Source organism: Stegodyphus dumicola, chromosome 3 (assembly GCF_044657685.1).
Source record: "Stegodyphus dumicola isolate Sdum_Otavi_A_Nest chromosome 3, ASM4465768v1".
NCBI lineage: Eukaryota > Metazoa > Arthropoda > Arachnida > Araneae > Eresidae > Stegodyphus > Stegodyphus dumicola.
The window spans coordinates 12,383,569-12,652,253 of NC_140770.1; the positions used below are offsets into that span (position 1 = coordinate 12,383,569).

General features: G+C 35.1%; 1 protein-coding gene and 1 long non-coding RNA gene across 2 annotated transcripts; both read right to left on the reverse strand.

Moving 5' to 3' along the window:
• Positions 1 to 14,210: 14,210 nt before the first annotated feature.
• Positions 14,211 to 228,165, reverse strand: LOC118201809 (receptor-type tyrosine-protein phosphatase mu-like). The gene is made up of 46 exons (XM_085812574.1): positions 228,024 to 228,165; positions 214,296 to 214,429; positions 211,473 to 211,650; positions 207,908 to 208,159; positions 195,783 to 195,914; positions 190,212 to 190,373; positions 179,858 to 179,998; positions 176,073 to 176,246; positions 171,885 to 172,019; positions 171,207 to 171,347; positions 168,240 to 168,368; positions 166,449 to 166,560; positions 163,847 to 164,007; positions 160,722 to 160,849; positions 155,451 to 155,637; positions 149,286 to 149,362; positions 148,954 to 149,182; positions 143,838 to 144,043; positions 141,302 to 141,413; positions 138,843 to 139,055; positions 135,341 to 135,463; positions 133,548 to 133,789; positions 128,270 to 128,339; positions 123,248 to 123,354; positions 121,851 to 122,055; positions 120,114 to 120,210; positions 115,441 to 115,702; positions 108,014 to 108,056; positions 105,103 to 105,247; positions 102,357 to 102,511; positions 92,423 to 92,541; positions 89,666 to 89,753; positions 88,102 to 88,178; positions 86,035 to 86,071; positions 85,082 to 85,179; positions 77,432 to 77,554; positions 65,560 to 65,708; positions 63,494 to 63,629; positions 40,738 to 40,887; positions 37,411 to 37,510; positions 36,147 to 36,226; positions 33,458 to 33,595; positions 27,974 to 28,099; positions 25,927 to 26,072; positions 21,785 to 21,920; positions 14,211 to 18,979 (listed from the first exon to the last, which is right to left on the reverse strand). Exons 1-46 carry the CDS (start codon positions 228,097 to 228,099, stop codon positions 18,872 to 18,874), a joined length of 6,339 nt encoding a protein of 2,112 aa, XP_085668700.1. The 5' UTR covers positions 228,100 to 228,165; the 3' UTR covers positions 14,211 to 18,871.
• Positions 46,373 to 56,831, reverse strand: LOC118204733 (uncharacterized). The gene is made up of 2 exons (XR_004760861.2): positions 51,837 to 56,831; positions 46,373 to 46,583 (listed from the first exon to the last, which is right to left on the reverse strand). It is a non-coding gene; the product is annotated as an uncharacterized LOC118204733 (long non-coding RNA).
• Positions 228,166 to 268,685: the final 40,520 nt, after the last annotated feature.

Consider the following 268,685-nt stretch of genomic DNA (forward strand, 5'->3'; position numbering starts at 1 on the left):
TGGTGTGAAAGGGCTCCTTAGATGTACCTACAAACTCTTCAAATTTGGTGGTCCTAGCTTCCATAGCTTTTTTATGGCGAATTTTTGAATGTTTAAAAAATAGCCCAAAAATCGAACGGAAATTCCCTACAGAAACTCCATTCGCGAATTTTAAAAATCCGAGATAGCCAAAATGTTGCTCTCAGTACATCAATTTAAAAAAAAAGTTTCTCTCTAGGCCCAATAGGACCCGACTTTCATAGGGTCAAAGTTCACGAATTTGACACATTTCGGCCGCGACAATTCCCTATAACCGTTGCACCGAATTTCAAACCGCTCACACATTACTTCCCATTGAGACACATGAACAATCCCCCGCAAGCGTTTTCTCGTAGCTCAATTTTTGACCCCGGCGCAAACGACCGAAATTTCGATGGGGGACGTCCCAATGGTCACGGAAATGGGCCAAATTGTGACCCCCCATATCTCGGGCCCTAATTGTCCGATCGACTTGAAATTTGAAACGTGGCCTAACAGGGTTTGGCCTTCCTCCCCATGCTCGCCAATCGCGGCTCACCATGGGGGGTCCGGGCCTTTTCGCCGTAATTTTAAAACAAAAACTCGCGAATATCTCCGAAACGGTTCGATAGAATGTCGCAAATTTTGGTGTGAAAGGGCTCCTTAGATTTACCTACAAACTCTCCAAATTTGGTGGTCCTAGCTTCCATACCTTTTTTATGGCGAATTTTTGAAGGTTTAAAAAATAGCCCAAAAATCGAACGGAAATTCCCTACAGAAACTCCATTCGCGAATTTTAAAAATCCGAGATAGCCAAAATGTTGCTCTCAGTACATCAATTTAAAAAAAAAGTTTCTCTCTAGGCCCAATAGGACCCGAATTTCATAGGGTCAAAGTTCACGAATTTGACACATTTCGGTCGCGACAATTCCCTATAACCTTTGCACCGAATTTCAAACCGCTCACGCAGTACTTCCCATTGAGACACATGAGCAATCCCCCGCAAGCGTTTTGTCGTAGCTCAATTTTTGACCCCGGCGCATGCGACCGAAATTTCGATGGCGGACGTCCCAATGGTCACGGAAATGGGCCAAACTTTGACCCCCATATCTCGGGCCCTAATTGTCCGATCGACTTGAAATTTGAAACATGGTCTAACAGGGTTTCGGCCTTCCTCCCCATGCTCGCCAAACGCGGCTCACCATGGGGGGTCCGGGCCTTTTCGCCGTAATGTTAAAACAAAAACTCGCGAATATCTCATAAACGGTTCGATAGAATGTCGCAAATTTTGGTGTGAAAGGGCTCCCTACATTTACCTACAAACCCTCCAAATTTGGTGGTCCTAGCTTCCATAGTTTTTTTATGGCGAATTTATGAATGTTTAAAAAATAGCCCAAAAATCGAACGGAAATTCCCTACAGAAACTCCATTCGCGAATTTTAAAAATCCGAGATAGCCAAAATGTTGCTCTCGAAGAGTACATCAATTTAAAAAAAAAGTTTCTCTCTAGGCCCAATAGGACCCGACTTTCATAGGGTCAAAGTTCACGAATTTGACACATTTCGGCCGCGACAATTCCCTATAACCGTTGCACCGAATTTCAAACCGCTCACACAATACTTCCCATTGAAACACATGAACAATTCCCCGCAAGCGTTTTCTCGTAGCTCAATTTTTGACCCCGGCGCAAGCGACCGAAATTTCGATGGGGGTCGTCCCAATGGTCACGGAAATGGGCCAAATTTTGACCCCCCATATCTCGGGCCCTAATTGTCCGATCGACTTGAAATTCGAAACATGGCCTAACAGGGTTTCGGCCTTCCTCCCCATGCTCGCCAATCGCGGCTCACCATGGGGGGTCCGGACCTTTTCGCCGTAATGTTAAAACAAAAACTCGCGAATATCTCAGAAACGGTTCGATAGAATATCGCAAATTTTGGTGTGAAAGGGCTCCTTAGATGTACCTACAAACTCTACAAATTTGGTGGTCCTAGCTTCAATAGCTTTTTTATGGCGAATTTTTGAATGTTTAAAAAATAGCCCAAAAATCGAACGGAAATTCCCTACAGAAACTCCATTCGCGAATTTTAAAAATCCGAGATAGCCAAAATGTTGCTCTCAGTACATCAATTTAAAAAAAAAGTTTCTCTCTAGGCCCAATAGGACCCGACTTTCATAGGGTCAAAGTTCACGAATTTGACACATTTCGGCCGCGACAATTCCCTATAACCGTTGCACCGAATTTCAAACCGCTCACACAGTACTTCCCATTGAGACACATGAACAATCCCCCGCAAGCGTTTTCTCGTAGCTCAATTTTTGACCCCGGCGCAAGCGACCGAAATTTCGATGGGGGACGTCCCAATGGTCACGGAAATGGGCCAAACTTTGACCCCCCATATCTCGGGCCCTAATTGTCCGATCGACTTGAAATTTGAAACATGGCCTAAAAGGGTTTCGGCCTTCCTCCCCATGCTCGCCAATCGCGGCTCACCATGGGGGGTCCGGGCCTTTTCGCCGTAACGTTAAACAAAAACTCGCGAATATCTCCGAAACGGTTCGATAGAATGTCGCAAATTTTCGTGTGAAAGGGCTCCTTAGATTTACCTACAAACTCTCCAAATTTGGTGGTCCTAGCTTCCATAGTTTTTTTATGGCGAATTTTTGAAGGTTTAAAAAATAGCCCAAAAATCGAACGGAAATTCCCTACAGAAACTCCATTCGCGAATTTTAAAAATCCGAGATAGCCAAAATGTTGCTCTCAGTACATCAATTTAAAAAAAAAGTTTCTCTCTAGGCGCAATAGGACCCGAATTTCATAGGGTCAAAGTTCACGAATTTGACACATTTCGGTCGCGACAATTCCCTATAACCTTTGCACCGAATTTCAAACCGCTCACGGAGTACTCCCCATTGAGACACATGAGCAATCCCCCGCAAGCGTTTTGTCGTAGCTCAATTTTTGACCCCGGGGCATGCGACCGAAATTTCGATGGCGGACGTCCCAATGGTCACGGAAATGGGCCAAACTTTGACCCCCATATCTCGGGCCCTAATTGTCCGATCGACTTGAAATTTGAAACATGGTCTAACAGGGTTCCGGCCTTCCTCCCCATGCTCGCCAAACGCGGCTCACCATGGGAGGTCCGGGCCTTTTCGCCGTAATGTTAAAACAAAAACTCGCGAATATCTCATAAACGGTTCGATAGAATGTCGCAAATTTTGGTGTGAAAGGGCTCCCTACATTTACCTACAAACCCTCCAAATTTGGTGGTCCTAGCTTCCATAGTTTTTTTATGGCGAATTTATGAATGTTTAAAAAATAGCCCAAAAATCGAACGGAAATTCCCTACAGAAACTCCATTCGCGAATTTTAAAAATCCGAGATAGCCAAAATGTTGCTCTCGAAGAGTACATCAATTTAAACAAAAAGTTTCTCTCTAGGCCCAGTAGGACCCGACTTTCATAGGGTCAAATTTCACGAATTTGACACATTTCGGCCGCGACAATTCCCTATAACCGTTGCACCGAATTTCAAACCGCTCACACAGTACTTCCCATTGAGACACATGAACAATCCCCCGCAAGCGTTTTCTCGTAGCTCAATTTTTGACCACGGCGCAAGCGACCGAAATTTCGATGGGGGTTCTCCCAATGGTCACGGAAATGGGCCAAATTTTGACCCCCCATATCTCGTGCCCTAATTGTCCGATCGACTTGAAATTCGAAACATGGCCTAACAGGGTTTCGGCTTTCCTCCCCATGCTCGCCGATCGCGGCTCACCATGGGGGGTCCGGGCCTTTTCGCCGTAATGTTAAAACAAAAACTCGCGAATATCTCAGAAACGGTTCGATAGAATGTCGCAAATTTTGGTGTGAAAGGGCTCCCTACATTTACCTACAAACCCTCCAAATTTGGTGGTCCTAGCTTCCATAGTTTTTTTATGGCGAATTTTTGAAGGTTTAAAAAATAGCCCAAAAATCGAACGGAAATTCCCTACAGAAACTCCATTCGCGAATTTTCAAAATCCGAGATAGCCAATATGTTGCTCTCGAAGAGTACATCAATTTAAAAAAAATGTTTCTCTCTAGGATCAATAGGACCCGACTTTCATAGGGTCAAAGTTCACGAATTTGACACATTTCGGCCGCGACAATTCCCTTTAACCGTTGCACCGAATTTCAAACCGCTCACACAGTACTTCCCATTGAGACACATGAACAATCCCCCGCAAGCGTTTCCTCGTAGCTCAATTTTTGACCCCGGCGCAAGCGACCGAAATTTCGATGGGGGCCGTCCCAATGGTCACGGAAATGGGCCAAACTTTGACCCCCCATATCTCGGGCCCTAATTGTCAGATCGACTTGAAATTCGAAACATGGCCTAACAGGGTTTCGGCCTTCCTCCCCATGCTCGCCAATCGCGGCTCACCATGGGGGGTCCGGGCCTTTTCGCCGTAACGCTAAAACAAAAACTCGCGAATATCTCAGAAACGGTTCGATAGAATGTCGCAAATTTTGGTGTGAAAGGGCTCCCTACATCTACCTACAAACCCTCCAAATTTGGTGGTCTTAGCTTCCATAGTTTTTTTATGGCGAATTTTTGAATGTTTAAAAAATAGCCCAAAAATCGAACGGAAATTCCCTACAGAAACTCCATTCGCGAATTTTAAAAATCCGAGATAGCCAAAATGTTGCTCTCATTACATCAATTTAAAAAAAAGTTTCTCTCTAGGTCCAATAGGACCCGACTTTCGTAGGGTCAAAGTTCACGAATTTGACACATTTCGGCCGCGACAATTCACTATAACCGTTGCACCGAATTTCAAACCGCTCACACAGTACTTCCCATTGAGACACATGAACAATCCCCCGCAAGCGTTTTCTCGTAGCTCAATTTTTGACCTCAGCGCAAGCGACCGAAATTTCGATGGGGGCCGTCCCAATGGTCACGAAAATGGGCCAAACTTTGACCCCCATATCTCGGGCCCTAATTATCCGATCGACTTGAAATTTGAAACGTGGCCTAACAGGGTTTCGGCCTTCCTCCCCATGCTCGCCAATCGCGGCTCACCATGTGGTGTCCGGGCCTTTTCGCCGTAATTTTAAAATAAAACTCGCGAATATCTCAGAAACGGTTAGATAGAATGTCGCAAATTTTGGTGTGAAAGGGCTCCCTAGATTTACCTACAAACCCTCCAAATTTGGTGGTCCTAGCTTCCATACCTTTTTTATGGCGAATTTTTGAAGGTTTAAAAATAGCCCAAAAATCGAACGGAAATTCCCTACAGAAACTCCATTCGCGAATTTTAAAAATCCGAGATAGCCAAAATGTTGCTCTCAGTACATCAATTTAAAAAAAAAGTTTCTCTCTAGGCCCAATAGGACCCGAATTTCATAGGGTCAAAGTTCACGAATTTGACACATTTCGGTCGCGACAATTCCCTATAACCTTTGCACCGAATTTCAAACCGCTCACGCAGTACTTCCCATTGAGACACATGAGCAATCCCCCGCAAGCGTTTTGTCGTAGCTCAATTTTTGACCCCGGCGCATGCGACCGAAATTTCGATGGCGGACGTCCCAATGGTCACGGAAATGGGCCAAACTTTGACCCCCATATCTCGGGCCCTAATTGTCCGATCGACTTGAAATTCGAAACATGGCCTAACAGGGTTTCGGCCTTCCTCCCCATGCTCGCCAATCGCGGCTCACCATGGGGGGTCCGGACCTTTTCGCCGTAATGTTAAAACAAAAACTCGCGAATATCTCAGAAACGGTTCGATAGAATGTCGCAAATTTTGGTGTGAAAGGGCTCCTTAGATGTACCTACAAACTCTTCAAATTTGGTGGTCCTAGCTTCCATAGCTTTTTTATGGCGAATTTTTGAATGTTTAAAAAATAGCCCAAAAATCGAACGGAAATTCCCTACAGAAACTCCATTCGCGAATTTTAAAAATCCGAGATAGCCAAAATGTTGCTCTCAGTACATCAATTTTAAAAAAAAGTTTCTCTCTAGGCCCAATAGGACCCGACTTTCATAGGGTCAAAGTTCACGAATTTGACACATTTCGGCCGCGACAATTCCCTATAACCGTTGCACCGAATTTCAAACCGCTCACACAGTACTTCCCATTGAGACACATGAACAATCCCCCGCAAGCGTTTTCTCGTAGCTCAATTATTGACCCCGGCGCAAGCGACCGAAATTTCGATGGGGGACGTCCCAATGGTCACGGAAATGGGCCAAACTTTGACCCCCCATATCTCGGGCCCTAATTGTCCGATCGACTTGAAATTTGAAACATGGCCTAACAGGGTTTCGGCCTTCCTCCCCATGCTCGCCAATCGCGGCTCACCATGGGGGGTCCGGGCCTTTTCGCCGTAATGTTAAAACAAAAACTCGCGAATATCTCCGAAACGGTTCGATAGAATGTCGCAAATTTTCGTGTGAAAGGGCTCCTTAGATTTACCTACAAACTCTCCAAATTTGGTGGTCCTAGCTTCCATAGTTTTTTTATGGCGAATTTTTGAAGGTTTAAAAAATAGCCCAAAAATCGAACGGAAATTCCCTACAGAAACTCCATTCGCGAATTTTAAAAATCCGAGATAGCCAAAATGTTGCTCTCAGTACATCAATTTAAAAAAAAAGTTTCTCTCTAGGCCCAGTAGGACCCGACTTTCATAGGGTCAAATTTCACGAATTTGACACATTTCGGCCGCGACAATTCCCTATAACCGTTGCACCGAATTTCAAACCGCTCACACAATACTTCCCATTGAAACACATGAACAATTCCCCGCAAGCGTTTTCTCGTAGCTCAATTTTTGACCCCGGCGCAAGCGACCGAAATTTCGATGGGGGCCGTCCCAATGGTCACGGAAATGGGCCAAACTTTGACCCCCATATCTCGGGCCCTAATTATCCGATCGACTTGAAATTTGAAACGTGGCCTAACAGGGTTTCGGCCTTCCTCCCCATGCTCGCCAATCGCGGCTCACCATGTGGTGTCCGGGCCTTTTCGCCGTAATTTTAAAACAAAACTCGCGAATATCTCAGAAACGGTTCGATAGAATGTCGCAAATTTTGGTGTGAAAGGGCTCCCTAGATTTACCTACAAACCCTCCAAATTTGGTGGTCCTAGCTTCCATAGTTTCTTTATGGCGAATTTTTGAATGTTTAAAAAATAGCTCAAAAATCGAACAGAAATTTCCTACAGAAACTCCATTCGCGAATTTTAAAAATCCGAGTAGCCAAAATGTTGCTCTCGAAGAGTACATCAATTTGAAAAAAAAAATTCTCTCTAGGCCCAATAGGACCCGACTTTCATAGGGTCAAATTTCACGAATTTGACACATTTCGGCGGCGACAATTCCCTATAACCGTTGCACCGAATTTCAAACCGCTCACACAGTACTTCCCATTGAGACATATGAACAATGCCCCGCAAGCGTTTTTTCGTGGTTCGAGTCTTGGCGATAGCACTGCTCATTTTTCACTTCTCCTGCTTTCAAACAATTCCTAATGTCTTCTCTACAAAATATTATACTTTATTTAGATTGTCTTTCTCAGGAAGCAAGACTGCAAATTACGTAAAATAAGAATATATTCGACATTAATTTCAATTTGTTTTTTTTTTTATCGATGACACATAGAGATATTATTTATTTTGAAGCAACAGGACATGGAAAATGAGCAATGGTCTCGCCGGGACACGAACCTGGACCTCTCGAATACGCGCCCAGTGTGCTAAAGTGTACTACAATTGTGCGTAAGCAAACAGTCTTAAAACTGAACTCTTTCACAATACAGTTTGGTTAACCTTTTTTAAAATGTAATTTTGCGCATTAAAATTAGGAGTTTGAAAACGAAAATTTCGTTTTAATGATAGACACATGTAAGATTCATTAATGGAATACTTTAAAAACTGCTGTGATAAATACTGATAATATTTACACCGATTTTTAAATCTTTCATAGCTCATTCGTCAGAAAATAATGCGAAAATGCAAAAATTTATAAAACGTGTGAATTTTTTTTTTTTATTTGAACTTCCCCTTGATTAAGGAGTTCACACCATTAATTGTCAATCATCTCTTTTTATAACCTAAATGTTAGTAGTAAAATATTCAGCAAGAATTAGACTATCGGTTGTAAAACAGGTTCTTGACCTTAATTTCTCACTATCTAAAATCCAGTCGAATTACTTCGAAATACACTTAATGAATGAGAATGTTTGGATAAGTAATTTCATAATAATCATAGCTTTAAATAGCAAATAGTATCATAAAAAACGCCACTGGGCTGAAGTCACCCAGTACTGTCGCCCTGTGTTATACTTAAAACAATTAAATAATGAAGAATCTGCATGTTTTTGTAAAAACACAAAGGTACTTAGAGCCATCCAATTCTGAGTAATGTAAACCTCCATCCGAACATGGACACCTGAAAGCCCAAACTTTGAATGTCCAATTTGTTTTTTTATCTATTTCATAATATGTAAAACTTTAAAATTGAATTTTTCATTAACAAACTCAACGATTTCAAAGAGAGCTGTGGCAACACTATACGGAATAAAACATTTTTATCTGCAACTGACTAGTCTGTCTATCGAAAATCCTAAAGATGTGCTGTTTTTAAATAGTTTGTGCTTTTAGTGTTGAATGGAATTTTACGCGGCGTGACCGCTAGGAGCGTGATATTTAATAAATAAAATGAATACACAGAACGTTAATAATTAAAAGACAAAAAAGAGTTTCGTGAAGCCGAATTCAAATGATTAACTGAAAAAAGACTGAAGAGAAAAAAGTATGCCAATATTTACGCCTCGTCGAGAATTCAAAGATGTACAGCTGTCGTGCTTTTGAAATTTTTGTAATTTTTATGACAGTCCTTTTAAGAGCATTCTGGCTAACGACGTTTGTGCTACAATATTAAAAAACAGCATATTTTTGGAATGACCGATCGACTACCCTAAAGAGGTGGAGATTAAAATACTTTATTCGGTACACTGTTGTCTCTACTAGCTTCGAAATCGTTGAGTATTTTAATCAAAAATTCCTTAGAGTTTTAGAAAATATGAAGCAGATAATAAAACAAACTGTAAATTCAGCATTCCTACTTGCAGGTGGAGCACAACGCTAATCGAAATTGGCTGGCTCTAGATACTGTTGTTTATTCTCAGTGCGAGAAATATACATACATTCAATGCAGATTCTTCATTATTTAATTTCTTTAAATTCAAGACAGGGCGATCATATTGGGTGGCAACAATTTCAAAAGTGATTGAACGCTTTTGTGATTCAAAGCAAAATATTGTTTGGAGACTTCCTGTGCTAACACCACACTGCGTTACGTCCGTATTACTTTTCGGACTGTTGCCACCTAATACTATCGCCCTGTGTAATACTTAAAGCAATTAAATTATGAAGAATCGGCATGAATGTATGTTTCTCGCATTGTGTTAAAACAACTCTACCTAGAGCCATCAAATTTTGAATATGTGGAATTATATGGAAGCCCAAACGTGCCCAATCGTTCGACCTACACTGCTGCACCCTTAGGCACTGCACTCACTTATTTAGGGTAGGGATGCTCCGAGGAGGTCTTTATAATCAGCCTAACAAAATCCAATCCATTACTGAGAAGCAAACACGAACTGTCATTCTAAGTAAAATTTCCCCAAGTGAGCTGCACATTAACCTTTTGTAACGACTTATGATTGATTTCAGGCCTAAGGAGTAGCAGATACAACAATAAAACAGTCAAGATTCATTTACAGGGAAGTAGAAATGAAGACATAAAAAAGATATTACGCTTTCCGTTAATCTGTTTCTGTTGTACTTGGAAATATCTCAGTTTTACGTTCCGTAGAAAATTAGGCATTTTCACAAACTGCACGATAAATGCGGTGGTAGCACAACGTAGCGGGAACTTACGTGACACGGAAAATGTTCAAGTTAGGTAATTTAATTAGGTTAGGTTATTTGGTGAAGCAAATAATACTATCCGCGGAAGAGGAGGGATGCCTCCGTGAAGAATTTTCTAAGGAAAAGTGGCTCTTATTCACGTTGCCTATACTGAGACCCATGAATGCGAGCAAAGCAACTAGCACATTTGCCTGCAATAGAATCCAGTCTAGATCGAACTACGAGTACTCAGCCGTCTTAAAAACTCAGAGATTATAATTGTGTTTCAGAAAACTGCAAACAAATCTGCAAAGGCAGATATAGTACTTCGCTTACACTGTTGTACAAAAATTTATTTGTATTTATAAATTTATAGCACCTCATAGCAGCGCAGAAAACTTCAGAACAAAATAACACAAAAACTCAAGTAATTTACAAAAACAAACTTACAATATTCACATTTATTTATAATTTATCAAACTATATAAAAAAATTATATTTCATTCATACGTTTTATGTGTAATTTCCAGGTGCTTCTGCACCTGGAAATTAAGGACCATTAACGAAAAAAAATTAAGGACCTGTCTGCAAAAGGGAACTGAATAAGTTCAATTAAAGATATTATCTATGGCTAAACTTAATTTTCTAACACCATCCTAAGAATAAACTAGATCCCTAAGCAGGATGCATTATTATTTTTCCGTCGGGGTATTTAAATTTATTTTGTTGTTCTAAAAAAAAAAAAAAATGGCTTTCGCTAAAGTACATGATAGAGATCTCGGGAAAAAAGCTGAAAAGTTATAGTTAGATACAAATGATCTTACGATCATTTTTTTAAACTTAAATTGAATATTTTTGAGTTTATGTCGATTAGTCGATTAATCATCTCCAAATGCTGATTGAAAAGGTAATTAAAAATATCTCATGTGTACACCATATGACTTCCTTGTACGGAATATTAAATTATACGAAATTTTCCTGCATTTCATTTAAACATGTGAATTTAACAGATAACGAATTTTGAATTAAATCTACTTCGTGGATAGTGCATAGACCACAATAGAATAAATGCACTCTTTGGAGTTCACTATATTTATTTACCATAGGGTATTATATTTATTTATATAATTACCATAGTGTATTATACCATATTATACCATAGGGTTTTATATTACCATAGGTTATTATATTATTATAGGCACTATATTTATTTACCACACTTCGGCACTAGATTCGCTTAACAACTTTACATCTCATTCATTTTATTTAGCGTTACAGCTGAAGCAATAAAGACTGGGACAATAAAGCCTGAATTATATTAGTTATTTATGTCTTTTTCTTGCACATGCTTAAGGCTTATCAGATAAAAAAATACTTATGTCAATTCAGATAAATAAATTCCCACATATACTTATTGAGCCTTATTGAGGGCCGGCGCTTACCGCCTGATGCAGTTTCTGTAGGTCCTAAATTCTGGGACTCGGCGCGGTCATACGAACCCTGGTTATTATCAGTTATTCTTAATTCAAATAGCCCTAAATGTAATCTTTGGGCCTATGAGTATCATCAACAAAATCTATTTTCAGCATATGAAAAGAAAGTTTGAGTTAATGTTTCCTCGTCAACATTTTTTAGCGCATTTAACTTAAATCGTCGCCAAGCGTAAAAGGTTAAATTATTATTCAATTGCTAACATAAAAAAATTGTTTACACATCGCTACATAAGTCATTACTTGAGTTGTCATGTTTTGATAAACATTCCGTGATGAAAGAAAAGTATCATAAATAACAATTCGCCAGGTTGGCGTCAGATGAACGATGTATCTATGTTAAGGTGACCACATTTCGAAATTCGGGATTCCTTTGAAATAAGTAGGATATTAAGGGGGGAACACTTCCTGTTGCGTGTTCAAGTACTTCAGATTATTTAACGACTTTTTGGAATCCATTAATTAATTCATTTTAGATGACAGGAAGTTTGAGAGGAAACCTTCAAGAATATAATATGTCATTTTTTCATCATAATACGTCATTATAATATAGCCCCACAGAGCCTCTCATTACTTCGTTTTAGCCTGAAAGGAAAATTTCAGTTATAAACAAATAGATCATTTACGCGATTTTGCTATGAACGGTTAAAAGAATCAAGACGTTAAGCCATTAATTCATTTCAGATCATAGGAAGTTTCAAAAGAAACTTTCAAGAATCAACCAGCAAAATGACATATTTCTCTGTAATTATAGTCTTGAATTATTGACTTTTCTCTAACGGATTTTCTATTTTGTTTATTTACTGCTGAATATGATAAAATTTATGAGTAGTTAATATAGAAGAAAAACTCAACTAAATGTTAACTTAGGCATAAAAAAAGCTTGTTCATGGATGGATTACAAAAAGAGCTTTATTCTAGTTCAGCCAGAGCCGCCGCGTTAGGGGGTGGCAAAATTGTTCACCGCACAAAAGCGCCTGGGCCGGGGCGGGAGCCAAAATTGACAGTACTTATAGTTTTTTAATTTAATGTTACTAAATAAAAGTTGTTAATTATACGATTGCAATTTTGCATGTTTTATATTTTCTAAGCAATAAAATGAGATTTTATTTTATTTTAATTTTAATTTTACTTTACTTTTGTTTTCGTTTCTGCGGGTTGTTTTCGTTCGTGACAAACAAAATAAAATATGAACAATAAAAACACGTCCTGTGTGGAGTGTGTTAAAAATCTAAGAATTTGTAACATGTAACAACAGGAATTGAAAATGATTTGTATCAGCATCTATTTATTATTTATGAGAAGCTGTTGCGGCTTAACGTCGTTGTTTAGTTTGCTTTTTTTTTTTTTTTTTTTTTTTTGCAGTGATAATATACATACATTTTTTAATGTGGCAACCAAACGTCGCTATTGAAAATTATCATTGTATTCTCAACTTAAATATATTTTCATCACTTTAAGGGCACCAAAAGAAAAAAAAAGTCTGTAGCACAAAATAGAAAAATAAAATTGCAACGAGAGGAAGCTAATCAGAAACTGGCGGTATCTCTAAATGAATATCTCAGAAACACAATATTAATTTAATAATTTATTAGACTTTTCTTTATCTCTTTACATTTTTTCACAATGTAAATTTATTATTTAGATACTTATTTATTGATTTAATTAATTATTTATTTTATTAAATTAAATTAATTTATTATTTCAGTGATTTAATAAATTTAAATTAATCTTAATTAAAATTTATTATTTAATTATTTTAATTTTTAGTTATTTTATTCATTTACTTTTTTTCTTTCCTTCCTCACAGTTTTCCATAAGGCTGGGCACTTCTAATTTTAAATATTGAGCCCTGAACGAAGTACAACATTTTTATCTGTAGTGATGCTAAGGTTTTCCAGAACCCGAATTTGTTGTTCCAGATTATCATACTACGCACATAAGTTATTAGAAGAATTACTAGAATTTTCATTTCTGAAGAAATACTTTAACAATAATCCTCTCTCATAAACTCGCACATGACAATCCTCTTTCAAAACATTCTTTAATTTCCCCATGAAATTTTCGTAATTCAAGCTTTGGAAATTTAAATGTATATTTGCATGCATTCTCATTAACAGAATCATTCAAAATCAAACCTCGAACACTTACGTTTTGTAGATTCTGAAAAATTCCTTGTCTCGAATTCGGTAGCATCAAATTCTGCTTCAATTTAATTTTCGATCAGTGTGCTGAGAAAACGTATGCGCATACCTTCCACATATTCAGCTTTTGAAACGAAAGCTTTAAGCTCTGATTGTAATTCAGAAAAACTATCTCACTTTCCTTTAAAATTTCATCTAAAATGGAGAATCAGTGAATCTCTTTTACAAGTTTAAAACCTTCTTCCCCTTTCATTTTAATACTTGCATTCCAAATAAATGCATGCTGTGTAGCACCGAGTGTACCAGAAAAGTATTCTTGTTGAAAATAAGTTTGTATCTTAAATCAATACAACACTCATATGAGTGATATTATGTAATTTTGTATTTATGCTGTGCCATTTTTTCATACACAAATTTCGTACTGTATCTGCCTGCACATGTTTATATCTTTTAATTATGGTACCTAATTTATACTAAGGATTTCTTAGATAATCTCTTAAGATCTTAATAATCTTAATAATAAGATTAAGATCTTAATAATAAGATAATAATAATCTCTTAAGATTATACACGAAACTAATACACAGCTATTTTAATTTCCGAGCATGTAAAGGTACAAGGAATAAGGTAAGTTTTTAAAACATACACCATATAAGGAAAAAAATGAGGCATGCGTTTCATAAAGCTTTATTTGAAAAGTAATTGATAAGGTTACAAACAAAATAATATTCAATAAATAATCAAATGATTCTCACAAATCAACATCTCTCTTTGAAAGTGAGTAAAAGATATTAAAAAAAACAACTGGAAAAAAACTGTGCACTGATATTTAAGTAAATTTATAACGTAGAAGAAATGGTCAGGCTTAGAAAAGTTGTAACTGCGCATTTTGTGTTTATGAAAGGTATCTTTTTCAGAAGGCGTTTACACCTTGGTAGGTGTACTTAGTAGATTATCTTTTTCATAGGTGTCTTTTTTTCAGTATGTTGAGGAAATGTTAAAACCATGATTGAAAAAAATATAGAGAGAGTGCATTATGAACAAGTATAGCAGTGTTTCCGATCCCCTAAGGCCTCTACTACAGGAAAATAATGTCTTAATTAAAAGCTATAAAATGTGCCATCATATTTCAAATTTATTCATCATATTTCATATTCCGACAGGTAAATCTCGCTAAGGGGTTAAACCAGATATGGGTAAATACTTTAAACCGCTAGCCAAAAAAATCTTTTTTTTAGTGCTTTCGTTTAGGTGATTACAGCAAAACCTCGAGGGCTATTTATCTAAGAGGAGGGGTGCCTTCGTTGAGGACTTTTGAAAGGAAACTGACTCGTATACACGCTACACATGGGCAAAACCACGAAAACGCCCGTGCAGCAGCCCGTTCGCGAGATTCGAACCTCGGAGCGAACTACCAGTGTCCGGCGACTTCACCACTCAATTGTTGGTGGAAGCTCTTTTTTTAGTGCATCAAACGAAAAAAGCCGTGACAGCCATGCGCAGTGCCCTTCTTGTTTGCAAGGGAAGACAGGGAAAGGCAAAACGTCCTACCCTGTAGAGATTGGGAAAAAAAATACAGTTACAGTTTAAAAAATCTCACCACTGGGTTGCACGGATGCTGAAATTTTATACGCAGTGACCTGAAGCTCTCAAACGATGATATAATTAACATACTATTTTTTTTGCTGTCTTTTTCACAATACAGTCTCTTACAAGAGTACGTTCATATACAAATAGGAATTTCAGTTGAACTAAATGCTATGAAGCAATATATGTAGTGTTTTTCTATTTAATGACCATCCACTGCAACACACTTATTCGAAAGTTTTGTAAATTCCAGAAGAATAGAAGTCCTTTCAAACTGCATGCTGACCCACTCGGAGGCAGCGTTAATGACCTGCACATGTTAGATATCAGTTTCACCACTTCATGCTTATTCGTGTTGGTTTTGGAGTAAAAACGTCTATTCGCATTTCATCATAGGTTACCTAATGGCTCTAAAATCTTGTCCGCATGCTTTCAATAAAGTTGCGGATTTTGTGGTACTGTAACTAATCTTCTCTCTTCGTGCCCAAGCATCAGAGAACGAAGGACCCACATTTGTTTCACCTTGATGAAAATTATAAGACGATCTTTAACTAATGTTTGCACACTACCAATAATAGTTAAAATTTCTTGGCGATTTCTCTGACGTCATTCTCCATCGACCCGAACGAGTGCTCCAATGGCAAGTCTTCTTCGGCTTAGGACGCTGGTCGACGAATCTCTCTTTTTTTTTTCCTCCTCCCAAATGGCCGGCACTTACCTATACTGGCATCGGCCACTCCTAAGGCCGAATGTGGTGGTCTTTTTAAATTATGGAGGTACTTAACAGGTGTGCCACCCTTGCCTCCTATAAAGGGACAAACAATTTTTACATCCATGCCTTCTCTGAGATTCGAACCCAGGCCCTTCGGTATCGCAGTCAGACTCTCCTAACTACTGTACCGTCTGGGCGGCGGTCAGCGAATATCTTTCATTATAGCTCACCTTCTTTAAAGGGATGTCCGCGGGAACATCGCAAGAGAACACTTCTCGGATCAAACAAAGCAAAGGAAAATATCAGCGAACAGCACATTGCAGAAAAACAGAAAGTAAGGAGAAATCATCGTCGCAGAAAACAAAATGGATGGAAAATTTCGCAGTAACGTGGTCAGTAACGTTCGCAGTTTCAAACGTGGTGGTAGAAAATATCGTAATAAAAAATAAAGCAACTGCAGATCCCCTAGAAACCTAGAGGAATTCGTTGGAACGTATGTCTCGGCTAGCTACGTGGAACAATTTTATATCTTAGATGAAAATATTGCACTTGATGCTGTGGTCCTCGTAGGTTTCTTTCAAGCAACCGGTCAACCAGTCAGACATCGCGAAAGCGAAACTCCCCAGAAATGTTTTATTCGAGATTCTATTGAGAATAGGTTGTAGATATGATATCATTCAAATCTTCTAGCATGCTTGTTGTATTCCTGGTTTTGAAAGGGTTGGCTTATTAAGTTATGCAAAGTCTCCAGGGCTATATGCCTAAAGGGGGAGGGATTTCGTAAGACTTGCTAAGGGAAACTGGCTCGTATACATGTTACACATTGGGAAAACCACGGAAACGCCCATGCTGCCAGCCCGTTCGCGGGCTTCGAACCTCGGACCGAACTACCAGTGTTCAGCGACTTTACCGCTCGGCAATTGGTGACCTCCCTGTCTTTGCAAGGGAAAACTATATTGTGCAACCTTACTTCAACTTATAAAGACTGGGTTTTATTTTATCTTTCAATATTATAAAGTTAAAACTTTTTTCACGTGGGAGAATTAATAACTATTTCTTCGTTTTCTCTCATTTTCTCTTTCTCTCATTTTCTCACTTTGTTTTCTCTCATTCCTACGAAAGGCTTCATAGAAATGATCTGATTTTTTAAAATGGGAGGATGGGGCCGTTTAAAAAAAGAGTCACCAAAAATAAAAATGCAATTTTTAATCTGTAGGATCATTAGGATTTTTGAAGCAAGAAACGTGAAAAATGAGCAATGCCTCGCCGGGACTCGAACCTGCACCTCTCGAATACGCGCCGAGTGTGCTCACCGTTACACCACGAAGGCATGCAGAAAGGAGGGAGAAAACATAAATCATTGAAATAAAAACATTTTGTTGTGTTAAGGTAAAACTTAACTATGCATCTACTAACATACAAAATAGTTGATTTTTAAAACTGAACTTTTTATAAACCGTTTCACTTGTTCACTCAAATAATTATTTACATGAAAGTGTTCTAAATATCATAAGTACTGTTCCCATCCCTCTACCATAAAAAAGATAAAACTATCTACTGCTTATGTTGTTAATTAAAGGATTACTTAAACATTTTTAAGACATTTAATTTTTACAAAATCGTGATTTTTTAGTTTGGATTATTTGTATTAATTATTTTCATTGCAAAGACAAGTAATATTTATGAAAATTTTGCTGGAGTTTGGAAATTATTTTAAAATTTGAAGTAGAATTTCGTATTAAACATTTTATGTTAAAATTTTACGAAGTATTGATCAATAACCCATATTAATTAATTTCACGATATATGTTAGAAAAAAATGTAAATACCACTATAATCAAATCTGATATCCTAAATTTTGAAAGTGATCATATAGATAGTAGAAATTTTCTTTTTTTTCAGAGCAATTTCAATAAAGCATATTTTATCATTTGCTTCAAATAATTCTTGGAATTTTTTCTTCTAATAAAAATATCTTCCTTTAAAAGAATTATAAAATCAACCAAAAATAAATAAATAAATAAATAAATGGTTAATCTTTGGATTATGGTAACTTGGCGATTTTTTGGCGAAAATTTGGCGACAAAGCCTACTACAGCAAACTGCTAGTTTTTGTTTGGACGTCATTTTGTTTTCACGAAAAACTCAACATTTTTTTCCAACAATTTCCTAGCCGAATTACGCTTATGCTAGAACTTTTATGGAACAAATGTGCTTAATCATGACGAAGATTAGGCGCGAAATTCGGAGAAAGTGCAGAATCGCCCACTGCTTGCCGCATTTTTAAGAATTGCACATACACGTTATCGTCCATGTACACGTCGACCTATTTTGACTTAAAAAAACATCCCAGAATTGCACAAAAATGGCATTGCGCACACTCTTCACTTTATCCATGTACACTGCTAAAGTCCTAGCTAGTAACCTTTATCGCCTTACCAAAATGTCGCCAAACTACCTGTTACCATATTCCAAAGATTAGCCTAATAAATTTTTGTAAGTCATAAATAGATTACAATCTACCGTCAGGAGAAAAGAGAAGTAAAACAAATAAATCTATTTTTCTGAAAACTGATTATAAATTGTGGTTCGTCAAATAAGTATTTAACGTTTCGTTTTATCATCCTAGACTAAATGCACTTTCACCTAAATTTATCATTACAAACTAAAATTTTCTTTAGTCAAAGAATATGCCTGTACAGATTCTAAAAACAGGAAATTGTGACTTGCAATTTCAGAGCAAGAAAGTATGCGCTTGTGCATTTTCTAAAGACTGTGACATAGGAGTTCAAAGATAAATAGTTTAGTTAAATATTTAGTGCACCTTCATTTATTTTAATAATTATCAGAATTTGCAGACGTAGAAAATATGCATAGGTATACAAAGAAAAACATTGTCAAAATATATTCCCAGTTACTTAGAAAATCATTTTTACAATACACCTGCGTTTTTGCAGAAATCAATAGTAGCATCACTTTGCCCACCGGTAGTAAAATACTAAATAACATAAGCGTTCACTATACACTACGAGTTCAGATCTTGAAAGAGAGTTTCTTTGACGGTTGATTCAGCTCCTCGTACCGATGAATGACCGGATCTGCTAACTCTTGTGCAACTTCGAACAAAAATCGATACTGATCCTGCGGAAAATAAAGAAATTAAGTAGGAATTTTGCTCATAAAAATACTGACATAGGAAAAATAAATATGAAGAAAAAAAAAAAAGTGTCTGAAAGCTATCAGATTTTATATAACGCCCAAAAGGGATTTTTCAACGTTTTGTGTGTTTTCTTTATTTATTAAATATCTTGTTCTTCGCATTTAAACCATAAAATTCAATTCAACAGCAATAGTACAAAATATTTAAAAGCAGCATATCTTTGGAATTTCTGATACACAGTCTCGCGCGCTGGAGATAAAAATGTTTTTCTTTTCGTACAGTGTTGCCATTGCTGGCTTTGAAATCGTCGAGTTTGTTAATCAAAAATTCCTTTAATGTTTGACAAAATATGAAATAGCTAATATAACAAATTCTGAATTTCGAATTTGGGCTTCCAGATGCCCATCTACGTTATTCAAACTTGGATGCTTTTGGATTAGATGCAAAATTGGATGCTCAAAATTGCCTTTTATATTAATTTTTCTATACTTACGTAGTCACACAACCATTTTAGTAGAAGTTACCAAAATTTCAAAAATGTGCCAAACTCTGGCAACCATGCTCATAACAATCCTTTAGTTAAGCAACGCCGCCATTTTCGTATGCGTTCTCTTTTGTTCTATTCCAAGTTCCAGCAGTGTTTTTAAACAAACTGTGACATATTTTTGCCTTAGCTTTAAAATACGAATTTAAGGAATTTTCCAACAATGGAAGAAACAGCAGTGAACTTTCTGCAGGAATACAGAATTTCGATGAAACTTTTCTAAAGGGAACAAAGAGGAAATCAGTTTTCCAGACAGCCGCTGTTGTCGCGTTTTGCATAAAGCCGAGTCTTCGGAATTCCCTGCTGTGGGTTTAAGCAAGTTTAAGCAAAAAATGATCGCTGTGTACCTCGGGGAAAAAACAGCGCACAAAAATTACAGAAAGATTTCAATAAGACTGTGTATTCTTTTTAATACAACATATTCAAGAGTAAAATTTTGCATTTTAAATTGCTAAAATATGTTTTCTTTATATGTGTTGATAATTTTGACCAACTATAAATATCGATAGTAAAAACAAGAGAATACGCAAAAGCCACCAATAAGTAGCTTATACTTCTTAACTGGTAAAAAATTGTCAGATTGCGCCAAGGTTGTTGCATTAATACGTAAGTAATAATTTTTTCACCGTTCTGCAATAAACAAGCTTAATTGTTTTAGATAGAGACCCGTTAATCCTAACTTAACCGATCCTTCGGGAGAATCTCCATCAGAACCGGAATTTAACCGCACAAAATTACATAGTTATCTATATCGTGCCGAATAAATGTGGGCGAAACCGCTCTTTTATGGAATTAGATCCGAAACTTTGGCTTACCGAAATGAGTCGGTTGTTTATGACTCACGTCTCATTAATAATAACCGTGATGAATAAAGCTCGGCAATGGGGAATGAATCAGGATCAGAGTATGAGAATTCGACGAAGAGCAGAGAGAACCAAACGAGTAGTGAATTGGAAGAACTCATTTAATCGAATTGCTGATTCCGAGTACTGTTTTTTTTTAACTGTATTTTGACATTCTCTAAATTTTAATTTCTGTATTTCTAACAACAAAATTCTAGAACAAAAGAATATTCTAAAAGTTAGGAAATGATAAAAAATTAAACTCATTTTCAACATGTGAGAATAAACATTCTCTCCTGAAACGACAATCGAGCTTTCTTGGCACGCTTCAAACAAGAGCTTCCGATATATGAGCTCTAAATGAGCTACCGCTGTTTTTTTGATAAATCAGCATGCGCTCATTCGGAATAGTGAATCGAGTCTTTGAATAAGTTCAAGAACGAATGTGTGTGTGTGTGTGTGTGTGTGATTATGGCAAAGCCTCGAGGGCTATCTGCCCAAGAGGAGGGATGCCTTCGTGGAGGACTTTCTAAGAAAACTGGCTCATATACACATTAAAAATGGAGAAAACCACGAAAACGCCCATGCAGCCAGCCCGTTCGCGGGATTCGAACATCAAACCGAACTACCAGTGTTCAGCGACTTTACCGCTCGGCCGCTGGTGGGCCTAGTTCAAGAACGAAAAACACATTTCTGGTGCCTATGGGTCAAGCCAACAAAAGATGCAATCCTGCGGCTCTCACCGCGATAAAATTCGTGCATTTTGTTCAGATGTTATTGTTAGATATATATGAGTTAAGTCAAAATACAATTTTATGGTACTTACGTATTAACGAAGTCATCTTGGCGCAATTTTGCGATTTTTTTGAGAAAGTTACTATCAAGGGTGCAAGTTCGTAGTTTTCGCGACATTTTTTTTAAAAAAAGATTTCCAAATTATCGATATTTATTGCAAGCTGGCAAACATTATTAACATCTGAAAAGGAAATATACTTTAGTAATTTAAAACACGAATTTTAATTATTAAATAAGGATTATGTGCTACATGAAAAGATAAAACACTTACTTTCTTATTCCAGTCTTTCTGTAATGTTTTTCCACTAGTTTCCTCCCGAAGTACACAGCTATCTGTTTTCGCTCAAAAAAGCGTTAGAGAAGTGCAACGATATGGCAACCGGCAAACTTCGATAACATCATATGGTTTATGCGCTATCGACGAAGTAGATTTAATACAATCCAATAAGTTTAAATGAAAGGCAAGAAAAAATGCGTATAATTTAATATTCCGTACAAGGAAGTCATGTGGTGTACACATCGGATTTTTTAAACTTCTATAGGGACAAAGATGTCTTGTTAGTAGTCAAAGGGTTAAAAAAGAAAAGAAATTAAATAGCACTTACTGAGTTTGGAATAAATTCCGGTCTGTTCAAGCGAATGCTTTTGACGACTTGAAAAGTATCCAAAACTTCCTCTGAATTAATTTGGTCTCTGATGAAACAGGCCGCTATGAACAACCCACTCCTGGTCGCTCCATCCCTGAAAAATAAAATCGTTCTTTGTCAGAAATGGAGAGCATACCGTTTGGGAGTATTTTGATTTGATAACATTTGATAAGTTAATTTGTATGGTATAAAAGAGCGAAAATTAAATATTTCCAATAAGCTATTTTTTTAAACTTTAATTTCAAATCCTTGTGTTTCACAAAATAACCCACGAGGCTAACAGAAGTAAGTTATAACATTTGCGATACTATTACAAAATAAAATTTTGTAATAGTATCGCAAATGAGGAAACAATTATCAATAAATAATAAGTAAATTTTTTAAATATCTGAGAGCTTTCCGATTCTTTTCCCAAACGGCCTTTTTTTTTAATTTTGTGGGTTACCTTTATTTATTAAATATCATTTTCTTGACACTTAAACCATAAAATTCAATTCAATAACAATATCGCAAAATAATTTTCAAGTAAGCATACATTTAGAAGTTCCGATACACAGTCTCGCGGGCTGGAAATAAAAATGTTTTCTCTCCCCCCCCCGTAGAGTGTTGCCGTTGCTCGCTTTGAAATCGTTGAGTGTGGTAATCAAAAATTCGTTAAAGTTCTACAAAATATGAAACAGATAATAAAACAAATTCTAAATTCGGCTTCAAGATGCCCATATTTCGGTAGAAGCGTCCGTTATTCAAAATTGGATAGCTCTAGGTACCGTTGTTTTATCACAACGCGAGAAACATACATACATTTATGCAGATTCTTCATTATTTAATTTCTTTAAATATAATACAGGCATACAATACTTGGTGGCAACAGTTTGGAAAGTGAACTTATAAAGTTTTCAACGCAAAATGTCAAAATAACATTAATAACCCTTCTGGCCTAACACCTTTTGGGGTAAAAATCTGAAAGTTTTTAGATTTTTATATTATACCCAAGGGAGCTTTTTTTTCTTTAATTTTCACATACATGCACGTTTCGAGAGAATTGGGGCTAGCAATATTTAAAAACAGCATATCTTTAGCATATCAGCATATTCCCGATAGACAGTCTCGCGCGCTGCAGACAAAAATATGTTATTCCGCACAATGTATTGACGCTGCTCGCTTTGAAACCGTTGAGTTTCTTAATCAAAATTTCGTTAAAGATTTAAAAAATAGGAAATAGATAATAAAATAAATTCCAAATTCAAGTTTCGGGCTTCGAGGTTTCCCATATTCGGATGGAGGACTATGGTATTCAAAATTGGATGGCTCCAGGTATCTTCGTTTCTTCACAATGCGAGAAACATTCGGACATTGATACAGATCCTTCATTATTTAATTCCTTTAAATATATTAGAGGGCGAGAGTATTTGGTGACAACAATTTGAAAAGTGATACAGTCGGTTATAGTGAATCAACGCAAAAAGCCGTTTCAAGACTCATTTGGTCTAACGCTCTTTTGGGCTAACAATAAATAAATAAAAGAAAAGGAAAATAAAATAAATGGCATAAGAAATTTGATTTGAGCAGACCTAGATTTGACTAAGTTTCTTGCTGCATCATAGTACAATCAAGTATCTCGTAATCGACAATATCAAAATAACGGCACTTTCAAAATTTGAAATTTAGGCTTGTTAGTTAAAAAAATATTGTTACGAATTTTGTACTTAGATAGGTAATTTTAGTAGAATTATAAGTAAAATTGTTGTATTTCTTTCTTGAAAAACTTTTTTTTTTCCTTTGTTGTTTGCTTAATTCCTTTTTTACGAGCCCCGAACGTTTGGGGCAGCAGTCAACGACGCTAACTACTATGCCGGTTGCATATAAGCATTCTGTACCGCGCCACGCACGTAGGAAAAAATCTTGCATATGGCTTATGATGACACAAATTCCTCAACGCTTGAAAACGTCTTGACTTTGCTTGGGCTCGAGGGTACACGTCCGTACCGTTTCTTCACATTTTGACAGCAGTACCGAAAATATGATTACGTGCGTTGTATTTTTGTTGCTATGAGACTGCACTTACACAACATTACAGCACAGTATTGTGGTGAGTTTAATATAAATATATGTTCATTTTGTTTCCTAGAGAGAATATGTATTATGCCTTCTGGTGCTAACTCCGTTAATCTGTATTAATATCAAGTGCAGCAATTTTAATAAATTTATTCGTAATTTAAAACCCTTCACATTAAAGTTGTTGTGATTATTAATTCATTATATATCCATTCTCTGCTGATGCAATCTGCGAGCGAAAGCATAAGACAAGTCAATTTTCGGAAACATCAACAACGACTCGAGGAGCTAACATTGCACACAATAACTTCACAAAACTTATAATCAGTCTTAAAAAGTAAAATGCATTTTTGAAGTTAGACTAATACAGATTTGGAACAGAGAAGTAAAGATACGTATTTTAAATTGAATTGAAAAATATTACTTTATGAATATTTCCCTTTTTTAAATATATAACATCTTTTGCGCCTTTGCAAAAAATAGTGTTTGTCAGAGAAGGAAGTGTCTTTTCGTATGCACGCGTATTAAATTCAGCGACAGTACTGAACGCAATGAGAAAGCAACAGATTGCAACAAACAATAATAATAATATTCTACTAGCCACACAATGACTTTACAGTTGGATCGGGAGCGTCGAGTTTCGGTATTTGCACTTAATTCATGGACTCATCTATTTACATAATCTAAGCCCGTGGTGCCCAACCTTTGGCCTATCGTGAGCACATTTTTGCCTATCGCGAGTACATACATTTCGAAAACATCAACATTTTCGTTTATATATTTACAACCTCCCATTCATCGGGTATTTCCAATCTTATGTGATACATCTGAAAAATTAATTTCGGCGAATGGGTATGAGATGAATAATAATAATGGTTAAACTTTATGGAAATCAGAGAAGCGGAGTTCAAAATTATTTTTCCGTGCATTTTTAGATTTTGCGAGTATTTCAATTGCCTTGTGGTTATTAATATGGCTTGATATATTCTGAAAGTGGGTGAAATTTTTTTCTTTCATCTGATTTGTCCACAAATTTAAATTTATCTGAAAAGCAGTTACAGTCCCAGTCAACTTAAAAAAGGTTTTTTTCTTTCTTTTCCCTGGAGATCTTCGTTCAGTTTGTTCAAGTTTAGCTGTTATATCCGTGAGAAAATACAGATCGGATAACCAATTATTATCGTCCAATTCTTTATAACTTTCGTTTCCGGATTCCAAAAACTGCTTTACTGGCGAAAGACGTTCTACGAAACATTGAAGTTCTTTTCTCCTGCTGAGCCATCTAACATCGGAATGAAGCAATAAGATTCCATTCTCGCTATCAAGTTATCAATCAGCAATCAATTATTTTATATCGTCTTGCAAGATATCTCTTATGACTATAAATGATTACGACATTTTAGCAATTAAGAAATATAAATGAATGGTTATTTTTAAAATATTTTTTGTCCATAGTACCTTATCTGGCTGGCGAGCACATACAAAACGATCGGCGAGCACAAGGTTGGGCACCGCTGATCTAAGCGCTTAAGATTGCTTCTGATATTAACAGCATCTGACATTAAAAGAAAGATTTTACAATTTAACTTTTCTATGAAACAGGAAATGTTTCGTTTGAAAGAAAAATAAGTTTAATCATAAGTACGGATTTTTCCCTTATGCGCATGGCGAGGTAGAAAATGCTTATATGCATACCGGTTGGGCGCTCAAAATTCTATTTTAAATCAATTAATTTATTAGAATCGATTAATTGCCTGTTAACATCTACGTCTCTTCAATACACGGAGCAATATTTATTTTAATACACTACCCGTTTCACACAAAGCACAGCGTACCAAGATAATCCGGCTTCGGATTTGCAATTTCACCTCCCATCTATCGGGAAGCCCATAGTCAAACAAGAATCAAGTAATGAACGATTCGTATGTATTCCTGTGAAGAGTTTTAAATGCTTCAAAACTGACAATTCTGAAAAACCATTTGATAATCCTGGTTATAGTTAGGTGAATTAGAGAAAGTTGGAAATTACGCATGATAAGAGTACTTACATGCAATGAACAGTAATCGGTCCGCCGGCGGATTTATGATACCACAAATCGGTGTTGCGAAGGAGTTTAAGCATAGAGGCCGGTTTCATTTCGGAAGACCAAGCTTTGTATTGAAACTGGATAACCTCATGTGGCTCCTCATTCATCTGGAAAGAAAACAAATGCCTTTTAATATTATTGTATAATAATTCTTACATATTTAATCACTAACACCAGAAGTTTGAAGTCATGAGAAGGTAGAAACTTTAGGAATTATATTATAAAACGTTTGATGTAGTTAGCTGCAATATGCATGTACAAACGAAGAACAGGAAAGAGATGAGTCATAGTCATTAAACTGATTAACTGTTTGAATTTTGAACTGCTGCAACATTACATGTATACACTATTGTGCAAAACGTAAGCAAGAAATTCATTCTTAACCAGTTAACTGTGATTGACGGATATACTCGTCATGGAGAAGCGGCACGATTTTGTGTATCGACGAGTATACTCGTCATGCGTATAATGAAATGGAAAGAAGAGGCGAGGCTTATTTCGTAAGTACTTTACAAAATGACAGCATAATAGAAACAGAGAAAAGAAAAATAATAAAAAAGAAACCGGAGCTAGTGACTGATTATAATAAAAAAAATGGGTGGAGTGGATAGGACGGATGGAATTATCATAGCATATTCCACAGCAAGAAAACGACTCAAAAATTACTACAAAAAGATATTTCTCCATTTCTTAGACTGAAATGTGTCTGAATACATTCATATTTTATAAAAAAAAAGTAATAGAACATTATCGCGTATCAATCTTTTGCTCAAATTTTTTTGCGACATATCCAATCAAAAGAAATCAATCGACACAAACTCGGCCATTTAGACCTAACACAAGCCAATTAGGCGGGAATCATGTTCCGGATTATTTACCCGGAACATCGGGAAAAAAAACCCTATGCGAAGGTGTTCGCTTTGCTACAAACTTAAGATCAGGAAGGAATCGCGTTAGTGGTGTTCGATTTGCAAAGTCCCATTGTGTATAGTACCCTGTTTCGCTGAATATCACTCCACAACCCATCTTTTTCATCCAATATCTTACCAGCGCAACTTACTCTGTGATTGACGAATATACTCGTCATGGCTCCATTCTGGCGAACCAAACTGTGTGCACTCTTAAACGAGAGCGCCACAGTCAACTGGTTAAACATAAAACCTGAAATTTAAATTTTTTTTCCCCCGATCAGTTCAATGTAATGCCAGATCAGAAGAAAAATGATTCATATGCAAATATCAGCACCAGCCATCACTGGGTACCACAGAGCCCGCAAAACGCCAGGAGTCAGCGTGCGCCGTGCGAGGCAACTTAAAAAGAAAGAACGAAATGCGCACGTTCAGGCATTCTTTTGCCTGCACTTGAAGTGGTAGAGTCATTAGATTATTTTAAGCAGGGGATGTGAACAATGAGCAGCGCCTTCGCCTCGACTGGAAGTCAAAAAATAGGGAGCGAGGGGCAACTGCACCTTCACGCACCAAGTCTGAACCTCGAATAATGATCGATGATTTTCTTTGTCAGCAATACAGTTGACCAGTTTTAGGTGGTAAAGAATTTTTCGTCCATCACAATTTCCTTCCCCCCTTTTTTTCTTCAATCGCCACTGTAGAGATAGTTATGTTTTTTTAGATGCCAATAAACCCAAGAAATCACTTATGCCCCCCAATATAATTCGAACCGATTCTTTCTGGACATTTTTACATCAACTTTTTATAGCAACCATTTTTACATCCTGAAAACACACATGGGAGAATATGATATTTCTATGTAAAGGGAAATTTGTTTTATGGTTTAATAGTTTGTTGAGAAAAAAGTTAAATCTTTAAGTATTTGGCTTTATTAAAGAGTTGTTCATGTATAAAAAATATTTAAAAAAAAACTGTTTATATATAGAAAAATATATCAGTCTCTATTACTACTGTGCACTTGATAAGAATTTAATCAGTGTAGTACTGAAAGTATTACATTAAACAGAAATTCATTAAAAGGTTTTATAGTATAAAGATACCTGTAAAGAATTCGTGAGTCTCATGATGCGTATAATAAAATCTTCGTGCTCTTCGTATGTGATTACGTCAACTTCAAATTCTCCATAACTGCATCCCCCAAGTTCTGGCCAATATATTCCTACATTCTGGGGAAAAAAAAAAAAGAGATTAGCATAAATTTTTAGTTATTTGCGAATATTTTCATATTTATTAAATTCATAAAAATGTACAAAATTTTAAGCATTAAGATTTGCAGTTAGTTACTATAAGTGTAAGATTAAACCTGAATAGTTATTTAACTATCATTTGTTTTATCTTTCTTGATTTCTCAACTTCGTACTTAACTGGTATTCTAAAACTTCGAAAATTTATTCAAAGAATTATTAAAAGTTACATCAGTATAGCTAAAATTCCGTAAAAAGTAGCCATCGCTATTTGCAGGATCACAGAAATTTTATTATTGAATCAAATATCATGGGCGGTAACGAATGTAATTTCTCCCTAGGGTTTAGACTGTATAGAGGTGGACATCAACAGGTATAAGCAGCTTTCTGGCAGATTGCTTCAGTTCTTTTTCTAAATTCTCTCGTACTTAAATAACCCAATTTCCATTCTGGTGATAGCTTCATCCACATTCACATTCGCACAAGTATTGCCGGAATATCGCGCAAAGCGCAACGTTTCCGGTTCGATGATATAAACACGGCCAAAAAGGCACATGACGTTAGAAAATGCCGGACAGTAGTTCCAGAGGAAAGAATCATGAGTTGCAGAAGAGTACCCAGACATCACACGCACGAGAAGAATGCCATCATGACAGCTGAAGTCCATGCGAAAACCACGAGACAAGTCCGTGTGCTGGCGCCAATAGTGCCCACTAGAACTAAAAGGAGAAAATTAGTCATCATGCAATAAGCGAACTAAATTATAAGTCCGCTTTGAACACCTCTTCAACAATCCCCAGAGCAAGCAAAACTTTTGAGGTGACTGCAGCTTTTGACACTTTTCAGCAAACTCCATATGTTTTCAGATCAGTTTCTTGAGGTTTCCGTCCAACTCGAAATCCTTTGAGCCTTGCAAAACAGCATCGGAGTAGGATTTCTCACTTGGAGGTTTTCTTCTAGGTTCTCGCTTCTCATTCGACGAGGGCTTGCTTGAAACAGCATCAAGGACTCGCTGATGGGTCGATTGAGATCGCTTCTTTGGAGGTTCAAGTTTTCGATTTTTTTGCTCGAAATTCACAAATTTTTGCCGACGCTACATGTTCCAGTTTACAGTTGACACCTGTAGGTTTGTTTTGCTTCTTTCTGCAGTTTACACGTGTAGGTCAGATGACTTTCACCGCATTTCAGACATCTAGGGAGATTGTTGCAGAACAATTGCCCGTGACCATATCTTTGACACCGACAACACATCATAGTGTTCCTGTTACTTTTCAATGGTGATAGTTAACAGAAGGAAAGGAAGTCATAGGAAAGATTTAATGTAAGAATAGTGTGATATTTAAAATTTTGTTGCTTTAAATGGCTGACTACTTGCATTCAGCTGGAACGGCCGAAGTCTTTCGGTTCTCCAACGACGTTGTCCAACGTACACCACAAATGACGATTGAAAAATTGTCGCGATGATGAAAACGCTTCGTCCGAATTTTGACAGAGAATATCCCGGGGAACAGATTCGATAATCTCAGACCCCTCTTCTTCCACCACCAAACATCTCAAGAAGCTTTTCGGTTTTAATTTTAAGTTTCTCCGAACCATATAGACACTATATATTTCCAAACACCCATGCCTTTTCTGGGATTCGAATGCTGCCGACATTCTTACCACCAAGTCAACAGGGAAGTTAGAAGCTAACTTTGCATAGTCCAAGGGGGCTTTGTCCCTGAGGGACTATTGTTTTCGTTTTGAGATTTTGCATCGAATCACTCTGAATGTCCGTTTCACTTTTCAAACTGTTGCCACCAAATATGATCGCCCTGTATTATATTTGAAGAAATTAAATAATGAAAAATCTGCATAAATATATGCATATTTCTTGCATTCTGATAAAACAACGGTACATAGAGCCATCCAATTTTGAATGAGGTAATCCTACCAAAGACATGGACCTTATAAGAGATAGACTAACCCAATGGGCGGGGCGCGCGTCACCGACATGTCCGCAAGAAAGAGTAGGGACGATCTGGTTTACTTTAACATTGAAACCTATGGCGTTTGTATCACATAAATGTTTTTAATTATTAAATGCGATACGTTGTATAATGATGAAATTATGAAAGTCACAGTTTTTTTCATATAGGAATTAATATATCTCATTAAAGCACTTTTTACTGCATTTCGCGCATTTTTTTCACGCGTAATTCTTGTACAAACACCTTTACTTTGGTAAAAGGGTAAAAACTCTAAGCATAAAATTTATGAACTTCATTTTGCGTAAAAATAAAGTAAAATTAAAAATAAGATTGATAGAACGTGATGCTTTGAAATTACTAAGGTAAAATTAAACAAAATTTGATATTTTTTAACAAATTTAATGAATATTTTCAAAACTATAATAACATTACAAAACGATCATTTATTTGATTATATCATCATTAACTTATTAACATTAAATTGGATTATTCATTTTAATTATTCATTTATCATTAATTTATAAGATTCGGAGCATAAAATTCAGATTTTATATTACGCATTCAGATTTTATATTACGCATTCAGATTTTATATTACGCCCAAAAGGAACTTTTTTTAACGTCTTGTGAGTTACCTATATTTATTGAATATCATGTTCTTCGCCCGTAAACCACATACATTTGAAAACGGCATATCTTTAGAATTTCTGCACTGGAGATAAAAATGTTATTTTCAGTACAGTGTTACCATTGCTCGCTTTGAACTCGTTGAGTTTGTTAAAGAAAAATTCGTTAAAGTTTTACAAACTATGAAATAGATTAAAAAAAATTTGAAATTCGTCCGTCCAGATGCTCATGTTCGTGTGGAGGATTACATTATTCAAAATTTGATGGCTTAGATACCGTCGTTTTTATCACAGTGCGAGAAACATACATGTATTCATGTAGATTCTTCATTATTTAATTTCTTTAAATATAATACAGGGCGATAATATTTGGTAACAACAATTTGCAAGGAGACACGGACATTTATAGTGAAATAGCGCAAAATTCCGTTTTGAGCTAATAAATTAAATTAACAGTACATAAAAAAATCTTATGCAGAACTAAAAATAAATTTAAAAAATAATCACTGTAAAATACAAGCAAAATTAATTATTACGGTTAAATATAATTTTAATATTAGAATTAAATGTATAAAAATTAAGGGGTCAAAAGTGTTTATCACTATGATGTATTATGAAATATAATTGAAATAAAATTCCTTTATAGAAATTGTGCTATAATACTCATCTACAATTTTAAAAAATTAGCACAATTTAGAATGTTTTACATAAAACTTTCGAAAATTCGTTTTTAAATATTTTAGTATCTTTTACTTATTCACACCAATAAAAAGCATACAAATTGCAAGAGAAAATTGCTTGTTTGAAATTTTCTATTAGTTCAGATTAAAAATATTATTTTCTAAAAGAAGTAGTTACAAATTTCCTTACAGCATAGGAAAAGCTAAAAAAATATCCAGCCCTGAAAGCATGCAATAGCTTTATAATTATTTGGAACGTTAATTATGCTTGATAAATATGCTAAATAAAAAAAATCAATCTCAGTTTCAAAAATAAAAAATATGGAGAAATTCTAATTTGTGAAATGAGGCGCTACAACCAGCTTTTTCTTGACAGACACGCTGCAATAGGCAACCACCGTTAAATCTCTGCAAGTCGTCCCTACTCCTCCGGATGTGGTCAAGGTGACAGCCGGCAACGCCTCAGACGAGGGAGAAAACCCATTTCAGTTGGTCTATTTCTTTTCAGGTCCATGACCAAAGAACGTCTATGTAAAGAAGGAAAGGCTCCAGAGACGTAATGTAAACCAGTTTGTCTTTGAAACCATCCATGTCCATGATAAACCATTTTGTTTCATCTCTCTGGCTTCCAAAATATTCTAATGTCTCTACAACGGAAGTGAGGTATCTATGGCAAAACTTTGTTATTTTTAAACTAGCACCGACTAAGATGCTCTTTAAAATAAGTAGGGACTTTTCAGACACCCTGTAGTAAAATAAGAGACCTAAGAAGATGAAATTTTCAAGAATATGTGTGCCACAGTGTGGGACAATGTAGGTGAATGCAAACGTATTATTACTTTTTGACGCCGCTAGAAAGAAGAGGGAAAAATCGCCAAGAGATTTGGCGACAGAACATGTTGGCGAGAATTTTCCCCTGATTGAAAGAAGCCCTTCAAAATTCATCTGTCAGACATCCAAAGAAACTGGGTTAACAGACATACCATCCGCTCTGTCTCAAAGAGGATTTGAAATTCTATCTTCAAAAGCCCCATTACGTTCCCCGACTCTTCCCTGAGGACTGTGACCGCCATATGGAATTCGTAGAAATCATGTTAGAATGCAGTGAAGATAACCCTGATTTGTTTGAAAACATTTTACGGAGTGATGAAGCAATTTTCGACGTTGGTGGTTCTGTTAATAGCCATAACTGCCACTATTGGAGTCATGCGGATCCAGGTGCTACTGTCGAAAAAAATACAGTCCTATTCTAAAGTAGCAGAGTTGTTTGGAATGACATCGCCCAAGTGGTGAGTTTTTATTCGTGAACGGACAGAGCAGTGAATGGTACTTGAATATGGTTAGGAACTTTGCGTTGTCGATCAGTAGTCAATGGGATAACAGCGTGCAGCAGACATTTACGCAAAAAAAGGTACATTTCCACCCACTTTTTCTTGTTGCTTGGAAATGCCTGAGCAAAAGTTTCCCAGGAAGACAAATCAGTGGTTGGGGATCAACGAAAATAAAAGCCCTGATTTCACCCCTTGGGACTTTTCCTGTAGGCTAGCACAAAGAACAGGGCAAGACTCGTCTCAAGAGATCTAGATGAACCTGAGAAAATAATTCGTGTTGTTATGAACTGAGTACGTCTTGATTTCTTAAGAAGAACCGTGAATTAGGTTTCCACGTGTCTACAGAAGTGTATTGAGTGTGTTGGTAGTTATACTAAATTGTAAGAGTATTTCTTGGAATGGTAGTAATGGTATAAGGTACTTCTCCCACTTTCCTAGTGTCCTTCGTGATGTAGTGGTTCTGCACGCTGAGCCGGTATTCCAGAGGTCCGTAGTTCGATTCCCGGTGAAGGCGGTTGCTAATTTTTCATCTCTCTGGCTTCCAAAAAAGTCTATGGCGAAACTTTGTTATTTTTAAACTAGAGCATAGACTAAGATGCTCTTCAAAATAAGTAGTGACTTTTCAGACACCCTGTAGTAAAATAAGAGACCTAAGAAGATGAAATTTTTAAGAATATGTGGGCTATAGTGTGGGACAATGTAGGTGAATGCAAACGTGTTGTTACTTTTCTCACCAGATCGTCTGTTTCATCGGAGCCGTTCAACATAACAATGAACGAAGATCTGTATTGGTAAATCATCCTCCAGAAATCTTCTGTCGTATGAGTCATAGGCATCTGCGTGACTATGTAAGCTCCCTTTTTTCTGTATCCCTGAAAATGAGATAAGAGTATTAAATATTACGCTGTGAATTCTATTATTCCTGGAATTGGTTGACTTATTTAATTAAAATAAATCTAAAAAAAATTACAAAATTCTCAGTAAAATTTTGAAAAAATCTATTCTCAAATAGTAAACATTAGCTGAACAATTTTTAAAAATTATTAAAAAAATAACCAAACAAAATAATGTATCATTTATATATATATATATATATATTAAGCATTTTATTACAAATATTTTTTCTAGTCAAAATGGTTTAAATCTTACGTTACATATATATTTCATTTTAATATGATGTTTTATTTAAATTATGTAATACGGTAAAATTATTTTATGAGATAATAAATTATAAACAGTTTCCAAATTAATAAAAAATATATGGGCCGAAAATGCATTCATGTCCATAAATTAAGGATAATTCGGAGTCACGCGGAAATCGAACTCTAAAATAAATATATCACCTGTAAAATCACTACACACATCTTCAAGAATCATATGCAAATTTCAGGAAGTAACCAGATGACACCGATGGAACGTCACAATGACAAGAGTGTAAGAGAGTGATATATAAGGAATACAGGCAAAGAAGTACAATTGTTCGCAGGCGCTTTATAAGCATATCAGTGCAATATCCGAATAACTATTCGGATATTGCACTGAAATGCTTCGGATATGACACAAAGGACGCATTTGTATGATTTTTTACGTGGTAGAATTATCGGCCGTCTGGAATGTGGGCGTACCCAATTGGAAGTATCAGACGAACTTGGAACTGCCCAGAGTGTCATCTCCAGGCTTTGGCAACGATTCCAAGATGATGGTAATGTGAGTAGACTTTACAGCATAGGTCGCCGCAGAGGTACAACGCCGAATGAGGACCGGTATTTGGCAGTTACTGCCAAAAGAAACAGGCGGAGCACAGCCTCAGACCGGTCTCGTCAGCTCTCTTCAGCCACTGGTACGACAATTTCAAGGCAGACCGTGTACAGATGCTTAGGGCAGATTGGTCTATATGCTCGTAGACCTGTCAGATGCGTTCCACTTACTGCAACTCACTGTCGCCTGCGGTTAGCCTGGAGTAGAGAGCATGCATTGTGGACACCGCAACAGTGGGCTTGTGTGATGTTTTCCAACGAGTCCAGGTTTAGCTTGCAGTCTGATTCTCGCCGGACTTTCATATGGAGAGTTCCAGGTACCCGTTACAACCAAGAAAACATCATTGAACGACACCGTTACGGTGGTGCAGGAGTGCTCGTTTGGGGTGGAATTATTCTGGGTTCCAGAACTGACCTGCATGTTCAAATTGGAACCATGACAAGCCAAATCTATCGGGACGTTATTCTGGAACAACATGTACGTTTGTTTCGGAGCGCCATGGGCGCACAATTTGTGTTTATGGATGACAACGTCCGTCCTCAGGTGCAAACAGCGAATGCCTTCAATCGAAGGATATCACCCATATGGACTGGCCAGCATTCTCAACAGACTTGAATCCAGTAGAGCACGCGTGGGATATTCTTCGCCAACGATTTGCAGCACGTCAACCTCCTCCTACATGTCTATCGGAACTTCGGAGAGCATTGCTTTTTGAGTGGTGTAGCATCACCCAAGATCAGATCAATAAATTTCATACTCAGCATGCCTAGGCGTTGTACGGACTGTATTGAATCGTCTGGGAGACATACAATGTATTAACAATCATACCAACCATGTAATATTGGTTTTTTGTAAATAGGTTTTTTTGTAATTTATTCCAGGGAGAAAAAATCGCTAATTTTTTTAATAATATCAAACATATAGCATCTTTTTTTGCTCTTTACCTTTTGTTTAATAAATAAGCTTTACAAATAAGTCAAATTTGTTTTGCTTCTAACTCTTCATTTGCCTGATTTTGCATTATCCTTAATTTATGGACATGAGTGTAAATGCTTTAAAAACTCTGACTTAGGATGCTAATAAGTATATTAATCATCTAATGCAGGGTTTCTTAAACTGGGAGTCGCCAAACATTTTAGTAGTTTTCATTTCTTTAACTTATAATAATTTTACAACTACCAAATACTATTTTTACACAATGTATCTGAAAGCAGATAAAGATAAGACAATACAGACAAAGAAAGAAAACGAAAATGTTTCGACGCATTCATTCATAATATACACGTTCATTTGACTTGCTTTTCACGTGACGCTGCCATCTCGTCTGTTACTTATTTAAAATTTTCACATTGTTCTATGTCTTAAATTATTAAAATTAATGACCTAAAACTGCAATAGTATATTACAGTACAAGTGAAAAAATTGACAGTTCATTCACGCGTGTGTCGGATTTGCGCAGTACTTACGGAGTCCCATAAAATTTTTGTAAATATTATGGGGTCCTGGGTGTCGCGACTGAAAAAAGTTAAAGAAACCTTGACCTAATGTATGTACTCGTACGTTAAAAACAACATTTAAGAAATTATGCATCTACTAATTTTAAATAACAGCAAATGCCGTTAGTTAAATACACATGATGATGATATGCTGATTATAAGCACTTACGTCAACAAACACTGCATTTATATAGCCGATGTGATCTTCATTTCTGTCATCCACGTAAACTTTCACACATGCTGCATCCTCTATAATTAAAATGAAAGCCATCTGTTAATCCAGTTATCCAATACGAAGAGATTACCGTATACTACAGCGTAAACGTGCACTTCTAATACAAAAAAAGTAAGATCGAAATTTATGGGTGCGTCTTACACACCGGATATGAAAATGGTACTTTTAAAAACTTGGAAAAGAAGAGCATACAGAAATCAGATTTATACTAATACCTAAATGCTTTTTATTTAAAAGAAATGACTTATCTTATGATCTTAAAAAATTTCATCAACAGATAAATTTCTTTAAATACAGCATATTCATTATTGCGCTTTCATTCATTCGGGAAAAAATATCAGACATTTCGCGAATTCATTCTCGTCGGAAGTGCATTCTTACCGCAAGTTATGTCCCTCTTTTCTCGGAACCCTAGAATAATAGTCTTGTGCACACCTACACCGAATACAACTCACCCTCTTTGCAAAATTATTTACTCCCTCAAGCATTTCCTCCACGCACGTATTTTTCCCTTTATCACTTGTCAATCCAGTATACCATTTTTCGAAATTCTGCGAAAAATCGTCAAATGAATGACGTCAAAAGATGACAGCATCGCACAGGTACCTGTCAGGTTTCTTCTTAAATATACCTAAAAATTAAAATATGCAATTTGATATCATAGGTGGCGTTATACGCCGGATTATATCGATATACGTTTTTACATCTGTCTTATAACTATTAAATGCTTAAAAATACTACTGGCATATATAATACGATAAAAATTGCTAGGTTTATTTATCAAACAGATTAATATATAATAAATTACCGTCAATGCAAGTACTAATTATCAGCGGATGATGATTGGTTTGGTTTATTTAGAATACGGCAAAGCACACTAGGGCTATCTGCCTAAGGAGAGGGATGCCTTCGTGGAGGACTTTCTAAGGGAAACTGGCTCGTATACACGTTATATATGGGGGAAAACCACAAAAATACCCATGCAGCCAGCCCATTCGCGGGATTCGAACCTCGGACCGAACTACCAGTGTTCAGCGATTTTACCCCTCGACCGCTGGTGGGGTCAGCGGATGATGAATCAGGTTTTTACAATCATTTTGTAGCTACTAAATGAAAGAAAACGTTTGATTAGGCAACAAAATTATTGCTTTTGCTTTACCCGTGCATGTTAAATAATAATAATAAATTAATGCCTTACCAGGTACGGTTAGAGGATCTCTGTTCTTGAAAATGTTGACTTCCGAGAGAGCAACCGAACATCTATTTGCATCCACTTTCTTTTGTCCTCTATTTAGTTTCTGTTTAAAAAATTATGTTTAGTTTGTTTGCAGGTAATAAAGAGACAACTGAGCAGAGAAATCATTAGAAATTTTGAATAGTTAATATAAACAGAAATCGGTAACGATGTGATATGCAATCTACTGCTTTTATTTATTTATTTATTTATTTTTTAGGTGGCTTCACTAAAAGGCTATTTTTAAATAAAAAAACCCAAATAATTAAGAATTCATAGATAAAATCATTCCAATAATTAATTAGATAATGCATTAAATTTTTAATTCAAATTTAAATGTCTTCCAATTTTACAAAACAGAAGCAAAACTGGTCCTTAGAACCGCTGTTTTTACGAGTTCTTCAGCCACGCTACGAATATGGCTCGACATGGCCGCCAAATAATTATTTTTACTGACGGATTACCATGCGCTTAGGAAAAAATGCGGAAATATTTGCGAGGAGATACACAGATTCTTTCGATATTTCATCAGCACGAATCAGTTACATTACTTCCGTCTGTAGGATTGACCAAGCTCCTTTGGTGTTTTACAATTCAGTTATCGTATCCTAATTGCTTCTTATAAGAAGTAGTGCTTAAATCATAATGACTTTAAATTCCCAAAGTTTATTACGTCAATCATAATAGCTTTACAAAATTAAAAATCTGATGTGTACAGCACATGACTTCCTTGCACGGAATATTAAATTATACGGATTTTTTCTTGCATTTCATTTAAACTTATTGGATTGAATTAAATATACCTCGTCGATAGCACATGAACCACAATAGAATAAATGCACTCTTTAAAATTCACTCTATTTGTTTACCATAGCGACACTCTGGCTTCACTTAAAAGCGTTACATTTCGTCCATAGTATAACTCAGAATGCATATAAATTTATATCATTTGAAGTATTGTCTAATTGTTGCCACATGTTCTATCCGAATACTACAATAAATCTAAAACGATGTATAAAAGAAATGAAGCAAGCAAAACAAAAAATAAACAGTTTTTCACAGACAATTCAGTATTTCTCATTCGATTAATTCAGTTCTCACTTCCCGACAAGGCAAAAATACATAAAAACTCAAAATACCTCTATTAAAAATTACGAAGTATATCTGAAACACTTATTTCATCGAATAAATTCCAGAATGCAATAAGCATGATTTAATTCGCAATAATAAAAGAAGGCATCATGTTTGTTGTTGCGAAACTTAGTTTCTCTAGATTGACAACAAACCCGCTATTTTGCCAAGTTTGAAATGCAAACAAACATGTCCGCCATCGCAAAATTCATTAGGCTTAGCTGCACTTGAACAAATTTTAAATTGTTGATAACTCCACAAATATTGCATGCAGATTTACTAAACGCATAGAAACCTTAACCGGAAGATAAGAACAACATAATTTCAGTCATTTTTAAAGCAGAAAATGCACAACTTACAAACATATAAAAATAAAAGAACTGAGCTCAGTGAGCCGAGTAACAAAGTGGATATATATATACATATATTTATATTTAAACAAATTTAAATTCTAAACAAATACGTATAAAAGTAAAAAAGTAGAAAAGCAAATTTAAATTCTAAAAAAAGGAAAAAAGCCAAAATAATTTAAAATAATTTAAAAATATGCAAACATGTAAAAGATTTAATTCTAGAACTAATCTACAATATCATTTAAATTCAGAAGCATAAGCAAATCAAGTGTAAAATCTATCCATGAAAATAAATCTACTAATTTAATAAATTAAAATTAAATTAAACAATTTTTTTTAAAAAAATGCATATGTGAATGATCGTAGAGTAGGCAGGAGACAGACTTATCAAGGGGAAGTTGCCTCCAAACCTAACTCTCCAATCATTCAATTCGTGTTTCGTCATTCATGCAGGCAAGGGTAAAAGTCAAAACCAAAAGTAATTCCAATAAAGTGGTACCCTTAGAAATTAACATTTAAATTAATTAAACTCAATTTATTCTTTTGAAACAATACATATATTTATACATGTTTGTTAAAATTTAACATATATTTATATATGTATATATATATATATATATGCATTTTGCAACCAAAATACGAAGTACATATCTACATTTTATAGCAGTGTTACATACAAAATTTGAAAACTCTGAGGCTACTCGTTTTTGAGTTATGCGAGATACGCACGTAGGTATATACGTACGCTCAGACGCCACGAAAAATTCTCTTCAGAATTCATTTTAAATCAATCTTATGATTTTTTGAGGGGGAAAGGAGTCCTTTATTCTGTCCTTACTTGCGGATGTCACGCAAAAACATCATTAAATTGCATTGGATAGCGGTCAGAATCGATGTTTTCATTGAAATATGATACCCTAAATTTTTCGCGATAACAATACTTCCTTTTTACTTCGTACAAGAAAGTAAAGATTCAATTAGTTTTCAGATTCGAACGTGAAATAAAATGGCAGGAAAGGAAATGGAACAGTTTAAATCTTTCTAATCCAATGGCTGGCATTTGCATTTTCAGCATTGGCTACTTCTAAGGCCAGAAGTGGTGGCTATTTTACTGTGGCGGCGCCTAATAGGCGACTACCGTTGCCTCCTATGAAGGGACGGACAGTTACAAACCTTCCTTCTCCGGGATACGAACCCGGTGACTTTGGTACCGCTGTAGGCTTCTCTAAGCACTAAACCGCCTGGAAGGCGAAAAATAATAACAACAGTTTAAAAAATAAATAACTATCTAAAGGCGGTAGATCACATGACACATCATTATTGAGAAGTCTGGTTATAGTAGTTAAACAAATGTAATAATTGCTTTCATGTAAGTACGCTAAAGTTAGTGTGGTGTAAAGGAAATAGATACATTAAATAAATTGTCTATATTCTTGTCTGCAGGTTGGCAGTATTTGATTTTGTAATACTTTAGTCCATATCCAATACTTATGGCTTAAAATTTTTGTCATTGGTTTTTATATCTACTGCTTCAAATTAGATTGGTCAAAACAATTATCGAAGATTATAAGAGAAGAGATATTTAGTGGATGAAAATAAAACTAGTTATTAAATTAGAGATAAAAATAAGCCTCCTATGAAAGATTGCTAGCAAAATGCTTCATTTTTGCAAAACGGGATAAATTTCAGAAATTTTTGCAAGAAGAAACTCTACTTAAATTCTTACTGAAATTAATGTTTCATTTTTACATAAATGATAAATTTTTAAAAAAACTCTACTTAAACTCATACCGAAACTAGTACTCACATTGTATTGCTTCAGAATCAATGCTCTTTGATCTAACGTACTCATATGGTTCAGTTCTTTCAGGTACATTCCAATCTTTTCCAGAGGTACGGAGGTGTCTTCGTACTGTATGGCTTCTACTAAAGCCTCGTATATGAATGTATACTGCTCCTGCGATGAAAAAGAACAGCAGTTTCATTTACTGTAATAACATGTTAGACATCAAAATATGGTAAAATATAATAATGATATATAATTGGCCATTAAAGGTGGTGTAGAGTCATTAGGTTTCTTGATGCTGAAGACGTGAAAGATGTGCAGTATCCTCGCGGGATTCAACTTCGGACTCCTGAATACGCGTCGGGTGTGCTTCTAGTTATATCACGAAGGTATACGGAAAGGAGAGAGAAAATATAAACTCCCCTTTTTAAAACGCGACTGGGAATTAAGTGATGGTATCGTCAAATCCTGGTGATTACAAATCATCCACCAACTTTTAGGTTGGTGGATGATGGTTTTTTTTTAGTCCAAAGGGGCTTTTTGTCCCTGAACAACTATTGTTTCCGTTTTGCGATTCTGCGTTGAATCGCTATAAATGTCCGTTTTACTTTTCAAACTGTTGCCACCGAATGTTAGAGTCCTGCATTATTTTCGAAGAAATTAAATAATGAAAAATATGCATAAATGTATTTATATTTCTCGCATTGTGATAAAACAACGGTACGCAGAGCTATCGAATTTTGAATGACGTCATCCTCCTACGAATATGGCCATGTGGAAGACCGAATTTGAAATTTGGAATTGGTTTTATGATAGATTTCATATTTTCTAAAATTTTAGCGAATTTTGAGTAACAAACTCAATGATTTGAAAGCGAGCAGTGGCAACACTCTACGGGGGAAAAAAGACCTTTTTATCTCCAGCGCGCTGAGCTGTGTATCGGCGATTCTAAAGATAAGCTCATTTTAAAATTATTTTGTGACATTGCTACTGAACTGAATTTTATGGTTTAAGTGCAAAGAACATGATATTTAATAAATAAAGGTAACACACAAAACGTTAAAAAACGCCCCTTTGAAAGTAATTTAAAATCTGAAACAAACCTTTCTTTCTTTCTTTTTTTTTTTTTTTTTTTTTTTTTTTTTTTATGAGCAGGAAAGGTGAAAAATGTGCAATGCCCTCATCGTTATTCGAACCCTGGATCTCTCGACTACTCATCGAAAAGTCCTTCCAGTTACACTACGAAGTCATGCGAAAAGGAGAGAGAAAATACAGTGGAACTTGGAAATACGAGCACCTCTATATACGAGAAATTCGAGGTACGAGAAAAGTACGACCGAAACATTTGTCTCCAAGTACGAGCATTGACTCGAGTAACGAGCCAGGCTGTTGGTATGCGTGGCACCATTTCCTGATCCGATTCGACCCGGGAAATCCCTTCGTCAGATCACTCGGTATTATTTGATTTAGGTGTTTGTGCGCTTGTAAATCAATTGTTTATTACAGTTAACGCGAAAATAATTATTTCACGATGCCTCACAAGAAGATTGTTGTCTCAGATAGAGCTGCAAAGAAAAAGAAGGAAGCCATGGCCGTTGAAATTAAGAAAGAAATCATAGATAAACATAAGCGTGTTGCAAGAGTGAAGGAATTGGCAAAGATTTACGGCCGTTCCGACATCGACGATCTGCACTATTCTGAAAAAACAGGAAGAAATTAAGAAACTTGATGTAACCAAAGGATTGGATTGGATTATTGTAATTTGGCACAAAACCTGTCAAGGTTATTTGCGCCAGACAAACGGTAACAATGCAATTAGTCATTTGTAAAAACTTCTAGCTTAGGTAAAAAGAGACAGATTACAGTCTATGATAAAAGCTGATATCTTTTAAAAAACAGGTTAAAGTCTATTATAAAAGCCAATATCTTTTAAAAATAGAAACAAATTACGATCATGTGTTTTTCCAATTAAATTTCCTAAGTCCAATTCTGAACAATTAAAATGTTTTGGGCGAAAATAATTAAAACTCTGGCATTCCACCAAGATGTGATGGACTGTCAGATCTGCATTGCAGTTTGGGCAGCTGGGATTCTCTTCTCCCTTCAGAAGATAGTCATGGGTCAGGCGACAATGGCCTATTCTCAGTCGAGTCAAGAGGACATCCTCCCTTCTATTAGCCATATATGGCCAGTATCCAATGGCTGTAGCCAAAGGAGTTACCGTTACTTCCATGCAACGTCCCTACAACTCCTACAAGATGTCGAGAAGCTATTCCTGGTGTACATTAACGGGAAATGGTTGAAAGGTCGGTGTTTGAAGCTATCATAAAGGTAAACTACGGTTATATTACTTACCAGTGTTATTTATTAGAAAAATTAATTTTTGATATTTTTTTGGGGGGGGGGGGGGTCGGAAGGGATTAACTGGATTTCCATTATTTTCAACGAGGAAGTTTGTTTCTAGATAAGAGAAATTCGCTATGCGAGCTCAATGCTGGAACGAATTAAACTCGTATCACGTGGTTCCACTCTACCTTATATACATCCTCTTCTTTTAAAGGGTGGCTGGAGATAAGGGGACCCAATCGCCAAATCCTGGTGGCGACGAATTATTGCCCACGACATTTTAGTTCTGGCGCCACTTAGACATGATAAATGTGCAGTGCCTTCGTCGGGACTCGAACCCTGAACCCTTCGAATACGCGTCGAGTATGCTTCTTATTACACCACGAAGACATGCAGAAAGGAGGGAGAAAATGCCTTATAACATATCTTCTAATATGTTAAAGAGTTTTGTTTCAAACATTTTCTTTCTGGAGCAATCTATTCTTTCATCAGTATTTTCATTAAATTATCACTTTCTTATGCATTAAAAGTATGAAAATATTTCAAAAGCTTTTGAAAGTTTTTACCTTCCCGATATCGTTCTGTGTTGCTTAAATTTAGTTAACTTTTAAGAAAAATTGGTACTTTTCCGTTTCGCCGGCGCAAATCTCGCCAAGCAGACTTTATTGGCGACAACATACAGTATACACATAAAAAACGCTAACAAATGTTAGTTCTAAGAATTTTGTATTTTGAAGGCATAAACATTTCAATATCGTTTAAAATTTTGTTAAAAGCCAATAAGTAAAGACAATAAATTTGTAAAAAGACATTAATTTAAGAATTTACTATGCTTTCACGGTTCAAATCCTGATTCGAGGGTTCATATCACGTGATTCCAAGTGATTTCACATCTCACGTAAACTACGCTACGAAATCTAATTTTCTCAGCAATTATCTACATTCCCAACTAGCACAAGAACGTTCAGAGAACGTTCAGATCAAGTGCTTCACCAACGTGTCGGGAACGTTCAAGCAGAACGTCCAAAATGCCGTCTACATGTTACAGTTCTAAGACGGGCAATAACACGTCAAATACTTGTGTTTGTAACACTTTCATGCAACGTGTCATTAACGTTCTAGTACAACGTTTTTGGCACGTTTTACCTGAACGTTCTGAACCACGTCTATGTATTGCAGTTCAATAACGGACAGTAGTACGTCAAAAGTGGTACTACTATCACTTTTTTATAACGTTCTATGAATGTTCTTCTAACGTTAAAACAGAACGTTCCTTTAACGTTCAGGCAGAACGTGGTGAATCACGTCAGTATGTTACAGTTCAATAACGGGTAGTAGAACGTCAAAAAATGGTGTTACTAACAATTTTATAAAACGTCCCTTGAACGTTATATGGAAGCTCCGTTACCTTCTAACAGAACGTTCCTTCAACGTTCTAGAAGAACGTTTCTTTAACGTTCTAGCAGAACGTTTCTTTAACGTTCAGGCAAAACGTTCTGAATTACGTCTGTAAGATGTAGTTCATTAATGGACAATAGAACGTCAAAATGTGGTACTAGTAATAATTTTATATAACGTTCCTAGAACGTTCTTTGAAAGTTTCTATAACGTGCTAGCAGAACGTTCTCTTAACGTTTGGGCAGACGTTCTGAATGTCGTCTATAGATTAAAGGTTTATGACGAGCAATACCACGTCAAATACTTGTACTGTTAACACTTCTGTATAACATGCAAAGAACGTTCCGAATCACGTTTAACTAGAACGTTTTGAGTTACGTCTAACTAGAACGTTTTGAGTTACGTCTAACTAGAACGTTCTGAATCCGGTCTATATGTACAGTCTCTGAAGGACAACAGTACATGAAATATTTGTGTTTGTAATACTTGCGTCTAATGCGAAACTTAGTTTCCAAATAGTGAATTCATATAATAATTTACATTTCTTTAACGGAAGAGAACACTGCAATTTTCTGGAAAAGACATCATCTGTTTGAAGAGTTGAGCCTGAAATGTTACATTTACAAATATATGTGATGCTTTACATGTGCATCAAAATTCAAATTCTATTTTTTTTTTCTATTCTCTTAGTTCATTACATACATGCCATTTATTAATTAAACTTTACACTTTTTCTCTACATTTACATGCAATTCCTCCAATGCAATATTATCTAGACCTTATATTCCCATAGAAGTTTTACACACCATTCTTATTAACTACATATAAAAACAAGATTTGTTACAGTTCTAATGATAGAAATGTATTTTAAGTTTAATAAATTAACCAAGAAATTAAGTTATTGTTCTCACTGGAAGGAAAAGGAATCAGACTGCAAATCACGATTTTTAATATATGGCCAGAATCATTGCAATTTTCAAAATTCTGAAACCTTGTTGATGTGATCATATACACCAAACTATTTTAATGGGAGACTGTATTATATTCTGGACGAAATAATTATTTCTTATTAAATATAATCCTCGGTACTTTTTTGCAGTAAATTAAAAACAAATTGTTTTCTTTCAACACTAATAAGCTCTGATATGCCAGTTTAATAACTGTACTTAAACTTTATATGAGACTACTGCTGTCTAGAGTTTTTGTCATTGCAGTAGACTAAAAGCATCAGGATGATGGGAATTTAAAGTGAATGCTTGGATATTTCTTGTCATTAAAATAAATTTAAAAGTTTGCATTTAAAGGTATGCAAATTTTAAAAATAATAAATATTTTTTCTTGTGTTCTGTTTACAAGCAATTTAACTGTACTAAACAGTTCTCTGTTAAAATTACTTCTGTCCATGTAATTTTTTTATAAAGTTAGAAGGCGTATTTTGAAAGTTAATAAACAAATAAAATGACATATATCTTTCACAAATTCATTATTTTGCCATAAATTTGATTTATAAAATTAGTTCAGTGGATGGTCCAGTCAATGGATAAGGTTCTTAACAAGCAATTTTCAGTTAAAATATAATTATTGTCATAATTTAAAATTTGAAGCATTTATTGCAAAAGGTTTTAATTTAATTCAGCTACTAGGAATGCATTAAATTCCCAGAATCTATAAACTGATAGTTTTATATTATTTCATAAAATTTTAAAGCAAAATTAAAAGTGTTAAAGGAAATGTAATGAAATTAATTTCCATATTGCATATTCATGTAATAAATTTCTCTTCTAGAATCAAACATTCAAATTCAATGAACTAATTATTTTCATATTCAGTAATACAATGTATAAGATACAATATTTGCTTAAGCTAAGTATCCTCTACCAATCCAAGTCTTCATGAAAGTTAGGAAACAAACTGAACAATTAATAACTTTAATTACAGTATTTTCGTACAAGCTAATACACAAATTTTTTATTCCATTGTTTACAAACTTCCTTCTGTTGTACATTTTCCTTTTTGTTTATGATACTTTTCTCTAAATGAAACACTTTTCAACCAGTCTTTTATAATATTTTCAATAATATTGCAAGGTACCTCTCTGGTGGCCCGATTTTCTTTGAAAGCACCTAAAAGAATAAAAAAAAAATATATTTTTAAAACTAAATAATCAAGAAATAATAAATTTTCTCAAACTTTAATAAAAGCAATGCTGTTTCATCCTATGTGGTCGGTTTAATGTAAAATTATGTTATCTTGAAATAGTACTATTGAATAATGCTTCAATTTGAGATTTCGCCGTTAGAGTTGATTTTAAAAAAAATCAAAATTTTAGATAAATTTCAATTTTTCAAAAATTAGATAATTGCAAATTGAACTGTTATTTAGAAAACGAGAACTAAAAATGTAATGGAATTAAGAAAAAGGATTTTTTAACAGATATATTTTGTTAAAGATTTTGAGGTTTGCAATACAAATACCTCATTTTTTGGCATTCTCAGATAGCATTATAAACAATAAAAAAATGAAATTTGTTTCCTTGCCAGAAAAGAAACGAAAATGATTATTTAAATCATGAAATGCTGGTCTAGTTAAAATATTTGAAAAGAATGAAATGGTCATAAAATTATGAAATATTACAAACAAAAAATGTCGAATTGTGTTTCTTTCAAGTAGCTATTTCCCCATTTAGTTTCTCTAGTGAACAAGGGTAACATGTGCTGCAAATGATTTTCGATTCTGGAGATTCGTTTTTCCTATTTTCCTTTTATTTCGGCACCGCACTTAAAGGTTCATATGAGTTACAGTCATGGAGTAGAAAAAATTATTTCATTGAAGGGATGGCAACATATACGAACATAACGAAAATAAGGAGCATGGAAACTGTCACCTTGAAATGCTTATATTAATATAACAGAATACAGTGCAACTATGATAAAAAATTTAACTACATGTGCATATGCATGTAAAGATAAATGTTTTACATATATATATATATATACTCTTTTAAAATAATTCTACTTTAATTAAACTTAGGAGATAATATAATCAATTAAACAATATTGTTTAGGAAATAAATTGTTATATATATATATATATATATATGTGTGTGTGTGCGTATGTATGTATGTACACACTATATATGTATTTTAATACGAATGTTAAGGAAATTAAATAGAACTTTGAATCACAAGCAAAAATATCTTAATATGACTCCCTAAATATTTTTAAATTTATTATACATATAATAAGTATAAATATAAAATTGAGAAATTTGATTTGAAATGTTATTTGCTATTTACATTTTGCATATATGAATACATTTCAGTAATCAGAATAATTTTTATCCTAGTGTTTCATTCAAATTCAAATTTAATTTAATATGAGAGATTTACAATTAATTTAAAATCAAATTACAATGTAAATTCAATTTAATATTAGAGATTAGTGCATTGATTAGTTAGAATTGTGTCATTATATGTTGTTAAATGTGCTTTATTTGTATTAAATTTGCGCAGGTATCTAATTAAACGTGAAATAATCTTAACAAAAAGTGAAGTAGTATTTAGTCATGAAAATTTGTCAACGTAAATGGAGAAATGTGTAAGTGAGAAAAACGTTTAATATGCAATTCTATTCATTCCTACAAATATGTATTTAGGAATTTTGGCACCCTTGTTTTAAATTGAATAAAGCATTTTACTATAGACTTTTCTTTTTTTAGAGCAATAGACTTCAGGAAAGCCGAGTAGCCAAATTTTGGGGCAACAATTACATCTATTAATATAAAAGTTGTGCTAAAGCTTTTTCATGATTCATTAAATGAGTGCTTATGATTTTAAACCTGTGATGGAGAACAACTACAAGAAGCGCAACATAATACTTACTCATTAGATTCTACTAAAACAGATCTGATAAATTTTAACCACAAAAAACTTTTAATAAGCAATGCCATATATATTAATATATATATATATATATATATTGAAATAGAAATTGAAAAGCTAACAAGTAATTTGACGTAAGACCTATTTGGTCTTAAAAATTTTTTTTGGGCAAAATGCTGCAAAAATATGAAATAATAGGAAGAAATATTCTAGTGAGCTTGCTAAAAAGTTACCAGGAGCTGTGGCTCCATAAAATAGTTCAACGCAGTATTTTTTAAAATATTAACATGGAAGTAATTTTTAAAAATATATTAACATGGAAAGGTAAAAAAACAGCCTACACGCGAAATAAAACTGTTAGAATCAATGTTGGAAAACATGTGAATGAACTAAAAACTAATCTTATCGATGTGATATGTGAAAAGTTAACACATATAAAAAAACAGATCGACGGATATATATAAATCTATACATATGTATATAATTAATAAATATAAAGTAAAAAATCAATATGGGATATCCTAGAAATGACTGACGGTTTTTCAAAGTTTAAAAGTGAAATAGCAAACAAATTATAACACTTACTAAAATTAATTTTGTAGAAGATTATTGGTCAAGAATAGTTTTTGCACCAAACGTCGCCAACAAATTGCGCTTCAATTTCATATATCGTCAGTTATGTCAAAATGCTCTCGAAATGGTCGCCGTTTAAAGCAATCATTTTCGAGATTGAAATACAAAATTAACACGCTCTGTAATGTCACTATTTGAATTTAGTTAAATTCACTTGAAGAAAAATATACAATCCTTGAAAAAAATCATTGAAATTTTTTTGAATATGATTAGAATATGGTTAGAATATGATTTTTATGTATTTTGAAATCGCCATTTAGCCTCAAAGATCATGTTAAGTGAAATATTGGAAGTGAGGGTATTTTTGATTTTAAAATTTTAATTTCCAAATGTACTTTTAAGCAATCGCTTTTGAACTTTCCTCTTCCTTGCATATATATATACATACAGAGAGACATGTGAATTGAAACAAATGGAGTTAATATAAACCTAAAATGATGAACTCTGTAACAATAAGTCACAAATCAAAAGAATGAATCAAAAACATGGAAAACAAAATTGGAGCAAAATTAAATCAATACATAAATAAAACAAAGTTCGCATGAAATTTAAAGAATTAAAAAATATCTTTGGTCTTTGTCAAAGAGCAGCCGAAAGAATATAGAATTATAAACAGAGAAATCAAATTATATCTGGATGAATTGTACAAGTAATCAAAGAGTCCTTTGAATTAAAAGACCAAAACCTTAATTCAAAATTAAAATTTTTCAAAAAATTTAAAACTGTTTAAAAATTATTTAATGATTATTTAAGGATACTCGAATATAACGAAGTGTACAAGTGATATCTGCCTAAGGGAGGGAATGAATTCGTGGAGGAATTTCTAAGGAAAACTGGCTCATATTCATGCTACTCATGGGAAAACCACGAAAACCAACTACGCAACAAAACCGTTCGTCTGGAATAGAAGCCAAGACGAACTCCCAGTCTTCGCTAGTGTTACACATTTAGCAACCGATGAGGCAAATTAAAATAATGATAAAAATTGCAAGTATCTGAAATCAGTATTTATCACGATATCACTTGCTCCGACGTGACTCAAAATCGAATACATAAATGACAAAATAGACCAGACTCGCCTTTTGAAGTATTTTTTAACGCGCCTTCTTTAGAAGATTTTGAAGAATAAGTGAAAACATATTTATTAATTTTAAATTAAAAAGTTTTTAAAAATTAATAACTTGGAAAATAGGAATGACATATGACATAATGTACATGAAAAAAAAAAAAAAAAAGACACATGCGGAATTCAAAACCACAGAGAAGGCAAAGCTGGCCAAATTTTGAAAATACGGACTTAGTAAACTTATGAAATTCAAAAAAAGATTCATTAATTTAGATCGTGAAAAAATAGCTAATAAGCAAAGTTAATGCTGAGGAATTAAGCACAGCGCTAAGTTTCTCTGAAATGAACATTCTTGAAAAATAAAAGTAAATGACTAAATACCTAGTTAATTTTTGACGTGATTCAAAATTAGTTACCCAATATATAAAAATATGAAAAAGTAAACACTTTTTTGAAAAGAGAAAATTTTGTTAATTTTAAAGTTAGAAACTTTTTATATAAAATGTACTATAAAAGTACTACTAAAGTACAAACTTTTTGTAAAAAGAACTTGAAAAAGTACAGTGACATAAAGCACAAGCCACCAAGAAAAAGAAAAATGTAGAATTCAAAAATCTTATAATAGACAAACGTTCATAATGTGAAATTGTTAAAATCCAAAATTTCAAAATAAAATTTAACTTTGATAAAGGAAAAAATAATCAGCAAGCAAAATTATTATAATGGAATTAAACATATAATTTCGATTTAATTATAAAAAAATAAAAACTGAAATAAATAATTAAAAACATCTTCTACTACTGTAATTAATATAACTAAGTAAAGAAGCTTAAAAAAGTGTAGTAAAATTTAATTTACTACCGCATGAAGAAAAATTAAAAGGGATTTCTTTTTATTTAGCTATAATTTAATTTAGTAGGAGGTAATTCTGTTTTGTTTCTTTTTGTATTTAATTTATCATCCGAAGAATTAACATTCTAATACATGTATATTAATATATACATGTATCAGAATGTTAATGGCCTCTTTCACTTCTGTTTTGGTGTTTCAAAGTCTGAACCTGAATCTAAAATTCAATGTCTTTAAAGCCGTTTTTGGACTTAAATTCAACTGTAGCATAATTAGCTACAAAAATGCATACATTTTTCATTAGATACAGTCTCATCTTTCAACTCAACAGCATATTTATTGTTTAGAATCGTTAATCACTTTAACATTTCTTATTGAAAACTCAAATCTTATTATTGAAAATTATATTTTTATTCAGATTTGTAAATAAAATATATAGATAGGCGATTTTAAATTAAATTTAAACACAGTGTTAACATTCTGGAGCCTGATTCATGACTTCACTAAATGGAATTGAATTTGACATTTATATGGATCCGCAGGCTAAAATCTCTCGTTCAGTCTTCCTTTGAGCATCCATTATTTTATATATGGGTAAGTTTTTAAAGAGGTTGTATTAAAATTCACAAACTAGCAAAGTATATTGAATATTAGAGTCTTACTATGAACCATAATTAAAAATGTAGATATGATTTATTTCGGAGCGAAACTATTAAAACATAAGCTGATATAATATGAGCACAATTAATTAGAGAGAATAAGGACAAATAATATTTGTTTAGAAAAATTAAAGTATGCTTAATACATTTTCCTACGCATCAAAACATTTTTTTAAAATTTCAATGTTTCAATTCAGAAAACATTATTTCAATTTTATGCTCTCGAAAAACTTCCTACCAATTAAATTAATATGGGAAAACAGACGTAAAAATTTGTAGAATACTTACAATATTCTCTCAGGATAACAATATAAAAATTCTCTCAGGATGTATCTGGTTCTCTGTGTTCCAGAATTGCTCTTTTCATGTGACTTCTTTCTTTATACGAAGGCCAGTTACATGTCCCTTTTTATCATCTGACACTCATTTGCTTGGATGACAGCCACTTCATCGGTCATTAGCAAATGTACAACGCTAAATGCCATTTTCTGTGAATGTAAAGAAATAAATCCGTAAATGTTCTGAGACTGAATTGAAGCAATCTTACTTTATATGTAGTTAATTATCAACATTAAAAAGCTTGTCTTATACGAACTCAACCTTCCTGACATTCTGGGAAAATTCCTCCCTGACTTTCTGAATATATTTTGTATTTTCCATGGCAGTCTAAAATTTTCTAGGTGAGGGAAACTCTGTTAGTACACCTGATTAAAAACATAATGGATAACAAACATAATAATCCCTATATGCCACTAGCATATATATACAGTTAACAGATTCCACTGATGTAGATTCTAAATTTATTGATAGTTCTGAAATTATACTGACACCTAAATTTAAAGAACTGAAAGGATGACTAAAATTCTTTTTGTTTATTAAATCTGTAAAAAAACAATTTCTTTTTCCGATGAATTTTCTAACAGATATTTGATTATTAGAACTGATTTGTCTATAAATAAACAACAATTATCACCAGTGTCAGCAGATATCTTAAATTCTGAGAGTTGAAACGATATATTTTGCTAATTTCACTTATTGATTCCTTTTCTTCGTCAAAACGTGTTTGTTAAGCATATCTGCGTGCGCCTGCTGCAAAGGTTCTGAAAGAGCACAAAGCATATTTTTCAGTTCCCCCAAAAAGTTCAAATGTTTTCAACAAAAAGTGTCAAGAGGCCCAAATATTTGAACATCATTTATTAAATGAATCAAAGATAGAACATTATACATTATTAAATAAATTATTAAATAAATATTTTTCCATGTAATCGAATACTGTGTTTAACAAAAGCTCTTAAATCATTTTCTGCAAATGCATCATTAGAGAAAGCAATATCTGAAGGCTTTATTAAAATTAAAAATTTCCACATGTAGTAAAAGAAAGTTGTTGTACATAGCAGATGGTAAAATTGAACTCATAACAACAGGCCTAATGTATAAAAGAAATAAATGAAACTTTGTTGCCTTCCAACTCTGTATTTCTTAAAGCATTCTAGGTTTACGACTAAATTCGCTTGGTACGTAATGTCTTAGACCAATGTGAGATGAAGATATTTCATTTACATCGCTCCAGTGCAGTTCCAGTGATTTATTGAAAGTTCAAATTTTTACTTATTTATTTGTTTATTTATTTATTGCCACTTTAGCTGGAGAACTTAAACTGCTCTAAAATAGTTATCAAAAAGTTAAAAAAACTAGCCAAAATTTCAGTTTTTAACTCTAAATAATAAAAAATGTCTATTTCATTGCTTGTGTAAATATAAGATATCTAATTATCTTAGTGTTTTAATTTTTCTTTACAATTTAATGAAAACAGTATGTGCATAAAATACCAGTACTACATTTCAATAGTATAAAAATTGTATTTCTAAAGCCATAAACACAATCGTATATGCATGCAGATCATAGTTTCCAGCCTTGGAAAATCTTAAAAGACGGGAGATTTTCTTTAAAGACGGGTTTGCTCTAGAAAAATGAAAGGTTTTTCACTCTGCGAGGTTATACCATTTCAAAGAAATTCCAAACTCGCTTTGATTCAGTTTATGATGCATGATGGTTCAGGTTACTATAGTACTTGTAATTCAATTTTGATGTAAGATGCATTAGCATTTTATTAGATAGTCTAAAATTTATGCTCTTTACTAATTTCATTTTTTTTTATTTCCTCGCTTTTTTATGCTGAGGAAATCTTCAGTAGTGAAGCAAAGCTTTTATTTATCAAAGTATTTTTAAATATACGATGCATGTGAAATTAATAATTAACATACATAATAACACTAGATAAAATTAGTAATATGCCAGGTACTAAAGTAAACAAAATTATACACGAAAATTAACTAATTAAACATTGCCTAAATATTCACATAAAAATCTACTGATGTCTACAGCAGATTAAAACAACTCAGATTAAACGAAATCCGATAAGAAAAATTTATTAAGGTCAATAAAATTAATAAAAAATACAGTTTTGTGGAATAAAGTTTAACAAGAAAAATTATTATGAAAATCATTACAGGTGGACGAATACAATTCGCCTAATTAAAAATTTCATTATTTTGATAAATTTCTTTTTTTTTTTATGGGAAAAATTTCTTTAGTAAAGATTTAAATTTCGAGACTTTAAAATCTCGAGATTTGGTAATTTACTTGGAGATGTGATGAAAAACTGGGACTGAGTTGAAAACTTGAGTTGGCAGTTATAAGTTTGAGATCAACATGATTATAGCATTTGGAAGATTTTAGACATATACAAAACAATTTTATCAAACTTTCATTATTAAAAATACGATTAAAAATGTGAAAATATGCATACTTACACTTTTAGTAGAGCGGATAAAACAAAGACATCAATACTTCCCTTCGATCTGGAATAATTTTAGCGGTGTTCTTGATGATCTCAAATCCCGGTCTTTCGAATCGTTCTTCTTTAAGAATGACTGAGGTCAGAGTCAGCCGGACGTCAGTAATTTCAGGATTTGATTGGTTACATACGTTTTTTGGACCGCAGGGCATACTTTGAGGGGAAAAGAGTGATTTCGTCCTTGAAAGAAATAGCGCTGTGGGGCAACATATGGAGAAGCGGAAAGAGCTCCAGCCTAAAGTCTACTGTGTGCAGATCCATAAGTCAAGTGAGATGATAAAAAAGTAAACATACAAAAAACATTTTGTTTTGATTAATCCATCGACCAAAAATTAAAAATGTTTTACTAGGCACTTTACAATTTACAACACATTCACTGCAGAGACTTTTTGGCTTTTATAGTGTTTTTATACGGTAATAGTTTAATAGTTAATCAAAAACGGAGGTGTTAATTTTAAAATTTTTCATTAAGTCTAGAATTTAACTAGCAGCTTTCCTTGCAAGTGATGTAAGTTCCACACATTGCAAAAGTTACTTTAATTTCAAAATTTATTCAGATAATTATGGCAGAAAACCAACATATTTTCGTATTCTCGTCGACATCAACAAATGTTTTTATAATTTTAGAAAAATTATCATAGAAAAATCAACGTACCATAGCACGACTATGATGAAATATTTTATATCTGATAGTAAACAAAAGTTGGTTGAAATTTAAATCCATTAACACAGAAATATTAGAGTGTCCTTTTCCTAGTTTAATTTAATTTATTTATTTATTGGGCATGTTCGTGCGTGTTTTTGAATTCTGCATCTGAATGCTTCACGAGAAAGCATCCTTTTTCTTAGCTTTCTTTTTAAATGCATTGTGAAATATTAAAAAGCATACATCTTTATTTATTACATCATATTGATATTTAAAGTAACATTAGTATTTCAAAGAATCCATAAATGCACATACGTATTTGATTTATATATATTAAACTATTCTTAAGAGACATTTATGAATATCATACTTAAACATATAAAAAAAGATACCCTTCATGAACATACACTGTCCATGTGACACGTTTTAATGTGCTCTACTACGTAAACTTTTATACTTTGTTGTTGTTGTCGTGTCCATATTACATGGAACAATGGTTGCCAGAGCTTATTCCGAAGAGAGGTTGGACTTCTATTTTCCACCCCAAATTTTGAGAGAGAACATCCCGGGGATATCCCACTCCTCTCCCCTTCCACCAATCCCCAGAAATGACTTTCGGGTCGCCGCATATTTAGAGTGCCGCCATGCCGCACCGACACTATACATTTACAAACGTTCATGTCTTCTCCGAGATTCGAACCCGGGACCTTCGGTATCGTAGTAGGCTTCTCTAACCACTATACCGTCTATGAGACACTTTTATACTGTCTTTACATGTAATGGAAACTGTTAATACCGGCAATTGACGTGCGATTATACGGATAAAAGGTGTAACAGATAGGCATAATTCAGAGCGTTCTTGTAAAACGTTACTGACACCACCGTGAATAACGCCTGCTTTACATTTTCGGAACATGATCCTGTTATTTGTGTCATTGGTTACTATTTTTGAGTCGATTATATAAGTAACAGAATAGCAGGATCAGTTACGGTATCGTAGTATCATTAGGTTAAATCGATCCAGGAAACATGAAACACGTGAGGAAAAGAAGTCTTATATACTTTCTGTTTTAAGGGTGACTAGGTATGAGGTGGCTCAGTCGAAAAATCCTGGTAGTGACGAATTGTTGTCTACCATCTTTTATTTCGGGCGCCCCTTGTAAAGCTTTTTAGAACTCACGAAACAAGAAATCCGCGGTACTCTCACCAGGATTCGAATTCCGAATCCTCCGAATACGTATTAGCGTGCTTGCAGTTACACTACGATGGTATGCGGAAAGAAGGGCGAAAAAATCTTATAATGTAAACAGAATAGCAGGAAAAACTGTTCTCCACAATTAGGTAAAACATATCGCATCGTTAGGGTCGGTTTAAGTAATTTTGGTAGTCCTCGCAAGCTGGATCATAGGGCCCCTTAACGGGGTTTCTCTTTTAAATTGCAATTTCTATACTATGTTTAGATTATCACCTAATTTATTACCCTTCACCCTATTATTCTGAAATTAAAAATTGAAGTTACTTATGAAATATATTTTGTGCATCAACAATTTTCAAAATTACGTTGTTTTCTATAGCCCAATAGAATAGAAGCATAGTAAAAGAACTCTTCAAATGCGGCACTTTCTTCCTGTAAATTCCGATTTCTAATTGCAAACCTTTCTGCTGAATTATTTTATTAACTTTATTGCAATGAAAATAAGTATTAGACCAGATCGTAAGAGATAAATAAAATCTAAACACTGCAATTTATTTAACTAGATGTCTCACAGAAACGTATGGAATTTCTTTTAAATTTTTCTTTAAAATATTTTAAAATATATATTATATTTTTAAGTTCTTACTTACCAGTTCTAAAGAATCATTTATAAGACTGACGAGTCGGAAGTCTTTTCGAGTGTTTTGCTGGCTAGGAAAGAGAGGTGAGAGTCCCTCGGAGTGTTCTCCATCAAAATTGCGACGAAACTTTTCCCTTTCTCACGGCAGAAGATCGGTCGCACTCATAGCAAAGTTCTCGGTGATGGAGTGGCTAAATAACTGATGAAGACTGTCCATTCCTAAGAATGTATTAAGTTACGAATGCTCGGAATTTGAGACTACAGCTTTCAGTTCTCATTTCTCAACTAGTTTCGCAGATTGTTTTCAGCGTGAATTGTACATGACTATCAGAATTTTTCGCGGTACATAGATGCAGAAAATAAAATTAAAAATCCCTGCCTTTTACGAATAAATAAATAGTGCAATTCATGCCTGCTATGAGCATAACAAGATATAACGAGTTTCTGTGTTTTCCTGAAAAATTCATGCATGTGTTCGACTATGTTTTACCTTCCATGTTTTCCATCATCATATATGACTCTACACGGCAATCTGCAAGGTATCCAAAGACCAGGTAATAAATAAAATTGTAATTCAGCGAACATTTTTCCATGATACGTTACAGTTTCAAAATATCGAAATAATGCTAACTAAAGTAGAACGCACATCATCACTCTTAAAATCACATTCAACTTTTTTTGACGTTAATTACGTCTAGCGTGCAATATAGAACAAACGAATAATATTTTTTAAACATTATTTCCATAACATTGTGCAATTTTTATTTTGAATTTTATTTTCAATTGAATTATTTGGTTTACATTTCATATACCGTTGATACTCAAATACATTTTCTAAAAATGCGAAATGACGTTATAATGATCATTAGCTTCATATAAATATGAAATAATAAATTTCCCTGTTAATAAAAAGTTTTTATGCTTATACACATCATTTAAATGCACCGTATGTCATTTAAGTTAAAATTTTTATGGCCATGTTTAATTTAAATGGTACAGAATGCCTTCAGTTTAAACTCATATTAGCTATTAAGTTGGATATTGCAGGATCAGATTGCAATTTTTATGAAAATCCCATAATTTTTTATTACAAAAGAAGATATACAAATGTTTAACAGGTTTCGAATGCTGTTATATGTATGCAGACGTATTGTATGCAACAATTTAAAATACTGTAGTCGCAAAAGGATTTTTTGAGTGTATTTGAAATTTTATATGTGCACGTTTATTAAAAATATAAAGTCTTTATAGATTTTATTACACTGAACCATTTAAGTTAAGTTTTCCTTCTCTTTTCTTTCTTTCTTTTTTTTTTTGGGGGGGCGCGATAATTTTATGTGGATATTTTAACAATAAATATTCTTAAAATATTTTATGGTAAATTTTAATTAATTCTATGTGAACATTTATATAATAGTAATCAAATATTTGAACATATAGGTTTGGTTTCTAAACAATAATCAGCGTTATTTTAGCCAGTTTATTAGAGAAAAATCTTCTTTTTAACCACCATGTTGCTAGAAAGCTATTTTTCTTTTGTTGAAGAAACACATAACTCGCTTTGTGTTGCTTCATTTGAAACTCGCTTCATTTGAAATTTTCATCGCTAAGTATAGCAGTATGCACATATTTAAAATAAAATTATTCTTGAATAAGAGCATATTCTGTTTCATAATTAACGTTTGGATTAGCGGATGTAGAAAATATTTATTTACTTTGTTGAACTAATTACGGATACGAAACAAGTATTTTATAACTCCAAATATTCAGAGTTCTAAAGTACTTGGTACTAGATATTAAATTCTGAATTGAAAAATCTGGGTAGTTCTTTAAATCTTTTATTTGTAGGCTAAATGTGATTATTGCTCTACAAGTGAATAAATTTTGTATATACCAAGTTTTGTTTCATCAGAGATAACAGAGCTAAGTGAAAAGTAAAACATTTTCTGTTCCTTATAAACAGTATACAAAAAACGGTTCTTTGATGATGATAATAATAATAAGAGTAAGTCCTGAAAGGATATAGTTATAAAGGGAAATAAAATGCACTTTTAGATTTAATTGAAAAGTTGTAGAAATCTGGAATTGATGAACTTCACAGTGTTATAACGAAAACCTAAAGTTCTTAATCATCGAATATCTTGAAACGATCCAATTGTTGTTTTATATTGGCATTTTGGGAATGGACGTAAACATCATTGTATCTCGGGAAAAGGAAATAAAGCGGTCGGTAACCAGAAAGATCAGTTTTATTGTTAACAGACGTGGCCACAAGCGATGCACTTGGTGCCCCATGATGTCTTGAAAGCTAGTTTGAGAATGGTCAAAAGCAGCGGGAACCTGAGGCCTTTCATCCAAGTTCGGTGTAAAACTTTGAATCCTTGAGAATGAGTCATAGTCACAGGGTAAAAATTTTAAGGAAATCAAAAACATTTGCTCATAGACTTCTGCGAAAAAACTTTTGGAAGTAAAGTAAAATATTATTTTCCATGTTTACCGAATGTGCATAAGCTTTGCACGCACGATTGTTCAAGAAGTTAAGCGTTTTCAAGAATACTTTGTTTACATGTTATTGTCAATAGATGAGCAATGCAAATAAAATTTGCTTTTCATTAAAACAACGAATATTTTGCTAAATATCAGAAATAATATGTAAATAGCTTCTAGTTAATTGGACGACATGATTTTCATACATGAAATCAAATTCTGAGTTAAAAGTTGATATGAATAAAGGACAAATTTATATAAAAGGAACTATATAAATTCATTTGAAAATCTACAGCTTAATAATATTCGTAACAGTTTCGATGCAGATATACACAAATTTCTAGCATGTGATTAAAAATCATTGATAAATTTCAGCTTCATATATGTGATCTTCCGAATAATGATTAAATTATTTAAATTTGCGAAAAATAACAGGATTAAATTTTCCCAATTCGCAGAGTTTTCAAACAGGGAAAAAATTAAAGCAACAAATATATAGAGTATGAAATTAAAATGCTGTTGAAAAAACTATTTTTTTCATGTCTACGAAAATGGATAATAAGTGTAAAATATCAAGATATTTTGAATTCATAAATTTCTTATGCTGCCTAATTTTCAATTTTTAATTTTTCTGTAAAAACGTAATAGTGGACAACTGAATCATTTAGTGATCACTCAGAAGGGATTCCATTTGTGGCGTATTTAGGTATCCGAATCTTGCAATAATCCCAAGGCCTTTTCATTTCTTCGAAAGAAAAGCAATTAAGCATTAACGTATACTAGATAAGATTATTGGCATTTACTAATGCTTGTTATCTAGTGGTCTTCTACTGATGTCATGCACTTTTCAATTCTCACTATAACTGATATTCGGTAACCCGCATATCAATTACTTAGGGTCCTCAAGGCCCCTTAAGTAATTAATTAAAGAGTTCGGGTCCATGTGTTGTTAATTATTTTACATGCGCTCGAAAATAAGTTTGATTTTCCATTGACTCATTTTTATCCTAAATTTTCTATAGTATCACTCTGCTCTTTTGTAAATCTTGTACAATATCATAGATTGTTGCAATATGTGAAGGTGGGGGTTCGCGAGAGATTTTGGTCTGTGTGCCTGACAAATATCCTCTTTATGACGCCTGTTTTAGGCGGTGGGAAACATGGAAAATATTCAAGCAAAAAAGCGGATTATGTCGCCCCAAATTTGTATCCTTTATTATTATTATTATTATTATTGTATCCGTGTTTACATGTTTGTAAAATTAATAAAATTTATTAAACAATTTTCTTAAATAAAAATCATTAAGTGACTTTTCTCTTCTTTCACTTGAAAGAAACAGTTCATCACCAACGACATTTAACACCTGCAATACGAATAATTCGTGCATTTTAGGGGAAAAAATTAGCACGCTCGCAAACGTGTCCTAACATCATCATAATTCTGTTGCTATTCTAAATATGTACAATCGCATTTGTAACGCAAATAACATGTAGTTTTTTTACCCCATGTCCAAATGTTATGGAAGATACCAATATTGCACATAGAAAGCTACATACTATTCACATGGTTGTTCTAGTAGAAAGTTCATGACACGTTTCATGAATGTACTGCAAACATAAATGATTAATGCAAAATGAAAAAAAAAAAAAAAAAAAAAAAAATCGACATAATTTCATTTGAAAAAATATGCAGGAACTTTTAAATATTTTTTTGAAATTCTAAATAACTTACATTTAATAAGCAGAATACAGTTTTTAAGTAACATTATTTTATCTATTTTTGAAATACAAGCCTTACGAACTGTCTTTACAGTACATATTTAATGAAAATGTTTTCTATAACTAATACTGCGGCAAAATAAAAGATATTGAAGTATTTACGGAAAATGAATAATTTGACGGTTGCCTGAAACCTAGGTAATTAGTATAATTGTAATGTGAGTAGCATGTACTTTATAGCACACGCTCCAAATGTTTTAACGAAGAACATGGTACAACACGGCAGTTTTATATATTAAAATGTACAGAAAAATACAGGTGTAACAAGCACGTCATGTAGAATGCGCTTGATAGCATGCAGTGAGCCATCCGAAAATTACCAATGGATGCTCTGAAAAGAACTTCTTAAGAAACACGGTGTAATTAGCTTTAGCGTGTCATGTATAAAGTAATTTATACCACATTTTTTTTTTTTTATTAACGTGCTTCGGTCTTAGGCACTACACGGAAGGGAGATGCCTTCCTGGAGGGCTTCTTAAGGAAAATTGGCTTGTATACACGTTACACATGGGAAAAACCACGAAAGCGCCCATGCAGCCAGCCCTTTCGCGGGAATCGAACCTCGGACCGAACTACCAGTATCAAGCGAGTTTACCGCTCGGCCGCTGGGGGCCTATAGCACATGCTGAGAACGTTTTGAAAAATACCAGTATTGTATTTCTAAATGTACGTTATAAGAATATAGTTGTAACACACACTTCTTCAGCACATCACGCAGAACGTACTTTATAGTATGTCTCGGAACGTTTCGAAAAAACCAGTGCTGTACTTTAAAATGAATGCATGTCCGAAGAACACGGTTATAATACGCACAGCTTTACCATGTCCTGTAGAACGTACTTTAGCACATGATCAGAACGTTCCAAAAAGTATAAGTGTTGTACGCTGAAATATGTGTTCTGAGAACACTGTTATAATACGCACCTCTTTAGCACATCGTTTAGAACGTTTTTCATAGCACATGTTGAGAACGTTTCGAAAAGTACCAGAATGTACGTTGAAATATACGTCCTAAAAACACGGTTATAATACGCACTGTTTTAGCACGTAATTTAGAACGTTTTTCCCAGTCCATATTGAGAACGTTTCGAAATGCACCAGGATTGTACGTTGAAATGTGCATTTTAAGAACACAGTTATAATACGCACCTCTTTAGCACATCGTTTAGAACATATTTTCTAGCACATGTTGAGAACGTTTCGAAAAGTACCAGTGTTGTACGTTGAAATATACGTCCTAAGAACACGGTTATAATACGCACCACTTTAGCACGTCGTTTAGAACGTATTTTCTAGCACATGTTGAGAACGTTTCGAAAAGTACCAGTGTTGTACGTTGAAATATACGTCCTAAGAACACGGTTATAATACGCACCGCTTTAGCACGTCGTTTAGAACGTATTTTCTAGTACATGTTGAGAACGTTTTGGAAAGTACCAGTATTTTACGTTGAAATGTACGTCCTAAGAACACGGTTCTAACATAAACAACTTTAGCATGTTATGTCGAACGTATTTTATAACTCAATCTGGGAACGTTTCAAAAAACACGATTGTTGTACGTCGAAATGTACGTATTAAATACACGGTTGTTACACGCACCACTTTAGCACGTTATGTAGAACGTTCTAAATACGCCTAACACCGTTATAGAACGGTATGACACGGACTCTGAACGTTTTCGGAACGTTCCGGTGCTGCTTGGGTTAATTTCAAGTTAAATCTAAATTTGGAATGCAAGTTTAAATGCAAGTATTATTTTGTACGTACGAATTCTTATTCGTACGAATAGCTTACTCAAAAATTATGTAAAACTGCAGTGCTTTACTTCCCTAGTGCATTCTCATTAGAACAGATGACGCTTGACTTTGCCTTTTCTATATTTCTGCCTTCGGGTGAGCGGTGTGATTGCATCCTAATTGACTTAATTACCGCGAATGGCCATAGGGCATAAAATTGAACTATCTGGTAAAAATTCTATGCCAGTATTAAAAGAAACAATCAATCTGTTAAGAAATGGCTGCGACTTGTTTTGAAAACGAGGCGTAAAAGGTTACCAGCGAGGATATTTCGTTTGGCATCAGTTCTACCATTATTGGCGACTTTATCGCCAGCGCTGGCCAAACGGAAAAGTACCGAAAAATCTCTGCAGACCTAATGTCGGAGTTTTTCGATTGTAATTGCTTATTTATAGTATCAATGGTATTTAATGTATCGGACTCGGTTTAGGTTTGAGAACGTATATTTCTTTATAATTCCCAGCAATTTTAAGCCGCGAACAATATGCAGATTCAAACTTATAATTTAAAGAGACAAACGTCAAATATTTAAAGGAAACAAACCAATGTCTGCACAAAATGGATTCGTTGATGTCTGGCATTATTGACGAACCGAAATACATCCACTCGCTTGTCTTCCGCAGCTTGCTGACAAAGAGCATCGATTGCGATGTAGGTGCCTGACCTACCAGCACCAGCACTGAAATCATGAAAAAGAAACAATTACATTAACCAACCTATTGTACAGTCAGAAAATTATCAGAGTTCAAACAGACAGGAAAAAATACTCCTCGTAATCTGCATATTTCTTTTCGCTTAATGACACTTTAATAAATTGATTGACAGCAGCATAAAAAAATCTGATGTGTACATCACATGACTTCCTTGCACGGAATATTAAATTATACTCATTTTCTTCCGTATTTCATTTAAACGCATTTCCTGGAATTTCATTTAGAGATATATTACTCGTTCAATTAATACAGTTCTCACTTGGAGATAAAGCAAAAATACATAAAAACTCAAAACATCTTCATTAAAAATTGAAAAATGTAGAAAAACCTAAAACACCATATACAGTTAAAACAAATATAAAAAAACTTTTTATCAATTAAAAGTACAGTTTCTATGCAAAAACAAGCCATTCGGCCAGTGGGCAAAAAAACTGAAAGTTTACTTTTAGTCCCACTCGGCAAAATGTCACTGAAGGTGCAGAAACTGACTTAATTCACTATTCTGCTAAGTTTCAAACGTAAATAAATATGGCTGCTAAGTTCTTCTGGTGCGGCCGATTTGAACCAAAACGGGAGGTGTACAACTACATGTTATAGCAGTCTTATGTACGAAATTCCAAAGTTCTGAGGATATTCATTTTTGAGTTATGCGAGATGAATACACACATACGTACAGACGTCACAAAAAAAAATCTCTTTTGAATCCATTTTAAATCTAATTTGCAAACCGTTTTGGAAAAACAGAGGCATTCTGTCCAAACATACTGATGTCACGCAAAAACATTGTTCAGATATCCACCTGAATGATGTTTTCGCGTCTGAACAATCCATCTGAACGATGTCGAGAGCGGTCAAAATGGATACTTTCGTTAAAGTATGATATCCGAAATTTTTCGTCGTTATGATACTTCCTTTATAAAGTATTTCTCCCACTTTCCTAGCCTGCCTTCGTGGTGTAGTGGTTCTGTATACTGGGCCGTTATTCGACAGGTCCGTGGTTCGATTCCCGGCGAAGGCGGTTGCTAATTTTTCCTCTCTCCAAACAAATCCTAATGTCTCTACATTGGCGCCCGAACTAAAAGGATATTGGATGAGGATTCTCCATACCCAGGATTTGGCGATTGGGTCCTATAAAAACCACAGTCGCCCTTTAAAAAGGGGAGTATATAATGCATTTCTCCCTGCTTCCTAGCGTGCCTTCGTGGTGTAGTGGTTCTTGCGCAATGGGCCGGTATTCCAGAGGTCCGTGGTTCGATTCCCGGCGAAGGCCCTGCAAAAAAATCGTAATGTCTCTACACTTTCACTTCGTAAAAAGAACTAAAAACCATATTCTGTATCTACTCTTTACCGAGGCACACCAGCGGCCGAGCTGTAAAGACGCTGAACACTGGTAGTTCGGTCCGAGGTTCGAATCCCCCGAACGGGCTGGTTGCATGGGCGTCTTCGTGGTTTTCCCCCTGTGTAACGTGTATACTAGCCAGTTTCCCCTAGAAAGTACTCCACGAAGGCATCCCTATATTTAGGCAGATAGCCCTCGTGTGCTTTGCCATAACTGAATTATCCATAATCCATGTACTCTTTACTGTATTATTAATTTCGCATAATAAAACGCTTTACACTGCTTTCTGTCTTATGTTCTTGCTGTGTTGTCTTTGTTTCCGTATTGTCTCGCGAAAGGTGTAACGGGTCATAGTTAGCTATGTTACTATGGTTCCCTTTCACCCGTCAGAGCCCGTATGTAGAATGTTGAGACATCTCTATAATTATTCCCAAAGTAATACTGTTACTTTTTTCGCTTTATTACATACAGATGCAGAGTAAGTTATTCGAGAAATAAATCTAAGAACTCATTTTAAAATTTTATAAAAAAATCAAATACACTTGAAACTTCAGTACCTGCACATGACGACCATAGGTCCTCCCATAACCGGATGATCATCTCTTACTTTCTTCAAGAATTTGATGAAGTAGTTGGTGTTTGTAGGTACAGAACGGTCGGGCCAGCCCGTAAATTGATATTGCATTACGCGATGAGTTCTTATCTCCTAGAATAAAATTTTATTCATTAATTAAGTACAGATAAAAAACTCCAAAATCGAATTATTTACTGAATAAATAAAATATTGAATTGCGTAAACGAAAGAGAACTTTAACATCGGCAGTATGTGCTACAGCAATGCATGACCTGATATCTGTACGTAAACTTGAATTTCGAAAATTTTAAAGAGACGTTAACACTGAAAAAGTGCTGAATGTCGAGTACAGCGCTTTTCATTACTGTTGTGTCAGTTGGTGCTTACATACATTTAGATAACAGCACAGCGTTGCAGCATGCTCTATTACTTCTACAACTGTTGTATTACTTGCGCTGCATGCTGTATCACAAATACCGCGTTTCTCCGGAAATAAGATCTTTCTTTTAGCCATCGACTGAACAGCTGGTCCAATGGGTTAGGTGCTTTTCAGCCTGTTGAATTCCGTCGATGGAATTAACCCTTTGCACTCGAGCGGTGCCTCTCAGGCACCACTGCATGTGATGCGATAACTCGAGCGGTGCCTGAGAGGCACCATTCGAATCGATGTGTTTATTTGTGTTTAACCTAAGGAATATCGCTTGAGAGATCTACTTGGCCTTTTGTAGATCACATTACGAAGTTTCTGAGTAGCTATAAGGATGTCTTATCTCAAATAAAGGTCGTCTTTGCAATGCTTATGCGATTAAATGTCTTATCTCAAAAATACGTGCGACCGCGGGTAGGACTCTGTCTTCGACATCAGTTCGAACTCAACCTTCTTGCCGATCGCAGTATTTCTTTCAAAGTTACTGAGCCCAATAAGTATGGAACACGACGAAGAAGTTACTTCTAGCGAAGATGAGTTTAAATTTTCGGCAATAACGAACGAAATTACATCACTACATAGAGAGCTTGCCCATGAGAACGAAGACGAAAGTGATAAAGATAGTGACGACGTTAGAGGAGCAAGAAGACGAAAAATCCGAATAATCGATAGTGAATCTGGAATCCAAATTAATTGTACAGAAGAGACTGAACCTTCAGAATGGACAGTGTGCACAGAAAAGCGCCTCGAGCACAAAGGGTTAAAAATAAATAGATAAATAAATATAAATAAAAAGCTTAGTACTGTGTCCTCCGGGAATTGATTTCATTTGTGCTGTGTCCTCCAGGAACTGGCCACGCTAAACGAGGAACATTAAAAGAAGGACGAGAACATGGAAAGAAGGTGCATGGTGGGGACTGTTAAGACCAAAGGGAACACTTTTCACTATTATGGTACATATTAGGCGTACGAATATATTAAGGATATGGTTTAGACTCAGGTACAGATGTTAAGATGAAATCTCAACAAATACATTACAAATTATGAAATAAATTAAATGAGTTCTTAGAGGGAAATAAGATCTAATAAAAAAAATAAGCTTTAGTGTGGTTTTTCAGGGTAATGTAAGCCTTACCTCTCAATAAGCCCTAGTTAAGATCATCAACCAGACTGGCGCCTTATTGGCGAATGACCAAGTGTGGACTCAATATTCATACACACTAGAAACAAACGGACGTGGTTGCGACAAATACGTATCTTCTGTATTCAGTACTTTGCATTAGCAACGGACATTTAACATCTGATTTAAGAACTTTAAAGGATAATAAATTTTGATGCTGAATTAAAATGAGTGCAAAACGAAAGAGCTATTTCGCTGAGTACAAGAAAGGAATTGTGAAAGATTCCGCTTAACGCTCTCTGCAATGAAAAGAATGCTCCGAAAGAAAGCAATGGTGAGAATGGTCCGAAATTGAAAAACAGATTACAATAACCTCAGTAAGGAAGTCGATGGGAGAAATCCCAAGAAGCGTAAGTGTGGATCAAGTAGGCAACCATTATTTCCTGAATTCAAACACATCATCTGTGAATGCATTGCAGACAAAAGACAGCAGTCGTTGATTATTCGCGGAACTGATATATTCAAGCAGTTGCCTTGCAATGGTACCACAGCTAGACAAGCAATGGTGAGAATGGTCCGAAATTGACGAACAGATTACAATAACCTCAGTAAAGAAGTCGACGGGGGGAAATCCCAAGAAGTGTAAGTGTGGATCAGGTCGTCGGCAACCATTATTTCCTGAATTCGAACACATCATCTGTGAATGGATTGCAGACAGAAGAGAGAAATCGATGATTGTTCGCGGGACTGATACATTCAAGCAGTTGCCTTGCAATGGTACCACAGCTAGACAAACAATGGTGAGAATGGTCCAAAATGGACGAATAGATTACAATAACCTCAGTAAAGAAGTCGACGGGGAGAAATCCCAAGAAGTGTAAGTGTGGATCAGGTCGGCCACCATTATTTCCTGAATTCGAACACATCATCTGTGAATGGATTGCAGACAGAAGACAGTAGTCGTTGATTGTTCGCGAGACTGACATATTCAAGCATTTGCCTTGTAATGGTACCACAGCTAGACATATTCGCCATATGAATTCAAGGTATCACAACACTGGGTGGATGGCTTCCTTCAGGGATATGAACTGTCTCTAGATACTCAAGAGATCAAACGTGCACTTGTATTCAAGTGTTTCTTTGATGGCATTGAAGCACCAACTCTCGAACATTTGCCATTGTATAGAATGCCTTGGTATTATGTATAATGCCTAAGGATGTTATATATAATGCCTAAGGATGTTATATATAATGTCTAAGGTATTAAATATAATATCTTAGATATTATATAAACAGGATTTGCCAGTTTATGCTTTGCGGTAACGGGCGGGACTTCGAGAAATCGAAAACTGTATTCGAATCGCTATCACATTACATGGCATCTAGTGTTTAAAGAAGTAACTAAATGCTTTGTTATCCAAACTTTTGTGAGTCCATACCCTTGGTAAAAAATATTTGGCACAAGGCCAGATGAAACAGTTTCTAGGAAAAAATAAACTCAGAAATAAACAAACTCCATCCTTCAAGACAAACAGCAACAGGAAAAGTACTGATAACAAGAAAAATGACGTTGATTACCGGAACAGTGACGATTCATTTATAGAAAAGTAACAGCGACTACGCTTGAGTGAAGGTTACTGTAACAGCGAGCAATAACGTTTCAAGAAATGACAATGATCAGGTCAAACTCTCTTTCGAAACTAATTATACGATTTTCTGAGATAAGGAAATAGAACTCATGATTAAAATGAAATAAAAAAAAAGGGCACTGAAATTTAACACAACACGTCTTCTTCGGTTTTATTTAGGAAACATATTGTTGCGTGCGTACGGGTTCGTTATGAAATGAATGCACAAGTCCGATGAAAAATGAACAAAAATTTATTATTATCACAACAAAAATGCTTAAATTTTCTCAAATTATCATGCAGTATTACAATATCTCACAGTAGTTTTCTTTTAACTACTCAAATGTCAATAGAACGTAATTCAAAACAGCTAAAGAACGCTAATCCGCGAATTCGCTACAATCAACAACAGTAGTTTTCTAAACAACAACAAACTAAGCAACTACTACAAACTGAGATGTTTTCCTCCTTTTATAAGATTTTAAAATCACGCGCTAGAATTTTCCAGTACTTTCTCGAAATCAAAAAGAGATATTTATTTATTTAATGCACGCGCTCTTGTATGTTCAATTTTCCGGCTTAGCTTTCTTTTAATATTCGTCACGCGCTGCACTGCTCGAGAAATAAAACCATTGAATTTATAATTGAACTAACATTAGCTTTTTAAATACCAAATTCGTAACAATATTTATTATGCAACATATCAGAAACACATTTATTTACAAAATTTCTTAGATTTTCAAAATCATATGAATATTATAAATCCGGTTTTCCGGGTCATCATATTAATTCTGATATGTATATAAAGATTTCTTCGAGTTTGCTTTATTCCTCTTTGGAATTTTATATTCGAAGAATAAGCATTGCAGAGGAGTAATTATATTCCACGACAGAATTTTAGTATTAGTCAGAAGGATGTGCATTACACTGTAAGGATCTTAAGTTTTACTAACGTTTATTTTATTTTAAATCTTTACTATCACTTCTTATTTTCTACTTCCGGCCAGAATTATAAGCGTGAAGGAGTTTATGCAAAGTTGTCTGGCGAACGTCAAGTATTTAAGTGTGGCCTTTTTGCCAAGCAGAAGAAAGGAAGCCGTGAGTTCGAAGCAGGCCGCTTACCTTAGAAGTTACGCAGTTGCTACTTTGCCTTCCAGGCCAGAGGTTTTAATCCTCTTGATAAATTAAACGTATTGTAGTGTTCACAGTCTCTGTGCTACATACGCTTCCTGTTATTATAAGGCCAATCTTATTCTAAAGTTAAATTAGAGTTTAGTTTTATTTTGATATCTTTTAAGTTAGACCCCGAGTGGAGGGTCATTGTATTCCGAAGTACGGAAGTCATTGTACATAAAGAAAAAATAAAGGGTTTTGTATACCCTTCGTCTGTATCCTGTCTACTTACTACAATTAGTGAACATAGCTTTAGTAAGCTCTCTGTTCTAGTCAGGTCATTGTATGTTTCCGAAGAAGGTTAGAAGAAACACTGAACCTGATAACACACGCCTAACCAAAGTCCTCGATGGAATTTGTATGAACTGCGGAATTTTATATTCGAAGAATACGCATTGCAGTCAAGTAATTATGCATATTCCGAGACAGAATTTTACTTTTATTTACTTATATTTTACTTTTATTTAAAATTTTGTAAAAAAGCCGATAAATTTGTAAAAAGACATTAATTTAAGAATTTATTATGCTTTCATGGTTCAACAAACTGATTCGCCGGTTCATATCCCGTGACCCCAAATGATTTCACCTCGCGTAAACTACGCTACAAAAATCTAATTCTCTCAGTAATTATCTATATTAATTTCAAGTTAAATCTTAATTTGGAATACAAGTTTAAATGCAAGAATTATTTCAATTCGTACGAATAGCTTACTCAGAAATTATGTAAAACCGCAGTGCTTTACTTCGCTAGTGTATTCTCATTAAAATTGATGAATTTAACCCTTGACTTTGGCTTTTCTACATTTTCGCCTTCGGGTGAAAGGTGTGACTGCATTCTAATTTATTTAATTACCGCTAATGGCCTTCGGGCATAAAATTGTACTATCTGGTAAAAGTTCTATATAATTGTATGCCAGTATTGAAAGAACCAACCAATGTGATAAGAAATGGCCTCGTCTTGTTTTGAAAACGAGGCGTAAAAGGTTACCAGCGAGGATATTCCTTTTGGCATCAGTTGTACCATTACTGGCGTCTTTTATCGTCTGTGTCAGCAAAGCGGAAAAGTGCCCGTTTGTGTTTTACGTACGCCGCACAAGATCAATATCGTAGTATTTTCATGTTCTTTGAAGGTATCTGGCTTTGGGGATCAGAAAAATATGCAAAAATTTAACTCACTTCAAGAGATTTATTATAATTTATATAAGTAATTATAAAGTAAACAACATAGAAACTGTAAAAATAATCAAGCAGTTAATAACAATCTTTGTTATTATTATTGTTGTAAAACTAATCAATCTTCGTTATAAGCAAACGCCAACTACGAGTTTATGCATAGTTGGCGCTATCATAAAACACTTTATCGCAAAACTAGACTTCGATACAACTCGTATAATTAATAAAACAATAAAAAATTACCTAAATTCAATATCTTTCCCATAAATACGTGATTTTTAATTTGCAATTAATTAAAATTTGTGGGCTTGGTAGAACCGTTTTTGAAAATGTCGCTCGGCAAGGAACGTGCCATATCACACGGCGTTTGTTTCACACAAACAACCGTTTCGGACAATTTTTCTGCCTGGTTTACTATTGAAAGAAAGACGTACTTTGATAATTTGATACTTTTGATATGCCTGTTTCAGCAGGATTTATATCCCACTATTACAGGCACCTCAAATAACTCCGGTTAGAGGAGACACAACCTACAGTGCTTCGCAGGAATACCTTGATAAGGGACTGCAGGAAGATTGTGTAGATGTGACCCAGGCCAGTGTAAATGAAGAAGTCATACTTTGAAACTTCAAAAATTGGCTGGTAGAAGTTAGGAGTATTTATGGGGAATTCCGATAAATGTGGGTTGTATAGAGCCTTAAATTGATGTCAATTTCTAGGAGCTCGTTCTTAAAATTGTCAGAATAATTTACCTCTGCGTTGGTGATGGCTTTCTTGAAAAAATTATTATTTAATTTATTGATGAATAACGCCAGATTTTGGAGTTTGAGGTCTCTGTGTAGCTGTTCATTGCGAACGAACCAGGGTCCTCCTGTGATTTTTCGTAAGTAGTTGTTTTGGAAAACCTGTAATTTATTTAATACGGAAGGGGGAACAGAGCACCATGCAGGGTGTAACAGCTTTACATATTATTAAAATCTTGTAGTTTAAATAATTTAAATAGATGAACATTAAGGTATTTGTTAATGGCAATATTTGAAACCAGACTCGAGTGCCACGTGCGACTCTCGCACGAAGAATGTAATTTATTTTTAAATGTTAGAATATGTTTTCTCTTCTTGTTTTGTATGTCGCCATTTTTTGAGTGTTAAATAAACGTTATTGCTGTGTTCCATCATTGGAGTTGCTTCATATTGTCAAAGAAGCATTACAGTCATAATTATTTTGGAGGCACCGACGAGATCGAATAATCGTGCGTATTTTTATTTCATTAGTTCATCACTGAACATAATATTAGTGATACCAGATTATTACTTCCTGTTAATATTGAATTGCTTTATTTTATTAGTTCATCACTGAACGTAATATTAGTGATACCAGATTATTACTTCATGCTGATATTAAATTGCCTTATTTTATTAGTTCATCACTGAACATAATATTAGTTATATCAGGTTATTACTTCCTGTTAACACTGAACTGCCTTATTTTATTAGTTTATCACTTGAACGTAAACTTAGTGATACCATTTTAATGCCGTCTCTAGTAGAGCTCAAAGGAAAAGAAAAATAGTTGAAGAGAAGATCTTGGAACAGATGAAGGAAGAAAATAAAGCATCCAGAGATATCTTTGAAGAAGAAGTTAAATCACTGGAATTAAACGTGGAAGATTTTCACGAAAATTTGAAAAACGGTAAAGAAATTAATATTGAGAATCATTTTGCAATGCAGCGTTATCATCATCTTTCGCCTTTTGATTTAATATCAAAGCCGCTACTAATAGACGAAGAAAACAATTGTCGAAAGCAAATGACAATTGTATATTATCCGAAAGGCACCGATGAACTGAGGAAACGCTTTGCTGTGAATTATAGCCGAGGAACTGGTCCACTATGGAAGAGATCTAGGCGCCGTCAAGAAAAAAAAGGAAGACTAAATCATTCTCCATTTATTTCTATTTAAATGTGGTGTAAAAGTATTTGTTGAAAACTTAAAAGTTTGGTTTAAAGTTTAGAACTTATGGGAGATATTACCTCTTCTTAAAATAATTCAGAATGCCGAGCTTATAAATATAGCCTTCGAATTTTACAGAACTTTTCCCTTCGGTAAAAGTCTCTCCGTTGGGGGAGAGGTTGTAACAGCTTTACATATTATTAAAATCTTGTAGTTTAAATAATTTAAATAGATGAACATTAAGGTATTTGTTAATGGCAATATTTGAAACCAGACTCGAGTGCCACGTGCGACTCTCGCACGAAGAATGCAATTTATTTTTAAATGTTAGAATATGTTTTCTCTTCTTGTTTTGTATGTCGCCATTTTTTGAGTGTTAAATAAACGTTATTGCTGTGTTCCATCATTGGAGTTGCTTCATATCGCCAAAGAAGCATCACAAGGGGAGGCATATGTAAGGATGGGTCTTAATATTGATGTGTAAATGTGCTTCTTGCGAGCAAGATCCAATGGTGAAGAGGCGTCAAGAATGTTTCGTAGCCTCCTAGAGACTCCTATGGCTTTCCCGATGGTCATAGAAATGTGAGGACCCCATGTAAGCGAGCCGTTAAAACTAACTCCCAAGTATGTAGCCTCTCTGACTTTGGGCACCGTTTCATTAAAGAGGGTCAGATCTGCATCTGTGTTTTTTCTTCTATGCCGTCCTATCAGTAATAATTTAGATTTTGTGGCATTAATGGACGTCCTCCATTTGCGACACCATTCCTCTATCTCGTGTGTGTGGTTTTGTATTCTGATCATGGCATGTCGTGGATTAAGTGAACTAGAAAGAATGGCGGTGTCGTCCGCGTAGCAGGCGGTGATGCAGTTTGTATTTTCAATCATAGGGAAGTCCTTAACATACATAAGATAGAGAATAGGCCCAAAGATGCTTCCCTGGGGGACGCCGGCTTTAATAAATGTGTTTTCAGAATAAACATCGCCCTGCCTGACATAGAAGGATCGATCACTTAGAAAGGAGTGAAGAATCAAAATCGTTTCCCTAGGGAGATCAAGTAAGCAAGCTTGTACATAAGTCCCTTATGCCAGACGCGGTCAAAGGCTTTTGCCACGTCCAGCATAAGGAAAGCAGTTGTCAGAAAGACGTACCACTTTTTGCTACCTTTAAATATAATTGCAAGTTGGTCGTTTTCAACCAATCAGCTACCAGCTTCGAATGCTATCAGCTTGTTTGTGATAGGGAACCAGTTTACCGTTTGTTAACCCCAAAGCGATCTGTGGTCATTGGCTGTTGTGACAAAGCAGAAAAATTGTTCCAAACAGTTGTTCTTACGAAACAAACCGACGTGTGATAGCAGCCATAGAGGACTGAAGGCGGAGTCGTGCAAAGAATCGTTCTTGACATCTGTAAATACGCATATACATTCTTTGTCGCTAAAACTCAATTCAAATCAAAATATAAAGAAATCTCACTTACATGTCAGACGCATTCTTGCCTTTTATCATTTTCTCCATATTTTATTGACGACACAATTAAATACATTTACAACAAAGAGAGGCACATATAAACTTTGGTTAATGTTTCGCGTTGTTGTTACATCTTTCGCAATCATCAAGGTTCTGCACTAGTCCGATCAATTCAAGCGCACACAGCGCCATCTGGTGCAATACAGTTTCTACAACATCTTTGAAACGATGAAGTGCAAAAGATCTCTTCAGCAGCATTCATCACATACCAAACTATTTTCGTAATAAAAAAGGAAAACATGCTATTGCAACAAAAGCGTGATTATATAACTCATGGAGGTTCATAAAATTATTTTCGGTTATGTTTATCAATAAAACGGCAGGACAATTGTAAATTAATACGAAGTCGGGAACGGCAAAACGCTTGGTCTGTTACAGTCTGAGACTGTTGGCCAAAATGCAGCAGAAAGGCCCCCTGCACAACACCCGCAAGAAGGAGGCGAATATAAATACACCCGGCATTTGAACCTGCAGCTTGAAGTTCAAACAAGCATTTAAGCCTCCGTTTACCCCTACATCGCTCATGGCGACTCGCATGCAATAACTGCATGTAGGACTTTGGAAATGCTCATTCAGATATAATCAAAAGGAATTTAATCCATATTCTATAATAGTAGATGTTAATTTAATTATTCAAAATATAAAAGTTTTAGTTTTCGGGAAATACGATATATCATTAGGCAACGATATATAAACAGAAATTCTTAAAACTGTACACTGCGAAAAAAAAGTTCTACATCTTCCGTTCTACTAGGTTCATTGATGAAATACAAATTGTGTTTTTCATAGCTCGAAAGCACGACTTGGGATACATATCAGATTTATATACAGCGATGTTCTAATATAGGTATTTTGACAGAAAATCGGACTTTTTCTGAAATGACGTGCGCATTTGTTTCCATATTTCGATTCTACGACTCAAATTATGCCTAAATATTGAAATTTGTACGAAATTTACGGATAAATTCAAGCAATTTTCCTCAATTTATGCTAAGAGTAATTCACTCGGCGAACTTCGTAATTTATAGCAATTTGTTATCCTTTCCTTTTTTTCATTGTACAGGAGCGGGGAAAAAAAAAAAAAAAACATCTTTCATACTTTGAAATAATTTTAACAAAGAGCGTAAAACCACATTTGGCGTTATTAGCGCTTATAATAAATACGCCAAAATTTCAAAACGGGCCGGTATATAAATTCACGTATACTTTAGGAAGTTTTGCACAAAATACTTAATTTTTGGTAGGTATACCTTGAAATACATCTATTTTAACATTATGGTAAAAATTTTATAGGTTATAATTCGAATAGATTTTCGAAAAATTATTTAAAAATACAAATTTTAAAAATAAATCATAAAAAATGGGCGAATTTTATTTGGAATGAACCTAAATTTCGAAATGTGAAGGGAAGAATAAAAAAGTAGGTACTATTCCGAGAACCGTAAAAAAATTGTAGCGAAAATGTATGCGCAAAAGCCCCAAATCTAGCAAACGCGCCCATTTAACAGCGCGCCAAATCTAGCGTACGCGTTGATTTCAAATTGCGTAAGTTTATATAGTTCTATATTTCTTAAGACGCCATTGAAATACTAGTTTAATTTTTAAATCTTATTTTGATATCCTACGGATTTAACAATTTGGGAATTGCCCATGACGAAAAGTGTGCAACAGAATTTTGGGTAAAATGCAGAATCACACATTGCTGGACGCGTTTTTAAGAATAGCACATACTCGGTATCCATGTGCACATCGATCTATTTTCACTTAAAAAAAATCCAAGAATTGAAGGAAAAAAAAAAAAAAAAAAAAAAAAAAAAAAAACCACTCTTGATTTTATCTATGTACTTTCACTTACAAAGTAAAAGAAAATTGACAAAAATCCAATGGTTTTTACCCTTGTAAAAAGCGGCAAACAAATAAGTGAGCGATTCTGCACTTTACCGAGAATTTTTTTAAAGAAAACTGTGTTTGAACAACCAACGAGATGAAAGTATGTGTTAGCGATAACTCGGTAGCGAAGTCCTCCATTCAGTCATGTTTAGGAACTTTTATATAAATTATAATAATAATCTGAAATATTTATTGACTCTTATGCTTCCATTCAGTCATGTTTAGCCTTTTTTATACAAATTATAATAATAAAGTATTATATGAAATTAACCTAAATTCATCTAAATTAAAACATAAATTTTAAAATAGTTATTTACTATTATATTTCCTTTCTTGCATTAGGGTTTCCGCAATTATTTTTGGCAGCACTGGCATCAACAATAGTTTGGCGATTTTTTACGGCCCTCAAAATCGAATAGTACCAAAAAGTTTAATAAAAAAAAAGAGATATTAATAAATATAAACCAAATTCAATTAACACAGAGCAGCTAAAATTGTGAGAGCTAAGTTCTTAAAAACTACTCGTGCGATTTTTACAAAACTTGGCAGTTTGGCATAATTTGAGTCGTAGAATCGAAATATGGAAAAACATTGTCATGTCATTTCAGAAAAAAGGTCCGATTTTGTGTCAAAATACCTATATTAAAGCAACGCTCTATATAAATCTAATACATATCCTAAGTCGCGCTTTCGAGGCATGAAAGACGCAAGATGAATGGAAGATATAGAACTGTACGTTCCTTTTTTTTTGGAGCAACGTACATGAATATTTCAACGGAATCTCATTAAATGAATATAACGTTTAGAAAGAGCACCTTTTTATCTAAGACAACATAAATGCACAAAACCTTAGAGCAGTGTGCTATATTACTTTCAAAGAAAATCATAGTAGCATTTTATTAAAGGACTAAAAATATGCACAGAATATATTTATAAAAAAAGGCAAAGGAAAGTGGGAAACTTACATCCATCTTTCTCATGAGTATGGTACGAATGACAAAATCTGTGCTTTCCTCAGAATGTATTACTAGAATTTGCATGTCGTCGCACATTATAGAATCATCCGGCCAGTATTTGGCGCATTTTTTCTGCAAAAAAAAGAATTAAATTTCATGGTTTTAATATTTTCCTTTAAACGTACGTAAATCTTACTCATATCTCTCAGATTTATGTCAAATGTGTTCTACATCATAAAGTGAGATTATAATAAACTCAGAATTTTATTCTGTTGATAATTATTTATTTTAATATTCTAAAATAATAAAGCGAATATTCTCTATTTTAACGTTTAAAATATTTTTCTGATATTACTAAAAAGTTACAGACCCCAGGTATAGATCTAATAATATTATTATCCTATTAAAAAGGCCTAGAAACACTAATGTTTCACTTGCCTTTTTCATTAATTTATCATAATGTAAGCATGTTGAAGAATTAAAGATACCTACATCGAATAAGCATAATGGTGTAAATATTGAGTTACTGCAGGAAAATCTTAAGTTTTAAGTTAATTGTTTTATTATTATTTCAAAAGGAGGAAAGTTTCCTCGCTTACGTCGTTATTTTTATATTTTAACCCAGAGACGGAATAAATAGCTCAATAAGCCAGTTTGCCCAGAAGGGCTATTAACTTTGCTTTGGCATTTTGCTTTGATTCATAATAAACGGAGAATCACTTTTCAAATTGTTAATACCAAATATTATCGCACTGTGTTATATTTAAAGAAATTAAGTAGTGAAGAATCTGCATGAATGTATGTATGTTTCTCGTATTGTGATAAAACAACGGTACCAAGAGCCATCCAATTTTGAATAACGTACGTCTCCACCCGAATATGCGCATCTGGGAGCCCAGATTTGGAATCTGTTTTAGTATCTGTTTAAAGCATTTATGAGTTTTTCATTAAGAAAGTCAATGATTTCGAAGCGAACAATGGCAACACTGTAGGGAAAAAAAAAAAAAAAAAAAAAAAAAACTTTTTGATCTCCAGCGTGCGAGACTGTATACCGTAAATTCTAAAGATATGCTCTTTTAAATATTTTGCGATATTGCAGTTTAATTGAATTTTATGTTTTAAGTGCAGAGAACATGATATTTAACAAACAAAGGTAACGCACAAAACGTTCAATGGTGTATTTAATTATCGCAAAGCACACTAGGGCTATCTGCCTAAGGGAAGGGATGCCTTCGTGGAAGACTTTCTAAGGGAACTGGCTGGTATACACGTTACACATGGGGAAAACCACATTAACACCCATGCAGCCCAGCCCGTTCGCGGGATTCGAACCTCGGACCGAACTACCAGTGTTCAGCGACTTTACCGCTCGGCCGCTGGTGGGGCCCCACAAAACTTTCAAAAAATGCCTCTTTGGACGTAATATAATATATGAAATCTTTCAGATTTTTTTTCTTTTTTAAATTTTAACCCAGAGACGAAATAACTAATGCTATTTCCGCTTTGACCGACTTCTTCTGGAGTTGTAAGTTTGTATATATATATATATTTTGCTGCCTGCCAACATCTGCTCTAAACTTCCACCGGAATAAGAATTCGTATCACATTCGATATTCATCCCTGGAAGGTCGATGAAATTTTAAAAAGTATCATCTCTGATTAAAGGGTCAACTGAGGTCGTTAGCTTAATTTTCATCGAAAGTTAATCGATCTCATTAAGATACCATTGCTTATAAAAGAATTACGAATAAAATTGATAATTATTTGTTTGTTCATCATGTAGTAAAGGAAGAAATCATAAAGTAAATATAAAGCAAAAATACAATAAAATTATACAATCTATATTAAAAATCAATAATATTTTTAAAAGCAAATAATTCATTATGCAATATAAAAAAGAAACACGCAGAAACAAGAGAAAACAAAGCCAAGAAATACGAAGGATAGGAAAACTAGAACATCAAGCGCGGCCATAACAGTACATCAAGCGCGGCCATAACAGTAAATAAAATCGAATTTTTGAGCAGTTAGAATATGTGATTTTGTTTCTGAAATCTAGTTTATGCTTGAAAAATAAAAAATAATAAGAATACAAAACAATAAAAATTTTCTTTCAAAACTTTGTTCGCATGCTTAGTCTAAATGTTATCTTTAAGCAAGTTATGCATATAATTATTTGATAAATTTATTTTTTATTTGGGTACTCGGTATTACCGCAACCACTCTAGCGCAATTTGCTGATTTTTTGCAGAAGAAAAAGAATGATATTTTCTAATCAATTTGGGGCTAAACTTTGGAATATGGTAACAGGTAGTTTGGCGACATTTTGGTAAGGCGATAAAGGTTACTTACTAGGACTTTAGCAGTGTACTTGGATAAAGTGAAGAGTGTGCGCAATGCCATTTTTGTGCAATTCTGGGATGTTTTTTTAAGTGAAAATAGATCAACGTGTATATGGATACCGTGTATGTACAACTCTTAAAAACGCGGCAAGCAGTTTGCGATTCTTCACTTTCTCGCAATTTCGCACCTAATCTTCGTCATACACTTTTGTTCCATAAAAGTTCATATAAGCGTAATTCGCTTATATGAACTTTTATGGAATTAATTATTGCATAAGCGTAATTCGGCTAGCAGATTGTTGAAAAAAAAATGTTGAATTAAAAAAAAAATGCCTTTACTTCGTGAAAACAAAATGGCGTCCAAACAAAAACTAGCAGGTTGCTGTAGCAGGGTTGGTCGCCAAATTTTCGCCAAGTTACCATAATCCAAAGATTAACCCAATTTGGTTTTAATTTTCTGTGGCAAAGACCACTAGGGTTATTTGCCTAAAAGAAGGGATGCCTTCGTGGAGGACTTACTAAGGGAAACTGGTTCATGTACACGTTAGACATGGGAAAAGCTACGAAACGCCCACGCAGCCAGCCCATTGCTTAGAATCCAAACCAGGTTGGATTTACCTGTATTCAGCGATTTTACTGCTCAAATAATGGTGAGCCACTTTCAAACAGGGAGAAATTATTTATTTCATATCATACATGTTAACAGGGACATAATTAAATTTTAGTTCGATGTTTATCCCAGAAAACAGTTAATAAAAGTACTTAAAAATAGATTTTCGCTTCTTTTCTTCCAATAGAATTTCTGTAGCGATAGCTTTAAGAATAGATTCAAAGCAATGCGAAACCACTCGTTAACACTCATTGATTCTTTATTCCAGCAATAAATCTAACTGCTGTAGTAAATGACAGACGACTATTCTCGAAACCAATAACCGCTTCGAATGCCTTTTCGTTGTTCCTTTTCACGTTGTACGTTGTACCTTTGTGTTCGTTGTACCTTTTCACGTTGCTGTACTCTTCGAACGAAAAAGGTTGTTTTCCAAAATATAACGTCATCAAATGCGAAACTGAACATTGCAAATTTCACAAAGTCTTCATTTGCAGGCAAGTTGCACATGTGCATATTTCAAAATTCAGCTGAAGACCAAAATTATTGCAGTTTACTTTTAGAACTTCTAATACAACCATACAATAATTACAATTATTGGTACTGCTTTATGAAGAAATATTCAGCACATCGTTGCCACAGTTTGGCGACTTATATATACCAAGATGGTTGCGACAATACCAAAGTACACATATTTGACATATTTGTTCACAAGTATTTGATATATTTTAATTATAGTTATATTATGATTATATTGTGTACTGTATGCAACGAATAAGGGGTGTACAAACTAATATTAAAGGCGCCATTTGGGGCTGTGAGTTCCTTTCAGTAGATTCAGTGCCTTCGAGACTGCAAACAAGAGACTAGAAGCAATGTCGAGCGATAACTATTCGCAAGTGCAAACCAAAACCTACATATTTTATATTCTTTGGGTGGTCAAGATAAGACAAATTTGGTTCTGTATCTAAATGTTTTGCTCAGAGTTCATCAATTAAAACAACCCAGTTTTCCTCTTTGTTTATTTTGCTTTCAAACAATCTCATGGTGTGGACTGGGGCACATCTGACACTGCATCTAACATTTTTCAGAGTTTCAATATATATTATAACAATTTAAATTATTCAGTTCACACAATTTGCTATTTACTCAAACCTATTATTCTAGGAAACGGTTCTGGCTTTCGGCATCAAAAATAATATGATTTAATTGCTGTTTTGATTCAGTTTCGCTGTGTATTTAATTGAGTATTAAAACAAATAGAATCACTTAACACGTTGAGCGCCACGTGAGCCATCTGTGGCTGACACTAGATTTTCCGTTTAGGCCGCGTGAGCCACCTGTGGCTGACACTAGAATTTCTGTTTAGGCCGCGTGAGCCATTTGTGGCTGACACTAGATTTTCCGTTTGAGCCGCGGGAGCCATCTGTGGCTGACACTAGAATTTCTGTTTAGGCCGCGTGAGCCATCTGTGGCTGACACTAGATTTTCCGTTTAGGCCGCGTGAGCCATCTGTGGCTGACACTAGAATTTCCGTTTAGGCCGCGTCAGACATCTGTGGCTGACACTAGATTTTCCGTTTAGATCGCGTCAGCTATCCTTGGCTGACACTAAATTTTCCGTTTAGTTCGCGTCAACCATTTGTGGCTGACACTAGACCTTTTCGTTTAGGCCGCGTCGACCGCCGCTGGCTGACAGCGTGTAACATGATATACAACTATAAAATTTACACTGTTTTATGAAATTACATAAAATTTATTTAAAATTTACTTAATTTTGATTTTGATTCATTGGATTTCATTGAAACACGGTAAATATAAAAACGATTCTCCATTACATTTATTACAAAATGTGACAACACTCTTTTAATCTTTTTTCTGGCCATTACTCTACCAGCTTCTGTTGCATTTTTATCATAACATAATTTACAATATTTTCGTACTTCAGAGGCTTTTCCCGGTTTTCTTCGGAGTTTATGTTGTCGTTTTCTAGATATTCTTGCATTTTTGTTCGACGGAATGTCTTCTTTTTCACAACTTGTTGCTATCTTCTACCGCGATACGAATCACTGGCCCTACAATACCAGCGCTTTTAAGCGAAGCGCGTGGCCTGAACGGGATTGCCTAAAACATACGCGTGGCGCTCAGCGTGTTACATTCTTTTACCTGTCAGACGAGACTGATTCTGTCTATGACAATAAACAAGAGTTTATTTGAAGAAAAATAATACACAGCGAAGAGTATAGCATATATAACCCAGTTATGATTATGACTTTCACATTTTATCGTTCGATATCGTTGCAGTCTCAAAGACACTAAATCAGTGGACTTCGAAATAAGAGCCGGGGGAAAAATTAAGGGGGGATGTTGCTGATAAACTGTATAACAGGGGTTCAGGCATATTATAAAATACAAATTCCTGAGGATTTGGGGTCGCAATACGTTTTTCTTGCAGTTTTTCACACAATAAAAATTGATGAGTTTTCAACAGACTTTTTTTGACTGGATATGGCAATTTTGAGAACGATTTAAGTACTTTGTGCCTACCTGCGGTAGCAGCGTTGAAGATATTAATCATGTTCATTTCGAGGGCATCATCATGTCCAGCAGAGCAAGATATTTCAGGCCGCTTTGAAGCACTTGTCCGTATCTTGGCAACGAATTTCTTTCTGAACTTTTATGGACTAAAGAAACAATTTCTGCTTTTCGAAGTGTCATTTTCAATTTCGATTGTTTGAGTTCTTATTTTATTACTTTATTTTATTGGTACTTCTTTGTTATAGCGGCCCCCAACCATATTCGGCGATTTTAGATTTGCGCCAAGATCTCACCTATAATTTCGCCAAGCTAGTAAAGCATGAATGTAAGAATAAACAACTATAATAACAACACTAATACGCACGTGTTATTTCCTAAGAATATTTTTAAGAATCTTTATTATTATTTCATCGCATGTAATTGTTTCAGTCAACTTTTGTTTTCAATTTTTAACCCTGCACCTCCAAATGATTGCTTCGTTAACATAAAGTTCCATATTGTGGCCATTTCGCATACTCGTTTGCTAGGTAAAAGAACTCTTTCTTGAAAAAATGATTTGGCATCAATTTCATTACTTGATAAATAAGAGATTGTTAACGTTATATTTGCACAAAAAAGCAATGAATATATTTTTAAATAAACTATGCGAATTCGAAAACCTCATCAAATATGAATAGAGTAAGAACACGCGGCTGAGGCAAAAATGCGACACGGTGCTAATATACGATTACCTGGCGAGGTATAAAAACACGCAGCCAGATTTTGGCGAGATATCGCTGTTTATTGGCGATTCAATCTCGGTGGCCGCTATAACAAAGAAGTACCATTTTATTTTTTTTTTTCTTATAATTTTTTTTTTTAAATTTGCTCCCTTTGCAGTTTACATTTGTTTTTGTTAGTGTAAATATCGTGGTATTTTTGTGGAATATGAAGGGCTGGAATTAGAGTTAAAAAAAATACGGCTCGAGCACCTAAAAAGCAATTGCGATCCCAGAAAGTTTGGATCCTCTGAGAGGCTCAGCGCTATCTGCGGCCTGTAATTTTGATTTCTATGAGACAGTCCATGGAAAAAAAAAAAAAAAAAAAAAAAAAAAAAAAAAAAAAACGTTCTTCAAATGTTTTATTGAAATCCGCTGTACCTGAAATTTACATTAACATTATCTTGGTCTCCGCATTCCATATGGTTAAAATGTAAAAAATTAAATCGCAATTATTATAAGAAAAATTATATTTTAATGACAGGAAATTTAATTTAAAAACAGTACAACTCCAATTATCTGAACTCCGACTATCCGAATCGTTTTCAGAATTTAAGAAAAAAAAAATTAACAATTTCAGACATTAAAAGGAGCAAACCTTTTCAACTTCGCATCACTGCTTGAAAACGAAGATGGAAGTATTTCAGGAAAATAAATGAAAGCAGCAACAAATAAAAAATTAGATGTCGTTTTTCAAGATTTTTTTTGCAGCAACGTTCTTTGGGAAACCAATTTCGGATCCGATTCATTATAAAAAAAGCAAAGATCTTAGCTCACAAGCTTGGTTTTTCATCCTTTAAAGCAAGTAATGGATGGTTAAAAATTTTAAGTGCAGTCACAGTATCCGTCAAATAGCTTACTTTGACAGAGATATTATTGTTCACTTTGACCAAAAAGTCATTGATTACTTTGTCAAGCAATGACTTTCAGCACTCGTGAGTACTGCACTTTTAAGAAATTGTAACACTTTTAAGTATTGCGCTACATAAGATGTAAGTAAAAGTGCTGTCTTTTCATTTTAATTAATTAAAACCTCTTTTTCTTTAAAAATGGTTTTTTCTCCTATTTTTAACATACAGTACATACAATAATTTATTAATTGTACGTAGACCCTTTCTTCGAGGAAAAAATTCAATTATCCAAATTTTCGATTATCCGAATGGGGTCCGGTCCTTATTGATTCGAAGAATTGAAGCTCTATATTAAGTTAGAGCACATAACACAACAAACATACCTTAAAGTCAAAAGTATAAAGAATTAAAATATCAAAAGAGAACAATCAAGCTGCTTTTTGAATTCAAAAAGAAGGTCTACAAACGGGTGAGCAAACAAACTTCATAAAAATGAGTAAAAAGGCTGACTGCAAGCTGTTTACAAACAAAAAGAGAAGACTGTCAAATAAAAATGGTATTCACCTTTCCGTTTTCCACAAGGTCGGTGACCATGACTATCACGGGTGAGTTTTCTTGCCAAATCATGCGCCAGAAGTCTGTAATCGTGTTTTCGAGTGGTCCTACAGTAAAATAATTCAGTCGTTAATCTCTAAAAAACTACATTAGATTTCATCAGAACCATGAATATATTCTACATCTTTTTTCACGTGTGACGGAATATAAAGCAGTTTCGCAGTAGAATGATTAAAAATCATCATTACAGAGAGGGAATGATTAAACTATTTACTACAGTTGGGCCAAACATAGAAGTGGAAAACAGCATTCAGAAAATCATAGTCCTGATTAAATTATTTGATTCATAATATTAGTCCGAAGGGTTTTTTTTTTCTGAAGGGCTATTGTTTCGTTTCGCGATTTTGCGTCGATTCACTGCAAACGGCGAATCACTTTTAAAACTGTTGCCACAAAGCATTATCGCCCTGTGTTATATTTAAGGGAACTCATACACCTTAAACCCCTCATAATCTTCGAATATGTGACTGTTGCAAGAATTGGGATACTTTATTTATTTTAAAAGCAATTACTTCCAACTTTTTACAGCTGACTACATGATATAACTGCTTTGAAAACTAGTAACCAGCAAGTTTGTGTTGCCACAAATGTTTTTGTAATTTAATCCTCTTTGTGACAAACCAACGAGCAACCAACGAGCTCAAGCGAAAGATTTTTCAACGTCAACAGGGTTGCTGTACAACACGCAATCGCGCCAAAAACCAGCGCAGAACACATATCGCCACATTTGGTGAAATTAGGGCGTATATCAGAGTTGTACCAAAAATTGTTTTGTAAGCATAAAATTTTAATTCATTGTAGACCCAGAAGCATTTTAATTCGTCAGAAGTTCAATTTTACAGAATATGTTAAAAACAGATTTATTGGGACTTTGTGTTAGACTGATCATAAAAGGAAATTACCTTGAGTAACGATGTATTCTCTTGGTCTTCTATACCCCTAGAAGAAACAAGAAAGAAGAAGTAAAATTTTCGAAAGTGTTTATACTATAAATGTCTATACCAGCGGTTCTCAACCGGTAGTAGGTAAAGAAAGAGTATTTTTAACTATTAAATTCTATTTAATAGTATTTTATTTTAACTATTAAATTCATCTCTTGAGGAAAAAAAGAACAGTTGATAGAAATTTCCTGTGAAAGAGCTCTAACTGAAGATTTAAGAAATAACACTTAGCTTTTGGCTGAACCGAGAAAAAAAAAAAAAAAAAAAAGAATTTAAAGGCAATTGAAATAAAGCTATTAAATTTTTATTACCTTTTTGCAGAACCTATTTGTGTGAACATGAATTTTCTTCCATTTTATATTCGAAAAATAAATACAGAAGAAAATTAAAAGTGGATCCTAATTTACGGTTAAAACGAAGTGAAACAAGATCAGACATAAAGAAATTGTTCTCCCTTAAACAGGCCCAAATTTCACACTAAAATTTAGAATTAAAGTATCATAACTTCAAATTTGATAATTAAAATGGTAGCCAATTTTCAGTCTAATATTTTTATGTGTGCATATTTATATTCTAATAGCCAATAAGTTGTGCAAATGACAAAAATTTTTTTAAATAGTTTATTAAGAAATCGAAAAATAATCACTGTAAAATGTAATGGTGGTACTAAAGTTATTCAATTTTTGTTTAGATGGTACCGCCTTAGTCAAAAGGTTAAGAGCCGCTGGTCTATACATAACTTTATCCCAAGTAATAAGCGAGTAAAATAGAAACTTAACACAGCATTATCACTTTAGCATTTGCGCTAACAGTTTTGTTTGCTAAAATTAAGCACATAATATTCATTTACAGCACATTGAATACTTTTTATGAATTTTAAAAATATTTTCAATTTGAAGTTAATATAAATTTAAAATTTAATTATGAAATTTTAATTGCAAATATAAAAGATTAAAGCTAATCTTTAGAATATGGTAACAGATAGTTTGGTGACATTTTGGTAAGGCGATAAAGGTTACTAGCTAGGACTTTAGCAATAATCTGAGAAGTACACAGTTTGAATCACAGATTATTTTGTCCAGAGAAATGAGAGATTAAGAGACATATAATGTGACATTTTCCGGAAAATTCCGATCGTGATTTTAGCTAATAAGCACTTAGAAACCATTTCGCTGCTAAAGTGCAAAATCGCCCACTTATTTGTTTGGCGCTTTTTACAAGAGTAAGAAGAATTGGCTTTTTGTCAATTTTATTTGACTTTTTAAGGGAAAATAGGTCGATGTGTACATAGATAAAGGCAAGAGTGTGCGCAATGCCATTTTTGTGCAATTCTGGGATGTTTTTTTAAGTGAAACTAGGTCGACGTGTACATGGATACCGTGTATGTGCAATTCTTAAAAACGCGGCAAGCAGTTTGCGATTGTGCACTTTCTCCCAATTTCGCACCTAATCTTCGTCATGATTAAGCATTTTTGTTCCATAAAAGTTCTAGCATAAGCGTAATTCGGCTAGCAGATTGTTGGAAAAAATGATGAGTAAAAAAAAACATGCCTTAACTTAGTGAAAACAAAATGGCGTCCAAAACAAAACTAGCAGGTTGCTGTAGCAGGGTTGGTCGCCAAAAAATCGCCAAGTTACCATAATGTAAAGATTCACCAAGATTAATTATTGCTATGAACTAATTTACAATATCATTTAAATTCTAAGAGCATACGTAAATTAAGTGCAGGTATCTAAAAGTATGAAAAAAATTACGAATTAGGAATATTTGTTAAATTCAAAATTTCATTCCTTGCAGCAATGGCGTAAGAGAATTATTTAAATTTAATTTAACTTTACTATATTCTTGTGAAACAATTAATACTTACATATTTTTTATCTCCTACCTTCTTTTTTGTTTTATTGTTAAAGTATTATTATTATTTCTACATAAGAAAACACTTCAATCAAATAATATTACTCATCGTACAAAATACAATGAAATTTCACATTCATATTAAGAATAGGAGAATTTAGTTTATCACTCACATCAATATAGCTGGCGTTTATGTAATCTGAATCACTCTTGTTCGAATCTGTGTGTAGAACTACTCGGGAACGATCATCTGAAAGAATATATTTTCTTCAGAAAACTGCATGAAATGCAAAAATATCATTAAATGAATTAAAGCACAGCTTATTTCCAAAGTGCGTTATAAAGATAAATTTAAGTTTAAGGCACTTGCATGTAGTTGGTTCCAACCTAAATTTTTCAGAAACAGATGTTAATATCTGCAAACACTTGAGCAGATAAAGAAACGATCACTCAAAAATTAAAATAATCTCAAAATCAAATTATTTTAGGAAATTGAAAATAGTACAATTTACTAAATAAATATGAAAATTATAGTTAAATGGTAGACAGATAAAGAACCGATCACTTAAAAATTAAAATAATCTCACAATCAACTTATATTAAGAAATTGAAAATAGTACAATTTACTAAATAAATATGAAAAAATATAGTTAAATGGTAGACAGATACAGAACCGATCACTCAAAAGTTAAAATAATCTCAAAATCAAATTATTTTAAGTAACTGAAACTAGTACAATTTACTAAATAAATATGAGAAATATAGTTAAATGGTAGACAAACACAAATAGTATGTAAGTTGGGTACTTCTTTTTTATAGCAGCCACCAATCACAATTGGCAATTTTAGATTTGCGCCAAGATCTCAGCTATAATTTCGCCAAGTTCGTGAATCACGAATGTAAAATTAACAACACAATATACAGTAACAATACTACTCGCATGTCTTTTTCTATGAACATTTTTAAGAATCTTTAATCCGAACATGAGCATCTGGTAGCCCTAATTTGGAATTTGTTTTATTATCTCTTTCATATTTTGTTAGACAAAGAATTTTTGATTAACAAACTCAATAATTTCAAAGAGAAGGATGGCAACACTGTACGGGGGGGGGGACATTTTTCTCTCCAGCACGAGACTGTGTATCGAAAATTCTAATGATATGCTGTTTTTTGAATTATTTTGTGATATAGCTGTTCAACTGAATTTTATGGTTTAAGTGTAAAGAACATTTAATAAATAAAGGTAACACACAAATGGTTAAAAAGAGTCCCTTTAGGCGTAATGTAAAATCTGAAGGCTTTCAGATTTTTTTTTTTTTTTTTTGTATTTTTTCTTTGTTGTTGTTATTATTTTATCGCATGTAATTATACCAGCCAACTTCAACCAATTACGTCATAATAGGGTTTCCCTAGCATTCAACTACTCAGGTTGTCATAAATGAGACAACAACTTGGCGATAAATGAAACAACAATTTCGCGATAACACAAGGTGAACCCTAAAGTCAACTTTAACCGAATTCGCAATTTCATGCATCTCGTTAACATATTTAAATTTTAATACTTGTATACTGTTTTTAAAATTTTAGAAAAATTTACCTTGGCCCGCCAAACTTTTTGTTTCCGATTTTTGGCCCGCGATCGAAAACGTTTGTCCATCTCTGGTATATACCTTGAAGCTTACTTAATTAAATATATTTTATCGAACTACAGAGTGTTAATTAGAATGTGTTACTTACATGGTAAGATATTTCCATATCGATTCTTTTTCAGATTGCAGCTCTTCCTCGCGGCAGTCCATGGAGATGTTTGACCTTCCACCAATCGCTAAAAAGTGACACAAACTATATTAAACGCTATGGATTACTGGAAATCTCCTTAATAGCTACGCGAAACATCAAGATATTTTCGTATTATTGAAATAAATAGGAATTCCTGCAAAATAAGCAGTTATATAAATCCCTCAAAATAGGAGAATAGTGGAGAAATGCAAATTTTCCTTAACACGTCACGAATGACTCAGATTACTAATTACTACTCAGTCATTCATAGAGAAAAGTCAGTCAATAAACAAGAAGCAGATGTCAGGTATTCGGTTAACTGAACTGACTGACTTCATAGCAACCAGCCGCATCTGTAACGCTGTTCCATATTTTTGGAAGTTTCCAGAAAACCGAGCTCTAGAATTTAAAAAATACGTCTTCGGAAAATTTGGAAAATATCGCCAACTTGGCTGCAAAAGGTTTCGCCAAAGCACGTCAGAAAAATTTCTTTGACTATTTTTGCGATTCAACCAGGTATCGATTATAGAATTATAAGATCTGCAACATTATACACAAAATAAATACTTACAAACAATAACAAATGGAAGCAAGTTCGTTTAAACAAAAATACCTGTTAAAATTATTGCATAAAATGCAACAAATAAATAAATAAATAAATACAATATGCATTATTATGAATATAAGCGAAAGCCAGAACACGATCAAACAAACACAAATATTTACATACATCTGCAGCAGTCTACAAAACATTATCATTTTAGATAACTAACCGTAACAATAATTAAAATAATATCTTTATAAAAACATTATAGGTTACAATATTAGTCATTCCCTTTTATCCTGTAGAAAATATAAAACTGAAATACGAACCAGCTCCCTTAGAAAATCCCTCCACGAAGTCATCCCCCTTTAGTTAGATATCTTTCGAGTGCTTTGACTTAAACAAATTAAGCAAATCAAACCAAAATATTTTTGATTCAAACATACCATAAAATTATTGTAAATTTATGCAAATAATTGAAGCGTTTACTTTTCTTGATTTAATACTAGATATTTAATATTTATGTGTTAGCAGTTATTATTTGTTTTGGTTGGTTTGGTTTATTTAATTAAAGCAAAGCACACTAGGGCTATCTGCCTAAGGGGAGGGATGCCTTCGTGGAGGACTTTCTAAGGGAAACTGGCTCGTATACACTTTACACATGGGGAAAACCACGAAAACGCCCATGCAGCCAGCCCGTTCGCGGGATTCGAACCTCGGACCGAACTACCAGTGTTCAGCGACTTTACCGCTCGGCCGCTGGTAGCTATTTTTTGTTTTGTTTTTTTAATTTATGATAGGTTAAGTTAGATTATTTGAATAGGTCAAAGGGTACAAGAAATAGTTAACAATTAGGTTAAGAAACGGATAAGTTTATCTTTTAAGGGAAAGCAAGTCGAGGGCAATTTGTTTATGGGAAGGAAAGTCTTCAAGAAGCATTTTTTAAGAGAAACTCGCCCATATCCACGTTAAAGATCCACAAAGAAACTCCCATGCAAGCAGCCTGTTCGCCGAAATCGGCACTCGGGTCGAAATACAACTGTTCAGCAACTCTGCCGTTAGTGGGCTAAGTGTCTAAAGCAAGAGATGCCTTCGTGGAAGACATTCTAGGGGAATTGATTCACATTCACGTTAAATATATTGTAAAACACGAAAAATACCCATGCAGCCAGCTCCTTTTTCTAGATTTGAAAGCGATGATGAGGCAATGCAATTTTGTGACCAATTTGAGTGTGTTTCGTATCATTTGTAATTTTGTGTATTTACTGAAGTTTTATGAGTCTAAATTTATCACATTTTAGTTCTAAACTTTGTTTTTTTCTTGCGTTACTGCTGGAAAATTGCCCGTAGCACGAACTGCACTAAAGCGGCGTCTACTGATAGAGTCTACCGGAGTATATTTGGCGGAGATCGGAGTCTCATCCAAAGTCTTGTCAATGTCACCAAAAAAATAATTTACAAAAGACGACCATTCAGTGCAAAGATTATGTTATGTGCAAAGATTAAAAAAAATATTTAAAAAAAATAATGCGGATAGGAATACTGCTAGTAAGTAATTAGCTGAGAAAATTTCCAATTTAATAATTTGTAAGAAGGACATGATTTTCTCATTAAAATCGACATAATCTCCAGTATGGATGCGAAAGAAGCAATAGAAGCAAAGAAAGACCGAGCGAAGCACATTCCTTTGAAAAAGGTTTTATAGTCTTATAGCATTGTGAGTGAGCTGATATCTGAAATTGAGAAGTTGATTGTTTATTTCCCAATTTAAATACTTAAATGCATTTTGTAAGTTAAGAAACTAAGTAATTAAATGATCGTAAAATAAAATATTTTAATGAGAAAATTAAAACAATGAACGTTAAAACAAATCTCGATGCTTCAAAGGGAAAAACACTAGAAGAAAATATCAATCTAAAGACTGAATGTTTTATAAAAACATTCAGTCTTTGACATATAGTTTGATTTGATTGACATATAGTTTGACATATAGTTTGATTTGATTGACATGTCATTTGATTGACATATAGTTCTAAAAGTTAGCTTCCAAGAGTATATTCTTAGCTTAATATTTTGAAGAAACAGATTCAATAAATCACAGGCATTATCGTTGTAAATAATCATCTCTTTTTAAATGAATTTGAATTGATTCATTCAAAACTAATACTGACCTTGAATTCTTCTACTAGCTGATTCGTACCTCTGACATTGATTAAAAAGTCCTCAAGGGTTTCTATGCGCATGCCACGAGCAATTTTGCTGTCACTCTTACTTCGTTTGAGCGAAGCATCTGAAAAAGACATCAAAAGGCATTTTAAAAATTTTGCACTCAACCATCAAACCGTAGGCAGAAACTTATATCAGAAAAGACGAATGTGTGTGCAGTGAAAGCAGAGTTAAACATTGCCATAAATGTATTCTTTTCATATGTACTATTTACTATTTATATTTGGGTACTATTCCGTTTTGATGATCGTAAAAAAATTGCAGCGAAAATGTATGCGCAAAAGCGCCAAATCTAGCAAACGCGCCCATTTAACAGCGCGCCAAATCTAGCGTACGCGCTGATTTCAGATTGCGTAAGTTTATATAATTCTATATTTCTTAAGACGCCATTGAAATACTAGTTTAATTATTAAATCCTTTTTTGATTTTAAATTCATTTTTGATATCCTATGGATTTAACAATTTGGGAATTGCCCATGACGAAAAGTATGCAATAGAATTTTGGGTAAAGTGCAGAATCACCCATTGCTTGACGCGTTTTTAAAAATTGCACATACTCCGTATCCATGTACACATCGACCTATTTTCAATAAAAAAAAAATCCCAGAACTGCACAAAAATGGCACTTAGCACACCTTTATCTATGTACACATGATTTTTACTTAAAAATGGTACTTAGTACACCTTTAACTTTATCTATGTACACGTGATTTTTACTTTATGATATTTTCACTTAAAAAGTAAACGAAAATTGACAAAAATTCAATTGTTTTTACCCTTGTAAAAAGCGGTAAACAAATAAGTGGGCGAATCTGCACTTTACTGAAATTTTTTCAAAGAAAAAGTTTCATTCATTATAAAAAATTATGTTTGAACAACCAACGAGATGAAATTATGCTTTAGCGATAACTCGGTAGCGAAATAGCGATGCAGGCATCCATTCCGTTATGTTTAGTAATTTTTATATAAATTATAATAATAAAAAAGTATGATATGAAATTAACCTTTCATCTAAATTAAAACATCAATCTTAAATACTTATTTACTCTTATACTTCCTTTCTTGCATTAGAGTTATAGCAATTATTTTTGGCAGCATTGGCATTGACAATAGTTTGGTGATTTTTTACGGCCCTCAAAACCGAATGGTACCTATATTCGTACTTATACATATACTATTTATATTTGAGATCTAAATTGATGAAAATATCCGAATGATTTGCTCGGAATATCTTCAACTGTAAAAAGTGTTACTACCAAGTTGGTAGAAAAAATGTTTCAAATTTTAGTTTAATTTTTTTGCACGGTACTCTTCTGTTATTCAGAAATGTATGTGTATATGCACGTCTGTATGTACGTACGTACATTGCAGAAAAAAAAGACAGTTCTAACTACTAGGCCGATTGAAGAAATTCAAATTGCGTTTTTCATGTCACGAAAGTGCGACTTCGGATATATATTATATTTATATACAGCAATGTTCTAATATAGGTGTTTTGAAACAAAGTCGGATTTTTTCTGAAATGACATGCCAATTTTTTTTCCATATTTCCATTCTACGACTCAATTTATGCTTTGATATTAAATTTTGTAAAATTTGGTTCGAAATTTACCGAGAACTTCAAAAATTTATTTTAGAGCATTTTTTGAGTTTGCCCCAAGAATAATTAATTCACTTAACGAAATTCTTAATTTATAGTAACCTACTCACTTTTTCACTGACGCAAGAGCGGAAAAAATGTCCGTCTTTCATTCTTTCAAATAATTTTAACAAAGTGCGTAAACCGCAATTTCGTTATTAGCGCTTATTATAAATACACCAAATTTCAAAATGCGCCAAAATGTAAATTCACGTATATGTTATCTTAGGGAATTTTGAATGAAAAACTCTAAATTTTTGCACGTATCCTTAGAAATACATCTACTTTGATATGATGGTAAAACTTTTATATGTTATGATTCAAAATGTTTTTCGAAAAATTTATAAAATTATTTAAAAATACGAATTTAAAAAATAAATCACAAAAAAAGGGCGAATTTTATTTGGAATAAACTTAAATTTCAAAATGGGAAAGGAAGAATAAGATAAGTTTAATAAAAAAAGAGAGATTCATAAATATATTGTTGCGAAATGTTAAGGCGCGGTAAGGTAGCTTCCCCGCAAAGCAAGTTTAGGGTTGCCATAAAATAGCAAGGTAGGAAGGGCTGCCACATTTGGTGAGAAATCGCCCAATTGGCGACAAAATTTTCGATATACCATGGACGGATGGAGAACCTTCTGGAACGAATTTTTACCGGTTTTGCTCAGAATGTTCTCGAACACAAGCCGAAAGCTATATAAACCCTGATGGTCCGCAGTCAGTGAATGTGTGTTCCTCGTCTAGAGTGCGAGTTAGTATCGAGTTGGTGTCTCATCTAGCGAGTCAATCCCTGCGGAGTCGATCGAGTTGACAGACAGGCAGCGAGTGCCGGGTGGGTCGTCGAGTGCACAGAATGAATCTCTTAGTGTAGCGCGGTTAGTGCGTCGTCGAGAGAGTGTGTTGAACACCGGGAACGACTGAGCCGAAGAGTCGGGAGCTGTGCCTTGTGTGTCGACGAGTGCATCGCGAGTTGAGTTCGAGAGTACGTGGAGTTCCGAGAACGACCGAGCAGAGTCGGGAGCTGTACTCTGGTGCTTTGCAGTGAAGCTGTCTCCACCTTATAGCCTGATAACCTGAAGGCTGTGTCGCTGATGGTTCCAACGAGTGTATAGTAGATCTTTGACGACTGTAAAGCGTGATCTTGGAGCTCTCCTGATTAATATTGGCTAAATAAAGTGTGTTTGGATACTTCATCAAGTATCTTCGTTATTCACTCCAAATCTACAAACCCCGTACGAACGTGAAGGAAGAAACTAACGTAACAACTGGTGTCAGAAAAGAAAAACACAAAAATATATTAAATTCAATTAGCATGGAGGAGCTAAAACTTTGACAGCTCATTTTTTAAAAACTACTCGTGGGATTTTTTACAAAATTTGGCACTTTGGCATAATGTGAGTACTAGAATCGAAATATGAAAAATAATTGGCATGTCATTTCAGACAAAGTCCGATTTTGTGTCAAAATACCTATATTAGAACAATGCTGTATATAAAATGTAATACATATCCTAAGTCGCGGTTTCGAGACATGAAAAACGCAAGTTGAATTTCGTCAATCGACCCATTAGAACGGGAGATATAGAACTGTCCCCCTTTTTCTTTGCGGAGTGTACGTGTGCATATGTGTGTATGTGGGAAACGTTATGTCATGATATTCCCTAATCTCCTACTGTGTGACGTATGCATTGCGTCAGCATGTGTTTCCCGCCTTCGGGAGAAGACGAGGATTAGCTGGCGAGCGGAGCAGACGTCGCTCGATCGCTCGTATACCATTTTCATTAATTGTAACCCTAATGTAATCTATATTTGTAAATAGTAATAAATGTGTGTTATCAACTATGGTCGTTGCCTTTCCCCACATTTTGGGGGCTCGACCGTGCCTTTTGTGCATGCGTTATAATCGAACCCTAGACACCAACAATCACTAAAGACGTTCAGAAAGCTAACAAAGGCAAGACGTGCCTTTATGACGATTTAATATTCTTCTTCAAGCTAGACGACGTATGTGAATGAAGACGTGCCTTTATGACGATTTAATATTCTTCAACCTGGACGACATATGTGAATGATGTTACATGCTACTTGTCCATTCTTCTGATTTTGGACGTTAAATCGAAATTCGATTTTGGATTACATTGGATTGGCCAAGATATATATTGGATTATAAGGACTGCCCCGAAGTTAGGTAGGCCCATTTTTCCCTAATTCGTTCATAATTTATTAGTATTACGATTTTAAGCTGTGTTTCTACTGTTTAATTCTCATTCATACATACCCTATTTTATATTCATATTGTCCTATTTTACTGTTTAAAGAACTATGGCCCTAAAATTAGGTGATGTCCCATTGATAGCGAATTCTCTTAAATATGGCACAACACGAGTTATTAAATTATTTAATACCGTGCTCGGATATTCCGATTTTGATCATTCTTCGCGAAAGAGAATGCGAAATTTTGCCGCGTTCCCGGACAGTTTCGATTTGGCAAAACATAAAGAACTTCTATTAAAAGATTTTTCTTTTATCAGATTTTATATCAGTGGCGAATTTATTACATTTGGAAGCTTCCACTAATAAAGATGTTTTATGTGAAAAAATTTTTCATGCGCTCACTAATCTGACGGATTTTCACAGTTCCGTAGATGTTAGTTTTTTATCCGATGACGATCATTCAATTTCAAACACCGACGCCTGTAGGTCTAAGTTCTTCTGTTCCCCCTTTCCCACCCTCCACGGCGCCAAGCCCAAAGTAATAAATTTGAATTCGAGTCGCTCCGGTGTTTATATGACGGCGAACACCGAGATGAGTCATGATTTATGGTTTATTTTGAGAGATCTTTCAAACACTTGCAGAAACTTTTCAGGCAATGATTCCTATTCAGTCCGCGCTTTTTTCAACGATATAGAGGATAATTTCCAATTATTCCCAAATCTTACCGACCAGCAAAAATTAGTTTTTGCGAAAAGACTTGTTGTGGGTACTGCTAAAACTTTTTTGTTTTCACAACGGAATCTCAATTCATACGACATGTTTAAAACAGTATTACTTAATGAGTTCTCCGATAAAATTACTTCTATTGAAATTCATAAACAACTAGAAAGAAGAAAAATGCGCTCGAATGAAAGCTCTTTGCAATATTTTATCGCAATGCGCGAACCGTGGTGACGGTGTTATCGACGAGGCTTCTGTCATTCAGTATACCATTCAAGGAATACTAGGTACCCCATCCGATAAAATTATTCTCTACGGTGCAAAATCATATTCTGAATTCAAAGAAAAGCTACGCACTTATGAATCTGTAGTTACGACTAGACATACAAATATCTCTCATCCATCAAATTTTAAAAATACGAATAATGGCCCCAGACGTGGTACTGGACGCAAAAATTCAGACCAACAACACGACACGAAATTTAATAATACTGGTCCATCTAAAACTAAACCACAAACTTGTTTTAACTGCAATGAGGTCGGACACCTCTCACGGTCCTGCCCTAATCGTTCTCTTGGCCCAAAGTGTCTAACTTGTTGTCGTTTTGGACATAAATCTATGGATTGCCGCCCCACTACATCAAATGAGACTTCCACTCCACCTGCCGAAGTAAATACCGTACAAACCTCTCACGGTAATATGTGTAAAACTGTCGTTATACTCAATAGCACAATTTCTGGATTAATTGACACTGGAAGTGAGGTCACATTACTGAACGAAAACACATGGATTCAACTTGGTTCCCCACCACTTTCAAATAATTCTGGAGTGTTAACTGGTTTCGGATTCTTGAAAATTCCTATTATTGGCTATTTTCAAACCATTATCAACATTGATAATCAGGACTTTCCGGCTAATATTAGAGTTGTTCCAAATCATTCTATGCAATTTTCTCTTATTGTAGGATGTGACGTAATTAAAAATGCTAAATTAACTATTACCCCAGACGGTATATATTTTTCAAAGCCTCCCGAGCAATGCTTTGAAACTGCTCCTGAATCTTTCATTTTTGCAATAAATGACGATGTTCCAGCTTTTGATATTGGTTCAAATGTTTCCAAAGAAACTCGTGCTGCGGCAGAACGTTTGCTGAATTCTTATGTCCCAAATAAAACACAGACGACAGATATTAAATTTAATATCACTCTATCCGATGATAAACCGATTTTTCACCCTCCTAGACGCCTTCCTTTTGTTGAACGGGAAATTGTTGACAAACAAATAAATGAATGGTTGAAACTTAAAATTATTGAACCTTGTTCATCTCCATATGCCAGTCAAGTTCTCGTGGTGCGTAAAAAAGACGGTACACCCCGTGTTTGCATCGATTATAGGAAACTTAATCGACTTTTAATTAAGGATCATTTTCCTCTTCCTCTTATTGATGACATTTTGGATAAACTTCAAGACGCGCAAATTTTTAGTACTCTTGACCTACGTAACGGCTTTTTTTATGTGCGAGTAGCGGACGAAAGTAAACCATATACAGCTTTTGTAACTCACAATGGACAATTCCAGTTTCTTCGAATGCCATTTGGTCTTTCAAATTGCCCTTCAGTATTCCAGCGCTTTATAAATTATGTTTTTCGTGATTTAATTATCAAAGGTTATGTTTTACCCTACATGGACGATGTAGTTATTCCCGCCAAAAATGAAAATGAGGCCATTCATCGTCTCAATCAAGTACTCAAAGTTGCTAGTGAATATGGTCTAGAAGTTAATTTTCGTAAATGTCAATTTCTTCACAAAAAAATCGAATTTCTTGTACATATCGTTGAAGACGGTAAACTTTTTCCTTCCCCTTCGAAAACAAAATCTGTAATTAACTACCCCGAACCTAAGAGTACGAAAGACGTCCAACGCTTTGTCGGTCTCACGGGATATTTTAGGAAATTCATCCCCTCATATTCTAGCATTGCAAAACCCCTTAGTGATCTCCTTCGTAAGGACACCCCCTTTCAATTTCATGCTGATCAGAAAGCCTCATTTCGCAGATTAAAATATTTGCTTTCTCAACAACCAGTTTTAAGTATTTTTAATCAAAAGAGTCCTATCGAAATTCATACCGACGCATCCATTGATGGCTTGGGGGCAGTCCTACTACAAAAATCTATGAACGATAACAGCTTTCACCCTGTCTACTACATGTCAAAGAAAGCATCGGACAATGAGCGTAAATACACCAGTTATGAACTCGAAGTCCTTGCAATTGTTGAAGCTTTAAAAAAGTTCCGTATTTACGTCCTTGGTTCACATTTTAAAATTATCACTGACTGCAACGCTTTTGTGCAAACTTTAAATAAAAAGGAACTCAATTCGAGAATAGCCCGATGGGTTTTATATCTCCAAGATTTTGACTATGAAATTGAGCACCGTACCGGCTCAAAGATGGCTCACGTGGATGCCCTCAGTCGCAGTCCATGTTGCATGACTATCCAAGACAGTGTCCTTCTCCAATTTCGCAAAGCACAAGAAACCGACGCGCATATTACGGCTATTAAAGCACTCCTTCAAACGATGCCTTCGTATGATAACTTTCTCGTTAAGAACAATCTCCTGTACAAAAACGTCAACGGCATTGACTTACTTGTGGTGCCTGAGGATATGCAGGCAAATGTCATAAAAACAGCTCACGAACGAGGCCACTTCGCCGTAATCCGCACTCAAGAACTTTTAAACAACGAATATTTTATCCCAAATCTGAAAGAAAAAATTGAGCGGTGTATCCGTAACTGCATCCCATGCATCCTCAATAATCGAAAGCGTGGCAAACAAGATGGACTACTGCACCCCATTGACAAAGACGACGCACCCTTGCACACGTACCATATCGACCACTTAGGTCCCCTTGCCACCACATCAAAGAAATACAAACATATTTTGGCAGTTATAGACTCGTTTACTAAATTCGTGTGGCTTTATCCGACAAAGTCTACAGACGCAGATGAAGTTATCAGTCGGCTGGAATCTCAAAGATCAGTCTTCGGAAATCCTTCACGGATTATCTCTGATCGAGGCCCTGCATTCAAATCCACTGCATTTGCAAACTATTGTGACACACAGAGAATAAAGCACGTTCTTATTACAGCTGGCCTCCCACGATCGAACGGTCAAGTTGAGCGTTTGAACTCCATTATTATTGCTGTCCTTTCTAAACTCTCCATAACCAACCCTGAGCAATGGTACCGCCATGTTCCCGCCGTGCAACAAATTATTAATTCAACTTTTCAACGTAGCATCAGTTCTACTCCCTTTGAACTTCTCTTTGGGACTAAAATGAAATCGCAAAACGACATAAACATCGCTGCTCTAATCGACGAGGAGATCAAATCTGCATTCATTCAGCAACGTGACGATCTCCGTAAGGACGCAAAACAGCAAACTCTAAAGTGCAAGACGAAAATCGCCGTACTTATAATTTGCGACGAAAACAGGCACAAAAATTTCAACTTCATGACCTCGTGGCTATCAAACGAACTCGGTTTGGCCCTGGTCTAAAACTCAAACAGAAATTTCTCGGACCTTATAAAGTCACCAGGCTCAAACAAAATGACACATATGATGTGGAAAAGTGTGCATTTTTCGACGGACCATCCAAAACATCTACTTGTGCTGAATACATGAAACCCTGGTCCAACAATATTGAACGTATCACTTGATTTTTATTAAACTGTCAGCATTATAGGTCCTCCTGTGTTTGGACAGATGACACCTGAGAACTTTCTAATAATTTTTTTCCTCATATCAACTTTTTAATTCATTTTGTCATACTAATGTTCTTTTTATTTTTAGTTAACTGCTGTGGTGTGTTTAAACTATGTTTTTGCTTCATTTGTGTAAGTATCCTCAGCTTTGTATCTACAGATTATTTTTTCCATACCTATGTTACTATATTATAATAATTTTTTTTTTAATTTGATGATATACTATGTTGCTTCAGGCGAGGTCGCCTGTCCGGTCATGATGGCCGAATGTGGGAAACGTTATGTCATGATATTCCCTAATCTCCTACTGTGTGACGTATGCATTGCGTCAGCATGTGTTTCCCGCCTTCGGGAGAAGACGAGGATTAGCTGGCGAGCGGAGCAGACGTCGCTCGATCGCTCGTATACCATTTTCATTAATTGTAACCCTAATGTAATCTATATTTGTAAATAGTAATAAATGTGTGTTATCAACTATGGTCGTTGCCTTTCCCCACATGTATATATTCATTCATATATAGATGCATGTATACATACATATATACATTTCTGAATACGGTCCTGAAGTGTACCTTTTGTTCTTTCGGTCTATTTATTCACAAAGTTAAATGAGTTTTTAACATACCAAAGTACTAACTCAGTATCTGAAAACACTGGAAAATATGAAAATCTTTAATATAATTATTCTTTTTTTTTTTTTTTTTTTTTGATGTTCTCGGTGGCAATGACTGGTAAAACAGTTTTAAACGGAATCCCAAGTTTTAAGATTTAGAAAACAGGTAAGAACCTGATCTTTTTGGAGATCTGCTTGAGAGTAAAATCTACTATTGCCTCTTTCTGACATTCTCCTGCCAGGTACTATGACTGGTATTTTGGGATGTAGCCCGGGGAGGGCTGTAGGTTTTGGATTTAATCGTGATCAGCAGACTACTTTGACGATGCTCGTAAATGGACACCTGAAATGCCTTAAATTTGACCGGGAATATAAGATCAGTAGGAAATGTAATAATGACCATTTCACGCCTGAACTTTTTCTCGCCCGTTTAGGACTTGAGGACCTATTGAAAAGACCTGCCTTCGTTTTGGATTTAATGACGGTTCATGTACTCGTGGATCTTCTCTAGCCTAATGGCTAACGAGTTAGGATCAGTAACAATAACAACAAATTTGAGCTATTTTCGGAGAAATGCCAAAAGTAAATAAATTATGTTAGAGATTTAGAACAAACTTCATTAAAACAATTTGTTTCCATTTTGACTGTTGATGCAAGCAGTGAAATTCTGGGATTATTTTTTCGTTCATAAAGCAAAGGTACATGCGATAATCATTTCAAGATTAAAACATTTCTCAAAAGAAATTTTTGAAAAAATTTCTTCCAGATGCGCACCTTTATTGTAAGCACAACGTGTGTTATTTCATTTCGTAGCTCTGGGCTTACAAGTCTCTGCGCTACGAGAAGAACTCACATACTTACTGGATTTCTTCCCAATTTTTTTTATTTTAAGTAGTATATTTAAATAGTTTACCCTTTAAAAACTTACTTTTTTCAATGAGAGGCAAAGTTCTAAAGCCACTGGTGACTAGAGGTGATTCTATCACTTCGTTATCTGGTACTTTATACATGACTGACCAAGTCATGGATCCTGAAAGTCCGGAATCTCGAGTGGAGAAAGAATTAGTTGACTTCTTTCGTTGCCTGAATGTACAGAACGAAAAGAACAAAAGAAAACCAAATAGTATAATCAGACAGGTAAATGATATATCAATATATCATAAAGAAGTATCTTAAATCAAGAACGAACAAACATTAACTCATTAAATAATTTTTATTTGGTAATTATATTCAATATTGCTCAGAAAATGTTTCCTGTTGAAGATAATCATCTACTATGCGAGCCCTGTGTGGTCTTGCGTTGGCGTCCTGTAACAGGAAAGCATCACCTATTGCCCCGGCATATGGGCACACATAAACATCAAGGATGTCATCTCTATAAATCTGAGTAGTCACGGTTCCCCTTGGAAAGACATGGAGGTCTGTGCGTCCACCCAAAGAGATGCCACCCCAAATACAGACACTGTCCCTTCCGTATGCATCTCTTTCACGGATGTTTGACGGTTGATAACGGATTCTAGGTTCTCTCCATATCAAATAACGTCTACTATCGCTTTCTACACTAAACCTGGACTCATCCGTAAAGAAAACCGCCCTCCATTCATCAGGCGTCCAGTGGACATGTTGTCATGTCCACTGAAAACGGTCCCTCCTATGGAGTGACGTGCGCGGCACACAAACGGCTGGTCGCCTTGCATACAGATCATCTTCGTGAAGCCTTCTACGCACAGTTGACGTTGACACGAACCTTCCGGTGGCTGCAGCAAGGAAGGATCTAAGCTATAGAGTCGGAGTAGTGGTTCTATTCCTGCGTGCACATAATGTCAAATATCGGTCATCGGCGCTCGTCGTAGCAGTTGGCCGTCCTTGGCTGAACCTCCTAGATGCCGAATCTGTGGTTTGAAATTGTCTCCAAAGTCTATGAAACACAGAAGGACTCACATTTAGCCATCTGGCCACTTCTGTTTGACTTTGTCCTGCATCTTGTCTCCCAATGGCTCTCCATCGCAGTTCTGCAGGCAAATGATGCCTGGAGGTCATTGTTACGAATTGGCTATCTCAAATTTCTGATGTCACTGTCACAGTGAAATATGTAGGCTTGCTCTCCAATGCTCCTCGCAGATGACGTATTCCGAAAGCAGCGCCACTAATTTGCATATCGTAGTTTTACTCAGCTATTCTTACTTGGCAACATATTCAAATTTTAAACGGTTTGGCTTATTTCTGAGGGAGTTATCGCTATTTTTGTGATTTTTCCTTAATTTATAATAACCAATGTATTTTCCAATGTGCAACATGAAAACACAACCAATGTCTCTCGACGAAGGCATCCCTCCTCTTAGACAGATATCCCTCGCATGCTTTCCCGTAATCAAATAAGCGAAACAGAACAAAACCAATCACGCTAAAGGTAAATTAAGAATATGAAACCAGCCTCATGAAACTAGAGATCCAGCGAGCCAGGCTGGAAATGTCCATGATAAGGTAAGGCTCAGCTATTAGTCTGGGTTGTTTACTTTTGGTAATGCTCGGGATCTTTTACGCTTGTACCAAGCATCTGCAATGCATTATAAGTATACCTGTTGGGCGATGACTTATATTCCTTCCTATTATTTTTCTTCCATCAAGATTGAAACGAATTGTGCCAGTAGGATAATTATTCCTGCTACACATCTTGGTCAGCTACTAGCATTGGACTTGCTGCCCACTTGAAATGCTGTTATGACGGTCAAAGGAGCAGGAACTCGTTATTTATCAGGTATTCCTTATTCAATTTGTGCTACAATGCAAAGCAAATGAAATTAGCATAAATAGCAAGTTCCCCGCAAAGTGAGTTAAGGGTTACCAGAAAATGTCAAGCAAGATTGCCAGCTTTGGCGTGAAATCGCCCACTTGGCGACAAAATTGGTTATATGCCATAGATGAAGCAAGAACCTTCTAGAACGAATTCTTACCGCTTTGCCCCAGAACTTTCTCGAAGGCAGGTCAAAAGCAATATAAACCTTGTCTGTACGCGGAGTAGTAATGCATCGTGAGCTTCATTGTGAAGAGTATATCGTGAGACAGTTATTTTGAGTATAGATTCATAGTCAGCTGAGTTTACTAGTAGCGTCTTCAGCTCCGAGAGCGATTGACCGAGTCGGGAGCTGTATTTTAGTGCTCTGTCCTGAAGCTGTCTTCACAGTTATAGCCTGATAGCCTGAAGGCTGTGCTGCTGATTGTTTCAGCGTATTTGTCGTAGTTTTTCGACGAATGTAATTCGTCTTTGGAACTACTCCGTAATGTGTTTTGATTGTTCATCAAACGTTGTCGTCAATCAATCCAAATCCACGAACCCGTAGAACGCAAGCTGCCCTCTTGAAATAATGTTTTGAAGGTCAAAGGTGCAGAAACTTGTTACTTATGATGTATTCCTTATTTAGTTTATACTTCATTGCATAGTAAATGAAAATAGCATAATAACATTCATTCATATCTTATTAAAAGCTGAATTAAACACGTTGTCTTGAAAAAATATGTTATTATCAAGCGAGCCTTGTGTAACATCATAATTCTTATGTTTTTCTTTCGCATCCATTACGTTTCCTCTCTTTTCATTACTTTTCTTGCATTCATTATACTAAAATAATTCATTCAGACTTAGCGTACTTAAGTGGAAAACAAAAGCACCATACCTTTTACTGTAAATGGCTAAAATGGTGAGAAAGGTGATAGCAGTGATCAGCACGAGTAGAGCAATGAGTATCAGTATGAATACGATAGGTTCCATGCCGAAAATTTTAGGTTTCTTCCGGTGCACCACTTGAACGAATGTCGATGCTGTTAATTAATTAGATGAATTAATTAGTACATTTAAGTTCTAGTCATAATAGTGTAAAAAGTATTTAAAAGAAAGGAAATAAATTATTTTATATTTTGGCAATATTATAAACAATGCAATAAACAGACCAAGAAAATGGCAATCTGAGACTTTTAGATCACATCTCGTCCCTGAAGAAGGATTTATCTTAAAAAAATTGTTTCGAAATTTATATACATATATATATATATATATATGTATGTATAATAAATTTGTATATATATGTATAATAAATTTGTATATATATATGTATATATGTAATTTTTAGGGCTTCAAAACACTTTTCCTTTGACAAGTTTTAGGGCTCCAAACACTTTTCTATTGACAAGTTCTGTTTGAAGCACTAAACTAGGGAGATTAATTTTTTTTTTTATTTTTTTATTGTTTTGGTTTTAATACGTACAAATTTCCAGTTTTTTTTATACTTTACTTCACTTTGAAGTGAACATTGATTACCATTCTGTAAGTTTCTTTAATTTGCATTTTACCAGTTTATGTTGTAACACGGGAAAATAGGAATAACCTTCAAATATTTAAAATACGGCATTTTCTTTTTCGTTCAGATTTTTGATTTATATATACATATATATATATATAATTAATTTTAGTCATGTTATGTGTAAAATTATAGTATCTCTTGCGTAATGTAATATGAAGGGCCTCGAAAAAGGCGAAGCTGTATCGGAAAAATAAGATCTCAAGGGCAAGTCTATTTAACATTGAGGGTAAGCAAGTCTATTTAACATCTCGTTAAATTGTATCGCCAGATTTCGGTAATAAATTTTTGTCGCCAAATCTGGCGATAAATTGCAAAACGTCGATAAACTTGGCGACCATTTGGCCATACTTTGTCCGGTCCCTGTATAAATGTAATTAAATCCCTACATTTAATTGATGCTTATATTTGCTGCATATATTTAATTGGTCCCTATGTACTGCAATTGATCCCTTTATTCAACTGTAACCGTATCAAACCATTTCATGTAACTGTAATCTTGTATGTCGTTTCGACAAAAGGAAAGTACTGAAAATTTCTCGGCTGTCAGGGAAAAACCATGTAAAGTCGAAGAGAACGTCAGTACTGAGTTTAGAGTTAGATCTCCGTGCGAGCTTCGCTCTTAATATGAGGTTTGTGTTAAACGCTCTTCGTAGTTTGAAGCGTAACTACTCATTGTGCTCTGTGATATTGAGAAGACTGTACGATTACTTTTCCGGAAAGTTCTAGAACGGTAAACTGTTTCTTTTAAGAAATTAAATTTTATCTAACTATCATCGGTTCTGTATGCATTCAACCCACTAGGAATCATGACGGAATACGGAATATTAAATTATACGCATTTTTTTTCATTTCATTTAAATTTATTGGATTGAATTAAATCTATTTCGTCGATAGCGTATAAACCACAATAGAATAAATGCCCTCTTTAAAATTCACTATATTCGTTTACCATAGCGACACTCTGGCCCTGTTATATTTAGTTCCTATTATAACTCCGATGCACAAAATTTATATCATTTGAAGAATTATCTAATCGTTTCCAAATGTTCTGTTCAAATACTATAATAAATCTAGAACGATGTATAAAAGAAATTAAGTAAGCTAAACTAAAAAGAAAGTTTTTCACAGACGGTTCAGTATTTCTCATTCAATTAATTCAATTCTCACTTCGCGAAAAGGCTCAAAATATGTATATTAAAAATTATGAAGTACAAATCTTAAATACTTATTTCATCGAAAAAATCCCAGAAAGGATTAAGCAATAACAATGAACAAATTAATTCGCAATAACAAATGAAGGCGTTATCTTTGTTGTTTGAAAGTTTAGTCTCTCTAGATTGACAACAAATCTACTATTCTGCTGTTTCAAATGTAAACAAATATTTCCGCCATGTTATTTAAAAATTAGGCTTAACCGCACTTAAACAGCTTTTAAATTCTTGATAATTCTATAAATATTGCTTGCAGATTTCCTAAAGGTATAAGAACCTTAACCGGAAGATAAGAATAATATTAATTCAATCATTTTTAAAGCAAAAAGTGCACAATTTACAAACATATAAGAGAAAAGAAACTGAATCACTGAGCCGGATAACAGAGAGTGTATATATATATAAATATATTTATATACGTTTGGTGCGGCCGATTACAACCAAAATACGAGGTGCACATCTACATGTTATAGCAGTCCTATATACAAAATTTCAACGTTTGGAAGCTACTCGTTTTTGAGTTATGCGAGATACATATATACATACCTACGTACAGACACCACGAAAAATTCTCTTCAGAATTCATTTTAAAGCAGTTTTATAACGTTTTTGGTGGAAAAGAGGCTTTTTTTCTGTCCTTACGTACAAATGTTAGGCAAAAACATTGTTAAATTGCATTCGATAGCGGTCAAAATTGATATTTTCGTTGAAATATGCTGCCTGAAACTTTTCTCGATTATAATACTCGCTTTTTACTTCGTACAAAAAAGTAAAAAAAAAAAAAAAAAAAAAAGAGGTATGCTTTAAAATTACAAATACCATGAAAAGTAAATAGCAGATGTATCTGTACCTCTACCAATACATCTTCTATTCAGTTACTGCAAATGCTCATATAAAATTTCCGTTACAAAAAATTAACTTTCTGAAAGAGCATATAGGTAACGAAATTTCAAGTACATCTTTTGATCATTAAAATTCTAATAATAAAAAATTTATATGCGAATTTGTTTCCCTACCAGCAGTTTCTTCTTTGGGCTCTGATAAAACTGATTTCAGCTCCTGTAGACAGAGAAATAAAATTGGAAATTAGAAAACTTCAACATACATTCATGAGAGAAAGTTTTATTATTCAGTAAATAAAGGAAAAATAAGACCTTTTGTTATCAATTGAGCTTTGCTATTAAATAAAATTAAAAATAAAAATAAAAAAATAATTTTCAGAACTCCAGTGTTTGTTTCTGTACTTCCTGTTTAACGTAGTGTGAAATAAATTGAAATATATTAATTATTAAAATATATATTACATTTAGAAACAGTTTCAACAAAATTAAAAAAAGAAAAAAGGAGAGAAAATTATTAGACCAACATAAATACCGTATATACCCGCGTATAAGTCGGTACCGCGTATAAGTCGACCCCCCCCCACTTCCACATAAAAAATTCGTAGAAAATAAGAAACCCGCGTATAAGTCGACCCCCCACTTCCGAAATCCTTCAACGTCCGATTCATGGTCAGATTCGCCAAACATTTCATAGAACTCTTCTGCCGTCATTGGCTCGTCATTATACATATTTTCAGTCTCGAACTCTGTATTGTTACAATCACTACTACAGCCTTCGTCGTCATTTTCACTTTCAAAAACAGTATCATCTTCCGTGCCGTCTAGTTCGTTGCTAATACAACATTTTTTAAATGATTTTATAACCATTTCAGAGGGTATTTCGTTCCAGGCATCTTTAACCCACTGAGCAATTTTTTTAAATTTTGACGTGTACGCCTGTTAACAAAAGTATTTCATGAATGAACAATAACTATTATAAAGACTTATATGTACGTAAAAACTATCTGCATTTCTCTTTTCTTGGCGTGTTGGCGAAACATTTTTATTGCTCGATATTGATCGGTTGTTCGGGGGTCGAAAATTCTTTGGTTTAATCGAAACTTACTCTAGTTAAAGTATGAAACTCTGTGATTAGTTCGTCACATAATTTAAGTCATGAAATTACTTCAAGTAAGTGACTTGTTTGATAAGTCGTCCAATTTGAGTGCGGGAAGAAAACAACTGCATTATATAAAGAAATTTTTGAACTCCCGATTCTTTTAATTTTTTATGGCCTCGCGTATAAGTCGACCCCCCCCCACTATGAAGTCTTTTTTTTTTTTTTTTTTTTTTTTTTTTTTTTTTTTTTTTTTTTTGGTCCAAAATATCTCGATTTATACGCGGGTATATACGGTAAATGATTATATAATGATTTTATAACCATTTCAGAGGGTATTTCGTTCCAGGCATCTTTAACCCACTGAATTTTTTAAAATTTTGACGTGTACGCCTGTTAACAAAAGTATTTCATGAATGAACAATAACTATTATAAAGACTTATATGTACGTAAAAACTATCTGCATTTCTCTTTTCTTGGCGTGTTGGCGAAACATTTTTATTGCTCGATATTGATCGGTTGTTCGGGGGTCGAAAATTCTTTGGTTTAATCGAAACTTACTCTAGTTAAAGTATGAAACTCTGTGATTAGTTCGTCACATAATTTAAGTCATGAAATTACTTCAAGTAAGTGACTTGTTTGATAAGTCGTCCAATTTGAGTGCGGGAAGAAAACAACTGCATTATATAAAGAAATTTTTGAACTCCCGATTCTTTTAATTTTTTATGGCCTCGCGTATAAGTCGACCCCCCCCCACTATGAAGTTTTTTTTTTTTTTTTTTTTTTTTTTTGTCCAAAATATCTCGATTTATACGCGGGTATATACGGTAAATAAATAAAATAAAATCTAAAGGCTTTCAGACGTTTTTCTTAACGTTTTGTGAGTTACCTTCATTTACTAAATATGATGTTCTTCGCACTTAAATTATTCAACAGCAGTATCACAAAGTAATTTACAAAACGCATAAAATTTATAATAATTAAAATCTTTATACACAGCCTCACGCGCTGGAGATAAAAATGTTATTTTTTTCCTTACAGTGTTGCCATGGCTGGCTTTGAAATCGTCGAGTTTCTTAATCAAAAACTCATAAATGCTTTACAAAATATAAAACAGATAATAAAACAAATTCGAAATTAAAAATGTGAACTTCCGAGTGCCCATGTTCGGTTGGAAAACTAGTTTTTCAAAACTGGATGGCTGTAGGTACCGTTGTTTTTACACAATGCGAGAAACATTTATGGAGATTAGTTTTTTAAAATATAGTACGTGGCAATAATATTTGGTGGCAATAGTTTGAAATGTGAATCGATTCAGTGAAAAGACGCAAAATACCGTTCATAAAAATGCATGAATGGTTACTTAAAATCTCATTATCCCCTTTAGATATTATTTTTGAGACAGGCATTATAAAACACAGAAACCAGAATTAGAAATTTTATTTTGGACATAGTTTGGGGTATAAGAAATATAGTTTACTATACAATGGTTCGTATTAGTTTGGAACGATTGTATTCTGTATAATTATTTGCATAAACCGTGAACAAAATATATAAAATTAGACTAGCAATTTTTTTCCTAATATATGATTTTTTTCCCTCTTTAAGACTTGATTGTAAACTGAAAACAATAATCGACTACTGTACTAGCAATTAATCTTCTGACGCTGGAAGATAGTAGTCATAAAAATCTATATAAGCTAATTCAATATGTCAGCAACAGAGTATGCCATATGTATGTTCAACATGTAATTTTGTATTTATGCTATGCCAGGTTCTCATCCATAAAGTTCGTACTGTATCTGAATGCTGTAATGTACATGTTTATATCTTTTATTAATGGTACCTAATTCATACTAAGGATCACGCATACCTCAATGGCATGCTTCTTGTAAACTTTAACTATCATGATAACATATATGTATGGTTGTATATATCAATATGAGTGAGAGTATGTATACTTTTATTTGTTTCGGAATATCTATGTATGTAAGTGTGTATATATCTGTATTTGAGTTTGTATTTATATGTATATACATGTATTTTGATTTTACTCTTCTTCAAGTGCCTTGTATGCACATGTATATATTTCTTTTTACATTGTTGTACTCTTCTTCAAGTGCCTTGTATGCACATGTATATATTTCTTTGTACATTGTTGTACTCTTCTTCAAGTGCCTTGTATGCACATGTATATATTTCTTTGTACATCGTTGTACTCTTCTTCAAGTGTCTTGTATGCATATGTATATCTCTTTTTTGCCTTTTATAAATGTCCTCTGCTCAGCCGGGGTTGCCCAGGGCTGCGGCCTGGTAGCTAGTGGTGGACTCCCGCCGAGTTGGTAAACAATTCTGCATGGATATATCTATACCTGGGTCGGAAGCCAACTCAGCGGTTTACCTCCCCTAACCATTATACCGTCTAGGCTGCTCTTCGGACTTAAGTCTTTGGAACGTGTATGAAGTTTTCGTTTTTGGTAATTCTCACTCGTCTGACCTGTAGTCAGCCCAAGGCCACGAGAATCCTTGTGGTAAGGAGCGCAAGTTACGCCTGTCGTTGGCAACAGCCTTGAGCACCTTACAGGTGACAATGCGAATGAGCTCAGTTCCGCCCCCAATTTTGATGGTGAGTACCCCGGGGAATGGCAGAATCCGAGAGTCTTCCCCTAACACCAACCTCTCGAGAGGACTTTCGGCTCGCCGGAGATTCAAAGCGCCCCCATGCCGCTCGGACACTATACATTAAAAAAAAAATTCATGCCTTCTCCGGGATTCGAAGTCGGGTTCTTCGGCACAGCAGTCAGCGGCCATTATACAGGGTGGAAGGTACGCGTATGAAGTGAGTTGGAGAAAAGAATAAGTAAACATGACACTTCTTCGAAAGCTCCGTTAAAAACAACTCACTGCAGTTTCGTCTTTCGTGCAGTTTCTACCTTTTTGGAATAACCTCAAGCCACACACAACCTCTTATTTATTTTTTTTTTTTTAAATATTGTTATCGAAAGTTTTTTTGCAACATTTTAAAATTTTTATTTTCAATATTAAACAAAATACGATGTAAGTTCTTTGCTTAGTTACATTCGCCAATTAAGGTTTTTTCAAAAGTGAATTTTTTTGCAAAATAAAACGAATTGAATCAAACGATTTTTGCAAGATGTGGATGAAAGTCGCTATAACATATGAAAAATATGCAAGCGGTTACTTGCACTTGTATATTTTAAATGAATCATCTGTGACACTTAATCACAGTAGTATAATCTTATTCTTGGTAGATCTTTTTTCTGCAAAATTATTTTCTGTCTCGTAATACTTAATTTCCCCGACACAGTGATTCATATTATTCGAATTACACTATAACGATTCGCAAAACAGGAGAAGAATGTTTTTTATTCTCTAAGACCTTTCCTTCCGCAACATAATCAATACTCCATCAGCAGTATTCTAATAACTCAAGAATGGTTCGCGAAACTATTTCCTGTTTAGAATTGGTTGCCTTCCGGGAGATAATGCGTCATACCTAATTTAACAGTAATGATTCGCGAAACAGGAAGAAGCATACCATCTACCTAATCGAGAATTGGTTGTTGTAGCTTATTTTATTTGTCTGACTATGACATAAAGTCAAGTTTACGAATTTTACCATTGCCAAACGGCAATTGATGTTATAAGGTATTTCTCCTACTTTCCTAGCGTGCCTTCGTGGTGTAGTGGTTCTGCACGCTAGGCCTGTATTCAAGAATTCTGTGGTGATTCCCGGCCAATGCGTTTGCTATTTTGCATCTTGCTGCTTCCTATTAACCTAATGTCTCTACAGTGGCGCCCGAATTAAAAGGGTGTTGGATGAGGATTCTCCACACAAGGAATTTGGCGATTGGGTCCCCTAAAAAACCCCAGTCGCCGTTTGTCGACTGGTCGTCAATTTGTCAACTGGTCTGCCACTGGTCGTCAATTGCTACCTGCCAGTCGCAGGGGCGAGCCCATCGCAGTGGGCCGTTACCCAGCAAACCGGGAGGATCACCCCCCGGCTACGGATCCACACCGCTCAGAACATGCCAGACCCCGAGGCCGGCCAATAAGTGACCTTTCCCAAGGTCTTCAGAACCTCCAAGTTCATAAGTTTTATACCCCAGTGGCCGAGACTGTCTAAGTACAGATCCTAGCCAGTAGCTTCGCAGAATTCTCTACGTCGACCCCCGGGGGGGGGTGGAACTAATGTCTCTACAGAGTGGAGCCCGAACTAAAAGGGTGTTGCATGAGGATTCTCCACACCCAAGATTTGGCGATTGGATCCCCTAAAAACCCAGTCGCCTTTTAAAAAACGGGAGTATATAAGGTATTTCTTCCACTTTCCTAGCGTGCCTTCGTGGTGTAGTGGTTCTGGGCCAGTATTCCAGAGGTCCGTGGTTCGATTCCCGGCGAAGGCGTTTGCTAATGCTTCATCTTGCCTGCTTCCAAAAAAAGATACGTAATGTCTCTACAATGCGACTGTCGTTGGCTTAGGCTTTTGTTACTTTATAGTTGGCGATACAAATTTGTTAAGCTCCCTTCCAGTCTTGGTCGGATCCAAAAGGGATTTACAGGACTTTCGGAACGATAGCATTTCAAATGCCAACAAAGACATTATACAAAGTGCGTCTGAACAATAGGGCAAAACCTTAGGGTATAATAGAAGCAATACGAGCAATATTCATCATAGGATATATGGTCTATATATTCATCATAGGATATATGGTCGGAAAGCAAGTGGTGGGCAGTTACAGGGTAGGTTTTTTACTGTCACATTTAAGGAATTAACACAAGAATGAGAGAAGATTTAATTGACAGAAATTTAATTACAGAAAAAAATTTAATTGACAGAACGTGCTCATAGAAATTACTCAAAAGACCTTTCCCCAGCTGTAAACCAGGCTTCACACCTGCGGGATAGGAATTGACGCACGTTTGCGAAGACACCAGCCATTTTCCAAATATCGCCAACAACAACAGCGATTCTGGCGACTAGATCCATATTGATTTCAATAGGGCACTCGTAGATTAGGCTTTTTATATGGCCCCACAGGAAAAAGTCCAAATACGAGAGATTCGTAAATCTTGGTGGCGAACCTATGGGACCACCTCAATCAATACATCTCCCAGGAAATTTAGTGGTTCGTATTATATGGTATTTCTCCCACCTTCCTTAGCATGCCTTCGTGGTGCAATGGTCAGCATGCTCGGCGTTCATGTCTCCTGCCTCCAAACAACCTAATGGCTGTAAAGTATAACCAGCAAGCCTTTCTCGGCAATCTATGGTAGAAAATGCCGTTGGGTGAGAAGAAACCTTTTTATACCCTTTATTTACAATACCACCTAGGGGCTCGCCATTTCAGTTCCGACCATACATTCTGTGACTAATATTGCTCGAACCTTCTATCGCCCCCTGAAGTTTTGCCCTCTTGTTCAGATTCACCCTGTTAGGTTATAAACACCTATTTCTTCTCTGGAATTTGAACCCAATCGGAAGGCTACAGCAACCTGCTCCATATCATTTGGACGAGACAGTTACTGAGTTAGTGTAAGGTATGCCATTTACTAATGTGTAAGTCATTGTCCGTTGCGTGGATTACTTTTTTCAAATGATGCCCCCTCTGCACAACATATTCATCTAGGCGGCGTTGAAAGCTTGCCATAACTTGGTGCAACGTATTCCTTGGGACATTGCCGACGGCAGTTCGTATGCGATCCTTCAACTCAGGAATGGTGGCACAAAACGTGTTCGGAAATCTTCTTACTTCAGGTGCCTCCAAAGTCTGCCCATGAAAGATCAGGTGAGCGAGGCGGCCAAGAAATGTCACCAAAACGGAAAATTACTCTACCTGGAAATGTCTGTCGCAATGGTCCATCCACCTGGAACTTTCCCATGACTTCCCAAGTTGCAATGTTGCCGAAATAGACGCTGGGTAGCAATAACATTCTTGAAATAACTTTCAACAGCAAAGGCACGATGCTGTGCACTCCACCGATCCACATCACTGTCACACTCGAAATGGCAGCTCATCAGTACACGATTGCGGCCCGAGCTGGCGCGCATTCATGCAGTACGTCACTGTATTACGCAAGTAAAATTACGCTAAGAACGCTGCCGGACCCTATACTAGCTTAGTTAATTCAGTGTACGGCTGTAACTTGAAGGAGTATATATTATAATACGAACCACCAAATTTCCAGGGAGATGTATTGATCGAGGTGGTCCCATAGATTGGCCACCAAGATTACGAATCTCTCGTATTTGGACTTCTCCTGTGGGGCTATATAAAAAGCCTAATCTACGAGTGTCCCATTGAAACCAATATTGATCTAGTCGCCAGAATCGCTGTCGTTGTTGGCGATATTTGGAAAATGGCTGGTGTCTTCGCAAATGTACGCCAATCTTTGGGTACCATAAGACATTTTGAAGTTTCCACGTGAATTAAATTACCTAATATTGGTTTTATGATAAACACATGAAAGCCACTGTTATCTTACCTGGTCTTTAACCACCAGTGTCCGAATTCTAATTTTGTACTCATGTCCGGGATTCAAGTGGACATTTTTGTAGCCTCCCCATACTTTCCTGTCCCCAACAACGAAGGAATGCTCTCCGGTGCTGGACACATTCTGTGGATCCAACTCAGCCGCGATGTAATATGGAAGCTTTTGCTTCACCACTGCTGTGTCGAAATCACTCAGTAAGTCTTCATCGATAGGTTCTGAGTTTCGAGCATCTTCTACGATGACTTGATATTTACTTTAAAAAAAGAGAAATACAAAACAAACATTTTCAAAAGGTTCACACATTAGTTTTTTCTTACAGTTCTTTATACAAAGAATATTTGTTTTAGAATAAGCTAATTTAAATAAAATAATTTCACTTAGTTATTCATTACTGGAAATTAATACAGAAACTGAATTCTAAATAAAATTCCCAGTGTTAATAGTATAAAGAAGTTATAAACAGGACTGAATGCAACAAAATAAGAACATGGCCTCCAGATGGAGAGTTGTTGCACGCGAAAAATACATTCATGATCAATTTAGTTTTATTATCGCCGTTTTGGCCGTGTTTGGAATTAGAGGTTTCTTCGCAGAAATATTTCCAGAAGATCAAAACTATTTAATGAGATAAATGTCCTGTACCTTATTCATGTAGTTTAAAGGGTATGCTGTACTTCGTAAAGGAAGGGAAGACACTGGGCTTAACCAAAGAACGCCTATGTAAAGAAGGAAAGGCTCCATAGACGTAATGTAAACCAGTTTGTCTTCTACTCCGCTAGAAAGAAGAGGGAAAATTCGCCAAGAGATTTGGCGACGGAACCTGTTGGCGAACCTGTTAACAAAATTTTACTTGTGTCTGCCTAATTAGACAAACACAAGTAAAATTTTGTGAAGATAGCATTCATCGTTTTAATTCTGTGAGCACACTGATAGGGCTTCGAAAAGAGTGCTGAAACGAGCATTTTTGTCGATGATCTGACCGATGCGATGCGGAGAAACAAAGAATACAGACTCTCAGTTGTCCTAGATGATCGGTGAGCCCGGTCTGGGCACACCTAGGGTTCACCTTTTGAGTTAAGCAAGATTTCAAGGTTAAAAATTTAAAACGAATATAGAATAAGGAGATTTGCATAGAAATTTCTTTTAACAGCAAACAAATAACACAGAAATTTCTTTTCAAACAATTCCTTTTATACCCTAAAAAAAATCTGGAAGATTTCTTTAAAAGATGAGGGTCTTAAAAAACTAAACATGGCTAAAATATATGGACTGGTTTGTGTTGAGCTGCCATCTACTATCAATAAAGAAGGTTCAGAGTAACCTACAGTAACCTATAAATCCTTTTTCATTCAAATTTTCTGTGCGTACAGAAGGAAATTTTTAGGTGTGTCCAGACCGGACACACTGTGCCGCAAAGGGTTAACAGAAGCTTCGAAGGACTGGGATTCAAAACTTAATATAAACAAAACTAATGCAGTTTTTTTCCTTTTTTTTTCCGCAATGAAACCTCAGTTAAAACGAAAGGGCCAAAGATTAAACTTGGAGAAAGAAATAAAATATTTAGCTCTTATTAATTGACAGCCATTCCAATTTTATCCCACATATTAAGAAAATTCATAGCAAGACTGAGAGAATTTGGACAAACCAGAGGAGGAAAGTTTCGAGAAACGTGTTGCTGATTAGATGTGCTACATTTGGTTCTGCATATGAAACTGTCTTCATTCCAACAATTCTGTACAACATAGATGCCTGGAATTGCCACTCGGCGGAGCCTGTACATCATAGTATGAAACTGGATACTGTATAGAGATCTGAAGTCACTGGCTACTAATGTTTGAGAACGGCCTCCACGTAGGAACTGGCCGGTGTGATCACTCTCTGCCATGCATACTCTGTCATGCATACTTGGCCATGCATACAGGCCGTTGTGATCCTTTTCTCAGAACAATATCCAATTTATAACTACAAACGTTTATTGAGTGCAGGTAGAATAACCTGTAGTATCTTTCTCTTCTAGCTAGATATTTTAGCTAGAAAGTTACGATCTTACTAAGGCCGCTATCACACATTCGTTTGTTTCGGAAGAACGACTGTTTGGAACAAATTTTCTGCTTTGTCACAACAGACAGTCACCCCAGATCGCTTTGGGATTAACACAGGGAAAACTGGTTCTCTATTACAAACAAGCTGATAGCATTCGAAGTTGACAGCTGATTGGTTGAAAACGAACAACTTGCAATTTTTTTTCGAAATGAAGGAAAAAAAAATCGCGCATCTTTTTTTCAATAGTAAATCAGGCAGAAAAATTGTCCGAAACAGTTGTTCGTGCGAAGCAAATGCGTGTCTGATATGGGCTTAAGCCAAGCGACTTCTCGTACAGACGTAAAGAAATAGCACAAAAGGAAAGGGTTTAAATTGCCCTTTTTATTTGATTAAATTCTTTAACAAAAGTCCACGTAAATGGTGCTCACAATAACACCGACTACTTACCGTGGGCCCAAATTAACAATATCTTAAATGATAAAAAGGTAGTGCTAGAGTACTTAAAACTAACAGGTTGACTCAGCAACCTACACCGTCGATAGACTTTAAATAAACGACCGGAAAACGTATCAGCAACTCAGACTAACGACAGGAAGTGGCAACGTGCGCTATGCTAGTGAAATTACGTTCTGACTAACTTTCTCTTTTCGCCCCTTTAAATGCACTTCTTCACTTAGTTTGCTACCTGGCGAAGAAATGGGAGGGGAAATTGAGGAGTTCAAAAAAGATAACAAAAATTAGAATAATTGATTATTCGATATCGCCTTTGGCTTTTTCTGTTATGAAACTGAGAGAGAAACGCAAGTTAAATAAATATAATTCGGTATTTCAAACGATGTCCACTGTTACTTATTTTGCTTTAAAATGGATAAAAATGATTCTTAAAAGTCGGGAGTACAATCAGTATATAAGGTACTTCTCCCGGCCTTCTTAGCATGCCTTCGAGCCACTCGGGGCGTATTGGACAGATCTGAGGTTCGAGTCTCGGCGAAGGCATTGCTCATTTCTCACTTCTTCTGCTTCAAAAATACCTAATAAACCCATAGCAGCGCTCGAACTAAAAAAGGTGATTGATGATGATTCTTCACCACCAGGATTTAGCGATTGGGTCCCCAATTCCCCAGTCGCCCTTTAAAAGGGGAGTATATAAAACGTATTTCTCCCGACTTTACAGCATGCCTTCGTGGTGCAGTGGTCAGCACACTCGGCGCTTATGCCAGAGGTCCGAGGCTCGAGTCCCGGCGAGACTATTGCTCAGTTTTTATCTCTCCTGCTTGAAAAACGAACCTAATGTCTCTACAAATATATAAACCAACAGTTTATCAACTTTACATATACTCCCCTGCCCGTACCACGCAAAAGAATTGATATTAGATATAAATTAATTTTATTTTGAACTCCTAGAGGGGGATATACTTTATCTGAACTGAAAGCACATGCTGGTTTTACTGGAAATGAGATGGCGGACCAATGGTCAAAGAGGCAATAAAATCATTGATCTGCAGGGCCAAAGAATCTTATGAATAATTGTACCTATGAATTATGGAAAGAAAAATGGGAAATATTAAACATAATAACTGTATGACATTTGTTACAATTAAAAAAGGACAAGCAGAGCTTTAAATCAGATTTTAACGGCTTACGGCCATTTTTCTAGGTTATTTTAGGGCATGGCACGTTTTTCACGTTCCCCCCTTGTTTTTTAAACTTAATAACTCTACTAATTATAACCACTTTGTAGATATGCACCTATACTATTTTAAAGCTCCTTGTTTACATCCAAGAGTAGATAAGCTGGCAATTTTACTTTTTATCTTTCATAAGAAAACGAAATGCGTGTTTTCTAGACGCTTTATTAGAAGGGAAAATATTTTCCCAAACTACCAACTGTTATATCAGTGTTATAATAACATATCAGTTTAAATAAAGTCCTGATTAATTGGGTAATACCAGTGACAACTTTCACTATTAAATAAAATTCCACTTAGCTCAGGGACATTTAAAGACGCAGGAAGAACAAAAAATATTATAATTAACAAAAACTGCTATTAACAATTCACCTGTTTAAACAATTTAATCTAGAGAATAAATTAATTTGGTTATATAAAATAAATCAATAATAAAAAAAGGAATTATGTTATAAATAACCATGATAACATCTTCTTTCACTACGGATATATCACGCACTTTTCCCACCTTTTATGTATTTTCCATCGACAGTTTTGTTTTACGCCAGTGGTTTGCGTTAGTAATATTTCTGTAGCTTCAGAAAACAAGCTTAATATATTTTGGACACAGATTCCATAAATTGCCCTTTTAAAGAGTTTATTGCACGAACTTTGTTTAATTCATCATTTTAAGGATATTTTAGATTTCTGAAATAACCTAGTTAACAAAATTATTTTGGGTTCTAAAATATTGCATTATTAAGTATCTGGTACTGCAACATCACTTAAACTAGCGTTATAATTAAGCCTTACTAACCGAAATTAGTAGTAAAAATATGCACTATTATAAAATAAATTTCCAATACATTTTTATATTTAAATGCAGTATGTATTTACGAGAATCGGAAATACTAAGTTCTTATTTACAGGCACCTGCTTGAAATGTGTACTTACTAGACGGAAGTACTTCCTGTCGTCGAGAAAAGTATAGGTATAGTATCGTTCGTAGCTTCAACTTCCACTGCTCTCACAGATGGGGAAACGTGGTCACCTATAATGAAAAAAAAGGGATGTATAGGGACTTTTCATCATTACTGCGAAATGCCCAGCCGCCAAATTTATCTTGAATCCATTTTAAATTAGTTTTATAATTCTTTTGGGATAAAAGAGTCCTTTATTCTGTGCTTACGTACAGATGCCGCGCAAAAACATCGTTAAATTCCATACGATAGCTGTCAAAATGGATATCTTCCTTGAAATATAGTACCCGGAATTTTTCGTGATTACAATACTTCCTTTACTTCGTACAAGGAAGTAAAAATGGGTGCTAGTTTTAAATCGACCAGCTACCACTTTTGATGAGCACTATTATGGGCGGAATTAAAGATAATATTATCTACTAAGTGGGCGATAATGATGTTAATAGTTAAGTAAAGGACGATGTCATAGACGCCCACAACAGAGAACAACTTTCAAGAATTCCTAATAAATTTCGAGTGGAATTCCAATATTGAGCCCACCGATCAGCGGCCGAGCGGTAAAAACCGCTGATCACTGGTAGTTCGGTCCGGGGTTCGAGTCCAGGCAACAGTGGAGTAGCGATCATAACTGGCGCCCGAGGCAAAGTGCCTTTTTGGTTCCCCTCACACACTGAAAAAAACACAGTGATATGATGAAAATCTTGTTTGGAGACCATTTGGAGCCCCTCTGCGAGTGGCGCCTGTATCATCACACACCCCCTTGAACCCCCCTCACTACGCCACTGCCAGGCAAAACGTTCTGGCAGAATGGGTGTTTTCGTGGTTTTCCCCATGTGCAAAGTGGATGCGAGCCAGTTTTCCTTAAAAAGACCTCCATGGGGTATCCCTTCCTTTCCATGTAGCGCACGTAATAAGTAAAAAAAAAAAAAAAAAACTGAAATGTTTCAGATTTTAAATTACGTCCAAAGGGGCGTTTTTAACATTTTGTGTGTTACCTTTCTTTATTAAACATCATGTTCCTCGCACTTAAACCATAAGATCCAGTGCAACAGCAATATCGCAAAATAGTTTTAAAAGGAGCCTATCTTTAGAATTTCCGATACAGAGACTCACGCGCTGGAGATAAAAATGTTTTTTCTGCACAACGTTGCCATTGCTCGCTTTAAAATCCTTGAGTTTGTTAATCAAAAATTCGTCAAAGTTTTAAAAAATAGGAAATCGATCATAAAACAAATTTCAAATTTCAAATTCGGTCTTCCACATGCTCATATTCGTTGGAGGATTACGTTATTCAAAATTCGATGACTCTATGTACCGTTGTTTTATCACAATACGAGAAATATACATACATTTATGCAGATTTTTCATTATTTAATTTCTTCAAATATAATGCAGGACTCTAACATTTTGTGGCAACAGTTTGAAAAGTGAACCGACATTTATCCGTCCGACGCAAAATGCCAAAACGAAACTAATAGTCCTTCGGGATTCAAATCCCTTTGGACTAAAAAAAAAATAACAGTATTGAGAAATTTTATGTTAGAATTAAATAAAATAAAAAAAAATGTAAACCTAATTGTAACTATAGTTCCTTCTTACAATTATGCAAATTTGTTATTATTAACGAAGCTCCTGAATTATTATTCTCCAAAAAATATTTGAAAGAAGTCTAGTAATAATATGTCATCAGTGTTATGAGATTTAGTTTTACCTAAAATCACAGTCCAAGTCTTTATTTCTGCAGGTCGACCATAACCTGCAGATGTCTTGGCTTGAACAGTTATGTTATATTCCGTGCTGGGATGTAGATCCTGAAGAGAGATATCTGTTACATCTCCTCCAACTTCTTTTTCCAAAGATATGAAGGGCGTTGCATTGAATACAGGATCCAGAGTTGAAAGGGGACGGTAAATAACCTGCGAACGAAAGCCGAAGACAGTAACAATTAATATCTTCAATGAGACAAAAGGAAAAAAAATGTTTTCTTTTATGCTGCTTTTAAAAGCATATCGGTGATAAAGTTTTACTTTCAGCATTTGCAAGCGTTGTACAGTACTCCATATAACCTGTACGTAAAAGGTGTTGCTTTTCATTTCAATTAATTAAAAACCCGTTTTTCTTTAAAAATAGTTTTTTTCTTCCATTTCGCGTATACAATAATTAATTAAAGTGTACGTAGAACCTTCCTTCGGAAAAATTCAATTATCTGAATTTTTTATTATCCGAATGGGGTCCGGTCCTAATTGATTAAGATAACTGGAGTTCTAATGCATAACTTAAGAAATGCTCTTAAGAAATGTACCGCCAGCGGTTTCCTTCATGGCTGTCTACTTTAAGCAATTAAGCAAGTAGAAGGGGGAAACCCTGTGGGGCAATAAGCAAAGGGGCGCCCTCGCCGCCTGCCCTGGGTAATTCAGTTTGAATTAGCAGACACCTTTGCACAAATCAAAGAGGCAATCAAACGAGGGCGCCACAGTTAATTGGTGAAAAGGGGGAGTATATCAGGTATCAGAAGTGGGCGCAGCTCGAACCACCTAACGAAACAAGTTGGTCTTATGGTCATGATACGTGACAGCAGGGCCAGACTCCGGGACGGCTTTCAAAGAATAATCGGGTTTAGTCCGGGGCCCGCATCCATCCAGAGCATAGCAGAGCATAACATAACATGTTTAGAATGTAAAATACCCATCGTAACATTACCTACATGATAGGGGGACATTGCATGGCGACATAGTATAACTCACCATAAGCATGACATAGCATAGCAATGAGACATGGCAAAGTTTAAAATATAGACATTGCATAGTAACAGGACATACTTAACAAGCTCCTCCCTCTTTTCTGCATGCGTTTGTGGTATAACAGTTAGCACACTCGGCGCATATTCGAGAGGTCAAGGTTCAAGTCCTGCCCAGGATATGACGTCTCCTGCTTCAAAATAACGTATTGTCTCTACAACTTGAGATCGAAAATTGACAATTGTCTAGAACTAATCCTGGGTAATTAAAATTTATAGTCACCTTTTCCGAATATATGTATAATATTAATTAAATGAAAACAACATAAGGTGGAAGGACACATTAATGAAGTTTTAAATGCTAGGCTTACCTTATAACCAGTTATGGCTCCGTTTTTCAGAATAGGAGGTTGCCAGGTAATGTTGATAGCCCTTTGCCCATTTTCTAGAACATCAATTTCCGATGGTTCACCAGGCACTAAAATAAACATTATTCTGAAATTCTTTTACTGAAATAACAATATTCTGTTATTATTAACCACTGAATAAATATTATTCTTTTAAACTTTGTTTCTTTATATATTTCTCATTCCTATACAACGATTTTTTTTATTAATCTTAATTCAATTCAAAATGCTTTCCGATAATTTTTATCCGTAAACTGAGCAAATTCGTTTTTTTTTTGTCAAGTTACGTTAATAATAAAGCAGGACCGTCTTTTCAGGAAGCAGTTCATAAAAAAGATAAAGGTAATTTATGTTACTAATTTTAAATAAAAAAACTTTTTCTAGCAGGCCGCCCAGCCCCAAACGTGAAAATGGTTAGTAACTTTGACTGTCGTACCGATGGGCCCGGTTTGGAATCCCGGAGAAGATATGGATGTAAACTCTCTATTCCTTTATATGAAGCAACGGTGGCCCATCTGTTAGGTGCCTCCATAACAAAGTGACCACCCGTTTCCAGCCTTAATAGTGGCCAACGCTTATAATCGCTAAAGCCCGTCATTGGGAAAAAATTCCTTTCTGGCATATAATACGGGGACCTGAACGTAATGTCGTTTCTGCGCATGTCGACAACAACATGCTAAAGGAAGAAGTGGAAGCAATTCCATGTCAAAAACTCTTAACCAAGCTTGGTCGACCATCCAAGAACATTTAAAGCAGAATGGAAAAATAAGAAAATCAGGTGTTTGAGTCCCCCCATAATTAGCCTGAACAGAACAAAACCAACCTATCCATCACATGCAACGAATTGCTTCAACGACACCATTCAGAACCGTCTTTGATCGTTTGATGAGTAGAGACAAAAACATAAGTCCTATATGATAATCCAAAAACTCAAAAAGGGCAGTATTAATAGGGCTTTGCAAAGGGTTTACAAACCGAAAAGGCGCATCTGGGTATTTAGTGGAGTTTTCGCGGAATTGTCTATTTTGAATGGCTGAAACCTGGACAAGCTGTTAATGCAGACCTTCATTGTGAACAATTGGATGGAGTGAACCAATCTTTAATGGAAAAATATCAATTGTCAACAGAAAAAGCGTCATTCTGCAACACGACAATGCAAGACCGCACTGTGCAAGCAAGACGAACACTGGAAAAATACACTGACTACGAATAAGTATTTGGACACCTGTGATAGAAAAGAAAAACTAACCTTATTCAAAATTAATAGTTGGTAGATCCTCCACGAGAGGTAATTACAGCGTGGACCCTACGGGGCATACTTTCCACACGTCTTTGTATGACAGCTAGTGGTATTTTCTTCCACTCGGCTTGGAGAAGACATAGAAGTTCCTTCACCGATTTTGCACGGGTAGTGCACCCGTGAATTTGGCAATGCAACTCGTCCCAGACGATCTCGATAGGGTTCAGGTCTGGACTCTGGGCAGGCCAGTCCATTCGATGAACTCCATTGGCACCATACCAAGCCTTGGTTAACGTCGAAACGTGACAACTGGCAATGTCGTCCTGAAAGTAACAGGGGTCCAACCCGTAAAACTGCCAAAACGTAGGAAGCACATTGTCATCCAAAATAGTGCAGTAGGCATCGGAGTTGAGCTTACCATGAATGGGGACCAAGGGTCCAAGCCCATACCAGGAGAAACACCCCCAGACCATAATTCCACCTGCGCCGAACTTGACTGTTGGCACAATGCATTCTGGCAGGAGGCGTTCTCCAGGTAGACGCCAGATCCAGACCCTGCCATCCGAACGTTAAAGGGTGAACCTTGATTCGTCACTCCAAAGAACCCGTTTCCACTGATCTACGGTCCAATTTCGATGTGCTTTGCACCACATAAACCGAGCAGCGCGGTTGGACTTTGTGATCAAAGGCTTATGGGCAGCAGAACGACCATGAAAACCAAGCAGATGTGCTTCTTTACGGATGGTATTCATTGAAACAATACTCCCGGATGCCTACTGAAACTCCTCGCGGATGAGGGCCATCGGTTGGGTGCGGTTCTTCCGAATTTCTCTGAACAGCACTCGTCGGTCTCTATCTCCCAGTTTCGTTGGTCTGCCGACTCGGGGCACATTCCGACAATCACCCCTCACCTTCCACTTCTTAATAACATAGGCGACTGTCGATATTGGGTACTTCAGATCGCTAGATATGTCCCTTAAGGATCGGCCACATTTGGGATACCCGATAATTATACCTTTCTCGAAATCAGAGAGCTCCGAACTGCGAGGCATCTTGCATGCGACTAAAGCCGATGGTGTTTCCTTCACGATATATACCGGCGGAGTCCGTGGTGTACCTTGGGACCGCAGATATCGTCATTTGCATAGGTGTCAAAATACTTATTGGTAGTCAGTGTATAATGAATAGGGGTGGGAGGTATTGCCTCACCCACCATATTCACCCGATATCGCACCCTCGGATTTCCATTTATTCCGATCCCTACAACATTTTCTTAGTGACAAAAAATTTGAAAATTTCGATGGTGTCCAAAATGCCATCTCGAGATATTTGACTCAAAAACCAATCGATTTTTATCGGTCTGAGATTGAAATCTGCATACTAGATTGCAAAAGGTTGCTGATAACGAGGGTGATTATATTATTCATTAAAAATAAAAACTTGTTAAAAATGTATTCGTTTGAATTTAATGTAGGAAAGCGACATTGCTTACCAGTCCCCCCTATTATCATCATCATTTATAAGTATCTCGATTTATACATTCTTCTATATTAATATAACATATTTCTACGATATTCTATATTCAAAGTGTACTTTATAAAATAATAAGTTAATTTTCAAATAACAGAAATTTTTCAACTGAAAATAATATATAAAATAAATCCGATCGCCCAAGAGAACCCTTTTAAAAGTTTAATATGGGTTATCAGTAAGGATTATCAATAGAAATGACCCAGGTGGAATAGCGAAACGCTTTATAGAATTCTAGATGAATAAATATGGGAATGCTGCAGTATATCTTCTGCATATTTCTTCTATATATCATCTGTATTTCTGAAAATGAAAAGTAAAAGGTAAAAAGTAAAAAAGTAAAAAAAAATAATACTCATAAGTTATTCTGTCTCTTTTAAATAGCTTAGTTTATTAATCAATAACAGACATATTAAGTCTGAAGTCCATTCTTTATATAATAGGGGGACCGGAAAGTAATGTCGCTTCATTACATTAAATTCAAACGAATACATTTTAAACAAGTTTTTATTTTTAGTCAATAATATAATCACCCTTGTTATCAACAACCTTTTGCCATCTAATGTGCAGATTTTCACTCCCGGACCGATAAAAATCAACTGGGTTTTCAGTAAAATATCTCGAGAGGACATTTTGGACATCATCCAAATTTTCAAATTTTTTGTCGCTAAGAAAATGTTCTAGAGATCCGAATAAATAAATGGAAATCCAATGCTGCGATATCGGCCGAGTATGGTGGGTGAGTACGGCAGTACCTCCCACCCCAATTCATACATTTTTTCCAGTGTATGTCTTGTACAGTGCGGTCTTGCATTGTCCTGTTGCAGAATGACGCCTTTTCTGTTGACAATTGATATTTTTCGATTAAAGATTGGTTTACTCCATCCAGTGGTTCACAATAAAGGTCTGCATTAACAGTTTGTCCAGGTTTCAGCCATTCGAAATGAACAATTCCGCGAATACTCCACCGAACACCCAGAAGAGACTTTTCGGGATGTAAACCCTTTGCAACCCCTATTAAAACTGCCTTTCATGTTTTGGATTATCATATAGGACTTATTTTTTTGTCTCCAGTCATCAAAGGATCAAAAAACGGTTCTGTGTGGTGCCGTTGAAGCAATACGTTGCATGTGATAGATAGGTTGGCTTTGTTCTTTTCGGACAGATTATAGGGGACTCGAACACCTGCTGTGCTTATTTTTCCATTCTGCTTTAAATATTCTTGGATGGTCGACCAAGGTTGGTTAAGAGTGTCTGGCATGGATTTGCTTCCACTTCTGCCCTTAGCATGTTGTTCTCGACATGCGCAGAAACGACATTACTTTCCGGTCCCCCTATTATATTTAGATCCATTTTTCTTATTGCTTTCCGTTTAGATCCTCGATAATCTGTTCTTTCTACAGATACCTCACTGGAGCATATAAGGTATTTACTCTCTCCTTTCCGCATGACTGGAAGAACACTCGATGAGTATTCGAGAGATCCAGAGTTCGAGTAACGGGGAGGGCACTGCACATTTTTCACCACACCTTTCTCCCCCCTCAATGGTGGGTAATTACCTGTAGTGAGAGTGGCCACTCCTAAGGCCGGAAGTGGTGACCATTTTATTGTGGAGGAAGCTGACAGGCGTCCACCGCTACCTCCTATGAAGGGACACTGAATTTTACATCCATGCCTTCTTCGGTATTCGAAAGCGAGGCACATGGTATCCCAATTAGGCTCTCCTAACCACTACATCGGCTGGGTGGTTAAAAAAACCCTATTGATTCTTTAAAGTGATGGATGATAGTTCGTCACCACCAGGATTTGGCACTAACATGCCTTAATTTCCAGTCGCTGTTTAAAAGGGAGAATATATAAGGTATTTTCTCTCTCCTTTCCGTAGATATAAAAAAAATCCTAATAACTGTACAATTTATTTTTTTTAAAAAAAGGTATTAATAATAAATAAAAAGTAAAATCAGGTAAATTTTAGGTCTTAATATGGAAAAATTATTTCTGATAATATTTCCCTTTTTCAATTTAAAATTCATTTTTACATTCTGTATTTTGGCTCCACTGACCAAATATAAATGATGTGCCACTATGTATGAAATTTATGTAAGACTAGATTTAATTTTAAGTAATGCAACAGCAAGCAACTTTACAGATATGATATGTTGATAAAAACTGATGTCATTGTGTCATTTCGTGATTAAATGCTCTGAATTAATTACCTCCGTCAAGAGTTCTTCCAGGAATAGGATCACTGAATGCTCCCCATCCGGCCCTGGTGGCTGCTTGAATCTAATTGTACGAAAACATAAAATGTTTCTTAAATAAAATATATAAAAATATATTATCTGACAGAAAATGAGCGAGAAAAATGAGGAGAAAATTAACACACAAACGATAACGCAATTCTGCTTAAATGATTTGAATTCCAAGAACGTAATGCACTGCACCAGCCGATTGTAGACAAATTAATGAAAGTAGAATTACATCTTACCAAGCTTAATAACTAGGCCCAGCAGCGGCCGAGCGGTAAAGTACCTGAATACTGGTAGTTCGGTCCGAAATTATATGGGCCATGAGGAAACGATATCTGCAAAAAGTTCGCCATGGATCCTTTTCACAATCCTTTTAAACTAGGGGTCTTTAACCTTTCACGCCTGAGGGTCACATCAATAAATTCACAACTGAGATCAGCGGGTCACATGTCTGTCAAAAAATAGTGGGCCACATGTCTCTCAAAACAAAAGTGGGCCACATATCTGTCAAAAAAAATAGTGGGCCACATGTCTGTGAAAAAAATAGTGTTCCACATGTCTGTTAAAAAAATAGAGGGCCACATGTCTGTGAAAAAAATAGTCGGCCACATGTTTGTCAAAAATTAGTGGGCCACATGTTTGTCAAAAATTAGTGGGCCACATGTTTGGGAAACAAATAATGGGCCACATGTCTGTGAAAATAATAGTGGGCCACATGTCTGTCAAAACAATAGTGGGCCACATATCTGTCAAAAAATATAGTGGGCCACATGGTCTGTCAAAACAAAAGTGGGCCACACGTCTGTCAAAAAAATAGTGGGCCAGATGTATGTCAAAACAAAAGTGGGCCACATGTCTGTGAAAAAAATTGTGTTCCACATGTCTGTGAAAAAAATAGTGGGCCACATGTCTGTGAAAAAAATAGTGTTCCACATGTCTGTGAAAAAAATAGTGTTCCACATGTCTGTGAAAAAAATAGTGGGCCACATGTCTGTGAAAAAAATAGTAGGCCACATGTCTGTGAAAAAATAGTAGGCCACATGTTTGTCAAAAATTAATGGGCCACATGTTTGTGAAACAAATAATGGGCCACATGTCTGTGAAAACAATAGTGGGCCACATGTCTGTCAAAACAATAGTGGGCTACATATCTGTCAAAAAAATAGTGGGCCACATATCTGTCAAAAAAATAGTGGGCCACATGTCTGTCAAAACAAAAGTGGGCCACATATCTGTCAAAAAATAGTGGGCCACATGTCTGTGAAAAAAATAGTGGGCCACATGTCTGTGAAAACAATAGTGGGCCACATGTCTGTCAAAACAATAGTGGGGCACATGTCTGTCAAAAAAATAGTGGGCCATATGTCTGTAAAAGAAATAGTCGGCCACATGTCTGTCAAAAAGGGAGGTTTGTTTTGCAAGACTGCAGCTGATTCTAAGCGAAGAGATAGTGTTACAGATTTGCATATATGTACATTGGTTCCAAAAAGTCAAAAAGAAAGTGAATTAAAAAAGTTTTGCAACTTTTTTTAACTATGAAAAAAAAAAACGTATAAAAATGATTTTACAGAACGGTGTTACAAAATGCATTTGCAATAAAAAAAAGGGAAAAAAAAACATTACTGGCGGGAGATGGTAGTTACTTCAGTCTTAGTGGGAAATTTGACATTTTTTTTTTTTTTTAGCTTGATTAAAGCTTCAATATCCGGTTTAATCTGCATTGTTGCAATTCGTAAAGTTTCGTCCAAATGTCTGTCTGTCAGCCGTGTTCTTATTTTTGATTTTAGGATTTTCATTTTACAAGAAAGCTGTTCACATTATGTAGGTATTGCCAAAGATAGAAGACATGATGGGTGCATGTTTACGAATTCCTGGATACATGTCTTCGGTTACGTACTTCGAATAAAAATAAATTAATGTAGGATTTTCAAGAAACTAACTGAAGCTCAGGTGGAACACAAATTACATAAGATAAAGTGAAATTTTTGAAAAATTCGTCATTTTCAGAACATTTTATTCCAAATAATATCATGCATGTCAATAAAATGTTTTAAATATCAAGAATAAGAGGAAAAAAAGTTTTTTTATGACAAAAAGCTGACGGGGAAATTTTTCTTAAAATTTTTGAATTTTTTGCAAATTCAAATGTGGGGCTACTAAAAACAGCTTTACCAGTAAAGTGTGATCTTTCTGCTGTAAAGGCATGGTTAGCGATGACAAAGGCATGCAGAATGATTTTCTGGCTCTGACTGCAAGTCTCTTTATAGGTTTGACTAATTTGCATAAGGAATTTTTGAAAATTGCCCTCTGGTGGTCAAAATGTGAACTCTTTTTTATTGCAGAAATCTTTTCCCCATAGTCCATATAATGTATATACCAAGTTTCATCAAAATCCGGTAGGCAGAATGGGTTCTACAGGGGTCTGAATAGGGTCACTTTAATTATAACCGCCCTGTATTTAAAGAAATTAAATAATGAAGAATCTGCATGAATGTATGCATGCTTCTCGCATTGTGATAAAACAATGGTGCTTAGAGACATCCAATTTTGAGTACCGTCATCCTCCACCCGAATGTGGGCATTTGGAAGCCCGAATTTGGAATTTGGAGTTTGTTTTATTATCAATTTCATATTTTGTAAAACTTCAACGGATTTTTAATTAAGAAACTCAACGATTTCAAAGTGAGCAATAGCAACACTGTACTAGAACCATTTTTATCTCCACCACGCGAGACTGTGTATCCGAAATTTTAAAGATGTGCTCTTTTTAATATTGCTGTTAAAATGAATTTTGTGTGGTTTAAGTGCGAAGAATATGATATTTAATAACTAAAGGTTAAGATAAGTTTTAAAAAATGCTACTTGAAGCGTAATTTAAAATCTGAAATCTTTCATTTTTTTTTTTAAGAAACATTTGGATGTACAGAAAGAAGCTTTCGTACCCACCTTGGTATCACATGGATTGCTTGCTAACAATAATTCACAGAGTGTATCAGTAGCTGAAACTCGATGGCTCTGTTTAAGAAGAATCGATGGCGCCCTTTAATATGCTTATATGTGAATATGACAACAGGGCTCCTTTTTTATACACACACTGGTTTATGCAAATGGAAATGATACCGATCACCGATCAACGCTGTAAGGGCTTCCAACCTAAGGTTATACCTATCAGAATAATGCTCATACAGTGGAAACAGAACTCCATTACTCAACCCGGGAATGAATAAAAAATCTTTAAAATGTTACAAGAGTCACAATTTTTGTATACATAAACGTCTTTGCACTTCCGTGCTACAATGTGCATTCAGAAGTTACAGAACATGTTTGCATAATGTAATGGTGGATCATTATACATAAGTACTTGATTAGGTATAATAGTAGTGGATAAGTAAAGCTGACATTAGTACAAACCGTGTATAATCAAGTGCAGTGATTAGATATAATATTCAAAGCAATCTGTACAAAGCTATTTGTCCATACAATTATAATCAGAAAGTAGTGATAAATATTAGTGGTAAGTATTACATAATTACATATAGTAAAGTACCGCGTGCAAACAATTGTAGAGAGTAATTACAAAATTACATATAGTACAGTACCATGTGCAAACAAATGTAGATACAATATTTGATACAAACTGTATATTGCTATTTGTGCTTACAGTACAATCCATAGATAGTAGTATATTAATGGTGAGTAGTAACATACAGAAAAGTGCCGTGTGTAATCCTGTGCAGAGAGTATATACAATATTCGAAACAATCCGTACATAGCTTTTCATGCATACAGTTACAATCAGTAAATGGTTATACGCATTAGTGGTAGATAATTACTGTGTAACACATAATAATTACATGTGTAATCAATTGCAGAAAGTAAATATAATATTCCAAAATAATCTGTACATAGCTCTTTGTGCTTACAGTATAAGGTATTTCTCCCACTTCCCTAGCGTGCCTTCGTGGTGTAACAGTAGCATGCTGGGACGGTATTCCAGAGGCCGTGGTTCGATTCCCGGCGAATGCGGTTGCAAATTTTTCATCTTTTCTGCTTCCAATTAATCAAATGACTGTACAAGTGGCGCCCGAACTAAAAGCGTTGTGGATGATGATTCTCCGCACCCAGGATTTAACGACTAGGTCCCCTAAAACCCTAGCCGCCCTTTAAAAAGGAGAGTATATAAGGTATTTCTCCCACTTCCCTAGCGTGCCTTCGTGGTGTAACAGTAGCACGCTGGGCCGGTATTCCAGAGGTCCGTGGTTCGATTCCCGGTGAAGGCGGTTGCAAATTTGTCATCTTTTCTGCTTCCAATTAACCTAATGACTCTACAACAGTACAATCAGAAGATGCACATGCACACGGGAAATGTTGTGCTTAATTTCCTATATAAGCTGGCCCACCAGCGACCGAGAGGTAAAATCGCTGAAAACTGGTAGTTCGGTACGAGGTTCGAATCCCGCGAACGGGCTGGCTGCATGGGCGTTTTCGTGGTTTTCCCCATGTGTGACGTGTATACGAGCCAGTTTTCTTTAGAAAGTCCTCCACGAAGGCATTTCTTCCCTTAGGAAGATAGCCCTAGTGTGCTTTGCCGTATTCTCAATACACCATCCTTTATAAACTGTTTCAGGTGCGTGTAATGTCTCATCGGTTTCCTGAACATTAGGGAAAAGAAGGAGACAGTGAACCCTGCAGAGATGTGCTATTTGATTCCCAGCTTAGAAGGAAAAGAAAATGTTTATTCTCAAATGTTAAAAGTGAGTTTATTTTTTATCATTTCCCAACTCTGTGAAAAAAAGAAGTCTTTAGAATTTTATTGTTAATTCTGTATAAAAAGGAGGTTTTAGGGAATCTTGAAACTACACTCCGAAGAAAATCACTTCTGGGAGTTAGGTGTCGCTTGTTCCGATCCTACTGCTCGTTCGATTCTTTTCGCTCTTCTCTCCAACCTGTCTGACCGTTTAACGATTACTCTGTTCGTTTGATTCTTTGAGCTCTTCGCTCTATCCTAGCTGCCTGTTCATGATTTACTCCTCGTTCCCAATGTTTTCCATCAAGGTTATCGTTAGTAAGCGATAAGTCCTAAAAAGAACTGATTTGGTTCAGTGGGCGAACGGTTCTGATCCGATCCCGTAAAAATGCGGTTTTGAATATCTCTATGATCCCTATTTGCCCTCCTTTCTGCCATTATTGCACAGGAGACATGATCAGTCACAAGAAACATGACATTAAATTGGGATTCTCTTACCTTAATAAAGTAATCACTAGCGGGTTTCAGATTTTCAATAATCTTTGCAAATTTTCCTTCATCATTTTCGTCTTCCGTAACGTTGAAAGTTATGTCTGCTGTCAGATGTGAAAGTTCATGATCCCAGACTTGAGCTCTGTATTGAATAATTTCTCCGTTGGGCGATTCTGGCTGGCGCCATGCCACACCTAGTTTCTCCGAAGCTACTGATACTATATCCAGGAAAAGGGGTTGGCTTGAAACTAAAAATAAATTGATTCAATCATATCTGAAACGTAATATATTATAAATTTGAAAATATAAAGGCTACGCTTTCAATAAAAATAATTAATGTCGAAACATCATTTACCGCGCCGTTTTAAAAACGTTAACATTTTTAACAAAGTGACATTGCCATCAGCAGCAGCAAAATTAGTAAATAAATTAAGTGACTAATTTTCATTCATACTTCACGCAGTGATCATATCCTCAAGGACAAGGGCTTTAAACTTAGACTTTGGAATTTAGGAGGATTGTAAATCACGGCAAAATTCGTATCTTAATTTCATTGACCACCTTGAATTTGAATCTGTAGTAACTAATATAAGGTGTGGTGTGGTGTATTTAATTATGGCAAAGCACATTAGGGCTATCTGCCTAAAGGGAGGGATGCCTTCGTGGAGGACTTTCTAAGGGAAACTGGCTCGTATACACGTTACACATGGGGAAAACCACGAAAACACCCATGCAGCCAGCCCGTTCGCGGGATTCGAACCTCAGACCGAACTACCAGTGTTCAGCGACTTTACCGCTCGGCCGCTGGTGGGCCTAAATAATATGAGAGGCCAAAGTGCTAAGACCTACACTCCTAAGTGAAAGTCTCGCGTGAACCCATTTTACTGATAGCTTAAAAAAATTAATGCTAAATTAAAAATTTTAATGTGATAAAAAATAAACTAGTTTTTCCTATACAAAACATTTTTATTTTCTATAAAAACCCCATACACGAAAAGGAAAGAAATTCCAATTTTCGTTAAGCTATGACGTTTATGTTTGCGATTTGCTAACAAAAGTTATTTAATTTACTTCTTTCATTTCTACCTCTTTTCTCCACGAGATACGCGAGAAAAGTCTGCAATAGAATTTGGGTAAAGTGCAGAATCACCCACCCCTTGACGCGTTTTTAAGAATTGCACATACTCGGTATCCATGTACACATCGACCTATTTTCACTTAAAAAAAAAAATCCTAGAATTGCACAAAAAGGGCACTGCGCCCACCCTGGACTTTATCTATGTACACATCGACCTATTTTCCCTTAAAAGGTAAAAGAAAACTGACAAAAATTCAATTGTTTTTACCCTTGTAAAAAGCGGCAAACAAACAAGTGGGCGATTCTGCACTTTACTGAAAATTTTTTTAAAGAAAAAGTTTCATTCATTATAAAAAATTATGTTTGAACAACCAACGAGATGAAATTAGGCTTTAGCGATAACTCGGTAGCGAAATAGCGATGCAGGCATCCATTCAGTTATGTTTAGTAATTTTTATATAAATTTTAATAATAATAAAGTATTATATGAAATCAACCTTTCATCCAAATTAAAACATCAATCTTAGATAGTTATTTACTATTATACTTCCCTTCTTGCATTAGGGTTGCCGCAATTATATTTGGCAGCACTGGCATCAACAATAGTTTGGCGATTTTTTACAGCCCTCAAAACCGAATAGTACCGAAAATCCCTATCATTAGAATTTCAGAAGAAACGTTTAAAACCAACAACCATTGCTTGCTTTAATATGATACTTACCCGATTCCTCCGTTTTATGGAAAATAATGTCCGATAAAGGTCCGCTACCAGCTGCAGTTACTCCTCGGACCATGAATCCGTAGAACGTGTGCGGTTTCAAATTCCCAATCTTGACTTGATGACCTTTATTTTGGGAGAACATACACATTATAATAACATGATTTTTTAGAATTTGAAAAATACAATAGTTTGTACAATCATTACAAATTCAAGAATATTTCGAGTAAGCGTTACAACTGTTAACTCTTTAATTAAAGAAAAAAAATTAAATGCCTTTTATTTATCAGAAATGAATGCATGTGGTAGTCATCAACAATTACATGTAAAGTAAGAAACAGGAACATTACAATTATGTTCGATTTTTTGTAATTAATTACAATAAATAAAATAATATACCAAGATTTACACCTCAGAAAGCTAAAAACCATAGCGTTTCACCTGCTTAGGCCGAGGCATATGGCTCAACGCAGAACAGTTTGTAGAACCCCGAAATGACAACTATTTATCAGGAGATAAATGACAATTTATTATGGCACGTGATGAAGCATGGATTGACTACCCTCCTAAAAAAGGTCTACTTCTTATCTGAAATGAATAGAAATGTACAAACCTGGTTCAGCTAATGCAAAGAAAGTCTTGGTAAAGGATTTATGATTGTCGCAGGATTCTCTTACAATGGGAAATTAAAAATAAGAAGAGAGGGAAAAAATGCTAAAATCAACTAAACTTACTAACAAGAGAATGTTTTATGCCGAATTTTACAGTTTGTAGAAGGAAAAAAGGTAGAAGGTAAAGAGGAAAACTTGATAAAAACAAAGCAACAAGTCATACTTCAAAAGGTACCACTGTATTCCTTGGAAAAAAGAAAACTGACACAGGTATTCCATGTATACCTTTTTAACATATATCTGCAAAGTCTCCCGCCGTTTCGCCTGTGGACTACTTCTGTCTCGAAAAAAAAGCTCTCTCTAAGCACATAACTACCACGAATAATGTACTATGGAAAGTAGGGGAATGGAAATTAATAACCCCAGAAATTTTACGAAAACTCTTTTTATCATTAAAATTCCTATGTAGACCAATATTCTAGAAAAAAGACTACCAAATGGAACAATTAAAAAACACTCCTTATACTTTAAACATTAATTAGACGGCTCGGAAATAGCTCTAAATTTATACACACACATTCTGCACCATCTACACAAAAAGGCAGTATCAGGATGTCATGTATCAGGTAATCTGTCTTGACTTTAACGTTCATAGCGCCCTCACCTGTAGACTAAAATGAAAATTGAAGGACTTGCAGCAAGAAGGGCTCAGCTCACATTTTTAAATTTTAGGAAAATTAAATAAAATTATAAAAAAAAAACCTGAAAAGTTTCAGATTTTAAATTACGTGCAAAGGGGCGTTTTTTAACGTTTTGCGTGTTACCTTTATTTATTAAATATCATTTTCAACGTAGTCAAACCATAAAATTCAGCTCAACAGCAATATCTCAAATAAATTTTAAAATGCACATATTTTTAGAATTTCCGACATACAGTCTCGAGCGCCCGAAATAAAATTTTTTGTACTTCCTTGTACGAGGTAAAAAGAAAGTATTGTAATCGTGAAAAGTTTGAGGCAGCATATTTCAACGAAAATATCCATTTTGACCGCTATCCAATGCAATTTAACGATGTTTTTGCGTGATATCTGTACGTAAGGACAGAATAAAAGACTCTTTTCCTCCAAAACAATTATAAAACTGCTTTAAAATGAATTCTGAAGGACGTCTGTACGAACGTATGTACACACGTATCTCGCATAAACGAATAGCCTCAGAAAGTTAAAATTTTGTATATAGGACTACTATAACATGTAGATGTGTACTTCGTATTTGGTAGCAGTCGGCCGCACCAAACGTATATAAATATATTTATATATATATCCACTCTGTTTCCCGGCTCAGTGATCACAGTTTCTTCTTTACTCTTATATGTTTGTAAATCGTACATTTTTTGCTTTAAAAATGATTAAACTATGTTGTTCTTATCTTCCGGTTAAGGTTTTTATGCCTTTAGTAAATCTGTATGGAATATTTTTAGAATTGTCAACAATTTTAAAGTCGTTTAAGTACAGCTAAGCCTAATAATGTTTTGATGGCGGCCATTGCTTGTTTACATTTGAAACAGCAGAATAGTGGATTTGTTGCCAATCGAGAGAAACGTAGCTTCGCAACAACAAAGATAACGCCTTCATTTAATATTGCGAATTAAATCATGCTTAATCCTTTCTGGAATTCTTTCCAGGAAATAAGTGTTTAAGATTTACTTCATAATTTTGAATACAGATATTTTAAGTTTTTATGTATTTTGGCCTTGTTGCGAAGTGAGAACTGAATTAATTGAATGATAAATACTCAATCGTCTGTGAAAAACTGTTTCTTTGTGTTTTGTTTGCTTAATTTCTTTTATACATCATTCTAGCTTTATTATAGTATTTGAACAGGACATGGGGCAACGATTAGATAATTCTTTAAATGATATAAATTTTGTGCTTTCTGAGTTATAGTATGAACGGAATATAATACTGTTAAATGAACGTAGCGCCAGAATGCCGCTATGGTAAACAAATAGAGTGAATTTTAAAGAATACATTTATTCTATTGTGGTTTATGCGCTGTCGGCGAAGTAGATTTAATTCAATTTATTACATTTAAACGAAATGCAAGAAAAAATGCGTATAATTTAACATTCCGTACAAGGAAGTCATGTGGTGTACACATCAGATTTTTTTCCCCGTACAGTGTTGCCATGGCTCGCTTTGGAATAGTCTAGTTTTTTAATCAAAAAATCGTTGAAGTGTTACAAAATATGAAATCTGTAATAAACACACTTCAAATTCAAATCAGGGCTCCCACATGCCCATACGGAAGATTACGTTATTCAAATTTTGATGGCTTTAGGTACCGTTGTTTTATCACAATGATAGAAACATGCATACATTTATGCAGATTCTTCATTATTTAATTTCTTTAAATATAATATAGGGCGATAATATTGGATGGCAACCATGTGAAAAGTGAAACAACACTTAACGTGTAACGATGCAAAATGCCAAAACGAAATTAATAGTTCGTCTGTGCAAATTGCTCCTTTGGACTAAAAATTAATTTTTTAACTTATATTTGAAACGTTTGTCTTCTTTAAAAATTATTTTTACGGCTACTCCAATGGCTTTTTACTACTTTCCAACGTAAAGAACGATTTTTTTCTAACAAAAAAGACCCATGAACAAAACATTTACCGAAGTGGAGCTGGTTACTTCTCGCTGCAAGCCCTTCAATTCTAGTGGGAACATAATTATCTTGTTTCTATTACCTGTTAAATACTTGCATTAAAATAAGAGTTGTGTTACTTTTCTGTTTATTAATATCCTAATTAATTAATGCAACAAAAATTGCTAAACATTAATCAGTTACGCACAATGATTAGTTTACCAAAAGGAAGTTGTTTTTACCTTCTACTATAAGCAAATGACTATCCGTTTCTTCGCTAGATCTTTTCACTCGTTGCAGAATAGTCGGATATATATCATATCCGCTCACAACCATGTATTCGTAATGGATAACGATGCCATTGGCAGATTCGCAGGGAACTGGATCCCAACCAAATTCGAGGCTGCTGCTTGTAACAGAGATGACATGAATGTTCTGTGGTGGTTCGTTCGGAGCTTAGCAGAAAAAAATAAATAAATAAATAAATAAAAATTAAATTTAAAAGAAATAAACATAAGATAACATCTGAAAAAAAAAATAAGTCCCAAAACATATTGTCATATTGATGCAAAAGGAACACGATAAAATTATGAGACTCCATTTTCGTTGTAGGGTTTATATTTATTTTAACTAACATTTATTTTAAGTTTAAGCTATCTTTCCTGTCAAGCCTTTACTTTCCCCTAGAATTGCCAATGCCAGAGTATGTAAATTGTAGTAGAACGCGCAGAGTATTCAAATTTTAGCAGAAGTAAATTGAGTTTAAATAGAAGGGAAACGAGATTGTAAGTGCGCTTCTTGAATCGCGAGCATGAAGGTTGCTAGGTAGAAATTTAAGAACCGCGCGTTTCGGCCTGTATGCCTATCTCGGCAGTTCATTGAATCTTTCAACTTCTTAACCAGTAAGTTTGCTGAATCTCCGCTGAATCTTAGAACGCGGTTAAGTTAGTTACGATTATAGAGCCTCGTAGGTAGTGATCTCATTATTTATTCATCCTGTCATTTATTTTTAGTTGTACTTTTCTATTTTGTTAAACCGTCGGGTCGGCGTAGTTTGTGAGCGTCAAGTGAACGCATCTGTGATTTCTAAAGTGGAATAAAAAGGGATTTAAACCCTTCTTACGAGTTTGTGTAATTTACAGTTCAAAGCAGTCACTACCACTGTTGCTGACAAGTTGGGGCCTCGCAACATTATATCGTAAACAGATTTATACTTGTGAGAAAAACAGAAGGGTTTCTCATACAGTTCTTCAATTCGAAATTTTTTGTGATTTTTTGTGATCACAGAGAGATTTTTTGTGATTACAGAGGGATTTTTTGTGATTACAGAGTGAGAGTTCTTGAATTCGAAATTTTTTGTGATTACTGATTATAAGGATTTTAAGTTTTACTAACGTTTATTTTATTTTAAACTTTGCTAGGCTCTCTTATTTTGCATTTTGCGGCCAGAATAAACGCGAGTAGGATTTTTATGCTAATGAGTTGCAAACTGTAAAAGGTATTTAAAAAGGTGGCTTCTAGCCAAGAGGGAGAGAGCCTTCCTGCTGCCCTGCTACGCGCGTGCTTTTCAATCAGTTCGTGTCTGCCTTTTAGGCTAGAACTTTGTTCTTGCTGATATAATAGGCGTATTGTAGTATTCGCATCTAGCTCACTACATACGCAGGTTCTAAAGGCTAATCTTCGCATTATTAGCCTCTGTGAAACATTTAATTCTTATTAAGTTAGTTATTAAGTGACTAATTTTTATTTTCTACGTTTTAGACCAAACGTATTGGTCTCTCTGTCCCGAAGTGCGGGAACACCTGTATGCTGTGAGAAATAAATGGTAAAGTTAACCATTTGCGGCACAGTGTGTCCGGTCTGGACATACCTAAAAATTTCCTTCCGTACGTACAGAAAAATTGAATAAAAAAGGATTTATAGGTTACTCTGAACCTTCTTTATTTATTTATAGTAGATGGCAGCTCAACACAAACCAGCCCATATATTTGACCCATGTTTAGTCTTTTAAGACCCTCATTTTTCAAAGAAATCTACCAGATTTGTTTTAGGGTATAAATAGAATTGTTTTAAAAGAAATTTGTATGTTACTTTTTTGGCTGTATGCTAATCTCCTTATTCTATATTAGTTTTAAATTTTTACCTCGAAATCTTGCCTAAAATCTAACGGCGAACCCTAGGTGCGCCCAGACCGGGCTCACCGATCATCTAGGACAACTGAGAGTCTGTATTCTTTGTTTCTCCGTATCTCGTCGGTCGGTTTATTGGCAACAATGCTCTTTTCGAAGCTCTATTCAATCAGTGTGCCCACTTTGCGCACACCCCCAGAATTAAAACGATAAGTGCTATATTCACAAAATTTTACTTGTGTACACCTCTAGGTCTAATTAGATTGCTTACCTTTTTTTTTTAATCAAAACTCCGACTTTAAAAGGTAGCGTGCCGGAAAGGGTTAAAGGGGTGCATGGGTCAAAACATGAGAAGAACCATTTCAGTATAACGGACAATATTAAATCTCTGGCACTAAAATCAGCAATTAAATTAGTTTTATTTAATTATATTCTTAAATGAATTTTATTTATTTATATTATTAATTAAATTAGTTAAAATTTAACATTCACAGAAAAAATATTAAACTTTTTTTTTTAAATTTAGACCTTAAAAACATGTACAAATTTAGGAGATTTTAATTCTTACTTACCAGCTTCTGAAGTGGTTGCTGTCCCAGACATGCCTTCACCTTCTCCAGCCGACGTCCGGGCTTGAACGGTTATGTTGTAAGTTGAGTACGGGTATAAATTTTGAAGCGTAACCTGAGCAAAATTTCAGAAAAAGTGAGAAAGTGGATATAGTATAGCAAACAAACCATTTTAATTAAAGAAGATTCTGTTAGTGTTTAACTGTTATTACACAAGACAAGATTCAAAGTAAAAACAAACACACACAAAAAAATTTACTATCTCTGACTTACGACTAGTAATGTGACTAAAACTAGGTATAAATAAAGTACAGGGTTATCCAAATTTAAACTTCCCCAACTCAGAGGCCTGTGCAGAGTGTTGTATGGGTCATAATGTGATGAAATTTAAAAAACAGACACTTCAGATCGTGCGCTCGAGATTTATTACACACAAAAAATAGTGCAAGTTGCCAATAGGTGGCGCTGTAACACTAGTAATGTGCATATTGCAGCAACGTGATTGCGCAATATGCACATTACTCGTTCAGGAACGCGTTGCAGTTCTTTGCCAGAATGGAAGTCGATGCTGCTTGGCCGTGGAACATCCTTTGGACGGATGAGGCCCATTTTCACCCGAATGGTCAAGTGAATACGCACAACTGCCGCATTTGGGCAAGTGAAAACCCGCGTGCAATCCATCAAGTGCCCTTGAACCCTCCAAAGGTTACTGTATGGTGCGGTTTCACTGCAACATTCGTCATTGGGCATTATTTTTTGAAGAAGTGACTCCAATAGGGTTCAAAACCTAAGTAATGTGCATATTGCAGCAACGTGATTGCGCAATATGCACATTACTAGTTCAGGAACGCGTTGCAGTTCCTTGCCAGAATGGAAGTCGATGCTGCTTGGCCGTGGAACATCCTTTGGACGGATGAGGCCCATTTTCACCCGAATGGTCAAGTGAATACGCACAACTGCCGCCCCTTGAACCCTCCAAAGGTTACTGTATGGTGCGGTTTCACTGCAACATTCGTCATTGGGCATTATTTTTTGAAGAAGTGACTCCAATAGTCAAAACCTACTCAGTCACAGGAAAACGGTATCAGGACATGTTGACAACGTTTTTGATCCCTGAACTGCAACAACGTGGCCGCCTCCAGGACACGATATTTATGCAGGATGGTGCACCTCTCTATATTCTTCGTGGCGTTCAACAGGTGTTACGGGCAACTTTTAGCGATGCACGTGTGATCAGCCGCTGTTTCCCTACAGCTTGGCCTCCCCGCTCGCCTGATCTCACGCCGTGCGACTTTTGGCTATGGGGATTCTTAAAGGATCGGGTCTACCGAGATCACCCAGCAACCTTGACACATCTGAAAGACGCAATTATTCGACATGTTTGTGGAATTAATGTGGACTTACTGCGTTCCGCTGTGGAACACACTGCTTTACGAATGGAAAGAGTTGTGGAGAACCACGACACATGTACAGAACATCTGTAGAATGTCTTGTTGATCTGCAGCGCCACCTATCGGCAACGTCTTGTACTATTTTTTTTTTTTGTTTGTTTAATAAATCTCGAGCCCATGATCTGAAGTGTCTGTTTTTAAAATTTCATCACATTATGACCCATACAACACTCTGCACAGGCCTCTGAATTGGGGAAGTTTAATTTGGATAACCCTGCATACTATTACTTAGAGACAGCTAACAATAGCTGTTTACTGACACGCTAACGTTAAGACATGATTAAAAAGCAAATTGCCAGACACCTTGAGCCGGGAGGGTACAAGCTAACCTTTAAACATTTATCGAACTCTGTCAAAGCCTCGGTAGTTCTAAATTCCTACCCGGCAAACGGCTTCTCTACCTGGACATGAGCACTCGAGATGAATTTCACCGTGCTTTCAATGGATTTTACATTCCTAACACTAAATTACCCGCTTGCCATAACATTTACGTAAACCTCTAGTTGGAATGAGCATGTAACGAAGCAAGGGTCACAGAAAAAAAAAAACTGGCATAACATAAAATTAGCAAAACCTTCTGTTTGCCGTAGATTTAGTCAATAAGTCAACCTATTTCGAGGGTAGGAGGGTACAGGTCCTCTTCATCACGAGCAAAGAAATCTGCAAGACTTGGTTTGGTTTGGTTTATTTAATTATGGCAAAGCACACTAGGGCTATCTGCCCAAAGGGAGGGATGCCTTCGTGGAGGACTTTCTAAGGGAAACTGGCTCTTCAAGACTTGAAAGTAGCCAACTCCAGGATGCTGTACTATGAAAGCATTGTAAATTCTTAAATTAATTTCGTTTTACAAATTTATTGTCTTTTTACAAAATTTCTAACGATATTAAAATGTTTATGTCTTCAAAATTAAAAAATCCTTTGAACTAACAATTGTTAACGTGTTTTATGTGTATACCCTGTGTTGTCGCCAATAAAGTCTGCTTGGCGAGATTTGCATCGGCGAAACGAAAAAGTACCAAAGTGTCTTATATATACTTTCTGCCCGAAATTATTCTTTAGACAAGCAAGTAATTCTTTGAATACTTTACCTCTGTATCATCCGACTGCATCTGTCTCATCCCTGAATCATCAGAATCTCCTGACACACCGCACTGACCTCTGTCCATCAGAGTGTAGGTGATGATATAGCCCTTAATTGCGCCATTCACTTCCGAAGGGGCCTCCCATGAAACGAGAAGTAGGTTAGGTTGACCGTCAATTGCTTGACATTCCAAATCAGATACTGGTCCAGGGACTAGAAATATAAAGCACGGTAACTGAGAACATTATTTTTATATTGAGTTTTAGTAACATATACATGAGTTGTAATACATATATAGTACCTAAGAAAGCTAGGTATTCGTTTCGTATTGTGTATAGTCACCATAAGATTTCTTTTTTTTTTTTTTTTTTTGAAGCAGGAAACACGAAAAATGAGCTATGCCTTCGCCGGTACTGGAACCTGGACCTCTTGAATACTCGCCCAGTGTGCTAACCATTATACCATGAAGGCATGCTGAAAGGAGGGGGAAAATGCCTTATATACTCCGCCTTTTAAAGGGCGACTGGGGATTAGGGGACCCAGTCGTCCAGTTCTGGTGGTGAAGCATCATCATCCACCACCTTTTATTTCGGGTGCCGCTGTAGAGTCATTATGCTATTTTGCAGCAGGAGTACATTAAAAATCTGCAATACCCTGGCCGGGACTCGAACCTGGACCTCTTGAATACGCGCCGAGTGCACTACTGTTACACCACGAAGGCATGCAGAAAGGAGGGAGAAAATACTTTATATACTCCTTTTTTCTGTAAAGAGCGATCAGGATTTAGGGAACTCAGTCGCCAAATCCTGGTGGTGAAGAATCATCATCCACCACCTTTTAGTTCGGGCGCCACTGTAGAATTATTAGGATTTTTTATGCTGGAGACGTGAAAATTGAGTAATGCCGTCGCCAGGACTCGAACCTGGAACTCTCGCATACGCGCCGAGTGTGCTAATCGTTACACTACGAAGGCATGCAGAAAGGAGGGAGAAAATACCTTTTAATTATCTTAAAGCACAAAACCAGAAATAAGTCTGAATAAAAGTAAAGAATGAAAATTAAGGAGGTAAAGCACTTAATAATTAAGTAACTAAGACATGTAAACAGAGATGAGATTAGATAATTAAGTTTCCCACTTACTAAAAAACTGAATAAGTTATTATTCTTAAACTATTTTTTTGCTTTTAACTGTAAGTTTCTTCAGCTAAAGGGTGTTTGTTTTTCATGTGATTTGTGACATTTATTTTGTTAAGAAGACAACAAGACTTATTGCATTAAAAGCTGTAACTTCAAAAGTACATTCTACGTTACGTTCATATTTTTTATAATTAGCAAACTACGTTCATACTTTTTTATAAAGTTTTTTTTGTATTTTTTTTTAAACTTAATTTCTTCTTATGATGAATAAGCAAGAATTTTCTATTTTTAATTCCTAGTACCAAGCAAAAGAAGTATTGTAATTTCGAAACATTTTGGGTGTCATATTTTAACGGAAATATCCCTTTTCACCGTTCCCAAATCCAAATGGACTTTTTTTTTTTTTTTTTGCGTGACGTACGGGCACACTCTTTTTTTCCAAAACGTATTGTAAAATGAGTTTAAAATGAATTCAAGGGGATTTTTGTAAAGTCCGCAAGTAAGTATGTATGTATCTCGTATCTCGCATAACGGAAAACCGATTAGCTCTATAAATTTGAAATTTTGTGTATGGTATTGCTGCAGCATTTAGTTGTATACAGGATGACTCAAAAGTCCGTTAAGATTTGAAAATCCAATAATTCACGGAATAGTATAGATAGAGAAATAAAAATTGACACACATGCTTGAAATGACATGGGGCTTTTATTGAAAGAAACAAAAATTGAAAAAAAAAAAGGCCAACATATGGCGGTGGGCAGTAAAATGTCAGTATGAGAATCATGTATGAAATGAGCTGCAGTGAGAGAGGAAATCAGTCCCTACATGACTTTGTCAATTTTCTATCCTCGCCTCTGGGTGTTGATCACGGTGTGAAGTGGTTTTATCACATTAGTCCTGATCACACCTTTTTTCTTTGAAGAAATGCGTGTTCTATTATTCAAACTGTCAGTGTAACGGGTGCGAGGTACGCTGACATGTTACAGAATCGCATCATCCCTAGTCTGGCTGATAAACACCTGTTGGAATCTGACTTTTATGCAAGATGGCGCTCCACTCCATACACCTACACGTGTGAAAGATCTCTTGAACACATCGTATAGTGAGAATCGTGTGCTCAGTCGCCACTTTCGTCATGCTTGGCCTCTCAGGTCCCCAGATCTCAATCCATGTGATTATTAATTGTGGGGTTACCTGGAATCGCAAGTCTACCGAGATCATCTGACCTCATTAGGGATGGTAAAAGATAGCACCCGACAGCAATTTCTCACCTTCCTATAGATATGCCGTACTATGCTGTTCATAATACTGTCCCTCGACTATACGTATTGTTCATGAATGACGGCCAACATGTTGAACATTTGTTATAAAGAACATAGTCTTTGCTAAAAATCAGTTGTTATGCTAATTACTGCTTTTGTTCCATGAAGCGCCATCTGTTGGCCGTTTTAAGCAATTTATTTTGCTTTCAATATAACCCCATGACATTCCAAGCACGTATGTCAGTTTTTACCTCTGTATCCACATTATTCAATGAATTATTGAATTTTCGGTAAAAGTATATTATAGGGTACCCCTTGGCGATTTTTGGCGGTACATGGATACCGAGTTTGTGCAATGCTTTGACTTGCTATTTTAGCCTGTGTAGCGGCGATTTTTGGCGAAAGAATTGCCGCTACGCATGCCAAAATAACAAGTCAAAGAACTGCGCAAACTCGGTATCCATGTACACATCGACCTATTTTCATTAAAAAAAATCCTCGAATTGCACAAAAAGGACATTGTGCACTCCTTTGACTTTATCTTTGTACACATCGACGTATTTTCACTTAGAAAAAAATCCCCGAATTGCACAAACTATGCTTTACCCACTCCCTTGAGTTTGTCTGTGTACACATCGATATATTCTCACTTAAAAAGTCAAGGGAGCACCCAATTCTACAGTAGATGCAAATAAAAAATACATAATCTCAGTAAGCTACATTTTAAACCAAACAATAAAATAACACAAAAAAGGAAAAACCTGTTATACACAAAGCAAAAATCCCCTTACCTTACTTAGAAATTCGTTCGTCTTCAGTCTGTGGCACACAAAATTCCTTAACAGCATCCAAAAACTCCCTAAAATTATCTGAACTACAATCCGTATATCCGCGTCGTCACAGAAATTCACAAGAGTCAAAAATATACTACGTAGTTTCGGACCATGGCTACTAAGTAAATCTTCATTTACACAATTAATTCACTCAATTAATGCACTTTTCCCCTTTCGTTCCAAACCGTACAGAAACTTCAGATTAATTCTACTACATTCAGCTATTGTACCGTCTAAACAATGAAACAAGCAATGTATTTCCTAAGCAACACACACCACAAAAGCCTTTGCAAAACATCCCATGATTCAAAATTTCCCAGAATAATGCAAAAGATTACGTCATAATAGGGTTTCCATAACGTTCAACTACTCAGGTTACCATAAATGATACAACAACTTGGCGAAAAACTAAACAACAACTTCATGATAATACAAGGGGTACTTTACAGTCAACTCTACCTGAATTTTCAAATGTTAACTTACTTTCGGCTCACCCTGTATATTGATGCTCTGTTTGAATTAAAGATATTTTTGTCTGTTATCTATCTGTTATCAGGGTCACTTCTGTATGTCTTTTTTTATTATAATCAGCACCATCAATATATATATATATGCATATATATATATAGCACAAGGAAAGACGGAACACTGTAGATGCGTGATTAGACCCATATTGAAGAAGAATTTGATTGCGTAGTATGCTAGTAATGCTAACATGGTAATATCTAAAGAACTTGGCAGTCGAGGCAGTTTTAATTCCATTTTTATTGGCAACTGATATTTGTGGCCACAATCACTTGGCTTCTAGTCGTGCCTTTCCACAGAAGATTTACATTTTTGATATTGTTGAGATAGAAAGCAAGCCAGCGAAATTACATCTTAGCACAGTAGAGAGCAAAAGCTGAAGTGCGTAGTTATGAAGGACGGAAGCACGGCGAAGAGGAAAGTTTTGGTTTACAAAGGCAGTTTCAGTTCTTAATTATTACGTCATCAGAGTTGCGCGGGCCATAGAGTGATCTAGAAATGACGTAATGCAGAGAAGTTATTACGATTTTAGAATAGAGAGGAAGAATTAATGTTTATAATTATATTATAATTCTGATTCATATAATTTTATCTTACATATATATATATATATATTTGTGATGTACCAGCTTTTGTCCCGAATAAATAGATTGGTGAAGAATCATAGATGTAGTCGTAGCTTAAATTATCAGACGATAAGTTTAAAAAGCAGGATCCATTTATTATTATTCAGGAGAAATAGCAGTTACAAAATCAGATATCCGGAGTAAATAAAAACAATTACTAATAACTTTTTGTATGAAGTTTACTGCATCGTGACATTTAAGAAAAAGCCTCCGATATTCCTTTGCGAGTCCTTTTATAGCCTCTGGAAAGGCGGAGCTTCCAAGAAATGACGTCAGCCAATCCAGCTCCTTTTAAATATTTCCAGAACATTCTATAACTGTACGTGTAGAAAAGGCGGGAAAAACAACTTGACTACGGGGCTGTGGATTTAATTCCACGTACTTTCAAATAAGAGAACTTTGCCATTAAAAATGAAAAGAACATACAGTTAGAATTTTAAGTGAATTCTTGACTATGGAATTTTATTATTACATATATATATGTATATATATATTCCTGAGAAATTGCATCGTTACTATAGCGATATCTACATGATTATATAAATATTCACATAATCTACAAAGCCGTTGCCATTAAAAGTGGAAATTCAAAATTTTATTTTAAAATTAATATCATTCATAGAATGAGCAAGAAAAATCTATTACGGATTCCAGCACAGGGAAATAAAATGATATTGCTAAGATGGACATTAAAAAAGTCTGGTTTGTAAATCATAAGCAGCTGATTAAAAATAATTTACCTGTTTCTGAAGTCCGGAATATGAGTTCGGCGAAGTACTTAGACATGTCTATGGATGTGATTGGGTATAGGTGAACGACATACACAGTGTTAGGAGATAGATCTTCCACCTCTGCATTGGTCTTATCGCTTCCGATGTCTCTTATTCCTAACACTGTTTCTGCAGATTCTGGATGATAAATCAAGCGATATCCGGTCAACGGACAGTGTAAGAAAGCTTCTGTTGGTTGCTAAGAGCACAAAAGTGTTTTTTCGTATTTTAATTTGAGGTTAATAATTCGCAAAGACAAGTTGCATCAATAAAAAGATCTAATGGAACAATGTAGAACTTACCGTCCAAGTAAGCGTCACGGTACTTTCAGATATCTTTTCTGGCAGAAATTCCTGGGGAATGCCATCTGCAGTCGAAACTTAAGAAAGAAAAAGAGACAATAATTAAATTTCTGCTAGTTAATAAACCGATATTTTATTGTTAATAAAGCGAAACGAAGTGCCATTTTGACGGCAAATTATAATTAAGCATCAACAAGCACTTGTGATAAATCAGTAAGCACCGAGTTATGGATAATTTAGCTGGTTTACAGAGGCTGTTCGCACATTGTTTAGACGATTTCGGTAAGCGGTAATAAACCATCGTTTGCTGCAAAAGAAGTAATTGAAATTGTACTATGTTTTTAAAAGTTAAAATTAACGTCTGTGGCTTGAAAGTTTTGTTTTTATTCAAAATGGCGAATTCAACAAAGGAGTGGTTCGAAGGCTACATTGACACTCTTTCAGAAGAGAAATATGCCTACTCCGTTATCCAAAAACGATGTGAGAGTCATGGTTTTGTGATATCTAAAGCGTCGATAGGTAATATTATCAACAAGAAAGTGAAAAAACGTCAAATTCGAGCCTCAAAGGGGACAAAAATTCCAAACAAGTATCCAAGGAAAAAACGGACATCTTCGACTATTGCAAAGGTACGTTGTTTAATGTTAAAAGAAAATCCCCGTAGTCAAAGGACAGTTGCAAAAGCATTAAAATGCTCGGTGTCCACTGTAAACAAAATGATAAACGTTGACTTAAATCTTAAGAAAGCGAAAAAAACGCAATGTGCATCGTCTTCTTCCAAAGCATATCGCTCATCGCAGGACAGGCTTCAGAATTCTATATGAGAAACACTTATCCAAAGAAAAATGGAAAACAATTGTCACAATAGATGAAGCATGGGTGTATTTAAATGACTGTAACAAAAAAAGAGCCGTTTATTATCATGAAAGGGGAGAAAAAATTTAAGTACATGGTTCAAAGAATCGAAAGAAAGTTTTTCTAAGGGATTCATGATTGTTGCTGGTTTTTCTTATAATGACAATTTAAAAATAAAGAGAGTGCAAAAAAAAAATGTCAAGATTAACTCCAAATACTATCAGGAACATATTTTATCGCCAATGTTTCTGAATGAAATACCATTGCTTTACCCACAGTGCCACCCATTTGTGAGACTCCATCAGGACAAATCTAGCAGTGACACATCAAAATCCACTGTAAATTTGCTAAAAGAAATGGAACACAAAAAACTGGTATCGAAGCCATAACCTTCACTGATATCCCTACTAAATCTCCCGATGTGTCACCGATGGAATTTTGTGCTTTCGGACTTTTAAAAACTGCATTATCCGAACGTTGTCCCAAAACCCTAACAGGACTCTGGAAAGCTGTTCAGGAGGAATGGGATAGAATACCTCTTCTGCCACTTCAAAAGGCATTATTATCCTGGAAATTGCGGTTTCGAAAGATAACGCAGAATAAGGGATGTGAAATAGAACATTTAAAACACAAGAATTTTATGTAACTTAGTTTTGTGAATACAATATACATCGTCTAAAAAATGTGTGAACAGCCTCTGTATATGGTAATTTTTTTTTTCCAGTTTTGCAAAACAAAGTGTACTTGGAAAGAAAGAAAACGAAACCTGCTATAATTTAAACACCAAGAAAAATAAATTTATATTGCTTTTTTTATTTAAAAATTTAAATATTATTACTCGAATAATACACATCCTAAAAGCGTTCATAACATAAATTATTTCGCCGCGATATATTGGATAAATTAAGTATTGTATATGAGTTTTTTAAAAACTCATATACAATACTTAATAGTAACGTAGTACTAAACAAAAGTATTGTATATAAGTTTTGTTAAAAACTCATATAGAATACTTTTGTTTTGATAAAGTTTAAAACCCGGCATTCTATAGAATGCTTAAACCTAGCCCGCAATGTATGAAACTATTCATATTTCATACACTTCCTAGACATTCTATAGAATGCTAACTGACAAACCACGAAAGTACGAAATACATTTCCGATTTCGTTTCGAAGAAACAAACTATTTATCAGAAGTCAATAAATGACGTAAAAAGGCCAAAACGATTGGAACCACGAGACTACTGGCCGCGGCATTTCTGCGATGTTAATGTTTGTGGGAAATAAAAGTAATAGGGGAACTGGAAAGTAATTGTCGCTTTCTTACATTAAATTCAAACGAATACATTTTAAAAAAGTTTTTATTTTTAATCAATAATATAATCACCCTCGTTATCAGCAACCTTTTGCCATCTAGTATGCAGATGTCAATCCCAGACCGATAAAAATCAATTGGTTTTTGAGTCAAATATCTCGAGATGGCATTTTGGACATCATCGAAATTTTCACATTTTTTTGTCACTAAGAAAATGTTGTAGGGATCGGAATAAATGGAATTTCGAGGGTGCGATATCGGGGGAATAGGGTGGGTGAGGCAGTGCCTCCCACCCCAATTCATTATATTTTTCCAGCGTTCGTCTTGCACAGTTCGAACTTGCATTGTCGTGTTGCAGAATGACGTCTTTTCCGTTGACAATCGCCAGATATTTTTCGATTAAAGATTGGTTCACTAGATCCAATTGTTCACAGTAAAGTTCTACATTAACAGTTTTTCCAGGTTTCAGCTATTCAAAATGAACAATCCCGCGAATACTCCCAAAGACATAAAAGCGCCCCTTGGAGATGTAAACCCTTTGTAACACCTATTAAAACTGCCTTTTGCGTTTTGGATTATCATATAGAACACATTTTTCATCTCCAGTAATCAAATGATCAAAAGACGGTTCTGTAGGGTGCCGTTGAAGCAATACGTTGCATGGGATGGATCGGTTGGCTTTGTTCTCTTGGGACAGATTATAGGGGACTGAAACACTTGCTTTGCTTATTTTTCCATTCTGCTTTAAGCGGCCCGAGCGGTAAAGTTGCTGAACACTGGTAGTTTGGTCCGAGGTTCGAATCCCGCGAACGGGCTGGCTGCACGGGCGTTTTCGTGGTTTTCTCCATGTGTAACGTGTATACGAGCCAGTTTCCCTTAGAAAGTCCTCCACGAAAGGCGTCCCTCCCCTTAGGCAGATAGCCCTCGTGTGCTTTGCCATAATTAAATACACCAACACCAACACCAACACCATTCTGCTTTAAATGTTCTTGGAGGGTCGACCAAGGTTGGTTAAGAGTGTTTGACTTGGATTTGCTTCCATTTCTGCCCTTAGCATGCTGTTGTCGACATGCGCAGAAACGACATTACTTTCCGGTCCCCGTATTACATTCATTTATCCTGTTTAAGGAAAGCGTCAGTACTATTCAGTATTACATTACTGACCCCGAGTTATTTCCTGTATTTCACGAAAACTCATTTGAGTACTGCACACGGACGACGCGACAGAATATTTAAAGAACTTTCAAACCAAATACAAAAACGTTGCACGTAATGATATTGAACTGTACATCCACCTTTGTGAGCTCTGCCAGGAAAACCAAAACGGTATTTTAAAGAATCTGTAAATTCTGAAACTTATGAATTTTTCTGAATGTAATTCCTGTTGTTAGGTCCATCTTACCGATTCCCAGTCGCAGCCAGATTGAAAATACAAATTTATTATGTCGTATCAAGATCATCTCACTATTGTTTTTAACATACACTGAAGTGACAAAAGTCATGGGATACCTCCTAATATTTTGTCGGTCCTCCTTTTGCCTGGCGAAGTGCAGCAACTCGACGTGGCATGGACTCAACAAGTCGTTGGAAGTCCCCTGCAGGAGTATTGAGCCATGCTGCCTCCATAGACGTTCATAATTGTGAAAGTGTTGACGGTGCATGGTTTTGGGCACGAACTGACCTCTCGATGATCTCCCATAAATGTTCGATGGGATTTATGTCGGGCTATTTAGGTGGCCAGATCATTCGCTGGAATTGTCCAGAATGTTCTTCTAACCCATCGCGAACAATTGTGGCCCGGTGACATGGCGCATTGTCATCCATAAAAATCCCTTCGTTGTTTGAGTACGTGAACTCCATGAATGGCTGTAAGTGATCTCGAAGTAGCTGAAGGTATCCATTTCCAGTCAATGATCGGTTCCGTTGCACCAGAGGACCGAGTCCATGCCATGTAAAACAGCCCAGACCATTATGGAACCACCACCAGCTTAAACAGTGCCTTGTTGACAACTCGGGTCCATGGCTTCGTGGGGTCTGCGCCACACTCGAACCCTACCATCAGCTCTTACCAACTGAAATCATGACTCATCTGACCAAGCCACGGTTTTTCATTCGTTTAGGGACCAACCGATATGCTCACGAGCCCACGAGAGTCGCTGCAGGCGATGTCGTGCTGTCAGTAAAGGCACTGGAGTCGGTCTTCTGCTGGCATAGCCCAAAACAAATTTCGAAAAAAAACAAATTTCGCCGCACTGTCCTATCGGACACGTCCCTCGTACGTCCCACATTGACTTCTGCGGTTATTTGACGCAGTGTTGCTTATCTGTGAACATTGACAACTCTATGCAGACTTCGCTGGTCTCGGTCGTTAAGTGTAAATACTGTTATAAATTATTGGAGGCGTTTAAGACAACAAGAATTAAACGTGGTATTCCTAAATGTGTAGGATTAATTTCGAAGATTTTAAATGTAAAATCTTCTTCACCTGCAGAAGTGCAAATAGGGTTAAAGCTTTCAGTCTTGTCTTTCAAAGCAGGTTACCTATTTTGTTGGACTCAGATAATATATTATTAATGTTATTTAGAATGATAATATAATGTTAATTAGAATGTTAATATAATGTTAATTAGAATGTTAATATAATGTTATTTAGAATTAAAAGTTTTTCTTTCTTGCTTATTTGTGCAAGGCCCGCACTCCTTCCAAATGCTTTTAAATTCCCGTATACTGTGTGAACTAAGAACTAAAGGAGTGTGTCAATAATCATACATTACTGTTACTAGTACTGAGGAGCTCATATGACAGTCTGTATAAAGGGGTTTTGCACTCTTTAGCATTGATTTGTACTCACTCCAGAAGATATTTCGCGCACTCCAGAAGATATTTCGCGGAAGTGGATTTACTACTGAAGTACACTTACTACTGAAACGTACTGTTTATACTATTGAAATGTAATAATTAATTTTTCAGTAATCTTCTAGCTCGTATTTTGTATGGTAATTATATTGTGTTATATAACTTGTATATAGTATTTTGAATGCCATTAACTATATCCTTGAATGTATTTACTCCAGAATATCAGTAACATGTTAATCCAGATATGTATTTATTGTATGTTATGTTATAGTTCACATGAGCAGCGTTGTTATAATCGGTCTGTACGTAATATTGTAACCTGTACTTTGTATGGTAAGTATTGTATCATTTAGCTCGTAGTTCTCACATTTCATGCAGGTCGTACAAATCGTCCAACATATATCCGTACCTCTGGTATAACATCATTATTGCGAATGACATCTGGTTGCATAACAATCTGTATATGTTATATTGTTTATATCTGCCTCCCCCCCCCCCGAGATGTAATTACTCCTGCTATATACATCGTTTCATGCCACAATAGTAACACTATATAAATATGTACATGTTGTATTAATTTTTCAACTGTAACATTGCAGTCTCTTCTCATATAGTAGTTGCACCATATAGTAATTTGCAAGTTATTTGTTAGCAGTTGACTGTATCGCATGTCTTATACGTATGACTGTACATTCCATTACTTCGCTTTGCTCTATGTATTACATCCGCATTTCTATATTGAACTAGTGTACTATTTTATATGTCATATAATATGTGCACGCATTTTTAATATGCGTATGTATACGTACCTCTGGCATAGCATCACTTGTGAAGGTAGTGTGGACGCACAACAATCTGTAAATATTACATATGTTATATAGTTTATATCCTTTTCTTGTAGATGTAATTACTCCTTCTATGTGCATCGTACTATGCTTTATCTGTAATGCTAGTTATATGTTAATGCTGTTCTCCCCCGTGACTTATCACTTATCACTTACTGGTACTGAAAGACAGATTAAAACTATAAACACCAAATCATAAAGCAACTGAATTTTAACAATTACACTTTCTCCTCCTTATGAAATTTTTCCCTGAATTTTTTCAGCACAAATGTAAGAACCAAATATGTGCACTCACCTCCACAGTCTGTTTTTATTTTCAAACTGGGTCCAGCCTCTCCTTCTCCTCCTTTCCCGAGTCTCCTACATTTGACGGCAACTTCGTACAATGTGTAAGGCACGAGATCAGTTATGGTGATCGACAGCTCCGTTGCCCAGCCGTCTACCTTATCCCAGACCATTGCCCCAACTTCTCGGTAGACAGCCTGAAACAAAATGTCACCAATTGTTACATATGAATTACCAGTTGCTAGGTAATTCATATGTAAATATAGTTAAATGCACAATGAGCAACAATTGTATGAATTAAACATATTTAAATGTTTTTAAATACCACAATAATTTAATTAAAACAATGATAACTGCATGTATGGTAACTGTGTATATGGACTATTTGAATGCCGTGGCAACTTCACCCCACTGGGTAATACAGTTACGCAAGCAACCAATAAACTAACGGCGACAAACAGACACTTAAGCCGCATTAATATAAGATTCCCTATGGCCTTTGCCATATTCAAATAACCTAATTTATCTCCTGGAGGTAAAATCAGTTTGCTTGAGTTAGTTTTGTTTGTAATTGATTTATTTCTTTATTTAATGAAACGAAAAATTGCAAACTGTTAAAAAATTATCACCATTTTTATAACACCAATAACTTTTAAACGGTAAATGCTCTTTTAAAACATTTGATCTCTCAAGATTGTAATGTCGATAGATTCGAAATCGGAGTATTCGCCACCGCCGTTCTGCTATTTCCTATTAATAGCATAAATATCTATTAATCTCGAACCGATTCGCGGGCAACACATACTTTTCTTTAAATGCTTATACACTGACTACCAATAAGTATTTGGACACCTGTGATAGAAAAGAAAAACTAACTTTATGCAAAATCAATAGTTGGTAGAGCCTCCACGAGAGGTAATTACAGCGTGGACCCTCCAGGGCATACTTTCCACAAGTCTTTGTATGACAGCTAGTGGTATTTTCTTCCACTAGGCTTGGAGAAGACATAGAAGTTCCTTCACCGATTTTGCCCGAGTAGTGCACCCCTGAATTCGGCGATGCAACTCGTCCCAGACGTTCTCGATAGGGTTCAGGTATGGACTCTGGGTAGGCCAGTCCATTCGATGATTTCCATAGGCACTATACCAAGCCTTGGTTAACGTCGAAACATGACAACTCGCATTGTCGTCCTGAAAAAAAACAGGGGTCCAACCCGTAAAACTGCCACAACGTAGGAAGCACATTGTCATCCAAAATAGTGCAGTAGGCATCGGAGTTGATCTTACCAGGAATGGGAACCAAGGGACCCAGCCGGTACCAGAGAAACACCCCCAGACCCTAATTCCACCTCCGCCGAACTTGACTGTTGGCACAATGCATTCTGGCAGGAGGAGACGTTCTCCAGGTAGACGCCAGACCCAGACCCTGTCATCCGAATGGTAAAGGGTGAACCTTCATTCTTCACTCCCAAAGAACCCGTTTCAACTGATCTACGGTCCAATTTCGATGTGCTTTACACCACATTAACAGAGCAGTGCGGTTGGACTTTGTGATCAAAGGCTTATGGGCTGCAGCACGACCATGAAAACCAAGCAGATGTGCTTCCTTACGGATGGTATTCATTGAAACAATACTCCCGGATGCCTGTTGTAACTCCTCGCGGATGAGGGCCATCGGTTGGGCGCGGTTCTTCCGAATTTCTCTGGACAGCACTCGTCGGTCTCTATCTCCCAGTTTCGTTGGTCTGCCGACTCTGGGAACATTCCGACAATTACCGCTCACCTTCCATTTCTTAATCACATAGGCCACTGTCGATTTTGGGTACTTCAGATCGCTAGATATGTCCCTTAAGGATCGGCCACATTTGTGATACCCGATAATTATACCTTTCTCGAAATCAGAGAGCTCCGAACTGCGAGGCATCTTGCATGCGACTAAAGCCGATGCTGTTTCCTACACGATATAAACGGCGGAGTCCGTGACGTACCTTAGGACCGCAGATATCGATCGTCATTTGCATAGGTGTCCAAATACTTATTGGTAGTCAGTGTATTATATCTTTCCATATAATATTAAGTTTATTTAGTTAAACAATTTTGATTATCTATCTTATAGTTGAGATATATTTCTTTTATATATGTATGTATAATTAAGCTTACTTAATTTGCCAACTTTGTTTACCTTTTGTATACATCTGACTGTCAAATTTTAAGAATAATGTGCTAAGGAGATTTCAAAGTATAAAATTTCATTTTCGATTAAGATTCCATAAAAATGTTAATTTTTTGCTTGCATTGTATGATTTCCCTTATTTTACATTATAAGGTATTTCTCCCCCGCCTTATTAGTGTGCTTTCGTGGAGTAGCGGTCTGCACGCTCAGCGCGTAATTGAGAGGTCCGTGGTTCGATTCCCGGCGAAGGCGATGCTCATTTTTCATCTCTCTTGCTTCAAAATACCTAATGCTCTAGAGTGGCGCCTGAACTAAAAGGTGATGAATGATGATTCTTCACCACCCGGATTTGGCGACTGGGTCGTCTAATCCACAGTCGCCCTTTAAAAGGGGGAGTATATAATGTATTTCTTCTGCCTTCTTAGCGTGCCTTCGTGGTGTGCCCCGCTCAGAGCGTAATTGAGATGTCCGTGGTTTTGATTCCCGGCAAATGCATTGCTTTAAAATACCTAATGTCTGTACAACAATAACAAATTATTTTAAGTTTGGTACCTTTCCTGAACCTCTCATTTTCCCTTCGCGTTTCCTCGCCAGGATGCAAATTTAAAGTTAAGTGAAGTGAGTATTTAAACAGACGAATCTTATAGTTTATTTAGACCGTGATTTCGCTACCCAGCGAAATTACTATTTTGTCTCTGCTGTTACGCGGAGTTACTGATATCCCTTTTTCGCCAGTGAATGCGTATATTGCCGGGTAGGTTTCGGAGTCAGCCTCGTTAGACTCAAATGAAATGCTTAGTTCAACCTAACTCCTTATCTTTGAATTTATTGTGAAATTACTCTTAAGTTCCACCACAAGTCTTTGGTGTTATTGTAAACACGAAGTACGTGCATTTGTGTTAAAGAGTTTGACGGATAATAAAGGTTTATTTTACCCTTCTTCTTTACTGGTATTCTTTTAAGCCTGTGCAAGAAATAACCAGGTTTCTTTGTGAGATCTAGTTTATGATAACAAAGAGGGCTAGATCCCACAGCCTGAGGAATTTTTCTGAACTACCTGATTAAAATTGCAAGAAATTTTGACGAATCGTATAAACATTGCATCTGCAAAGTTTTAGAAACGATCATACAATATCTGTTATATCATAGGTTTAGTCAATAATTATGAAATGTAATAGTTTAATAATTCAAAGGGGCAATTTGCCCAGGAGGACTCTTAATTTCGTTTTGACATTTTCCGTTGGTTCACTGTAAGCGTTGTTTCATATTTTCAAACTGTTGCCACTAAATATTAGAGCCCTGTACTATATTTAAAGAAATTAAATAAGGAACAAACTGCTAACGAGTATGCATGTTTCTGGAATTGTGATAAAACGACGGTACCTAGAGCCATCTAATTTTAAATAACGTACTGAAGCCCAAATTTGGAATTCGAAATTTGTTTTATTATGTATTTCATATTTTGTAAAGCATTTATGAGTTTTTGATTAAGAAACTCCAGGATTTCGAAGCGAACAATAAAACACACACACACACACACACACACACACACAAAAAAAAAAAAAAAAAAAAAAAAAAAAAAAAAAAAAAAAAACTCCAGCACGACAGACTGTGTATTGGAAATTCTAAAGATATGCTCTTTAAAATATTTCGTGATATTTGCTGTTGAACTGAATTTCATGGCTTAAGGGGCTCATACACCTTAAAGCCCTCATGATCTTCGAATATGTGGCTGTTTCAAGAATTGGAATATTTTATTTATTTTAATATCAATTACTTCAAACTTTTTACAGCTGACTACATAAAATAGCTGCTTTGGAAACTAGTAACCAAAAAGTTTGTGTTGCCACAAATATTTTTTTAATGTAATCTTCTTTGTGACAAAATATTTCGCATGATATTTTAAAAATGGCTAATGGTACATACTTGAAATTGGATGAAATTCTTTATATGGGCATTTCTTTCTAACTGAATCAACAATCTGATGAATATTTTAATATTGAAAAATTTTATGAGCGAAAACATTAAAATTTTTTTTAATAAGATGCATTTTATAAACTCTCAACTCAAAATCAAATAAAAATTTAACATGAAATTTTTAGAATTTTAGGTTCACAGTAGTTTCCAAATGTTATAAAAGCTATATATTAAATATGGAATTAAATTATGAAACAATGTTTTAAACTGTGCGCGCAGGTTGGAAACATGACGAAAAATGTTGTCACAAAGCGGATTAAATTATACAAATATTTGTGGCAACACAAACTTTCTGATGACTATTTCAGAAAGCAGCTATATTACGTAGTCAGCTGAAAAAAGTTGGTAGTAATTGCTTGCAAAATAAATAAGTTATCTCAATTCTTGCAACAGTCACCTATTCGAACATCTTATGGGTTTTAAGGTATATGAGTCCCCTTAAGTGCGAAGAACATGATATTTAATAAGTAAAGAAAACACACAAATCCTTAAAAAAACACCCCTATGGGCTTGATATGAAATCTGAAAGCTTTCGAATTTTTTTTTTTTTTTTCTTGAATGTTTTCTGATCATTTTCTATTTGATTCTGACTTAAATTTCGAATTAACTATACATAATTTCTTTATATCCTATATTTGTAAGCAGTTATATGTATATTTAAGCAACGTTTAGTACCTATTTCCTTTCTACTTGACGGCCAAGGTGAAAATTTCTAGAGCCAATACTTTTTAAACAGTAATAATTCTGAAAATTTTTGATTCCAGGCGCTTGGTAATATAATGCTAATAAATTTTTAAACTGTAAATATTCTTTGAAAATTTCCCACCTTAAGAGATTTTATATTATACGTAATATTTAAAGTTTCTTTTTTTACCCACTTCCGAAAGTAAAAGAGCAAAAAATTTCGACCTCCTAATTTTAAATACTAATTTGAAGAAACCAATTCATTTGAAAGAGATCGTAAAGCTACGTTCGTATTAAACAATCGCATTATGTTGGTATTCTAAAAATGTTCTTTCGCAAAGATTTTTTTTTTAATCTTTTAATACGGAACGTACACACGTGTCCTTCACTTCCGGAACAGAAAGTTCAAACAGAAACCGGAAATAATGACTTATAAGAACTTATTTACCATGTATTCAATTTTATCCGAAGGACTTCCTCCTATATCCTTGGAATATTGCCATTCTCTCCATTTGATGGATATCGAAAGATTAGTCTTTGACACTAAGACAGGTTTTGCTGTCAGCACGGGAGGATCTGCAACAAAATCACCATAAATAAGAGGCTCTGCAATAAAATGACTGTATTTTATCTTCCATAAGAAGATAACGGGAAGATAATAATCCAAAGATAAGAAATAATTAGCAAAATATAGCAAATGCATTAACATATTCAATTTATTGTACTTCACAGACTTAACTTCGTTTCAAGAAAAGTACCAATTCGCAAAAGTAATTTTACCAATAGTGATAATTACCGTATTTGCCCGGCGGCATATTTCACAAGTGCACACCAGCATAGCCACTGAGGGAGGGGATTCGAAAATGAAACTATGAGCTGCTATTGCTCTTGTGACGCTAAATCTTCGTGCATAGGAGCGTATGTTGTTTACCTTTTAATTTGCATTTGTTTCGCAGTTATAAATATATGGCGTAATAGTAGAAAATTTCGTAGTGTTTTTGTTTTTTGAGTTTGATTAATCGCTGACATTTCACTTTCGCCATTTTTATCACGCATTAATTATTAACATTGATGTTCTCGGCATATTATGTGAATTAAGAGAATTCAAGTGTATATTTTTTTAATTCAGCTGAGAATGACTGAAAGTGTTACAATGAATCTAGTGTTTTCTTATCCCAGTGCTTGCATTCTTTTGATTTTAAAGTGTTCAGAATACATATGATCTGATTATATCCATTGTTAACATTAAAATGTGAATTAATATGTGAATAAATTGAATATACTCGTTGTAAATACAATAAATTCAATCTGTTTGATCAGTATTTCTTGTGTAGACAGTAAATTTAAGAGTGAGCAGCTATTAAATGTGAAATTTAATACACTAAATGTATACGAGTGCAAATTAGTAAAGTTCACTTTGAATAAAATTCTGCATTGGTTATTATTATAGAACATTTTTTCATATAGACTGCAATAAAAAGTGCTGACTTCTGTTTACATACGTAATTGGTGTAAATATTTTTCTCATATGCATAGTTTTATGTAAAGATTGCATTTGGGCTCAGATGTTTATCACATATTTCTTTCTTCATCTTATTTACCACTTATTAAGTAAAATTTCACATCGATATTTTTGCGAAGTATCCAACATATGTTTGTATTTATTTCAACCAGGTAGAGAAATCTTCATAATTTCCTATATTTGACCTAACTTCGCAATGAAAAATTTCAGAAGCAATCGACGAAGCTTTAATTATTTTGTACAGAAATTGTGTGGCAGAATATTTTCAACCACCTTCCTTATAGCAAGCGAAAGGTCATGTGACATGACAAATATTATTGGATGCTCATTGGTCCATCTTAGAAGCCACTTCCTCAGTGGCCACACAGATGTGCACTTGTGAAATATGCTGCCCGGCGTATAAGACGCACTTTTTTTTTCTTTAAAAATAGGTCTGAAAAAGGGGGTGGGTCTTATTATTCGGAGTTAGCATTTCGCAAGTTTGTGAATGGCTCAACCAAAAACTAGCTCCGTAAGAGACTAATGCTGTCACAATATTCACTTACACAAAGATGCATTATAAATACATTGAAACGATAAGAAGATTTGTACTGAAGATTGGCAGTCAATGTTTGCTCAATTTCAGAGATGTGCGGAAAGTCCCTGAATACTGATAGTTCAGTACGAGGTTCGAATCCCGCGAACGGGTCCGCTGCATGGTCGTTTTCGTAGTTTACCCATGTGTAATGTGTATACGAGCCAGTTTCCCTTAGAAAGTTCTCCACGAAGGCATCCCTCTCCTTAGGCAGATAGCCCTCGAGGCTTTGCCACGATCACATAAACCAAACCAAACCAGAGATGTGAGGTGCGACAGATGCTAAATATTGTCTAACCATAAATTAAAAAATTCAATGAGTACTTTTGTTATTTTACATTATTTTCCTGGATTTTTATCAAAACTGCTTTCATGAAACTAAGTGAAATGTTTCATGAAACCGTATTTTAAAAATATCTAAGTTTATTACGTTTTATTCCTTCGTTTGCTGACTCTGGTTACAGCTGAAAACATCGCGGACGAAAACGCGGAGAAAACAACGCAAGGAGAAAACGTCGTGGTACAAAACATCGTGGGAGAAAATAAAGCGAAGAGAAAACATCGCAGTTCTAAAACATCATGGCATAAAATATCGTCGTCGAAAATGAAGCGGTTCAAAAACCTCGCAGTTTAAAAACATCGTCGTCGAAAATATCGTGGTGAAAAATAAAGTACCATCGCATGACGATAACATCGCAAACATGCATTTTTAACGCTTTAATAATTATAAATACATATTCGCATAATGATTTTTGAGCGCAAGATGGAAAGAAGGATTAATTTTTTCATATATTTTATTAATTAATAAATTAAAAAAACAGAATAAGAAATTTAAACATAGCAAGAAATAATTTTCACTATAAGAGTATCAGATTAACAAAAGGGAAGAAAATAATCTCATAATTAACTTAGCAATTTTTTTATAGATAAGATCATGAAATTACTTATCTTTCTTTTCTATCCTTTTTCAGATCATACATTTCATGAAAAATTACCAGTAAAACTTTATAAAAAAATTTATTAATGACCTTTTTTAGTTAACTTTGTCAGTTTAAAATTCTATTAAGTACTATAATGTGTGTTAATTTTCTGTGCTTAAGTTTTCATATTACATTTTCAGCAAATATTTGTTAGTTTATAAAAATATGAAAGTCAAAATTATCCTTCTTTCCATCTTGCGCTTACAAATCATTATGCGAGTAACGTTACGACGATGTGTTTGAACTGCGAAGTTTTTGAACCGCTTCATTTTCGATGACGATATTTTGTACCACGATGTTTTTTAGAACTGATGTTTTCTCTTCGCTTTATTATCTCCCACGATGTTTTGTATCACGACATTTTCGCCTTGCGTTGTTTTCTTCGTGACGTTTTCATCCGCGATGTTTTCGGCGGACACCGCTGACCTCAGGTGGCTTTTAACTATTTCAAAAACATTCAATTCTTTTGTCAAAACAACAATGATGATGTTACTAACCTATTACAACTATAACCATTTTTTTCATATCAAATCCATGTTGGTTACGAGCCGTGCAGAGAAAGTCGAAAGTGCCAGCTTTCTGCGGCTTTACTTTAACTACGGCTTGGTACTGGTCTTGCTCCAGAGATCTAATGTTTACATTCAAACCAGGAAATTCGCTAAAATTGAAAAATGCTACGATTAAAAATATGCCATTTTCATTTGAAAAGTAATACACATTTGTATAAATTACCAACAAACATTCTTATAAAATCAGTCGACAACTTTAAATTAAGTAGATGCAATTTGTTCGAATATCCACCCATTTACGAAAATAATGAAATTTAAATCGATAATTCTTATAACTGTTTAATGTACTTATTTAAATGCGTTTATTTTCTTATGTTATTAAAGATTATTTCTTTTTTTTAAACTCGTCTGGTAACTTATTATATTTATTTATGATTCTGAAAGTACTTAAAAATACTTAGTGAGAAAGAAGAGCTACATTTTTATTCGAAACAATAATAATTAAATGTTAATAATATGAATAAAAAAGTAACCGAGAAAATAATCAGAGGAATGAATTTGTTTCTAAAAGTCATTACGTCTTTTATATATAAGTTATTTTCTTACCAATTTTATACTTTAGATATAATGGATAAATTTGATTATAAAAACGAAATTTTATCTTATTGTCAAATCTCAAAATGTTTATACATACAACTTTAAAGTTTGATTTATTCGCTACTTTTTGATTGTTCTATTCTGATTCGCTACTTTTTGATTGTTCTATTCTGATTCGCTACTTTTTGATTGTTCTATTGTTTTTGATTGTTCTATTCTCTATTCATAAAAAAATATTTTATGCATACTTTGTACACTTTTATGTATTCATTAAGTATTTCAGAAACGTTTTTTTAGAATTTTATTCGGAATTTTTTTCTTAGCATGTGTTAACCTTGCAAAATTTTAATGTGTCTTCACAATTCGTCAGTCCTATGCAATTCATACCATAGGGAGTTTCCCTTGTTCGCTTATTCGATTCATTACAGCATAAGGGTTGACTACTTTAATTATAAATTAAGTAGGGAATTTCGAAAAAAAAAAAAAAAGTCTAAAACTGAAACACGTTGGACTAGTCTTTCGATTGTCACAACTGACCGTGGTGGTCGCTTTGACAAGGAAGTACCCTGCGAAAAAGAAGAAAAAGATAATTAAAAAATGGGACAGTTCTATTCTCCCGTTCTACTAGGCCGATTGACAACATTCAATTTGGGTTTCCCATGTCTCGAAAGCCCGACTTCGAATACATATTCGATTTACATATAGCATTGTTCTAATGCAGGTATTTTGACAACAAAATCGGACTTTATCTGAAATGATATGCCATTTTTTTCCATATTTAGATTCTACGACTCAAATTATGTCTAAATGTTAAATTTTGTAAAATTTGTTGCGAAATTTACGGAGAAACTCAAAGATTTATCTTGGCGCGTTTGTTTTTCTTTTTGCAGCATGAATAATTCACTTGGCGAACTTCTTAATTTAAAGCAACCTATTTTCCTTTCCCCCCCCCTTTTTTTTTTCATTGTACACGAAAGGAAAAAAAGTCATCCTTCATACTTTCAAATAAATTTAAAAAAGTGCGTAAACCATATTTGGCGTTATTATCGCTTATAACATATATGCTAAATTTCAAATCGCGCCAATATGTAAATTCATCTATATCTTAGAAAATTTTGAAAAAAAATCCTCTAATTTTTTTGCAGGTGTGCCTCGAAGTTCATCTATTTTAAGATGATGTTAAAAATTTTATAGATTACAAAACAAAAATATTTTCGAAAAATTTATAAAACATATTTTAAAATAATACAAATTTTAGAAATAAATCACAAAAAATAGGAGACTTTTATTTGGAATGAAACTAAATTTCGAAATGTGAAAGGAAGAATAAAATAAGTTTATTAAAAAAGAGATATTAATAAATATATACCAAATATAACATGGAGGAGCTTTTCACAGCTAATTTTTTAAAAACTATTTGTACGATTTTTTCAAAACTTGGCTGTTTGGTATAATTTCAGTCGTAGAATCAAAATATGGAAACAAATGGGTATGTCATTACATAAAAAGACCGCGTTTTTCTCAGAATACATGTATTAGAACAATGCTATATATAAGTCTAATATATATCCTAATTCGCGCTTTCGAGACATGAAAACTGCAAGTTTAATTACGTCAATCGGGCCAGTAGAACAGGAGATATAAACTGTCTCCCCCTTTTCTTCCCGCAGTTTACCTAACAAATAACCCTTTGTTATTGAAAATTTTGGAAAAAAAAAAAAAAAATTATGCATACTTTGTACACTTTTATGTATTCATTAAGTATTTCAGAAACGTTTTTTTAGAATTTTATTCAGAATTTTTTTCTTAGCATGTGTTAACCTTGCAAAATTTTAATGTGTCTTCACAATTCGTACTGATTCATCAGAGAAGTTTTTTAATAATTATTGATAATTTAGCAAAAAACGAAGGGGGGAGAATTTTTCTTTCCAAAGCAGTTAAAAGAAAAAAACAAATATGTAAAGAAAAAGATAAATAAAACAATAAGTCAAACCTGCAGGATATGTTCATGAGAGGTTCAGGAACTGCATCCGCTGTACAAGAAATAAACACCTGTTGACCGATATTTACTTCCTCATCGCTGGCAGCTATTATCTGAGGCTCACCTAAGCACAAAAAAAAAAAAAAAAAAAAAAAAAAAAAAAAAAAAAAACCACTCTGAGCACGTACTAATTAGTGAAAAAAACACCTATCAGAAAAATATTTGAAAAATACAATTTTATTTCTCATCATTTGTTTACTTAGTCTATCGAGCATCATTTAATGCTTCTACAAAATAATATTCTGTACTGAAATAACAAATACTCGTATTAATACAAAATTTCATTTTAAATGGAAACAATTATCCATGGTGGATTTAAAAAATATAACAAAATTTTCAAAGTTAAAAAATTTCAACATGATCAGTACATGACAGTACACACACTCTAAAACATGATATTGTGGCTAACATGTGGGCACAATTAGCCAGTTTCTTTTTCTAATGGAAAATCCCTAGCTTCTACCGGCTAGCTTGAGCGAAAAATAATCGAACGGAGTTTCTCGTTGTAGTAAACGAAAACGAGGTTTTTGTCTAAAAAATGCGGTTAGTACATCTGGGTAGTTCTCACTTTCCCTTCTATTAAACGTCCATTTTTTTCCCAAAAAAAAAAGTAGCTAAAATGACAGATATTAATTAAAAACTTGAAAAAACGATCATTTTCGCCCTCATTTTCCCCAGTGGCAACAGTTTTGCAAACTGGAGATGAAAATCTGCTTTATTTCGAACGTTGTTGCCACTGAACGCTTTCAAATCCCAGGGTTTATAATAAAAAATTTCTTCTAAGTTTTACGATTAAATAAAAATAGCATTGACAAAAGATTAAATACATTCTTCCAGATTCCAAAAATTTGTAGGAAGCCATTTCGACTATTCCCATCTTCGCACGACTTTAATCAGCCGAGATATTAATTAAAAACTCCGGAAACATTAATTTTCGCCCTCATTTTCCTCAGTGGCAACAGTTTTGCAAGCTGGAGATGAAAATCAGCTTTATTTCGAAAGTTGTTGCCACTGATCGCTTTCAAATCCTAGGGTTTGTTAATAAAAATTTTCTAAGTTTTACGATGAAATAAAAATAGCATTGCCAAAAGATTAAATACATTTTTTTTCCGATTCCAAAAATTTGTAGGAAACCATTTCGACTCTTCCCATCTTCGCACGACTTTAATCAGCGAAGATATTAATTAAAAACTCCGTAAACATTAATTTTCGCACTCATGCCATTTTTCCGAGTGGCAACAGTCTCAAGCGTTAGAGATAAAAATTATTTATTTCGAAGAGTGTAGCTATTTGCTCGGTTTTAAATAGTAGAGTCTGTTAAACAAAAATTTGTAAGTTTTACAAAATCTATATATAAGGTAGAATGTTTGTGCGTTTGTTTGTTCGCGTTATTTGATTTCTGATTAATCATGATCTATTTTTTGCCACATTTAATCGAATAAAATTGAATATAGGTGAAATATTGGATGGAACTTGAGCTTTTACGACCATTTAATTAGAAAGACGAAAATTATTAAGAACTGCCAGCCATTGTTGCCGATATAATGAGAGAGAATAAGCTTATTTCTCTATAGAAATTTTTTATGTGGGTTCCATATCGCATCAGACTGAAAAATGTATGACTATGAATCTTATTTTTTGCATCGCTATTAGAGACGGATTACAGGGGTATCGTTCGCTCTGTGCTTGAATACATTACTCTCAATCTAACGTAACTAAGCTCTTCGAATTTTTCATGCTTACTCTCATTGCAGATGAGTCCTCTCCATCTTCCATCACAAGCACATGATCCATCGACACGGTTGCAGTGTCCACCATTAGAGCATACGCATGTCTCCACGCAGTTCACACCGTAAGAATTAGGCGGACACACTATAAAAAGAATATGTTTTGCAACATCAGATCATCAATTAATAGTTTTTATAAAATCGAAAATTATTTCTTGTTTTCTTTATACATGTGCTAAAAGTAAATAAATATATGTAATAATAAAATTCCATAATCAAGAATACACTTAAAATTCTAATTGTATGTTCTTTTCAGTTTTTAATGTCGATGGTCTCTTATTTGAAAGTACGTGGGATTAAATCCACAGCCCCGTTGTCAAGTTGTTTTTCCCGCCTTTTCTGCACGTACAGTTATAGAATGTTCTGGAAATATTTAAAGCGAATTGGATTGGCTGACGAGGCTGATATCATTTCTTGGAAGCTCCGCCTTTCCAGAGGCTATAAAAGGATTCGCAAAGGAATATCGGGGGCTTTTTCTTAAATGTCACGATGCACTAAACTTCATACAAAAAGTTATTAGTAATTCTTTTTATTTACTCCGGATATCTGATTTTGTAACTGCTTTTTCTCCTGAATAATAATAAATGGATCCTGTTTTTTTTTTAAACTTATCGTCTGATAATTTAAGCTAGGACTAAAGCTGGTACATCACATATATATATATATTATTAAAAAAAGGAATTTTCACACTTTATATTCTGCAATGAAATATTTCCCTAAAAACTGATTTGCAGAATTTTTGCTGTTGAATGGAGAACTAGCTTAAGACGGTAGATAATTTATTTTAATTAATGATTTTCATAATTTCATAATTCTTTTAAGAAAGGGAGCAAAATTGAGGCAAATATTTTAACAAAATGTATAAATGCTTAATAAAAATACAATTAAAAAAAAATCTGAAAGCTCTCAGATATTATATTACATTAAAACGGGCGTTTTTTCCATTTACAGATACATAGACGTTTCAAGAGCATTAGTGCATTTGGGCTAACGCCACATTGGGCTAAAAATATTTAAAAATAGCATATCTTTAGAATTTCTGATAGATAGTCCAGTGCGCTGAATATAAAAATATTTGTTTTCCCTCTACAGTGTTTTCACAGCTCGCTTTGAAATTCGAGAGATTTTTAATCAAAAATTCGTTAAAGGTTTACAAAATATGAAAAAGGGACAATAAAACAGATTCGAAATTCGGGATTCCAAGTGCCCATGTTCGGGCGGAGGACTATGTTATTCAAAATGTGATTACCCTAATTACAGTTGTTTTCCCCAATGCGAGAAACTAACATGTAAATTCCTCATTATTTAGTTTTTTAAATGAGTTATAGGACGATAATATTTGGTAGCAACAATATGAAAAATGATTCGGGCATTTAAAATGATTCGCCGCAAAATGCTGTTTCGAGAATAGTATCTCTTCTTTCTTCCATTTCCGCTAATAAATTCCGATCTGATAACTTCAGATAACAGTGTATCTGCTCGAAGAGTTTGACATTAAAGTTTCAAAATGTCAAAAAATTACTTCAGAAATTCAGAAAAGAAAGTTATAAAAGGGAAAAGATAGCTCACTCTTATACTAGCATACAGACTTCAATTTAATATCTGAAATAATTTAAAGCAGTTAATGATAAGTCTGCTAGTTTATGATTAGCCGTACACAGCATAAGATCTTACATATATTTAAAATGGGAAAGCCGACTGGTAGAAATCATTTTCCTAGGATATTATTTTATCCTAAATTAACGCCTGTTTTCTTTGCTAATAAAAGAAGGATGTAGAGACATAAGGTATTTTTTGAAAGCAGGGCCTCTGAAATACCGGCTCAGTGTGCTGACCACTACACCACGAAGGCACGCTAGGAAAGCGGAAGAAATACCTTATATATCCCCCTTCTAAAGGGAGACTGGGGTTTTTAGGGGACACAATCGCCAAATCCTGGGGAAGGAGATTCATCATCCGACACCCTTTTAGTTCGGACTGCACTGTAGAGACATTAAGTATTTTTTTTTTTTTTTTTTGAAAGCAAAGGAAATGAAAAATAAGCAAACGACTTAGCGGGGAATCGAACCACGGACCTTTGAAATACCGGCTCTATGTGCTGACCACTACACCACGAAAGCACGCTAGGAAGGCTGGAGAAATACCTTATAAGGAGATAAGGTCTCGTTCCTTTCTTTAACAAAGAAAACAGCTCTTCAAGACATAGCCATGCATTTCATTCTAAGGATTACTTATATACGAAATTTCCAGCAAGAATGTTCCTGAAGTGGCATCAGTTTTATTTTATCATGACACCCAATCCACGAGCTGGAAAAAAAATTGTATTGAGGTACTAAAACGGATATAAATAATAAAAACATTAAGCACTCTGAATTTTGAAGCTCTGAGCATCGCATATGAATCCGTTGTTAAAATTTTCAACCATTAAAACCCTCTAAGCGGCAAGGACGTATATATACGGCCTAGAATATTTGTTGTGATATCTGTAAGAACGTATTTATAGGTGCATATTAAAATATGTCAAAGAAATTAAGGCAATATATCAAAAGTACACAAATCCAGGTATGAAATACCAGAAGAATTTTTACATTAAAATGGAAAAAATAATTTGTTCTCATAGAAGTTTGGGAAAATTTATGCTTTCTTAGCGAAAACCCTAGCCGCTCAGAGGGTTAAAAGAATCAGAAATCTTGAAGAAGAAGAAGAAAAAAAAAAAAAAAAATTCATATAAACTAAGATAGTTAAGTTTCGGAACAATTATTTGCTTTTTCCGTATTTAAAGAAGAGATACTTATTTCTTTCCTTAATCCTCTTTATCGAAAAGAAATTCAAGCATTTTTACATGTAAACATTTCATACGGATCGCATATCTTTATGCAGTCCGCAAGTTTTGTAACACCAAGATAGTACGTATAACACTTACATGTCTGGCAGTCGGATCCCATGTAGCCGGCTTCGCAGTCACTTTCACAGATACCAGTCACCTTGTCGCAAGGCGTCGTTGAGTTTTCATGACAATGACACGTTGAAGCGCAGTTGGGTCCAAAACGACCTGGAGTGCACTCTGTAAGTCATATTTTGAATAATCAGAACAGAAATACATCGCGTAATATGAGAAAACCTGTATCCGATAAAGGGATTGCGTAAAGTTTTCAACTACTTCAAGACGCAATACAAAATTAATAACCGAAGATAAAGAAAACAAAAGTAAAATCACGCTTAACATTCCAGCACGCGCGCGTCGTATTTTTTACGACAAAGGTTATTTTACTGATTTGGGCACGAGAAACGACAGAAATGAGTGAATATCGATAATAAATTTGATAAGAAATAAAATATTAATCTTATTGTTGCAAAATACAAATGATATCACATTCAAATATAAGTAAATTATTTTTTAAATCTTATGTTAGTGAGATGGAAATGCAAAGATGTATTTCATTATAGAAAATTATAAATTTATTATTTAATAATTACATTTTAAAATCGAAGCTAATTTTAATATTCATCGAAGACAAGTATAGACTATAAAACAAGTATAGAAAATGAAGAAATTAAAAAAATGAACATATTAAGTAATAGAATACAGAATTATCATTACCTGCTTGACAAGTGAATCCTGCCCATCCTGCTTCGCAACCGGAGTAACAGAAGCCATCCTTGTCACAGTTCCGATAGCCCCCTTCACAGTGGCAGGTCATTTCACAGTTTTCTCCGAAACGATTTTCTCGGCAAGCTGTATAATAGTCAAGAAAGCAGGATTTAGGAATTCAGAAATATTACGATGAAAATTTCTTAACCCTTTGCACTCGAGAGTTGACTCTCAATCACCACTCGGTTTGACGCGATCATTCGAGCAGTAACGATGATTGGCTTGGGCAGTATCGATTCATGAGTGTATTCAACCATACATGCGTATAAAGCAACTACCGATCGTTTATCTTAAATGCGTTTTTTTAGATGTATTGTTACATATGCGTCTTCGACGTTAGTGCAAACTCAACATTCGCGATAATAGGAATATTATTTTCAAAGTTACGGAACCCAATAATCATGAAATACGATGAAGGAATTAGTTCAAGTGAAAGTAAGTTCGACATTTCGTTGATGAAGATAGAATTTAAGTCTATGCATAAATGACTACTTGACGACAGAAAGGAAAAAAAGCAGTAATGAAGATATCGATGACGTAAGAGCTGTATAAGGAAAGAACTCACGTCTATGCATAGACTACTGACGACAGAAAAGGAGAAAGCAGTGATGAAGCGATGAAATAAGAGTTGTATGAAGGAAGAACTAACGTCTATGCATAGACTACTTGACAACAGAAAGAAAGAAAGCAGTGATGAAGATAGCGATGAAGTAAGAGGTGTATGAAAGAATTAACGTCTATGCATAGACTACATGACGACAGAAAAGAAGAAAGCAGCGATGAAGTAGGAGGTGTATGAAGGAAGAACTAACGTCTAGGCACAGACTACTTGACAACAGAAAGGAAGAAAGCAGCGATGAAGATAGCGATGGAGTAAGAGGTGTATGAAGGAAGAACTAACGTCTATGCATATAGACTACTTGACACTAGAAAGGAAGAAAGCAGTGATGAAGATAGCGATGAAGTAAGAGGTGTATGAAAGAAGAATTAACGTCTATGCATAGACTACTTGACAACAGAAAGAAAGAAAGAAAGCAGTGATGAAGATAGCGATGAAATAAGAGGTGTATGAAGGAAGAACTAACGTCTATGCATAGACAACTTGACAACAGAAAGGAAGAAAGCAGAGATGAAGATAGCGATGAAGTAAGAGGTGTATGAAAGAATTAACGTCTATGCATAGGCTACTTGACGACAGAAAGGAAGAAAACAGTGATGAAGATAGCGAGGAAGTAAGAGGTGTATGAAAGAAGAATTAACGTCTATGCATAGACTACTTGACGACAGAAAGGAAGAAAGCAGCAATGAAGTAAGAAGTGTATGAGGGAAGAACTAACATCTATGCATAGACTACTTGACAACAGAAATGAAGAAAGCAGTAATGAAGATAGCGATGAAGTTAGAGCTGTATGAAAGAAGAACTAACGTCTATGCATAGACTACTTGCGACAGAAAGGAAAAATGCAGCGATGAAGTAAGAGGTGTATGAAGGAAGAACTAACGTCTATACATAGACTACTTGACAACAGAAAGGAAGAAAGCAGTGATGAAGTAGGAGGTGTATGAAGGAAGAACTAACGTCTAGGCATAGACTAATTGACAACAGAAAGGAAGAAAGCAGTGATGAAGATAGCGATGAAGTAAGAGGAATATGAAGGAAGAACTAACGTCTATGCATAGTCTACTTGACAACAGAAAGGAAGAAAGCAGTGATGAAGATAGCGATGAAGTAAGAGGTGTATGATAGAAGAATTAACGTCTATGTATAGACTACTTGACAACAGAAAGGAAAATAGCGATGAAGAAAGAATTTGCGTTTAGGCATAGACTGCTTGATGGTGGACAGGAAGAAATCAGTCATGAAGATAGAGATGAAGTAAGAGGTGGAAGAAGAAGAAAAATCAAGGTAATAGTGAATGTGAAAGCCCCAGTGATTCCTAAGAAGTGACAGAAAATTAAGAACTGATAACGTGCACAGAATCCGAAGAAATACCGCAAAGAATACTATTTGTATCCGGAAAAAGACCTGCAGGACTCTGAATTATCTTCAAACATGAAAAAAAACCACTATCATCTAAAATTAGCTCTACGAAATTCACCAAATATGAGGAAAATGTCACGAGTTGCTGGTTTGTCCAAGTGAAAAAGGCCTTGAGTGCAATGAGTTAAATCTGCTGCATATAACAGGTGCAAAGAATAGTTTTTACTGATCTTTTGATCTTTGCCATGTACACATGCATGCATATGCATGATATCTTTTGAGTTACAATCAGAAAACTGATATTCGCTCTTTCACTGATAAATACACTGTTCATCATAATTAAAGAATAATATGTGAATAGAAAATAGTAAATCTAATAGCTTTAGATTAGCAGATGCAAAACGTTTTATTACTGGCACATAAAGTTTCTATCAGCAAACGAATTGACTTTTTCTGTAAGCTATATGATAGTATGACGCAAACTGCAATCATTATTAGCAGCTAATAAACGTTGCCTTAATCAAATTTAGCGACAATTGGTTTATTAAGACTGCAATGCAGAAAAAAACATGGAATACTCTACATTTTCTCTCCAAAAGGATTTTTAGTTTCTGTAGATTGGCATGTGCTAGGAATATCGGAAGCTGGTTAAATTCAACAGGCTGCTACACCCACTGGAAATTTTAATTCTAGCAAACTGTAGAGTTGATTCTTAGAGCTCAAAAAGATTAAAAAGAAGTGTAAGGCTAGATAGCAAATACAAGCGTAGTCAAATATCGTCAATAACTGCTCCTTTTATTATTCGACAAGCTGCGATGTCATTGCTGTGGGTATTCTCAATGGGATGCATCAAACAAATCAATAGCTGTCGCTATCTTGACTTCTTGTGCGCTTGGAAAGCGATGATACGTAAGATGACAATGAATAATAAAAATCCGATGTGTATACCATATGACTTCCTTGTAAGGAATATTAAATTATACACATTTTTTCTTGCATTTCGTTTAAACTTATTGGACTGAAATGAATCTACTTCGTCGACAGAGCATAAACCACAATAGAATAAATGCATTCTTTAAAATTCACTCTATTTGTTTACCATAGCGACACTCTGGCGCTAGAGTCACTTAACAGTATTATACTTCGTTCATATTATAACTCAGAATGCACAAAATTTATATCATTTAAAGAATTATCTAATCGTTGCCACATGTTCTGTTCAAATACTGTAATAAAGTTAGAACGATGTATAAAAGAAATTAAGCAAACAAAACAAAAAAGAAACAGTTTTTCACAGACGATGGAGTACTTCTCATTCAATTAATTCAGTTCTCATTTCGAAACAAAGCAAAAATACATAAAAACTCAAAATATCTATATTAAAAATTACGAAGTAAATCTTAAACACTTATTTCCTCGAAAAAATTGCAGAAAGGATTAAGCATGATTTAATTGGCAATAATAAATGAAGGCGTTATCTTTGTTGATGCGAAGCTTAGTCTCTCTAGATTGGCAATAAATCTACTATTCTGCTGTTTCAATTGTAAACAAATATGTCCGCCATTTTACTTAAAAATTAGTCTTAGCCACGCTTTTAAATTGTTGATAATTGTACAAATATTGCTTTCAGATTTACTAAAGGCATAAAAACCTTAACCGGAAGATAATAACAACACAATTCAATCATTTTTAAAGCAAAAAATGCACAATTTACAAACATATAAGTAATTTAACCCTTCTCGCGTCTACGTCTTAGTTGTCTGAACTCAGCGGAAAGTCGCTACGTAGTTCACTAGATTCTTCAACGTTTTATCTTAGACAAAAGGTGAGGAACATCACAAGAGTACAATAATTAAACTTCTTCCTCTCATTCTGCAATTGCATTTATTAAAACAGCCGTCTGCAAGACCTTTTCAAATTTTAGAACAAAAATATAGCATAAACGTGGATGAGTAAACATGGTAACATGCTTGTTTTCTGAAAAAAGATATTACGTTAAAAATGTTTCCAGTGTTGTCCTATATCAAAAATGTATTTCTGAAAATATTCCTTATTATCAGATATTTAAATTTTAATTAAATGCCTTCCACGACTTCAATAATATAAGTATGATGTTTTGTAGAATTTTTATAGAAAACTTAACATTTATGTCTTACTTCCACATGATGGACCTCCCCATCCGTCTTCGCAACCGTATGGGCATTGTCCAGTAATAATATGGCAGTGTTCGTTACCAGCACAATGACATTCTTTCTCACAGCTGGGACCGTATGTGCCCGGAGAGCAGAAGACCATCGTCGTAGTTTCGACAGTATTATTTGCGTTTGGATCTGTTGGAAACAAATATTCATATTACTACAATAAGAAAAATCTGAGATTAAGATTATACTATTTCTTATAGATAGAGTGGTTAGTTTAAGCATTAAGTTACTCAAAGACGGTAAGGAATTACATAGCAATGCCAGAATAGAAACGCAATCCTCGTGTACTAATGTGCAAATAAGGAAACACAAGAAATGAAAACGAGAGTGATGTGCATACAACAATAATATTTTAATCAGCAAATCGCTACATTTGTGATATTCAGAGGTTACAGTAAGTATTAGCAGCTAAGCTGTGTCAGCTACGGACACAAGCGTGACATCCGCTTTGCAGAGAATCACGGGCTTTTCCGAAAGTACTGGAGTTTTACGGATGATCGCGTCAGCTACTCAAATGCTTGGGACAAGATCGTCCTCACTGGCCACAGGTATTTCCTTCAACAGTCTTTTCAGGTAATCCCAGGAAAAGAAATCCAAGCAAAAGACAGGCAAGTGTGCAGGCTAATGAACATGACACAACGACCAATCCCTTTTTGACCTTACTTTGAATTTGTTACCAAACGAAAAGAATAAAATGGGCTGGAGCGCCAGCATGTTGGAACCACATATCGTTGCGCGTGGCTGCTGGATGCTTTGCTCATCTAACAATCTGGGCAAGACTTCCTCCAAGAAAATCTTATAATATTGTCTTATCAGACATGAGATGTGGGCCCAGTAAATGGTCGCCAACAATTCCCGCCTCAACCTTGATGGATAACCGATGTTGCTCTGCAACTGGTTGGTACTCCTGGGGTTGTCCACTGCCCAAACATGTGCCTTACGTTCGTTGTAGCAGCCTTCTCTGCTAAAGTATGCCTCGTCGATGAACAGAATAACAGCCGGAAAATGGGACTCCGTCGCACACTCCTCCATATACCATAATAAATGCAACTCGCGGTGCGTAATCAGAAGGAGGGAAATAGTTGTTTATACGATCTGCTCATACTAAGTGTTCATGGTTCGTGGATAAGTGGTTCGAGTGCAGGATTCTCCAGATGGTGATTTGGAAACAACAAGGTTTGTAGCAATCGCTCGTGTGTTGCCATGTGAATTCCTTTTTGCATAACGAAGCACCATCTCTTCTACTTGTGTCCACGTGGTTCTTTTCCGAATTCTTGTGATCTGTCCTGAAAGATCCCATGCTGTACAATGTTGGATGTAGCCAGGCAAAATATCTGATAATTCTGAAACCGCTTTTTCGGATACTGTACAAGCTGTCTAGAGTACTGTATAGGCGCACAGCGGCTCGTGCTAGATATGTAATAACATTTGCTACATATGTAATAGCATATGCTGCATAACAAAACCATCTTCAGCTACCGCTAATGTACATGTTGCGTATGTATAGCAGTACATGTTGCATATGTAACGGGCGAATGTTCTTATGTAGTATGTGCAATTAGATATGCTACATATGTGTACCTATGCTATATAACGTAACCACCTTCAGCTGCCTAAGTGCAAATGACATTTGCACTTAGGCAGCTGAAGAGGCTGCTTCTGTATTTAAACCATCGAAACTAGTCCTGCAAAATTTACAAACATTATGCTCATTCTTGTTGTTTAACTTCTACAATAATACGTTACTAGTTAATATTCTACGAAGGCATAACTGTCTACGACGTTGCTTTAACCTTGAAAATAATGCTGTCGCGCAGGTGTAAGTTTCAGCCAACTTGCGAGTTAATTATTTCTGTGTAGACTTTGGCTAACTTAAGGGGACTCATACACCTTAAACCGCTTATGATCTTCGAATATGTGACTGTTGCAAGAATTGGGATATTTTATTTATTTTAAAAGCAATTACTTCCAACTTTTTACAGCTGCCTACATAATATAACTGTTTTGGAAACTAGTAACCAGAAAGTTTGTGTTGCCACAAATATTTTTGTAATGTAATCTTCTTTGTGACAAAATATTTCGCCGTGTTTCCACCTTGCGCGCATGATATTTTAAAAATGGCTAATGGTACATACTTGAAATTGGATGAAATTTTTTATATGGGCACTATTTTCTAACTGAATCAACAATCTGATGAATATTTTAATATTGAAAAATTTTATGGGCGAAAACATTAAAATTTTTTTTAATAAGATACATTTTATAAACTCAACTCAAAATCAAATAAAAATTTAACATGAAATTTTTAGAATTTTAGGTTCACAGTAGTTTCCAAATGTTATAAAAGCTATATATTAAATTTGGAATTAAATTATGAAACAGAATGTTTTAAACTGTGCGCGCAGGTTGGAAACATGACGAAAAATGTTGTCACAAAGCGGATTGAATTATACAAATATTTGTGGCAACACAAATTTTCTGATGACTATTTCAGAAAGCAGCTATATTATGTAGTCAGCTGTATAAAGTTGGTAGTAATTGCTTGCAAAATAAATAAGTTATCTCAATTCTTGCAACAGTCACCTATTCGAACATCTTATGGGTTTTAAGTTGTATGAGTCCTCTTAAGACTTAGCTTTAGTTTAAATTTGAATTCCTTACTTTTGAGTTTAGGCTCAAAATTCTGGCTTTGTAAGCACAAGGACTGCCTTAAGTTCAGCTTTGCGTTCTTAATAAAAGGACCTTTTACACTCTTCTTAGTTTCTGTTTGATTAATAGAGTAACATCTGGATTTAGTGTACGCTACCTACAAGAATGAGACTCTACAAGTTGTTTACTTTTCGCCTTTGAATGCTTTTTCTCCCATGTTAAAACTGAGTTTAATTTTCATCACTTTCCAACATTTTGATTTTTTTGTACTAGGGTTTTATTGTTAGTTTTACGTAGAAAGGAGGTTTTAAGGAATCTCAAAACTACAAGCAAAAGAAATCAACTTTGTGTGTTAACATTTGATCGAGTGGATTCTACCGATCTCATTGCTCTTTCGATTCTTCTCGCTGTTCACTCTAATCTCGCTAACCATTCTCGATCCCACTGCTTGTTCGATCGCTTTTTGTTCCATCCTCACTAACTGCTCTTGATTCTTTCCTCATTCTGTGCTTTTCACCACGATTGTTGTCAGTAAGCGGTGAGTCATAAAAAAAGAACTACTTCAGTTCAGTGAGGAAAGGGTTCTAATCCTATCCCATAAAAGCGCGGTTTTTGCCCATCGCTGCTTAGCTGTCACACTTCTACTTTCGTTAGCTCTCGCCAGGATGCAAATCAGTTAACGTGTTAAAGAAGAGAGTTCTTGAAGCTAAGAGAGAGCGAGCGTTTGGCAGCGACTCTAAATTTTCACCCAGCTGTTAGATTTATGTGAATCGGCTTTAGCCTTTGCTAGCCGTGCTTTCTTCGTCAGTGGACTTAAACCAAACTTACAATAGGACTTTGCGTTATGAATAGAGTACTTTAATTAAATTTACATCAAAACTTGTGTTCCGTCAACTTCAGGTAGCGGTGATTTGTTCTATACTATATGAGCTATGTAGTTGGTAGAAGTTATAATAATAAAAGAGTTTATTTAAAAGGTTTATCTTAGTTCGTCGTTATTTTCCTTGGAAGATAACGACGGGGCGATAAGTCGCGTGTTTTTCTATGCGGAGTCAGAATTTAACATCGAAGTATATTAGTTCCTTACAAACCTTCTATTTGACAAGAATTTCCTCTCCATCCTCTTGCACAACCGCCGTCACAAGCACCTGTTATTCGGTTGCAAGAACTAACTCCGAAAGCACAGTGACAAGGCTGCTTGCAATCAGCTCCATACCATCCTGGTTCACAATCTGAGCGATAAAGTAAATGAAATTAAAAAATTATTATTATTACATAAAAATTTGTAATATATTACATTATACCAACAGAAATTTTCAGATTGAAAGAAACAGGCTAGTCTGAGAATGTATGAGCCAACGTTTTATTTATTATATACTGCAAAATATAAATATTAATTGCGCTTAACGTATTTACTCGCATATTTCCACCTTTTTTCTAACTATTAATTTAATCGCTTTAAGCATAGCATATTATAAAGCACACATACAAGCGTACTAATATATATTACACATACTGACCGCTGTCTAACTTTTAACAGTACCGGAAAAATCCCTAAAGGGAACACCAAACATTAAATTTAAAAAATCTGATGTGTACACCACATGACATCCTTGTACGGAATATTAAATTATACGCATTTTTCTTGAATTTCGTTTAAACTTATTGGATCGAATTAAATCTACTTCGCCGACAGCGCATAAACCACAATAGAATAAATGCATTCTTTAAAATTCACTCTATTTGTTTACCATAGCGACACTCTGGCGCTAGAGTCACTTAACAGTATTATACTTCGTTCATATTATAACTCAGAATGCACAAAATTTATATCATTTAAAAAATCATCTAATCGTTGCCACGTGTTCTATTCAAATACTATAATAAAGCTAGACCGATGTATAAAAGAATTTAAGCAAATAAAACAAAAAAGAAACAGTTTTTCACAGACGATTGAGTATTTCTCATTCAATTAATTCAGTTCTCACTTCGCGACAAGGCGAAAATACATAAAAACTCAAAATATCTGTATTAAAAATTACGAAGTAAATTTTAAACACTCGAAAAAATTCCAGAAAGGATGAAGCACGATTTGATTCGCAATAATAAATGAAGGCTTTATTTTTGTTGTTGCGAAGCTACGTTTCTCTAGATTGGCAACAAATCTACTACTCTGATGTTTCAAATGTAAACAAGCAATGGCCGCCATCAAAAAATTATTAGCCTTAGCGGCACTTAAACAACTTTAAAATTGTCGATAATTCTAAAAATATTGCATACAGATTTACTAAAGGCATAAAAACCTTAACCGGAAGATAAGAACAACATAATTCAACCATTTTTAAAGCAAAAAATGTACAATTTACAAATATATAAGAGTAAAGAAACTGAGATCACTGAGCAGATTGCAACCAAAATACGAGGTACACATCTACATGTTATAGCAGTCCTATATACAAAATTTCAACGATCTGAGGGTACTTGTTTTTGAGCTATGCGAGATACGTACGTACGTACATACGTTCGTAGAGACGCCACGAGACCTAACCAAAGACGCCTAAACCAAAGACAACTAAGTTTCCAGCGCTGAAAAATCCACCCCAAGCTACATACAGCGAGAAATTAAAAAGTAAAATTACGCCCCCACCTAAGGACATAAGCGACGCTATGGCATGGATCCAAGATGATAAGATCAATGCATTCCTAACCTCAATCATTTCGTGCATAGGACAAATCAGAGCTGCAAAAAGTCCAGCAGAGAAATTACAGACAGGTTTTCAGGCAGCTAAATAATGGTCCTCATAAATTTCGCCGAATCGGAAAATAAGAAAAGTACAAGCACACCTCCGACGACGGACCAATAAGATTGCAGGAAATTCACGCAGCTAAATTCTCGATCCCACATTTCCATTTCTGCCTATGCTTCATCTATGCAGCAGTGAAGTCACCGTCTTTTTACTTAGTCGGAGTGGCTCCGAATCTGTTTATACATAAGGCTCATCATCGCATCATCGAGAATTCTCTTCTGGAATTCTCTGCCAACATCCATCTATGTCATAGTAGGAAAGTCATGTTTTTCTCCACGCGTCACACGCAAGATGAGGCTTAAGCCCAGCGGCCTGTTTTCACGTGCTTACGCACCTGAACCTTCAACAGCAATGTCGCAAAATAATTTTAAAATGAGCATATCTTTAGGATTTCCGATACACACTTCCGCGCGCAGCACATAAAAAGATTTTTTTTTTTTTTTTTGGTCCCGTAGAGTGTTGCCATAGTTCGGATTTAAATCGGTGAGTTTGTTAATCAAAAATTTGTTAAATTTTACAAAATATGAAATCGATAATAAAACAGAAATTTGGATTTTTCAGATGCCCATCTTCGTAGTAGGATTACGTCATTCAAAATTGGATGGCTCTGGGTACCGTTGTTTTATCCCAATGCGAGAAACATCCATACATTGATGCAGATTCTTCATTATTTAATTTCTTCAAATATAATACAGGGCGACAGTATTTGGTGGCAACGATTTGAAAAGTGATACGCCGTTTATAAGGTTCCGAGCAGCAAAATCTTAAGAATTCAAATGGTACAAAAGAAGTTAAGAAATTGTTCCTAAAACAAATCATGCAACACTTTTTATATAATTAAGACATAATATAAAAAAATTACAAAGAAATAAGCAATATTCCTTAAAACAAATATTAATTATCCTAATAAATAAATTAATCAACTTCCTGTTGCAAAATCTTAAGAATTCAAATGGTATAAAGGTTTTATTCCAAATGGTTTTATTTCCTAAAAAAAAACCATGCAAAACTTTCCAAGCAATTGATAACATGAATAAAAACAAAAACCTCTGCAAAGGAAAGTATAATTAATAACTTTTATCTCATATTTTCAACAGTCAGCAGTCCAGTATACAAAGTATTGAATGAAAAACTGTTGCCAAAACTTCTAAAAGAATGAAACTAATCAAAATGATGCGATTTCATCCAAAAAGCTAAAATAAACGAATCTGAGTCGAATTTTGAAAAATCTCGTTTGGAAGTGCATTGACTCTTGCCTAGATGCACCTATGTACCAAATTTCGTAGCCCTGGGTCTATTAGCTTACACTCAGCAAGAACAAAAGACACGCAGAGACAGACTCTTTCTTTTATTATATGTAGAGATAGAGATTACATTTTTAAACTGTATTACATTGGTACTATAAATCAGAAGTTTCTAAATCATGTGCTGAAAACAACTAGGAAGGAATTCCTGCAAGAGGGTTGAAATATACGAGCAAATATGGTATTTAAAATCAGGTAAATAAGAAAGCTGTTACAGATCTCTTTTATAAATAATTATATCGTAATGACTAAGGACGATATTTTGTAATTATTTTGAAAGTAATTTAAACATTGGTACTCACGTATTACCCATCGACCGTGAAAGTTGGCGGAGATGCTGCCAAAGCAGCGCCAATCTTTCCTGCGCAATTCCAAACTGAATTTCTAGCTTCATCTTTTACAATCAAACATTCGCCAATCTCTCAGAACAATTTATTAAATAGCCACAGTATTTAACCCACTTCATTTGTAAGCTTTATATAAAAGGGCTTTGTTGCTATTATTTTGTTACGCCTTCTAATTTTACCAGAAGCTCTACTTAGAGTTCTTTCCTTTGGTAATTATTCCATCTCTTACTGTTTTCTTAGTCATATCCATGAATACTTTTGCCCATTCAACAGATGCTAATTTTCTCCACCAACAGTAAATAAACAGACGCAGTCACAAATGTTATTCTATAGCTCGCGAATCAAGTTCCTTTTCAAACACTCTGAGGAGTCAAAACATTATAGCCATCCCCACATTTTTCAGTGAACTCGTGTGGATAATGGGCAGGACAAGTGATTAAGTGGAAATGATGTTTAACTGTTGTGGAGAAAGTAAGGAATCATTCTTGCACTTACATTTTTTGCGAGTTATTGGAGAGGCTTCCGATTTAAGTGAATTTGAAGTGAGGCAGATTGTAATAGCCCGAACACTCGTACCATGTTAGTCACGATTCCCCGTTGTTAGTATCTAAGAAACGGAGATAAATGATAGTGAAACCAGCGGTAGACGCAAAAGTATTGGACGTGCACGCCTCATCAAAGATAAAGAACGACATAGACGGTCCCGTTTGGTACAGCGCCAGACAGTGGCTCAGCTGACAACTCAGTACAATGCAGGTCCAAGCGGCTAGCGTTTCCGAATACATAGTTGGATATGGGACTGCAACAAACCCCGAGTGCAACAAACTTCGCACTCGGGTGCCTCTGTTGAATTAGAACTGCTACGTTCCTCCCGGGGGTGTTGACGTAGAGAACTCTGCGAAGATACTGGCTAGGATAAGCGATAAGCGACGGGGCGTGGGCACCATCCCTTTACCATTATGGTTAATTGGTTTAGCGCCGCGTCCACCATTATCTAGAATCTGGTCGAGGGAGCGCATGGGAGCCTCGCAGAAGGCTCGCAGACCCAGCGCCTGATTCACCCGGTTGGCAGTCATACTGACCAAATGCCACCGGGGTGTAGTCTCATCCAAAGTGCCCGGACCCAGCGTTTGTTGAAATTCAGAAATAAATGCTGTACATAGCCATACTTTCTTTCCTTTCTTTCCACCGACAGCGAGGCAGCCGGTCCACTGGGTAGTTAGCATATCGGCCAGGTAGCCCCGCTGACGGAAATAACTTGAACAAAAGACACACTTATAAATACATATTGTGCTCAAGACGACTGCTGGGGGCAGTGCAAACAAATGCTGGACGAAGACGATAGTGCATGATGGAAGAAGGGTGCATTGCGGGCGTGAAGAACAATTCCAGTTACATATTTACAGAGTAATGGATAGGTGGTTACAAATACTAAAAGTAATAAGAAGTAAAAAAACTAGAAAGTAAAACAATGCATAAAATAAAAAAAAAGGCAAAACAGTGGAAACAATACATAAAATAAGGCAAAATACATAGTTCAAGGTTCATAATTCAAGGTTTACAGTTCAATAAGATAAATATATACAGGGAATAAGAAAAGCCGAATAAGCTAACTTAAGATAAAATTAGTTCGCTACAGGTACAGAGCATACAGGGGCTGTGCTGGTGACGAGGATGGTGGCTGAGAATTACTCCAGCCTGTCTGAGATTATGCGAGCAATGTTTATGCAATCGCATATGCGTTTCAATGCATTGCGATTTTTTGAAGTACGAGTAGCTTCGGCCCATGCATGGATGTGGTTTGCTACTGGTTGCCTAAGATGATATTTAGCGGTCTCTCTGCAAGCGAACAGATAGTGGTCCGGATCTCCTACCATCCCGCATGAGCAATGCTCGTTTTCGCGTCGTCTGAAGCGATGCATGTAAGTCATGAAGGGACCATGTCCTGTTAGATACTGAGTGAAGTGAGACGAGCCAGATTTTAGAAGCCGGCAGACTTTTGGAAAAAATCTGTAAACTCTTCTGCCGGTGGTTTCTGTCTCCCACAGATGTTGCCAACGTTTAAGTAATTCTCTCTCGAGCTCAGCTTTTAAGAACGAACCCGAGAGAGGCACGTCAAGTGTGCGAACGTGGGGGTCAGTTGATGCTCTTTTGGCTATTGCATCTGCAATTTCATTACCCAGTATTCCAGTGTGGGCAGGTACCCACTGAAGTTCAGGCCTATAGTATTTAGGTGTTCTTAGTAAGAGTTTTTGTATGGCCCTGACGAGTGGATTTTTACTACATTTGCCTTGGATTGCCTGGAGGCTAGAGGCTGAGTCTGAATATATACTGGAATAGTTATTTTCCAGTGCGTAGACAAGTGCAGCTTTTAATGCAATCAGTTCAGCCTGAAAAACTGAGTTGTGGTGCTTAAGCTTTCTTTCCCATGTCTTTAAGATCTGGTTCCCAAGAAGAACACAGTATCCGCTACCGGTGCCACATTCTCCTTTGGAACCATCGGTGTAGATTGCAGCGGCGTTGAACCACGTTGGTGACCTGCAGTTAATCGAGATATTGAATTCGGCCGGGTGGCAAGGTGGCTCGGGAATGCTTTGCTCATAGTCAGTATAAACATAAGTCCTATCCCATAAACTTATTGTCTCTTTGAGTCGGAGCACTCGCACTATTGCACTCTCGCGATGAGCTAAGAGATGCAGAGGCGGTAGTCCTGAAATCACGTTTAGAGCATTAGTGGGCGAGGTTTTATATCCTCGGGTAATGCTCAGGAGGAATGGTCTTTGTGCTGAGCGTAGCAGATTCTCCATTTTAGTAGTGATCGTTATGCCCCACATGGAGGCTCCATATAGTGCAATACGTTCAGCAACTACAGAGTACCACGTCTTAAGCATCCTCGAAGAAACTCCCCATGTTGGTGCTGCTGTTCTGAGCATGGAATGAAATATCCTGTGAAGTCGTGCCTTGACCTCCTTTAAATGTGGCATCCAAGTCAATGTGTCGTCAATTATAACTCCAAGGTACCTCAAGTTTCTGACTATTTTAATATTTTCCCCATGAAGGTTGATGCACGGGGTTCTTCGATGGCGCTTCCCTGGACAGATAAGCATACCTTGGGTTTTTGAGTTGGCAATAGTTAACTTATGGTCATTGGCCCATTTGGCCATCTTGTCCATTGCTTGTTGTGCCCTAGTCTCATATGCGTTGCGGCTGTGCCCTTTGGTTACCAGCAAAAAGTCATCGGCATAAGCCAGTATTTCCGTGTGAGGATCTGTGTTAAAGAGAGTCAGCGCTGTGTCCGCTACAAGATTCCAGAGCAGTGGACCCAGACAGGATCCTTGAGGACAGCCTCTATTGATGGAACGTGAGTGCACTCCTGCGTCCGTAGTGGCTTGTAAGCGGCGATCACTTAGGTAGCTGTAAATAAGGTCAAAGAGAATCTTAGGGCTACCCATGTCCTGTAATCTCTTCAGTACATCGGGCCACCACAACGAGTCGAAAGCGCCCTGTATGTCCACAGAGATAATGAGACTATGTTGGTTATTTATTCTGTTATTTGCTATTAATTTTCGTAGGTGCTGCAGCGCGTGATCCACCGATCTGCCAGGAATGAAGCCGTATTGTTTGTCATTTATGCTTTGTACAGACAGGATATAGTGTTTAAGTCTTTGAAGGACGACTCTTTCTAGTACTTTACCCAAGGCAGGAAGAAGGCAAATAGGCCGGTAAGACGTTGGTACATTAGGATCTTTTTTCGCTTTGAGGAAGAGCACCACCTCACCAAGTTTCGTGCCGGCTGGGAAATATCTGTTGCGCCAACACGCAGTGATGTAGGCATGCAGTAACTCCGGATGCATACTGTTAATGGCTTGCAGAATGCCATCATCTATCCCATCAGGACCTGGTGCTTTATTGGTGTTTAACGCTTTAACAATGTCGCTTATTTCTTTGGCGTTAGGCAGTGGTTCAAAATCTGTTTTCTTGGTATTGTAATATTGCTCAACGCTGGCTCTGAAATACATAGCCATACTGTACCTAGGCAGTCTCGGCCGCGGGGGTATAAAACTTATGAACCTAGTGGTTCTGGAGGCCCCAGAAAGGTCACTCATTGACCGGGCAGGTGGTCTGGCGAGTCCTAAAGCGGTATGGCTCTAGTAGCATGGATGGGGGGTAGCGTCGTGGAGTTCGCTGGGTAATGTCCCACTGCGATGGGCAGCCTGAGCGACTGACAGGTAGCAAATTGACGACCAGTGTTGCTATAAGAGATGCGTCCTTGTCTCCAAGGTGCGAGGGCGGAGGTTGAACCTCTATGCCTGGTGCTAAGGGGTGAAGGAACTCATCGCGCTTTTCAGTCTCGCGGTGTGAGGAAGTCTTATGTGTCTTAGCACGTTTGGTTATAAATATTTCATATATGACCCTTTTGTAACAGGACTGTTACCTATACGGTATTCAAATTCTTCCCAAACATGTCTCAGCATGTCCATTTTAACATTCGCAGTAGTTACTGGAATGCATTAAAATCGTCCAAGCTTGAAGAATAGGAGGAACGTATCCTTGTTCCTTACTCTATCCTAATAAAAAGTAATCACATTGTGCTGAACCTAGAGTTCTTGATCGCATATCTACCAGAGCAATTTCTAGTCTATTCAATGGGCAATCTAATAAAGCAGATTTTTATTCGTGCCCTGTTTTAAAGTAACGCTGTATAACGTTAACAAAATTTTCTTGTTTTCATATTCAAACAAGCAAAAAAGTTTTTCCTACTGTATTAGCCGCCATATTATTCGGCAATCATTATCAATACTCACGAAGTGCCGACGCTACAGAAGAAAGACAAACAAAAAGGCTGTTAATAAAACGGTACAAAACGCTTCCTCTCAAACACAGACACTTTTCGCTAGTTATTTAATCTCTTTCTTTGGAGCTATCGTTTTATATTTGCTTGGAAAGTGCTAGGTATGGCGTGTATTAGATGCCTGTGTTTTACTTCTCAGATGGAGTCCAAAACTTTCTAACTACCATTTTGCTTTGTGTGCTAGAATCGAATGGAATATGATTTGCTTATTACTGTCACTAATGTGCTTTTTGCGATCCTTAATAGCTCTCCTTCTACCTACCAAAGAGCCTGGGTTCGAATCCCGGAGAAGACATCGTTGTAAAAGTCCGTCCCTTCATAGAACGCAAAGGCGGACGCCTATTAGGTTCCTCCACAATAAAATGGCCACCACTTCTGACTTAAGAGTTGTCAATGCTGAATAGGTATGTGCTCGCTATCAGATTAACAAAAAATAATACTCTTTCTGCAATTAAACGCACTCGTATTAGGATTTGTTCCAAAGCAAAAAGCAAATCATGTAACACCACTCCAAGTTATGCGGCGTGTTCCTTTTAAGGTCTTCAGCTTCGTCGAATCGATTTCAAATTTCAACTTTGAGAAAGGGAAAATATGTCGTACGAAATGCGGGATCTAGACTGTAGGGCGAATAAAGAAGTGTAGAAAATTTTCGACCAAATGTTAATTAAGACTTCTGGGCGAACTGGTGCATTATCATTTCGTTATTTCCAAACTATCGTTGCTAAATCTCACCCTACTCTAGCTTTAAGTGATCCAAAACTTCACGACTAGTGGTTACTTTAATAGCCGGATTCGACTCCACGAGTTCTTTGTGTACCAGACTTACGAATATTGTTACAAAATGTTCAGGCGCGGTAAGATAGCTTTCCCGCAAAGCAGTTTTAGGGTTGCCATAAAATGGCAAGGTTAGGCAGGGTTGCCACAGTTGGCGATAAATCGCTCATTTGGCGACAAAATTAGCGATATGCCATGGACGGATGGAAAACCTTCTAGAAATAATTCTTACCGGTTTAGCCCAGAATGTTTTCGAACACAAGCCAAAAGCTATATAAACCGTGCTGGTACGCGGAGAGTCAGTTAGTGTCTTGTGTAGTTAGTATCGAGTTAGTCAGTCCGTGCGGAGTCCATCGAGTTGATAGTCAGTCAGTGAGTGCCTAGTGCCGAGTATGTCGTGGAGTGCATCGAGAGAGTCTCTTAGAGTATCGCGGGTTAGTGCAGAGTCGAGTTTGATCTTAGAGTGTGTTGAGCTCCGGGAACGACTGAATCGAGGAGTCGAGTGTATTGTCGAGTGCATCGCAAGTTGTAGCATAGAGGGTCTCGAGAGTACGTGAAGTTCCGAGAACGACCGATCAGAGTCGGGAGCTGTACTCTGGTGCTTTGCAGTGAATCTGTCTCCGCTGTTGTAGCCTGATAACCTGAAGGCTGTGTCGCTGATTGTGTCAGCGTGTTTATAGTAGATCTTCGACGACTGTAAACGAACTTTTGGAGCTGTCCTGATTAATATTGGTAAACAAAGTGTGTTTCGATACTTCATCTAGTAGTGTTGTTATTATTCACTCCAAATCCGCACGAACTCGTACGTACGAACTTGTAAAGAAGAAAAAAACGCAACAATATGAAAAAAATTCTTAATCATCTGTGAGACAGTGAGCTCAATCATACTCGCGTGTCTGTGATAAGCAATGCTTGCTGCTTCAACCACGCAATTTGTTGCAAATGTAGGCTGATTTTTCGCCGATTAACCGAATAACATTTCTCTGCACGTTCTTTCGCTTCAGCCATTGTCTCAAGCAAGCAAAAATGGTCAAACCCTTTTTAAAAATAATTGTATCGCATGCTTATTAAGCATTAATACGGCTACGTTTCTTAACCTGAATTATACATTCTTTCCCTCCTTTCCGCATGCCTTCGTCGTGTAACTGCGTAGAAGTATGCTCAACGAGTATTCAAGAAGGAAAGAGCAGGTCCAGTCCCGACGAGGTCATTTATCTTTGTATAACAAGAATGCGTTCATCAAATTACATGGAAAAAATAACTTAGAAATATTATAACTAAAGTAATTCTTTGGGACATTCAAACTTACCTTACCGTGAAAGCCTAAAGGACATTTGAAAGAATTTTGTTGAAATACTCACGTTCCATGCATTTTGAGCCTTTGAATCCTGGCGCGCAGGAGCATCCATAGGGATCTGGCTTGCAAAAAAGATGCAGAGCGCACAATTCATCTGTATTGCTGGTATTCTGAGGGGGAGAACAGGACTTGCTGCAGTCGGCGCCGAAGTGATTGCCTCCACAAGCTGCAATAATTTTATCAAATTAAAGAGTTCTGATTTTCGCCATATGTTCAGTTTATAACTTTAGTCTTAACATATTTTCTCGGTATACAGACTTTGAAATGGTCATAAAAGGAAAACTGCTGGACCAAATGTTATCAAACTTGGTAATCGTAATAAGGGAGGTCATAGGATTTTTATTTTTATTTTTATTTATTTATTTTCCAGTGGTAGATTGTGAACAATAACAAATGTAACCCAGTCCATTGATCTATACAAGGCCGGATGTGGTGGTCTCTTTATCATGGAGGCACCTAATAGGTGGGCCACCATCGCCTTTCCTATGAAGGGATGGACAATTACAACCATGCCTTCTCCGGGATTCGAAACCAGGCCCTTCGGGCTCGCAGTCAGCTTCCCTGACTACCTGCCCACACACAGCACTTAAAAGCCTCAAGCAACCAGGAGCCAGATTCTGGCCAAATTGGTTCCAGAATCGACAAAGTAACAGAGTTGCCCAGCGGAAACTGAAAACAATAATTGACTACTGTACTAGCAATTACTCTTCTGACACTGGAAGATAGTAGTCATAAAAGTCTATATAAGCTAGTACAATAGGTCAGCAACAGAGTATGTGATATGTATGTACAATATGTAATTTTGTATTTATGCTGTGCCAGGTTTTCATAAATAAAGTTCGTACCGTATCTGAACGCTGTAATGTATCTGTACATGTTTATATCTTTTATTTATGGTACCTAATTCATACTAAGGATCACGCGTACCTCAATGGCATGCTTCTTGTAAACTTTAACTATCATGATAACGTATATGTATGGGTGTATATATCAATATGAGTGAGAGTATGCATACTTTTATTTGTTTCGGAATATCTATGTATGTAAGTGTGTACTATATATCTGTATATGAGTTTGTATTTATATGTATACACATGTATTTTGATTGTATTCTTCTTCAAGTGCCTTGTATGCACATGTACATATTTCTTTGTACATTGTTGTACTCTTCTTCAAGTGCCTTGTATGCACATGTATATATTTCTTTGTACATTGTTGTACCCTTCTTCAAGTGCCTTGTATGCATATGTATATCTCTTTTTTGCATTTTATAAATGTCGTCTGCTCAGCCGGGGCTGTCCAGGGCTGCGGCCTGGTAGCTAGTGGTTGACTCCCACCGAGTTGGTAACCAATTCTGCATGGATACATCTATACCTGGGTCGGAAGCCAACTCAGCGGTTTACCTTACCTTACCTTCCCTGACCACTATACCAACTGGACGGCATTAGGATTTTTATTTTCGGCTAAAAACAAAAAAGTTAAAAAATTCACCACCAGGGGAGTATTGTTAAACGAAATAAGACATCGGTTTAAAATGTGTTTAATCGTTTCTGAAATGTGTTACAAAGCATGTTCAATGTGGCATCCGCCATTTTCTGAAAGTAAGTTAAATCGTTTTCCTGCATTCTCAAAAGCACCTCTTAGCGTATCAGGAGGATACGTCAGTGTATCACATCTTTCTATTATGCCACATCGTTTAGATTACCACCATAAACAGTGCTTTTGAGATAACCGCATAGCCAAAACTCACAAGGATTGAGGTCTGTTGACCAAGAGGGAAGGTGTTGACCTATTAATCCGTTCATTCGTGAAATGTTGCCAAAATAACTGTGTGACACGTGTACCAATATGCTGTGGAGCCCCGTCATCCATAAAAATCGTGGTGTCTGCAAAGCCACGTTGTTGCTGCAGTTCAGATATCACGAAACGTCTTAACATTGATGCTAAGCGACTTGCAGTCACAGTGTACGTAACAGGTCCAGCTGTTGACTGCTTTTCGAAGAAAAATGTTCCAATTATGAAACAAGCTGTCATACCACACCAAACAGTGACCTTAGGTGAATGCAATGGAACTGGGCAGATGGCATGAGCGATTTGTAAGAAAACGATTTCCGGAATGCGCACACTTTTGCGAGTGATACGCGATCTCACATTTTCTAATCTCTAATTTGTGGTTTTCATGGTCGGATTATTCCATTACACGGATGGTGCACTTAACTCTTATTTCCCTTAACGCCCTTAAATGGTAGTTTTGTTTAGGTCAATGTTTCTTAAGGGTGTACAAAATGTTAAACCCGTGTACTAACAAAAGGTTAAGTTAGATTCGGAGCCTTATTTCGTTGAACAATATTGCATACAGCGCCATTTCTTCCCAGGTGGTGAGTTTTTGAGCTTTTTTTTTCGCTGAAAATAAATTCCCGTGACCTCCTTTAAGGGGACTCGGTACAACAAAAATCAATGAAAATACCGATTTGTCAATTTTTTGCTGAAAACGTACCTTAATACACTTACTACACTGAAGAGGAATTTTGAAATGATCTGACGATAATAAATGTTATAAAAAGGTTTTTAAAATTTTGACACCCCTTTAAATGCCACACCCCCCTCAGTGTTTATTTTATTTATTTATTTACTTTTTAATTTTTTCAGTAACTTACTAAAAATCAGTGTAAATGAAAAGGAGTGTAATTAAATATGACTCCAACTATCAAAAAACTCTATTTATGCGTATATACTGATTTATTTAAATGCAAATTAAAGTTGAAAAACATTTTTTTCACCTTTAAACTGGCAAGTTTTTATATTTATACTGAGCTCAGAAAATAATTTTATGTGTATTATCAGTCAACAAAAATGCTATGTTTATTCAAAAGTTGAAATTATCTGTGATTAGATACGAACAGAAAGAGGTGGTGTAATGAAAGTGATCAAATTTCTGACCGTAGCTTTATTGAAATAGTGCTGGAAGAAACATTAAACTTTTTAATTAATTAAAATGCACATAAATTAATTTAAAATGGAATTTATATACGAGAACAAATGTCTAAAATAAGAGAAAAAAATCACGTAAGTTGCTGAGTGGTTTTAAATAAAATGTTTTATGTCCGTTAAAATTTCCAATTTTGCTTTTTAAAAAATGAATAAAACGACAAATTAATATTATTAATAATGATTATAAGAGTTTTAGAAAATATATTATAATTAATTCATGCATTAAAATTGTTTTGAGCGTGTTTTAAAAAACAAAAACAGGTAAAGGAAAATTCTACTTGCATTTTATGATATTTTTGCAATATTTCTAGCCAGATAAGGTTTTAAACAAAAGCTTGTAATTTATATTCATATTAATCAATTGAGCAGTACTAAGTTTTAATATAAATATATATATGTATTGAAATTCAGTAATAAAATTTTTAAGAAATTGGAAATGATTTAATGACCGTCCAGACAGTTTACATTCTTTAAACTGCGATTTCTCAGTTTGCAATTTTTTAATATATCCTTTTACTTAAAGTCCTAAAACTTGTTCAGATATGGACCAAATAATTTAATAAATTTACTGCTTATTTAAAATTATATACTAAATATAATCAAGGATGGGATTTGAAAAATAATAAAAAGAAAAATTATTGGAAGTAAAAATGTTACTGAAATCCTATTTTTTTTAAATTTTTATATAAAAATGTGCTTTTTATTTTTTTTCTCAGAAACTAATTCAATTATTGAAAAATCAATCCGTAAAGTTATTAAGAACACTATTATGAATACAATAAAAAAATTTGAAACAAAAATATTGAAAATTGAGGAAGAAGAAAGAGTTTTTAATTGTTGAATTTTTTTTTTTAAATTTCAAATTAAACAAAAATTAATAGCAAGAAAATTTTTTTTTCAGCTTAAAACCATTTTGTCTCATAAAACCACTTAATATTATTCATAAAAAGTAGATGAATGTGCTTAAATAAAAAAAAATCATTCAAAAGGTACCGAGTCCCTTTAAACGATTACCAAGTTTGTTAATATATGGTCCAGTAGTTTTCCTTTTATGACCATTTCAAAGTGGAGCTTCAGTTATAACCAACCTGTACTTAAATAAAATTCTTTTGCTAAAGAATCGAAGCACCAAGAAGGACTTTTAAGCTCGTGACGAAATTTGGTATGCAAAAACATCTTGATCGAACATGCAAATGATCCAAGTTCAAGGCAAATGAACTGGAAGTGCGATCATAGCGCGTATTTCTAGTGAGCCATTCGCGAAGTATAAAACCAGAAACAGAGGCGGAAAATTTATCATTTTTTTTTTTTTTTTTTTTTTTTTTTTTTTTTTTTTTTTTGTTGCTGCTGTCATTGTAATTCCGTAAAGAAGAGCCCTTACGACGATATCGAAGACCTTATAGACAACTAAACGACTTCGAACGTGGTCGCATTGTAGGGTTGCGTGAAGCTGGGTAGTCATACCGAGCAAGAGGCCGTCACCTGTAGCGTGCAGACACTGCTGTGCAAAGATGTTGGCAGCAATAGTTGCTATAAGAAAATTGCCGACACAATGAAGGCTCTGGAAGGCCAAGGATCACATAAGATAGGATGATTGTTCGCCAGGTCCGAACCCCCCCAACGGTATCATTGTCGACTATTCAACGCAGTACAGCCACGTCTATACCTCCCGTGGTACCGCACACCATCTCACGGTGCTTGTCTGAGGAGGGATTACGCTCACAGAGGCCTTTAAGATGTTTGCCTTTCAGACCACAACATCGGTGGAGGCGTCTGGAGTGGTGTCGCAACTGATGATCATGGCTGCCATCGTATAGTGTTCAGGGATAAATCCCGCTTCAGTCTTGAAGCAGATGACCCTCGTGTCCGTGTCTGGAGAGGACGGGGCCAGCGGCCCCAATTAGCCTTTGGCACACAGCCAATAACCCCTAGTGTGATGGTGTGGGCCGCTATTTCTTATGACAGCAGGTCATCTTTAGTCATCCTCCGTACATCTTTCACAGCTGAACGATATGTTGATACCACCCTGCGACCGGTTTCATTCCCCTTCACGGCACGTCATCCTGGGGCCATTTTCCAACAAGATAATGACAGGCCACATACCGCTCGCATATCTCTGGACTGTCTCCGTGCGGTTGATACTCTTCCTTGGCCAGCAAGTTCACCAGACCTTTCACCAATCGAGCATGTCTGGAAAACGGTAGGCCGCCAGATTCGGGCACAACCAAATATCGCAGATCTGGAACGACAACTGATAAATGCCTGGTAGAATGGGTCGCAGGATGGCATTAGCGACCTCTACCACGCCTTGCTTCGATGAATTCAAGCACGCATTGCCGCCAGGGGCGGTTCGTCCAACTACTTATTTGAACACTCAGTGGGTGATTTTGAGCCTTGAACAGGCACTATGACCTCGATTTTTTAATCATCTTATTATCTGTGTATGAGCTATACACATATTCAATTTCATCAAAAGCAAGCACTTCCTTCATGGTGCTTCGATTTTTTTGCAAAAGAGTGTATATTTTCGCAATCGCATGAAATATTCTAGTGGTATTTTGTCTTTGTTCAACGACAAACTCACCAATCTCACAGTTGGTTCCCGAAAACCCTGAAGGGCAGACACACGCTCCATATTTGTCGTGGCATATTCCTCCATTATAACATGGAGGGCATTCTTTATCGCAGTCCACGCCGTACACATCGCCTGGGCAACCTGAAACAAATCGCGTTGTATATATATGATTTCAGAAACGTTTAGTATTGTTATGTAAGTGATTTAACATTCTAAAAACATTACTTACATCATTTGCATTACATTATTTTGATGTAATATGTAAAAAGAAATTCGAAAATGTACACCACATGACTTCCTTGTACGGAATATTAAATTATACGCAATTTTCCTGCATTTCACTTAAATTAATAGTTAACGAATTTTGAATTACACTCAAGTCCATAAATTAAGGATAATGCAAAATCAGGCAAAGGAAGAATTAGAAGCAAAACAAATTTGACTTATTTGTAAAGCTTATTTATTAAACAAAAGGTAAAGAGCAAAAAAAGATGCTATATGTTTGATATTATTAAAAAAATTAACGATTTTTTCTCCCTGGAGCAAATTACAAAAAAAAAAAAAATATTACATGGTTGGTATGATTGTTAATACATTGTATGTCTGCCAGACGATGCAATACAGTCCGTACAACGCCTAGGCATGCTGAGTATCAAATTATCGATCTTGGGAATATTACACCACTCAAAAAGCAATGTTCTCCGAAGTTCCGGTAGACATGTAAGAGAAGGTTGACGGGCTGCAACTCGTCGGCCAAACATGTCCCACACGTGCTCTACTGGATTCAAGTCCGGTGAGAATGCTGGCCAGTCCATACGGGTGATATCTTCCGATTGAAGGCATTCGCTTAAGATGTTTGCACGGTGAGGACGGACGTTGTCATCCATAAACACAAATTGTGCACCCATGTTGTTCCAGAATGACGTCCCGATAGATTTGGCTTGCCATGGTTCCAATTTGAACATGCAGGTCAGTTCTGGAACCCAGAATAATTCCACCCCAAACGAGCACTCCTGCACCACCGTAACGGTGTCGTTCAATGATGTTTTCTTGGTGGTAACGGGTACCTGGAACTCTCCATATGAAAGTCCGGCGAGAATCAGACTGCAAGCTAAACCTGGACTCGTTGGAAAACATCACACAAGCCCACTGTTGCGGTGTCCACAATGCATGCTCTCTACTCCAGGCTAATCCCAGGCGACAGTGAGTTGCAGTAAGTGGAACGCATCTGACTGGTCTACGAGCATATAGACCAATCTGCCCTAAGCGTCTGTACACGGTCTGCCTTGAAATTGTCGTACCAGTGGCTGAAGAGAGCTGACGAGACCGGTCTGAGGCTGTGCTCCGCCTGTTTCTTTTGGCAGTAACTGCCAAATACCGGTGCTCATTCGGCGTTGTAACTCTGGGGCGACCTGTGCTGTAACGTCTACTCAAATTACCATCACCTTGGAATCGTTGCCAAAGCCTGGAGATGACACTCTGGGCAATTCCAAGTTCGTCTGATACTTCCCGTTGGGTACGCCCACATTCCAGATGGCCGATAATTCTACCACGTAAAAAATCATCCAAATGCGTCCTTTGTGTGATAACTATTCGGTTATTGCACTGAAATACTTATAAAGCGCCTGCGAACAATTTTACTTCTTTGCTTGTATTCCTCATATATCACTCTCTTACACTCTCGTCATTGTGACGTACCATATGTGTCATCTGGTTACTTCCTGAAATTTGCATACGATTCTTGAAGATGTATGTAGTGATTTTACAGGTGTTATATTTATTTTAGAGTTCGATTTCCGCGTGGACTCCGAATTATCCTTTATTTATGGACATGAGTGTAAATCGACTTCATCGATAGCGCATAAACCACAATAGAATAAATGCACTTTTTCAAGTTTACTATTTTCGTTTACCATAGAGGTACTTCTGCGCTAGGTTCACTTAACTGTGTTGCATCTCGTTCATTTTATAACTAAGAGTGAATAAAACTTATATCATCTGAAGAATTACCACATGTTCTATTCAAATACTATAATAAATCTATAACGATGTATAGAAGTTCTTCATAGACGATTCAGTGCCGCTTACGTAATGCGCATGCGCTACTAATTAATTCAGTTCTCACTTTGCGGCGAGACAAAAATACATAAAATTTCAAAATATTTTCATTAAAAATTGAAAGATATAGTAAAACATGAAGTACAGTTAAAACAATAAGAAATTTTTTTTACAATTAAAATTACAGTTTCTATGCAAAAACAATCAATTCGGCCAGCGGGCAAGAAGGCATATTTTTCGGTGCACAAAACTGAAAGTTTACCTTTGGTCTTACTCGGCGAAAAGACACTGCAGGCGTAGAGACTGACTTCGGAGTCAATATATGAGTTAATATAATAATCAAATGAAAACTCTAGAATGAATTAAGCATAATTTAATTCACATAATAAAAGAAGACGTTATTTGTTGTTGCGAAGCTTAGTTTCTGTAGATTGGCAACAAATTCACTATTCTGCTAAGTTTCAAATGTAAACAAATACGGCTGCTATGATAGACAAATTAGGCTTAGCCGCACTTAAATTACTTTTAAATTGTTGATAACTCCACAACTGTAATATGCAGATTAACTAAAGCCATAAAAACCTTAACCGGAAAATCCTTTTTATTCAATCATTTGTAAAGCAAAAAATACACAATTTGCAAACATATAAGAATAAAGAAACTGAGCTCACTGAGCTGAGTAAACATTTGGTGCGACCGATTGCGACCAAAATAGCAGTTGCACATCTACATGTTATAGCAGTCCAGTATGCAAAATTTCAGCGTTCTGAGACTACTCGTTTTTGAGTTATTCGAGTTATGCATACATAAGACGCCACGAAAAAATCTCATCAGAATCAATTTTAAATCAGTTTTATAATTTTTGGGGGAATAAAGAGTCCTTTATTCTGTCCTTACATACAAATGTCACGCAAAAGCATTGTTAAATTGCATTCGACAGAGTCAAAATGGATATTTTCGTTGAAATATAATACCCGAAATTTTTCGCAATTACAATACTTCCTTTTTATTTCCTACAAGGAAGTAAAATTTAATGTTAGAAAGAGAAGATATTAAATGTGACTGCCATTTCATTTTCCAGTCTTATTTCACTGGTGATTATTCAGACGAATAAATTATTATTTTCTATCTCGTCAAACGAGTTCGTCTTGATTCAGCATATTGCAGGATAAGCGCGATGTTATTACCGTCGAGTCCTACAAACCTCAAAGCCCCAGAATTACCCTGTAATTCCTCCAAATCCTATTCTCTTCTGATAAAAATTATAAAAATGGTAATTATCTCGGTAATTTGGCGAAATATCGCCAAGCTTACAGCGGTTTTCGTTACTTATTTTGTCGCCAAATTTAGCGACATTTTGGTCCTGTCCCTGTATCACCGTAATAAGTATTGTAACTGAATAAATGTAATTGAGCACTGTGTTAGCTGTAACCGTAATTCCACCCTGGTATTGCTTTCCAGTAATTACCAGAAGCTGAAAGTACAAGTATCTCGCCGCTGGTTGAAATTTATTTAATTCGAAATACAGAGCAGCTACTCTCAGTTGCTTAGTTATTGTTGTTAAAAGTTGCTTAATTCCGCATGGACTGAGATATCCGAGTTAGCTTTCTCTTTAGCATTGCTCTTTAGCATTAGCTTTGCATTGCGTCGTGTTAAATGTTCTTAGTAGTTTGAAACAGGGCTTAATTTCTAAAATTAGAAGTGCCGGAGCCTTATGGAAGGCCGTCAGCAAAGAGGGTTTGGTTTATTTAATTATGGCAAAGCACACTAGGGTTATCTGCTTAAATGAAGGGATGCCTTCGTGGAGGACTTTTTAAGGGAAACTGGCTCGTATACACGTTACACATGGGGAAAAGCACGAAAACCCTCATGCAGCCAGCCCGTTCGCGGGATTCGAACCTCGGACCGAACTACCAGTGTTCAGCGACTTTACCGCTCGGCCACTAGTGGGCCCAGCAAAGAGGAACAGAAGTAAATAAATAAATAAAATGACTTTTATTTATTTATTTACTACTGTAAATTAATTAAAATCATTAATAATTTTAAAATTAAATAGTTAATTATTAGCAAATTAATCAATAATTATCTAATTAATATTAATAATTAATATTTATCCATTATTATTTATTTAAATGCTTAAAGTAAATTAAATAAAAAATGCATTTAAATAAATTTTAAATGCTTAAAGTAATTAAAGAATTCAAATTAAATAAAATGTTAAGAGATAAACTAAAATTTAATAAGCGATTTTTAATACAATTTTATTGCAAAAAATACAATTTTCGAGATCAAATTTCTACCGAAATTGTTGTTCACTTACATAAAAGAAGTGACGGAGTTATTTAGGGCTCCGGAGCAATTTAAGCTCTGTTTTGAAGAGTAACTGTGTGATATGGCCAATGAAAGCCACGTTGTGCTTAAGACTATCAGAATTATTTAATCGGATTCGAGTAGATCCCATAACATTAACCAGGCTTCGAATTCAGCCAGAATGCAACAAAGCCTGCCTCCTGTAATTCTTAATTTTCCAGTGAAATCGTAATTCCGGTCGGAGTACCAAACAGCGTGATGTTCGCACTTATTTTTGAAACTGAATCAGAGTACTAACAGAAAATTCACTTATTATAGGAATATTTTATTTGAGAGTTCTAAAGCTGTTACTAATACCAGCTACTGAACTTATGTCTCATTTCCTTAGAAGGGAAAAGCGAAATATGCAGAAGACCTTGCACAACTGAAGAAGAAAACCTTCATGTTTAACTGCGATCTTATCAGGCATTTTGGTACTATTCTGTTTTGAGTGCTGTAAGAAAATTGCAACGAAAATGTATGCGCAAAAGCTCCAAATCTAGCAAACGCGCCCATTGAACAGCGCGCGAAATATAGCGTAAGCGTTGATTTCAGATTGCGTTAAGTTTATATAGTTCTATATTTCTTAAGACGCCATTGAAATAATCGTTTTATTTTTAAATCCTTTTTTTGATTTTAAATCCTTTTTTGATATCCTATGGATTTAACAATTTGGAAATTGCCCATGACGAAAAGTCGGCAATAGAATTTTCGGTAAAGTGCAAAATCACCCACTGCTTGACGCGTTTTTAAGAATTGCACGTACTCGGTATCCATGTGCACATCGATCTATTTTCACTTAAAAAAAAAAAAAAAAATTCCAGAATTGCACAAAAATGGCACTGCGCACACCCTTGACTTTATCTATGCACACATCGAGCTATTTTCACTTAAAAAGTAAAAGAAAATTCACAAAACACCAATTGTTGTAAAAAGTGGCAAACAAATAAGTGCGTGATTCTGCACTTTAACGAGAATATTTTCAAACAAAAAGGCATCATTCATTATAGAAAATTACGTTTGAACAACCAACGAGATGAAATTATGCTTTAGCGATAAGTCGGTAGCGAAATAGCGATGCAGGCATCCATTCAGTTATGTTTAGCAATTTTTATATAAATTATAATAATGATCTGAAATAGTTATTGACTCTTATGCTTCCATTCAGTCATGTTTAGCCTTTTTCATATAAATTACAATAATAAAAAAGTATTATATGAAATTAACCTAAAATAAAGTATTATATGAAATTAATCTAAATTAAAACATCAATCTTAAATAGTTATTTACTATTTTACTTCCTTTCTTGCCGCTATTATTAGGGTTGCCGCAATTTTTTTTGGCAGCATTGGCATCAACGATAATTTGGCGATTTTTTACGGCCCTCGAAACCGAATAGTACCATTACAAGGGAAAAGCGAAATATGCAGGAGAACTTGTACAACTGAAGAAGAAATTCTTCATGTTTAACTGCGATCTTATCAGGATGAAGCATTTTTATGAGCTGTAACCATCTGCTTGAGAAAACTTGAATCCTACTCATATCGTCAAATAGGCATTCGAATCCCAGAGAAGGCATGGATGTTTGTAAATGTATAATGTCTGTGCGGCAGAGGGGCACTCTAACTATGCGGCGAGCCGAAAGGCGTAGTCTTACAACTTGCCACGATGAATTTCGTGGGCTTGCTCTGGTGTTACTGTCAGATAAGTGAGATAAGTCACAATAACAACAATCCTCCAAATTTAAATACAGTGAAACTTTGCCATAGCGAACTTGCCTTATAATAAACATTTGGATATAACGAAAGAACTTTTTGGTGACATCCAATTTCCAATACACGTCATATTATTTTACACAGCGAACTTGCAACTGTAGGAAAATCGGATGTAATCAACTTTGTGGACATACTGGACTGAATTTTTTTTTTTTTTTTTTTTTTTTTTTTTTTTTTTTTTGTATTTTTCAAACGTTTTTCTAGAATTTCAGTAGCTTTCAACTGAAAAATTACTAAACCTTAAATTCATCTTGCTTAGGGAATTAAAGTAATAAGAAACACCATTAGATTACTGTTCTTTTTTTCCCCCCTTTACCCCCACATTTCCTGTGTTCTAAGCTAATGGCTACCCGTGGCACTTCAGCACTCAGTTCTTGAAAAACCAGAAAGCACAATTAACACAGATTAGGAGATTCTATTTCGTTACACACTGGTACAAAGAATCATTCACACAAAATGCTTGAATCGCTTGAGCTGGGGCGTACCTAGTGTTTTAAAGCCATTCACACTAAGGTTTGTTTAAGCTAACGGATACATCTGGCATAGATCAGATAGGCTTAACCGAACTTAAACAGCTTTTAAATTGTTGATAATTCTACAAATATTGCCTGCAGATTTTCTAAAGGCATAAAAACCTTAACCGGAAGATATGAACAACATAATTCGATCATTTTTAAAGCAAAAATGTACAATTTGCAAACATATAACAGTAAAGAAACTGAGATCACTGAGCCGGGTCACAGAGCGGATATATATATAAATATATTTATATATGTTTGGTGCGGCCGATTGCAACCAAAATACGAGGTGCACATCTACATGTTATAGCAGTCCTATATACAAAATTTCAATATTTTGAGGCTACTCGTTTTTCAGTTATGCGAGATACATACGTACAGACAATCCCGAAAAAGTCTCTTACCACGATAGAATAAATGCATTCTTTAAAATTCACTTTATTTGTTTACCATAGCGACACTCTGGCGCTAGGTTCACTTAATAGTGTTATATTTCGTTCATTTTATAACTCAGAATGCACAAAATTTATATCATTTAAAGAATTATCCAATCGTTGCCACATGTTCTATTCAAATACTATAATAAAGCTAGAACGATGTATAAAAGAAATTAAGCAAACAAAACAAAAAAGAAACAATTTTTCACAGACGATCGAGTATTTCTCATTCAATTAATTCAGTTCTCACTTCGCGACAAGGCAAAAATACATAAAAACTCAAAATATCTGCATTAAAAATTACGAAGTAAATCTTAAACAATTATTTCCTCGAAAACATTCCAGAAAGGAATAAGCATGATTTAATTCGCAATAATAAATGTAGGCGTTATCTTTGTTGTTGCGAAGCTACGTTTCTCTAGATTGGCAACAAATTCACTACTCTGCTGTTTCAAATGTAAACAAGCAATGGCCGCCATCAAAAAAATTATTAGGCTTAGCGGCACTTAAACAACTTTAAAATTGTTGATAATTCTAAAAATATTGCATACTGATTTACTACAGGCTAAAAACCTTAACCGGAAGATAAGAACAAAATATTTCAATTATTTTTAAAGCAAAAAATGTACAATTTACGAGTACAAACATATAAGAGTAAAGAAACCGAGATCACTGATCCTGGTAACAGAGTGGGTATATATATAAATTTATTTATATACGTTTGGCGTGGCCGATTGCAACCAAAATACGAGGTGCTAAAACACATGTTATAGTAGTCCTATATACAAAATTTCAACGTTCTGAGGCTACTCGTTTTTGAGTTATGCGAGATACATACGTCCAGACACTCCGAAAAATTCTCTTCAGAATTCATTTTAAAGCTGTTTTATAATTTTTTTGGAAGAAAAGAGTCTTTTTATTGTGTCCCTACGTACAGATGTCACGCAAAAACATCGTTAAATTTCATTCGAAAGCGGCCAAAATGGATATTTTCGTTGAAATATGCTGCCTGAAACTTTTCGCGATTACAATACTTCCTTTTTACTTCATTCAGGAAAGTAAAAATGCAGCAATTTCACATATAATTTCACTAAAATTATCTATCTGTACAAAATTCGTAATAATACATATTTTTTTGACTAATTTCCTATTAAGAGTAATTCCTATTAAGAATAGTTTTTGCCCTAAAAACCGAAAATGGTCCATAAATAAAAATATTAATTCAGTTTGTCATTACACTCTTTTTTTTTTTTTTCAATTCTCTTTCATTTCATTTGAAATTCAAACTGTCCATCAAAATAGCGACTCCTTTTATCCCAAAATCTGCCTAACTCCGATTTCGAATCCATGACACCGACTCCACAGCCCTGTTTGTTAAAATGGGGGAACAAAACGAAAGTTTAATAATTACTGTGGACAACATTCTTATTGAAATCAGCGCTAGAGTCACAAAAGTTACTGACTTCCATTTTGTCTGCAGTAGACGAAGCGAGATAGGAAACCCAGGGATAAATAGTCCTGTAGGAAACCACAAAAATCCTTCATTCTTTCCTCAGCCAATAGAAAAGCGGTAGGTGGAGCGAATGTAAATTTGAGAGAAATTATGATAGCCAAAACTGGCCTTGCTGCTTGCCTCTTTATTGATAACGCCAAAGCGTAAAGGGCGCTAATAACTTATCGCGTATGTTCCTTTTTTGTTTTTCCTAATCATTCACAATGTCACAGCATTTGTCATTGTCGTTTAGCCGTTGGAGCAGTGGTTTTCAATCTTTTGACTAGCACGTACCATCTAAGCAAAAACTGAAAATCACCACTGCATTTTTCAAAGATTTTATTTCAATTTTTCAATAGAAATATTATTAAAATAATTAATTTTGCCATCTGCGCATCCTATTGGCTATTTGTACTAAATATACACTCATAAAAAATAATTAGATTAAAAATTAGTTACCACTTTAATTATCAAAATTTAAGTTATAATACTTTAATTCTAAAATTCAGTGAGAAATTTGGGTCTGTTTAAGAGAGAGATCAGTTTCTTTATGTCTGGACTTATTTCACTTATTTTTAACCGTAAATTAGGTTCTATTTTAAAATTGGTTCTGTATTTATTTTCCAAACATAAAATGGAAGAAAATCCTTGTGCAAAAAAGCAATAACAGTTTAATAGCTTTATTTGTGTTGGAACTTTTCATAGTATAGAGGGCGCTGTTGCGCCGAAAGAATTTTTCTGTGTTTACATTATGTAACTGTAGGTTCGCCGTTGCGATGTGTCTCTATTACTGTGATATTTTTTGGTGTTTTCATTAAATATAAATGATAGATATCGTCATGTATTTTTTAATACCAAATCAAGATCAAAATTTGACTGATGCAAACTCGTCGACACAAAAATAGCGTTCGAACAAGAATCGTCAAGTGTTATACTCGCCTTTCAAACTTCGCATTCGTATCCTTAATCGCTTCGTAATAATTTGAAATAACTTTAAATTCTTTTTTCGGTTCAACCAAAAGTTAACAAGTGTGCTATTTTTGAAATCGTGAGTTAGTGTTCGATCCCAGGAAATTCCTATTGATTGTTCTTTTTCTTCCCGAGATAAAATTTCAGGTAGATTTGAGTAAAATGGATTTCTATTCCAATTTTTCTTTTTCATAATTCTTGTGAAAATACATGTTGAAATTATTCATTAATGAAAAACAATGATTTTTAATGCCAGATGCTAATTCTTTTCTTATATGGAAATTACTTTCTAAAAGTGGTAAAAAGCTTAAAATATTATTATCCAATTATTTGATTGTTAGCTCGAGTTTTTTTTTTTTTTTTAATCATTGCATTTATTTTATCTCTAATAGTAAACAAATTAACACTTCTTTCTTGTAGTCCTAAACTTAATTCATTTAACATTCCAAAAATATCAGTTAAATATGCTAAACTTGCCAATCACAATTCACTAAATAAACATTTTGCAATCCAAATTTTGAATCACAGAGAAAAATAAATAATTATCTATAAATAATTTTCGTTTTCTTTTCAATATTCTTAATGATTTTAAGTATTCTTAATGTTGAAGTATTTAACTTAAAACATTCTGCTTATTTATTTTCATATTTATTTAATTTTGGGATTTAGTAATTAAAATATTTTGTTTCTCTGTGTACCACTTATTTTTCTCTTCCGTACCACCAGTGGTACACGTACCATCGGCTAAATCGCTGGTCTATACCATTTAGCAAAATCTGCTCAATCTGAATCCTACCACTACGTGGTAAACATTTATCTCCGTTGCCTGCGTATATTTACAGCTCATAAAGAATCATACATGAGAGAAACACACACAATTGTTGATGGCTATAAATCTTGACGGTCAGTGATAATAATATGATTATTTTTCTCAAGAACATCGCAGTTTTAATACCGAAATCTACGTGATCGTATCATACTGCCTCATATCCTTCTCATCTGTACTGGTAGTTCGGTCCGAGGTTCGAATCCCGCGAACGGGCTGGCTGCATGGGTGTTTTCGGGGTTTTCCCCATGTGTAACGTGTATACGAACCATTTTCCCTTAGAAAGTCCTCCACGAAGGCATCCCTCCCCTTAGGCAGATAGCCCTCGAGGCTTTGCCGTAATTAAATAACCTAACTTAACCTAACCTTTTCATCTGTCACTTGGCGCATGAGCGGACTTTCAGGCTGATGGCCTTTATACATACGTACTGCACTTTGATATAACGATATTTCGATTCTACGACTCAAATTATGCCAATCTGCCAAGCTTTCTAAAAATCGCACGAGTAGTTTTTAAAAAATTAGCTCTCAAAATTTTAGCTCCTCAATGATAATTAAAATTTGGCATATATTTGATAACCCGTCTTTTTTTTTTTTTTTTTTTTTATTATTAAACTTGTTTTATTCTTTCTTTCACATTTCGAAATTTGGGTTCAGCCCAAACAAAATTTGCTCATTTTTTATGATTTGTTTTTAAAATTTGCTTTTTTAAATAATTTTTATAAATTTTTCGAAAAAACGTTTACTATCATCTTAAAGCGTATGTATTTCTAAACATACCTGCAAAAATTAGTGTTTTTTATTCAAAATTTTCTAAGATATGCGTGAATTTATATACTGACGCGTTTTGAAATTTGGCATATTTGTTATAGGTGATAATAACGCCAAATGTAGTTTACGCAGTTTGTTAAAATTATTTGAAAGTATGAAAGATGACTTTTTTCCCGCTCCTCTGCAATGAAAAAAAAGGGAAGGTAAGTAGGTTAAAAAGTTCGCCAAGTGAACTAACTGTTCTTGGCGTAAATTGCAAATATACACCAACTTAAATTTCTGATTTTTCCGTAAATTTCACACCAAATTTTACAAAATCTGATATTTCAGCATATTTTGAGTCGCAGAACCGAAATATGGGGGAAAAAAAAAAAAAAAAAATGGCATGCCATTTCAGAAAAAGTCCGATTTTTGTGTCAAAATACCTATGTTAGAATGATACTATATATAAATCTAATATATATCCTAAATATAATAATTCAAGTTGTCATTAGTTTTTTTTTTTTTTTTTTTTAATTTTATTTCAATTTCAAACTGTCTGGCCCTTGAATTGCGTCAACTGGCCCAGTAGAACGGGAGATATAGAACTGTCCTCCCCCCTCCCCCGTAGTGTACATACCTTCATATAATACAGCTATATGAAATATGTCCTTCTTTGGTACAAATGACCTATATAAAACACATTTAGTACATGCCTTTTATTATTAAACATTTTACACGTCTTTATTATTAAAAACACTTTTTTCCCAGTTACGCCACATAACATTCCACAAAAGTATCGCAGCATATTTAAAAACGCCATATCTTTAGTGTTCCCGATAAAATGTCATTGCATTACATTTTTCTATATTCGATGTATTAATGTTTCAAAAATAATGCATCACTATAAAATTTCCTGGTAATACTCTTTTATCTGAAAAGATATATATGACGACATACCTCTGACAATGAGTCTCATGAGAGCATGAAGACTCAAAGATCGTCTACCTTCATAGTATGCTTCATAAATACCAGAATCAGAAACGTTCAGATCATTCAGCTCAATTTTCAAGTGATCGTCCCACTCAGGAAGTTCGACGCCATTATGCCGCCATTTTACAGTTAGATTTAATTTTTTGGTAACGTTCACTTCCAGTTGTACGCTGTCTCTGAAGTTCGCTACATTGTACGGAGACAAAGCATCCAATTCAGCTGAAAGAAACAATTTTAGTATTATTTGAGAAAGTTAAAATATAGAATTACATACATAAAGAAAGAGGAATATGTCAACAAAATTCAAAAGTGCTTGTTTTGTAACATAGCATTTCTTACATTAGAAAAGGCGGTAAAAGTTTACAATTGGGTGCCCCTTGTTTTTGGCGATTCTTTTTTGACGCCAAGATAGGCGCCAGAAAGGCACAATTTCAAGATGGCCGCTACACAAAACCAAAATAAGAAGTCAAAGAATTGCACAAACTCTGTGTCCATGTACACATCGATCTGTTTTCACTTAATAAAACATCCTAAAATTGCACAAACTAGGCATTGCACGCTGCCTTAAATTTGTCCATGTACACATCTATTTTCATTTAAATAAAATCAGGAAGCTAAAACAGTCATGGTAGCCAGAAGTGAGGTTTCATGGCCAAAATTTTAAACAAATCGTCGCTAATCGAATAGGCACCCAATTCTACACTAAAGCCGAAAAGGCGAATGTGTGTGCAGTGCCGCAGTTAGTTGATCAATGTTCATGTTTACAGTATACTAAGTGTTGCCACACTTTTTTGCCATTTTCGCTATACTGTTTATATTTGACATGTACATCCATAAAGTTATCTGTGTGATTGATATATCAATCACGATCTGTTCTGAATACCTCCACTGGGAAAAATTGTTACTATTCGCTGTTGTAAAAAATCTGTTCTGTAAACATGACTTCCTTGTACGGAATATTAAATTATGCGCATTTTTTGCTGCATTTCATTTAAACTTATTTCCTCGAATTTCATCAGAGATATATTTCTCACTCAATTAATTCAGTTCTCCCCTCCCGACAAGGCAAAAATACATAAAGCCTCAAAATATTTTTATTAAAAATTTAAAAACGTAGAAAAACATAAAACATAAATACAATTAAAACAATTTAAAGACCAGCTTTTACAACTAAGGTTAGAGTTTCTACACAAAACAAGCAAATCGGCCAGCAGGGAAGAAGGCAGATATTTCGGGTGCACACAAATGAAAGTTGACTTTTGGTCTCACTTGGCAAAAAGACACTGAAGTCGTAGAAACTGACTTAATTTGTTGTGGACGCTAAAATGGGTCAATATATGGAATAATTTAAAAACTTTATTTTAATAACCAGAATGGATTATTCATGATTTAATTCGCAATAATAAAGAACACGTTAACTTTGTTTTTGCGAAGCTTAGTTTCTCTAGATTGGCAACAAATCCATTATTCTGCTACGTTTCAAATGTAAACAAATATGGCAGCTATGGTAAACAAAAAATCAGGCTTAGCTGCACTTAAACAATATTTAAATTGTTGATAAATTCTACAACTATTGCGTGGAAGTTAACTAAAGGCATAAAAACCTTAACCAGAAGATAAGAATAAAGTAACTCAATCATTTTTAAAGCAAAATGTGCAATTTACCAACATATAAGAATAAAAAAAAAAAACTGAACTCGCCGAGCCGAGTAAGAGAGTAAGCGTATATATATACATATTTATGTATACTACAACTAAAAAGGGAGGTGCACAATTATATACAATAACAGTCCTACATACAAAGTTTGAACTTTGTGAGGCTACTCGTTTTTGAGTTATGCGCGATACATACATACATACGTACAGTGTAATGTATTTTGCAGTAATTCACGAAACAGGCAAACTTCTTATTAGAATATAAATTTTATTTCTAATTCACGAAGACAGATAATTTGAAGAAATTCTTTAGTGGAAAAACTTTCATACTACTACTAGCAGATAAAAACTTCAGAACTCTAATCTTTTTTAAAACAATATCTCACGTTGCTGAGCAAGGGTTACATAAGAGAAATATGGCGTTGCCACTTCAACAATAATTATATTTATTTATTAAATAACAAGATATTACAACAGACGCAACGGAAAAATCTTTTCTGAATTCATTTCAAATAAGTTTTATAATTCGTTTGGGGAAAACAAGTCTTTGTATTCTGTTCTTACGTACAGATGTCAAGAAAAAACATCGTTAAATTGCATAATAGAGGTCAAAATGAATATTTCCGTTGAAATATGGTACCCGGAATTTTTCGGGGTAATAATACTTCTTTTACTTCGTAAAAGGAAGTAAAAAGCAGTTTTTATAATTAAAATTAGAGTTTCTGTGCAAAAATAAGCAATTCGGCCAGCAGGCAAGAAGGCAAATATTTCGATGTACAAAACATAAAGTTTCTTTTTGCCCCACTCGGCAAAAGGACACTAAAGGTGAAGAAACTGATTTAATTCACTATTCTACTAAGTTTCAAATGTAAGCAAATATGGCTGCTATATTAAGCTTAGTCGCACTTAAGCAACTTTTAAATTGTTGATAATTCTATAACTACTGCATGCAGAATAACTAAAGGCTTAAAAACCTTAACCGGAACACAAGAAGAGTATAATTCAATCACTTTTAAAGCAAAAAATCCGCAATTTACAAATTATAAGAATAAAAAAAAACTGAGCTCACCGAGTCGAGTAACAGAGTGAGCAGATATATAAAGAAATTTAGAACCAATTTTTCCAAAGTTTCTTTCTTTATATATTTACTGACCTACTTTGAGAGGCATAATGCGGGAAAATTATTGGAAGGATTATAAATTTCCTATACATGTCCTTGGTCGAAATCATGAAATCCCGATTACGGAGGTTTGTTTTAAATGACGATAATAATCATGTTTTGCCAATGTCAAATTAAAAAAAAATTGGACAAACAGCGAAATCTAACTTTTAATATGATCTCTTCGTTCCTATACTTATATTTATTTACTCGTTATAAAAAAATAAAATCCAAGAAGATTGACTCCCGTAAGACAAAAATTAAGCGTAAGCAAATTTCAAAATTTGCAATTTTTGATGTCATTTTGGACTTGCCTCGAAAGATCGTTTAACTAAATTGGAATAATTGGAAGGAATAAGCCTAAATAAAGAGAAACAAAAAATACGGCCGTAAAAAAAAAGTCATGTGATGTCTTTTTTTTTTTTTTTTTTTTTCCCCTACCACCATAGTTATGCACATGCGAATTTTTTAAATAGCGAAGTGGAACAGCACCGAGAAAAGATGCAAGTTCTTGAACGGATGAGACAGACATAAAATTTGGGCACTTCTCCCGCTTTTCTGGCGTGCCTTCGTGGTGTAGTGGTTCTGCACACTGGGCCGGTATTCCAGAGATCCGTGATTCGATTCCCGGCGAAGGCGTTTACTAATTTTTCAGTTCTCCTACTTTCAAAAAAATACCTATTGTCTCTTCACCGTATAAAATGTCAATGTACTTACCTAAATTTGCAGGCGGAAGTTTGAGGGCTATAATTTTCGTTTCAACTTGATTTCTAACTACCTTGCATTGAAACGCTCCAAAACGGTTTAATTGATCTTCCTTAGGCATAAAGAGTATTCGAGCAAATACTGGATTTCCTTGCATGAATTGTTGAGAGGATTTTGGTAACTTGGGACCCTACATCAAAATAATAAATTCGTGATTATATTTTTCAATAACAAAGGACTGAAGAAGTTTATTACTTAAATGAGTCAAAGCAGCGTACATCAATCTGTGGTCCTAGCAAATTAAAAAAAAAATTCAAATTTTATATTACGAAAAAAAGGGCATATTTTTCATTTACACATACAAGTTTCGAGAGCATTTGGGCTAAAAATATTTAAAATTAAAAACAACAAAACTTTAGAATTTCCGATACACAGTCTCGCGCGTCGGAGATAAAAATGTTTTATTCCGTTCAGAGTGTTGCCACCGATCACTTTGAAATCGTTGAGTTTCTTAATCAAAAATTCGTTAAGGTTTAAAAAATATGAAATAGATAATAAAACAAATACCAAATTCGGTCTTCCAGGTGCCCATGTTCGGGTGGAGGACTACGCTATTAGGAATTTAATGGCTGTATGTACCGTTGTTATTTCACAATGCGAGAAACGTACATAGATTTATGCAGATTCTTCATTATTTAATTTCTTTAAATATAATACCGGGCGATAAAATTTGGTGGCAACAATTTGAAAAGTGAAAAGACGTTTGTAGTGAAACGCCACAGAATGCCAAAACAAAATTAATAGCTCTTCTAGGCTAACGCCCTTTGGGCTAATAAATTGATTAATCTTTTTACCAAAATTCGTAATTGGGAGTATTTATCGTTTGATAAAAAGGATTTATGAAATCTACATCTCCATATCTTCGAATAAAATTTATATCATAGTGTCAAATAGCTGCATTTTATTTATTTATTTATTTATTTTTTTTTTTTTAGATTTTTTTCGGAGAAATATTGGCATTCTTTTTTAATCGTAGCGAAATTTAATTGTAATTTATCTTAAAATCTTGAGGATTCTTTAAGTTTTTGCCGTAATAATCCTAATTAATTTAAAGGAAATGTGCTCGCGGGAAGAGTGAAATTACTTCGGGGGCCACCAGTTTGCGACCACTATCGTATATGCTGCCCAAGGCTTAGGTCCTGGTCGCCATATATCATGTACTCATACACATAATACAGAGGCTGTTCACACATTTTTTAGACGATGTACATTGTATTCACAAAACTAAATTGCATAAAATTCTTGTGTTTTAAATGTTCTATTTGACATCCCTTATTCTGAACTATCTTTCGACACCGCAATTTCCAGGATAATAATGCCTTTTGAAGTGGCAGAAGAGATATTTTATCCCATTCCTCCCGAACAGCTTTACAGAGTCCTGTTAGGGTTTTGGGACAACGTTTGGATAATGCAGTTTTTAAAAGTCCGAAAGCACAAAAATCCATAAGTGACACATCGGGAGATTGAGTAGGGATATCAGTGAAGGGTATGGCCTCGATACCAGTTTTTTGTGTTCCATTTCTTTTAGGAAATTTACGGTGGATTTTGATGTGTCACTGCTAGATTTGTCCTGATGGAGTCTCACAAATGGGTGGCACTGTGGGTAAAGCGATGGTATTTCATTCAGAAACATTGGCGATAAAATATGTTCCTGATAGTATTTGGAGTTAATCTTGACATTTTTTTTTTTGCACTCTCTTTATTTTTAAATTGTCATGATAAGAAAAACCAGCAACAATCATGAATCCCTTAGAAAAACTTTCTTTCGATTCTTTGAACCATGTACTTAAATTTTTTCTCGCCTTTCATGATAATAAATGGCTCTTTTTCTGTTACAATCATTTAAATACACCCATGCTTCATCTATTGTGACAATTGTTTTCCATTTTTCTTTGGATAAGTGTTTCTCATATATAATTCTGCAGCGTGTCCTGCGTCGAGCGATATGCTTTGGAAGAAGACGATGCACATTGCGTTTTTTCGCTTTCTTAAGATTTAAATCAACGTTTATCATTTTGTTTACAGTGGACACCGAGCATTTCAATGATTTTGCAACTGTCCTTTGACTAGGGGGATTTTCTTTCAACATTAAACAACGTACCTTTGCAATAGTCGAAGATGTCCGTTTTTTCCTTGGATACTTGTTTGGAATTTTTGTCCCCTTTGAGGCTCGAATTTGACGTTTTTTCACTTTCTTGTTGATGATATTACCTATCGACGCTTTAGATATCACAAAACCATGACTCTCACATCGTTTTTGGATAACGGAGTAGGCATATTTCTCATCGGAAAGAGCGTAAATGTAGCTTTCGAACCACTACTTTGTTAAATTTGCCATTTTGAATACAAACAAAACTTTCAAGCCACAGACGATAATTTTGACTTTTAAAAACATAGTACAATTGCAATTACTTCTTTTGCAGCAAACGATTTTTTATTACCGCTTACCAAAATCGTCTAAAAAATGTGCGAACAGCCTCTGTATACGTGCAACAATAGCTAAGAGCACACAGCAATCCTTGTGCTCTTGGCTACGATAAATTCGTTGCCTTGTTCTCTTCCAAGTGAGATAAGTAGTAAGAAGAACAGGAAGTAGATCAGGAAATATGCCTAGTTAAAAATAAAAACTTCTTTTCAAGTACAGACGAAAAAAACCAAAAAAAAAAAAAAAAATTTACTAAATATTTATAAAACGCGAAATAAAAGTAGGCAGAAGTGGTTTAAAAATCGAGATGGCATGGTATTTCAAAGGAATTCAGAATAAATCGGACTTACCTGCCCAGTATCCAGTAATCTGGAAAACTTGATTTTTTTGTGATTGTCATCACTTAAGCACTGTATTATGGACCTCATGTTAGGCTGCAGTCTGCCCCATACATTTTGCAACGTAAAATTTTCATCAAACTGACCTGTTAAAAATTTCAAGGTTTTTTAAACAGGAGTACATACACATGCATTTTCGTTGCACTTATGAAGTTAAATATAATAAAAAAAATTTTATATGAAAGAAAAAATAATTTCTGCTTTCTGTGGTGATTTGTTGGTTATTTTTGGAATCCGGTGAGATGAAAAATTAGCAACCGCCTTCGCCAGGAATCGAACCACGGACCTCTCGAAATACCGGCCCAGTGTGCAGAACCACTGCACCACGAAGGCACGCTAGGAAAGCGGGAGAAATATCTTATAACATACCATATTTCAAAGTATTCCTTCGTCCTCGCATATTTTTCGCTCCATATTTATAGTACAAGATTCGTGTCCATAGGGGTCATTTTCGTTTTGCTAATGAATTAGGCCTTCATGGGCTCTGACGGATGAAACAGTATATCAAGCCCACCAGCGGTCGAGAGGTAAAGTCGCTGAACACTGGTAGTTGCTGTTGTCTTGCCCATATTATGTGGAACAATGGTTGCCAGAACTTGCTCCAAAGAGTGGTAGCAAAGAAAGTCTATGTAAAGAAGGAAAGGCTCCATAGACGTAATGTAAACCAGTTTGTCTTCTACGCCGCTAGAAAAAAAAGGGACAATTCCGTCGCCAAGCGATTTGGCGATGGAACCTGTTGGCGAGAATTTCCCGCTTTGTGATGTACCTGGCCGAGATTTTTCCACCTCCAGGAAATTGAGGAACAGGGGTTAAGATGAATCGTTCTTTGACTTTTCGCGATAATTTAAACTCGAATTTTCGTGCTTTTTTACTTTACTAGTTGAACTTGCATGATCCATATCGCAGTTTGATGCCTGATTTTATATCTGTCAATATGTAGGGGAAAAAAATGGAGTCACACAGCTTTAAACTTTTGATCCGTCGAACCTGGTGGAACTTCGACATCAGCTTCGAGCTTTGGCTCATTTTGGCGACAGATATTTCACGCATGCGCAGTTGTGTCCCTTTTCGTTCGGAGGGAGCCACTTCTGCTGCTGCGAAGCTTTCCTTCTTAACAATACATATTCTTTGGTGGTAACACTTCTATTCTCCCTCTCCCCCAGTTTTGAAGGAGAGCACTACGGGGGAGGGGGAATCCGGAGGTCTCCCACCCTTTCCCCTTCCACCAAATCCACACGACAGTACTTTCGGCTCGCCGCCTATTTAGAGTGCTGCCATGACGCACGGACACTACACATTTACAAACATCCATGTCTTCTCCAGGATTCGAACTCGGGGCCTTCGATACCGTAAGTAGGCTCCCTAACCACTATAACCGAGCGACAACACTGGTAGTTTAGTCTGGGACTCAAATCCCTGAGAATAGGCTGGCTGCGGCGTTTTAGTGGGTTTTTTTCCCATCTATAATATGTGTATAGGAGTTAGTTTTCCTTAGAAAGTCCCCCACGAAGGCACCTTCTCCATGGGGAGATAGCCCTAGTGTGGTTTGCAGTAATTAAATAAATCGAAACAGATGGAACAATAATAGTGCAGAGCTTCAAGAAGACGAGGATATCTAATACTTTTGATGGTTCGAGAAAATAAACGATGCAAAGATGCATCGGAGACGATTGCAACGATGGATGATTCCGACTATTTGCAAGCTGTAGCTGATCACACCAAGAGCAGATCCAGAAGCATTAAATGACTGGAAGCATACGGAGCAGCAATAAGTAATATGTGTGTGTGGGATTATGGCAAAGCCTCGAGGGCTCTCTGTCTAAGGGGAGGAATGCCTTCGTGGAGGACTTTCTAAGGTAAACTGGCTCGTATACATGTCACACATGAGGAAAACCACGAAAACACCCATGCAGCCAGACCGTCCACGGGATTCGAACCTCAGACCGAACTACCAGTGTTCAGCGACTTTACCGCTCGGCCGCTGGTGGGCCTAGCAATATGTAATAAGACAGCGCTAAAATTCAAGGCACATGGAAGTCGAAATGAAGATATTTTATTAAATATTATAATACATTCTTACTGGAATGAAAGTGGGTTCGATTCTAGGCGAACAGGCTAGCTGCGTGCGGTCCTTTTCACCTTGTGTAACGTGTACGAGCACCTTGTGTAACGTGTACGAGCACCTTGTGTAACGTATACGTACACCTTGTGTACGTATGGTGTAACGTATACGAGCCAGCATCCCTTAGCCCTCAACGAAGGTATCCCTTCCCTTAGGCAGATAGCCCTTGCATGCTTTGCCATAATTAAATAGCTCCAATACTTGATTGTAAGTTTTTTTTAAATAAATAATATTCTTGTAGCTACCGGTAGTTTATTTGAGAATACTTTTCATCTGTTTTCTTTGTAACCGTGTCCTTCGAAATAAAATTATTCCTGTAATTTTCCTTTAGCTATTTTGGTCCGATAAAATTAGTAAAAACAATCTGGATGTGAACAAACCCTACATGACTTCCTTGTATGGCTTATTAAGTTATGCTCATTTTCCCTACATTTCATTTAAACTTATTTCTTCGAATTTCATTAGAGATGTATTTCTCATTCAATTAATTCAGTTCTGACTTCGCGGCAAAGAGAAAATACATAAAATCTCAAAATATCTTCGTTAAAAATTATAGAGCATAAAACACTAAATATACAGAAAAGCATAAAACATTAAATACAGTTAAAACAGTTTTAAAAGAATTGCTGTTAAAATTAGGGTTTTTACGCGCAGAAAAAAATGCAATTCGGCCTGCAGACAAGAAGGCAGATTTCTCTGTGCACAAAACTGAAAGTTTATTTTTGGTCTCATTCGGCAAAAAGACACTGACTACAATCTTATCAGAGCTGGTGAAACCTAATAATGTGGCCTCAAGAGGCAGAAACACGCTCTGTCTTACAAACCAAAAACCTTAGCTTAAATACTCTTCTGACTGATTTGTATTTTTGGTGAGAAAACAAAAAGCAGAATTATATAGTAGAGGCTGAATTATAAATAACTAGTGAATGGAAAATAATAATACCGTACAAGTTAAGGCACCTTATAACTGTAGCAAACATACATGCCTTCATAAGGTATTTCTCCCACTTCCCAGGCGAGCCTTCGTAGTATAGTGGTTCTGCACACGGGGCCGGTATTCCAGAGGTCCGTGGTTCGATTCCCGGCGAAGGCGGTTGCATATTTTTCATTCCAATTAATCTAATGACTCTACAAGTGGCGCCTGAACTAAAAGGGTTGTGGATGATGATTCTCCGCACCAGGATTTGGCGACTAGGTCCCCTAAAACACTAGTCGCCCTTTAAAAAGGGGAGTATATAAGGTATTACTCCCACTTCCCTAGCGTGTCTTCGTGGTGTAACGGTAGCACGCTGGGCCCGTATTCCAGAGGTCCGTGGTTCGATTCCCGGCGAAGGCGGTTGCATCTGGTCACCGATTAATGTAGCCTTACTGGAAATTTTAGAAATACGGTAATAAAGTTCGAATAAATGCAACATCAAAGCAGTGTATATTTTGTGATACACATAATACATAAAAACAAAATATATTTTCGCTTGTGCACTGTTAATTAAAATAAAAAAGTTCAGTTTGAAAAAGCATTTCAAAGTCAAGTTTAAAATGCATTTCGAAAGTCATAAAAATGTTTCCCTGAGTCGTATAGAGAAACATACAGAAATATAACAGACGTGTTTAAGTTATTCACTATCCCTTTACATTTATTATAAAGTGCAATAAAAGAAAATAACAACAGAACATAAACGTGAGACTTTGCTTCTATAAATGCTGCACATAAGACACACATAAGAACATACTGATGAGATAGATGTACTATAGTGAAGCGCATCAATGAGAAACGACAACACCAGTTTTTACAATTTTGATCGTAGAAAAAATTATTTTCTCTTCAGTATCACTTGCAATAGAAAATAATGCAAAAAATCTCTTCTGTATTTACAGACACATTCACTTGAGAAATAATCAGAGTCGGTAAAAGTAGGCTAACAACAGGCCAGGCTTTTGAGGAAACACGTCCAAGTAAAGCATAAAATTAGACAACGCAATAATTTGTGTTTGGCGTAGATTTTAGTCCCAGACTATATTCATTTGGTAGGCAAACAAGTGCAGGTTTCTCTTAAATACATTCAGCAACCTTATATACATTGTCTCAGAAAAATGAAAGCCCGCTATAATTATTATTGTTTTTTTTAAGTAATAGGAGAAAAGCTTTGAAAGAAAATAATGTAGAATACTTTAAATACATATCGTATTTAAAGTATTCTCCCTTTATACCAAATAAATTTGAAAAAATTAAATAGTAATTTTAAAAAAATAACGTTTTAGGCTAAAATGGGAAAAAAAAAAAAATAACACAAAATTAATCTGATATTTTCATAATTTCTTATTAAAATCGTCTGCAATAAATAAAAAAAGATATCTTATGGTTTTAGTTTGGATAAAGATGCTAGGCAAAAATCTAAAAATCGTTTGCTTGTATAATTCGAATTTTCCTTTTAGAAAATATTCGTTATTTTAATGTTTTCTTGCGATGGTTCGGTCACGAAAGAGACCATCGTTAGAAACCCGCAGATTAGTTATGATTTGCCTCAAAAGAAAGGGAAACCTATTAAAAATTGCCTATTTACTTAATTTAAGTGATTCTACAGTTTTCGATATTTTTAAGCGTTATAAAATATAGAATCGCATTCATAACAAAAGACCTAGAAGATCATCGAAGTTATCTAATGGAATGAAAAGTTTATTCTACGGAATATAAAAAGAATCCAAGATTGAGTGCCTCTAAACTTGTTCCAGAACTTTTTGAATTATACGGAATATGTATAAATATAGAAACTGTAAGAAGAGTAATACGATCTGCAGGATATCATGAGATAGCATGGAGGTAGGAAGTAAGATGGAGTTGCCCTAAACAAGTTCCCCCGTACCCTGCTCTGAAGCACCGGCGATCCCTACGTGGTGACCAAAACATTGGGTCATTTACCATTGAGTTCAATGGGATTTGACGCGTTCGGATGAAAATATTTTGTAATGACGTCGTAAATATACATATAAATGTATATATTTTCTTTTTCTACAACACTTCAGAGTCCTAAGTATGTGAAAACAACATATTTTTAAACAACATTTCATTCTGAACGGAATTAAATGCTATACTTTTCACAGGACAGTTTTCTCAGAAGGGTTTAATTTGAATGAAGTATTTTCACAAGTTTTCGTTAATTACATTAGAAAAAAAATTAAGGTAATTCGATTTTATTCGGGTAAGGTACAAAAATTAAGATCAAAGTTTATTGTATTATTAATATTAAAATTATGCATTATTTCTTTTCTATTTATAGAGCTTCTTCCTAAAATACTTTCTTAAATATGACATGATTTTTTGGCTTCTTTTAAATGGAAAAATGTAAGTCAATTTATAATTAATGCTCTATTCGGTTCATTTAAAATTAGAAAATTATTAGGAATTAGCGAAATACTTTAAATAGTACTTGACTTTCTCTGAACATTTCTGAAAGGGAATAAAATAAGTTTTTTTAAGTATTATTTAAAACTTGTAACTGAGTTATTATAAAATGTAAGGGGAATAATTCTTTTAATTATACTTATCAGATTTTTTTTTTTACTCTTCATTTCAACAATACATATTCCAAAACTCTTTATTACGTTCTTAAGTGCGCATCTCATAGCATTTGCTTTACAATACCTTTTAACAGATTGCTTTCCAATACGAACAATTCTTGCTTAAATAGTTTTATAACGTATTTGTCAACAGGATTTCAATTTATGTTTACAATTCAATATTAAGGTTATTATATTTTTAGATAACATTTATAATCATTATAAATTAGATACATTTAATTATTAGATTTCTTCACAGTACTTTCACAGTTGTTTATAAGTGAATAAATTCTTCATTTCAAATACATTTATTAATAATTTAATGAATATTTATGTATTTTATCAAAGGCAGATACATGCTTTTTGCAATAATATGCAACAATAATATATGGATGTGAAAAAAGTTTGTTTTATTTAAAACATTTTGGCATTTGGAAAATAAAATAAAAGTAGCGAATACTCTATCAAGGGTATAGAAAGACGTATACAATTTTAAATGTACCGTAAGGTATTTTTCATTCTTTAAGCATAACATTTTTCTTGAAATCTATATTTTTGTAGTTCAACAGCTTAGAATTTTATAAAACAAATTCATAATCAAAATCGCGCTGTTGTTAGTTATCGAAAAATAACCAAGATGCGATTTTTGCGTAAATGTCACTAAACTATACAAATTGCTATTATCCATCACACTATGAATGTTTCTTTCATGCGAAAGTGTCTCTTTTTCGATTTGTATGGAATTATCGTGTGTCGAATACTATCAGAACCGTGTCAAGCGAGCTTCTGAATGTAAACAAAGAACACCCCATCTGGTGACCCAAGCTTCAAAGTAGTGCTTCACTTCTAGTGCCGACTGGCCCCTCCTTCCTTTCCTACCTCCATGTGAGATAGTAGCCAGAAAGATATTTTACACCACAGGGAAAAAAATAAAATAAATAAATAAATAAATAAATAAATAAAAATTTAAAAAAAAAAGAGAAAACTTGCTTTTGCTTTCGCAAAATCGATGAAACAAAATGCAGCCGACTACTGGAAAATGTTGTTTGCTGGTGAAAGCAAATTTAACATCTTCGACTCATCCGGACGAGCGCTGGTATGGAAAAAACCCAAAGAAGAATTTCGGAATCAAAACTTAATACCAAGTGTTAAACACAATGGAGGAGGAGTTAAGGTATGATAATCTATGGCACATTCCGTTGTTGGTAATATAGAATTTATAGATGGTATTATGGATCAGTAAAAGTACCTTTACATCTTGAAGCAAAATATGGTGGCGTCAGCACAAAAACTTAATATACGAAATAGTTTTAAATTCTACCAGGGCAATGATCCAAAGCAGACTGCCCTCAGTGTTATACTCTGGTTTATATACTCAGTGTTATACTCTATATATATGCCTTCAGTGTTATACTCAGTGTTATACTCTATATAAGCTTCCAGAAGTAATTAAAGGCTTCGTCCAATCGCCAAATCTTAATCCTATTGAACATATTTGCCAGGAACTAGAATCGAAAATTCGAAAACAGAGGGTATCTGCGCGGCAGGAGCTGAAAGCAGTGATTCAAGAAAAGTGGCGTAAATTAAGTTCAAAAATAACGAAGAAAGTTTTGGAGTCAGTGCCCAGAATATTGCAATTTATTTGCAATCTCAAACTTTGCAATTTAATTAGAAGCAAATTATTAAAATTTATTATTATTTATTAAAGAAATTTATTATTAAGAAGCAAAAGCAATGTAATTTTTTTTTTTTTTCATTTTCGGCTGTTACGAAAAGTGTCCGATTATTATTATATTTATTATTATATTATTATCTATATTTTGCCTTATTAAATAAACGATATTGATCTTCGAATTTAATTTTCATCTTTTCGAAAATGTATTTACTATAAAAAGTCTTGAATATATATATATAAACAAAATAAAAACCTTTCTTTTTGTTTTAATTTATTTTAATTTTTATATTCATTAAAGAATACAAAAATTCAAAGTTTCCGATCATTTCTGCGAGCCACTGTTCTTCGCATCTTCGGTTATTCAAAAGGCAGTCTTAAATTTATTGATGGCGTAATTTTTTAGTACAGATACATTGATATTTTGCAGTGCAATTTGAAATCATCGGGGCAAAACTCAAGTTGTAAAATAAATCCGAATGCTCTAAGCATATTGAAATGGGTACGAGACACTAGCTGCGGTTTAAATGTCATATAATATTCAAAACGCTATTTCAATGTCCACACTACTGTAAATAATGGCTGAATGACTAACTAATTATTAGATATATACGAAAGGAATGGTGTATAAAATTCTAAAACATTTATTTTTAAAACAATAATTGAAATTAGTGATACAAGACGACAGCAGGGGGGGGGGAAGTAACTCTGAAAAGTTTCAGATATTAAATTACGTCCAAAGGGGCGTTTTTTTAACATTTTGTCTGTTACCTTTATTTATTAAATGTCACGTTTTTCGCACTTAAATTATAGAATTCAGTTCAAAAGCAATATCCCAAAATAGTTTTAAATTGAGCATATCCTTTAGAATTTCCAATACACAGTCTCACGCGCTGGAGATAAAAATGTTTTTTCTGCACAAGTTGCATGGCTGGCTTTGAAATCCTTGAGTTTGTTAATCAAAAATTCGTTAAAGTTTTACAAAATATGAAACCAATAATAAAATAAATTCCAAATTTCAAATTTGGGTTTCCGGATATCCATATTCGTAGTAGGATTACGTCATTCAAAATTCGATGGCTGTATGTTTTATCACAATGCGAGAAATATGCATACATTTATGCAGATTTTTTCATTAATTAATTTCTTCCAATATAATGCAGAATTCTAACATTAGGTGGCAACAGTTTGAAAAGTGAAACGGACATTTATAGTGAATCCACGCAAAATCGCAAAACGAAAACAATAGTCCTTCAGGGACAAAGCCTCTTTGGGCTAAAAATTAGGCTTGGATTGACAAAATATCCAATTGAATCTACCTAAAAAATGTCACATGATATTTTCAAAACGAACAACAAACGAATAAAATATTAGAAAACATTCAAGAAAGAAGCTATTTGTTTTTATTTGATAAAATAATTAAGCATCTGATTGATTTTACGACATGCCTTTCCCGCTCAAAGAAGAAATTATGCGTTTAGGTAAATATATTTATTAAAAACATATTTATTAACAACTATAAAAATTTTTACATAAATGCATAGAAGGCAACGTATTATGTAAGCCTAGTTCTAATATTATAAACTTTCATGTAAATTCTTCTACGTTAACAAATTTTATCCACTCTGTATATGTAAGCCCACCAGCGGCCGAGCGGTAAAGTCGCTGAACACTGGTAGTTCGGTCTGAGGTTCGAATCCCGCGAACGGGCTGGCTGCATGGGTGTTTTCGTGGTTTTCCCCATGTGCAACGTGTATACGAGCCATTTCCCTTAGAAAGTCCTCCACGAAGGCATCCCTCCCCTTAGGCAGATAGCCCTAGTGTGCTTTGCCGTAATTAAATACACCACACCACACCACCTGTATACGTAAACCCCAGAATTACGATGACTTAAAACCTGATGAATTTTTTTAGCCATCCTGTATTTGCATCAGAAAAAAGATGCTAACGCAAAGAGCACGAAGAAGAAGATTTTGTTCGTAAACCGGTTTTATGTCTTAGATCATAATCTATTTGATTATAGAGATAGCTTAGAAACGTAGCTGATACTATTAAGAGATAGCTGACATAATACAAGTGAAATTTAATTCCAGATTTTTTACAGTTGAAATTAAATGTCACTAGCTTAGCTTAAATTTCATTTGTCGTAAAGTATACTCTTGATGACTTTTACTTCTAAGCCTTTTTCATTTAAATTGAGCTTTATATTTATAAAATCGATTTCTGTTAGAGAGCATGCACCACAAACTTTCAAACGATTATTAAAGAATTGCGAAACTAAACAAAAGCCAGACGAAGGGTGTACAGAGGCTGTTCGCACATTTCTTAGACGATTTTGGTAAGAGGTAATAAAAACTCGTTTGCTGCAAAAGAAGTAATTGCAATTGTACTATGTTTTTAAAAGTCAAAATTATCGTCTGTGGCTTGAAAGTTTTGTTTTTATTCAAAACGGCGAATTTATCAAAGCAGTGGTTCGAAGGCTACATTCACGGTCTTTCCGAAGAGAAATATGGATACTGCCTTATCCATAAACGATGTTGAGAGTCATGGTTTTGTGATATCTAAAGCATCGATAGGTCATATCATCAACAAGAAAGGAAAAAAACGTCAAATTGGAGCCTCAAGTGGGACAAAAATTCCAAACAAGTATCCAAGGAAAAAACGGACATCTTCGACTATTGCAAAGGTGCGTTGTTTCATGTTAAAAGAAAATCCCCGTAGTCAAAGGACAGTTGCAAAAGCATTAAAATGCTCGGTGTCCACTGTAAACAAAATGATAAACATTGAATTAAATCTTAAGAAAGCGAAAAAACGCAATGTGCATCGTCTTCTTCCAAAGCATATCGCTCAACGCAGGACACGCTGCAGAATTCTATATGAGAAACACTTATCCAAAGAAAAAAGGAAAACAATTGTCACAATAGATGAAGAATGAGTGTATTTAAATGATTGTAACAAAAAAGAGCCATTTATTATTATAAAAGAAGAGAAAAAATTTGAAGTACATGGTTCAAAGAATCGAAAGAAAGTTTATCTAAGGAATTCATAATTGTTGCTGGTTTTTCTTATAATGGCAAGTTAAAAATAAAGAGAGTGCAAACAAAATGTCAAGATTAACTCCAAATACTCTCAGGAACATGTTTCTGAATGAAATACCATCGCTTTACCCACAGTGCCATCCATCTGTGAGACTCCATCAGGACAAAGCTAGCAGTCATACATCAAAATCCACTGTAAATTTCCTAAAAGAAATGGAACAAAAAACTGGTATCAAGGCCATACCCTTCACTGATATCCCTACTAAATCTCCCGATGTGTCACCTATGGATTTTTGTGCTTTCGGACTTTTAAAAACTGCATTATCCAAACGTTGTTCCAAAACCCTAACAGGACTCTGAAAAGCTGTTCGGGAGGAATGGGATAGAATATCTCTTCTGCCACTTCAAAAGGCATTATTATCGTGGAAATTGCGGTGTCGAAAGATAGTTCAGAATAAGGGATGTGAAATAGAACATTTAAAACACAAGAATTTTGTGTAATTTAGTTTTGTGAATACAATATACATCGTCTAAAAAATGTGTGAACAGCCTCTGTATAAGACCCTTTTTATTCGAACACAAACTTAACAATTACCCCACTTGGGTTCAAAGCCGAGCACTTCTAGCTTAACAGAAATACATATGTTGAACAAATTCAAAAATATGGTAGATTAGCCTAACGGATCATTTAACGCGCAGGCAAGGCTCTGGTTTGTAGAAAACCGGCGAGACAATGCTGCATGTCTAGAAGCACTTAACGGCACTAAATCAAGTCGCTAATAATCATGGCACAACGTGGATTAGAATAGGCAGACACGCTCTAACAATAGCTTCCGAAACTCTTGCTTAAATAGCACATCTTTCTACCTTAATCTGAATAAACTCTGGCTAACTCATTTATATTCTGGCATGAAAAGAGATTAATAGGGAAAAGCTGACTTAAAATACACTATCAGTTAAAAATAAATAGATAAACCTCACAAGCTCAGTTTGAGATTCTCTGAAATATATCTTATAGATTAATCTAAAACCCATTCAAAGAAAACTGCATTTTACAAGTAATAGTTTTTAAAACATTTTAAATTGCTTTCGGAAACAAAATGTACCTACCTATTTTAATGATCTTATGCATACACTTTTGTGACACTGTCCATACTTTAATAATTATAAAATTCGATTATTTACATCCAAATAATATAAACAACAGAATATGCATAAAGCTTCAGTATTAGATTCTAGAAATACATATATTTCAGTTAACATATTATATCATTGTTTTAGCTACAAAACAACTTATATGACGCAGCATAGAGAATATTGCAAAACCCAATCATAACTAGATTTATCTAGCCAGAATGATGATAGACTTATTTTTTGGATATATTAAGAAAACTTTACTAAAGATACGACTTAAAATTCGAAATTAAAAGCTCTAAGATATAAAAAATGCCAAATAGTGCTTTACTGAACACTGACTATAGTATAGTATATAAGTATGTAGTGTATAAGAATATAAGATAGTATATAAGAATATAAGATATTATATAAGAATATAACTTTAAATTATGCCTTTGGGTGAGCTCAAAACCATATTTTTTTTAATATTGACTAAACTGCTAGTTAACCCTTTGACTACTAACAGGACGCTGTGCTCGTTGTACACAAATGAACACAGAGAAGAGAACAAATTTGAGTTGCCCAATGTTTTAGTGTTGAGTTATGCAAAGTTATTACCTTAGACCTAACGATGTAAGATCTATTTCATATAACAAAGTTTTCCAGAATAATATGTGGGCTTGAAAATTACATGTCAAAAAAATCCCAAATGTTAAATTTACCTTATTTATGACATATTTTGTTCACTTGGATAGAAAACGAGGTATTTTTTTTAATTCGTAGTCAAAGAGTTAGGCATTTTTGTTTAATTGCTATTGGCTCCCAATAATTTAATATTTTAAAGCATTGCTTAAATTTTTTGACGATATGTATTTAGACAGAAGGTAATTTTAGGTAAAAGTTAATTCCATTATAAATAATATTTTAAAGCATTGCTTAAATTTTTTGACGATATGTATTTAGACAGAAGGTAATTTTAGGTAAAAGTTAATTCCGAACTTTAAAACAACAAAACGATTCCTAAGTTAACCAATATTTATAAATAATTAAAACAAACAAACTAGCAAAAAAAGAATGCAAAGAAGTAGAAAATATAAGTTTGTGGATTTAAACATGTTTACTTTGATTTCTTGCAATAAAGAATCATTATGGTTGCATGAAAATTATCCTAAGCGTATGAACAGTAAAATAAGAGAAATAAAATTCTAAAAATACCAAAATTACAATATAAAAATATGTAAAGTATATAACATATTAAGTCATTTTTTTATTTATTATTAAAACTTTCTTATAAAAAAATTATCCTATGAGTATGAACAGTGAAATAATATAAATAAAGTTCTTAAAATACAAAAAATACAATATGAAAACAAAATATAAAATATAAAAATATGTAAAATATTAAGTTATCCTTTATTTATTATTAAAATACTATTAAATTTTTATTACGAAAAAATTAATTATTATTATATTATAATTTTTACGTATAAACATAGCGATAAATAATATTCGCATAATACAAAAAAAAATACATTATAAAAACAAAATATAAAAAATATGTAAAATATATAACATGTAAAACATTACCTTAACATAACATTTTATAAAAAATATAGAAAAGACAAAATATAAAAATTACGTAAAGTATAAATTATAGATATATATATATCAATTACATTAGGAGATATGTAATATAATCAATATTTCTTTAGTAAATAAATTATTATTATCTTACTTTGCAGCTATTGCGCAAGTATTAGAATAACTTGTTTTCGAACTAAGTGAATTTAAGATCATACAACATATATATATCAATTATATATATATAATATATAAAAAATATATAAAAGTAGAATTATATAAAATTGTAATATTTCATAAAATACGTTAAACGACAATGTAATTTTCCGGAGAAAAGTTCTTGACATTTTAAGAATTAAGATTAAACGTAGAATTTGAATAAAACTAACGGTTTCGCAGACGATCGGATACAAATCGCTGTTGTTCAGGAACAAAAATTTTGCATCTGCTTTTTCCTCTTCTATTTGACTTCAAGAATTAATAACAAATACAAATTGCAAATATCACACAGATTTTTTATAATAATTACAAACGAAAAAAGCTAAAGTTAGAATGAGCAAAAATAATGGTAAGAAGAGATATTTGGAAGCATTTACCAGATGTTCCGTTAAGAAATATTATCCAATAAAAGATGGCAATCAACGAATTCCAAACGACACCAGAAAACTCCATGTCAGTATGCAAAACAATATGCGAATAAATCGAATGTAGTAAAATGCTTCAGAGCATCAAGTTAAAAGTGTTAGATTGCAAAACAGGAAATACAACATATAGCTTCCTGCTGTATATATCGGAGCCTCCTCTTTTGGGGCAGGAAGTTTAGCAAGGGCTTCTCTCTGCGTATGAGAAGATAACTTTTTTTCGTAAAAAAAAGAATATTTCTGTTCTTTAAAAAAATGACCGATGCTTTATTTGAAATATAAGAAATACGTCTTAAAACTGTGAATATTTTCAGTTAAGTTATGGTTCAGAATTTTAAAAATTATACTTCATGACTTAAATAAGAATTAATAATATTATGCTTAAAACCGGAAGTGCATTTTTGTTCTTATGTCATCATAAGGTACTTCTGTGAAACGGAGTGACCGGATATCGTTAAGTGGTTCTGTTCTTTAGAACTTGAGAATAATTTTCGAGGGAAGTAACTCACTTGCAGTAATCTGTAGTTCAAAACGCAAGAACAAAAGCATCTCCGCCAGGCTCACAAGCCTCGAGCCTCAGATTTTAGGAGGATGAAGTCTTTTTGCTGTTATTCTTCACAATCCAGTCTTTCTTTCTTAAAAATAGACAGATAGTCCTCGAGTTGCTTTGCTTTAATCAACTGGGCCAATAATCTCAAAATACATGTGGGCCGAACCTACGATCTCAAACCAGCAACCGGGCAGATCGATTTTTTACACCAAAAAATAATGTTTTAACCCTTTGGGTTATATACCCCATATATCCCAATGGTTACAAAAATGATTTGTAATGTGGAAACATCATGCCTGTTTCTAATGCAATAAATAATGTCCTGAAACATGTTGCCTGTACCCACTACAATAGATAACATCTTGAAATATGCACCTGCACAACTATGTATATCGCAATGTATATCATGTAATTTAATCCCTTACTTGAGCTAATTTAACGCTGAAAGGTTAGGAGTACCGTTGATGCCGCCGCCGGTGGCAGTACTTGTAGTGCTCACTGGAGTCACAATTTCTATCACGACTCGAGGAATGATGCCAGAATGTTGTTAGTTTTCTAGTTAGTGTGTGGGGCTAATACCTGCTTGCTTAGGGTAAGTAATAGGTGGCCCCCTCTCTTCTACATAACATAACATAACATAACATATATCCCAATGGGTTACATAAGTCCCAGTAGACGTTTAAAGAAGCCTAGAGGGAATTACACGAATCATTTTACTACGTAGTTGATGTCCCACTGGTAGTAGGTATCATTCCTAACATCCCCACTACAAAATTGTATATGGTAGACCAAGATTTCTAAACTTTTTTCAGTCGCGACCCCTTTTTATCACTGAAATATTTTCGCAAACCGCAGAAACCCATAATATTTACAAAAGTTTTGTGGGATCCCATAAGTATTGCGCAAATACGACACACGAGTGAGTGAAACTGTCAATTTTTGCACTTGCACTATAATATATACTATTGCAGTTTTAGGTAACTAACTTTAATTTCTAATTTTAAGACATGGAACAACAATGTGAAAATTTTAAATAAGTAACAGACGAAACGACAGTGTCACGTGCAAAGCAAGTAAAATGAATGTTTATATTATAAAAAGAATGCGTCGATACGTTTTCGTTTTTTTTTTTTTTTTTTTTTTTTTTTTTTTCTGTAATGTCTTATCTTTATCCATTTTCAGATACATTATGTAAAATTATTTGGTATTTGTAAAATTATTTTAATAAGTCGTAAGGTTTATCATACGTTTTCTAAGAGTTAATTTTAAGTTACGGTCCTGTTCATTCTTAATTTCAGCTTACAACTTCCGGCCAGAACGTATTTTCAACATTCTTACGAAAAATTAATAAGCAGTTCTATCAGGACTAACAAGATTACAAAATTATGGATCATTTCAATCTGTTCAGCTATGAAATCCTGCAAGAAGACCGACACTTGCGCAGCTTTTGTATTAAACGAAAACCAAAATTTCCCTACATAAGATTTAAAATCGTTATTGCAACTCCATATTGTGCGGGCATTCTAGTCTTTTTCCTAATTTTTGTAGGACTACCTGCAGTTTTAGCATGGCATGTACTTGTAAATATTATATAAATAATAGTCTATTTTCCGGGGACTCGTTTCTTGAAGCACGATTGCGGCAAGTGTAAATGGAATTGGAACCAGTTGCAAGTTGTTGAATATAGGAGATCACTTACCCGTCGAAGAGCCCACTAGAAGAAGATGTCACACTTGTACCAAGGAAAAAAACCAGAGAAAGGAACTAAAGCAATTTGTGTGGCATGCACTCTACCACTATGCAAAAACTGTTTTACTTCTTAATCACACATAAGTTATGAAAATAAAAATAGATACTTTTTATTTTTTTTTTCTTTTATGTGTCAACAGTTTAGTACTAATAAGACACATATGTCCCACCATTACCCCCCAGTGGAACATATTTCAAAGCCCCTATTTTAAAATAAAATCTTTAAAAGGATGTTTTTTTAATTATTGGTGATAATTACCAAGAGTACATAAAAAAAAAATCAAGTCAGTTGAAACAAACTGGACATTGAAATTGGGACTGGAAGGGTTAAGGAAACAAATTTCTTAAAACAGATTTTAAATTTTATTTACGATGTAGTTAGTATCTTGCTATGTCAAGATGCTTGTCTCCATGTCCTGCAGACCGCGGTAGACTCTAGAGAGACTCAACGCTTTGGTTACAGCCGAAAACATGGCAGCAAAAACATCGCAGACGAAAACGTCGCGGAGAAAACAACGCAAGACGAAAACGTCGTGCTACAAAACATCGCAAAGAGAAAACATCGCAGTTCTAAAACATCGCGGTACAAAATATCGTCGTCCAAAATAAAGCGGTTCAAAAACTTCGCAGTTTAAAAACATCGTCGTCGAAAATATCGCGGTAAAAAATAAAGTATCTACAAATAATCGCATGACGATAACATCGCAGACATGCTTCTTTCAGGCTTTAATAACTGTAAATGGATATTCCCGTAATGATTTGTGAGCGCAAGATGGAAAGAAGGATAATTTTTACTTTCATATTTTTTGTTAATCAATAAATTTTTGCTGAGAAAACAAAAAGGAAACTTAAGCATAGAAAATTAATGCAACTTATAGCACTTAAGAGAATTTTAAAACGACATAGTTAACTAACAAAGGCCCATTTTTTATAAAGTTTTTACTGGTAATTTTCATGAAAGGTATAATCTATAAGTTGCATTTAATTTTCTATGCTTAAGTTTCCTTCTTACGTTTTCAGCAAAACATTTATTAGTTAATAAAAAAATGTGAAAGTAAAAATTATCCTTCTTTACATCTTGCGCTCACAAATTATTATGGGAATATCCATTTACAATTATTAAAACCTGAAAAAAGCATGTCTGCGATGTTATCGTCATGCGATGATTTGTAGATACTTTATTTTTTACCACGATATTTTCGACGACGATGTTTTTAAACTGCAAAGTTTTTGAACCGCTTTATTTTCGACGACGATATTTTGTACCGCGATGTTTTAGAACTGCGATGTTTTCTCTTTGCGATGTTTTCTCCCACGATGTTTTGTAGCACAACGTTTTCGTCTTGCGTTGTTTTCTCCGCGACGTTACTGGCGGACACCAACGCTTTAGACCAGAGTTTCTTAAACATTTTTCAGTTTCTTAAACTTTTTTAACCCTTTGGGTTATATACCCCATATATCTCAATGGACTACAAAAGTCCCAGAAGATGTTTAAAGAGACCTAGAGGGAATTACACGCATCATTTTACTACGTAGTTGATGTCCCACTAGTAGTAGGTATCATTCTAACATCTCCTTTACAAAATTGTATATGGTAAACCAAGATTTCTAAACTTTTTTCATTCGCGACCCCTTTTTATCACTGAGAATTTTTCGCGCCCCCCAGGACCCCTTAATATTTACAAACATTTTGTGGGATGGCTCAAGTATTGCGCATATTCGACACACGCTTGAGTGAAACTGTCAATTTTTTCACTTGTTGTACTATTGTTATACTATTGCAGTTTTAGGTCATTAACTTTAATTTCTAGTTTTAAGACATAGAACAATGTGAGAATTTTTAATAAGTTACAGACGAAATGACAGCGTCACGTGCAAAGCAAGGAAAATGAACGTTTCTATTATAAAAAGAATGCGTCAAAACGTTTTCGTTTTTTTCTTTGTCTGTATCTTCATCTATTTCCAGATACACCGTGTAAAAATATTTGGTGACTGTAAAATTATTGTAATAAATTAAAGAAATATAAAAACTGCTAAAATTTTTGGCGACCCCCTACTGCAGGTCCCGCGACCCACAGTTTAAGAAACCATGCTATGACTATAACAAATGCCCAAGCCATAAAAATACATTAAAATAAACTTTATATTTAACGTTTAAATGATAAAAAAAGCCTTACTTGTGCGACTGACGAACCTCAGCTACTTGCGGGTATTGAAATTAACATAAATTCCAATATAGATAACGGCTACAACACAAAATTGACAACTGAAGTTGACTCAATGTAATTAACGGCGCGTGTTCAAACGTCGGCTAGCGAGATGCTAAAGCCGGAATAGCTTTAATAGAGCTGGAGATAGTAAGTAACAGCAATTCCTGGTTACCAGACACTCTAACTCTTAAAAAATTCAAATCCTCGGCTCGAATAACCAACAATTAATTTGCATTTCGCTAAGGACTACGGAAGCATTAAGTCAAATCAAAAAACTGGCTAATTAATATAAAAGTTAACATTAACATTAATAAAATAATTGGCTAATTAACATAACATTAATAAATAATTGATTAGTTAACAGGAATTTCAAATCATAATAACTAGTTAATTAACATAAAATCTTATTTTAAGGCCTCATTTTAATTTCCTAACCAGTTACTTTAGGTTAAGTTACTTTCCTGGCTATCATCGTTTCATTTCCCTGCCAGAATATAAATTTCCAGCTTACGCGATATTAAAATTAGAGAGAAAGAACGAATTATTTAAAGGAAGGTTTTGGAGGGTGAAATGAGAGCATGTTGTGCCTGCTTGAAGGCCACGCTTGTTAACTTTTAATTTCTAGCTATTAGAATTCTGCGGCTTTGAGTCATTCCTGCCATTAGGATTGTTGGTAAATCTTCGGATTATGGTAACTTGGCGGTTCTTTGGCGACTAACCCTGCTACAGCAACCTGCTAGTTTTTTTTGGACGCCATTTTGTTTTCACAAAGTAAAGTTTTTTTTTTTTTTTTTTACTCAACATTTTTTCCAATAATCTGCTAGCCGAATTACGCTTATACTAGAACTTTTATTGAACAAAAGGGCTTATTCATGACGAAGATTAGGTGCGAAATTGGGAGAACGTGTAGAATCGCCCACTGCTTGTCGCGTTTTTAAGAATATCATATACACGGTATCCAAGTACACGTCGACCTATTTTCACTTAAAAAACATCCTAGAATTGCACAAAAATGGCATTGTGCACACTCTTGTCTTTATCCATGTACACATCGACCTATTTTTACTTAAGTCAAAGAAAATTGACAAAAATCCAATTCTTTTTACTCTTGTAAAAAGAGCCAAACAAATAAGTGGACGATTCTGCACTTTAGCGGCGAAATTGTTTCTAAGTGCTTATTAGCTAAAATCCCGATTGGAATTTTCCGGAAAATGTCACATGACATGTCTCGTGATCTCTCATTTCTCTGATACAAAATACTTTCTGATTCGAACTGTGTACTTCTCAGATTATTGCTAAAGTCCTAGCTAGTAACCTTTATCGCCTTACCAAAATGTCGCCAAACTACCTGTTACCATATTCCAAAGATTAGACGGATTGTTTACGACGACTCGCGATCAGAGCTAACTTGAGGGCTACTGTAAATCCGTTACAGTTTACCTAAACTTTAGTTTGGCTATTGAGTTAAACCAAAAGTGTTGTAAGCACAAGTTGCCATCTATTAAATTTTATTTGGATTGATAAAACGGCTCTTCACACTCATTCCCCGTCTCTGTGGTAGCTACAGGACACAGTGAAATGTCACTAGCTATCTTTTTTGGTCTAATTGTATGCTTCCTAAGAAGACCGGATCTTATACTACAACTAAATATTTGTCAAAACATATATAAACAGTAATAATAATGAAGCAAAGTAAAAAATTTGAGTTTGTACTTATTTTTTGTCTGAAATCTAGAGATTTGCAAGAAATTTCTTTCTATTACAACTGACACTCTGCAAGAAATTTCTGTTACTTAGTTACTCAAACGTATTAATTGCTAAATATTAAGTTTTTAGACCGACATCTGTTTCAAATAATTCTAATATGTTAAATCAAACACTAAATAACTTACTATACTAAACCACTAAATAGCCAATAAATATAACATACTTTTTAATAACCATTGAATAACTAATATATTAAAAACAAATAAATGACGCATTATGAAAGCTTCCACAATCTAAACTTGGGTATAAATAATGACAACGTACTATTTTGTTTTTTTATTTATACCGTTTTCTCTATTTTGCAAGCATATCATGTACGAAATGTCCTAAAGACTTGCTAGTGAATCTCCACTATTGTATTGTACACTGAAGCGACAAAAGTCATGGGATACCTCCTAATATTTTGTCGGTCCTCCTTTTGCCCGGCGAAGTGCAGCAACTCGACGTGGCATGGACTCAACAAGTCTTTGGAAGTCCCCTGCAGGAATATTGAGCCATGTTACCTCTATAGACGTCCATAACTGTGAAAGTGTTGACGGTGCAGGGTTTTGGGCACGAACTGACCTCTCGGTGATGTCCCATAAATGTTCGATGAGATTCATATCGGGCGGTCTAGGTGGCCAGATCATTCGCTGGAATTGTCCAGAATGTTCTTCTAACCAATCGCGAACAATTGTGGCCCGGTGACATAGAGCATTCTCATCCATAAAAATCCCATCGTTGTTTGAGTACGTGAAGTCCATGAATGGCTGTAAGTGATCTCCAAGTAGCTGAAGGTATCCATTTCCAGTGAATGATCGGTTCATTTGCACCAGAGGACCGAATTCATGCCATGTAAAAACAGCCCAGACCATTATGGAACCACCACCAGCTTGAACAGTGCCTTGTTGACAACTTGGATCCATGGCTTCGTCGGGTCTGCGCCACACTCGAACCCTACCATCAGCTCTTACCAACTGAAATCGTGACTCATTTGACCAAGCCACGGTTTTCCATTCGTTAGGGACCAACCGATATGCTCACGAGCCCACGAGAGTCGCTGCAGGCGATGTCGTGCTGTCAGTAAAGGCACTCGAGTCGGTCTTCTGCTGGCATAGTCCAAGGAAGACAAATTTCGCCGCACTGTCCTATCGGACACATCCCTCGTACGTCCCACATTGATTTCTGCGGTTATTTGACGCAGTCTGTGAACATTCACAACTCTACGCAGACGTCGCTGGTAGGGTGGTCGGCCACTGCGCTGTCCAATGTGGGATGTTATGCCTGAAATTAGATACTCTCGGCACACTCTTGACACTGTGGATCTCGGAATGTTGAATTCCCTAACGATATCCGAAATGGAATGACCCATGCGTCTAGCTCCAACTACCATTCCGCGTTCAAAGTCTGTTAATTCTCGTCGTGCGGCCATAATCACGTCAAAGCCTCTTCACACGAATAACTTGAACACAAATGAAAGCCCTGCCAAAGCACTTCGCATTTATACATTTTCTACGCGATACTACTGCCATCTGTATATTTGCATATTGCTATCCCATGACTTTTGTCACTTCAGTGTAAGTACTATAGACACAGACAAAATGTGTAAAGGACACTTTTATTAAATCAAATAAAAACTGTTAGACGCCACCTCTCGTTCATAAAAAGCCAACAATTGTGGCTTAAATCAAAGATAAAAATGTGTAAGTTGACCTGAAGACTGCACAGTTGGAGTAACGCGCAATTTGGTTCTGATCTAAGGTTGGCTTAACAAGTCCAGTGGCGATAATAACGCCCCACTGCAGAATACTATTAGCAAGAGAATCAGTTTAGCAATGTGGCCTTCAGCAGGCAGAACAAGCTCTATTTCTACCCTCTAAAACCTTCCTTTAAAAACTTTCTTCTTTCTGCCTTATTTGAATACCACGGGAGCTAGGAATTTAATTCTAGCAATAAAATGGAAATGAGAAGGATAGGAAAGTACATTAACATAAAGTAACTGTAATTATGATATCAATACACGCCCAACAAGTACTAATTTAGAAGTCAAACAACAAAAATCTGCATTATATTTTCAAATTTTCACAGGACTAGTTTCGATGGTTTTACCGAACCATCAGCCTCAGCTGCAAAAGTGCAAATGAACGAGATAAGATATAGTGATTACATGAGAAAAGATAAGAAAGAACGGACAAGCGTCAAGCTAATGGCGCCATCTGTTGATGAAACCAGAACTAAAACATAATTTCTTTAAAGGCTGAAGGCAAAGATGGATTGGAATTAGGGTCGTTAGCTATAACAGAAAGATTATTTTGAATGCGAAATGAAAATCCAATTCAGCAGTGGAAGATGTTTTTTGTATAATTTGGCTGCAGAAAAATTGAAAGTGTGATTTTCGGACCAACAAAAGCTGGGCATCAGAAGACTTCTTAGTTTCCTTTTTTCTAACATTTGCCTCATGTTCCTTAACGCGAAATTTTATGGCTCTCTTAGCTTGACCAATGTAAATTAAACCACACTGGCAAAGAATCCTGTAAATACCTCAGGAATTCAAATCCGGAATGGCGGTCCTTGAGTATGGAACTCGGAATTTTATTGATGGGAGAATAAACGACCGGAAAGTTAAATTTCTGTAAAATACTTGCAACTTTATAGTTAATTGAAGGAAAGAAGGGAATAACAGCAGAATTTTTATAATCTCCTAAAACAAGAGTGGACCTTTTGGTGTGTTGAGATGAGACTTTTTTAACTGCTCGATTAATAATGTTGTGTGAAAAGCCCCTGTCAATAGCTACTGCTTTTAAATATGTAATTTAGTTCTTCATCAAGAGATAGTTTGGAGGAACAAACTTGAAAAGCACGGAAAACATAGAAATAAAATGAAAACCTTTGTTTAGTTTAATGACATGATTTGGAGTGCGGTGGAAGGCAAATTGATGAAGGTTTACGGTAAACCATAGAGCTATGAGAGCCTTAAAATTTCGCTTTAAGGAACATAGACATATGTTAGAAAAAGGGAAAAACAGAAGTCTTCTGTTGCCCAGCATTGTTGGTCCGAAAATCACACTTTCAATTTTTTTGCAGCCAAAATTATTCAAAAAAACATCTTCCATTGGTTACCTGGATTTTCTAGAGGCATTTCACATTCAAAAAAATCTTTCTGTTATAATTAACGACCCTTATTCCAATCCATCTTTGCCTTCAGCCTTTAAAACCCTTTCAGGGGTGCAATGTTATGAGTTTTTAAAAGTTATGAAAAAGTAAGCATAATGACATGCAATGGTCCTATAGACAACATAAATGAGTTTAAAAAAATTTTTTTCGTCCCCCTTGATGGAAAGGGGACCGGTTTCGACTTGAAACCAGCGCCCGTCTAGAGCATTTAAGACTAGACATTTGCTTATTTATCTTTACTTTGCTGAAAAGTATCTGAACGTAACCCAAATTGCAGATTATACTAGTAAATTACTGAACAACTAATGAAGTAAGTAATATTTGCATAAACACGCATTTTTAATTATAAATAAAAAATGTAAAACAGCAAACAAAAAAGTTTGACACAAAAAGTAACTAATAATGCGCTAAATTACTTGGATAAAACTATGAAATATTTTAAAAAATTATGTTTAAAACTAAGAAAATTATATGTAAAAATAAAATAAATTAAGATGCATACAATTATTTTACTATGAACTAGAAGCATGAGAAAAGCGACCACTAAGAGAAGCATAATAAAAACGCAACTGTGAGGGTTTTTCAGTGTGCTCTGTGTCTCTGTAAAAAATAAGAAATGTTTTCCCTCTCTCAAAAGCTCCATAAATCCTCATCTTTGAAGCCACTCAAATGAAGATATTGTGCAACTGTTTACAGCAGTGATCCGAAAGCAATAAACACAACTGCAAAAAATCTCGTGACTGCGTCATCTGATCCTTTCTTCGATGTCCCAGAGGGGCGGTGGTTTCACACTGAAACCGCAATGAAAACATTCAAATTTAAAAGGGTTCCATTACTTTTTTTGTGAACTAAGGACATTTCATTACTCATTAATGCCTGCTTATAAAATATATTGTGGAAAAATTAAAATTTTTTGGGTTTTTTGCTTTTAAAATGGGTCAAAAAGAGTAGTGTGCAAAATAAGCTATTTTTAATGATTTGTATCAATTAATGGATGCCCAGAAAGGTTTGCTGCTGTCATCTGTTATCAGCTTTAAGAAGTAATTTAATTTTAGCAGCGGGTTTGAGAAAAAAAAACCAAATTTTCTAAATTAAAAAAAAATGTTGAAAATGCAGTTTCAAGGCGAAACCACCGCCCTTGAAAAGGTTAAAGAAATTATGTTTTAGTTTCATCAACAGATGGACCACCAGCTTGAAGCTCGTCCGTTCTTTCTTATCTTTTCTCATCTAATCACTATATCTTATCTCGTTCACTATTTTGTTTTTTACTTCTTATTTATTTTTTTTATTTTCCTTTTTATTATTATTTTTTTTTTCATTTATAATTAAGCGACCAAAATTTCATTTGGTATTTTTCCATCATCATAGATGACTTTAGCCATCATTTTACTGCATTTCTTTTGTATATAGACTCTTAAACATTTTAAAATAAGCAAAATCAGTGATTTCTAGGCATCTAGTGTTACCACCAATCAGCTTTCAAGATCATGCACATGTGGTCAGTGTTCCTCTGACCTAGCCTGCTTTGTAACTTAGTTACGTTTCCTGCACGTAGAGAGGACACCTCTGCACACAACATCTACAACTTTAAGTTCTCAATACAACTACGAGTATTAATACACTCTCACTCATTTACATGCGCCCTTACGAGACCAATACTCTAATGCCCTTTGAAAGATAGAATTGATCAAGTAGTGTACTTTAGTTAGTACGAAGCTTGAATTTGAACGGTATGATCTAACCTGAGCTTTTGCAGCTGTGCAGCATCGAAACTAGTCCTGTGAAAATTTGAAAATATAACGCTGATTTTTGTTGTTTGACTTGTTAAATTGTTGACTAAGTCAAACAACAAAATTGTTAAATAGTTTGACTAAATTAGTAAAATAAAGTAACTGGTTAAATTTTATTTATTTATTTATTTTTTTTATTTTTTTTTTTTATTTTTTTTTTTTTTTTGTGACGCATTCAAAAAAATTACATATATTTGTATGTAAATAATCATAAAATACTTTATTTGCAACTACAACTTTCAACTGCAACACCTTGTAAGGTATTTTCTCCCTCCTTTCTGCATACCGTCGCGGTGTAACGGTAGCGGTGTAACGCGTATTCCACAGGCCCAGGGTTCGAGTCCCGGTGAGGGCATTGCTCGTTTTCACTTCTCCCGCATCAAAATAACATAATAACTCTACAGTGGCGCCCGAACTAAAAACGGTAGTGGATGATGATTCTTCACCACCAGGATTTGTCGATTGGGTCCTCTAATCTCCAGTAAGATATTTTCCCCCTCCTTTCTGCATACTGTCGTGGTGTAACGGTAGCACACTCGCTACAGGATTTCACTCCCGACGCATTCTGTCCGAAAGTTCCAGGGTTTCAATTCCGGGGAGTGCACTGTTCATTTTCACATCTCCCGCAGGCTTTTCGATTTCACTAAAGTTTGTAACCGTAGAAAAAAACTGCCAAAAATTACCTTTATCACAAATTGTCGATGCTTATCTACCAGTTTTGTTCGTATTTTTAATTTATTAATTTTTAAAGTCCTTTGCACATAGTTCACATATTTTCACAAAACGCTGTTCACATATAAACGCATTCTCAAACAAAGAAATTGTTCTTATTGTAAAAATTCCTACCGGAAAGTATTTATCTTTTGTAAGAGCGAAAACATTTTAAGGAAATCTGCCTTTTCAACTCTTTGAATAAAATTTATATCACAGTACAAATTAATCAGCTCCGTTAGGAGACTTACATTTAATTCTAACTACAATGAAAATAGCGTAAAAAAAGGAAATCTTTAAAATTCTTACAATAATAAATAATGTTATGATAATGCTAATTAACTTACGGGAACTACGTTCACGGGGCGCATCAATTCGCTCTGCGAGCGGAGTTTGAACCACCCAGTTTGAAACCACTGAATTAAGCAGAATTCGTAAAAATTACGGTAGGAATCAAAACAGAACACTGACCAATCCCCAGCTTGTCTTAATTCACCCGTGTGCAAAATTAAGAGAATTTTCAAATTATGTGTGTTTTTAAGAAAAGCAAAGAAAATCTGAAAGCTTTCAGATTTGGACTTTTACGTCCAAAGAGGCGTTTTTTTTAACATTTGGTCTGTGACCTTTATTTGCTAAATATCATGTTCTTCGTACTTAAACCATAAAATTCAGTTCAAGAGCAATATCGCAAAATAATTTTAAATTGAGCCTACTTCCGATACACGCGCGCTGGACATAATTAGTGCGAAGGGATTTGAGTCCCGAAGGGACTTTCGTTTGGCATTTTGCGTCGGACTCCTATAAATGTCGGTTCACTGTTCAAACTGTTGCCACAAAATGTTAGAGTCCTGCATTATACTGGAAGAAATTAAATAATGAAAAATCTGCATAAATGTATGTATATTTCTCGCATTGTGATAAAACAACGGTACATAGACCCATCAAATTTTGAATGACCTATTTTATCCGAATGTTTTCAAATAAATATTTCTTCTAAAACAGTAAAATATGTAACAATATTGCAAGATTTGATTTGTATATTTATTAATTAAGAATGAAACTTCTTTGCAGTTACCGTTTGAGTACTTTAACCGTGTCACGTTTCGAATTTTCTGAGAGAATTTTCCTGAGCATTTTTCAAAGAATTTTGCAACATTTCGTAAAATAAATATTATTATTAAAATAACCACTGTATTTGTATTTATTTCTTACTTGGTACCCGCAGTATTATACATCCTACAAAATTCTATGTCATTTGAAATTTACATACCATTGTAGTATAAACAATGAAAAAAAAAATCTTGAAATTTTAAAAGATTATTCTTATTATGAAGCTTTAGAAATCAATTTCTTTACTAATACTGATTTCTAAATATATCTCCTACCTGTTCGGAATATAACAAGCAATGCAGTTTCTTCAGTGAAGAAATTTCTTTTTCAGGTCACAATTTTAGTTTTTAGAAACGCTAATAGATGGCGCCATGAGTGAAGAGTGCTGCTCTTTCCGTTAAATGTAGAACATATTTTGTATTTCTTTTATGCAAGGAAAAACTTCGTATAGTCTTTTAACAATTGAAAATTTCTGTAATAATTTTTGAATTACATGTTAGTATAGCATATGAGTCATATAATATTTCAATAAAATATTTAAGAAATATATTTAAGTAAACTGTTTTACTTAAATTGAACATGTCTTATGTATCAGTTACGTAACATAACGACGTTAAAAATGTTTTAAATCAGTTGCAACAAAAATGTAACGCTATGCAACACTTAAAAAATATTCTTCGTTAGAAGTTCGGCTAGGTGATAGAAATTCACGATGCACAACATCTCCACAATCGAAGAAAACATTAGCATTCATTTTCGACCGACTTAGATGTGAAATTTTCGCCTGTTGCTATTGTGACTAATATCGCTTGTCTGATATTAAATCAAACCCGCGAAATTCACCTTAGCAAGAAAGTAAGACTGCGTTTCCGTTACGGCCTTTTGAGCGTTACCGGTAATAATTCGTTTTAAGAACTTCGCAAGGAGAAAACATCTCTTACGCTATCTAAAGCTGTGTTGTTTTGGGGAAAAAAATTCATCTTTTTTAGAAGAACTCATCAAGTTACGTGCCGAAAGCCCAAATGATCTATAACCCCTTAAGGACCAGCGCCAGGAGAACAAATTTACAAATACTAAATTAAAAAAAAAAAAAAAAAAAAAAAAAAAAACTCAAGAATGACCTGTAGGTAATTATGATGTTCATGTATTTAATTATTGCCTCGAGGGCTATCTACCTAAGGGAAGGGATGCCTTCGTGAAGGACTTTCTAAGGGAAACTGGATCGTATACACGTTACACATGGGAAAAACCACGAAAACACCCATGCAGTCAGCCCGTTCGCGAGATTCGAACCTCGGACCGAACTACCAGTGTTCAGTGATTTTACCGCTCGGCCGCTGGTGGGCCTAGTAGGTAATTAAATTCCAATTTAAAAATTCTGCTCTGTGTGTGAAATAATTCAAAACAAGAATCGACACAGAGTCCTACATTGCGTATTTCACACTCAAAATACGTTGTTTGCTTTCGCTTTTCCTTGGTTTTAGCGCACACAACGCATCTTCTCCTACCTTTATTACCTTTTCCGTCAAGGTAAATTTTCGGAAACTGTCTTCTAGTTAGACGGAAAGGTGGAGCGACAAATTTTTAAGTTTTTAAGTAAGGTTTCTTAGCCATGGCTAACGGAGTGAAATTGAGTATAAGCCCAACACATGTCCCAAAAACGTCTTCAAAAGACACTCAGAAATATTTCATCCTCAAACCTTGTGTGACATCAGGTTTATATTGGGAAAACAGCGTCCACGATGACCGGAAAGTGATCAAGGAAGGAACCCACTGGCGGGATATTCGTTACTGATCACGTCAATATACCATTATATATAATTACATTATATGTAAAGTACATACATTATATACCAAAATATAATGCCTGTGTCATTATATATAATGACCTATTAAATCGAGTAAGAAAAACTAAAACGCTGGCTCTTTCCTGAGAAATGCGAGCAAGACGCATTACGCGTTGAGAATGCTGATAAACTTTCCCCTTCACATAATGTTGTAATGTTACTTTTTCAATTAACCAAGAATGCTTATGTTAGGATTAGGATTAGGAACGGGGGACCTGGGCACCATCCCTTTACCGTTATGGTTAATTGGTTTAGCGCCACGTCCTCCAATATCCATAGCAAGGCCAGAATAAGGCCACACGTGAGACTCGCACCAGACGCCCAGACCCAGCACCCTATTCATCCGGGTAGCAGTCCAGCCGACCAAAGTGCTCCCGAGGAATACTCTAAGCCAAAATGCCAGGTCCAGTGTTAATTTGTTTCCAGGAATAAAAAGTACAGTGCCAAACAAAAGCAGAATCTTTACATAAGTTAAAATACAATTACATAGTTGATCACAATAAGATTATAGAATTATGACATTAAAGATACCTGGTTATCCGCCAAACAGTAGGTCTATTACAATAACATACATATGCAAAATTTGGTTAATAGTAGTAACAATTTGTGCGGCTACTCGTATTTGACAAATTACCTTTTAAATATAAACCTTACAATTGCACTTATATATGTCATGTTGTTTAGATATATATTACAAAATACAAATATGCAGACATTGAAAATGAGTTATAATAATTAATATATTATTCTGCAAATTAAGGGCTATTCACTTTGTACATATTACTGTTTGAAATTTAAATCCTACAAGTACGCTTATGCATTATGTATTCAAATCATACATGATGCTGCAAGGATACAATACATATACTTAACTTACCATTACATATACACAAACACATACACATGTAAACTCCTCTTAAGAGTATTAACAATTTGTACAGATTATGGGCTACACGTGTTTGGCGTATTACCTGTTTTTAAAAATAAGTTTTACAATTACACTTAATTATGTCATACAAAATGGTGAAAGATTACGAAATACAAATTGCAATTATTGATAATGAGTAGCAGCAGTTTTATACATTATTCTGCTGATTATGGGCTACTCATTTTTACATGTTACCGTTTTAAGTTTAAATCCTTCAAGTACATTTATGCATTGTAAATTCAAAACGCACAAAATGCTACATAGAAATATTACAATTACTTAATCAGTCATTGCATATACATATACCAAATCATATGTTAACTTTTTACTAAGTATAGGGACAATTTGTACAGATAATGGGCAATTCGTATTTGACATTTTACCTTACAGGCAAAAATCTTACAAGGACACTAATTTGTGTCATACAAATTAATTAAGAAAATATTATACAAATATGTAAACATTGATAATGAATAACGACATAATCAGTCATTGCTTATACATATACCAATACAAATCTTTATAAAACATGATACTTAATCATTACCTCTTAATATAATGCGCAAGGTTATTCATGCACCATACCAGTTACTACTTAAAAGGAACATAACGAAATAAAGAAAAACTCCAGTTACCCTTTAATTCACAAGCGCACTTATAAAGAGCCGTGATTTCCAATTTGTTTATTTCAATAAATCTCTCAAAACCAGAAGCACAAAACAGAAACTAATGTGTGACATCAGGTTTATATTGGGAAAAGTATATGAAAGTATATGAAAGTCAAATGCCATGTGTAAACCCATGTGAAAAGAATTACCACTTAGCTCCATTTACTGGCTTGAAAAAATTCAAATAAGTCGTTCCGTTTTAATGTCGCGTATACGTGACGCTGGCTGGTAGGAATGGAATCGTTGTGTTGCGTATACGTGATGCTGGTCCTGAACGGGTTAAAAATTCTTCCATATGATATAGAAACTCATTCAAGGACATTAATTGTCAATTAAAGATCACCAAACACCTGATTTGATCGATATGTTACTCATTAGCGGAAAAGAATGATTCATATGAGTAGCATTCTTTAGCTTTTTTAACCATTTGATTACTGACGGGACATATATGTTTCACTAAAAGTTTAAAAATTACTGCTGGGCATCTTCTGAATGTTGGAGATCATCTTCTAATAGTTGGATGCCGTTGTGCTCCTTGTACACGAATGAAAACAGAGAAAAGAGCAAATATGAGTTTCCCAATGTGTAATGTTTGCTTATACAAAGAATGCTTTGCCCTGTACCAGGCAATGTGAATCTATTTCATGTAATAATGTTTTCCAGAATAAAATACGTGTGCTTATTCGATCGCTAGGTGTGTAGTCAATCACTACGTATGGCACATATGTATCCCATCAGTAACTATGGCTGGAACATATGCCTTTGGCTTAAAAACCGTGTGTAAAAAAAAAAAAAAAAAAAAAAAAAAAATCCAAAATGCTAAATTTACCTTAACTATGACATATTTTGTTCATTTGGGTAGAAAACAGGGTAATTTTTTTTAATTCGAAGTCAAAGGGTTAAATATCTTATAATATCAAATTCTCTTATTTTGCTGTTCTCAAAAATAAATAAATAAAAATAAAGTGCTGTTCTCAAAAATTTTTGGTAACATTGCAATATCATTTATTTATAATTATATTTATAATAATTATAAATAAACGCAGCGGCGTCTTAATTTTCCAACTATTGACTAAGATAATCCCCCAACATTCAGGAGATTGCCAGCAGTAATTTTTAAACTTTTATGTTGATTTATTTATATTTATAATTATAGCAATTTTTGGTAACAATTTTTTTTAATTCAAAGTCAAAGGGTTAAATGTGTTATTATCAAAATCTCTTATCTTTGATAAAATGCTGTTCTCAAAAATTTTTGGTGACATTGCAATATCATTTATTTATAATTATATTTATAATAATTATAAATAAATTTATAATTATATTTATAATAATTATAAATAACACAGCTGTGTCTTGATTTTCCAACTATTGACTAAGATGATCCCCTAACATTCAGGAGATTGCCAGCAGGAATTTTTAAACTTTTATATTGATTTATTTATATTTATAATTATAACAATTTTTGGTAACAATTTTTTTTAAATTCGAAATCAAAGGGTTAAATGTCTTATTATCAAAATCTCTTATCTTTGATAAAATGCTGTTCTCAAAAAGTTTTGGTAACATTGCAATAATAATAATAACATAATAATAATTATAAATAAACACAGCTGTGTCTTGATTTTCCAACTATTGACTAAGATGATCCCCTAACATTCAGGAGATTGCCAGCAGGAATTTTTAAACTTTTATATTGATTTATTTATATTCATAATTATAACAATTTTTGGTAACAATTTTTTTAAATTCGAAATCAAAGGGTTAAATGTCTTATTATCAAAATCTCTTATCTTTGATAAAATGCTGTTCTCAAAAAGTTTTGGTAACATTGCAATAATAATAATAACCTAATAATAATTATAAATAAATACAGCTGTGTCTTGATTTTCCAACTATTGACTAAGATGATCCCCTAACATTCAGGAGATTGCCAGCAGGAATTTTTAAACTTTTATATTGATTTATTTATATTCATAATTATAACAATTTTTGGTAACAATTTTTTTAAATTCGAAATCAAAGGGTTAAATGTCTTATTATCAAAATCTCTTATCTTTGATAAAATGCTGTTCTCAAAAAGTTTTGGTAACATTGCAATATGATTTTCAATCCGTACACGAAGGTTTAAAATTAGGGAAAAACGTTTGGAGTAAGAGCAAAACTCTATCCAAATCGAAGGCGATCAGGTCCCGCTTCTTCAGAAGAGGGGAGGAATTAATTGTTCGTTGGCGTACTTGTATTCCATTTGATTCTTCGCTATCAATACCAAAATAGGTGTTTTTATTTAGCAGTTTCTTTTTTCTGGCAGACATTACTGAAATCAAAGATCTTCCATATTATAAAAGTGTGTTTCTCATTAATGTAAAGGAGAAATACTTACAAATATCATTTTATCTGTATCTCTTAGTAATGTATTATAGTGAGAGTTATTTTACATAGTCAGTACTTATACGATCCGTATAAAATATAAAATACATTACTAGCATCACGCTAAACGTCAACTAAAATTTTCTAATTGACATACCATAAACAAGGCAGGGTAGCTATACAGTATTGCCATTTGGTGTGGCATAAGATCTCTAATTTGTCGTTCAAATTAAAATTACATATTACTGAGCAATCTAAAAGCAATATGCATACTTTTTTATAGGTTTTTTTTAAATTTTTAGTGTCTCTAATTGATACAATTCATACAAGAAGAAATTTTTGTTAGTTATCATGCACCTAATTAATGATTTTTATAAATATTTGCACCGTTGTTATAATTAATGAAAGTTGTATTACGTATTTGTGTACAGATTTATCGTTTTTGCGAAGTTTGCCCAAATTGTCTCCTCTAGAATACCACTAGTCCGGTTAGTGAAATAAATTAAGTGGCAAAAGTAAGAATTATATTTCAGATATCGTCTGTTGTTTAACTTAAAATCGCTGATGGCCAACTGAATTGCCTTTCCAACAAAGAAAAACTCAGTAACTCAAAAACCACTTCAGCAAATTCAGTTAAGATTCTAAGCAGTGTGGGTAGCAGTCACTGGCAAGTAATATTTAATTTCGTTCGATAGTAATTTAAACTATATAAGCTTCTGATATGAAAGGCGGAAGCCAAAAACACTTGAGCAAATTTAAGCTTAGCAAGTCATAGAAAAAAATAATGGAATTGTCACTTTCTAAGAAGAAACTACACGTAAGGATTACACATAAAGAATGCAAAATTTGCATGCAAATTATTTGCACAGTTCAGAATAGCTGCAAATTATTTTAAATGTTCCAGTTCGTTATATTGATTGATAGCGTCTTTTGATAATTTGGAAGGTAAATACTGAATTTTTTGGTATGGGTTTGCAACAGCTAAATGCTTGGGAATGCTTGGTGTGATTTAGGGAAACTTTAAACATCGAAAACATTAACATTTCAGAAAGTGTTTCAAATGTTAACAAGAATACTTGTGTTTATAGCAGAATTCATAGAACAACTTCAGCGTCTTTTGATAATTTGGCAGATAAATAATGAAGATTTTGGTATGGATTTCCAACAGCTGAATGTTTGGCTCAGATGTGATTCGGAGAAACTTTAAACATCGAAAACATTAACATTTCAGAAAGTGTTTCAAATATTAACAAGAATACTTGTGTTTATAGCAGAATTCATAGAAAAACTTCAGCGTCTTTCGATAATTTTGAAGATAAATAATGAAGATTTTGGTATGAATTTGCAACAGCTGAATGTTTGGGCTCAGATGTGATTCAGAGAAACTTTAAACATTGAAAACATTAACATTTCAGGAAGTGTTTCAAATGTTAACAAAAATACTTGCGTTTATAGCAAAATTCATAGAACAACTTAAGCGTCTTTTCATAATTTGGAAGATAAATAATAAAGATTTTGGTATGGATTTCCAACAGCTGAATGTTTGGGGTCAGATGTGATTGAGGGAAACTTTAAACATCGAAAACATTAACATTTTAGAAAGTGTTACAGACGTTCACAAGAATACTTGTGTTTATAGCAGAATTCAAAGAACAACTTCAGAGTCTTTTGATACTTTGAAAGATAAATAATAAAGATTTTGGTATGAATTTCCAACAGCTGAATGTTTAGGGTCAGATGTGATTGAGGGAATGTTTAAACATCGAAAGCAGCAATATTTTAGAACATGTTTTATAATATTAAAAAGACTGCTTCTGTTTAAAGCAGAATTCATAGAACAACTTCAGCGTCTTTCGATAATTTGGAAGATAAGTAATGGAGATTTTGGTATAGTTTGCAACAGCTGAACGTTTGGGCTCAGATGTGATTCAGGGAGACTTAAAACATCGAAAGCATTAATATTTTGGAAAGTGTTTCAGACGTTAACAAGAATACTTGCGTTTATAGCAGAATTCATAGAACAACTTCGCCAATTCTCCTTACTTTCTGCAATAATGTGCTACAAACTTGGTTGCATAATTTGGGTAAACTGCGATTGAATTTTGGCATATGTTCTTTCCTCACCTACTCTACATCGGCAACCCGGTTTTGACTTTTAACGCCAAAACGCTAGAAAAAGAAACTACTGGGAAAAAAAAAAAAAAAAAAAAAAAAATAGAAAGAATAATTTTTGGAGAAGTTTTCACGGCGGTGCGCATGCGCGGTGGATGCCGCAATGAGATATTTTGCTCCCATTTTCTCTCCTCTTTCTGAGCGAGACGGAAATAATGCCCCTTCTCCTCCACCTCGCTCGTCGCAGAAGTAAAGAAGTCAGATGTGATAGCACACCTGGCAAAAGGAAACGAAGATTCAATAAATGCATAAAATAAAAATTATACTCTGTGGTGGTGGTGCTCTTGGTTGCTAGCGGGGCGGCGTTCACGGCTGCTGAAGGTCAAATGCAAAGAAAAGCACGTCTGTGCTTCTATTTTTAATATCACCTAAGCTTCAGGTAATGCGTTGGTTTCACACATACTCGGCAGTCACCAAAACACATCAACTGAAAGAAAGGATTGTGTGACAAAATTCTAAAATCATTCCTGTTTCAAAAGCGAAGAGGGGGTGCTAACTGAAAGCAGAGTCTGATAATCGTCTAGACCAGCGATTCTCAGCCGGTAGTACGTGAAGAAACAAAGTATTTTTAACCGTTAAATTCAAAAATCTCGTGAATAAAATGAATAACTGATAGAAATTTAATGTGATCGAACCCTAACTTTTAGCATCCCCCGCCCCCCCCCAAAAATGAATAAAACAAAATAAAAAAAAATAAAACAAAATCTGAAATGTTTCAGATTTTAAATTACGTACAAAGGGGCGTTTTTTAACATTTTGTGTGTTACCTTTCTTTATTAAATATCATGTTCCTCGCACTTAAACCATAAGATCCAGTGCAACAGCAATATCGCAAAATAGTTTTAAAACGAGCCTATCTTTAGAATTTCCGATACAGAGACTCACGCGCTGGAGATAAAAATGTTTTTTCTGCACAACGTTGCCATTGCTCGCTTTGAAATCCTTGAGTTTGTTAATCAAAAATTCGTCAAAGTTTTAAAAAATAGGAAATCGATCATAAAACAAATTTCAAATTTCAAATTTGGTCTTCCACATGCTCATATTCGTTGGAGGATTACGTTATTCAAAATTCGATGACTCTATGTACCGTTGTTTTATCACAATACGAGAAATATACATACATTTATGCAGATTTTTCATTATTTAATTTCTTCAAATATAATGCAGGACTCTAACATTTTGTGGCAACAGTTTGAAAAGTGAACCGACATTTATGAGTCCGACGCAAAATGCCAAAACGAAACTAATAGTCCTTCGGGATTCAAATCCATTTGGACTAAAAATAAAATCTGAAAGCTTTCAGATTTTACATTACGCCCAGAGGGTCGTTTTTTTAACATTTTGTGTGTTACCTTTATTTATTAAATATCATATTCTTCGCACTTAAACTACAAAATTCAGTTCCAACAGCGATAGCACAAAATAATTTTAAAATGAGTCCTATCTTTAGAATCTCCGAAACACAGTCATCTGCGCTGGAAATAATTTTTTTTTAGTGCAGTGTTGCCATTGCTCGCTTTGAAATTGTGGAGTTTCTTAATCAAAATTTCTTATATTTTAGATGATATATGTGATATAGGAAATAGATAATAAAACAAATTCCAAATTTTAGCTCCCAGATGCCCATATTCGAATGCTGGTTATTCAAAATTGGATGTCTCTAAGGTGCAGTTGTTTTTTCAGAGTGCTAGAAACATACAATACATTTATGCAGATTCGTCATTATTTAATTTCTTTAAATATAATGCGCGCCTCTAATATCTGGTGGCAACAGTTTGAAAATTGAACCGAAGCAAAATGGCAAAACAAAATGAATAGCCCTTCTGGGCAAATTGCCTCTTTGGGCTAAAGAGAATTTAAAGACGTTTCAAATAAAGCTACTAAATTTTTATTGTATTTTTCCACAACCTATTTGTGTGAGCAAGGATTTTCTTTCACTTTTTATTTGAAAATAAATACAGAACAAAATTAAAAGCGGATGATAATTTACGGTTAAAGTTGTAGAGACATCAGGCGTCGGAAACTAACAAACTAACAACCGCCTTCGCCGGGAATCGAACCACGGACCTCTGGAATACCGACCCAGCTCGTAGAACCACTACACCACAAAGGCACGCTAGGAAAGCGGAAGAAATACCTTATATACTCCCCTTTTTAAAGGGTGATTGGGGTTTTTAGGGAACCCAATCGCCAAATCCTGGGTGTAGAGAATCCTCATTCACAACCCTTTTACTTCGGGCGCCACTGTAGAGACATTAGGTAATTTTTGGAAGCAGAAGAAATATGGTCACTTTACTTAACCTGTTCCGCCAAACTAAGTTAATGGCACTACAGGGTTAGGAAGTCATCCTGCTAGCAATCTGACGGTTAGGCCGCCTTCTACATTTTACATTAATCTGTAGTTTCTTGGATATAATTATTTTCATTCACTTGCTTCATTATCTCTAAGATGCCCTTGTTGCAGTAATAGTCCGTGAACAGTCTATTCACAGGATATGTGATGTAGTCGGAAGGAAAGAACTGCTGTCGAAGGTACTCTGTCAGAGGGCAGGACAGCAGGTAATGAAGTGCGTCCGCGTCTTCCCCGCGAAAACCGCAAGAACAGTTGACGTCCCGTCTGAGGAATCGTCTGTAATACGCTGGGAATTTCCCGTGGTTGGTACAGGCTTGGAGGAAGAGTCGGTTGCATTTCAGCCTCTCGAGAGAAGGTATTGGGAAGATGTTGTAAGTAAATCTTCCTGTCTCTTCTTCCTGCCATCGCGATGACCATGTCTCTTGAAATGCTGTCTTGAGGAGCCTTTTTGCAACTTCTGCGGAAAGCGGAACTTCCTTGTCAATTTCTGGTTTGAAAGCTGCAGTCTTAGATAGTTCATCCGCTCGTTCGTTGCCTTTCTGCCCGGTATGTCCTTTTATCCAGTTGATCTTTAAAGGTATGGAAGAGCCTAACGTCAAGAGGATCTCTCTAAGTGCTGCCGTGTGCGGATGTTTTGGAGGAAAGGAATTCAGCGCATTCAGAACGTTCATGCTATCTGTGAAGAATGAAGTGTGAGCTGCTGGTTGCGTACCTAACCATAGTGCTGCTTCTTTGAGTGCTAGGGACTCGGCTTGGAAGACTGAAGCATGATTGCTTAGACGGAATTGTGCTTGATAAATTTCTTCATTGTTGGAAAAGACCGTGAACGCTGCCCCTACTCGTCCTGAAATTTTTGAACCATCAGAAAAAATCTCTCTTTGTTGTCCTGAAGGTGGCGATTTGCACCAGGAAAGGATGGGTAGATCTCCTGGGTGTAAGTCAGGGGGATCTTGGAAGCTTTCTATGCTGACATAGGATACATGTAAATCTCCTTTAGTGTGAAGGTCCTCTTTGTAGTGTAGAAGTCGATATACTGATCTTTCTAATTCTGCTTTTAGGTCGAGTGGGAGCGTGCCAGCTAAAACCTGAAGTGCTGCGGTTGACGTGGTGCTATACGCACTGGTAAGCAGAAGAAATGAAAAATTAGCAACGCCTTCACCGGGAATCGACCAACGAACATCTGAAATACCGGCTCAGTGTGCTGACCACTACACTACGAAGGCACGCTAGGAAAGCGGGAGAAATACCTTATAAAGTTAAGTGAAATAACACCAGACATACAAAAATTTGCCTTTCTTAAAAAGGCTCAAATTTCGCACTAAATTTTAAAATTAAACTATTATAACTTAGATTTTGATAATTAAATTGGTAACCAATTTTTAATCTAATATTTTTTTGTGCGCATACTTAATAGGTTGGGCTATAAGGTATCTCCCCGCCTTCTTAGCATGCCTTCGTGGTGTAGTGGTGAACACACTCGACGCGAATTCGAGAAGTCCGTGGTCCGAGTCCCGGCGAGGACATGGCTCCTTTTTCATCTCTCCTGCTTCAAAATAACCTAATGTCTCTACATTGGCGCCCGAACTAAAAAAGGTGCCGAATGATGGTTCTCCACCACCAGGATTTTGCGATTGTGTCCCCTAATCACCGGTCGCCCTTTAAAAGAGGGAGTATATAAGGTATTTCTCCCGCCTTCGTGCTGTAGTGGTCAGCACACTCGACGCGAATTCGAAAGGTCCGTGGTTCGAGTCCCGGCGAGAGCATTGCTCATTTTCCCTACCTCCTACTTGGAAATAAAGTAACGTCTCTACGTAACAAAATGGCAAAATGTATTTTTTTTTAATATTTCTATTGAGAAATTGAAAAAAAAAATCCGATGTGTACACCACATGACTTCCTTGTACGGAATATTAAACTATACGCATTTTTTCTTGCATTTTATTTAAACTTATTAGATTGAATTAAACCTACTTCGCCGACAGCGCATCAACCACAACAGAATAAATGCATTCTTTAAAATTCACTTTGTTTACCATAGCAACACTTTATAGCATATCTTTAGTGCTAGGTTTACTTAACAGTATTATATTTCATTCATATTATAACTCAGAATGCATAAAATGTATATCATTTAAAGAATTATCTAATCGTTGCCACATGTTCTATTCAAATACTATAATAAAGCTAGAATTATGTATAAAAGAAATTAAGCAAACAAAACAAAAAAGAAACAGTTTTTCACAGACGATTGAGTATTTCTCATTCAATTAATTCAGTTCTCACTTCGCGACAAGACAAAAATACATAAAAACTCAAAACATCTATATTAAAATTACGAAGTAAATCTCAAACGCTTATTTCCTCGAAAAAATTCCAGAAAGAATTAAGCATGATTTAAATAATAAATGAAGGCGTTATCTTTGTTGTTACGAAGCTAAGTTTCTCTGGATCGGCAACAAATCCACTAGTCTGCTGTTTCAAATGTAAACATCAATGGCCGCCATTAAAAACAGGCTTAGCGGCACTTAAACAACTTTAAAATTGCTGATAATTCTAAAAATATTGCACACAGATTTACCAAAGGCATAAAATCTTTAACCGGAAGATAAAAACAACATAATTCAATCATTTTTAACCCACCGGGCGGCTCGCATTCAAATCTATTTACGTCTCGAAAACTGCAGTAAAAATTAACCATGTTTACAATTTTTTTTTCATTTAGTGTGAACCAAAATTGTCCTGAAAACGGCCTTTGTTAGATTTTCTTCCCCCCTTCTTGAAAGGCGATCAACAAGTCGTTTCACTTAAGTGATGGTTTCCTACTGTCCTTTGATTACCGCCTAGAGGCGAGTAAGCAGATGGGCTGCTTTTGCCCTTACGGAGGAAGGAACACGTTTTGTGTGCATGCTTTGGTTAGACGAAAAAAGATATTTTTTTCTGGAAATCCAAAACAGAAAAGGAAGTTTTGTATTGAAAAAGAAGTATTGCCATGTTACTAATTTTGTGCATATTTCTAATCTTAATTGCTTATCAGAGCCGTGCCAAGATAATTTTTCACCTGAGGCAGAAAGGTCAATGCGCGTCCATATAAATATAAAAATAGCTACACTTGTATTAAGCAAAAGTAATTGTATTAAATCAAAATGTCATAACTCTTATAGCATAATTATACCATAATTCTTAAAGTATTTTTTAATCGTAGTTTTATAAATTCAGAGCAATAATGTAGCCAATTATTTATAATTTTCAAATGAAAACGTTAAAAAATTCGTTTTTGATAAATAAGAAATAACACTGAAATGCATATTGCATTAATTTCCAGGTTTTCTTGCAATTTTTTTGGTTTGTTTTATTGATTTAAGTTTGACGAAGCCTATTTCCTTTAATAATTAAAGTAATTTTCGAATTCGTATAGCCAATTTGGCGCCTCTTCTAGTGATTCACATGAGCCCGGCTTTGTTGCTTTTTAAGTATAAATGTTATTGATTTTTATTGCGTTTCGGTATTTTAATGTACGTTTATAAAATGTTAATTTGTTTTTATATGCATATTTCAGTAATATAATCTTACGACTAGTGAGACAGTGTAGTTTAACTAATTTTCTGCTTTTGATTCATGTTATCGAGCTTTAACGCTAAGAAAAAATTTATAAGAGGCTTAAAATACCTAATTCCTATTGAAAGCTACATGTAATTGATAATTAAATTTATATTAAAATAAAAAACACATGCTCAGTGTCAGTCATTTCGACATAATGTTTGTAATTCATTTTACCACAAATTTATTTCGTTTATCTTGTTTCATATTTATAAAAGGGGAGTTTACCTTTATCGCATTTATTGGTTGATAGAAGTTATGAAATATTGAATATTTTGAAGCAAATTTCAGTTATAATAACCTTATTAAAAATTTTCTACATATAGACAAGAAGTCACAGATACCTCTCAGTTTCCGAACTAAATTACATGGTACTGAAATTCAGTGCATTTTCATATGATTATTTTTGACAGAAAGAGTTACCTTACGTAAATCACAAAAGAACATTGTTTTAATTCTTAATTAAATACAGCACTTGTATTAAATTGCTAAAATTCATTGTTAGGAAAATCTCGCTCTAAAAAATTAGACACTTTTACCTTTCAAAGTGGAATTTTTGTGGTTTTCTCTGTGCATAATGTGGGCGCGAGTAAGTTTTTCTTAGAATGTCCTCCATGGAGGCATTCCTCCCTTTAGGCAGATAGCTCTCGCGTGCTTTGAAGGAAAAATAAAGCAAGCCAAAGCAAAAGCTTCAAAATTGGTGTTTAACATTTTTTTGGGTTCAAATACGCAAATTACTTAGAGATCTCAATTCACATTATCAAATGTTATTATTTAAATAAATAAAAGCAAGCTGAGGATTTCCATTTAAATTGTTTGTTTTAAAATAAAAAATAAGAACAGTAAGTTTTGAATAAATCTTGTCAACATCAAGCAGGACATGCCAATGTAAAATTTAATATTAAGCCAAAAAGAAACGCTTTGACGTAGATTTTGGATAAAACTTAATCAAATTCGCAGGTAGTCAGAGACAGGCCTTTCTTCAGTAGAGAGAAAAAAATGTTTCTGAAGTATTTGTGTATTTATTACATAAATGTTTTAATGCTTCCATAGCACTGCTAATCGATAAAATTTATTTGAGGAAAAGTAGGAAGTTTGCTTTTAAAATTCCGATTTTTCAACTTTTTTAGTGACATATGTGGCATCGAAAAACACGTCTGGCCAGGAGGCAGATTAATGGCTGAAAAATTCTTAGAATTTAAAGAGGCATCGAACAAGAAGATTTAGGGATGGCGAAATTCTAAGAATTTGGCACTTGACAACGGCAAAAGTTTTAGAATGTAGAGAGTTACAGAATTTAGGCAGGGCAAAATATTTTAAATTTATAGAACATCGGTCAGTAGAATTAAAATCCCACAGCGATTGCACTGAGAAACAAATCGACCTGCTCCTCGATTATGCGGATGGACGCAGATTAACTTCTGAAAGCTCAGCGAAGCAAGAGCTATACATAATGCAGCTATTTACGATTTCTGCTATAATAAACTGAAATTTAATATAATAATTTAACACTATATATCAGTTTACGAAAACATGATGATACTTTTGAGAAATTTTCTTTAATTCCCCAGTACACACACACACACACACAAAAAAAAAAAAAAAAAAAAAAAAAGTACAATAGATTATATAATGATATTACTAACAAAATGATGCCGATGACGCATTTAATTTTTATCTTTTTATTAATCTAAATAAATATGTCATTGAGTTTTCCATAACTTATAGTTTTGCAAATTAAAAATGTTCAATAATATAATATGTGATTATGGTATTATTGGTATGGTGCTATTCAAGGCAAAGCACACGAGGGTTATCTGCCTAAATGGAGAGATGCTTTCGTGGAGAACTTTCTAAGGGAAACTGGCTCGTATACACGTTACACATGGAAAAAACCACGAAAACGACCATGCAACCAGCCCGTTCGCGGGATTCGAACCTCGGACCAAACTACCAGTGTTCAGCGTCTTTACCGCTCGACCGCTGATGGGTAATGTATGATTATGAAAGCTGTGTAAAAGAAGAAAAATTCTTGCACATTCGTCAGGCAGCGTACGATAGGCACCTGCTTGAGGAAAGGGATGCGTTTGTAGATGACTTTTTCAGGTAAACTGGTTTGATATATTCAACCTAAAATTCACCAAAATACCAAGCAACGAACGCATTCGCCGGAATTCAAACTTAGGCAAAACTACCAGTGTTCAGTTGCAAAAGAGAGTTAACAACATAAATAGGCAACATGTCTGAAATTAGTATTTATTGCATCCATCAGTGATATGATTTTCTGTTATAATTTAATGGAATATCACTGTAAAAAAATGGGAATCTTTTTTTTTTTTTTTTCCCCCTTTTGTAAGGAGATTTTTTTCCGCTTTGTTTTCAACATTTGGTTGAAATTCAAATTAAATAAATATTTACAAATGCAGAATATTGGATAGTTATTGATGATTTCGAGATTCAGTTTCTGAAATGCATTTCATGTGTCATTTCCTTAAAAAGGTGATACTGAAACCAACTTTCGAGGAGTAAAATGATTACTAGAAAAGAGTTTCCGATTTCTTTCATTCTTTTATTCCCATTATAAATTTGTCCCGTAGTTCCTAGAACATTCTTCGATCCGTAAGTGATGATTTGCTTTCCGAGAAAATTTTCTGAAAGGAATAAATTACTTAGTCTTCAAACCATGGGAAAATCTTGCCATCGCCGGTACTTAATTCCCTTCATTTACTGAGATAACCTGCTTTGTTATAAGTATGGTACTTGTTTTCTGATTTTTACTGAATTTGCATGCTCAAAGCTATCTAAATAAAGAAACGCTACTGTGAATATCAGGGTATGAGTACATACATAAAAGGGTTATATATTTTTCAGAATTCCCCTATGAGCTGTTTATTCTTAGGGCAGAAAGAGGAAAAAGCTTGCATACATCGCCATTCCTGGAAACTAGACAGTACCGAAAACATTACTAGACAGTCCGGTTTACCAGACAATAGAGTTTATCTGATTCCTAGTTGTAAAAGCTGACAGTTATAAATTGTTATGTTCATGGCGACCTTCAGAAGGCATGAAATTACTTCAAAAGTTCCTCTGCTATAAATTTTCAGACTGCAATTTTGTTCCTTTAAAGTTTCGAAAATACCTATTTTTTAAGTATTTTTCGGTACTTATATTAATATTGATACAAATAATATAGAAAGCCCCAAACGTAGCTATGATGTATTTCAATTTGTCCTTAGTATTTTCTCACATAATGTATTAACACTTTGTCTACACGTTTCTAATGTTTCACCATAGTAAGCCTTCTCTTTCCGAATGTATTCAGTTCCTTTTCGCTTTCGTTTTCTGCTTCTTCTTCTTTTTTTTTAATTTTATTTATTTATTTATTTAATGTTACCATGTCCTGAGTTTTACTCTAGCTATTAACTAGAGTAGCCACTAGGTAGCATTCATTATAGTACATGCATTATATTCATATAGCTACTAGCTAGCATTCATTATAGTACAAAAACTAATATAGCTTGTCAATATCAACACATTTTTATCTTCAATAAAATCCACTAATTCGATTGATGCTGTAAAAATTACAATTTAATACTTTAGCCAATTATTCTGATTATAGTGATTTAAATTCGATTTTAGGCAACATATGCATTCTTTCAGAAAACGCGATATATTGAGCACCGCTGTTACAAGTAAATACTGTACATTCAACCGTTTCATAATATGTAAATGTAGCATAACTTCTTTTCGAGTGATTGCACTGAGAGTCTCCTTCAAGTAAACTTTAATGGAACTTTATTTCATGAAAATTTAGAAGTATTATAAAAGCCTCAGAATTATTTCCATTGCAAACATTTATGAATTATGCAGAAAAATATATAAGAAAAACATCAATGAGAAACTATTATCGAATATACATTTCATGACAGTAGTAAAACATTTTTTCAGCATCGACGGTATTAAAAAGCTCAATATTGTGATAAGCTAAATAAAATAAAACGGCATTAAAAGTTTAATATTGTGATAAGTAAAAGTATACTAATCTATAACACTCATTTGATATTTTTGCCATTAGAACTATAATGTAATTCTAACCGTTAAAGTAACATTGTATTTGTATTAACTAAAATTATAATTGTAATTTCAATTAAATTTATCAGTACTTGTTGTTTCCTGCACCTTGAGGGAGCCGCATTATTATTATTTTTATTTCTATTATATAAAATACTGTCCTCAGAAAAAAATGTCTCTAGACATGATTCTGCTCCAAAATTAATGGATGAGGTGAACAGAAATAATCTTGGAACAGCCTTTGGGCAAGTGCTGCGAGTATGCGAAATGTAAGACTGTAATTAAACTTCGACCATCCTGGAGACTACACTCTCTTAGAATATTGCCATTCGACAAATTATAAGACCTTCCATTTATCTTTAAAGTTTAAGCTATCTGTTATTGACTGAGAAAGGCTGGTAATTCATTGTAGTTAAAACTACAACTAATGGAGTTATAACTGTAATTGTGCCGCCCAGATGGTATAGTGGTTAGGGAAGCCTGACTGCGATACCGAAGGGCCTCGGTTCGAATCCCGGAGAAGGCATGGCTTTAACTGTTCGTCCTTTCATAAGAGGCGATGGTGGCCCACATATTAGATGCCTCCATAATAAAGTGACTGCAACTTTTGGCCTTGTATAGACTAATGGACTGTGTTGCACTGTAACTGTTCACAGTCTGCCATTGGGGAAAAAATGTAATAATAATTGTAATACAATGATTGTTCGAATTACAATATAATTTCAAAAGCAATGATTTTTCGCTCAGCAGAGTAATAAGTCGTCTTTTGAATACTACTAGTTCAAATCGGATGCCCATTTTGGCAAACACTCTAAATATTTAGATAGCTCCGTGGATTTCCTTATGTGTAACATGAATACAAATCATTTTATTTTAGAAAGTTCTCTATGAGTACATCATTCTTCTTAAACGTTTCGTTGCATTCAATTAAATAAAGATCTTTTTCTGCTTTTATTAACGGGTGATGTGAACATGAGCCAGTTTCCCTTAGAAAGTCCTCCACAGAAGCATCTTTGCAGTCTTTGCCGTAACCCAAATAATATGACAATCACAGGTGCATAAGAAAATTATACTTTTATTTGTTCTTATGTGAAACAATGATGGAAAATAGTACATGCAAGTACTTTCACTTGTAACTGAATAATGCATTTTAACTATTTATGGAAAATGTGTGTTATGTTGAATAAAAGGCCAATTCGTAAATTTTTTTTCCAATGGCAGGTAGTAGCCGTTTATAGACATTGATCACTACTAAGGCCGGTCATGTTATTAAGGAGGGAACTAATACGTGGACCACCGTTGCCACCTATGAAGATGACGAAGAAATTTCATTCATGCCCTATCCGGGATTCGAACCCAGGCTCTTCGGTAGGGCAACCAGAGTCACGAACCGCTTTACTGTCTGGGCGGTAATTCATAATAAATGGATTTAGTAAAATCTCTAATACACACAGCAATTAAGCATACTGATTGCTGATCAGAATCCTTTTTTACCAGCTAAAGCAATAGGTTGGATAAAATTATGAGGCTTAGTTTAGTCCTTGATGATCTCCTTTCTGAAAAGAGGCCCACCAGCGGCCGAGCGGTAAAGTCGCTGAACACTGGTAGTTCGGTCCGAGGTTCGAATCTCGCGAACGGGCTGGCTGCATGGGTGTTTTCGTGGTTTTCCCCATGTGTAACGTGTATACGAGCCAGTTTCCCTTAGAAAGTCCTCCACGAAAGGCATCCCTCCCTTTAGGCAGATAGCCCTCGTGTGCTTTGCCATAATTAAATACACCAACACCAGTATGCCCTGGAGGGTCTACGCTGTAATTACCTCTCGTGGAGGCTCTACCAACTATTGATTTTGAATAAAGTTAGTTTTTCTTTTCTATCACAAGTGTCCAAATACTTATTGGTAGTCAGTGTATACCTTAATAAGAAACCCTCAAGTATTATATACCGTACGTTAGCTGTCAAGTAATTTGTTATGTATTATGAAAAAAATTAAAGTTTGCCGATTTCATTAACAAAATAAAATTTAAATGTCAATATAAACCTTGACCAATGGATTATTTTATGTATATTTTACCAAATTGGTATTACGTACACTAAATAAAAGAAAGAGAATCAGGATTAGTTTTCCGAATGTAAAAAAATATATATATACTCGTATATAAAGGATTTTAAGTGAGCTTTCCACTCAAATGTTTAATATACATATGACTACAGAATTTGCAGTATGTAATTAAATTATTTATCAAACTCCTATCTGAAATGTTCAAATATATCTCAGACGCAATATCGCCATTTTGAAATACCACATGCTAGAATTATCTTGAGAGAATTTTGTGAGTATTTCTCATTGTTGTATTCATATATATCTCAGAAAAAGGTTATTCCTCTTTAGCACTGCACATCATTCTGCGTGATATATGTCTTATGTTGAAATTTTGTTTTGAATCCCTGAAACACGGGATTCTTTGGAAAAACCATTTAAACAAAAATTGAAAAACTTTAGTACCACCACTACATTTTACAATCTTTTTACTTCCTTGTACGAAGTAAAAAGGAAGTATTGTAATCGCGAAAAGTTTCAAGCAGCATATTTCAACGAAAATATCCATTTTCACCGCTATCGAATGCAATTTAACGATGTTTTTGCGTGATATCTGTACGTAAGGACAGAATAAAAGACTCTTTTCTTTTCGTTCAAAAAAATTATAAAACTGCTTTAAAATTAATTCTGAAGATAATTTTTCGTGGCGTCTGTACGAACGTATGTACGTACGTATCTCGCATAACTCGAAAACGAGTAGCCTCAGATCGTTGAAATTTTGTATATAGGACTGCTATAACATGTAGATGTGCACCTCGTATTTTGGTTGCAATTGGCCGCACCAAACGTATATAAATATATTTATATATATATCCACTCTATTACAAGGCTCAGTTTCTTTACTCTTATATGTTTGTAAATTGTACATTTTTTGCTTTAACCCTCCAGGCGGCAAGGCCGTATATATGCGTTCGAAAATAATGGCTGTCATAGCGGCAAGGCAGTATATATGCGTCCAAATATTTTGGTCCTCATGGCGGCAAGGCAGCATATATACGTAAACCTAAATTTGGCACGAAACGGCAAAGCAGCATATATACCGCCTGTCTCAGAATGCCCTCCCCTCACTGCTCTTAATGTAAACTGACAGGTGATAATTTTTATCTGCGGGAGGTAATTGAGGAGAGGAAACTATCTATTCGCTAGGGACAAATGGGTTTTATCGTTAGGTTTTCAATAACAGTTCGAAATAAATAGCTCGTTCAAAACTTCTAGCTGTTCCAGCTGTTCTGTGCTTATACCAGCTATAGAAATTTTTTTTTCCAATGGCAGGTAGTAGCCGTTTATAGACATTGATCACTACTAAGGCCGGTCATGTTATTAAGGAGGGAACTAATACGTGGACCACCGTTGCCACCTATGAAGATGACGAAGAAATTTCATTCATGCCCTATCCGGGATTCGAACCCAGGCTCTTCGGTAGGGCAACCAGAGTCACGAACCGCTTTACTGTCTGGGCGGTAATTCATAATAAATGGATTTAGTAAAATCTCTAATACACACAGCAATTAAGCATACTGATTGCTGATCAGAATCCTTTTTTACCAGCTAAAGCAATAGGTTGGATAAAATTATGAGGCTTAGTTTAGTCCTTGATGATCTCCTTTCTGAAAAGAGGCCCACCAGCGGCCGAGCGGTAAAGTCGCTGAACACTGGTAGTTCGGTCCGAGGTTCGAATCTCGCGAACGGGCTGGCTGCATGGGTGTTTTCGTGGTTTTCCCCATGTGTAACGTGTATACGAGCCAGTTTCCCTTAGAAAGTCCTCCACGAAGGCATCCCTCCTCATAGGCAGATAGCCCTAGTGTGCTTTGCCATAATTAAATAAACCAAACCAAACCTTTCTGAAAAGAAAAGGATAAATGTAATTTTTATGATTTATTTCTTGTATAATGTAAACAAAGCAAGCGTCCCGTAACAAATCCTTTGCGAAAACAACCCTTTGCACTGGCATAAACTCTTTGCTTGCTTTCCCTTAATCTTGTAATTTAAGTTCACATGTATATCGAAGATCATAAACATACATATTTGCTTACTAACGTTATGTGCATTTAGGTCTATATAAAATATTTCCTTCAAATAAACTCCTATTTATGCTGGTACCACAAACTACAATATATGTAAAAGACATGACAGAAAATATTAATATTTTTCTTATAGGTGATTATCCCGTTGTATTATTTAAAAACTCATTATCCAAAATGCAGAAACATTTCGAATATAATATTATTGACTGTAATTTTCAAAAATTATCACGATTTCCTTAGCCTATGTCACTGAAATTATAAGGGGCAGTTGTTTTTCTGATTAAATAGTTACAATCATCTGCTGCGCAATTTTAATTAAGAGGTCATTACAATTGCATTGTAATTTTTATTAGATTATATAAGTACAGTTATACTGTTTATTGAATTAGATTTCACAATTAAAATGCAATTATAATTAAAATGCATATGAGTAAATTGTATATGTAATTAAAAATTGTTACATTGTAATTACAAGATAATTGCATAATATTATTCCAATTACTATGTGTTTTCAATTGCATTCTGCAATTACATTTGCAATAAGGTCATGATTTTCCTGGGATACGTAACTGCTTTTATCAAAAACAATTGCTATCCTAATTACATTATTATAATTACTTACTGGAGTTACAATGACAGTCTAATTATGAAATTGGATTTCACAAATATAGAGTAATTGTAATTTAAATGAAATTACGTAAATTGTAATTGTAATTAAAAAAACAGCTACTTTTTAACTATAACTACTTAGTAATTGCATAATTTTATTACAATTGCATACTACACTTAGAATTACAATTATGATCATAATTTCACTATGTTAAGTAATTCTAATTATCAGAGACAATTACTTTCCTAATTACGTAGTTATAATTACCAACTGCAATTGCAGTTAAAATTACGTTGTAATTAGCTAATATTACCGTAGTTGTGATTAGATGCAATAAAATTTTTAATTGTAATTAGATTATATAATTATAATGTTTGTGATTATCATTGCATTGTAATTGTAAGACTTAAGAATTAAAATGCAATTACATACATCATTGTTGTTTTAAAAAGTACTTACTTTCTAATTGTAATTGCGAAGCTAATTACAATTGCAATATAATTGAAATCACATATTTCAAAATATTGTTGCGGTTTCTTGCAATTTTAATTTTAATTCCAATTACATTTTGCCAAACTGCATCTAAAATTTGGAGAATAATTAGGCTGGAAAATGAAAATTCTCTTTACATTTATATATAAACATTTAAGTTTACTATAGCTGGTATAAGCACAGAACAGCTGGAACAGCTAGAAGTTTTGAACGAGCTATTTATTTCGAACTGTTATTGAAAACCTAACGATAAAACCCATTTGTCCCTAGCGAATAGATAGTTTCCTCTCCTCAATTACCTCCCGCAGATAAAAATTATCACCTGTCAGTTTACATTAAGAGCAGTGAGGGGAGGGCATTCTGAGACAGGCGGTATATATGCTGCTTTGCCGTTTCGTGCCAAATTTAGGTTTACGTATATATGCTGCCTTGCCGCCATGAGGACCAAAATATTTGGACGCATATATACTGCCTTGCCGCTATGACAGCCATTATTTTCGAACGCATATATACGGCCTTGCCGCCTGGAGGGTTAAAGCAAAAAATGTACAATTTACAAACATATAAGAGTAAAGAAACTGAGCCTTGTAATAGAGTGGATATATATATAAATATATTTATATACGTTTGGTGCGGCCGATTGCAACCAAAATACGAGGTGCACATCTACATGTTATAGCAGTCCTATATACAAAATTTCAACGATCTGAGGCTACTCGTTTTCGAGTTATGCGAGATACGTACGTACATACGTTCGTACAGACGCCACGAAAAATTATCTTCAGAATTAATTTTAAAGCAGTTTTATAATTTTTTTGAACGAAAAGAAAAGAGTCTTTTATTCTGTCCTTACGTACAGATATCACGCAAAAACATCGTTAAATTGCATTCGATAGCGGTGAAAATGGATATTTTCGTTGAAATATGCTGCTTGAAACTTTTCGCGATTACAATACTTCCTTTTTACTTCGTACAAGGAAGTAAAAAGATTGTAAAATGTAGTGGTGGTACTAAAGTTTTTCAATTTTTGTTTAAATGGTTTTTCCAAAGAATCCCGTGTTTCAGGGATTCAAAAGAAAATTTCAACATAAGACATATATCACGCAGAATGATGTGCAGTGCTAAAGAGGAATAACCTTTTTCTGAGATATATATGAATACAACAATGAGAAATACTCACAAAATTCTCTCAAGATAATTCTAGCATGTGGTATTTCAAAATGGCGATATTGCGTCTGAGATATATTTGAACATTTCAGATAGGAGTTTGATAAATAATTTAATTACATACTGCAAATTCTGTAGTCATATGTATATTAAACATTTGAGTGGAAAGCTCACTTAAAATCCTTTATATACGAGTATATATATATTTTTTTACATTCGGAAAACTAATCCTGATTCTCTTTCTTTTATTTAGTGTACGTAATACCAATTTGGTAAAATATACATAAAATAATCCATTGGTCAAGGTTTATATTGACATTTAAATTTTATTTTGTTAATGAAATCGGCAAACTTTAATTTTTTTCATAATACATAACAAATTACTTGACAGCTAACGTACGGTATATAATACTTGAGGGTTTCTTATTAAGGTATACACTGACTACCAATAAGTATTTGGACACTTGTGATAGAAAAGAAAAACTAACTTTATTCAAAATCAATAGTTGGTAGAGCCTCCACGAGAGGTAATTACAGCGTAGACCCTCCAGGGCATACTGGTGTTGGTGTATTTAATTATGGCAAAGCACACGAGGGCTATCTGCCTAAAGGGAGGGATGCCTTTCGTGGAGGACTTTCTAAGGGAAACTGGCTCGTATACACGTTACACATGGGGAAAACCACGAAAACGCCCATGCAGCCAGCCCGTTCGCGGGATTCGAACCTCAGACCGAACTACCAGTGTTCAGCGTCTTTACCGCTCGGCCGCTGGTGGGCCCTCTCCAGGGCATACTTTCCACAAGTCTTTGTATGACAGCTAGTGGTATTTTCTTCCACTCGGCTTGGAGAAGACATAGAAGTTCCTTCACCGATTTTGCACGGGTAGTGCACCCCTGAATTCGGCGATGCAACTCGTCCCAGACATTCTCGATAGGGTTCAGTTATGGACTCTGGGCAGGCCAGTCCATGCGATGATTTCCATAGGCACCATACCAAGCCTTGGTTAACGTCGAAACATGACAACTGGCATTGTCGTCCTGAAAGTAACAGGGGCCCAACCCGTAAAACTGCCACAACGTAGGAAGCACATTGTCATCCAAAATAGTGCAGTAGGCATCGGAGTTGAGCTTACCATGAATGGGGATCAAGAGTCCCAGCGCATACCAGGAGAAACACCCCCAGACCATAATTCCACCTCCGCCGAACTTGACTGTTGGCACAATGCATTCTGGCAGGAGACGTTCTCCAGGTAGACGCCAGACCCAGACCCTGTCATCCGAACGGTAAAGGGTGAACCTTGATTCTTCACTCCAAAGAACCCGTTTCCACTGATCTACGGTCCAATTTCGATGTGCTTTGCACCACATTAACAGAGCACCGCGGTTCGACTTTGTGATCAAAGGCTTATGGGCAGCAGCACGACCATGAAAACCAAGCAGATGTGCTTCCTTACGGATGGTATTCATTGAAACAATACTCCCAGATGCCTGTTGAAACTCCTCGCGGATGAGGGCCATCGGTTGGGTGCGGTTCTTTCGAATTTCTCTGCACAACACTCGTCGGTCTCTATCTCCCAGTTTCGTTGGTCTGCCGACTCGGGGCACATTCCGACAATCACCGCTCACCTTCCACTTCTTAATCACATAGGCCACTGTCGATTTTGGGTACTTCAGATCGCTAGATATGTCCCTTAAGGATCGGCCACATTTGTGATACCCGATAATTATACCTTTCTCGAAATCAGAGAGCTCCGAACTGTGGGGCATCTTGCATGCGACTAAAGCCGATGCTATTTCCTACACGATATATACCGGCGGACTCCGTGACGTAGCTTAGGACCGCAGATATCGTCATTTGCAAAGGTGTCCAAATACTTATTGGTAGTCAGTGTATAACATAGTACTTGACGATTTCTGGGCTAACGCCCTTTGGGGTTATAAAAACGTCTGAAAGCTTTCAGATTTTTTATTACGCCTAAAGGAGCGTTTTTTAATGTTTTGTGGGTTACCTTTATTTATTAAATATCATATTCTTCCCACTTAAGCCATAAAATTCAATTCAACAGCAATATCGCAAAATGTTTAAGAGAGCATATCTTTAGAAATTCCGATACACAGTCTCGCGTGCTGGAGATAAAAATAATTTTTTTTTCGTACAGTGTTGCCATTGTTTGCTTTGAAATTGTTGTCCTTCTTCATCAAAAACTCCAAAAAAAAAAAAAAAAAAAAAGGGCTTTACAAAATATGAAATGGATAATAAAAAAAAATTCCAAAATTCCAAATTTGAGCTTCCAGGTGCCCATTTTCGGCTGCAGACGTACGTTATTCCAAATTGGATAGCTCTAGGTACGGTTGTTTTATCACACTGCGAGATATATTCATATATTTATGCAGATTCTTCATTTTTTATATTTCTTTAAGTATAATACAGGGCGATAATATTGGATGGCAACAATTTGAAAAGTGTTTCGTCGTTTATAGCGAATTAATGCAAAATGCCACAGGGAAATTAATAGCCTTTCTGAGCTAACGTTCTTTGGGCTAACAATTTAAACGTTACAAGTTTTCAATGACTTCGATGTGATCCACTCTTCGTATTAGAAATTCCTTTACATTATGGCAGAATGTTTGAAACCTGAATGCCAAAGGGTAATTAAAAGCCCTTCTTGGAAAATTGCCCCTTGGGGCTAAAGAAGAAATAAATTAAGATATGAAATACGACTGTAGATAAAACATCAATAGAGCTAAGCTTTTTTGAGCAGTTTGCATAGAAAAAAATCAGTACACTCCAGCCGCTAAATATAATGCATTTGGCGTACGAGTTTATGCTACTAATGAGTAAATTACTCAAAATGACTTGCTAATTAAAATTTACTAAATTGCTTAAATTTATTAATTACTAAATTACTTAATTTTTAGCCCAAAGGGATTTGAATCCCGAAGGACTATTAGTTTCGTTTTGGCATTTTGCGTCGGACTCATAAATGTCGGTTCACTTTTCAAACTGTTGCCACAAAATGTTAGAGTCCTGCATTATATTTGAAGAAATTAAATAATGAAAAATCTGCATAAATGTATGTATATTTCTCGCATTGTGATAAAACAGCGGTACCTAGAGCCATCGAATTTTGAATGACGTAATCTTCCTACGAATTTGGGCATGTGGAAGCCCAAATTTGAA

What these genes read in the sequence shown, in the direction of transcription:
- LOC118201809 (XM_085812574.1), bottom strand. Translation starts at nt 228,099, where the DNA reads ATGGAGTTTTCTGGTGTCGTTTGGAATTCGTTGATTGCCATCTTTTAT. An exon ending in CGGATAAAATTGAATACATG is followed by an intron (nt 155,638 to 160,721) that starts GTAAATAAGTTC and finishes ATTTTGTTTCAG; the next exon opens with GCTGTCTACCGAGAAGTTGG. An exon ending in AATAAAAACAGACTGTGGAG is followed by an intron (nt 149,363 to 155,450) that starts GTGAGTGCACAT and finishes TTCTTTCTTAAG; the next exon opens with TTTCGACTGCAGATGGCATT.